Source organism: Mirounga angustirostris, unplaced genomic scaffold (genome assembly GCF_029215605.1).
Source record: "Mirounga angustirostris isolate CCGP_5_RB_7025 unplaced genomic scaffold, mMirAng1.0.hap1 SCAF_10, whole genome shotgun sequence".
NCBI classification, from domain to species: Eukaryota; Metazoa; Chordata; class Mammalia; order Carnivora; family Phocidae; genus Mirounga; species Mirounga angustirostris.
The window spans coordinates 30,739,625-30,955,908 of NW_026991718.1; the positions used below are offsets into that span (position 1 = coordinate 30,739,625).

The 216,284-nt window shown below is 42.0% G+C and overlaps 3 protein-coding genes, 3 long non-coding RNA genes and 1 pseudogene across 12 annotated transcripts; 4 read left to right on the top strand and 3 right to left on the bottom strand.

Moving 5' to 3' along the window:
• Nucleotides 1-315: 315 nt before the first annotated feature.
• Nucleotides 316-6,568, top strand: LOC123850452 (uncharacterized). 2 transcript variants are annotated; one of them, XR_010405529.1, is made up of 4 exons: nucleotides 319-710; nucleotides 2,129-3,802; nucleotides 3,926-4,204; nucleotides 5,748-6,568. It is a non-coding gene; the product is annotated as an uncharacterized LOC123850452 (long non-coding RNA). The 2 variants fall into 2 exon arrangements; XR_006792352.3 differs by lacking the exon at nucleotides 5,748-6,568 and having other exon boundaries at nucleotides 316-710; nucleotides 3,926-4,257.
• A 6,873-nt stretch (nucleotides 6,569-13,441) lies between these two features.
• LOC135361733 (uncharacterized) lies at nucleotides 13,442-29,969 on the top strand. Its single transcript, XR_010405533.1, has 3 exons — nucleotides 13,442-13,586; nucleotides 26,249-26,343; nucleotides 29,599-29,969. It is a non-coding gene; the product is annotated as an uncharacterized LOC135361733 (long non-coding RNA).
• A 12,755-nt stretch (nucleotides 29,970-42,724) lies between these two features.
• On the bottom strand, nucleotides 42,725-81,154 carry HNRNPLL (heterogeneous nuclear ribonucleoprotein L like). Its single transcript, XM_054509686.2, has 13 exons — nucleotides 80,639-81,154; nucleotides 69,874-69,992; nucleotides 65,379-65,616; nucleotides 63,850-63,930; nucleotides 62,503-62,604; nucleotides 62,345-62,417; nucleotides 58,026-58,097; nucleotides 53,384-53,601; nucleotides 50,417-50,538; nucleotides 49,748-49,949; nucleotides 48,411-48,468; nucleotides 48,222-48,320; nucleotides 42,725-45,042 (listed from the first exon to the last, which is right to left on the bottom strand). The coding sequence occupies exons 1-13, from the start codon at nucleotides 80,825-80,827 to the stop codon at nucleotides 44,987-44,989; spliced, it is 1,629 nt and encodes a 542-aa protein (XP_054365661.1). The 5' UTR covers nucleotides 80,828-81,154; the 3' UTR covers nucleotides 42,725-44,986.
• Nucleotides 79,948-184,374, top strand: GALM (galactose mutarotase). Of its 3 annotated transcripts, none has more exons than XM_064572135.1 (7): nucleotides 79,948-80,464; nucleotides 142,517-142,671; nucleotides 147,184-147,390; nucleotides 152,438-152,519; nucleotides 180,667-180,808; nucleotides 182,310-182,484; nucleotides 183,220-184,374. In XM_064572135.1, exons 1-7 carry the CDS (start codon nucleotides 80,452-80,454, stop codon nucleotides 183,295-183,297), a joined length of 852 nt encoding a protein of 283 aa, XP_064428205.1. In that variant the 5' UTR covers nucleotides 79,948-80,451; the 3' UTR covers nucleotides 183,298-184,374. The 3 variants fall into 3 exon arrangements, with proteins under 3 accessions (XP_064428205.1, XP_045740402.1, XP_045740404.1); XM_045884446.2 differs by lacking the exon at nucleotides 79,948-80,464 and adding an exon at nucleotides 131,799-132,128; XM_045884448.3 differs by lacking the exon at nucleotides 79,948-80,464 and adding an exon at nucleotides 133,921-134,038.
• LOC135361732 (uncharacterized) lies at nucleotides 117,702-134,034 on the bottom strand. The gene is made up of 3 exons (XR_010405532.1): nucleotides 133,901-134,034; nucleotides 126,245-126,390; nucleotides 117,702-117,860 (listed from the first exon to the last, which is right to left on the bottom strand). It is a non-coding gene; the product is annotated as an uncharacterized LOC135361732 (long non-coding RNA).
• A 143-nt stretch (nucleotides 184,375-184,517) lies between the features above and the next one.
• Nucleotides 184,518-193,342, top strand: LOC129046101 (large ribosomal subunit protein eL22-like; annotated as a pseudogene).
• Nucleotides 193,343-198,614: 5,272 nt separating this feature from the next.
• SRSF7 (serine and arginine rich splicing factor 7) lies at nucleotides 198,615-204,899 on the bottom strand. 4 transcript variants are annotated; one of them, XM_045884451.1, is made up of 8 exons: nucleotides 204,731-204,899; nucleotides 203,521-203,701; nucleotides 203,069-203,245; nucleotides 202,120-202,194; nucleotides 201,937-202,038; nucleotides 200,051-200,104; nucleotides 199,479-199,514; nucleotides 198,615-198,911 (listed from the first exon to the last, which is right to left on the bottom strand). In XM_045884451.1, the coding sequence occupies exons 1-8, from the start codon at nucleotides 204,756-204,758 to the stop codon at nucleotides 198,857-198,859; spliced, it is 708 nt and encodes a 235-aa protein (XP_045740407.1). In that variant the 5' UTR covers nucleotides 204,759-204,899; the 3' UTR covers nucleotides 198,615-198,856. The 4 variants fall into 4 exon arrangements, with proteins under 4 accessions (XP_045740407.1, XP_045740406.1, XP_045740409.1 ...); XM_045884450.1 differs by having other exon boundaries at nucleotides 201,928-202,038; XM_045884453.1 differs by lacking the exon at nucleotides 199,479-199,514.
• Between the last annotated feature and the right edge of the window lie 11,385 nt (nucleotides 204,900-216,284).

The following is a 216,284-nucleotide window of genomic DNA, read 5'->3' on the forward strand; positions in this document are numbered from 1 at the left end:
TCCTCTGTACCCAAGGAAAATCCATGAGCAGGCTCTTACCCTTGGTGACCTAAGCAGGGGAGAGGCTCTCTGCTGACTCCTCTGGCTAAGCAGCGACACACCCTTCTGGAGACCTGCCAGCGAGACAGAACTCTCTGGTGACATAGCTGTTGTGCTTGTTTAGATCAAACAAGGATCTGGACAGAGTGGCCTAGCTTGAGGTCAGCTTTACTGTTACAAAACAGAATGATCCCCAGGCAAAAGGCTCAGAGCCAGCCGGGTTAGACAAGGGGCTGCCTGGATGACCTGATTAAAAGATGTCGTTTCTTGATTGGCCACATCCACTCTGTCCTTCCACTCTCCCTACTTGAAAAGGCCTTGGGGACATCAGAAAGCAGGCCAGGAGGAGGAGGCAGCACTGCGTGGAGAAAGGGAGATAGAGTGAAGCCTGCCCCTCGCCCAGCCCACCCCCGCTGAGCTCTCAAGCTGTTTCCAAACTAGGTTCCACCTCCAGTGCCCATCTGGCCTGGCTGCTGGAGGGCAGTTGGGCAGTTTGAGAGACCTATGTGAGGCCAGGAAGAGGTGTTTTGTGGACCATTGGCTTTGGGGTCATCTGAAGTAGATACTGGAGAGAGACAGAGAGAGACAGAGAGAGGATGAAAAGGTGAAGCCCATTTGGTGGACATGGGACCTCTCATCAGCCCTCAGCTGTCTCCACAAACAGTCCTGAGGTGAGGTGACTTTTCCAGAGATACCAGTTTTATCTCTTCTCTCATTTCTCCATGGCCTATTGGGGTGTATAGGGTCCTGGTGACTTCATGTGAAGGCCTAGGTTTTATTCCCATATCTATCAAAGCTGTGAGCCAGTGGGGCACAGTGAAAAATGAATATGCTTTGAGTCAGACAGATCTGAGTTAGAATCCCCATGTGGTCTCAAGCACGGTATAGTCAACTCTTCTGAGCTTTGATTTCTCTCTCTGCCTGAGGAAGAAGAAAATATTTTCTTTGTGGGGTTGGTCAGATAATTAAATTAACTCATGTACATCACACCAGAGAGGATGCCTGATAAAGGTGTTTGAGTCCTTGGATGGTTTGTGAGGAAATTGCAAGATCACTTCTCTGGTTTAATGGAGTGTTGAGTACTTGCCAATCTCACCTCTTTTCCAGCAAACCAGGAAACACGAGTTCCCCTGAAATGAGCAGCCACTACGTATGATGTTGTGTGCTCAGGATGGAGTTCATGTGCATATGTTAACCCATTTTAGCCTTAGGCCAGCTCTGTGACGTGCACAGAGTAGATATTATGGCTGTTCTGCAAATGAAGAAATTGAGGTCCAGAGAAGCAGCATGACTTCCCGAAGTTGGAGACAGGACACAGAAGAACTGAGATAAGCTCCGTGCTTCGTGGAAGCCTTTGCTGACCTTGGCCCTACTGGGTCATTTCCCTTCTCCTTTCCTGGCAACCTAGTTCCAGACCTCAGATAACCCCATGGTTTTTAGCTAAGCTCCAGGGCAGTCCTGACTTCTCATTTTCAGATGACAAATTAAGTATTTCAATTGCCAGGAGCAACAGTTCACCGACTCCCATGACCCTCCCCGTCTCTGGTGTTTTCCTGCCAACAAGAATTGACTGAAAAGCTATTGTTTTTCTTATTCTTGCTTTTCAGGGGAACTCCTATTCTGTATAAAGTCCCTGAGCTGGAACATGCAATCAGATAAAAGTAGAAAGGAAAGAAAGGTTAGTGGGAAGAAAAGAGGGGCAAGAGCAACTCTTTATAGGAATCAGCAAATCATTATTTAAAGCAAAAATGATTGTTTTTATATACTGACTTATAATTTCTGTGCATTTGTATGGCTTCCTCCATCCATCTGTAAGGTTCTGGAGGGAGAAAGTGTGTGTGATTGTGTGTGTGTGTGTGTGTGTCTGTTTGTCCATCTGTGTCTGTATTTAATCTTCTATGGCACCTGGCCTGGTATCTAACACATAAACAACTACCCTGTAGAAGGAAGGATCTGGTGGCCCATCTTTCCAGAAACGCCTTCTCCTCTGGCTTTCAGTTAGGCCTGACACTTACACCATGACTGTCTCCACCTCTTAGAGGGCTCTTCCCATTGACTAGGTTAACTGGGTCCTCCCCATTGTCCACAGAGCTGAGTGGAATACCACGGGAGAGGAGCTGTGATGAATTAGGTCAAGGGAACAGCTGATGCATGGGACTGTCAGTCCTGTGAGAGACCCAGCCGGGGATATGCTCCTGGGACATGCAGCATGGATGGCTCTGGCCTTGTAGGAAGAAGAGAAATGGCTCCACAAGGAGGAGCCCTGAGAAGCAAACACAGCTCACACCATCATCTGTCAGGATTAGCTTGACCTGGGTCTGGTTCCACGCTGCAGCCTGGGCCACAAGGCAGAGCAACACTCCGTGGCTCCTGTGTGAATCGAGCTGACAACCCCAGTCTTGTTCCTTTGGTCCCCATCAAAATCGTACTGGACAACTACAGACCTCTGCAGAGCAAGAAAAGCTCGAGAGCAAGGGCTGCCCATGGCCTCAATCCATCAGGACAAGACAAGAGGCTACTGACGTATGTTTCTTATTGGTCTGTTTGTCGGTTCACTGTTTTGATCATTGGTTTATTCACTCATTTGCTCCTTGATTCTCTCATTTAGCCACTCATTCAGTAACATGCTTATCCCTGCTTTGTTCCAAAATGGATTTAAGGTGAAACCAATTTATCCCAAAGAGGACATTTTTAAGGTACAGACAACGGGGTGTGGACAAATAAACAGTTACAATACAATTGCACACCTGTTGTCTTTCTAGTGATCATGGCTGAGTATATTCTATCTTACTATCAGTCAGTCCCTAAACACTGCAAAAATTTGTTTTCATAGCTGTTTATATTCTGTGTATTCTAATGACATCTCACTAATTGTCATACCATTCCTCAACAACCAAAAATTGCTCCCCAGATTAAGGCTGATGCAGCTGCAGCCCCCTGTCCCCCACCCTCAGCCTTTGTTGTCTGAAAACCTGCTCCTCCCACCCAAACAATGGCCTTGGGATTTTGCTCTCTCCTTTTTTTTTTTTTTTTAAGATTTTATTTATTCATTTGAAAGAGAGAGAGAGTGAGCGGGAGGGCGTGGGGCAGAGGGGGAAGCAGACTCCCCACTGAGCAGGGAGCCGGACACGGGACTCAATCCCAGGACCCTGAGATCATGACCTGAACCAAAGGCAGACCCTTAATCGGCTGAGCCCCCCAGGCGCTCCTGCTCTCTCCTTTCAAACAGAAGAACTTACAAACATGTCAATGAGAATGAATGTTAAACCAGTCAGTAGACAATTTTTAAATGCAACTTGCAAACTACAGGTAAAAGGCAACATTTGCAGAGATCCCCCTCCGGGTCTAGTTCCCATTAGCTCAGTGAGAGTCCTTTGTTTCGCTTTTCTCCACCCTGGGCACAAGCCAGGGTTTCTGCCTTCACTGAGGAGCTGCCGGTGAACCAGGACTTCTCTGGGTTTACTCAGAAAGAGACCCTTGTTCTCTTGACCTTCCACGTTTCATGAAAGAGCTGATTCCAAGCTAAGCCCTGTCCAGAGGACTATGGGAAATGCATTTACTCTCAAGAGCAAGAGCTTTCTGCTGGGGAAATAGGGATTCCGCTGCCTGCCCTGCCCCTCTCCTCAGGCTGGCTGGGAGACGCCGAGCCCTGTGAAGCGTACGCGAGTCAAGAGAGCGAGGATTCCTCCTCACACACCCATCTTCTGCCTGCTTCTCTTTGTTCTGTGTCCACCTGCACCCTGGAGGTTTTGCTGTGGTCAAGGTAAGTCGGATCACTCTGCAGAAGTCCACGGCCACGCTTTGCTTGCTTTTCGTTGTCGCTTGGCCTTGTTCTGTGTTAAATGACCCTGACACTTTTTCTTCCCACTTGCTCCAAACATCCTAGGTACTTTAAATGGAATATTTGGTGCCCCAAACGTGCATTACAACGTGACGAAGAGGAGGAACAGACGTCTGTATAAACCAACATAAGAATGAAGCCAATCTCAGGTGCTGGGGTTGGGAGTCGAACCCTGCGATCCTCCAGCTACAAGTGACATTTGAGACTACCCAGGCCAATCCCTTGCCTTTGAAGGATGGAGACCCCTGGCTCCAGGTCACCCCAGTTCGTGAAAAACCAAGACCCGGGAGCCACTCTCTTTGTCTCTCCAGGCACAGACTGAGGGTAATGGCCAGCATTTGTACCTTGAGCTTTAAATATGTCTGAATGGGTTTGAATTTATTCTCTCATTTCATCTCCTCAAGATGTCACCTTTGTCAGATGAGGGGGAAATCGGGCCAGGGAAAGATAAATGGCTTCCTTCTGGTCATTCACAAAGTCAGTGTCTGGGTTGTATGTAGCGTCTGGGTCCTGGAATCCTAGAGCCTGAGCTTCCCAACAGCTGGTTTTAATAGCAATTAGAACATTTGCTGGACGGAGTGAGAGCAGAGCTCTGGACTAAAGGAGCCTGGTGATTTATGAGGAAGCCCGGGCATGTCAGATGTCACTACCCTTATACATCTTAGCTTGAAGTAAAGAAAGGTCTCTCCCGTCTGTGCTGAGGGCCAATTTACTCTTCAATGCAATGGAAGGATCTAGCAAAGCAGTTCTCAAAGTGTGGTCTCCAGACCAGCAGCGTCAGTGTCCCCTAGGGGATTATTAGAAATGCAAATTCCCGGGCGCCTGGGTGGCTCAGTTGGTTAAGCGACTGCCTTCGGCTCAGGTCATGATCCCGGAGTCCCTGGATCGAGTCCCGCATCGGGCTCCCTGCTCGGCAGGGAGTCTGCTTCTCCCTCTGACCCTCCCCCCTCTCATGTGCTCTCTCTCTCATTCTCTCTGTCAAATAAATAAATTAAAAATCTTTAAAAAAAAAAAAAGAAATGCAAATTCCCCAACCAACTAGATCAGAAACCCTGGGAGTGGGGCCCACAGTCTGTGTTTTAACAAGCCTTAGGAAGATTCTGATGCATGCTCCGGGTTTGAGGGCATCCGCTCAAAGAGCAGTATTCTCAAGTTCTGGTCCCAGGAGCCCAGCCTCAGGATCTCCAGAGGGAGCTTCTGAAATAGGTAATTGGAGATGCAATAAAAGAACCAGAGTTTGGGGCACCTGGGTGGCGCAGTCGGGTAAGTGCTTTGGCTCAGGTCATGATCCCAGGGTCCTGGGATCGAGTCCCTCATCGAGTCCTGCATCGGGCTCCCTGCTCAGTGGGAAGCCTGCTTCTCCCTCTGCCTGCCGCTCCCCCTGCTTGTGCTCTCTCTCTCTCCAACAAATAAATAAATAAACTCTTAAAAAAAAAAAAAGAACCAAAGTTTACTCCTTCCGGCTAGCATTTCCCAAACTGGCCTAACCTTAAGTATTACTGTGGACCTCTTGAAAAGACCAGTGTCCTGGCCCCTGCCCTGGGGGATTAAGAATCAGCATGGGAGAGAATAGTTCACAGAGCCAGGCTCCAATTAGATGTACCTCCCCCCCTGCCCTGGGCTGGGCGGGGGGGCATGTCCACTCATCCAAACTCACTTGAGAATTACTGATCTGGGGCTCCAGCAACCACTGGTTTACTTTTAACTTGCACCTCAGCCCAACACCATTCGCCTCTAGGAGGGATCCACTGGCTGGTCCGACATTCAGCAAATAAGTATTATTCAAAACCTGTTGTGTCTTTCTTAAGCCCAAGAGAGTACCAAAAAATTTTTTTAAATACAAATTTCTGCCTCTGATCATTTTTAGGGTTAATTATGGATGGATCAAACAAAGAGCAGCCCATAGAGACCCCCAAAAGCAAAGCATTCCATCAGGATGAAAAAAAGACTGTCGGCAAACTCAGAAAGAGGAGGGAGATGAAGTGGGAGAGAGGGACAAGAAGACGGAGTTGAGCAGAGAAGCTGAGATTTCATGGAAAACAAATGAAGGAAGATTCTGGCCCATTAGACTCATGGTGGTGAAACCTGTAGGCTTTTGACGCTGCTTAGTTGAAGCACTGGTCCCTTTCTAAGAGGCAGTTGACTCAACATTTTGAGCCTTAGTTTCCCCACCTGTAAATAGGATAATTGTACCTCTCCTGAAGAGTCATGAGTAGCTGGTGCATGAGGTAGTTGGTGTTTTCCCAGGCTTCATCAGCCGGTGTGGTCACGCTGACAAGAAGCACTCTGTTGGGGGCGCCTGGGTGGCTCAGTTGGTTAAGCGACTGCCTTCGGCTCAGGTCATGATCCCGGAGTCCCTGGATCGAGTCCCGCATCGGGCTCCCTGCTCGGCAGGGAGTCTGCTTCTCCCTCTGACCCTCCCCCCTCTCATGTGCTCTCTCTCTCACAAATAAATAAAATCTTTAAAAAAAAAAAAAAGCACTCTGTTGGTGGGAACTATGGTATGATTCTAAACACCTCCTTTTGGAGGACCTGGGTGGTTCAGTCGCTTAAGTGTCTGCCTTCGGCTCAGGTCATGGTCCCAGGGTCCTGGGATCGAGCCCTGCGTCGGGCTCCCTGCTCCACGGGAAGCCTGCTTCTCCCTCTCCCTCTGCTCCTCCCCCCAGGTTGTGCGCGCATGGACGCGTCCACACACACACACACACTTTCTCTCTCTCAAATAAATAAATAAAATCTTTAAAAATTAAAAAATGGGGTGCCTGGGTGGCTCAGTTGGTTGGGCGTCTGCCTTCAGCTGGGGTCATGATCCCAAGGTCCTGGGATCGAGCCCCGCATCGGGCTCCTTGCTCATCGGGGAGACTGCTTCTCCCTCTGCCTGCCTCTCTCCTTGCTCATGCGCTCTCTCTCTCAAATAAATAAAAAAATAATAAAATTAAAAATTAAAATTAAAAAATAAAAAAAATAAATAAACACCTCCTTCTGGCAGAAATAATTCCAATATAATATCTAATTTATCACCTCTAACTCAAGAGACAGGCTGTATGCTTGTAGACCATCCCTATGATTACAAGTCCTGTTCATGACTTACTTTAAACCAGACACCACACACCAATAAATAACGTTTATACAGCTCTTCTTATTCACATTGATGAATGGAGACGGGGCAGATCAGCAAGGAACCCACTCTGGGGACGGTGGAGCCCTCCTGAGCACAATGGGTGCTCGTGTCTCCCTTTTGGTTCAGTTTGAACTCAGCAGGACTTAATCCCAGGCTCACTCTGCTCGCAGCCCTCAACTGGATGGAGCAAGCTCCTTCCAAGTGTTCTCTCAGCATCTCCTGCTGTTCCTAAGGCCATTTCCCTTTTCCCCGCCTCACCTCACTACTCCAGGCAAAACAAGTTAAGCTGATTAGGGAAGAGACAAGGTTGACAAGAATTTTATTTTCTCTGGGAGGCCTCCTGGAGAGGGGCAGACCAGCGCTCTGAGCTAGAGCAGGTAACAGACTATGAATTGGTTAATGGGTGACTCTCCACCAGTGGTTCTCAGACTTGAGCGAGCATCAGGATTCCCTGGCGGGCTTGTTCTAACACACTGCTGGGCCCCCCTCAGAATTCCTAATTCCATAGTCTGCAGTGGGACCTGAGCATTTGCCTTTCTAACAAGCTGCCCCGTGATGCTGATGTTGCTGGTTCCCAGATCATACTTTGAAGACCACCACTCTACAGTTCGGAGACAGAAACCATGACTTATGAGAAGCTATCCATTATCGTAGAAAAGTCACATTGAAAGATACTCTCCTCCATGTGAGTTGTAATGAGGGCTGGAAGAAAGCATAACATAATGTCACTAAATAGGCATTAGATCATTTTGATTATGTCACCTGACGGTCCCGATCACCAGTGCACAGCATTCCGTTTCTTGCTTATGAGCATGATGGTCATCTCATAATTTTGTCTTTAATTTATGGAGAACTTAGTATCCAGTATAATAGGAGGGTTACTTGAATGACCCATTGACCCAAAAGCATCTCCTGCTTTCTGAGAAATTTCCAACGTCAGAATCACCAAGTCAGGGATGGGATGCCTGGAACCACACAAGGAACTCAACAGGGAATCGAGAATGCCTCTGGTCTTCTCTCACTGAGCTTGGAAACATTCATTAAATTAGTTTGTTAGCACTTTGGTGCTGAGATAGTGAGATGCAAAGTTGTGTAGGTAGAACCATGGCTAAAACCAGGTCCAAGGAAAATGAGGTGGGGGTAGAGGGTGGCCCAAAAACAGGTGTGAGGGTGGCTGCCCCAGGACAAAGGAGGAGTCACTGAAATAGTTACGGGGAGGTGTGGAGGGACCTGCTTTTGTGTACTGCCATCTTGATAATCAAAGTGGTTGCCAGACACAAAAGAGAGGAGTGAAGATGAGAGAAAAACAGCTCCTGACTGCTCCAAAGGGAAGTCGGTAGGAACATTAATGACTTGGCTCCTGACCAGCTCTGTTTCAGTCACAAGAGCCTCGTCTCTCCCTCGTGTATCGTCCCAGTTCTCGTCCTGTACCCAGGACGGCAGGTTTTCTGGAGAGGTCACTCCACAAGGAGGCTGGGTCACTTATTTCCGGGAGGATGTGGTACAAGTCCATGGAGGGAGAAGATAGGCAGCTCAACCTCAGATCAAAATATGTACCCTGAAATTGGAGACACCTTTTGTGAATTCCTGCGGACACTGGTATCCAAAGACTGAGGACAAGATGGCAAACACAGGCACCTCTGTAAGCAGTGTCCAGGGCATGCTCGCTCCCTGGGGCAGCCTCCTTGGGCCTAGAAGCCAGTTTTTGGTGTAAAAACCTTGCCTGGAAAGGACTATTTCCTTTGTGCAGGCTCAGAAGAGGCTTCTGGGCGAGCTCAGTGTCTTAGTGGTCAACAACACACTCAAAGAGGGGGATTAAAGTGTTGGAAACGGACGGATAAGCTTAGGGGCTGAACACACTGAAGGCTGAGGGCTACCCCAATAGAGGCTTTTGAATATATCGAAGAAACTAATTTTGCCACATTCTGCTCACAATGGTCCTCTTGGTCCTCACCCGGCCAAGGTACAGACAGGCTCAGGGCTAAGTCACTTGCCTGAGGTCCCCCAGCTGGTAGTGACAGAACCACGGCTCATCTGACTTGAGGCTCATCCCACCATGTGGCCTTCAGGGGGAACAATAGGAGAGTCTGGGTTTAAGGGAAAGAAGGTGGTACTTGGATATTTTCTATTTCTGCAACATGAGAGCCTCAGGTTTAGACATAAATAGGAATCGCCTGACACGAAAACGGATTCTCTCAGGATGGTAAAGAAATCTCTTAGCGAGATGACTTGGCAATGTTGTCCTGCCCCGAAAGAGGGAGAGGACATGGCCAAGGGGTCCCTTGGTCATCCAGAGGCAGCCCAGAGGAAAGCACATGGCAATGGGGCCTAGAAGTCATTTCCAGAGAGTCACAGAAGAGCCTCCCACCCCCGCCAAACACACACACATGCACAAAATCAAACTGAAATTGGGGGGCCCTTTTTTTTTAACCTTAACACTCAAAGGAATGAGGCTCTAGTGTATGACAGGTGGTGAGGTGGCTGTTTTCGGCCATTACACTTGCCTGTCCTTCCCCTCATCCCCCCAACATAAGTCCCGCTGCTTATTCTGATGCTTGGAGGAGGGGGGAGATTTGTGCTTGGGGACCTTCTAAGCAGAAGCCATCTGAGGCCGGGGGGCTGGTCCTCCACGGGCCCTGCCAGGAAGCTGCCGCCTTCCCATCCCGGAGGGCTGGCTGGGTCTGGGTGCAGGCTCAAGGGGCCTCCCACCAGGGGCTCCAGCCAAGAATCGGATGATTCAGAGCAAAATCAGATCCAAACCTTGACAGTCTCTCTGTCAGCATCTGCAAGCAGTTTGCCGTCAGAAATGAGCTCCGTGGGGAGTTCTGTGTGTAACTGGATCCTCTGAGAGGCTCCCAGTCCCTAGTGACTGCAGACAGACTCAGCCCATTTCAGGAGCAGAGAGCGTTGCTCCCCAGTCACCGTGAACTGTGTCAGATGCTTAAGGAAGACCCTCTTTGATTAGCCTGGCCTACCTGGCGCCCTGGACACCCTACGGGCCTCTCCTTCACCTCTGCTCACCATACTGTGCTTGCCTGGATGTGCCTCTCTTTTCTCCCTGTCATTCTAAATCCTATTCATTGTTCAAGCACTAACTGGAAGACTCTTCCTCCCCAAAGACTCTCTGGTCACCTCCGCCCATGAAGATCTCCCCCTCCTGTGAATTATTCATCTTCCCTGTCTGCACCATTCATTTGGCTTTTAAATGACCCCTACTCCCCTCCAGGTTAGTGGACTTGACGTTTAGACATGTCTACTCAAATGATTGTGCTTTTCCTGGTATTTGTGTGCACGGTAAGTGCTCAAATCCTCATTGTTTGACTGCCCATGAATTATGGACAAACTTCTTCAAAAAAAAATATTTTTATTGGACTGGCATTGTGTCCTCTCAGGAATACACATTCCAGTCTTCTGAAGCTTATAACATGAAAAGGTCTTGCTGAGTACAGGAGAATGGAACAGGGCGTATCTGTTCATATGGGAAAGAAAATAGAACATAGAGAACATTCATAATCCCACGATCTAGAATCAACCAGGGTTTTCTTGTTTTTGTTTTTTAAAGATTTTATTTATTTATTTATTTATTTGAGAGGGAGAGAAAACACACAAATGGGGGAGGGGTAGAAGGAGAGGAGCAGAGGGAGAGGATCTCACAACCCCGACATCACGGCCTGAGCTGAACCCAAGAGTCTGTCACTTAATGGACTGAGCCACCCAGGCACCCCGGCCTGTGCTTTCTTTTGTCTCCGGACATAAAATGAGCAAAACTTCTGCAGCCGATCACATTTTTTTGTGGGCTCCGTGCAGAGGCACCAGGGGCTTCTCTGTGACTTGGACCACTCCGCGCAGCTCGTTCTACCCTGAAGGGCACGGCCCAAAATGCACTGCATCCGCCCAGCCCTGAGTTCCCACCGCCACTCGGCCCGACCTTAGCGGAAGGGGGCCGACTCTAGGAAGCAGGTGGACTTTAGCTCCCACCACTCACTTGCCATGTGACTTTGGACAAGTTAGTCTCTGAATGTGAAATTCATCAGGGAACAGGGTTCATGCAATCTGCTCGGACGGAGGATCAAAGGAGGGAAGTAATGTGCATGAATGTGCCAAGTGCCGAGTGACAGGCAAATGTAAGAAGTCGTGACAACGATGTGCATCTTTCTTTGCCGAAGGCAGCATCTCTCCTCTCAAGGCCCAGAGGATGTAAGTGCGTCAGGAAGCAGACAGCACGCACGTGCCCACGGGAGAGATCTGGGCACGAAGGACACGATAAATAATGCTTCCAGCTCAAAATAAACATCCATGTCACAAAACACTGCTTCCAGCCCCCTGGGGTTCGGGGTGCTCCCTTTCTCTGTTCCGCCTCCCTGCTCTTTCTATTTCTATAGCACTGATCACCATGGTACCTAGGTACTCAAACACAGTAAGTGTAAAACAGAGCCGTCTGCTGAAGACACACTTCCCTTCCGGAAACTGAGCTCCCAAAGCTGAGCTTGGAAGAGGAGCGACAGGTAGAAGGGCCTCCCTGGATGATGGAATCTGGAGCATACACATGGGAGAAGAGAAGCAAATGCCAAATACCTACCAAATGCCCACAGGGTGTAACACGTTATTAGCTGCCTGGAGATTCAGAGTAATGAGCCGGTGTTGCTTGTCCTCAAGGACTCACAGCCTCTTTTTTTTTTTTTTTTTTTTTGAAGATTTTATTTATTTGAGAGAGAGCATATGATGGGGGAGGGTCAGAGGGAGAAGCAGACTCCCTGCTGAGCAGGGAGCCCGATGTGGGACTCGATTCCGGGACTCCAGGATCATGACCTGAGTGGAAGGCAACTGCTTAACCAACTGAGCCACCCAGGTGCCCTGGACTCACAGCTTCTAAGACAAGAGCAGACTCTCCCAGTACACAACCAGGGCGGGGGCATTGGATGACACCAGGGCTGGTCCCTGCCCAGGGTGGACGGACAAACAGATGTGAGCTCATCTCCGGAGAAACACCAGCTCCATTCCGGAGTGAGCCCTGTCTCGTCTCCTACGGTACCATCCTGGAAAGCAGAGAAAAGCCGTCACTATGGGGATGTGTTACAAGGAGGGGAGGATGAGGGGAAGACCTGCAGAATGGGGCATGCAGAGCTAAACAGGGAAAGCTTATTCCAAACCCAGAGATGACTCTTGTATCTTATCATGGGTAGCCAGCCTCCTTGGAGTCAGAATTTGTAAAAGTCTCCAGTAACATCCAAAGAGGAGTCAGATCCTTCTTGGGTCTAGCTCCCATTCTGTGGCTACTTCTCTAGGTAAGCTAAAGGGGTTACTTAATCTCCTGTGATAAATGTGGAGTTACAGAACTTCAGAGTTGCAGGAAACTCTAGCGCCTTGCCCATGTTTTGCGAATCACAAGTCAAGATCTATTAGGCAAAACATCCTTATTCCATTTCCAAAGGCAAGATGTGTTCCAGAGGGTGCGGAGTGCACGTGGGCAAACTGGAGTCTCTGGGTAATGTCATTGTTTATAGTCACCACCACAGGTGAATATCGAAAATATTCACCACCGCCATGTGGTCAGCAGCACCTTCTTGAATATCTCTGGGGGTGGGGGTGGGTAATTTTAATATTGAGGCAAAAATCTGCTTCCTACTAACTTATTCCTTGGTCCCAATTTTGCCTTCTTATCCTCCACAGAATAAATACCTTCTCTTCCACATTCTAAATATTTTTTATCTTTTAAAATTGTTTTTAAAGATTTTATTTGTTTATTTGAGAGAGAGCAAGAGCCGGGAGATGGGCAGAAGGGGAGGGAGAGGGAGAGAACCTCAAGCAGACTCTGCACCAAGCACGAAGCCAGATGTGGGGCTCGATTCCACAACCCTGAGATCATGACCTGAGCTGAAATCGAGTCAGATGCTCAACCGACTGAGCCACCCAGGCGCCCCCACATTCTAAATATTTAAAGAGGGATTGGTCCTTGCATGTCTTCTTTATTCTAAACCAAACATCCTTAGTTCCTGCAACTGGTTCTTGGTTCCCAGGCCTGTCGTCCTCAATTCCCTGTTAACTATACCCTAATGTAGGATGCATCTTTTTAGAAAGATGGTTTGACTAGAGTCATGGCACATTTTAGCCACAAGGGGAAGCTAGAGGCTCCCTTAACCCGCCCTAGAGGAGGAGGAAGCTAGAACCTGGAAGAGGGTACAGAGTTGAGAAAACATTGTTTTGGCTTCTTCCCCTCTCCCTGTTAGCATCTCTATCTCTCGGAAGCACATGCCTCTGGTCTTATCAAAAGGACCAGGGTTTGCCTCCTGCGTGGGAAGAGAACGTGCCCTTAGGGCCCAAGGGGAAGCCAGGCAAAGGAAATACGGAGTGGCTGGCCTGCAGCTGTACTCCAGGTCCGGAAGGGCTGTGGTCCTTTAACCCAGGCCTTCTCATCACCCAAGTAAAAGGGCCAGATAAAAGGGGCCAGAGAGGCTTTTCATCTGCCTTTGGCCTGGACTTAGTTCTAGGGAAACGGTGTGCCTGAAGCCGGCTCAGCCGTAAGGGCAGGCCAAGACCGGGCCATCTCTACCTCCTTCCAACAGAGGAACAGCCAACAACCAACAAAGAGTAAGTAACTACAGTTGGATGATTCCATCCCATGGCCCAGGTTCTGGGCTGCTATTACTGCAAGCAAACATTGCAGTTATCTTTTGAACCAGTTTTGGTTTTGGTTCTTATTGAAATCATGGGTTATGAGGACCAACTTTTTCCTAAATAAAGCTAACCCTAGATCCTGCAAGGTTTAGCATCAAAGAAGTCAAAGAGGAAGGGATGACTAAGGAGCCCCTACTCTATCATTACCTTTAGGTTCTCTTGCTTCCGTTACCCTGTCAACTCTGCCCAGCCTTCTCTTACAGTTGGAATGAAAGTGTGGACACCACCCCCCTTCCCTCATCTATTGATTTTCTCTTGGCTCCGCTAAGATAAATGGCTTTGCCAATATGGGAATTGGCTCCAACATAATTAATCTGTCCCCAGGTTCTAACCCAGCTCAATCGCTATCTGAGAGACCCATACACTTGCCCAAAGGATCTGATACAAGTCTTCAGGTATCCTCTTTGCATTCCTCATTTCTACATGGAGGGCACCATCCTCCAGCCCGGCCCCCAGGAGTCCCCTCATTGGCAGTCTTAACATCTTCAATCTCTAGACAAAGTGTGAGAGCCCACTCTGCAGCCTGCCCATTTACGCTGCTCAGATCATGGAATCAGATTTGAGAAATGTCCCTCCTCCTTAACAGAGTAACCTCAATAATGAATGACCTTGCTCTTCAGTTAGGACCCTGCCTTCTCATAGTGCGGTGTGTCTTGAAGCATATTCACACAGAATTCACAAAGTAGACGGGAGGGCCAGGCCAGTCCCCGGCCAGGCCAGGCCTCCATGAACTTGGGCCTTCACTGCAGTAACTTTGGGCAGCTCTGGATGACGAATGAGGCCTTGCTCTCGGAGGGGCTGCCCTCCCTCTGTGGCATCCAGAACCTGCTTCATGTAACAGAAGGTACCCTGCGTGCTGAAGAGGATCCAGCAAGGGGCTCCCTTCAGGACGTGCCTAGCCCCAGAGCAGTGCAGAGACCGTAGGGAAGAGAGTATGTGCCACGGAGACTGCCTTCAGGTCCCGGTAGCCGATGAAGTCCTGCAAATTCACCTTTTGCAGACCTCACTGATTTTGGCAGGCTCATGAGAGAGGGAGAGTTGGTGCCTAGGTCTCTGCCCGCATGGGGGCTGCACCCTACAGAGCACTGTGCCCTCTGCCAGGGCTCCCACATACTCTTCAGGCTCTAGAGCTGTGCCACCCTCCTCCAGCACCGGGGGGAAGGGTTCGCCTGCAGGCGTCAGGGTGCTCAGAACTTGGGCTGAGGTCCTCAAGACTGTGGCCAAATGCCCTTGGTTGGCCTTGCTCACTGGGTCTTGGCTCTGGCAGCCAGCAGGTCTGTGTTCTCCACAAGCCTAAGATGACTGTGGTGAGGAAAAAAATAACATTGTATGACACGATTCCAGCTTTAATACCGTTTCTGCGAAGAGGTGAGGATACAAAGAAATATATAGATGTCTATGTGCATAAATACGTGAATTTTAAATACCTGGAAATGTTAAAGAGCTCATTTTAAGAGCCCTTAGGCAAAGCCACCCCTTCTCAACTCCCACTTTCTCCAGGCTCTGGAGGTGAGCCCTGGCTGGGGCTGGGAAGGCGGGCCCCTGGAGGGAGCCCTCACTCGGTCTCTCTGGCCGGGTCCCCAGCTCGCCCTCCCGAGGCCGGCTCCGCCCGACAAGACGCTCCAGGCAAGGTCAAAGGCCCATCTGTCCTGGGCTTGTCACGCCTCTGCCTGGTCCCCGGGGGAGGGCCGGCGTCCGCCCTCTGGGCTGCAGCGCCAGGTCTGACCGCTCGGGGCCGCCCTCCCAGCTCCGGAGGCCAACGGCGCGGTGGAGACGCCCACTGCGGGGCTTCTGGCCACCAGGTGGCGCCACTCGGCCGCCAGCGCGCCGCTCCAGGGTGGTCCAGGGAACCTAGGACCAAGGACCACTCTGAGCCAACCCGCCCGACCTCACTCCTCGGTCACACCGGCTCCGTGCCTGGGGCTAAGGGGGAGGGGTAAGGCATTTCCAGCGGGATTACTGAACAGTCTAGTAAAAAAAACTTTCCACCCCACCCACCACTCTCGCATCAATTTAAAAAATAATAATAAACTGTGATAAGGGAAGTTGTGGGCGACAATGTAATAGTACGGAACAGCATGGATACTGACAGCAGTAGAGGGCTCTGTTTAAGAAGGAGCGTGGGTTCCGGAGTCTAAATGCGTTCGAATCCTACTTAATGACCTTGTGCACTAATCTCCCTATCCCACGGCCTCATCTGCAAATGCAGATAATTTACATAGAACCTACACATGGAGTTGTGAACAGAAATGAAATGAATTGATACACTACATATGTATGTGTGTGTATTTAATATACATACATATTAAATTATATATGTACAGGGCGCCTGGGTGGCTCAGTTGGTTAAGCGACTGCCTTCGGCTCAGGTCATGATCCTGGAGTCCCAGGATCGAGTCCCGCATCAGGCTCCCTGCTCGGCAGGGAGACTGCTTCTCCCTCTGACCCTCCTCCCTCTCATGCTCTCTGTCTCTCATTCTCTCTCTCGCAAATAAATAAATAAAATCTAAAAAAAAAAAAATTATATATGTACATGTATATGTATATATCTATAAATTATATTATATATATGTAATATAGATAAAGTTACAGAGATATATGTAATAGCATGCAAATGCCTAACATAGTGAGCACCAATGTTAGCTGTATTGTATATTTCAGTATGCAGTGTCTATGAAATACTAATTTTTAAAAACATCTTTCATTCAAACAAGACAAAGTCACACCTTTGGGGCTTTTCTGTTGTCTTTTTATATGGAGATTTTCAAATGTTTCTAAAACTAGCGAAAATAGTATAATGAACCCTCATGGACCCATCACCTAGTTTCAATAATTATCAACACATGGCCAATTCTGTTTAGTCTATACCCCGTGCCCCCTCCCACAGTCAGCTGGGTTATTCTAAAGCAAACCCCAGATCTCATATTATTTCATTCCTACACACTTGACTATTGCACAGTAATGTTTAAAGCTCAATGTTTATTTAATATTACCTCTATGTATAATCTGTTGTATTCATCAGTCCACGATTTCCCATGACACTGAGTATCTATCTTTCCTACAGTAGCATTTGACACAGAAATTGGAACTGAATACTGAATCAGTCAGGAAACATTTGGAGCAACTGGTTTTTTTGCTGGAAAACATTTCCGCTTCTCAAAAGATGTGTTCTAAGGAAGGAACATTGCCTTCAGCCCCTGGCTTTCTCCCAGCGAGAACCCAGAGGCTGTTCTTCTATCCATGGAGACCCAGCTCAGGCTGAATTATCAGAGTCAGGGAAGGAGACTTCTCCTAAGTACATAGTCAGACTCCTGCACTGAGAGCAGGATATGATCCATTTCAAGAAGGAAACCGCTTCCCCAGACACTTGAAGGTTTTAGGATACGCGCCCAGTACTTCAGGGGGTAAACCATTATCTGCCTAGAGTGTTCCTTACACGGTACCAATGTCACTTTCACAATGAAAATTTAACCAAATTTTTTTTCCTCGAGGCATTTGGAACTATGTTAACATTTTAAACTATTGACGTATATATAGGTACATACACACCTGCCTAATATTCTTTACAATTGAGAGCCCTTTGAGGCAGAAAAAAGAGGGAAGCCGAACACATAATAAGGTCTTGTTTCAACTGTGTCCTTTTGAATTTCCTCAATATTGTCATTACACACTGCCTGAGTGACAGACAGCGAGCGGAGGCAGATCACACTGCGCTGTGGGGTAGTTTTGAGCTTCTTTGGAAAGGGTTATCTTATTTCCAGTATAATTAATAACAGTAGCCAACATCAGGGTGTCTCAGACCTTGTAATATTTATATTATTGTTACTAAGGGACTTTCACAAGAGAAGACTAATCCTCACGACCCTATGAAGTTGGGATTACACCCATCTCACAAAGGAGGACCCTGAGACTAAAATGCAAGAGAATCCAGGACTACACACATGCACAGACACACACACAGTATTCCAATTTATAGTTTGATGAGCTAAGTGGATTCTCTCACTGAATTAGCACTGGTATACAAATCTTGGTGCTGTTCTCTTGTTATATTTATAAAGTAGGCATCTGTCTTCCTCTCATTCTCAAAACAGGAAAAAATGTAACCATGTTGTATCAAGCAGAGAGACTGTCTAGACCTAGGTATATAATTCCCAGTTTCCTCCATTCGCTTTTAGCAAGCTGGCTGAGCTCTCTAGCACAATTACGCCTTCTCCTGATCGTTATTCTCCAGTGTCTGGGTTAGGATTCTAAGAGCCCCATAAGGACAGGTCTCCAGTTCCTCCAGCCTCTGCACCTTGAGGATGAGACTCCTTAGGGATCAATAGAGCTGAGCAGCAGTTGACTCTCCTTCTATCACACATGCAAGCCAGAGGCACGAAGGTCCAGGGCAGTACAGTCTTGTAAGAACCAGGGCCCTCCCACACTTCCAGGAGAGGGGCGAGGAGGTAACCATTATGTCCATGGCTGTTGGTGGATGGTCTGAAGCCGAAATCAAGAATTCCTCGGAATCCCTTTCTTCTTTCAAAATCTTGATCCTTTGGGGCGCCTGGGTGGCTGATTCAGCATCTGACTCTTGGTCTCAGCTCAGGTCTCGATCTCAGGGTGGTGAGTTCAAGCTCTGTGTTGAGCTCCACGCTGGGCGTGGAGCCCACTTTAAATACATACATACATACATACATAAAATAAAATCTTGAGGGGCGCCTGGGTGGCTCAGTCGTTAAGCGTCTGCCTTTGGCTCAGGTCATGATCCCAGGACCCTGGGATTGAGCCCCACATCGGGCTCCCCGCTCAGCAGGAAGCCTGCTTCTCCCTCTCCCACTCCCCCTGCTTGTGTTCCCTCTCTCACTGTGTCTCTCTCTTTTAAAAAAAAAAAAAAAGTTATTAAAAAATAATAAAAAATAAAATCTTGACCCTTCTAGTAAGATGTAATCATCCCCTTCTTCACATGATCATGACGGCTTGAGCACATTCCCTATGCCCTTGCATTCCATTGTTTGATAGTCTTGTTAGCCTCTCCTCTCTCCACGACCAACATTGTGAAGGAGGAGATCGGCCCCTTCATCTTCAGGTTCCTCAGGGCCCAACCTCATAGAAAGTAGCTGCCCAATAAACGTTGATTGACTTTATGACTCAGAGCACTGGGGCAACTTGGTATCACCTTGATTTGGCTCTTACCCATCTGCAGCTAACTCACATGCTGTTGTATTTTTTTTAATCTTTTACACATCGCCTGGGGTTTTGTGTTTGTCTTTTTTAATACAAATGCTCCAGATCCCAAAGTTCCTTGCTAAGTGAGGAATGTGCCAGCTTGAGGTATCCCTGGGGTGCTACTAACTATAAAACTTAAGAGCTACTAGAGGTGCAACCAGTGAGGAAAGAGTGCTTGCCTAATGTAGCTCTTGCCGTCAATCATCCGTTTCCTCCTCCTTGGACTTGTGCGCCCTTGGGCTAGAGTAGAGTTGTCTGGCTGGGTCAGCCAACAAGTAATATGCGGAAGAAAGCCTGAGCTAGCCTTCAGAGCTCAGCGTCATCCTCCCTATTTGAAGCTGATGCTGTGTGTCTGGCAACAATCCACAACTGGAAGATGTTATGGCTCCTGGACTTACTTGTTAGAAAGGGGCATCTCTTTGCCGACTGCTGCATTCTGAGGGAGTCTGATCCTCTTGCTCTTCCAACCAGCCCAGAGTTCGGCTGCCTTTCTAGAAGTGTCCCTGAAGTTAACATTTCTTCTTTCCACCCTATCCCACTAAGGCTTGCTGGAAGACATGCTGCGTGGCATGTCTCCATCACTCATTCTTTGCCCACGTCCGTCCAGGACATTTGTGTGGCTTGTGAGAATGTAATGCAATGTCTGCAGTGGGCGGCAAGTGCCGTGTGAGCTGGAGCGTCCCAGCCTCTCTGAGGTCTGCCTAGAGCCTCCCCACTTAGGTCGTCTTGCACACCACCATCAGGTCTATCTTCCTAGGATGCCTACTCTCCTTGGGCTGCTTCTCTTTCAGGAATCTACAGTGGCTGTCCACTGCCTACTGGGAAGGGAAAAAGTGGCATCTTTGGTGAGTACCCACTACCCTACGTACCAGGGATTCACACATTCTACTGAAGCCTGTGGCTCAGTGGTATTCTCTCCATTCATAAGATGCAGACTCTGCAGCTCAGAGAGGTTAAGAAACTTGCTCCAAGTCATACGCCTTGTAAGCAGTAGAGCCAGGACTGACCCTAAACTCCACACCCTCAACACCAACTGCCCCCATGAGGGTAGAACACAGGTTGGTAAAGCACTCTGGAATTCAAACCTTTCTTCATCTGTCCCCACCTGACCTCCTAGTTTCTACAGTCAGATCATTCTCTGAAAGGCCCTCACACCCCTGGCTCCTTCAGGCAACGAATAAATACTGTTGGTGGAAATGTGTAAAAATGACCTTCTCACGAGTGGGAAAGTAACCGGCAGGGTGAAGACTCTTAGGCCTTCAATGGCACTCCCCACTGCCCCCGGGAGCCTGCCCTTTGTCAGTGCCCTCCAGCCAAAGACCACCAGAACACACCTCCAGTCAGCTGTGGGCTCAGGGCCTTGCTGGGCTGGAGGAGATCATGGAGCCTCAGTGAGAGGGTGTCCCAAGGAGCTGACGGTAGGATTTGGGGTTGTGTTCAGTGATTCTGGGGAGGGCTCAGGAAGTGGGGCTCTGCTCTGGAGTGGATGTTGTCAGGAAGCAGAGGTGCTGCTATGATGGGTACCTTCATTCTTATCTAGAAGGCAGGAGGAGAGAAGTGAGCCTACAGCTACTGTGGAGAAAGAAACCTCAGTTACACATATCACCCAGGAATAGGGGAATGTTAGGTGGTCATTTTTGTGATCCGGACAATTTCTTGTTTCTGATTACAGTCAGACATGATGACAGATGGGTCTTTTTTTATTTTTTTAAGATTTTATTTATTTATTTGACAGAGAGAGCCACAGCGAGAGAGGGAACACAAGCAGGGGGAGTGGGAGAGGGAGAAGCAGGCTCCCGGCCGAGCAGGGAGCCCGATGTGGGGCTCGATCCCAGGACCTGGGGATCATGACCTGAGCTGAAGGCAGACGCTTAACAACTGAGCCACCCAGGCACCCGACAGATGGGTCTTGTTTTTGTCTTGATCCCCCACAGTCAAAGAGTGGCCTTGTCTGACCTGGGTGTTGTGTGAAATGGACACGAGTGTACCACAGACTAGTCAATCGCATGAGGTCAGTTGCTTTTCTCCTCTCTCATTCCACTTTCTCTGTCTTGCTGGTGTTACGGCTTACATATTTGGTGTCCTCAACCCACGACCCTGTTTGGACCCTAGTTCTCTCCATTCACTGAATTTCTGCCTCCAACAAACAACTTAGCACTCACTGTGTGTCCACATGCCCATGGAGACTGAACCTGGGTAGAGGGGTGCAGGCATTTCTGGAGAAGAGTGGGACCAGCGTGGAAGAGCTGATGGGCACAGAGAGCCCAAGAAGCCCACCCTGTGACCACCCAGCCAAGTGTGATGGGGGAGGGGGGGTGGAGGAAAGGTATTCCTCCTTACCAAAGAACCAAGGGCACTTTGGGAATCTGAGGGAACATGCTGCTAGCTTGTAGCTCTGGCCGAGCCCTGAACACAGACAGAGTCCCTCAAGGGGGACCTCTGTCTGGACGCTGGTGCCCCCCCAAACCAGAGAGGGCTGGTTCTGAAATCACTGGGAGAGATCTAGTGGGAGCTGGGGCCACTGCAGAGTGAAAGATCTAACCATTGTATGACCCAACGGACATCCACAGAATGGGAGACAAAAGCTATGCCATTTTTGTGTTTTACAAAAGCATTTTTAAAGATTATAATACCCACTCACTATAACAATTTAAGCAAATTGAATGACAAAGATTTTTTTTTAATTCCTTTCTTCCTCCTCTGCCCAATCCCACCCTCTTAAAGTAACTGATGTTAGCATATCAGTATAGATCCGTCCATGCTTCCATGCTTATACAGAGTTGCCTATTTAGAGTCTCACTTTTGCTTTTTACAAAAACATGATCATGCTCTTCATATTATTCTACCACTTGCTTATTTGCACTTAACAATATGTCTTCTACACCTTTCCAAGTTAATATGGATAAATCTGTCATTCATTTTATTTGATGATTGCATAATATTCCATAGAATGGATATACCATAATTTATGAAATCAGCCCAACATGAACCATGGGTTTGGGTTCTATCTTATCAGCTTTGTTTGCTAATGGTTAAGTCGGGGCTAGTCTTGCTTAGTTGTAATCTCTTAAATAACGAAGACCATGTCTGAAATACAAATTTCCTTCCTAGAACCTAACACATCACTGCCTACACACATCACACATTTGACATGACATGAATACTCTTTTAATTTTGGAAATGCTCATAATGTCTTCTTTCCATTTGCTAAAAGGAAGACAGTTCTTAGGATGAGAGGCTCATATTTGGCACATTTACTGAGCAGGAGGAGATAATTTTTAATTTCCTAATCCCATATGGTCCAATTTTTCTCCATATGCCAATCTCCCTCCCAACACGTGCCTCAGATTTTCCCATGAAAATACTGTTGTGTCACTACAGAAATCATTTCAATTCAATCCCTCGCATCATAAAATAATTCAAGTTTTGGAGCAAGGCTGCCTAATAGAACGCCCTGGTTTTAAAAGATGTACCGAGTGAGGCTCGAAGGGATCGGTAACTTGCAGCTGGGCTAGGACCACCCCCAGAGCCCCCTCCATTGCAGGACACAGCCCCCCAGGGCTTGGGGGTTGAGGGGCTCAGCACACAGACAACTGTATTTTTATTGGAGGAGGATTTAAAAGTAGACTATTAATGCTTTTCAAAGACTGAAACAGGTAAATGACTAGTGCCACTTACTAGCCATCCCTCTGAAGAGGGAACTCTTTCCATCAGACACTGAGTCTATAGCTTGTTTTCCCCAGGGCTGCTCTGGTCCCAGCTTGCAGTTTTCTCCTCATCCAGCAGTGATTCGGGTGGTGAATGCACTTCTTTCCTCACATTCCCGCATGATGCCTGGCATTCCAGCGTGCCCTGACCTGGAGTTGGAGCTGTTTACTATCTGGTTACATAAAGGTGAAATCCGCCAGGCATGGACAAAGAGACCCTGGTCAGGAATGCATCCAGCTTATAAAATTTTTGAGATAGTTTTTAATGGGAAACAGTACCAAAAAAATCTTATTTTTGCTACTTATACAAAAACGTATGAACACATCATCACTAGGCCCCCTCCTAGTGCCTTAGAAAAGGCCAGGCGCTGCCAAGTGAAGGGTGCTGAAGATTAATTTCCTTTAGTTTCAGGGTAAGATTGCCCCTGGGCCTTACATAGAGTAAAGTAGGGCATAGCTGGGGCATGCTTTCTGATCCCCCACATATATCTGGACAAAGCTGCTCAGACCCTCTTGGGAGGCAGTAACACAGTAACCAGAAGCCCCCAGAGTAATCAAGTCAGTTCCTATTTCAAATATTTTATCAGACCATATGTCAAATGATGCCTCTTGACTTTTCAAAGAAATATAGGCAATAATGTTATAAAATGGAAGTTCAAAAGACAAAGAAAACAAAGCAAACAAAACAAAACAAACAACAAAAAAACCAACCCTTTTCCCTCTCCCCACCAAGTGAGTATAAATGGAGACAGAACTAGCAATTGTTTCCTATGGATGTTTTGTTTCCTGTCTCAGAATGGAAAAAACAAACACGGGAAGTCCAAGAACAGAACAGAGCCTCTGTAGACACTGAAATTTCTGCCTGCTAGGAAAATAGCAGGAATCTTTAAAAAGAAATCATCTTCCTTTATTAGGTAGCAATAATTATGTTGCCAAGAAAATCCTGCCTCCTTAGACTTACCTTGGATAAGAAGCAAAATGTAGCCAGAAAGGACAAGTTGAGTTCAAAAGACTAGAGAACCTTCTTGTCCCTGTCCTCAGCTTTCCTTTCTGTGGTAACCAGACCCAAGATTTCAGAGCAAAACCCTGAGGCAGACACGCTGTATAGGTCTCCCGTACCCAAAGACTCAGGCCCATTATTCCACGGACTTCTAAGGGGCTGTCAGAGAACAGATGTGCAGTGAGAAGCTATTCTCCAAGCATTTAGGAATCAACCATGAGGGTCAGGGAAGAGGAGCTCATTTTACTTTCCAGGAAACACCCTCTTGCTGAAAGGCAGGTGATACATATGTAGCACTTCCAGAGTTAGCCCAGCACAGCGGCCCCTTCGTTATAGTAATAGCGATAACAGTCATAGCTACTGTTTATGGAGACTTACTATGTGCTATAAATGTATCATCTTGTGTCATCCTCATAACAACCCTATCAATATTCATTCCTCTTTTACCTACAAGAAAACGGATTTAGAGATACTAAGAAACATACCTAGGGGCGCCTGAGTAGCTCAGGTGTTTTGCGTCTGCCTTCAGCTCAGGTCATGATCCCAGGGTCCCGGGATCAAGCCGCGCATCGGGCTCCCTGCTCTGCCGGAAGCCTGCTTCTTCCTCTCCCACTCCCCCTGCTTGTGTTCCTGCTCTTGCTATCTCTCTCTGTCAAATAAATAAATAAATAAAATCTTAAAATATATATATACCTAATATCATACAGCTAGTAAGTGCTAAATAAAGCTGGTACTCAAACTAGTTCTATCAGATTGCAAAAGCCATTCATTTAACCACTGCGCTTTCCTATCTCCTTTAATGGACATTTGATGGATTTCTGAGTGATTGACTAGAAAAACAGAAAGACAGAAGGGGAGAAAGGGAGGAAGGGAGAGAAAGAAAGGAAGAAAGAGAGAGAGAGGGAGGGAAGGAGGAAGAGAAAGGAAGGAAGGGAGGGAGGGAGGAGAAGAGAGAGAGATGGAGGAAAGAGAAAGAAAGAAGAAAGAAGAAAGAAAGAAAGAGAAAGAAAGAAAGAAAGAAAGAAAGAAAGAAAGAAAGAAAGAAAGAAAGAGAAAGAAAAAGAGAGGGAGGGAGGAGGGAGGGAGGGAGGGCGGGAGAAAGGAAGAAGGAAAGATCCAGCTAAACATATCCACAAAGATTCGCCAGTCCCTGCTCAGTGGTGGGGTCAACAGAAACTGCTATGGGGCAAGCTCCATTCCCTCACCAGTTCCAGCATCAGAATGACCTGCACACTCTGGAGGACAGTCTGGAGGTTCCTCAGAAAGTTAAAAATAGAGCAACCCTATGACCCAGCAATTGTACTACTAGGCATTTATCCAAAGGATAAAAAAATACAGATTCAAAGGGGGTACATGCACCCCAATGCTTACAGCAGCAGTATTAGCAATACCCAAACTATGGAAAGAGCCCAAGTGTCCTTCGACTGATGAATGGATAAAGATGTGGTATATATACCATGGAATATTACTCAGCCATCAAAAATAATTGAAATCTTGCCCTTTGCAACGACACTGATGGAGCTAAGGAGTATTATGCTAAGTGAAATAGGTCAGTCAGAGAAAGATAAATACCATATGATCTCACTCATATGTGGAATTTAAGAAATAAAACAGATGAGCATAGGGGAGGGGGAGGGAGAGGGGAGAGAGGAAAATAAACGACAAGAGACTCTTAACAATAGAGAATAAACTGAGGGTTGATGGAGGGAGATGGGTTGGGGATAGGCTAAATGGGTGAAGGGTATTAAGGAGGGCACCTGTGAGCCCTGGGTGTTGTATGTAAGTGATGAATCACTGAATTCTACTCCAGAAACCAATATGCACTGTATGTTAATTGAGTGAAATTTAAATAGATGATAGATAGACGGTAGATAGATAGATGAAAGAAAGAAAGAAGGAAGGAAGGAAGGAAGGAAGGAAGGAAGGAAGGAGAAAGAAAGAAAGAAAGAAAGAAAGAAAGAAAGAAAGAAAGAAAGAAAGGAAGGAAGGAAGGAAGGAAGGAAGGAAGGAGAAAGAAAGAAAGAAAGAAAGAAAGAAAGAAAGAAAGAAAGAAAGAAAGAAAGAAAGAAAGGAAGGAAGGAAGGAAGGAAGGAAGGAAGAGAGAGAGAGAAAGAAAGAAAGAAAGAAAGAAAGAAAGAAAGAAAGAAAGAAAGAAAGAAAGAAAGAAAGAAAGAAAGAAGGAAGGAAGAAGGAAGAAAGAAAGAAAGAAAGAAAGAAAGAAAGAAAAGAAAGAAAGAAAGAAAGAAAGGAAGGAAGGAAGGAAGGAAGGAAGGAAGGAAGAAAGAGAGAGAAAGAAAGAAAGAAAGAAAGAAAGAAAGAAAGAAAGAAGGAAGGAAGGAAGGAAGGAAGAAGGAAGAAAGAAAGAAAGAAAGAAAGAGAAAGAAAGAAAGAAAGAAAGAAAGAAAGAAAGAAAGAAAGAAAGAAAAGAAAGAAAGAAAGAAAGAAAGAAAGAAGGAAGGAAGGAAGGAAGGAAGAAAGAAGGAAGGAAGAAGGAAGGAAGAAAGAAAGAAGGAAGAAAGAAAGAAAGAAAAAGAAAGAAAGAAATCTTTCTGGGATGGGCTGCGCTGGGCCCATTCCAAACCTACGGAGTCAGAGTCTCTGGGGATGGGGCCTAGGAATCCTCATGTTCCATGCCTCCCCCATCTGCCCCCCACCCCCAGGCAATTCTGCTGTGTTGCTGCTTGTGGGATGTCTGCAAACACGCTGGTGGACAGCCATGCCTCCTGGCTCACCTGGAAGACTCACTTGTCCTGGTGTAAGTAGCAATAGATTTTTACTACTCATCTCGGGCCATTTGGTTACCAGTTCCTGTTGGAAAGGCAAGTTAAATTTATTTCTTTTCCTCTACCATTTTCCAAATAAGGAGCTAGTTTAACAGTCATTGGGCCCAAATTCTGGAGTCCTTTTAGCAATATCTGTGTCTGTGCACAAACAGGATTGGCAACCAGAAATAACCCACCAGAAAGAGTAGCCACGATAAGTGTTGACCTAAGCTAACTATAATTTTCACATCTGACCCTCAAGCCACAATCCTGTACTGCATTTCTTTGAGCTCAGGAAGTTCTTAAATAGCACTTAGTTTATGATAAAACACACTCTGTTGCCTCTCAGAAATGAGCTTTCATTAAGCAGAGGCAGAACTGTTCTAGTTAATGGGCTTTCAACAAACATGAACACTGTACCAAGCTATGGGACAATGATTCTTTGTGTTGGGAGTTTGACATGGGTTACATCATCACACACTGTGGCATGTTCAACAATCTCTCTCATTGTATATGCCCTTCTTCCTTCTTACATTGTGACTCTGACACTCCTGCCAGTGAGAGGTGGGGTCTGTTTCCTTCCCTTGAATCTGGGCAGGCTTGTGGCATAGCAGAAGTGACACTATGTAAGGATATACCACCTTTATTTATTAATTTGCTTGGTGATGGACATTTGGTTGTTTCCAGTTTTGTGCTATTACAAATAAAGCTGCTATGAACATTTGTGTACAGTTCATTGTGTGGACATGTACTTTCTTTGCTCTAGGAGTAAATGGCTGGATCATATGGCAGGTGTATTGTTAAACGTTAGGAAACTGCCAAATAGTTTTTGCAAAGTGTTGGACCATTTTCCATTCCTGCTAGAAGTGTATGAGAGTTCCAGTTCCTCCACTTCCTCACCAACATTGCATATGGTCAGTCTTCTTAAGTTAGCCATTCTAATCGGTATGGAGTGGTATCTCACTGGGGTTTTAATTTCCATTTCCCTAATGACTAATGATGTCAAGCATCTATGCATGTGCTTGTTGATCATTCATGTATCTTCTTTGGTGAAATGTCTATTCTAACATTTTTGATGTCTTAATAGGGTTGTTTTCTTTCTTTTTTAAAAAATTAATTTTAGGGGCGCCTGGGTGGCTCAGTTGGTTAAGCGACTGCCTTTGGCTCAGGCCATGATCCTGGAGTCCCTGGATCAAGTCCCGCATCGGGCTCCCTGCTCGGCAGGGAGTCTGCTTCTCCCTCTAACCCTCCTCCCTCTCATGCTCTCTGTCTCTCATTCTCCCTCTCTCAAATAAATAAATAAAATCTTTTAAAAAAATTAATTTTATTTATTTTTTTAAAGATTTTAGGGTGCCTGGGTGGCTCAGTTGGTTAAGCGACTGCCTTCAGCTCAGGTCATGATCCTGGAGTCCCTGGATCGAGTCCCGCATCGGGCTCCCTGCTCGGCAGGGAGTCTGCTTCATCCTCTGACCCTATCCCCTCTCATGTGTTCTCTCTCTCTCTCAAATAAATAAAGATTTTACTTATTTATTTATTTGTCAGAGAGAGAGCACAAGCAGGGGGAGGGGCAAAGGGAGAGGGAGAAGCAGGCCCCCTGCTAAGCAAGGACTTAATCCCAGGACCCTGGGATCATGACTTGAGCCGAAGGCTGACACTTAACCAACTAGCCACACAAACCCACTGAGCCACACAGGTGTCCCTTTTTATTTATTTTTGAGAGAGAGAGAGTGTGCATACGTGTACACGAGCAGGGGCTGGGAAGGGGAGAGGGAGAGAGAATCTTAAGCAGGCTCCATGCCCAGTGTGGAGCCCTCCACAGGACTCGATTGTCATGACCCTGAAATCATGACCTTAGCCAAAATCGACTCTTAACTGGCTGAGCCACCCAGGTGCCCCAGTGTTGTTTTCTTATATTGAGTTTTGAAGGTTGTTTATATTTTCTAGATACAAGTCCTTTATCAATATGTACATTGCAAATATCTTCCCCTAGCCCATGGCTTGTCTTTTCATTCTTTCTAAGAGCAGAAGCTTTTAATTTTGATGAAGTCCAATTTATGAGTTTGTTCTTTTATAGATCATGCTTTTAGTGTCATAACTAAGAAATCTTTACCTAAACCAAGGTCACAAAGATTTTTCTCCTATCTTTTGTCTACAAGTTTTATAGTTTTAGCTTACATTTAGGTCTATGACCCATCTTGAATTAATTTTTGTATGTGGTACAGAATATGAATTGGAATTCTTTTTGTTATTTTTTGCTTTTGTAAATCCAATTGTTCCAACAACATTTGTTGAAAAGACTATCCTTTCACCACTGAATTATCTTTTCATCTTTGTAAAATAGTCATCAATGTATGTGTAGATCTCTTTCCACACTCTTTATTCTGTTCTACTGATTTAGTTCTATTTTGTGCCACCACCCACTGTGTTGATAAGTTTGAAACTAGATAGTTTTAGTTCTCCAATTTTGTTCTTTTTCAAAGTTGTTTTGACATTCTGGGTCCTTTGCATTTCATATAAATTTTTAGAATCAGGTTATAAATTTTAATTGAAAAAAAAAAAAGCCTGCTGGGATTTTGAAAGAGATTGCCTTAAATTTATAGATCAATTGGTGAGAACTGACATTTTAACTATACTGAGTCTTCTGACCCATAAAAAAGATAGACTTCTCAATTTATTTAGGTCTTCTCTCATCAATGCCTTATAGTTTTCAGTGCACAGGTCTTAACACATCTTTTGTCAGGTTTATTCCCTAAATAGTTCATATTTTTTATGCTACTTTAAGTGGTCTTAAATTTTTTTCAATTTCTGATTATTTGTTGCTAATATTCAAATAGTAGAACTAAATTTTGAGTTCTACTTTTTAATTTCTTGTTTTTTTATAGTTCTCTGTTTTTTTGTTATTAAAAGCATTCCATGGGATCAGCTCAAGTCATGATCCCAGGGTCCTGAGATCGAGTCCCGCAATGGGCTCCTTGCTCAGTGGGGAGCCTGCTTCTCCCTCTCTCTGCCTGCTGCTCCCCCTGCTTGTGCTCTCTCTCCCTCTCTCTGACAAATGAAATCTTTAAAATAAATAAAAGCACCCCATAATTGCTTCACTTATGCAAAATCTTCTCATCTAAGAATGTAAGTTTTTGTGTTATAATTTTCTTCTGCTCCCTGAATAGTTTGTTTTCTCTAGGTTTCTTTGCTATTGTTTGGGTCTTCATCTCTCATGTTAAAGGATTGATTTTTTTTTTTTTTTTTGGCAGTCCATTCATATTCAAGAGGAAGACACTAAAAAGCCAATTAGAAGTTCTATATGCATGGGCAAGGATGGTTCACCGCTAGCCATATCTGTAGAGTAACTTCCCACTCCAAAAAAAACCCCTAAAATGTCAGAATCTGTGATATTTTTGCCTTTGGCTAGACAGGTTCTCCAGAAAAGAATCCTCCAAAAAAGCAAATAAAAAAATGTATATTATGTACTCTGATGAAATATATCAATACTTTCAGAAGATAATGAGATAAAACAAAGCTATGTGAAAAATGCTTCAATTTCCAAAATATTAAAAATTTGTGAATCCTACGCTTACCATTCCTCCACATTCATTATGCTTGATTCACTCTGATTTGCTGATGACTTTCCAAATATAGCATTCAGAACTAACCTAATATTCCAGAAATAGTCTGGCCAACCTACAAAACAGTGACCTGATCTGAAAAATGTTCTTTCTCCTGATTTTGTTAGTGCTGTTTTAGCCTCATCACAGTGTGGTTTCATGCAGGCATAGCTCCTTTATCGCACTTCCCTTGAAATGCACTGCATTTCTTACTAATTGAAGTTTTGGGGCAACCTTGCATCAAGCAAGTCTATCAGCACCATTTTTCCAACAGTATTTGCTCACTTCATGTCTCTGTCACGTTTTGGCAATTCTTGCAATATTTCAAACATTTTCATTATTATATTTGAATTGCTGCAATCTCATGATACAACTTTAATGGATGAGATGTTGCTTCTTATGGATGAGCAAAGAAAGTGGTTTCTTGAGATGGAAATTACTCCTGGTGAAGATGCTGTGAAGATCGTTGAAGTGACAACAAAGGATTTGGAATATTGTATAAACTTAATTGATAAAGCAGTAGCAGGGTTTGAGAGGATGGACTCCAATTTTGAAAGAAGTTTTATGGGTAAAATACTGTCAACATCACATGCTACAGAGAAATTGTTCATGAAAGGAAGAGTCAATCAATGGGGCAAATTTCATTGTCTTATTTTATGAAATTGCCACCACCAGCCACCCCGACTTGAGCAACCACCACCCCATTCGGTCAGCGGCCATCATCATCAAGGCAAGACCCTCCACTAGCAAAAAGATTACCTGAAAGCTCAAATGATGGTATTTTTTGCAATGAAGTATTCTTAAAGTATGAACATTGTTTAGACATAATACTATTGTACACTTAATAGACTCCAGCATAGTGTAAACATAACTTTTATATGCACTATGAAACCAAAAACTTCATTCGACTTGCTTTATTGTGATATTCTTTACTGTGGTGGTCTGAAACCCAACTGGCAATACCTCTGAGGTATACCTGTATTTAGACTGTGGTCAGTAAAAAGCCCCCCAGCCGTCCAACCATTGGAAAGCGAATGCAACTCTATTAGTTTTCTATTCTTGTCATAACAAATTGCCACAAACTTAATGGCTTAAACAACACAAATTTATTATCATACAGTTCAATAGATCAGAAATCTGATACTGGTCTCACTTGGCTAAAATCAAGGTGTCAGCAAGACTGTGTTCCTGTCTGGAGGTTCTAGGGGAGAATCTCTTTCTTTGCTCATTCAGGTTGTTGGCATAATTCAGTTCATTGCAGTTGTGGCACTGAGACCCCCATTTGCTTGCTGACTCTCAACTGAAGGACTGTTCCCATCTTTAGAGACTACCCACATTTCTTGACTTGTGGTCTCCATTCTCCATCTTAAAAACCATCAATAGCAGGTCGAGTTCTTCTCATCCAAATCTCTCCTCCTTCTCCTATCCCCTCCCTCAATGCAGATGGAAAGTTCTCAATTTCAAAGACTCTTGTGATTAGATTGGCCTCACCTGGATAATCCAGGATACTTTCCCCAACTAAAGGTCAGTAAATTTACTCACATCAGCAAAGTCCCTTTTGCCATGAAGTTACATATTTACAGGTTTGGGGGATTAGGACTTAGACATCTTGGTGAGCAGTTAAGTGTGTGTGCTTTGGAATCCTCAGGGGTTTGAATCTGAGCACCTAATGGCTGAGCAATCTTGGACAAGTTACTTTAAATCTCTCCTTTATAATAATGGCATCTTCCCCAACTGACTCTCATAAGAACTACAGAACACATACACTTAGCAGGTGCCTAACATACATAAACGCTCAGTAACTGTTAGCTATTATTATTAAACTTAAATGAGGAACCTTTTCTTATCTCAATTAAATTCCATCAAATTGTTTCCAACCCAGGGCCACAGCCAGTCAAGATAGTTTTTAATCTCAATTCTGTGGTCTGCAATATTTTAACTTCCTTTTAGATTTGTGTTATCTTCCCCTGGATTAGCACGCTTGCTGCTTCATCCTGGTCACAAAGTTAAGGAAGGTCAAGCTGTAGCTTTCACACAAATGGAGACAGCTCTTATCTTTGAGAACAATCATGTGAGAGACCCTGACTCTCTGGGTCAGGGGCTAAGAAGGGGAAAGGAAATACAAAGGCTCCCGCCCTGAACGCATTCCTGGTCTAATTAGTAGCCCCTTTCAAAATAAGAAAAAAAAAAATAGGGTCACTGCAGATGGCACCCAAGGCCCACTCTAAGACAATTTAGTTTTAAGTGGATAAAGGAGATAAGGAGATATTAACATCTTCACTTTATAGATTAATAAACAACTGAGGCTCAGGCCATTTTAAATGACTTTTTTGGGCTCAAATAGCTGATAGCAGAGGGAGGCCATGAACCCAGGATTTCTGACTCCAAATCCTACATTCCTTCCCTCTCTACACTCTTCCTTCTAATGGTTTGGAAACCAAAATGAAAAACATCTTCCTATGAACTGGAGCAGGTATACCACCGGCATATAGTTCTGCTTGCCACACCTTGGAACCTGAAAAGCCCCAGAAAGGGGACAACTAAATGATGGAAGAAATCCTGGGCCTTTGATGAAAGAAGAGCTACTTCATTAGAATAGAAAAAAAAAAGAGAGAGAGAGAAATTGGAACTCTTCAGCTTAGAAATGTTACAGCTAAGGGAAAAAAAAACCAACCAATCCAGACTGACAGAACAAAGACTGATGGGCACTATTTCTGTAATCTAGTTGGCACCTTTCAAACTCCTGGTAAAGTACTTCTTCACAGAGCAGAAATGTATCCAACTCTCTACTTCCATGAAGTACTGCTAGCCAGAAAAATCAGTCTTCATAACAGTGAGTTCCTGGAAAAAATTTATAAATTGATCATTAGGAATTAAATTGTGTTTTCCCATTATTTCCCATTTCCCAGTAGCATGATCAAGCATCTTGACCAAGGCAGTATTATGTCAAATAAATCACAGATATGGCCAACATAGATGAAAGCCCAATATTATGACTTCAAAATTCCATATTCATAAAAAAGGGTCAATATGTACCACATCCTGGCTGTGTGAGATCTCAATTTACTATAACGTGTGTATATAAATATACACAATTCATATATATTCAATACTAAAAGTGAAATTCTATCACATAAACTTCTCTTAAACTATTTAATTTTGCCTGCCTTTAGAATTTAGGAGGGCTTTTATGGAGATCATATGAGTAAGTCAAGTCTTCAAGAAAACAAACAAAAACTGTCCAGATAGGTTGTAATAATTCAAACCACCAACTAGTTGGATTTACTATTATCTGAGATATACTACATTTTAATCTATAAAATCCATTTTTATTGTTGAAAAAGTCTCAAAGGAGCAGCTGACCATGAATCTGAAATGACAATGATTGGGTTGTGACAGCCTATATTTCCCTCCCAAGTGTCAACCCCATGGCAGTGCCGAGGCCCTCTCCAATGGAATTGCCCCCTATCTGTCCTGAAGATTTATACTACCACCAGAAGCTCGTTTATATATATTATTTCATTGTGAGGGATAGGACAGATATTACTGTTCTCATTTTACACAAAAAGATCTAAGGTTTAAGGTACCTTAAATGACTTTGCTCAAGGTCACACAGCTCATTAGTAGAACAGCTGGGACAAGAAGTCAGGTCTCACAAGTCCCGATACACAGTGCTACCTCAAAGTTATTAGGAGTTATTTTTGACTCATCCAAAACAACCAGAATGTAGTTAAAAGAGTTCTGTTTCTGTCCCTTCTCAATCTCAACACATTATCTTGAAATATGTATAAATTGTGCCTTAACTGAAAAATACCACTCTTTGCTGCAGTATATCCAGTCACCTGTCTGCTAGGACAAAAAGACATTTCTTCTAAGAATCTTGGGGAGTTGGCAAGATGTATACGTGATCAAAGCGGGACTTCTGGTTAATACAGTAGGACTACAGTCCAGACAGAATATAAAGCTAGGTCTTTCCAGTACGGTATCTCCCACTTAATGGAGCTGTTTTTAAAATGCCTATGATCATTCCCTCTCATTAGATGGCCAATGGCACAGTGAGATTTTCTTGTGATCATAGATGTCTAGATTTTTCTCAAAGCCATATAGCTTTGGGGGTGGGGGGGGCGGGAATCAAAGTTCTAACTACTGTATTTCTTTTTTTCAACTGGTGCACCTCAGATATTTCTTCAAGCTCAGAAAGGCTTGAAGAATCTGGTGCACCTCAGATATTTCTTCAAGCTCAGAAAGGCAAAACCAATACCTGGGTGTGCCAACACTATCATTCCCCTCCCCCATCACAGCAACCCATCCCATAACCTGGCCCCATCTATATTACCCATGACCTGAATAGAGGTGGCTAGTGTCATTAGGGAATACCATGGAACAGAAGCACTGTTGCTTGGCAACAATCTCCTCAGCTAGCTTCCCATAAGCTGGGATAGAAATTTCTTCCCCTTATCCAAGTTACCTCTGTGATATATACCAGCTTTAAGGATCCTCACATGAGCACTCATGATGCAAGAAGTTGGTAGGCAGCCTGAGCCACTCCTTTATTCACTAAAACTTTGCTACAAGAGCAAAATTACTAAGGAACAAGAATAATTGGATCAATTTACGAAATCTATCTGGATAATTCAGACAAGAAAAAAACTGTTACTCAAGAACAATTTTACTCATTTTATCCAAATAATTTTGGACAGCCCCTTCCCCCAAGTGATAACTCTTGGGTCAGAAAAGAATTTAAAACAAAAACAAACACCACCACATAGAACTGCTTCTTGAGCAGATGGTGTCATCTAGCCTAAACCATATATTGTATCAATGCAGAGGTAGACCTAGGAACTCTTACTATAATCCAGGTCTCCTCCCTCAGTCTCTGCCCTTTGCACTATACACAGTCACATGCTCTTCACTGGAAGAGCATCACAGCCCACCAAACAACCCTGGGTTTGTTCAATCCAATGCGTCACACCTGGTGGCAGGTAGGTTGGGAGGTAGGCTCCAAGGGGTTTTCCCTGTGCATTTTCAGTGGCTTATGCTACAATTTATAAATCATGTGGTCTCCATTCACACATAATGGAAATAATCACCCAAAGCAGTCCTACTTCCTCAGAAACATAAATGAACTAAGGAAAATAACAGGTTTTACTGATTCCAAGACTAGTGTATAGAGCAGAAAGTGTAGGGACTCCAAGGTTATTACACAGCAGGAGCAGGTAAAACAGGCTGTGAACTATTTCGGTCTTTTTGGTCCTATGGTAGAAATTTCAGTTCAAATAATAGCACTTTGCTAAGAAATATTGTGGTATTAAATAAACAATTGTATGAGGCCTTTTTAGAACAAGTCTATCAGTCCTGTAGATATTACTTATCCTTTTAACAGTTTAGCAAGAAAAGCTCTACCATGATTGAGGTCACTGATAGTGGAATCAGTCCTCTCGATTAGTTTGTATTAGGCAGAAAAAGCTCAGGTTTTATCATGTATCATACAGATGCATAAAACAAAATGCAATAGCATTCTCATTTTAGATAAAAGCCTCCTAAAGCCCTCTTGAACATACCATGAACAAGAATTTATATACTATAGGGGCGCCTGTGTGGCTCGGTCGTTAAGCGTCTGCCTTCGGCTCAGGTCATGATCCCAGGGTTCTGGGATTGAGCCCCGCATAGAGCCCCCCCCATCACTCAGCAGGGAGCCTGTTTCTCCCTCTCCCATCCCCCCTGCTTGTGTTCCTGCTCTCGCTATCTGTCAAATAAATAAATAAAATCTTTTTTAAAAATTAAAAAAAAATTTATATACTATATACATAAACATTTTTGGTTTTATGTATTATTTTCTACATAAATCAGTCTCTTAATGAATTTCTCAAGCCTTTGAACAGCTATGAATGTAACATATGTATCAAAGTCTAAATAAAATCAGGTAGACTAGATAAGATAGTCTATTAACTTTCAAGGAAATTGGGTATATTCATAAATGTCTGCCTGTAGTCCAGGGCTCATTAAGTAGAGACAGCTCAAAACTTTAGTACTAGTGTCCCAGCAGAACCTGAACTGAGAGCTAGTGTACTACTCTGGTTTAGGAGTGCAGAGAAATGCTACTTTCTACTTACGGAATCATACGCTCCCGCTTCTCAAACTCTCTTTCCTAACTGCTCACTGTTGACAAGACCCCGGTGGTTTCTCTTCCCTGCCTCCAAATCCCCTGCCCCATAGTCCAGGATGACAGAACGGAAGCAGCCAGCCATCAGAGCAATGCAACCATAAGCCAGACCTAGAATCACATCTTTGGCTGGTGTTGGGTGAAATTAACCCACACTCCCCTTGGCCCACCCCCTTCCTCAGCCTATCTAACCAGCTAATGAAAGCCCTGACACACCCACTCTATTGACCCTTGTCTAAACTGAAGGGCTGCTGAGCCAAACCTTTTTTTACCCTTTGTTGAAAAATACACATAAAATTACCATTTTAACCAATTTAAAGTGTACAATTTTATGGCATTTCGTATTTCACAATTTGCCTAACCATCACCACTATCTAGTTCCAGAGCAATACTATCACCCCCCCCCGCCCCCAAACCCTGTATCCATTAGCCATCACTCCCCATTCACTCCAGCCCCCGCCCCTGGCAACCACTTATTCTGCTGTCATTTGCCACAGTGATGAATAGTTTGGGCTAACATAGCTAATACTGCCAGTCACTGAGAAGGACCAATAATTCAATGAAACAAAAGGGCTTTTTTGTTTACATAAGAATTTTAAGGATTAACATCTGGAAGTCCAATTTAACTTCAGGTCCTAACCTCCCTATAGGTTTTGTTAAACTTTAACAGATCACAGTATCTGGGTCTCTCATCATTAATTGGTGAAATAGAATATTATACCTGTTTCCCTCCACACTCCATGCAGTGCTAATCACTCCTTGACCTCATTTTTCTACTTTGCAGAATTCATAAAAGAACAGATTTAAGTTATATTACTCAAAGACTAGAGATTCACTAATCAATTTTTAGTTCCTCCTTCTTAGGAAATAGTGTTTCCTATCCCGGAAGATACTTTGCCATTCTTCTGTTGGTTCCTTTATAAGCTCAAATTAACCTACTGACTGCCTGAACTTTTAATATGTGGCACATTCTGTGCACTTAATAGATGTTAAAAAAAAAATAAATGAGTTAAATGTTCAAGAAGCCAAATGGTTGCAAGTGACACTTCTGGAATGGTTTTTGTAGAAACTGATATTTGTTGGCTCCAATTGTTGTCATCTTTCCTTTGAACCTCTAAGTAATAACAAAAATAATCTTATCTACTTTACATTAATGCTTTGTGACATCATAAAATCATAAACATAAACTTCAAATGAAAAGCAATGAATAATACAATTTGCTTTGACTATTAGAAACACACACATATAGTCCAATTAGCTCAAAATCTGCAGACGGACCAGGATAGCAGTATGATTCTAGTTTGTACTCATGGAATCATTCCCTCCCCCAGGCCCCCAACACCTCCCCGCTTTCCCACAAAATCCTCTTTTCTGTTCAGAATCACTGTCAAATATTACTGGGCAACTCAAGCATCATCTACCACGTGTTTTTCTCCTACTGTCTTAAGAAGAGTGTTATTTCAAATAAACAAAACCACATCCATAATCATATTAACAACCTAAGTTTCACAATCCTAAATTGCAATCAAATTTCAAGTCCCCAAATTATCCCACTGGTATTCAGTTGTCTAATCAGCTACACTCCAATTATAGTAATAATCACAATATTTCAGGCCATTTACTGGCTTATTTCCAGGCTCTCAAAAATCCGTAACTACTCCCCAGAAAGGATTAATATTGCTCTTGATTTCTCTTGGTATTTCTGGGGAGAAAAAAACCAAATGATAACCAAATTATCAAATCAACTCAAAGCAAATATTTCAGGGTTGTTCAGCTGCTTTAGCCTATCTGATTACTGTATCACAAAAGGGAGCTATATATGTTTTCAAATCAGAAATTGCCACCAATTCAGTGCTTCTGCTTAATTCAATCAAGTTCTGTAAGATTTTCATAAAAGGATTTCAGTTACACAATAGAATTTGTGGTTGAGTATATATTAAAGTTTTCTGCTCTTGAAAATAAGGCAGCTCATTAACAAATCTACAGAGAATAGTTTCACTGTAGAAGAGTCCAGAAATACTTTACTTATGTTTAAACTTTAAGATAGTACTTATGACGAAAAACTCAAAGTGAGAAAATACAATGGGTCATAGGCCCAGACTGGCAAAAAGATAAAAATATCTCAGGTTTAAAAATAGGGTTACCTTGGGTGGTTCAGATGGTTAAGCGTCTGCCTTCGGCTCAGGTCATGATCCCAGGGTCCTGGGATCGAGCCCCACATCGGGCTCCTGGCTCAGCTAGGAGCCTGCTTCTCCCTCTCCCTCTGCCTCTCTCCCTGCTCATGCTTTCTCTCTCTCTCTCTCTCTGTCTCAAATTAATAAATAAAATCTTTAAAAAAAAAATAAGTAAGACTAGGGCTACCCGTCAAACAACTGTGTTCTTTCATGTGATTGTGCTGTTTTACAACAGCTAAAGGTGAGATTTAGGCGCTTAGACATTACTTCAAACTGAAAAGGGAACACTGAAGACAGCAGTCTACTGAGCATGATCAAACTAGCCTATGCTCACAATGGTTTCCACAAGTTGTCTAAATTTAGGGTGTCTTTCTCTTCTGTGTATTTTTTCTCCACCTGCCGGTTTCTCTCAAGATAGCAAAGCGGCAACGGCAGTCCCAGGCCTACCTCATAGATGCAGGCCATACCCCCTTGGGAGAGCATCCCCTCACCCACTCACCAACAAATCCTAGGCTTCACTATCTGTGGATCAACCTAGATTTACCTGTTCAACCCAGAACCAGATTAGTTTAAAGCAATGCTTCCCAACCCAGACAATCTGACATCCTTATATCATGCTGAAATAAAATTCCTTGACAATACCTACCTACTACACACACACAGTATTTGAAGAAAAACACATAAAAACTTATATTATCAGGGAGAAATAAAACTTATAATCAATGCATATTGTGATACATAACTGTTCGGGAATGACTACAATAGAAGACAGAGGAGTAGGACTGCTGCAAATGAAAACTGACCCTGATGTGCTGTAATGTCAACTCAAATACTTACATGTAATGATATAATTTTCCAAAACAGCAAACAACTCTTAGAAATATTCCAAACAAAACAATCATCTTTCCTTGCTTTACAAGGCAGTTGCATTCCTAGGAAATTCATTGTACTGTATACAAAAACACTGAGTTTCTATCTACAAAAGAGAGTCAATTCTAAGATCAGATAATATCTGATGGGATACTGGCAATTCATATAGGACAAGGGACAATTCTTCCTAGTCCCTGCCCATCAAATATTTGTAGTATTAGCCCCCTAAACTGTGAAAAAGCACTCCTACAAACTGTTGAAATGTTCTCCAAGGGAGCACTAGGAGCCACTGGGGTGCAGGAATCAGATTAAGTCAGTAAGGCTCACTCAAACCTCAATTACTCTACAAAATGAAGAAAGGCGAGAGGCAGCAATTAAATTCATAAATTCATAATTCATAAATTAAAACTAAGAGAATTTCACCCAAAAAACAAATAATATGATTTAAAAATGGGCATAAGACATGAACAGACATTTCTCCAAAGAAGACATACAGATGGCCAACAGACACATTATCACTTAACATCAGGAAAATGCAAATCCAAACTACCTCACACTTGTCAGAATGGCTAAAATAAAAAAGAAACAACAGGTGTTGGCGAGGATGTGGAGAAAAACAAACCCTCTTGCACTGTTGGTGGGAATGCAAACTGGTGCAGCCACTCTGGACAACAGCACAGAGATTCCTCAAAAAGTAAAAAATAGAACTACCCTACAACCCAGCAATCCCACTACCAGGTATTTACCTAAAGAATACAAAAACACTAATTCAAAGGGATACATGCAACCTAATGTTTACAGCAGTGTTATTTACAATAGCCAAATTATGGAAACAGCCCAAGTGTCCATCAGCTGATGGATAAAGATATGAGATATAGATATATAATGGAGTATTATTCAGCCATATAAAATAATGAAACCTTGCCATTTGCAATGACATGGATGGAGCTAGAGTATAATCCTCAGTGAAATAAGTCAGTCAGAGAAAGACAAATAACAAATACCACACGATTTCACTCATATGTGGAACTTAAACAAATGAGCAAAGGGGGGGGAAAAAAGCAAGAGAACAAACTGATGGTTTTCCAGAGGGGAAGTGGGTGGGGGATGGGGTTAAATAGGTGATGGGGATTAAGGAGTGCACTTGTCATGAAGGGCACCGGGTGATTCAAATAAAAACTTAAAAACAAACAAAACACGAAGAGATTTTCAAGTGCTTCCTCAGATAAAGGGCTTTATATTCAAGAAATTTCTAGTGGTAAAGCAAAGTCTTCCGTATTTGTTCAAGTTCAAAGCATGTTAAAATTAAAATTGAGATGGCTAGAAAGGTGATTAGCTGAATGAACTAAATAAAATGTATCAGTTTTGAATTAGCACTCGAATCCGTTTGGTAAAAATGCTAGGCTTTGTTTCGGCTTTTTTTTTTTTTGGTTTTAGGGAAAAAGCAATGACATTACAGATTAAATATCCACTAGATTTCAAATTCCCAATGGTTTTCTTGGCTTTAAGCAGGAATCACATTTGCACCACTTATTTTTTAGCTGACATTGGAAATCATCATAGTAGAAATAATTTAGAAGGAATAAAACATGCTGAGGGACAGAACCTATGAACCTTAATTTTTTGTTTCCTCTAAATCGTTTTTTGTGATTAACTCTATGAGCAAACAAGTGGTACTATGATAAAAAAAGGCTTGCTACTTTTTTTAAAAAAGATTTTATTTATTTGAGAGAAAGTGAGCGAGCATGAGTGGGGGAGGGAGGTAGAGGGAGAAGCAGACTCCCCACTGAGAGGGAGTTGGACTCACGGCTCGATCCCAGAACCCTGGGATCATGACCTAAGCTGAAAGCAGACGCTTAAAGTAGTGAGCCACCCTGGGACCCCAAAAAGGCTTGCTACTTTACATGGCCCTTTAATGGACTAAATTTTCTTAAGTCAAATGGCCATATGGAGGCAGGAAGGTTTATTGCAGTTATCTTTCTTACAAGGACCTTTGCGACCTGAAGAACTTTTTAAGTGAAGCAAAGCTCCTTGTGCTTTTGATTCTTAATTATGGAAGAATGCTCTACAGTCAAAATTGCTTTGCTCTGGAGAGGAATACAGTATCACTGATAACTACTAAAAAGCAGTTCCCTAGCAACCTATCCCTACAAATAGTGATTTAAAAAAAAAATGAAACATAATTGACCCTATTTGGTCATTTTTATTCTCTTCTCCCAGTTCAGTCCTAGAAAATATAGTCTGGATAACCAAATCACTAGGATGCTGGTAAGTCTTCTGTCAGCTACAATGGCAGTTTTGTTTTGTTTATTTGGGGTAATACCTTCAGCAGGAAAGTGGGACTTTAATAGGCAGCTTACATTCCTTAACTCAGTTATACAGAGGTATCATCAAATATTTAATGGAATTTAGATATGGAATAGGATTCCAATATTTAAAAAACAAAAGCTAGTATTATTTCTTTACAGCTATAGAGTCTGTTCTTTCATGTTCTCCTAAAAGCAGAAAGATAGCACAAGAAATGTTGTTAAGGCTAAGGAAAGAGAGAACGTTGCCAAAGCCAATTCCATTCTAGGATCGGATAATATCAGATATTAACAGCAGGGATGCCCAAGTAAACTGTCGAAGACATTACTGATAGCAAAGTATAGGGCTGACGCACCAGTGCACAGATCAGTAAGGTACAACTTAAACACACTTTAGGAGCGCCTGGGTGGCTCAGTTGGTCAAGCATCTGCCTTCAGCTCAGGTCATGATCCCAGGGTCCCAGGATCAAGCCCCACATCAGGCTCCCTGCGCAGTGGGGTGTCAGCTTCTCCCTCTGCCTGCCGCTCCCCCTGCTTGTGCTAATTTTTTTTTTTTTTTAAACATACTTTACACCTGAAGAATTTACTCATCATTTTGTTGGGGAAAGAGAATTAAGAAAGAGTTCATATCTAAAAGTCAATACCACTTAGGGGCGCCTGGGTGGCACAGTCGGTTGAGCTACCAGTTCTTGGTTTCGGCTCAGGTCATGATCTTGGGGTCCTGAGATCTAGTCCCCCGTCAGCTCCATGCTCAGCGCGGAGTCTGCTTATGACTCTCTTTCCCTCTCCCTCTGCCCCTCCCTGTGCTTTCTCTCTAAAACACATAAATCTTTTAAAAAAATAAATAAAAAATAGTCAATACCACTTAAACCAAACCTAAAGGGGCACCTGGGTGGCTCAGTTGGTTAGGCGTCTGCCTTCGGCTCAGGTCATGATCCCAGAGTCCTGGGATCGAGCCCCGCTTCGGGCTCCCTGCTCAGAGGGGAGTCTGCTTCTCCCTCTCCCTCTGCCTGCCACTCTGCCTACTTGTGCTGTCAAATAAATAAATCTTTAAAAAATAAAAATAAATAAAAAATAAACCAAATCTAAATTAAATAAGCCCTGTCATCATCAAGTTTTTGTTTCCTAAAATACAAAATAATCTATAACCATCACCATTACTTTTCAGAAGAGGGGAAGAGAAGGAGACAATTATTACATAAACTCAGAAGTTATCTTTTAAAATTAAGACATCTTAATTTTGCAATAAATGTAGAAAAGTATTGAGGGAAGGGGGAAAAAAGCTTTGTTTATTGTAGAGTTAGGTAAACTTAGGTTTTACATTGGCAATGAATGAATGAGGAATGTACATACACAACACAGTACCATACACTTAGAGTTCGTACACAAAGTTACCCTCGGCAAAACATACTGTATTCCATCGTTAAGAGTCTAAAACGCCTCTGGACTGAATTTAAATTTTTCTAGGTCTTTAGAGGGCTAAAGGGACATTGTCCGCAGCTATTAAAATTCAAGGGGAAGTAAATGTTAATGTGTGTTTAGTTTCCAGCTTAACTTTCTATTCAATAGCTCTAAACTTTTTAAACCCCTGTCTCATTTCTAAAAGGATTAAGGCAAACTCTTTTAAGTTAAAATTCAAAATAAAACTTTTACAAAAGATCTAAATGGAACGTCTACTTGCAAATTTAAAAGTCTCAAGATCACAAAACTGCTATTGCCAACTATTCAGTTAATCTGGGTAGATGAAACATTTTCCCTCTTTTGAAGATAAATATAAAATGGCTATATCACATTTTTATTATAAAAAAGCTATGAATTGGGGGCACCTGGGTGGCTCAGCTGGTTAAGCTTTGTCTGCTTTAACTCAGGTCATGATCCCAGGGTCCTGGGATTGAGCCCCGCATCAGGCTTCCTGCTCAGTGGGGAGCCTGCTTCTCCCCCTGCTTATGCGCTATGTCAAATTAATTAACTCATCTTAAAAAATGAATTTGATAACAAGTGTACTATAGTCTCTCTTTTTTTTTAAGATTTTATTTTTTACAAGAGTGAGAGAAAGAGAGCAAGCACAAGCAAGGGGAGTGGCAGGCAGAGGGAGAGAGAGAGGCAGACTCCGCACTGAGCAGGGAGCCCAATGCAGGGCTCCATCCCAGGACCCTGGGATCATGACCTGAGCTGAAGGCAGACGCTTAACCAACTGAGCCACCAAGGCACTCAAGTGTGCTACATATAGTCTTTTTTTTTAAGATTTTATTTATTCATTTGACAGAGAGAGACACAGCGAGAGAGGGAACACAAGCAGGGGGGAGTGGGAGAGGGAGAAGCAGGCTTCCCGCTGAGCAGGGAGCCCGATGCGGGCTCGATCCCAGGACCCTGGGATCATGACCTGAGCCAAAGTCAGACACTTAACGACTGAGCCACCCAGGCGCCCGTATATATAGTCTCTTAATACCATGTTTTACACCCTATTTACACCTTCCTTACGATATATTCTTTCTAAAAAAAGGAAAAAAAACAGATCCAGTGGGAGAAAGAATGTTTAATAAATGGTGTTGAAACAAATAGCTATCTGTTTGGAATAAAAATAAAATTAGATCCTTACACCTTGCACCATATAGAAAAATACATATATTACTGATGGATTCAAGAGTAAAAAATAAAAATGCAAGTACCCAAAATTCTACATACAATTTTAAGGGGTTCTGGGACTCCCTAAAGCCCATTCATGGATCTCAGGTTAGGAATTATTAATCATAACTTCTATTAAAAGCTTAATGCCAAATACCAGATGTGTTTTCAAGATCAAGTCACATGCAACAAATGAAGATGAACACATTAACTCATTGTTGTAACTTTATAAAATCTCCAAACTGGAACTAGAAACAGAGGCATGGCAATACAAATGGACAATGACTTAAAAAAAAAAAAAATTACACCAATTTAAATAAGTTTGAGTGCATACTGTACAAGTGTATCCATGTCTGTTAGCCTTTCAGAAATATAAAATCAGCTAAATCTTTAGTACTTAAAATTCATTGTGTGCAATGTTATTCTCAAACTTGATTAAAATACTTAATAAATACAAGTTATGTTTAATATGAATAACTGCAACATACTTAAACATCTAAACATATAATAGGAATTCTATAATATTAAAATGCAATACTTTCACCTGCATTAATCTCATACACAATGGAAAAATACTTGCAGATAATTAGCATTAAGAATGCAAATATATTTTCACTGTGGAAGAAAAATAATAAGATTAGAAATCATATATTTGCGTAATCTACAAGGAAGCTGTAGATAGTCTACATTAGGACATTCTATTTTAAAATGAAAACAATTCAATATTTAACTTTACAACAAGTTTACTCAAGGCAAAATATTTGTTTATTACAGAACAGGATCTTAAATCAAAGTAAGCAAGGCAACATTAGATCAACCATCTTAGTTTTCTTTTTAATGAAGTGTAGCTTTAAAATTGTAATAAAGGTGAACATAAATTCTAACATGCTCTTCTCTTCTTATAAATGGGATGATGTAGAAAAGCACAGCTTCAATGTGTAGGGATTGGAACCATCTGCAAAAATTAAAAAACAAAGTTAACAGGTCACTTCATCAAACTTTCAAGATTACCTTGAATTAGCAGAGTAAATTATTTCACATTTTTATAAAATCAGAAGCGGAAACATAGAGAAGGAAAATTTCCATGTAAGGTAAGGGGAAGATTACTTTTGTACATCTCTACCAGCAGGTAAGCTACATGAAGGTAGGAACTTTGTCCACTGCTACATTCCTACTGCTCTAAACCTTATCTGACACATAGAGACACTCAATATTTCTTAGTGAATTAATTAATCATTACAGATAAACAGTATGGTATTGGGCTTATGTCCATCAGCAAAGTTCACTTTGCAGAATATATTAGAATGGCAATTCCTCTATAAAAGTCAGTTCAAACTGAATGGGAAGTAATCAGAGAGGGAGACAAACCCTGAGAGACTCTTAACTCTAAAAAACAAACTGAGGGGGGCGCCTGGGTGGCTCAGATGGTTAACGTCTGCCTTCGGCTCAGGTCATGATCTCAGGGTCCTGGGATCGAGTCCCGCATCGGGCTCCCTGCTCCTTGGGAGCCTGCTTCTCTCTCTGCCTTTCTCTCTCACTCTGTCTCTCATGAATAAAAAAAAAAAAAAAAAATCTTAAAAAAAAAAAAGAAAGAAAACTGAGGGTTGCTGGAAGGGAGGTGGGTAGAGGGGATGGGGTAATAGGGTGATGTGATGAGCACTGGGTATTATACGCAACTGATGAATTATTGAACCCTACATCTGAAACTAATGATGTTCTATATGTTGGCTAATTGAATTTAAATTAAAAAAAAAAAATTCAAATACAGGCTGGGAAATGGGTAAGAATGGAATGTACAGGAAGATATTAATAAGCTGAAAAAGTTCCAGGAGATCTAGTATTAAATTCTAAAATTACTCAAAAAAAAAAAAAAACAACAAAAAACAAGAGAATAAGCCACAAAAATTTTTCCATTTTATACATTTTTCTTTAACTTCTCAGACCAGGCAGAGATAATTCCTCCTCAATTAATTATACAAAGAAACAATTCTGGTATCTTAACATATTAAAAAAAATTTTAATTCCTATAAAGGAAAAAGCATATAAATTAACAAGTATTTGCATGCACTGGAGAGGATGAAAAGATAAATAACTGTTCCTGCCTCCAAGGAGTTTAAAATACATCTTGGGTATGTCTCAAATATGCATATAATTTTAAAGCCTTTAAAAACCTTCTAACAAATATTAGGCTTGATTTACTACTTAAAATTTACTTTTGTGGGAGCCTGGGTGGCTCAGTTGGTTAAGCGACTGCCTTCGGCTCAGGTCATGATCCTGGAGTCCCGGGATTGAGTCCCGCCCCTGCTCGGCAGGGAGTCTGCTTCTCCCTCTCCCGCTCCCCCCTCTTGTGCTCTTTCTCTCTCTCACTCTCTCTCTCAAATAAATAAATAAAATCTTTAAAAAAAAAAAATTTACTTTTGTGACTAAAAGTTAAATGAAAGGAAGTATTCCTATTTATTTTTTATCTTTTAATTAAAATTTTTAAACATAAAAAAATATATAGATTGATATGATAAACCACCTAGCTTCAATAATTGTCAGCATTTGGCAGTCTTATTTCATCTACCTACCCGACACACATTTTGGGAGCTGGAATATTTTAAACTAAATCCTAGATAAGTTTATTCTACCCATAAATCTGTCAGTGTGTATTTTTCTTTTTCCACATCACACCTAATAAAATTAATATTTTTTTCTCCCACTATTTAGAAAAATAAGGGTTTAACACCCTTTAGATCCAGAATCAAAATAAAGTACACAGCACAAAGCTTCAAAAGTTAAATACTTGAGCATACTTTGTGTGGTAGAAAAAGAGGTCGCTTACCATTCTGGAGAGAATAAACAGTGACAATTTCATTTAATACAAATTAAAACAATGGAATACCATTTTTCATCTATCATACTGGTTAAAGATTCAACATCTGACAAGACTCAGTGTTGGTAAAGAGTGTTGGGAAACAGGCATTCTCACATACCACAGGTAGAAATGTAAACTGGTGCAACCTTTTTAAAGGGCAATCTAGCAACATTTATCAGAATATAAACCTTTACGTTCTCCACTACTAGGAAATTGCCCTACAAATACAAAAAGTGCAATGATAAGGATGTTGTATTATAGTAATAGAAAAAACAAATTGGAAAAAAACTGTATTCATTAGTGGGGAAATGGGTAAATCAAACTGTGGTATATCTCTACTATGAATAGCTACTCTGCGTATGCTTTAAAAAAAAAAAAAAAAAGTAATAGCTTTGCAAGTGCTGATACATAGTTCCAAGGCATATTAAGTGAAAATAGCAAGGCACTGAAGAGTTGTATAGAAGAACCATTTTGTATAACTTTTAAAAATATAGATATACATACACCGAGGAGGAGGAATAAAAGGAGACAATTGGTTAGAAGTTGTAGAAAGCTTTAACTTTCATTTTGTACCTGATGTGCTGTTTTAAGTTTTTTAACCACATAAATGTATGTATTGCTTTCTTCTAAAAAGATCAACAGAGACTGTGGAAGCCAGCATCCAAGATGGCCCCAATGATCCCTACCCTCCTGGTATTCACAGCTCTGTACAGTCCCCTCCCACACTGTACCACGGGTGGTCTGTGTGACCACAAGAATACAGCATAAGTGATAGTATGTCACTTCCAATGTTAGGTTATAAGAGACACTGTGGCTTCTGTTTTAGTCTTTTGCTCTCATCCCTCTTGGATCACTCACTCTGAAGGAAGCCAGCCACCATGATGAAAGGGCCAATGTAGATTCACTGGACTTGCAAACCACCACATAAATGAGCTTGGAAATGGATTTCCCAATCTCCAATCACGACTTGAAATGACTGTAGACCCAGACAACAGCTTGACTGCAACCTCAAGAGACCCTAAGCTAGAAACACCCAGCTAAACTGTACATAGAATACTGACCCTCAGTTTGCTGTTTTAAGATGCTAAATGTGGTAATCTCTTACACAGCAATAGGTAACTAATACAAGGATTGTGTGGGTTGTGGGATTTGTAGGACTTTTTTCTTCATACTTCTCTATTAAAAAAAAAAACAAAAGCAGTAAGTGTTATTTTAAAATTATTGTCGATGTTTCTAAAGTAACTCCTACTGAATAATTATGACACAATTTTACTTACTTGGAACTCTTATCTGGTAGTGATTAAGTGCTGTAAGGGCTTCTACTGCATCAGTTTTGCACTCCCATTCTAATAGCCCAGAAAGTGTTTTGGCAGAAGCTAAAACAAAACAAAGAAACACAAATCCAGTTGTTACGTGCTTGTCATCAGTTTAACCAGAAAACTTAAAAAGAGGGCATGTGCACTTACGTTTTGCATCAAACACTTTATATTTGATGAATGTAAGAACTTCGTGGTCATTACATAACTGTCAAAGAAATGTGAAACTCCATTAAAAATATGGCCAAAATAATATTCCCGCCTTTTACTTTTTTAGAAAGTAAACTTTATGGGGGCACCTGTGTGGCTCAGTTGGTTAAGTGTCCGACTCTTGATTTCAGCTCAGGTCATGATCTCAGGGTCGTGAGCACTGGGCCCCAGCGTGAAGCCTGCTTAAGATTCTCTCTGTGCCTCTCCCTCTGCCCCTCCCCGCCCCCCTGTGTGCACTCATGTGCTCATCATGCTCTCACTCTCTCTCTGGAAGAAAGGAAAATAAACTTTATGGCAGCATTTAAGTCTGGCATGAATGAATTAAATCAAACATGTTTTTTGTTTTTGTTTTTTTTTGATAGAGAGAGAGACAGGGAGAGAGGGAACACAAGCAGGGGGAGTGGGATAGGGAGAAATAGGCTTCCCGCTGAGCAGGGAGCCCAATGCAGGACCTGATCCCAGGACTCTGGGACCATGACCTGAGCCAAAGGCAGACGCTTAACGACTGAGCCACCCAGGCGCCCCCAAACATATTTTTAGATTGGTAAGTTCTATGAGAAAATAAACTTTAAAAAGTGATATTCTATAAACTATGTAAATAATTTAGTGCTGTACAATAAAACCACAGATTTATAACTGAAATATGTATTCTCAGAGTTGTTAGGATTTATCTAGTACCTAAAGGACAGAGTGGAGTTCCCAGAAATTTTCCCAGAAAATCAATTCTTTTCTGAAGCATTTCCTACAGTTTGGCAAAAAGGCAGGGATATATAAAATTTTGTTATGGGCAAGATTTTTTTTTTTTTTAAAGATTTTTATTTATTTTTACGAGAGAGAGAGAGAGAGAGAGCGAGCACACATGAGCACGAGTGGGAGGGAGGGGCAAAGGGAGAGGGAGAAGCAGGCTCTCTGCTGAGCAGGGAGCCCAATGCGGGACTCGATCCCAGGATCTTAACCGACTGAGCCACCCAGGTGCCCCCTGTTATGGGCAAGATTTAAGGGCATAATAAAAGAACTCTCTGAATGCAGAAGTCAGGTATCTCATTCTAATTCCGACTCTCAAAAAGACCGAGCCACAAACCAACAAAAGACTAAAAAGGCTAATGCAGAATGGAGGCCAGAAAAGTACAATGGTCAAAGAGTGAACTAAATAACAAAATACTAATAATATCAAAAGCAGATGATGAACAGAGCAAGACTTTAAAATGAGGCTAAAATATTATAAATTTTAAAGTAAGAAACAGAAACATTCTACACAGCTGTATTTCAGCACCTACCTTCGTGAAGGTCTCCTCTGTGACACACAATGGAACATTGTAATAATGCAGCACACATGAAGGTGGCTGGATTATATTCTTAGATGCTTGACCAGCACTTGTAAAGCGATTATTTTTGCTCATTGCAAAATCTTTGTAGCTACTTGTACCATCCTCCAGCTCAAATATTTGACTTGGAACAACTGAATGTTGTTTAGACACACTAAAGGTTGGGAAGGAAAAAAGGTATAGAAGATACCTTGTTAGATAAAAAGCAACAAGTAGGCAGTGTCAAAAGGTTAATATCTATGCCTGCATCAATTTTAACAAATAAGACAAATGTAGCTATTTAAATGGGATTGAGTTATTTAATATTTTAAACATTTATTTGAATACTTAAATTTAGTTTAAGTTATAATCTATCACTCTTATAGTTTAGGAAACTTTATACAAAACTTGCCCATTTTTAACATGCTGCTTTATAATCATAACACTAAAAACTAGGTATAGGTGAGCAAAACCTGAATTATATGAACCTAACATACTTTGTCTAAAATGATAACATTATAGGTGCTAGTTTCAAATGTGCTCTCAATTACATTAAAATATTCTGAAATTGAAATTAGTATCTCTAATAAAAATGAAGATTTTTTTAATACTTTTAAAATGTACCACTTTTAAGATAATTACCAAACATTAAGTCTTTTCCCAAATAATTTGACATTGTTAAGGTGTGTGACAGCTCTTTCTACAGCATACTCATCACCCATTTCTACCAGTGCTGTACCAGGAATGGTCTTCATAAATTTTACCTGTAAATACAAAATCCCAAAAAGGTGACTATTTATTTCCCTTCTATAATAACGGAATTTCTGAAAGAGAGTATGATTTAAGTGGTTGAGGTCAAATACAGAAGATCACCTGGAATCTTGACTTTACTCTGCTGTGCTGTTAGACACTCGTAACTCTTACCAAAATTCAACAAAGTTAAAAAGGAAGCCTATAATTCTATTGTGTAGCACAATGAAGAAGAGCACAGGCTCACCCTGGCTCTGCTACTTATTGTGTGATTTGGGGTGATTTTCTTCTCTGAGCCACAGATCTCCCTATAAAACAGAGACAGTGATAATACCTGGTACAGTTCATCAACATTTATTCATTCAACAAACATTTATTAGGTGGCTAATGTTTTGATAAACACTGTGCTGGATACTGGGTATTAATGGTAAACGTAATAGACACAGTCTTCTTGAAACTTATATCTGGTAGGTAGGTCAGAAATTTAAAAGTAAAAAATAATTCCCAACTACTCAGAATGCTGTTAAAGCAATAAACAAGATGCTGTAAGAAATAATGCATGACGGCCTTGAGACAGCATGGCCGGTAGGAAGGCTTGTACAAGGTAGGGGCCGTTTTAAAAACAGGCCTACTTCACAATTCTTCATGGCATCTTGGGCAGAGGCCATACTTAGCCTCTTATATTATTCTAATTTTAGTAGGTAACACTATAGTAGTAAGAGTTAAATGGGTTAATATATGATAATCATTCAGCATAGTACCTACCCCCTACCCCTTAGAAAGTCCTTCAATAGCTATTCTGTACCACGAACATTCATGACACCTTGAAATATTTATTTGTTAGCCTTAAAATACTACAAAGGTATTTACATAACAAATGCAGCATAGCATTTATATCCACCCTTGCAACTACCAATTTTAATGGGCTATTCCAGCATTTTTATACTATACCTGTACTTGAACAAAACTCAGTTGTAGCAGGACTTTTCAGCTTTACTCGAAATCAATTATCTTCTTGTGGGCAAAATTTCTATACCTTGATTTAATCCAATAACATCCTACAAATCTAACAATGACTAAATAAATATCTTATGTTAAATATGTAGCTCTTGTACTTGTAAATCTAAAAAAAAGGTGAGGCATACTTACCTGTATATAGGTCTTTTAAAGGACTAGCATAGCCTAAGTTTCATGTATCATAATAGATTGTTTAAAATATTTTTTTTGACATGTGAGACTGGAATTGTTCAAATAGCACACAGAAAACTTTTAAGTTTATTAGACAAAATGACTTAGGTTTCTAAATCATGAGACAATTAGTTCATAACAGAAAAGACAAAGATATACTAAAGATGTTGATTTAACTGACTGATCTGATTGTCTACAAATGTGAAAAGCACGAAGAGAAAAGTAACATTATGTGATAAGGTTAAAATACACATTAAAGCCATTTAGTTATCAAACATGCAGTTCCTAAACCTTAACTAACACCTAGGTGTCTAAGATAAATGTCTGTGTGAAAAAATCTGAACTCCTTCTCCCAGTGTTGCTAAATCTGTCCATGTATTCCTGGCAAGTTATATAAGCAGAAACACCCCATATGTTATCCCTAGACCAATGTGGGATTTTCTTTCTTTTCTTTTCTAAATGCGGTCAAATGGTTATGCTGAGAAAATTCTTGTTCCAGCGATTTTCTGGGTTGCTTTCTCAGTTCAAGGGGCCTTTCCTTTAGAATGAATGAACTAAGAACTCAGAGCACCAACTTTGAAGCCATGCTCCCGCTCCCACCCATTTATGACTCACATGCTTGTACCTTTTTGCTGTTGTGAAAAGAACACGAAAATCACTTGAAACAACAGAGAAAAATAACATTATCTCAGTACTGAAACTCAAGTTGGCAAGTGTAGCAAACAATTGGTAACTTAAGATGACCCATCATTTCCCCAGTTAAATTTCCATGATTCTTGGGGCGCCTGGGTGGCTCGGCTGGTTAAGCGACTGCCTTCGGCTCAGGTCATGATCCTGGAGTCCCGGGGTTCGAGTCCCGCATCGGGCTCCCTGCTCGGCAGGGAGTCTGCTTCTCCCTCTGACCCTCCCCCCTCTCATGTGCTCTCTCTCTCATTCTCTCTGTCTCAAATAAATAAATAAAATCTTAAAAAAAAAAAAAAAATTTCCATGATTCTTTAGAAAATAGTTTAAGTATCTACTTTATGATACTATTTTAAATATTTATGAGATATCAATGAACAAAACAGCACAGATCTGGGGAAATGGTTGTCTAATGAAAATAAGGTTATAGCTTTAAAGATCTTTAAAATATGTAAAATTTAAATATTTTGCTACTTTTTGAGTGTAAGCCTCCAGATAAAGTTTTGAACACATTTTGTCAGTTTCAAATACTGATAGAGCTAAAAGCACATTGTTCCTCAGAAGATACTGGAAATCTAGCATTTGGGAGGCAAGTAATTAAATCTAGAACTCTCCTAAAATTCATGACTTGTGGCCAAGCACCATGAAAGTACTCCTCTTTCGAATTCTATAGTTCGACATGTTAAGTGCTAGAAACACTTTGCAATGATAAAAAAAATACAGGCTAGTAATTAATTAAACTACTGTTTTGGACTTCTATTTATATTAGCTATTTTTAAAGTATTTTTAGTACCAACAACCTATACTGATCACTTACCAACAAAAAACAATTTCTAAAGCTCCTACCTAATGAATTTTTAGCTTATGTGGTTTACTACTAAAAGAACTTGTATGTTCCTAATACAAGGGGAAGACACATGTATTTGTTGCCTTTTCAAACTTTCCTACTAGATATCCTAGCAGAAGAAATTAATATAAAACGAAACTTACCTTTTCAATATTTCCATATAAGCAGAATAGGTTGAACACTCTTGAACAATTCATTTTTAGCTGATGTAATCCACTAACCATTACAACTGAACCAGAGGGATTTCCTCCATGCATGTAAGAGGAAGAAGCCTGTGGCAATGGATATGCAACAAGCTCAGGTGTATCTCGAGAGCCCATTCTGTAACGACTCGGTAAAGGCAATAATGGACCATGGGATCCTATAAAAATGATAAACAAAACAAAACACAACTTTAGCAGATATTCTTCACCACATTAAAAGTAAACTATTAATATTAGCTAGTTTGATGTATGTCCAAGGAAAACTCAAATAAATGTGTTAATATTCAAATAACCTGTGGGGATTAATAAAATCTGTATTTCTGTGTACCAGATCTAAGATACATTGATCTGCACATCCCTGCATATACATCAGGCTTTAAGTTTGTATTTTTAAAAATACGGTTTAACAAAAAAGTATATAAGATCAGGCCACAGATAGCAGGGATGGGGAGAATCAGTGTAAAACTTTGGGTCGCTGTGTATAAATTGTATCTTAATTTTTTTTTTTAAAAAACCTTCTGCCAACACCTTTTGGAGGATAATACAATAAGATATAGAGCGAAATCTTGGAAACTATCTCTATACAGACATAACAAAAAGAACATCTCTAGTTCCACTGAAAAGCTACCTCCTTGAATATATTTTACCATAACGTGCTTTCTGGTATTTTATTCCCCTAATTCTAATTTAGGAAACAAAACTCCTAATTTCATTAATATCTCACCTACTCAAAGGTGTCATTTATTCAGCATCCCGCATTATCTGAAACAACATCAAGAACCCAGAATAATGCCTGAATATCTGAAACCGTTGTCACAAAACACACGCAAATCTATGTCTCATGCTGAGAATCCTTATTAAGAATCAACTTTCTAATTTTAGAGTAGTTCTAAACAACTTTGATTTATCCAGTTTTCCCATCCATAACAGATTGGAAGTAACAAGAAAAATAAAGCTAAAGTGAATGGAACAGACAGGAATGGGGGAGTCTGGAGAAACTGATACTAAAAGCAGGCAGAGGGCACATTCACAAGAGCAAGAAGAGAGAGTCGTAAGAACTGAGAAGCAACTAAGAAACTGACTCATAAACTGGTGGTTGCCGGAGGGTAGACGAGAGGCGGTGAAATAGGTGAAGGGGATCAAGTACCAACTCCCAGTTACTAAAAAATAAGTCTCTGGGATGAAAAGTACTGTGGAGGGAATATGGTCAATAATATTGTAATGACGTTGTATGGTACTACACTTATCATGGTGAGCACTGCACAATGTATAGAATCATCCAATCGCTATGCTGTATACCTGAAACTAATATAACATTGTATGTCAGCTATACTTCAATTTAAAAAAAAGCAGCAGCAACTAAAATGGAGGCATAGCTCAGAAATATAAACCCATACATGTTAGGTGCTCCTGAGTTAGTGATTACAGACGTATACTCTTATAACATGCAAAGGTCCTCCTGATGTGCAAGAAACCAATCCAAAAACCCAAGTCTTTTCCTCATTTCTCAAGAAGTAAAGAATATGTAATGCTACTGACTCTCATTTTTATTTAAGGGATACTTGTCATCTACTAAGTAAGGTACTAAGAACTACATTTTGGTATTCATAGCATGCTATCAGAGCTCATGTGGACTCCAACTCAGTATTTAGTATTCTAAATATAGCTGCCATTCATAACAACACAGCAATACTACCACTGAGCACACACACAGTGTGAATTCCTACAATTTCATGGAGGAAGAAACACTTCATCAATGCATCGTCAGTGTTGCCTTAAATTGGAATGGTTTTCAACTGCCCTTCTCGCTGATAATTAGTTTATCAAAACAAACAATATAGCTCATGGTGAGTTACTTGTTAGTAACAACACATGTTTTGGCCTCCAATTTAAACTTTATATATACGCTGGGGTCAAATATCAATCATTCTTATCCCTATTGCAAAAGTACATATCCCTACTATACCGTCCCTCCACTACCACCATTTGCTTGTACAGTAATGACACTTCACTATTACCACTAAATTTTCTTTTTCATAGAAAGTAGAAAGATGTGTGGTGCATGGGCAGTGAAAACTTCCACTCTACTGAAGTTGGCCAAAAATGTTGAGATCCACTGCCATAGGTAACAACTGAATTCAGTGCAAGAGAATATAACTGATCAGGATTAAATTACGTTATCTACACTATTTAAATTGTTGCCTATATTGTTTAAGAAAATAGAAAATCTTTTTAAAGGTTTCTATACATAAAAAAGTTCATACAAAATGTTTTGATGCATAAAAAGCTAGTACTTCAGGTATTAAAAAAATTCACTTATGTGGGAAAATGCTACATAAATGGCATTATTATCATTTGGAAGGCATTTCTCATCCTTGTACTTTAAAATCTTTGGTCCAGGAGCCATATCCAAAGATGCTTGCAATTAATATACAAACTTTTCTTAGACCCACAGAAAATAAATCTGTATAAAAGTGGTAAAAATAATATTTTTCAAGTATAAGGACATCTACCACCTCCCCTCATCGGACAGGGCTTCCCAAAGTAAAAGATTTAAAGAATTCTGAAAGCACAGATTTATACTGCTGTAATAAACCAATGAATAAATTTAATTAAATAATTAAGGCTTTTCTATTCCCTCATTCTCATATACCATCATAAAGGAAAAGCCACCCATGATACGACACCAAAATGCAAAAACACCTGTTTTGCTGAATTGCTGATCTGAAGGGATACAGCTACGCTTTACAGTTTTTAAAAAGGCTCAATATATCACTAGCACCTACTCCCCATCTTCTTCGCTTTCCCCCTGATTTCCTCACCTTACTTCTCTTCTCCACCTCTTTTTATTTATCTCTCTCTCCTCCTATACTCCCCTAGGAAAGCAGAACAAGTTATCCTCAGAGAGTTAACTGTTTCAATAGACATAGCTCAGAATGGATGCCCCTACACAACCCCACCACAACCATTCCTCCTCAGCAGGACCCTATTTAACTGCCAATGCAAAGAATTTTGCACCTCTCTTTAAGTAAGCTTACATTAAAATGTACACACACACAAACATGCAAAATCAATTAGAGTATGAAACTGACAAAGAATTTCACAATAGGCTTTTTAAAAATACAAAGTTCTTCTCGGCATGCATATATTTTTATTTATACAATTTTTCAGTAAGATATATTTTATAAAGAAAGGCAAACCTGAAAACCCATACTGAGAAAATAGTCTGTGTCAACACTACCACAGTAAGGTTGTTTGTCCTTCATTTATTCTTTCACAGATTTTTCTAGACCCCTTTGGCAAAATATTTAAACAGTTTTTAGCCTTCCGCTGACTGCCATGACACATATACTCCACAACTACACTACAAACTTGTGGTTAGCAACTCTTTGTAACCTTCCATTATGGAAAGCACAGGAGGCTCTTAATAAGTGTTTCTTTACTGCAGGAGAACTATCCATATGACCAGATTTAATATTTATGCTGTTAAAGAAACAGCTAAGAAAAATGATCAAGGAACTCACTAAAACAACAGTAGGAAGATTTTCATTCTATACCACACTTACTGTTTTGACAAAAAAAAGAGATTGTTTCAATCACTTCTGCCATATAGACTACCATAGCAACCTGAACAAATAGACACACACACACACACACACACACAGAGGTACTAAATCCCAGAGTTCAAAAAACGACACTAAGGAATAAGCTAAAACTCACGGCTAAAGAGAGTCTTCAAACAGGTAGGCAATTTGAAAAGAGGCAACACAGGGAGATTTTCGAAGATAAATCCCGAGAGTACAATATAGCAATTTCTATCTTCTACCACTTCAAATAGCATTGTACTTCAGCTTTAAACCACAGAATAGGTGGGGCCAATAACTACTACTAAAAACTAAAAAAGATTAAAAAACACAGAACTTATAACCAGTTAAAAGTCTTATCAATAGCAATTCTCAACATCTACCCCTACAAGGACAATAGTCTGATACCTAACTTTTTCCTGGGGAAGAATATTCTAGGTTTCATGATCTTAATCTTACCAAGACAGCAAACATTAAAACTGAGAAGTTTTAAAAGAGGAATTAAATACAAACAAATTTTGCCAAAGCCAAAATACCAACTGTAGAACTAAAAAATTAGGCTCTAACCAGAAACATGTTTCTTTTTGACAAATGCCCCATTCTTTTTGCCTTTATTACTCAAAGTTCCTCTTTGTTCATAATTGCTAGAATGGAAGAAAATATACTTACTAACCAATAGTATTTCCCTTTGGTCCTCTAATAGACCAGAGCCCATTACTAATCAAAACCAAACCAAACCAAACCAAAATGGTAAAAAAGCTTTCAATCCCCAACCAATAGCTCTCATTCATCTCAAGGATTATATGATATATCAATATCCTAAGAAAACAAAGGATTTTGGACAACTCCTTGGGAGTACATTATAAGGGACTGATCCCCTATAAGCCAAGTCAGGTGAGCAGGAAAAATAGAGACAAGAAATGTGCCATTCTTCATCAGAAATGCAAAAATTCTAATAGTTCATCTATACTACCTTCCTTCTGCCTTGACAAACTTACCATAGCCATCATGTCTAAACGAAGAAGGGTGTTCTCCCAAAATGGCTTGTCTCTGGCGACCCTTTCCTCTATCTGACACAAAAGTAGAAACATGGTTTTAACAATTTTGACCCAAGTACTTAACAGAGTACTCACATGGGAAACACCCATTCAAAACATCCATTACAATTCATAAAAGAAATATGATTCCTGGTTAACTTTAAACATCCATTCATATCCAATTTAAATACAAACACCAAGAGTTTAAGGAAGTAATTCTATCTAACAAATTCCACTTAACTTGAAATATCTTTTTGGCAAATGCCAAATACAATCACACTTTCAAATTTAAGGAAAGAATGGATACTTTTCAGAAAGTGAACATACACAATGCTAGAGTTTGACACTGTACAGAAGTTTTTACCAATACATGTCTTTAAAACAAGCTTTAAGTGCAGTACTTTTGAAAGACAGTACCTGAATCATACTATTAGCTTCAACAGCAACACATTTTCAAAGTGGGCTTCTTTCAAGAAGTTCAGCATAAGCCAACAACAACCTGTATTACATGGTTTCACAATCAGTAAACACAGAGTATTTTGTATGTATATACACATATTTACAAACACCTACTGACTTGAGAGCTGGAAATTTGCACATCACTGGCCCATATTATATCATGGATTGGTCATTGTCTATAGACCTTAACACCAGGCAGGACTATGAGCACCCCCCCAAAGTTTAAATATGCCAAGATAAAGCTAACCAAGGGGGCTACATTATTGGATGAGAGTACTACAATACTCCTAAAAAATAATTTTTATTCTAGCTACGTTTTCAGGAAAGGCATGCCAATTTTCCTAAATTTAATTTGAGACATCAAAAAAAAAATTACTTGTAAGTTTCTAAAATAGCACTTCCTATTTTGGTTGGTAAATTTTAGAAATTACTGTACAATACTTTTAGAAAGTTTGCTGATCAAATTATAGTACCAAATAAGATTTTTTTTTTTAATGTAGCTTATGAGTCTGGTCATTCTAATCTTTGAAAATTCATAGAAAGGCTTTCTATAAATCCTTAGTCACCTAAACAAATGAGGTTTATGGGAGATGAGAAATAATTTTCACTTCAGCCTAGAGAAGTATCATTTTAAGTACCTATTCCAAGTTATCATAGCATTATAAAAGGGACCTAAGAGGTCATCTTATTCAACTTTTATTCAGTGTATAAATTCTCTTTACACCATCTCTATCAATTGGAACTATCTAGCCCTCTGCTTACCCAACACCAATAACAAGGTACTCACTACTTTCCCTTACATTTTCAGTTGGTCCTAAATAATGAGATAATTTTTATATTGTATAGAAATTGGTTCTTTACCCATATTCTATCCCATTTGGGCCTCACAGACTTCGTCTTTCTCCAAAAATACTCTCAAATGCTTCCAATTTATCAAGATCCTCCCTCCATTTCCCCAAAGTCATTTCTTCTCCAGTCATTCACAGTTCCTTCTTTCCATTACATGGGTTCCAGCATCATAATTTAAGTCCCACTCCTCCTGAATTAATCCAGTCTGCTAATCCCTTCTGTTAATATTCTTCTACTTAAGCATGCCACCAAACACTACATGCAATTCCTTATCTGATCTAAGGAATCTTAACCAAAACCACCATAATGTCTTCATGGCTCAGTTTTATTGATACAGTTAAGAGTGTGCTATATAAAGGAAAGCGCACTAGACTCAGAAGATTCCAATTTAACCACTAATTCACTGTATAATCACAGAAACTCACAATCTTCATTCATAAAATGAAGGAGTTAGAGTGGATGGTCTCCCAAGGTATCTTTCAGCCAAACATTCTCATTATTAATAATTCTCTTCATTCGAAGCATTCACTACCTAATAAAAGGTCACATAAAACAGAAGTGTGCCGAAGAGTCAAATACTGATCACATCAGTCTACAAATAGTGGTTTGTGACTTTTCATGAATTCATCTGAAATCTGATGGAAACTGTACACCTTCTCCCCAAAAAGATGCACACATACACAAGTTTTTGTTTAACATTTCTGGAATGATTCTCTGGAGTCCAGGTTAAGAACTTTTTGCACTAAAATGTAATTTGGGCTGAAAAGGGACTTTAAAAAATGAGGTTATATTTATTACAGAGTTCTTTTTGGTAGAAAAAGTTACAATTCAGTATCAACTTGAGTGGAAGATGAAGTCACTACAAAAACAAGAACAGAAACTGCTAGTCTTGCCAGACAAGTATCAGGAATTAGAAAGCAAGAATGTTTTTCCCTTGAAAACCAACTAAACTTCTGCTTTACTACTTCTTTATATTTCACTATTTAAATATCTACCTCACACGTTTCTAACCTTTTCTGATTGTAATTCTTTGTATGAAAAACTAATCTAAGCTGGCTCTGTGGAAACTTTAGACCTAAAAGAACAGATGTAAACACTATTAAAATAAGAAGCACATCTACAAATGTTTTAAGAGACATTAAGAGAGAAAAAAAAAAAGAGAGAGACATTAAGAGAAATGTAACCAAAACTCACTGTTTCAAATGAGTTAAAAAAAAAAAAAGTATTCAATAACAGACTGTAATTTGACAGAAGTGAGAGATTTCTCATCAACCACTTGTTCTGTTGTTTGAGTACTAAGGCTTTGTTTTCCAATACTGTATTCAACTGTACCAAGCCTATGCCAAACAGATTTGTAAATAGGGAAAAATGTGGGGTCCAGCCAAAGCTGCATCACAATACAAACCTCTGCAACCCCATGCATAAGGCAAGATGATTTCCTAAGAATTGAGAATTAAAGGGGCCAATCAGCCAAAGTTCTAAATACTGGAACATGCAAAGGATCATCACATTGTCCTTCATTTTCTCTTTTGGCAAGAGTACATGCACTACTGAGTCCCTACTGCCCAAGATATTTTGGATGCCATAAAAATTTTTCCTACTTTATGGACTTTTACAGATATGCTCATCTTGGTGAGTTTTTTCAACATGTGGTTCAAACACTGATATTGTAGTTGAGGTGTAGCCAATACTGCAGCCCCCTTGTTTTTACAAGATCCACATTTTAATTTGTATATTCCAGAATTGCCACACAGTTAGTTGAACAATTTTATCAGTCAAATCTATGCTCATGAAATCTAGCATTTATAAGTTATAGGTGAAAATGCATCTCAAATGAAATGCTCTTATTTTAAGATTTATCAAGTTTAAATATAGTCTACCTTGAACAGACATGTTACTTTCACCTACATTTGAAATGTCGAAATTTCTAGTTACACAAATTAACATGAGTGATAACCTTAAATCGTTACAAAAAGTAACAACTTATAAACAGCCACTTTACAAAAAATCAAACCACACAGAAACCATCTTTTACATATAATGCAACTTTTCATCATTACGTTAATCTGTTCGATGTCCACAGTTAAGGGAAAAAACCCCAAGAGAGTAAATTTAAGTGCAGCAAATGTGCACCTTTCTAATCCTCTTATCTTTAATATCTGTGTGGATTGGTTGAGCATTAGCAGTTCTCAAGACCTATAGATAAATTGGCCCTGGTTATTTGCCAGTTAACAATTTAAATCTAAGCTGAAAACAGTTACATTAATGGGCATTAAGATTTACAACATTGTAAATAAAGTCTAGTACCCGTTAGTGAAAAGTCTTAAATTCTACAACTGAAACCTTAAGGGAAATCAGACCAATATTAACACATACAACTTGAATAAATGGGCACAGTCTATCATGGTGTTCATCCCATGCAAGTCTGAAGTACTGTTAAGTGTCCTCCTTTAAAAACTTGGGGTGATGGTGCATGCAGTATGCAGTCAAGGTGAATTGCAAGTCTGAGTTTTTCAGAGGGCTTTTTGCTGATGCCGATGTTGTGCATGATGAAGTGTAGAGTCAGCCTGCTGGAGTCCTCTATCCTTCTTAATGCCTCGTCCAGCTTGGGGGAAAAGTCCTTTCCATAGAGAAGCAGTGTGCAAGTTTGCAGTTTGTAAGGAATATTCTGAATCAGTTTCCTCTCCTCCAAAGAGAGAGAGCTGCTTGGAGAAATGCAAGTCCTTGAACTGCGGGCGTGCCTGTATGTGTGGGCTCCTTGTTGAACTAAATATAAATAACTCAGTACATACCAGTAGGGGGCACTAATTTCAAGGTTATTTTCCAGCATTACATGGCCTTTTGCAACAAAAGCATTCACCAACAAGGTTTTCTTTTGAATGAACTAGCTCACCTCCGGAAAAAGGAATCTAACTGTATGTAAAAATTTGTCAGCAGATTTAAGTACATTCTAAAATGCATAAAATACTTACCTCGTCTTCCCAAATACGGTTTAGTGTAGTCCCAACTGTCATTGTCATTCCTAATAACATTTAGACGAGTTGGCTGTTAAGATTAAAAAGAAAGTAAGCTCAAATTATATATCCAAAGCATAAATATTTCTTTGGCAAAGTGTTGAAAAAATATTTACCCTTGCATATTCGATTTTTAGTGTGCAACATCCAGCATATATATCTGCTCCATTGAGTGCTGCTTTAGCTTTCTGGGCACAAAGGACTGATTCAAACATAAGCTCTATTAAGGAAATTTGGTTTAAGGTGTCTAATATTTAATCATTATTCACTGCCTAAGAAAAGGACTGAAAATAAACATAATTCTCCCTTCTAGAAATGTTTTACCAATAAAATTTCTAGATGAATTTTAGGCAAATTCATTTTTAAGATCCAGGGTACCAAAGAAAACATAATAAACCAAACTATCTACATTAATCCTTCTAAATAATCAAAAGTACTTTATAAATTGAAAAGAAGAGGGGAAATGGAGCATGGTCCCATTCCCTGGTAAACGACAGTCTGCTATCTTGAAACAAGAAATATTTTACTCTTAAAGGAGGAAAAATGTCACAAAAAACCAAAACTATATAAAACAAATATTTGATTTTTATATATTTCTGAGAAGGCAGAGTTTTATAATCATTTAACTATCTTCATTTTATTGGTTTTAAAAAATTACTTGGGTCTACAGTTGTTTAAAAAAATCAAACCACCAAAGTGGTTAAAAAAAAAAAAAAAAGGGACAAAAACACCTTGCTTGAAGTCAGCACTATTAAGAGTTTGCTGTATAGCCCCCACCTTTTTTATGCATACACATGTACACACAAGGTTGGGGGATAGTTATATCTTTACATGGGATTATACAATATATACTATTTTGCAACTTGCTCTTTTTACTCAACAATTAAATTTAACAAAAAAGTTTTTACATAAACCATGACCATTTGAAAAATTCAACCAAAAAAGGGAAGAAGAGTTTTGTATTACTGACTCTATAAAGTTTTAGTACTTCCAAACTACCTATTTTAAGGACAGAGTCAGAATAGTCCATTTGGGATACATTTTAAAAAGGTACAAATGAGCACTGGGTGTTATATGCAACTAATGAATCGCTGAACACTACATCAAAAACTAATGATGTACTATATGTTGGCTAACTGAACATAGTAAGAAAATTTTTAAAAAATAAAATAAAATAAAAAGGTATAAATGTACATATTATCAAATAATGTTATTTTTTCCCCATTAAAAAGACAAAGCATACTGTGAGATGAAGTACGGGAATGTTCTTAGGTAGTAGCAAGTTATTCTTATCTGTGGGTACTGCAGTTTCATTTTTTAAATCTAAAACAAGTAGATCTTTGGGGAAGAACTGAGAATAAATACCACTTGTCAGGATATGAGTAAGCAGGAAAAAATAAGACCATATTACACAGAAATCTTATACATCAATAAAAAAAATTTATAAGTAAAGGATATTCAACCATTGCCTGTATCCCATTTCTCTTGAATATAACAATACGTTGTACTTTTCCAACAGGGTTGCATACAGTGTATAAAACATCCTATGAAGGAAAGAAAACAAGATTTCTTCACATTTTATATTTGGAAAAACAAGAAAATTACACCCCGCTTTTTTCAACTTAAAAAAAAAAAACAAAACCTCAAGACATCATTTCTATTCATTACTAATTAAACTTTTACTAATTAAACTTTTAAAAACTGTTACACTTCTAAAGTTATTTCCTCACCCATACAGTATATCCAACATTAGAGAAGTTAAAATGAAACATTTCAAAAGGACTGCTACCTATTTTATCTCCTAAATAAATCCTTGATTCTTATTTTAAAAGGTACCTAAAATAATGTCTGACAATACACAATAAGTAAACCGAAACTATAATCAATTAATTTGTTTTGTTTTCCAAATGTGACTCCAGATTGTTTTATAATCCCTTGAATTATAGTAATAAATGTTTATTAAGAAGTAGTAACAGATCAACTTGGTATTCATTTTTCAAGGGACAATGACTATATAGAGAAAAGATTCTGGGAAGATCATTTATACAATGTTAGATGTCAGCAAACAAGATCTCTGAATTAAATAAGAGAGAACTTAAATACCTACTTAAGAACAATTCTTCAACTATCAAGAAATTTCTTGAGCACCTACAATTAACACAGTGGCACCATTAGGTTCTAGGGATACAACCATAAACAAATCAGAATACTTGTACTAGATTAGGTACATTCTTTCTCCCCAAACATCAAATACTGTAATTAATACTAATTAATACTGCTTATTAATAAGTCTAGAAGTATTACAGAGGTAAATATCTAATTTAAATAGTATCTTATGCTTTCTTTTATGTCCCAATATCATATATCCTTACTTGAAATCATACTAATTGAAGCTTCCCTTACTGTGATATACTATTCATCACAAAAATAAAGTGTCCTTGTCACTGGCTTATTATGAAACAGCATCTCATTATGAAGTAGAAAACTTAACTGGTTCAGGACATGAATCCTTTGTAAAAATTCTGCTAATATCACTTTTTTAAAGGGCGAAACAGGAAATTTTAAGTAAATCAGACAGGTTTTTAATAAGTTATCTCAAAACCACTTATAATATATACATCTTTGGGATTCTGTCCTTACCTAGTAGATGCTCTTAACACGTGCTGGCATGCAAGTGAGAGAAATTTCTTGGATTATTTCTAACAAGTCTGTCTAATTCCTTATCAGAAACAGTTAATATTGATGCTAAATAATACAAATTTTTAAAAGTGCTTATTTGTGACAACTGCACTTCTGACCTTTTTAGCTTCAGTGCTCACCATTTCTTTGTTCATTAAACATGATAGTCAAAATTAAGATTCATGTTAAAAATTCTTTTAAAAAACACTGTTTTTAAATATCTAGATGGCAGTGAAGAAAACTACAGGTTAGTCACTCTAGAGGCAATTTTCAAAATCACTTTTAATTTAGTTTATTATACTAAAATGCATACCACTGTAATTGGATAGAGAGGATTCTGAATTGATAGCAGAAGAACTTTGTTGCCTCCTGATGGATCATCAGTATTTCCTGGTCGAGTGATCCTTTTGCTTGTAGAATAGTTGAAAAAAGCCTGTTGACCAGCAATGTACACAGGTTCATCCGCAGCAAACGTCACACATTCTTTGGCACTATCTATGTTTTCAAATTCCACTAGAGCCTGCCGTTTAAACGGCATCATCATAACATAGCTGAAAGGGAGATTGGAAAGAATACCCAAATATAATAAATTCAGTTAACATTATTTATTCTCAATCAAGGAAAAGCAGACTTTAATAAAAATGTGTCAAATCACACAGATTAGTATCCTTCACTACATTTATCCAGTGTTAGTCAATTCTTAAATCATCCAAATAAATTGTGGTACACCAGATAGATGATGCATATTTGAAAGCTTATCTTCCTGTGACCGAAAGGTTTTCCACTTTTTGCCCTCCTCAAGCATAAGTCTCTGTTACCAGTTACTAATGACACCGCCCCATTTATTCTTCAGGCTGCCACTCCCAAGCAGTATTAGAAAATATCTAGATATAGAAACCAATGGAAATAAAACTCAAGAGAAGATTAGCAGATAGGACCCCTAAACAACAGAAACTACTACCTCTATTAAATTTTCCAAATAAATAAGTGCCCACGCTAATAACTAAGAACTGACTATATACTTTCATTTATCTTACTAAAAACTAGAGAATCAAAAGATACATAGAAGCAACTCCAAACCAACCAAATTTCATACAAATAATCTCCTCCAAAATATTTTTAAATATTAAAGAATCTACGAAAAGATATTCACTAGATTATAGTAATCATGGTTGCCTATGAGCAAGAGGGTGAAGTTATTCACATCTCACTGGAGGAACATATTTTAGTATATGAAATGAAAAATAAAGCAATGAAGGGAGGAAGGGAAGAAAGAAGTCAAAGCACATGGATCATACCAGGGGAAACAACATGTCCTCTGTTCACAAGAACAAGCACCTTAAAAATGTTTTAAAAAAACAATTATCATGGTTTTATAACAGTAGAAGGCTGCAGAAAAAAACATCAGATCAGGTACTCAGTGAAAGCACTGTTTCTCAATAAGCATCCAGACCTACTGCTACCCTTTAGAAAGTGGCAAATGGCTTATTAATAAGTAACAGACCACTTTGTAACCTGGCAAGTTACATAATTTCTTATGAATTTCAGCTTCCTCATTTATAAAACTTGAAAGAGTTTCAACTTGACAATCCTGTTGTCAAGATTATGTTACTACATACAAACTGCTTGCCTTGCCTCATTCATCTTCATATCCTCAGAATCTAGAAACAGAGCTGATGCATAACAGGCATTCAATCAATATTTGTTGGTCTATGAGGCTTGTTAGCTCTCCCCACCCACATCGTTCAAAATTAAAGAATACAGAAACAAAAGACCTTGAATTAAAGATTTACCAATTATGAATGCAAAATATAAATCCCAGGAGAGAAAAACATTCCTTTTAGAAATTTCTTGCTAAAGTTCTGAAGTCTTGCATACAAAAATTAGAAAACCCTGGGATCAGGACTACGCTAAAGAAATGAAAGAAGAATAAACATTCCCCTCTCACAAAAATATAAGTTGGTTGAATAGCTAAATGGTATTACCAAGTAAATACGTTAATAATGCCCTCTGATTCTTTGGCACACAGAAAATTATAAAGGTTCAAAAATAAATTCTTTATTTGCCTATTATAGACATGGTCATAGTAAAACTGCCTTCTATAACTACAGTAAGTGAGCTAGAAGCACAGACTTAAAAGTTAAGAAGTGCCATTACATGAAGATAAAGAAGGGGAAACTAGAATGTCACAAACATTTTAGAATGCACCTAAACTGTCTGGCACATAATTTACAAGAAATCTTTAAAAGCACTAGTATTGAGGAAGACGGGAAGACCAAAGAAAAGAAAAAAATTAACAAAAGGGCTAAGGGACATGGTAAGGTCACAGTGCTTTCAACTTGTAACTCGAAACACATTTACTAATTTTTAAATGAAAACAGGAGGCGGCAAAAGATTTATTATACAAATTAGGCCCCAAAAGTTTTGTTTTAAAATTTTAAACCAATACAGCTAATTATACGTCGCATCCTCTCCTTTAATGGAAGGGGAAAAGGGAGGAAGAGAGACTCAGTATGAATTTTTAAACATTCTTTTGATCCTAATACATGAATACATTACAGAATAAAGACAAAAAATATATAGAATTTTATTATACTGACACAACCATTCTCAACATTGTATTCTATCCTACGCATTTAGTTTTTAGGTATAAACTTACTGTATGTTGAACTTAGCGACACATCTTTTTAATATGAGCAGTTTCTATATAATCTTTATAATCCCACACACACCACTAAAGAAATAAACAGAGAAAGGTTCTATACATGCAATATTTTGAAGCAAAACTCCTCTTTGGAGGCTATTCAAGGTTCTTTCAGCTTCAACAGTAGCCACCTCTTATTCAAGAGCATTTCATACAATTAAAACTCCTATTCCACATATTTATGCCAATTAAACTTTTAATTATACACTAATTTGTTCCAATTATTTCATGACTTTTTTTTTTTAAGATTTTATTTACTTGACAGAGAGAGACACAGTGAGAGAGGGAACGGAACACAAGCAGGGGGAGTGGGAGAGGGAGAAGCAGGCTTCCTGCTGAGTGGGGAGCCCGATGTGGGGGCTCGATCCCAGGATCCTGGGATCATGACCTGAGCTGAAGGCAGACGCTGAATGACTGAGCCACCCAGGAGCCCCTATTTCATGACTTTTTCATCCACAAAACTACCAATCCTGGGGGTAGAATGATGTACTATGCAAATTATGAATTACATTCATATATAAAACACTCTACCATATATCTACCTGTATATCAAAAAGTATACAGGCTAAAAATGTACAGCCACTCAAAAGTGATTCAAATAACTCACCAACTTCAACAAATAGTCCTATTTCTTTACTGCCCCACATCTGGGTCATGGTCATAATTAACATCAAAATATCAACACAGTTATTATTTCTCTAAAGTTTCCACCAGTATTTGCTCATCAACTTGTTTTCTAATATTGCTTCAGTATTTCTTCACTTTAAGGAAATAACTTTAAAAGCCCAATATAAAAAAACAGAAGAAAAAATAAGCCAGAAATAACCATCTCTTTCTAACTCCATGGGATAATGCAACCCATAGAGTTAGTCTAGTGCCAACATGTCAAGTCTAAATAAGGTCTAAGGGTCTGCTTCAATATATAAAGCTCCAGACAAACTTCATTTCCAATATCCACTTGAAATGACAAGAAGTGATACAGTCATCTTAATGACACTTTAAGAAATGGACTTTCTCCTGCCCGTGTAGATTGCCAATAACAATATGTAACTGTGGTTTCTGAGGTACATAAGCTGAGGATAACAGGTGTCCCAAGTCATCCACCTCTCAATAAGGTCATCAAGGAAAATAAAATAAAATTAAAAAAAGAAAAAAGATGCCATGATGGAAGGTGTTACCTAACACTACTACTCCTTTGAAGCAACGATTCCTGCCAGACATCTCTGATTACTCCCTCACCATCTAGTTATGCATCCTTTCAAAACTCAGAACCCCACATAAATTTTTGTAAGATTGAAACAATCAATCTCAGCAAATATACTGAAATTTCTCTGCTGTTTCTATATTTTGAGTTAGTCTGTGTCTCTGATGCCTATAACCAAAACCCCAAACGTATTCACCAAGGAAAAAATAATAAAATCAACTCCAGGCTACCCATACTAAGAAGAGAACAACAGCCGGGCATACTCCAAAAATAATTTAGAAAGAATTTTTGAGTGTCTATTTTTGGCAGCAGATTCACTTTTCTGATTATGTTTTCACTTAAGTCAATATCCTTAAGCATACACCAGCTGTGGGAAGAGAAAGGAGGAGCCTGAGTGAATACTAAACACAAAAATAAAACAAACTAGGATAAAACACTGACTGCTCATCGTCTGCATAAGAACTCAGCAACACACACCTAAGCAAATAATGCCTATCCTTAATCTACCCACTGTTATTTGCCTATTAATTCTTAAATATTCCAAAATAAACAACAAAAAATCAGTTTTTAAGTACCACTACTTAAAACTCTGAAGACGAAGGGTGTTATCAACTCATTCAAACATTAAAACAGTGCTTAACAAGGAATCATGGACTCATTTGAAAATCAGATGAAAGATGACATAATCTATTTTACATAAAACCTGGCTGAGGAGTGTGAGGTGATCATGGATCCAAAAAATACATCCATGCATCATCCCAGAAGGTTAAAAATAAGAGGCTTAAAAGAAATACAGAGGTTCTAAAGAAATAGTCACAGGCAAGCAATATATACTATGGTTAAACATCAAGGCTTTTACCATACTGTTCTCAATCTGCATGAAGTCCCTATGAGCCTTACCATATTGTCCCAAATTTCTCCAGAGCCTCCACAAGGTCTGCTTCCACCACAGATTCACAGAGTCCTCGAACATGGACAACAGGTGAAACAGAAACTTTATGATGACTTCCACCTGCCTCCTAGCAAAAGAAAATAATTTCTAGTTAAAAACTTTAGAAGTCTAAATTGCATCTTTAGTAAATTCAATTCTGCATTAAAAAGCAAACATTAAAAAAAAAAAAAAATCCAAACCAAATTGCATTCACAAGTTAGCAAAAGGACCTGAGAATAAAATCATCAATTAAATGTTTGGCATGAACATTTTGATTTCTCAAAAGGGAGTATTCTCTCTTAAAAAGAAGTACAACATTAAGTTAATAACTTATTTCAACTTCAATAAAATCTCAGAAACAAATTCAGCAGATACAGAGTATGCTATGACTGGAATTATATTTTATATTCATAATTTCATAGTTTCACCTCCATAAAATAAAAATCTCAAGTAGTCCAAATGAACAAAAAGTCCCAATTTAAAATGTTTAATATAAAGATTGTAAACTTTATTTATATCCTCCTTTGCCCTTGTTTAATTGGTTATCTAGTCCCACTATAATTTGAAGCTTTTTTTTTTTTTTTTTAAGATTTTATTTGTTTATTTGAGAGACAGACAGATAGTGAGAGAGAGCAGAGCAGGGAGGAGAGGGAGAAGCAGTTCCCTGCGAGGAGGGAGCCCGACATGGGAAAGCACTACACTTGACAGCTTAAATTTATACAAGGTACCATCTCTATTGATGAACAAGTAACACTCAAAAATGCAAGCCTTCCAGGGCTTTTACGGAGTACTGTGTATCTCTGAGTACTCCTAGAAGGCAGTTTTAATATAAGTATATGGACTACATATGAGAATTACTTTGAAAATGAAAATAGGTCTCTCATTTACTTATTCAACTTCTATTAAGACAAAAATCTGTATTTACAACTAGCTACTGGGCATCTCTCTTATTTCACTTCAGAAATGACTTCCACATACGATCCATATACACACACCAAAAAAATCTATTAAATGAAAGGTTTTTTCCTCCTACAGACAGACAAAAAGCACCAATATTTTACCTTTAAAACTTAATCATTTTAAGAAAGTTAAATCTCTTTATGACTATTTTAAAAGACTCACCAATTTCTCTTTACTATAAAGACTATTAGAAAAATATAACAGTCCTGTGCCCTGCCAATAAAAAAATTACATCATGGCTTAAAGAAAAGAGCTGGAAAAAAAAAAAAAAGAAAAGAAAAGAGCTGATTTAAATATGTAAAGCAACCATGGGACGACTATTCTCTTACACTACTGTCAAATTCAACAAATAAATTCAGTCCTCTGCAAATACTAATTCAATAGGTGGAATTTCATTTGAATTGCTTATGCTGAGTCTTTTCTATGGTCAAGCAGATATTCATTACATGCCACTAAGTTTGAAATGAATCATTCTGATTGTACACTATGTAACCAAACACTCTATTAACAACCTTAACAAATGAGACTCTACCTAAGTGAAACTCAACAACCAAATGTGCATTATCATTAAGCTACTAAATATAACTGGACAACAATGCAGGAAAAGAGCTCTAAATCACACCTGAAAACTTAATTCCGAACACATATTTAAACAAGTTTTACTCTAAAAACAATGAGACAACAATAAACTTCAAGAAATAAGTCATCTCAGTTGATCCTTAGAAATCAGCTGGTGAAGGTAAATGTGCAGAAGAAAACTACATTGGCCAAGACTCTTCAAAAAGTTAGTATAAAAAAAGTGGAAGATTTTAGATTAAGACTAAAGAGAGACAACAACCAAAGGCATTACTTGAGTCTTTATTTTATAATAGATAAAAACTGCTATAAAAGACATCTTAGGGACAACTGGAGAAATTTAAATACAGACAGGATATTATATTATGTAACAGAACTATTTATTGTCTTAGGTACCATTATGATAATGGTAATGTTTATGTGAAAAGAATATCCTTATTCTTAGGAAAGCTGGGATATTTAGGGATGGATTGTTACAGTGTGTACAAGTTACTTTCACAGTTTGGGGGGAAAAAATGTATATAAATATAGATATACACATATGGAGATAAAATCCCAAATGGCAAAATGTTAAAAACTGCTGAATCTAGGTGAAGGGCATATGTAATTGAATATTTCACATAATAAAAAGTTGGGAAATTATTTTACTATATAATATTTAAGGCCTACAATAAGGTATGAAGAACAGTATAAACAGTCATTAACTCACCACCCAGTTTAATAAATAAAACACTACCAATCAGCTGAATATATCTCCTACCTCCCTTCCCATCGTGGATAACCACTATCTTGAATACAACGCTAAAAAATATGACTATTTTTCAAATTGGTCTTCTCACAAAGAAATGGATTATAGGACCAATTTTTTAAAATCCCTCAAAAATATCTGATATTAATATATTATTATTTAATTTTATTTCCTAAATGGAACAGTTCAAGACTTAAGTCATTCTTCAGAAGCTAGAAGCTATTAAATGCAAGCAACATGGTACTTAGGGGAAGATACAATTATCTCAACTTCAAGGCAGAGAACATATCCTATTCCCCTTGTATTTTCCTAATTCCCACTCGGTGAATATGCCATTCATGAGTTTATCTACCTTGATATTTCTCTAATCTTTATATTATGTCCCCTTTTCCTGAACTTAAAAATTTTTTATCCCTTCTAAGTAAAAAAAGAAAAAAATCCTAGGGTTGTTTCCAAATATAAATCTAATATATTAGTGATATCTTTTCAAACAATATTTTTACCACCCCTTTTGCCCCCAATATTAAAAGTTTTGGGGTTTTTTTTGTTTGTTTGTTTGTAGAGAGAAAGAGTGAGTGTGCACAAGGAGGGGAAGGGAGGTAGAGGAAAAGGGAGAGAGCATCTTAATTTAAGCATGCTCCATGCTCAGGGCAGAGCCCAACGTTGGGGTTCAATCGTGACCTGAGGCAAAATCAAGAGTCAGATACTTAACCAACTGAGCCGCCCTGGCGCCCCCTAAAATTTTTCTCAAATCAGTATTTTCTTATCTCTACCTATGCTACATACTGGTGGTAAGAAATCTGAAATCATCTGTACTTCTTTTACTTACCCTAAAATTACCTCTTTAAAGCATCATCCAATTCCTAAATTGGTGACTAAATCAGTATTATTTACCCCATCCATGTATTAACACTTTGATCATGTCTTCGCCAGTTCAAAAAGTTTTTTTTAATCTTTTCTCATACAGAAGCCCAAAGTCCTTCCATTTCAAATATTTAGTTATCTAGGCTCCCTCCTGATCTATTTATACTGATTACTTATCAGACTAAAAACAATATTCCAAGTGAGCACTTAGCAAATGAAGGCATGCCTTCACTTTACATATACTTTTTTTCTTTTTTAATTACTCTATCCCTTCTTTAGGCAAACTTTGTCAACTATAATGGAGGCATTATTTGGTCCCCTTTGCAGGCTATAGACCAGTCTAGTCATAATCATTCCAAACTCCCAGCCCCTTAAAGGCTATCTCAAGGACCAACTCTAATAATACCAACTTTAAGTGCTAATTTTGACTATTGCTGATTGAAGACCACACTCTTCTGAAGAGAAGGGAAGCTCAAGAGAGTATAAATGAAGATTCTGAGAGGAATAAGGGCCCATTAGATAAAGAAGATGTGGTGTATACACACACACACACACACACACACAATGGAATATTATGCAGCCATCAAAAAATGAAATCCTGCCATTTGCAATGACATGGGTGGAACTAGAGGGTATTATGCTAAGCAAATTAAGTCAATCAGAGAAAGACAATTATCATGTGATCTCACTGATATAAGGAATTTGAGAAACAAGGCAAAGGATCATAGGGGAAGGGAGGGAAAAATGAAACAAGACGAAACCGGAGGAGGAGACGAACCATAAGAGACTCTTAATCTCAGGAAACAAACTGAGGGTTGCTGGAGTGGAGGGGAGTTGGAGGGATGGGGTGGCTGGGTGATGGACATTGGGGAGGGTATGTGCTATGGTGAGCCTGTGAATTGTGTTAAGACTGATGAATCAGAGACCTGTACCCCTGAAATAATGCATGTTAATAAAAAGAAAAAAAAAAGGGCCCATTAATGTCTCTTCACATAGTAAAGCAACAACTGTAAACCAGTAAAGGCCAGGCACAATGTCCTTATTAGGCTTTTCTGTTTTCCCGACATCTCTATACACAACACATGCTTAATAGCACAACACATGCTCAAGAGCAAATGAACAGCCTTCTTCTGCCCTCTTACAATTACAGGATTAAAAAAGACCAACCTCAAATTCAATAATTCATACCCCAACACCAGACACAGAACCAATGCCAAGTGATTATCCAGCTTCTCCTTACACACCTCCAATGACAAGAAACATACTACTCATGAGACAGTCCATTATATTTTTAGAAAATTCTTCATAATATGCACCCAAATCTGTCTCTCTGTAGTTTTGTACCCAAAATGGCCTTTGAAGTCAGACCAGCATTTGAATCTTTGGACACTTACTGGCTCACTGATCTTAGGCTAATTACCTTTTCAAGCCTTGGTTTCACTATTAAAAAAAAAAAATCCGTATCATGTAAGGTTGCAGTAAATAAGTGGAACAATAAATATAAAATGTCTAGCACAGTGCAAGATGTAGTTATTTAGCAAGGGTTCAAGAAATATTAAATGGTGCCCCCTGCCCTTATCTACATTTCCCTCTTCTAATGATAACCCTCCAATTATTTGTAATGATTACTCAAACCATACCTAAATATACCCTTCAGGCTAAATAGCCCCAGATTCTTCTGTCATTCCTCTTATAATGTGATTTCAAGTGTCTTTTCCATTCTGGTAATCATTCTCTGGATGCATTAGAATTTATCAACATTAAAAAAAAAAGAATTGGGGCGCCTGGGTGGCTCAGTCTGTTGAGCGACTGCCTTCGGCTCAGGTCACGATCCCGGAGTCCCGGGATCGAGTCCCGCATCGGGCTCCCTGCTCGGCGGGGAGTCTGCTTCTCCCTCTGACCCTCCCCCCTCTCATGTGCTCTCTCTCTCTCATTCTCTCTGTCAAATAATAAATAAAAATCTTTAAAAAAAAAAAAAAAAGAATTTATCAACACTATACCAAGAAATGAGTACAGTATTTCTAGAGATTTAAGGTTATCCCTTTTATTTGGGTTGTTCATACAAATGAAGAAAAAAGGTGTTTTAAGGGACAGCTGCGAATATTTTTTAACTCACACTATGCTTAGAGTGTTACAATTTTTCTTATTAAACAATCATATCTCTTTACTTCTTCTACTTTTTTTTTTTTTAGAGAGGGAGAAAGGGGGGCGGGGAGAGAATCTTAAGCAGGCTTCATGCCCAGCATGGAGCCCAACATGGGCTCGATCCCACCACCCTGAGATGATGACCTGAGCCAAAATCAAGAGTTGGACACTTAACCAACTGAGTCACCCAGGCACCCGTTTCTTTTTTTTTTCCTAAAGAAACAATACAGCAGATCCAAAATACGGGAAACCCTTTAATTTTCTTATTTAAAGTTTTTAGATACACTTGATCACATAACAGAGCGAAGATTAAAAAGAACAGCCATATGATTCAAATAACTTTTTAAAAAACCTTTGCTCTTGGGGCTCCTGGGTGTTAAGCATCTGCCTTCGGCTCGGGTCATGATCCCAGAGTCCCGGGATCAAGCCCCGCATCGGGCTCCCTGCTCAGTGGGGAGTCTGCTTCTCCCTCTGACCCTCCCCCCTTCCATGCTCTCTCTCTCTCTCAAATAAATAAAATCTTTAAAAAAAAACTTTTTTTAAATTAAAAAAAAATTTTTTAATTAAAAAAAAAAAAAACCTTTGCTTTTTTGCTCATGTAGTAGAAATTATTTGGTTTTGCCTACCCAGAACCCCTTTCCCTTCTCCTGATTAAACACATACACACATACACACACGCACCTGGAACTCTGTTACTCCACTGGTATTCTCAATCACACAGTCATGCCTGACCAATTTCAGAGGTAGCCCAGTGATTAGTTGCAGGGAGAGAGAAGATAAAAAGTGTTGATCAGAAGGGATACATACGGACACTGGGGAGAACGGTGTTCTCCACTTGCTAGCTGTAAGAATGTAAGTCTAGGGGCGCCTGGATGGCTCAGTCGTTAAGCGTCTGCCTTTAGCTCAGGTCATGATCCCCAGGGAATGGGATCAAGCCCCGCATCAGGCTCCCCGCTCCTCGGGAAGCCTGCTTCTCCCTCTCCCACTCCCCCTGCTTGTGTTCCCTCTCTCGCTGTGTCTCTGTCAGATAAATAAACAAAAATCTTAAAAAAAAAAAAAAAAAAAAAGAATGTAAGTCTAGCTTTATAACTACAGAGAGGAAATAGAGCATACAGAATCAAGTCTCAATGACATCATCTAAATCCCTAGATCCAGCCATGCCTGAAACCACTGCCACAATTTGGCTTTCTCAGTTACATGGGCCAATAAACTCCCTACCTCTGCCAACTTTTTGTTTTGCTTAAGCTCACCTGAATTGTTGCTGTGGCTGCAAGTACAAGCTTTGAAAGTTGTATTCAATTCATAGAGGCAAAAAAAAGCACTAAATGACGTAGAATCACAGATTTTTAGATACGGAATTTTTTTTAAACTTTTATATCTCCATCACTGAGAACAGCACCTAGCACACAAAAAGGGCTCAAGTATTGTTTTTTGATGAGTGAAGAGATCACAGTGATCATCTAATCCAACCTTCTCATGTGATCGCCGAGTTCCAGAGAGGTTAAGTCACAAAATATGTTGGTAGCAGATCCAAGACACCTGCCTTGGTTGGGCTTACGGCTCTATTAGCAGCTCTTTTCACTGTATGTACTAACACAAAGAAATACAGTGACTTGTTAAAACCGAAAGATAGTAAAACCTATTACTTTTCACTTCTTTCCTAATGCCAAGCCAGAAAATCCTCACTCTATTGCAACAGCTTAGCTAAAGGAGACAGAGAACGTTATTGCTATAGAAGCCTCGAGACGCTGGCACTTACCTCCAGGGCACACATCCTTTAACTTTTTTATTGCCCAGGGTGTAGTTACTATGCTCACTGTCAGCCTCTTAACTTTTTCCTGTGGGAGTTAAGCTAACAAAGTGACCCCCTCTCATCTCCCATCCCATAGTCATCCAATAAGCCATCATAATATCCCTATGCATCTCTGTAATTCAGACCCTAAAAGTATAGAAGTGTATCTTAAATTCAAACTAGATTTTCTACCTAATACATACCATTAGAAAATCCTAGGATCTACACTTTTATCTTGGCATTTTGCCATCTTGTGAGTCTATTTATTAAAAGTTGAGAAACTTAAATTTTCACCTCATCAGCAAACAAACCACTTTAACAACCTGATTTGCCTGTTTACTCACTGGCAGAATAGAATAAAAGAAAAACTTGAAAGTCTCCAAAATGAATTAGCACTCCATAAATCTTTATTGATACCGGTCTTTATAAAAGCAGATCTTTTCTATGTAACCTCCCGATTTAATTCCTCAATTGGTTTTGCCAAGTAAAACCCTAATATTTGGAAGTCAAGCTGCTTTCTTAAAAATAAGCAGATACAGAAATTTACCATTAATATGATCTTGAAGGTCCTGCTAAATTTAAGAACACCACTCACTCTATGAGAATAAACTGTATAATACATAGCACAAACCTCCATAATCCAGCTTTGTTCAACAATGCAGCCCAGTGAATCTGAAACACTCTAGGAATTTTTGATCTTCAAATTAAGTGCCAGAAGCCATAAATTTGAAGTGTCTTATTTCTCATATCCAACCTGCTAATGCATTTCTTTTTTTCTAACTCATTTCTCTATACACCTTAACACATCATTATCATTCACAATGATCAACTCATCTTTAAACAGGGGCATTTGTAAAAACACTACTTTTCTTTTTTTAAAAGATTGATTTATTTGACAGAGAGCACGTAAGAGGAGCGGAGCAGAGGGAGAGGGACAAATAGCCTCTAAGCGCAGAGCCTGAGTTGGGGCTCTATCTCACAACCCTGAGATCAGGGCCTGAGCCGAAATCAAGAGTCAGATGCTTAACTGACTGAGCCATCCAGGCACCCCAACACTGCTCTTCTTAAATACTCACTTTCCTCTTTAAATCTAATACATTATTAAAGCACTAGTGGAAACTTAATTATCTAAAGCTAAATAATATAAATTTTTGAAGTCTTACTTTGCACCTTACAAACCTCCAACTGGAGTTGAAAAGATTGCTTATCATTGTACCTAATCTGCATTTACTGTTGTTTAACAGTTTGACCACAAGGTATTTCTTCCCTGGCTGGACTGGAGGACAACTGAGGTTGAGCCAAACTCATTTCGGTTAGATGAATTACCATATTTCTGGCTGATGACGCACTAGACATTAAACTTCTATCCAGGGAATGCCTATCCTAATAAAATTTTATTATGTACAGGTTTCCATAGTTGCAATAATTTCAAAATAGTACCAAAATTTACATGAATAAAAAGGTTTAAAACAGGAAAAATAAACCTTCATTAGATTTCACAGTGCAGTATTGGTTCTACAGTTAAATAAAAGCAGTTCACTCTCTCCTAAGAAACAAAACAACAGTAAAATAAACAAAAATTAGAATTTATAACTCAATCTGCATATAGTAGTTTCTGCTTGGGTAATTTAAAAGCTGCATTACAGTAATCACTGAACTACAACTTCAGGTATGGAAAGGTTCAACTTTTATATTTTACAGACTAAGCGAACTCAAGAGTAGTAGTTAACGGACTTTCCCTAAGGCACATATTGTATGTTAGCTAAGACTTCTGACTCTCCCCAAGCCCTGCCCAGTGCTATTTCCACTGCCAGATACAATTCACTCTGGATATATTAATTATGTATTATTTTCTTCCCAACATCCAAAATAATACTATTGCCTTAATATCTAATCTATTATTCAAAAAAATTTTTTTCATAAAAAGATTAAAGTATCTTTTCAAGACACTTAAGGGAAGACATTTCATGCTACTACACAAAAAACTTAGAGGACTTTTGGCAAAAGAAATACACTGATCCATTGGCTCCATCTAAAATATCAGTTACAATATTCCTGCTTCCAAATTCCACAGTGGAATTGGCTTTGAACTGAAACTTTAAGAAAACATGCATTTCTTTTATTCACATGCCCAAGCTACATTTTGAATATTCCAAATACCTAGGCACAAAAATCAAAAGCCATATCTAGCCATAAGGAAACATTTATTTTTTTTTAAAAAGATCTTATTTGACAGAGAGAGAGACAGTGAGAGAGGGAACACAAGCAGGGGGAGTGGGAGAGGGAGAAGCAGGCCTCCCGCCGAGCAGGGAGCCCTTGTGGGGCTCCATCCCAGGACCCTGGAATCATGACCTGAGCTGAAGGCAGACGCTTAACGACTGAGTCACCTAGGCGCCCCCATAAGGAAACATTTTTTAGAGGAAGAAGAAGTTCCTTTATTCTAATGTGTTGAAACCTACCTATGTGTCACTGTTTCATATTTGGAAACTCTTAACACTGGGGACTACTGACCTGAATTTTTTACATAAAAATTCAAACAACAGCTAAAAGACTTATAATTTGCCTCTTAATACTTTTATTAAACATTCTAAGTAGAATATACGTGTACAATTTCTTAAACTTCAGGTAAAGCTTCCTTTCAAAAAATCACAATTAAAATGTGATAAATGTTTAAAGGTCATCTAAGCCATTAAGACATCTTAAGTGCACCAAAAAAGGGCAAAAACTTTTGCTTTGCTTTGTTTCCTTAAAGTCTCTATGCAACTGAAGCTGAGTTACTACTACTTGCTGTGGATAAGACGATTTTCACATTCCTTCTGCCTCCAGCTCACATTTCTGATAAGAGCAACAAGAATGCAGGAATGTGTGTTTAATGCAGTTCCGAGTTCAGTTTCTCCTTTCGTGGGGCAAATTTGGAATAAAGGGTCAATGAACAGCTGATACGATTTTAAGATTCGTTTTATTTGAAAATAAGGCTGGTGTTAACACCTACCAACAATTTTTTTTTTTTTAATCGAAGAGCTAAAATCTGTACTGAGCAATAATCATAAAACTGGGTAGCAAAGCAGGCACGCCATGCCTTCCAAGAGTAAAAATTCTGAAATTAAACCTTCAGGGGAACTAGGGTGTGAGCGCCAGAGCGCAATTTGTCATTCGGTTACGGCTCTGCTCAGGACCCAGACGAAGAGAGACCCCGGGGGAACCCACGCAACCATCCTGTGACCGAGACGGGCGCGCGGACGCTGCGGCCACAGGGGCAGAAGGGAGAGAGAGGGTCGTCTCGACGCCGGCCAGCCGCCGGAGGAGTTAAACTAACAAAGAGCTAATCGCGCACCAAAGCCCCCCCGAGCGGAAGCAAAGCCGCCCCGCCGCCCCCGCCCGGCTACCCTCCCCAAGTTCAGGGCCGGCAGACAACTCGCACGCGGGGCCTGCAGCCAGGCCGGAGCCGGGTTCGCGGTCGGGATGCGGGAACCAGGTAAGGCGAAGAATAAAAGCCCTAAAGAGAGGAGCCGGCGCTTCCCGACCGGGTCAGCGCAGCAGCAGAGGGAAACTGGGCGCGCGGAAGGCCCCGGGGCCGAGTCCCCGCCGCTGGGCCCTGCCTTCCCGAGGAGCCGCCAGGCACAGGGGACGGGGCGCCGCGCTTTGTTACCGGCTGTGAGAAGCTCCGGCCGCCGCCGCCGCCATCGCCCCCGCCCCGGGGCGTCGCTTCCCGGCGGTTCTCGCCTTCCTCGGCCGAGTAGTCGATCTCCCCCTCCTCGGTCTTGAGGCGCTTGGCCTGGCTCTCGTACTCGCGGTCCTCCTCGTACGTCTCCCTGGGAGAGGATGAGGAGGAGGACATGGCGGCGGCCGGAGGGACCGGCGGGCTAGCGGGTGGGGGTGGCGGCGGGGCGCGGGCCTCGGACGCCGCCGGCCAGTCCCCGCCACTGGCCGAGTCTCTTCAGCGAAGGTCTGCGCTGCCGGGCCGGCCTCGGGGGCCGGGCGTCCAGGAGCCGGGTGGGTCGCAGGGAGCGGGCGAGATGGGGGGGGGCGCCCCGGGAGGAGGCTCCGGAGCGGCCGCTCCCCTTTATTACGGAGCCAACATTCAGCCTCTCCCTCCTCCTCCGTCTCCGCTCCCAGCTCGGGGGAGCGAATCTAAGGATGGGGACGCGACCGTGGCTTCCGGTCTTCCCTCCTCCCCTAATCCGCTCCCCGCCGCCCAGGCCGAGCCTCCGCCCCCGCCTTAGCAGCCGCCGCGCAGGATCGAATCCAGCCGCAGCCCGCGGGAAGCGCCCCTCAGCCTGGGTCCTGCTCCCTATTGGCAGGGGGAAAAGTCGACCAGGCTTCCAATTGGCCGGAAGGACTGTTCGTCAAGGGCCGCCCGGCTCGGCCTCGCCCCCCTCCCTGCGCCTTGTGAATTCGCCGCTGGCCAGCGAGTCCCGAGCGCACAACGCTCGCAGCGCGCTGCCCGGGAGCCGTTGCTGCCCGGCGGCCGTTAGCGCTGTTGGACTCAGCCGAAGGCAGGCGCGGAGTGAACCCCCGCGGGCGGTGAGGCGTGCAGTGGAGCCAGGGCTGCGGGTGTTAACCGCCCTCCCGCTAATTTAAATGCTTTTTATTACTTCTCTTCAGAAGAGGATGAGGAAAACCTCTAAAATCCCTGCAGATAGACCTCGTACAGCCCTTAGAACTACAGAGGCTAAGCGGAGAAAAGGGTTTGGAACCATGAAAGTAGCCTTCTCCCTATGTTGTGTTCAAAATCTGATGAAAGTGGGTGCACTGTCTTCCCGCCCCTAACTAGATTTTCGAGAACAGCAGTCAAGATGTACATTTCGCAAGGTGCAAGTCTGAAGAAGACGCTGCACGGGGGTGAATGTCAGTTTAATCAGTTAGCACCCATTTGTCATCTAGACCCCTCTTTCCTGACAGTTATAGGGGACTGGTGTGTTTAAGTTCCTGCTCCAGTTAAATGTGTTTTAAATCTTCCATATAATACGTCATCCTTCATCCCAACCCTTTCCTTTCGGGATGATCTCTTTATTTCACATTATCGTTTATTTTTGAAAGATAAAAAGCCTAACAAAATTCTGTTTGTCCTTCGGACCACAACTCACTTCCTCCGTGGAGCCCTGAGGACTCTTCCAAGCTTCTAGCTGCTTTCTCTTTTTCCAGCAGGGCCCTTTATACTTACCTCTTAGGGTGTTCTGTTTTAAAGGCTAGAAACGCTTGAAGACGAACTGTGCTCTTTTTCACCTTTGCAAATCCAGTTCCTGTGCAGATCCCTGGCACAAGTTAGATACTCACTTGAGTGGGCTGAGGTCCTTGGGAAATAAAAGTCCAGTATCTTTCAGGAAAGAAACTAGCAAATCTAACACAACCTAACTACCCTCTGTGACTTACCCCTTGGAGGACTGCGTTGGATCAAGATGCCTTACGAGTTTCCATTGTCCTTATCCCTCAGATGCTCCTCTAAATGTGGCTTTTTCCTAACTGTGTATGTGGACGGTTTCCTCCTCCCGCCTCGTTCTCCCTCATTTCCAAAGTTATTTCTTCCCCAAAAGCCGTTTTTATTTATTGCTGGCAGTGCTTTAACATACACTATTTTGTACTTTGTAATTTACACTGCCTGTCATTTGGGGGGGGGGGGGAATTGCAAGCTTTTCACAGCACCATAGAGCTTATAATCAAATTTGTGTGCAGCTGCAAGTGTACGCTGACAAAATAGAACTAAAAAAATTTTAGGAATTTATTTTTTAAATTAAGATAGAATGGAAGTGGACAAAAGAAATATCCAAGAGGATGGGGCGCCTGGGTGGCTCAGTTGGTCAAGCGGCTGCCTTCGGCTCAGGTCATGATCCCAGGCTCACATCAGGCCTCACATCAGGCTCCCTACTCAGCGGGGAGCCTGCTTCTTCCCTGCCTGCGGTTCCCCCTGCTTGTGCTTGCTCTCTGTCTCTAGCTCTCTCTAGCTCTCTCTGTGTCAAATAAATAAAATCTTTAAAAAAAAAAAAAAAAAAGAAAAAAAGAAAAGAAAAACATCCAAGAGGGAGCTGCAGTGCCAGCTACATGAGGAAATATTACTGGCAGAGCATTGGGAAGAATGAGAAGAGCCAGAAGGAAGGCCTTATCCAAACTTTCCAAATATTTTATAGTGATGGTGAAAATATTAAATTCTCAAAGGCTACCTCCAACTCCTAGATTATACCAGGTTAAAATGGGATTCTCACATTTATCCATAAGGAAACCAAGCCTTGCCAAACATTGTTGCTATACTCAGTGTTTACTAACAGAAGGCAGGTAATTTTTTTTTTTAAGATTTTATTGATTTATTTAACAGAGAGAGACACAGCGAGAGAGGGAACACAAGCAGGGGGAGTGGGAGAGGGAGAAGGAGAAGCAGGCTTCCCGCTGAACAGGGAGCCCGATGCGGGGCTCGATCCCAGGACCCTGGGATCATGACCTGAGCCGAAGGCAGACGCTTAACGACTGAGCCACCCAGGCGCCCCAGGTAATTTTGATAAATAGAATTTAAGTTTAAATTCTAAATACTAAGTATCAGCATGAAACTTAGTTCTTTTTTGGAATAGCTCCAACTGTTCAATAAAAAAACTGAAGAAGTAAAGCATAGAAAGCATGTTTAAAGGACACAGATCAGTAGGTTGACCATGGGTTATCTGTGAGCTTGTTGCTGATAAGTTGTTCAGTGACAATAAGTCCTTTGATAAGGAAAATGATAGCTAGCTCATCACTCTACCATGAGAAGAGCTAAAGGAGGGCATAAATTATACTCTGCATGATTTAACTTAGATGGGATAAAGAAATTATACACCACCCAGGAGCGAGAAATGCCTAAGAAACCCAGAAACAGCTCCTAAATGCCACGACCATCTGGAATTTCTGTTGCACTGCATATAGCCTCAGGCCTTTGGCTGATTGTCTGGATGCTTGATTGGATTGGCTGCTCTTGATTAGGCTAAGAAATGGCCATGAACTACCATTGCCACAACTCAAAAGTGGATTCAGGGGCTCTACTAGAGTGGGAGACAGGTCCAGAGCAGCCCTAGGGAAATTGATAGTCAAGGTCCTTTATAATCTAACCCTGAGTTTCCCTTTAGTTTTAAATCTCAGGGCCAACTCTGTTAATTTATAAGATAGTGTGCTAGGTGATGAAGGGACCAGAAAACTGTAAGAGATGGTCCCTGCCTTCTCAAAGTTTGCAATCAAGTTGAGGAAACAAGGCACATATAATATACATGTAATAATAACAGCCATTTACAGTGTGCCAGGCACTGTGCTAACCGTTATACGGGTCTGTCAGCAAATTCTGACAGAAGCCCTCTAATAGGTGTTATTGTTACTATGCCCATTGTACAGTTAAAAGAAACAATCCAGGGGCGCCTGGGTGGCTCAGTCATTAGGCGTCTGCCTTCGGCTCAGGTCATGATCCCAGGGTCCTGGGATCGAGCCCCTCATCGGGCTCCCTGCTCCGCGGGAAGCCTGCTTCTCCCTCTCCCACTCCCCCTGCTTGTGTTCCCTCTCTCGCTGTGTCTCTCTCTGTCAAATAAATAAAATCTTAAAAAAAAAAAAAGAAAGAAAGAAAGAAACAATCCAGGAAGGGTTAAGGGACCTGCCCTAGAGACAAAGTAAACCAGAGTCAGAATTAGAATCCAAGCTATCTGATTCCAGAGCCAGTACTCTTCATCAAGAAGAATGATTTAATTATTGTTTTATTTTTACTGCCATGAACACAGATCTTAAAGTCACTTATCATGATACCAGTTTATTCCGTAATTTCTACCAGGGCTATGCAGCTGTAATTCTAGAAAGGAGTGAATAGATTATAGTTTTCACCATTTTTGTTGATACAAGGAAATTTAATTAGCTTCCATAAGAAATTACAAATTAAGCTGTTTTCATGTTCATTTTTAAATTTAATTTCTATAGAAAAGGCTCAGAAATCATGAGAGAAGTGTCTCTATTTTGTGATGGATACATAATTTGAACAACTGGAGATACAAATTATGAACTTTTCATACCCAAACTCAATTTCCAATATTGCGGCTATTTCACTGAATATACAAAACGTTGTTTCCTGCCTCAGCTCTTGCAAAATCAGGTAAATAAAACCCTTATGCACACCATGCTCTTGAGCCACATTTCCAAAGGATTGAAACCATAGAGGTATATTTTAATTAAGACCTGTTTTAACACCAACAAAGTCCATTCAGGGACAAATCAATTAGTTCCTATGCAACTTTGTCAAATCCAGAGTGTATTTGTGATGATACCACTTCTGTGTTTGACAGAGATCCCCAAGAAAGGGCACTGTGGTGCTGTACCCAAGCTAGCCCTTTTAATTTGATCTACATTGGGTTTGTTATGGTGAAAAGAAGCCACTGGTTCCAAGAGGATGCACCCTGTAGGAAGTGCCCTGAGCACTATTCGCTCGCTGTGTAGTCAAGTGTAACCACAGTGGTATTCTTTTTCAGGTACTATCATCATGCACATCTGCTTTGGGGCTAGAACTGCCACCATGTTTGGCCTCTTTAAAAAAATAACAATTTGTGATAAATCAGCAAAAATAAAATAGATTTACCTTAGAGGACTAGCTCATCTACCAAATAATGACAGGTAAAATTCAGATTCTTATTATCGGTGATAGCCACTTAGTCTTAGAAATAATACTTAAATTATTTCCACTTCGCTCTAACTCCTGTGAATTGAGAGTGTTTTAGACATCTTTAAAAATAATTTTAATAAGCAAAAAGAGTAAAACCATAGCATTTCTATCCCCAGATGAGAGTAAATAGAATTTATCAAAGTAAATTCACCTTACATATGAAAATATAGTGAAACAAAATTAACAAGTAGTTGCTCACACTTACAAAACGGTACTAAGTGCTACCAATGATTCCCAATTGTGTAGAACGTAAAATAACTGGGAATGATCAGTAGTACTTAATACCTTTTTATTGTTAAGTATGAGGTCTCGGTTCTTCTTTTCTTTTTTAATTTGAGAAAAATAAAAATTTCTTGGAAACACCCCACTTCATCCCATCAAGGAAGTTTCTTTGGTAAGCAAGTTACTAATTCACCCATTCTTTCCCCATCTTTTATGCTGGGACAACTTTAAAAATGACAAGGAATACTAAGATAAAGATAAACTAGGTTTTTTAGGCCTCCTTTTTTTTTTTTTTTTTTTTAACCTTTCCTATCTTTAGCTTTCTTGGCCTGGCAATGTCTTTTCATTCTGAATATGTTAGGGGACATTTGAATCAAAAGGAATGGATTTTTAACAGAATTGTATAATTGTTTCTCTTGATATAATGTACGGTCCCAAACCATTGTGGCACTTTCCCCACCATCACCCCTATGACCAGAAGATCAATAGACTACCTGTATTTTAAGACAAGGACAGTGTTTTGCCCATGCATCCTAACCACATGTCAGCTCTTGAGTTTGGCTAGACCTGTGCCATCCAATGCAATGGCCACTAGTCACGCATGGCTATTTACATTTAAATTAGTTAGAAATAAAAGAAAATGCAAAATTCTATTTCTGAGTTGCACGAGTCGCATTTTAAGTGACCAGTAGTCACATGTAGAAGCAGCTGCTGCTTTGGACATGCTGGACTGGACTGTAGCCTAGAGAATGGCTGTATTTCTTTCATCTTTGTGTCTTCATCACCTACAACATTGTACATAGTAGCCACTGATGAGACATCCGTTGGTCTGAATTAAGCTCCTCTTTCTCGTAGCTCAAGAAAAAGAAGCCCATAAAACATGTAAGCTTTGCAAGTTATGTCTATGTTTTTGTCTCAAAGATTGATCTGCAATTTGATTTGCTCCTCACCCATACTTGAAATGAGATCATTTAAAAGATGTAATTACATTTTTCAACCAAGCTCATTTTGTACACTGGATGTACCAAAATGTGTATGATTTAAATTTGTCAATCAACCAATTGTATTAAATGAGGCACATCTAATGAAAGATTTCCTATTTTGAATATTTTTCAAAAGTGAAAATTCCTTTCACAAAGTAGTCATTCTCTGATTTACCTTTAAGAATGCCATTACATGGGGGCACCTGGGTGGCTCAGTTGTTAAGCATCTGCCTTCAGCCCAGGTCGTGATCCCAGGGTCCTGGGATTGAGTCCAGTATCGGGATCCTTGCTCAGCAGGGAGCCTGCTTCTCCCTCTCCCACTCCCCCTGCTGTGTTCCCTCTCTCGCTTGTGTCTCTCTCTCTGTCAAGTAAGAAATAAAATCTTAAAAAAAAGAAAAAAAAGAATGCCATTACATGAACATCAGAATTTGCACTGAATTGAAAATTAGGCAAATAAAAATAGTATTCTTTAAAGGTGCTATCATAAGCATCCAATGTTAAAAGTTTGTAGGATAAATTTACTATTATTACTAATTATAAATAAATAACCAGCACTGCATAGAACTTTACTATATACAAAGTAGTTTCACATACATTGCCTTATATGATTTTCACAGAAACTTTATGAGGTAGACAGGGCAAGTCCTTACTGTCTCCATTTGGTCATGTTCAGAAAAACTAATATTTTGTCTCTAAATTCCCATCTTCTTTCCAGTATACCAATGAGGACATAGGAACTATTTATGGTGATTAGATTGGAGTTGGAACTTTAATTTTTCTGCCCTATTTGGATGGAACTACTTTCTTAGGAATATGATTTTTAATTATATATAAATACATAACATATACTATATATAAACACCTGTTCAGAGAAGACCCTCAATAAATATTTGCTAAATAAATCAGTGATTACATGCATCGTCCTGAAAACAAAGCTGACTATATCAGTCAAAGTTCAGTTGCAGAGAACAGAATTCATTCCAGTAAGTTTAAGCCAAAAGTATTAAAATACTTAAAGAATAATTGAGAGTATTAATGAGATGATTCTCTTTCTTTCTCTCTCTCTTCTTTTTTAGGGAGAGCGAGCAAGTTGTGGGGGAGGAGCAGAGGGAGAGAGAAGGAGAATCTTGAGCAGGTTGCACGCGCAGCGTGGAGCCCAATGAGAAGCTTGATCCCACGACCCTGAGATCATGACCTGAGCTGAAATCCAGAGTTGGATGCTTAACTGACTGAGCCATCCAGGCGCCCCCAATTTTGCATCTCTAAAATTTTAGAGCCACCCAAATGATGCTGATGCTGCTGATATGAAGACTACATTTTGAATACCAGAGTTTTAGATAAGTCTTCTCCAACCAGGCCACCCAATGAATGGAGTGTGCCAAGGCAATGATTCCCTTAAACCCTTGGGACAGTTAGGTGAGGCAGGTGCATGCAGAGCCTCTAGGTCAGTTGGCCCCAGCTCCCATCAGTGTGTCATACAAGTACTAATATTTTCCACCTGTGCTGTGATGTGGGAAGCATTGTGCTCTTTGCATAAATATATCCGTCATTGAGTCTTTGTCAAGTATTGGCCAATATGTGTACTCTCTTTTGGAATCTTTTATTAGTAGCAAAAAATTTTTTTAAATGTTAACTATTCTTGCAACAAACGTAGAGAACTAAAGATAGCTTGGGATGCCTGGGTGGCTCAGTTGGTTGAGCATCCGACTCTTGATTTTGGCTCAGGCCATGATCTCAGGGTCCGGGGATCAAGCCTAACATCAGGCTCTGCACTCAGCATGGAGTCTGCTTGAGATTCCCTCTCTCTCTGCCCCTCTCCCTGCTCACTCTCTCTCTAAAAATAAGTAAATAAATCTTAAAAAAAAAAGTGAGAAGTAAGATAGCTATAATCAACTTACATATCACCAAGTCAACTCTTATAATTAAGATTTACAGTGAGAAAAGATAGTAGTGAGGGACCTGGGTGGCTCAGTTGGTTAAGAGTCCGACTCTTGATTTTGGCTCACATTATGATCTCAGGGTCATGAGATGGGGCCCTACATTGGGCTCTGAGCTGGGCATGGAGCTTGCTTAAGATTCTCTCTCCCTCTTCCCCTGCTCTGCCTCCACCCCCCATGCACATGTACAGTCTCTCTCGCTCTAAAAAAAAAGAAAAAAGAAAAAAGATCTAAGATGGCTTCAGCTCTTCTGCCAATGACATCAAAATGACCATAGGAAGGGAGAAGAGAGAAAGTCCATCTGCTTGATTGTTTCTATAGTGTGCAATGCTTTTTTGCAGAAAAGAAGTGGAAATTTACAAAAACAATATTTAGAATTGTTTCTTCCTGAATACCAATATATACATCTGCAATTTAAAGTTGGGTTTTTTTTTTTTTTTTTGGTTCTACAGACAGTAAGGTGTCTGTAGTGTTTAAAACACTAGTCGTTTTAAATTAGGTGAGGCAATAGTTCTACCTAGACAAATTGAGTTCTTGTCACAAGCAGCAACATTTCCACCACTCCTTATATCCCTTCTCTGCCCCCAACTTCCCATCCTTATCAACCAGCTAGAAGTGGAACACTAAGGGTGTATTTTGTTGGGTAAGAAAAAGAGAGAATTTTGCAGCCATAGCCTTACATGGAGAGCAGCCCTGTGTGCCCTATGGTGTAGGGTTCTGAATGGTCAGTAGCACCATGGCTATTATATGTCCAGGGAAGGGAGGTAAAGAACTGAGATCACCAAAGATAAATTTCACCCACTTCACAACTTTAAAAGATTAAGTCTGCCCAGTGTTGTTGTGGGGAAGGACAATTGCCAATCACCTCCAGATTACCAAGCTCCAGCCTTACAGATTCAGATAAAAGAGAGAAAAGAATGTGTTAAAGAAGATAAATGATCTTGGAGTGGTGGCTGGCTCAGTCAGTAGAGCATGTGACTCTGGATCTCAGGGTCATGAGTTCAAGCCCCACACTGGGCACAGAGCCTACTTTAAAAAAAAAAAAAAGACATAATCTAGAAATGAAAATGGGTTGAAGCATCAGGTCTGTATTGACTGCTATTTACTTTATCCCTGGTATTTTGAAGGGATCTAGTTATAACATGCCAGACATTACAATTCAATACTGAGACAGATTCAATGATTCACAATCCAGTTGACATCATTGCCACATTGTGAAAGAATTGATTCTCACTCTTTTTTTATAAAGATTTTATTTATTTATTTGACAGAGAGACACAGTGAGAGAGGGAACACAAGCAGGGGGAGCGGGAGAGGGAGAAGCAGGCCTCCCGCTGAGCAGGGAGCTTGACGCTGGGCTCCATCCCAAGACCCTGAGATCATGACCTAAGCCGAAGGCAGACGCTTAATGACTGAGCCACCCAGGCGCCCCCTTACTGTTTTTTTTTTTTCAAAGATTTTATTTATTTGAGAGAGAAAGAGAGAGAGCACTTGAGCAGGGGGAGGGGCAGAGGGAGAGAATCCCAAGCAGACTCTGCACCAAGCCCGGAGCCCGAATGCGGCTGGATCCCACAACCCTGAGATCACGACCTGAGCCAAACCAAAGAGTTGGACACTCAACCAAATGAGCCACCTGGTGCCCAATTCTTACTTCTAGACACCCACAGCTATATCACCTCTCTTCTGCATTTTCAGTTGGTCTTACAGCCACCTGACTAAAAACTACATTCCCATTCCCCCTTGCAGCTAGGTGTGGCCATGTGACAAAGTTCTTGCCAATGGAATAGGAGTAGAAGGATGGTGGAATTGCTGCATCATTGCTTAGAAAGAAATTGTTTGCCCTCCATGTTCTCTCTTTCCCTTCCCACATGCGGGAGAACACAGGTGGGACTGAATCAGCTTCCACCGTACAGAACACTGTAAGAGAAGGCAGGGCAACAAGGTCCCTCGGTGATTTTTATGGAGTAGAGCCACTTCCCCAGCCTGAGCCACGTACTTCCAGACTGTTACATGAGAAAGGCAAACTTCCATTTTGCTTGTGTGCCTTATTTGGGGATCTCTTGGTAATGGCAGTTTCTAGTCTAGACCTAACAGATCTATGTCAGACCCCCCAGGGAGGGAAAACAGGATTCCTGGAAACCGCAGCTTGAAAGAATACATATTCTTTTATACTTTTCAATTTTGTGCCATATACACATATTCCCTAGTTATTAAAAATTCATCAATCAATTCATTAATTTGTTAGTACCTTTGTATCCCAGTTAAATTAAACAAAACTAGTATTATCTTACAAGAGAGTGTTTTTTCGTCCTGGCTGAGAGAAAGAGGCATGTTGTTTGTCCCTAGATCTTCAATATCTTGGCTTCTACCACCAACTTTAGCAGATACTCCTAGAAGAATGTGATAGTGGGAGCAACAATCTAAATCATTAAGTATGGTGATAACTAAGAACCAAATGCCACATGAGTACTAATGGTTTCATGGGAACACAATACTTTCTGTGCTGTCATCTCTTTCCCTCCCCCACTTTGCTCATTTGTTTTGTTTCTTAAATACCACACATCAGTGAAATCATATGGTATTTGTCGTTCTTGACTGATTTCGCTTAGCATTATACTCCCTACCTCCATCCACGCCATTACAAAGGCAAGAGATAATTTTTACCTTCCCACTATAGTCATATCATCAAAAGAAACTTTATTTAGATGATTGCAAAATCATTTTTAAGGAGGCCAAATTGATATATGATTCAGATGGGGAAGAAGGACACAATGACCCATTAATAGTGGACATGATTCTCATTCTGCAGAATGCTTCCAGGAGCTAGCCCACATTCAGAATTACCGCTGATTTCTGGAGAAACTTTGTACAAGGAAAAAAATGAATTCAGAATTATTTCATCACTGATTCCCATGATTTGAGTAAGAACTTAATGTTATGTTTGGCTTCAATGGGAAAGTTACTGAAAATATTTTGGCAGTGCCCAATGTTATAAAAAAAATGTATTGGGGATTACAGCAGCATCTAACATTTGCAGAATACTTTACAGCACTCCTTCTCTTATATAATGGATGTGAGCACAAGAAATAGAACCTCACTTGTGAACATGTGCTGAGTAATAGGGCACGTGTATAATATAGGACAAAGTGTAGGCTACTCTAACACTGTAAGATTGGGAAAAGAAAAACACCATTGTCAACATTGATATAGCCATTCTGTTCCTTGCTCCATTAGTACAGATGATTAGAAATGATTTTTTAATGTCTCAATGAAACTGTTCTGAAAAGCAATCTGTCTGAGAGGCAGGTGATCAGGTGGACTTAAGCCTTGGCGGAGGGGGGATGTGAATGATTGACACACACCTTCTCCTGGTCTGGGGCATATATTTGAATCTGTAAACAAATGCAGGGGTGTTTGACTCTTAGTGAGTTATATTCAGAGATTTGGGGAATTTGGAGGCTGAGAAAGAAAGGAAGAGAAGATTGGGAGCAAGAATCTGGGAGAGCAGAGTGGAAGGTATGGCTTCTCACCACTCCACTTCTACTCCATCCCAACACACTGGGGCCTGTGAACTCGTTAGGTCCTTGCGAAAAGAAGTGTTAGAATCAGAAACTGAAACTTTCTCATAATACTTTGTTGGACTAGGCACATATAGTGCTGTTTTGAGACCTAAGTAAGAAAGGACAGAGTGGGATGGGTCGTTGTCTTAATTGCGGGGTGGGTGGAGAAAATCACGCCTACCATGTGCATCGTAGGATGGAGCAGCAGGTCCTAGCAACAGGGTGGGCGCCTCCTTCAACCATATTTTGAGCAAGGAACTTCCACCCCCACAGGAACATGAGCACATTTGTGCCTCAGCACATGTAAGAAACTCATTCACAACTCCCAAATTAATTAGTGAAGGTTTTATGAAGGAGTTACTGAAGTCTTTTAGGTAGGCATGTATACATCTGGTTTACCAAAAAAATACCTCATTTATTCCCAATTTTATATTCCATAGGTATTCCTCACTTTATAAAATGATTTCAGAAAAGTTGACTACAAATAAAACGTGAAGTAAATTCTTTTCTAGTGGAGGAAAAATTCCAATAAATTGGATTTAGAACTTTTGACAATGGGGGGAACTGAGATGAATGGAGCAGGGTGGGCACTGACAAGCCAATGGGGATGTACCCCCTACTCTGAAATGACTCCTCCACTATTAGCCTCTGCCAGAGTCGCCATGTTCACAACTCCAGATTTTTAAGCTGGTATTTGTGGAGCCTAAAAAAGGAGACTGTAATAGCATCATTTCTGCTGGTACTATTATCATACCAAATTAAAATTTACTTAAAATTATGTAGAACAGGGGCACCTGGCTGGCTCAATCAGTGGAGCGTGCAGCTCTTCATCTTGGGGTTGTGAATTCAAGCCCCACATTGGATGTAAAGATTAATTTAAAAGAATCTTTAAAAAAATTATGCAGAACAAATCAGTTCCATGTTCATTTTCCAAAAGTTTAGAATGTTTTATATCAAATGTTGTAATCCCTCTTAGGGACCGTGCTGATCAGCACACAAGGACAAGATTCTAATCCATCAGTGGTAAATGAACCTATAATGGACATCTCTTGTTTTTAACAGTCTGGTTTCTCCCCTTTATATTAGAACTCTTCTTTCCTGTAAGGAACCCAGTCCTGATGTCTCAGGTGGGGCTGAACTCTCACACAGGCATCATGACAAGTGTGCAAGTGACCAGGGCAGGCCAACCAGAGTTCCCTGTTGCCTCAGTGTCCTTGCTCATTTCAGAGATGTATTTGTGACCCAGCAGAACATATCAGAATTGCTTCCAGGAGTTTTTGGTCAGAACTATTGGGATAGACTTGTTTGTGTTGGATTTGCTAAGCTGGGAGCTTAGGCATCTGGGACTGGAGAAGCCCAGAATGAAACTGCAAGAGATAAGCAGAGCTAGGAGATAGGGAAACAGGCCTAAAGACATCATTTGAAACACTGGATTCAGTTACGCCTGAAGCCAACTTCATGTTGACTCCCCTTTCTTCTCCTACCATCCGCTCAAGAGCAGTAGGCTCAATTACTCCAATCCCAAATCAATTTACCTGGCTCACCAGGCGTAAAAACTCCCACCATTTCCCAGTCCTGGGTTCCTGGGGTTTGCTTCCAGGCCGTGGTGTCAAATGAAACAACTGGCGAGACAATAAGAATATGCAAGCACATGATTCTTTATCTTCACTAACTAGGGAGTTAATGAAGTCAGGGAGAAAGACAAGAGTTTAGAAGTACCTAAAAGCTCTCTCAGGCCCACAGAATCTAGAGAATCTTTTTTATAAACAGAAATCATTTTCCTCATGATACAACTCTTTTATCTGTGGTCACATCACTTCCAAAATGCCTCTCCGGATAGTCCTCCAAGGTTTAGTTTGTTTACTTTTTGGCATGTGGTCTTTGCCATTATCATAAAGAAGGTGTTGCATCATGAGAACACCTGGGGGGAGGGGCACCTGGCTGGCTCAGTGGATAGAGCATATGACCCTTAATCTCAGGGTTGTGAGTTTGAGCCCCACATTGGGCGTAGAGACTACTTAAAAATAAAAGCTAGGGCGCCTGGGTGGCTCAGTTGGTTAAGCGACTGCCTTCGGCTCAGGTCATGATCCTGGAGTCCCGGGATCGAGTCCCGCATCCGGCTCCCTGCTCGGTGGGGGGTCTGCTTCTCCCTCTGCCCTCTTCCCTCTCGTGCTCTCTGTCTCTCATTCTCTCTCTCTCAAATAAATAAGTAAAATCTTTAAAAAAAAAAAAAAAAGGAACACCCGTGGGGAAAGAGCCCATCACAACTTTAATGAAGCTTGAACCACCCCAGGTTCAATCCCCACTGTGTTCTTGGCCCCTCTTGCCTTTGTATTCACAAAAACAGACTTTCTGCTGTCCCTGCCCACCTCTCTCCTTGTTCTGTCTCTTTCCAAAACTTGTGGTGGACACATTCATTTTGCCCTGAATTTACTAATTTAACTTATCTTTACTAACTAATATGGGTAGCTTTTCTCCCTCCTACGTAACACATTCTCTCTCTGAAGTTCTCTTTGAGACCAAAAATGTCCATTCAGCCCCCTTAACCTCCCAGCTTTCCTGAGCCAATAAATTCTTCATTTCCGTAAGCCCATTTACGGAGGGTTTCTTTCACGAAAAAGTGATTCTAGTTCCTGCCACAACGTGCTGAACCATTAAACCCTTCTCAAGGGTTTTCATTGCTATAGCCAGTTATCAGGATGTTTGCTATCATAATTCCTGAGATGAGGGAAAGCATGGTAGCATGACCACACACCTATGCCTCCTCCCAAACACTAGTAAAATAACAGTAAAAGAATACAGTAAAAAGGTATTAGCCCCCAACAAAAAATTGGAGAGGAAATGGAAACAAAGACTATTCAACAAACTTATGGAAGATGAAAAGTAGATGGAGAAGTCATAACTAACCTAATAAAACAGAGGAAGTTGAAATCCAAGCATCTCAGAGGGGGATTTCCAATGAATAATGAGCTAGAAACTGAGAGTCTCAGGGCTTGGAACACAAAAGGTAGAAGTGAAGGTGTGACTCCGAAAGTAATGTGACTGGTGAACTATATGTGGGAAATGGTTGGGCCTCTAGTCCCCAGACCCCTTCTCAATTCTAAGGAGCCAGAAAAATACCACTCCACAAGAGAATGGAGGTTCATATTCTGGAGAAATTAACCCAAGAGGCTCTGGACTTGAAGACTAAGCCACATGCAGGGTAAGGACAAGTCATCAAGTTGAAAACAAGAGTATCATGTAAGAAGCTCATACTGACCTATGGGGAGCCTCAGGCACGTCCCTCTCCCCCACTCATACCTAATCAACTAGAGATTCTCCTCTGAAGAAACCAGACAGTCCCAGAGGAAAGATCTACAGACCTACAGACTGACATTAGGCAGTCCCCAAATAATAAGGCTGGTTCAAGACCCAGTGATCCTACAGCAAGGCCCTTCAAGCAATAAACCTTGTCAATGCACCCAGACCCCCAAAGAGCTTTCTCATAAGTCAGTCTTAAAAATTAGTGGCCAGCCAAGGAAGCCAGACATTTGAGAAAAAACCTGCAACATGAAAGAAGTATCCCAAAGCAAACAGAAAAATGGAAGCCAGAAAGTCCTTGACCCTGGAAGAAGTAAAGTCTAGTTACAATCACTGCTTCTGAGGATGTTTGATCAGCAGAGTTAGCACTACTATGCCCACAAAGTGTCATATCGCTTGGATTACATTCAATTGCAAGTAACAGAAAACCAGACCACAATTAACTAAATAGCAGTTTTACTCTAACATAACAGGAAGTTGAAGATATTCAGCAATATCCTGCTAGAACTCAAGCTCCAAGTTCAGGGATCTTTGCTTTGTTTCTATCAAGAGTGCCTAGAACAGCACCTAGAATATAATAGGGCTCAAAAAATATTTGTAAATTGAATGAATGAATCTCTTCCTCTTTTCTCCTTGCTCCCCTACTCCACCTCTCACCTTTTGCAGAAGAAAACCGTAACATTTCAGGCATGTGAGAGAACTTTTTGCAAAAGGTAGAATCATCCCCTAGTTCCCATTCTATGCTATACATTGTCCAGCCATCAAAAGGTACTATCAATCCTATACAACTACCTGAATGACTAGACTTTTAAGAATTATGCCAAAAAGGGACGCCTGGATGGCTCAGTCATTAAGCGTCTGCCTTGGGCTCAGGTCATGATCCCAGGGCCCTGGGATCGAGCCCCGCATCAGGCTCGGGAAGCCTGCTTCTCCCTCTCCCACTCCCCGTGCTTGTGTTCCCTCTCTCGCTGTGTTTCTCTCTGTCGGATGAATAAATAAAATCTTAAAAAAAAAAAAAAGAATTATGCCCAAAAATGTGATGAAGAGAGTGTGCACAGCCTTTACTTCTGCCACTATTGCTGGTTGTGTATGAACAGATCCTTAATCACCACTCCCACTAGCAATGCTCCTATGTTCTTTAGGCTGAAGTTTCAAGAAGAAGGAAGTGGAGTGGTTACAATAGACTGTGGTTAGAAGACCAAATAGGACACAGGTCTGAAGCAGGACCTTTTTAAACAGCCATTTTGATGTAGCCAGATCCAAGTGGTCAGTGTAAATGTAAAATCACTATTTTATTTTATTTTATTTTATTTTTTATTTTATTTGTTAAGATTTTCCCACATATAGTTCACCAGTCACATTACTTTCGGAGTCACACCTTCACTTCTACCTTTTGTGGTCCACAGACGCTTAACGACTGAGCCACCCAGGCGCCCCTAAAACACTATTTTAAAAATGCACCAAGTAATGGATGCAGCAGACATTCTTGACCGTAGCACCATTATTAAGAGAATTATTTTCAAACTTAATGAACTGAGAATAATGGATCCTGTTTGATATATATACCCAATGTAATATATACCAGATCAAGATAAAAGATAACATAATCACAAGATCTATAGGAAGTAGAAGTATCTATCCTCTAGTCTAGAACAGTATTTCTCACCATTTTTTTTTAAATCCTTCTCCTCTTTCAGTAAATACAAGAATCTCATCTCCTGCAGAAATTCATTTCCTATCACCCAAGGAGACTTTGTCAAACTTTACTTTCTTTAGTTACAATGTGAAGTTTGTTTAACCAGCCAATCGAAAGTCTCTGAGTCTCAGCTTTTGAGCAGTCTCTTGAATAACTCAGTCATGAGGGCAGATGCTCAGTGACATTCTGAGGCTGGAGGCTCAGTGATGGGAGATGGCAGGGTAAAAGGGGAGAGGGGCCTCAGATCCAGGCGGTATCCAGGATCCTTGCTGGCCTCTGCTGTGGAAGGACTGCTTTGGTCTTCTCCCTGTGTGATGGATCCTGAGTGCAACTGTTCCTTCCTCTCTAGCCATTGTGGTATTGTGCTGCCATTGCTGATGGAGTTGCTGGTTTTGTCCATTTCTTTTGAGTCATAAAATCTCTACGTACGTGGCTCTTTGTCCCAGCACAGGCATCTATTCGGTCGTGTGCTGCTACATGGTTAACAAGTGTCTATTTCCAGCTCACAACATGTCCTCAGGCCCCTAACTGCACAGGGTACTCCCTAGGGTGCCTCTTCGGGGACGGCATGTTCCTCTGGTGATGGCTTCATGAATCCTCTTGAATCTCTGGCTGCTACGGAAGAGGAGAGCTTCTCAAAGATCTCATAGTGTTTTTCTCTGGTCTCTAAGTGAAGATGAGAGCCTGGGGTAGCCACGAGTGGACAGGGACTCAGAGAGTTACATTGAGTAGATTCATGGTGGTGTTCCACACCTACCCCTTGGGCCCTCTTCTCACGCAATATTGTCATTGGCTAAGGAAGAGAGAAGCTGAGAGAACAGGAAACTTTGCTTCCCCCTTCTGGTCTCAGTCTCCAGTAGCTGCATGTCCATCTTGATAGGCCCCATTCACTTTTCAACAAATGTTTACTATTGTCCTTTATGTATAAAATGCACACTATGTATTTCAGGGAATGCAACAGTGAACAAACCATGATCCTCATTTGTTCTCTGAGATTATGATCTAGAACAGGAGATGAGATGTGTATACAAATTATGATTTTTTACTAATTGCTACTTTGTGTCAGAAGTTTTTTGGGGGGGTTATTTTGTTATTTATTTGAGAGAGAGAGAGAACAAGCAGAGGGAGAGGGAGAGAGAATCCCAAGGAGACTCCGCACTGAGCGCAGTGCCCAATGCAGGGCTCCATCTCACGGCCCTGAGATCATGACCTGAGCCAAAACCAAGAGTCAGACGCTTAACCAACTGTACCACCAGGCGCCCCATCAGAAGAGTTTTTTAAAAACAGATGAGTCAAACCTCTCGTGTGCTCCTATCCTTCAAATGCTTTGTAAGCATCTTTCATAGCTCATGCAGCTTGCATTTGGATTAATAATTTATTTTTTTTTAAGATTTTATTTATTTATTTGAGAGAGAGAGTGAGAGAGAGAGCACAAGAGGGGGGAGCAGGAGAGGGAGAAGCAGACTCCCTGCCGAGCAGGTAGCCCGATGCGGGACTCAATCCCGGGACTCCAGGATCATGACCTGAGCCGAAGGCAGTCGCTTAACCAACTGAGCCACCCAGGCGCCCCTGGATTAATAATTTATAATTTAAAGAGATATGTCAGTCACCATTAAAAGATAAATAGACTAAACATGGAAACATAAAAATGGTTAATTTGTTATGGTGATGGAATTATGGGTGATTTTCCCTCAGTAGTTTTGATTTATATCACTATTACATGATGATGTTTATGAATTTTTTATGCTTTAAGAAAAAAGGCTAAAAATTGTTGTCATCCACAACCAGCTCCAGAGACTGATTCTCAAGTTAGCCTTGTTCCTCTCTGAATTAATCTCCTGAGGATCTGAGAACTTGATAGGCACAGAACACTGCTGGCTTTACATGGTCATAGCAACATATTTTTAAACCATTTGAGGATGTTTTATGTATCATAACATGAAATACAGTTTTAAAATAAGCGTTAAACCTTTAAAAAGTGATGGGCTCAGAAACAAAATCATACAAAAATCAGTTGTTCACCAACAATGAAATATCTGAAAAAGAAATACAGAAAACAGTCCCATTTACAAGAGCATCAAAAACAATAAAATACTTAGAAATAAACATAACAAAGGAGGTGAAAGATCTGTACACTGAAAACTATAAGACTTTGATGAAAGAAATTGAGAAGACACAAATAAGTGGAAAGATGTCCTGGGTTAATGGATTGGGATGAATTAATATTATTAAAATATTCATACTATCCAAAACCACCTATAGATCCAGTGCAATCCCTATCAAAATTCCAATGGCATTCGGCATTTGTCACAGAATTTTTTTTTTTAATCCTAATATTTGTATGGAGCCAGAAAAGACATCAAATAGCCAAAGCCATCCTGGGAAAGAACAAAGCTTTAGGCCTCATGCTGCCTTATTTCAAATTATATTACAAAGCTCTAGTAATCAAAACAATATAGTACAGGCATAAAAATAGACACAGAAACCAATTGAACAGAATCAAGAGCCCAGAAAAAAATTGTGTACCTATGGCCAACTTATATTTGACAAGGGAGCCAAGAATGCTCACTGGGGAAAGGACAGTCTCTTCAATAAACGGTGTTGGGAAAATTGGATAACTAATCATGAAAAAGAATGAAATTGGATCCCTTACACCACTCACAAAAATTAACTTGAAATGGATTGAAGACTTAAAGGTAAAGCCTGAAACTATGAAACTCTTAGAATATAACATAGGGGAAAAGTTCCTGGACAGTGGTCTTGGCAATGATTTTTTGGATATGATACCAAAAGCACAAGCAACAAAAGTAAAAATAAACAAGTGGGACTACATCAAACTAAAAAGCTTCTGCACAGCAAAAGAAACAATCAACAAAATGAAAAGGCAACCTATGGAATGGGAGTAAATATTTGATCTAATAAGGGGTTAAAATCCAAAATACATAAAGAACTTCTACAACTCAATAGCAAAAATAATAATAATCAGTTTCAAAATGGGTACAGGACCTGAATAGACATTTTCCAAAGAACACATACAAATGACCAACAGGTACATGAAAAGATGCTCAACATCACTAATCAAGGAAATCAAATCAAAACCACAATGCAATATCACTTCAATCTGTTAGAAAGGCTATTTTCAAAAAGACAAGAGTTAAGTGCTAAGGAGAGTTTGGAGAAAAGGAGAGAACCCTTATGCACTGTTGGTAGGAATGCAAATTCATACAGCCAATATGGAAAAAGAGTTGGAGGCTCCTCAAAAAATTAGATCCTAACCATATGATCCAGCAATCCACTTCTGGGTATATATCTGAACGAAATAAAATCACAATCTTAAGAGTCATCTGTACTTCCATGTTCACTGAAGCATTATTAACAATATCCAAGACATGGAAATAACCTAAGTATCTGTGCACAGATGAATGGATAAGGAAAACACACACACACACACATAATATTATTCAGCCATGAAAAAGGAAATCCTGCCATTTGCCACAACATGGACAGACCTTGAGGGCATTATGCTAAGTGAAGTCAGACAGCGAAAGACAGATACTATATGATTTCTCTGATACATGGAATCTAAAGAAGCCTAACTCCTAGAAAGAGTGGTGATTGCCGGGGAGAGGTGGGGGAAATAGGGAGATGTTCATCAGAGGGTACACACTACCAGTGATAAGAGGAATAAATTCTGAGGACCTAATGTACAGCATGGTGACTATAGTGAACGACATTGTATTATATACTTGAAAGTTGCTAAAAGAGGAGATCTTAAGTGTTCTCACCACACACACACAAAAGGTAACTTTGTGAGGTGATAATGGAGCTGTTGACTAACTTTATTGTGGTAGTGATTTTACAATATATACATGTATCAAATCATCACTCTGCACACTCTAAACTTATACAATGTTATATTTCAATTACATCTCAATAAGGCTGGGGAGTGGGGGAGAAAAATGATGTGCTTGTAGAACTCTTTTTTTCAAAACCCATTTTACATTTTTTTGATGCTGGTTGTTAACAGTCCCACATGGACACACTAACTGCCAGTTAACTAGACAGGAAGTTTCCTTAGGGAAACGGTGTCAGCAGCAATACCATCTGCTAATTTACCAATGATCATTATCCTGATTCCCTGTATTTAACAATTAGTAGTCTAAACCAAGGGTCCTCAAATGGGAACTGGACTCTACTAAAACTAGGAAACATGCACCTGAGCCTTTGGCAGCCATCAAGCCACTCCTATTAACAACTTCCCTCACAACCTTCACACATCCCCAGTCCCCCAAAAAGACAAGGGGCCAGCAGCAGCCTCTTCTCTGCTGCAGCCTGGGGGCTTCTCTGTACCACCTCCTCCCATTGACATCCTCCCCCACTGTTCTCAGCCCCCACTCAGGTCTCTCCGTGACCTGAGATTTTCAGGGAAGTGCTTACTTAGGAGGTAGAGATCTCTGTTAGTGGGTGACAAGCCCAGGAGGGTATCTGAATCTTGGTGGCAAGTCATGTTATGGTGGTGTCGTATAACCCTTCATGGCTTCACAAAGTGCCCTGTACTCGGTATAGTTCCAGCCTGACTGGGAAAAAAAAACAGTAATAAAAATAGCATCTAATGTATGGAGAATGTACCACATGCCAAGCACTCTGTTAAACACTTTACATTTATTAACTCACATAATCCTTACAGCAATCCTGGCAAATAAAGATTCTTACTATCCCATTTTACCAATGAGAAAAGTGAGGCGAGGAGATTCAAGAACCCTATAGTTACACAGCTAGTAAATAATTGTTAGAATCAGGTTTTCTTACATTGTAAGCAATAGAAACCTTCTTGAGCTAAATTCAGCTCCATCCTCCTACACGAAAAGGAGATGTAAGAACAGAAGGGTATTACCGGGAACCCAAGGGTCAGGAACATCAGGCATCAAGATGGACTTGAATCAGGAATTGGAAATCTGTTAGGAACAGTGTGAATGCCCAGAGTTCATGGGAGGGTGTGTCTGTGGCTAGGAGTTCATCTCTCTTTCTCTTCCTTTCGATCCTCCTTCCTCAAGGTCTCTTGCCTCATTCTCTGCCTGTCTTCCTCCTTCTGTTTCATTCTTTTCTATGCTCCAGGCATAGGCTCTGCTGCTCCATATGTGCACAGCCAAATATAGTTGTCCCCCCCCCACCATAGCTTGCAAGTTTACTTGCTCTAAATCCAAGTGGGAATGACTCTAAATATTAGGAGAGGAAATTTGATTAATCTTGTTTCCTCCTCCGATCCAATTAAATATGTCCAGTCAGGCCATCACACAATATAAACATGATTGTAGGGGGCGGGTTCTCAGAGAAGGAGGCTTGTGGTCTGGGAAGACTTCCTAAAATGTGTATTCTCCAGTGCTTGAGATCGAATTAGAACGCAGGTCTTTCTGACCCTAGAGGCAGAGTTCTTAACTACCATGTTATTCTGAAAGAAAGAAAGTGAATACCTATAGGATTTCTACATTGCTAAAATCATAGCAAACGATGTTTTGTAATGCTTGATTTATTAAACTGGATAAAGATTCATTACAATATTCCATACGCTTTTGTGTATCTAAAACATTTCATCATTTAAAAAGCCAAAGCATCAGGAGCAACAAGAAAACAAAGCACTTGCTGCCCAGGGGCTTCCAGAAGTTCCTCGTCCACAAGGTCAAGGAGCTTGAAGTGCTGCTGACGTGCAACACACCTCACTGTGCAGAGATTGCTCACAGTGTCTCCTTCCGGAACCGGAAAGCCGTTGTGGAAAGAGCAGCCCAGCTGGCCATCAGAGTCCCCAATCCCAATGCCAGGCTGCGCAGCAAAGAAAAGGAATGGACAGACAGCTTATGTGCACATCATATTTGTGTTAATAAAACCATAAAATTACAAAAAAAGAAAAGCAAAAACAAAAACAAAAAAAGCCAAAGCACCATAAAACATTGAGATTTTAGAAAAACACACATTTAAAAAAAACAGTTTTTTAAATGCATGGTTGAGCTTGCTGGAAGATAAAGGAAATCCGTGGGGGCCAGAGAAAACCAGAGAAGTTAAGTGGTGAGTGTGTGCCCTGAGGCATCTGCTGATCCCTGGTGACCTAATACTTGAGCTTTAATAAACCTCTTGGGTATGAGAGCTGCAAGAGAAAAGCTGGAGTCTTTCACAAGATGGGAGATCAGAACAGAAACCCTCGATGCTAGAATGCTCTAAGGTAATCCGCTAAATGGATGATATAAGAAATTCTCATCTGTTTTGGCACTGAGATCTCCCAACCACAAACCACGTACTATCACATGAATCCTGGGCATTCATGCTGCCTAGACGGCCAGCAACCCCCAATCTGAAAACTTAGCTAGACCGCCAGTGCTCCCAAGCATTTAGTAGGTACCCCTTCCTCAAAAAAAATCTCTTTGCTGGGACACACCTTAAACCCAGGCTTCAGAGAATTCCCACAAAGTTCCAAGGAACAGGACCTCACCCCCATAAGTGAAAGTCGCCGGAAACAACAAACAGCAAAATCTGCCTACTACAAATACAAATGGAAAGACATTTTTTTCATAAACAAGACATCATAAAGACGTCAGTTCTCTCAAGGTGACTTACAGATTCAGTGCAATTTTGAATCATAACCCCCTCAGGTTTTTTCCATTGAATGTTACAAGTTTCTTTTGGCATTTAGATGGAAGAGCAGGGTGCCAAGTGTAGCCAAGACACTCCTGACAAACAGATGTGGAGGTTTGTCCTACTGAATATTAAGACCTTTTATAAAAACTTTGTAGTATTAACTTGGAGACAAATAGACCAACAGAACAGACTAGATAACCCAGAAATGGGTTTATATGTGATATATAATAGAACCAGCACTGTGACAGGTTACAGAAGCATGCACACAATATGAGTGCTTGTATACGAAAGTTGAAAACGGACAAAATCAAGCAATATGTTATTTAGGGATATATAAGTCCCTGGTAAAATTATTTTTAAAAGCAAGAAATGAAATGCAAACTTTCACACCCACAGGGCTTGGGGAGAATGGGATTGGAGAATTGCTCGCAGCCATCAAAAGTATTGGTAATGCTCTCCTTAAACTGAGTGGGGAGTACAGACATGTTCAATTTATTCTTAATCTTTAAACTGTACAAATACATTACATATGCTCTTTTGTTTTAATATCTTCATATTTTTTATTTAAAAGGTGACTTGAGGGCACCTGGGTGGCTCAGTTGGTTAAGCGACTGCCTTCGGCTCAGGTCATGATCCTGGAGTCCCGGGATCGAGTCCCACATCGGGCTCCCTGCTCGGCGGGGAGTCTGCTTCTCCCTCTGACCCTCCCCCCTCTCGTGCTCTATCTCATTCTCTCTCTCAAATAAATAAAATCTTAAAAAATAAATAAATAAATAAAAGGTGACTTGAGTTTATTTTAAAAATCACTAAATTTTAAAAAACAAGTTGAAAATGCATAAATACAGAATTAAAGTATCAATATTGTATAGAACTCATATAAATCGATCAGATAAATACTAAGACCATGTTAGAAAATGAAACAGAAATCAAGAATAGACAAATTCAAACAAGAGGAAATATAAACAGTAGATAAACATACAGAGTAAAAAAAGTTTCATCAACCTAGGAGTAAAAAGAAATTAAAATTTAGTACTTAAATACTATGTCTCAAATTTTAAAAAAGATAAAAAATATACTCATTTTTGGCACCGTACTGCTGATAGGCAAGTAAATTAATACAAATTTGTGAAAAGCAAATTATCAATACCTATCATGAGTCCTATAGCGTTGATACCCTTTGGTTAAATAATACCATTTCCAGGAATCTGTTGTATAGAAATTATTCTTATACATCAACACATATTTTTTGTTACAAAGAGTATAATATTTACTGAATGCTTATGCCATGTGCTAACTGTGGTGCTAAACCATATAAAAGAGGGGTGTCGCAGTCCCAATCTCACAAATAAGGAGACTTGAGCTAGGTTACTGCCCAAACTACTCAGCCGGCAGGTACTACGGCCCAATCTAAACCCCGGCACTGTGATTCTAGAACCCATATATTTTTTTAAGATTTTATTTATTTAGGGACACCTGGTGGCTCAGTCGGTTAAGCGTCTGCCTTCGGCTCAGGTCATGATCCCGGGGTCCTGGGATGGAGCCCCATGTCAGGCTCCCTGCTCAGCGGGGAGCCTGCTTCTTTCTCCCTCTGCCATTCCCCCTGCTTGTGCTCTTTCTCTCAAATAAATAAATAAAATCTAAAAAAATTTTTATTTATTTATTTATTTGATAAAGACAGAGAGAGAGAGCACAGATAGGCAGAGTGACAGGCAGAGGGAGAGGGAGAAGCAGGCTCTCTGCTGAGCAGGGAGCCCGACTTGGGGCTCAATCACAGGACCTTTGGGATCATGACCTGAACCGAAGGTGGCCACTTAACTGACTGAGCCACCCAGGCTCCCCTAGAACCCATATTTTTAAGTGCCACACTATACTGGAGCGTTGCAGCATTGTTTCTAATTGTCAAAAACAAAACAGAACATTTCTTCACAATTCAATAAACAGTGTGAGACAATTCATGGAGAAAAAATGAAAGGAAAAAGAAAAAAAAAAACCCTAGCAACAACCTTAATGTCCAACAATAGGCAAATAGCACAATAAAGCATGGTACTATGTTTACATGCAAGAAGAGAGGGGAGATTACTCATTTCAGAGAAATGTTCGTACATGGGAGAATAGGCATCTTAGAATTGAAGAAATGTGTCATCATGTTTCACTGCAAATGTATTACTGTTAAAATTAAACTAAAAATGAAAGTCCTACTTATGGTAAATCAACTGCATCATCTTAGTAAGCAAAAGGAGAGTACTTCTGCATTTCTATTTTAATTTAGTGTGAGTAGATAATACATTCATATTGTCCAAATAGCAAACAAGTCTAAAAATATACATAGTAGAAAGTCTCAGTCCCGCTCTGTCCCAAATGCAGTCGGTTCCCAACCATAACCCCAACACAGCTCATCAATACTAGCAGTGTCTTGTTTAGCCTTCCAGGGGATTGTTCCTGGTCAAAGAGGACAACTTTTGTCCTCTTCTTTTTTTACATGCATAATAAAATACCAGATGCATTTTCCAGCAACTTTTTTTCATTTAGTCTATCTTGAAGATCTTTCTGAATCAATACAAAAAGCACTTACTCATTCTTTTTAATAACTGTATAGTATTCCAAAGTAGCTGTACCATAAATTATTTAACAACACCTATATTAATTGGCATTTGTGTTGCTTCCAATTTTTTGCTATTATAAAAAAATGCTGCAATGAATTCTATTTCTTAGATACTATTTCTAGAAATCATTGTTGAAAGTGGAGTGCTGGGTCCATATGTATATCCGTTTATAGTTTTGATGGATCCTACCAATTCCTAATGCACTAAAACTTTATACCATTAGGTCTTCCTACCCAAGAACATGTTCTGCTTTTCCATTTGTCCCAACCTTCTTTTGTGGAGGACAACACATTTTGGACCCACTAGGTTTTTTTTTTTAAGATTTTATTTATTTATTTGAGAGAGAGCAAGAAAGGGAGAGAGAACACAGAGGGAGCGGGAGAGGAAGAAGCAGACTCCCCGCTGAGCAGAGAGCCCAATGATGGACTCGATCCCAGGACCCTGGGATCATGACCTGAGCCGAAGGCAGACACTCAACCGACTGAGCCACCCAGGTGCCCCAGAACCCACTACTTTTCAAAAAGCAATGCATAGACATAAAACTGTATATATCAATGATCTCAGTTATGAAAAAAAAAAGGGGGGGTAAAAGGAAATAGTTCATTATATTAACATTAATCTATCAGGGCAGGTGGGATTATGAGTTACATGCGTTTCCTCTACGTTTTTTTTTTATCCTTTTCTGCATTTTTCAATTTCTTGCTTTATTTTGTTTTGCTACAATGAGCATGAATAGTTTTTAAATAAGGGCTTTTTAATTAAATGTCATCTGGCCCAGTCTTTTGCCTTCAGTCTGCCAAGAAGAGACAACTAAAGCAAAAAGTTTAAATGACAGGCCTGGGGTCACATTAAACTATTCATCTTGGTTGGAGGACAGTTCTTGCCTCCCAGCATGGGGCTTTTTTAGCTCCCCACTTCTCGTACTTCTCTGCATTATTTGGCAACAGTGGAAGTTTTGGTTACTTTGTGAGATTTGGGAAAGTGGGGATCCATAAATTTAATTCTGTTTTGATGTGGTGTTTTCAAGCTTGATTTAGTGCTGACTGGCTTTTTTAAAGGATTTTATTTACTTATTTATTTATTTGTCAGGGAGAACACAAGCAGGGGGAGTAGGAGAGGGAGAAGCAGGCTCCCCGCTGAGCAAGGAGCCCAATGTGGGTCTCAATCCCAGGACCCTGGGATCATGACCTGAGCTAAAGGCAGATGCTTAACAGACTGAGCCACTCAGGTGTCCCTAATGCTGAGTTTTGATACAGCTCCAGGCTGTGTTTTGTTTTAATATTTACTTATTTATTTATTTTTGAGAGAGAGAAAGAACGAGAGAGTGGCGGGGGTGGGGGGACAGAGGAAGAGGGAGAGAAAGAATCTCAAGCAGACTCCCTGCTGAGGACAGAGCCCCACACAGGGCTCTATCTCACAACCCTGAGAACATGACCTGAGCCTAAATCAAGAGTTGGCTGCTTAACAGACTGAGCCACCCAGGTGCCCCTAATCTGCGTTTTGAAAATGAGGTCACCATACCCCTGTGATAAATGTCTCCTGAGAACCCCAGGTATCCTCACCACTTTCCTGAAGACAAAGCTAAATGCAGTTCAATTTGGCCAACTCTTACTCAAGCACCACGTCTTTGCTTCCCAAATGTCCACCTGGCTCTTCACAAGTAAGGTCTACCTGCACTATAAAAAAAATTGTGAGGCTTTTGCTTGGCAAAATCTGGCCCAATTTTATGACCAATAATCCTGAGGCAATAAATACAATGGAAATTGTACATTCTAGGAAAGACATCATTTGATAGAAAAGGTGATGCATGGTAGAGGATAGGAAGCAGGTGGAAAACCAGGCATATGTGGATTTTCTAGAAGCCTGAAAAGAAAGCACAAGTCTGCAGTTATACATAGAGAAATTTTTTTTCCTTTTTATTTATTTATTTATTTTTTGCTCTACACCCAACGTGGGGCTGGAACTCACCACCCCAAGATCAAGAGTCATATGTATGCTCCACCGACTGAGCCAGCCAGGTGCCCCTATTTTTTTTTTTCTTTTCTTTTTTCTTTTAAGTAAGCACTGCACCCAACGTGGAAGAAAAAAAAATATTTTATTTGAAATCTCAGATTAGCCAATAACTTTTCAAAGTAATAAGATTTAGCATTATTCGTCAGGGGAAAAAAAGCAAGATAAATCCATGAAAAATTGGCCCCAAGAGTTAGGTACTTTGAGATGAAACTGTAAAGTGTCTAGATGAAGCAAATTCTCTTTTTGTTCTTATAGCATCTTACATCAAGGGATAAGTTCATGAAAGACCAATCAAGAAGCAGCTGTGTCCTTGCTCTGACTTTGACCTTTCTCAGAGAAGAATGTGGTTTTGCTAAAACCAGAAAAGAATCCATTAAGGTCATGCTGTACTTGATTGTTATCTTACAAAATTTGGCAGAAATTCTGCCCTAAACCTATCAGCTGTGCTGACAATCCCATAGAAGAATTTGTTTAAACTGGTGCTGCTGTTGCTAGTGTAGAATCTCATCTTAGGAAACTTGACAGTCTTGGGAAACCACAGTTTAGAGATGTATTAATTTGATTTTCTATGGGACAATTTAAAAAAGAATTTCTGAAGGGAAAAATTCTAATATAGAGACTCATTGAAGGAAAAATTCACTGAAAATTTCCTTTAGGGGATATTTGCTCTGTGGTATAAAAGACTTTCCCCTCTTTGGTCAATTCTTATAATAATTCTTTTTTTTATTGAACAAAGCCCTTTGAACTACATATTTGGGGAAGGAAAGTAGGAAGGAAAGGAAGGAAGAAAGGCCTTAAAATTCTGGGGGAAATAAAGGGGTACTCAGTTACCTTAGGGGCTCATCCTGGACAAAATTACAAGTAAGTTTCCTCCCCGGCTATCATAACTCTCAGTACCCCTTCCCACTTAGCTGTTTGTCGTATTGCTTCAAACTCTTGTTTCCTGGCCAGATATCATCTTATAAACAAATCCTCATTAAGATGGTTTACCTTGGGGCGCCTGGGTGGCTCAGTCGTTAAGCGTCTGCCTTCGGCTCAGGTCATGATCCCAGGGTCCTGGGATCGAGTCCCACATCGGGCTCCCTCCTCGGGGAGAAGCCTGCTTCTCCCTCTCCCCCTCCCGCTGCTTGTGTTCCTGCTCTCGCTATCTCTGTCTCTGTCAAATAAATAAATAAAATCTTAAAAAAAAAAAAAAAAAGATGGTTTACCTTTCCAGGGGCGCCTGGGTGGCTCAGTCGGTTAGGCTTCTGCCTTGGGCTCAGGTCGTGATCCCGGGATCCTGGGATCGAGTACCATGCCAGGCTCTCTGCTCAGCGGGGAGCCTGCTTCTCCCTCTCCCTCTGTCTGCCGCTCCCCCTGCTTGTGCGCTCTCTCTGTCAAATAAATAAAATCTTTTAAAAAAAAAAAGATGATTTACTTTTCCAAGGAATACTCACATTTCAAAAAGTTTTCTAAAGACCAAAAGGCACCTGACACTGGTGCTTTAGAACTTAGAAGAGGCTGGTGGGGAACATAGAAGGGGCCCGATTGGTATTCCTTTTTTTTTTTTTTTTTTTAAGATTTATCTATTCATTTGAGAGAGCGAGAATGAGAGAGAGTACATGAGAGGGGGCAGGGTTAGAGGGAGAAGCAGACTCCCTGCCGAGCAGGGAGCCCGATGCGGGACTCGATCCCGGGACTCCAGGATCATGACCTGAGCCGAAGGCAGTCGCTTAACCGACTGAGCCACCCAGGCGCCCCTCGATTGGTATTCCTGATTATGGTACACATGCTGGTCACACATGCCACTTGCTGAAGGTTAGTGCCGTCCACCAAACGCCAGAAAAACAGAATCTTGATTCTTTCTAGGTTCAAAGTAAGAAGGAAAAGATTTAAACTGATAGCAGGTGCATTTTATTTTTATTTTTGGAAGCAAAAAACTCAAGCCATGGCTCCAAATCATATTTTGTCCATTCCATTTAATGCATTCAAAATATATTTAGCTATTAGACAAAGGAGATTCACAAAATATTCATGGAAAAATAATAAATGAAGATATCTACTACACTTAATGCGTACCTCAGTGTGAGAAATAATTAATCCTTCCAATTATAAATTTTCTTTTTCTGTTACTTGTCAGCTCACTGAGTTTTCCTGGATCCGGAACAATGAGAACTCCTACCCACGATAGCAGATTGTTAGATTTTCATCCTCCTGACTTAAAAAGATGTTGGGCATCTTAGAGAGATTCATAAACTACAAAGGATAAAAATGTGTAAATGAAAAACATTGAGACAAATGAAAATAAAGTCATGATGTGACTTTACCCAAAAGACATGCCATGAGGATCCTTCCTATTCATACAGGTGGACTGTATTTTTGGTTTTGAGCTTCCTTCCAGCAGCCAAGCAAGAGAAAAATCTAGATCCGTTATTAAATCAGAAGCCAAGTTGGAGTTCTATTTGTGGAGCCGAAGTAAACAGGGCCCAGATGTTGTTAGATCCAGCATCATGCATTTATTTGAGCTCCTCCATGAATCTGGTACCAAGGACCAAGATGCAGAATTGTAGTAGGGAAAAGACAAGCTATATTTAGGAAAAGAGCAAACTCCTCACCAAATCTGGTGGCTCCAGGGGATTCACAGATCAACTGCAGGCAGAGCCAGCCTCTGGGGGTGATAGTTGCCACCTGGCTCATCCCCATCCAGCAGAAAAAAAAAAAAAAAAAAAAACAAATGGCCTAGGGGCCCCTGGGTGGCTTAGTTGGTGGAGCATCTGACTCTTGATTTCAGCTCAGGTCATGATCTCAGGGTTGTGAGACGGAGCCCCATGCTGGACTCCACGCTGGGTGTAGAGCCTGCTTAAGATTCTCTCTCTCCCTCTGCCCCACCCCACCAAACCCTCCCACCCTTGCTCGTGTATGCATGCTCTCGCTCTCCCTAAAAAAAGTCCTAGAGCAACCACCAAGAATTCCATACCAAAAAAGAAAGAGAAGAGAGAGAAAGAAAGAAGGAAGGAAGGAAGGAAGGAAGGAAGGAAGGAAGGAAGAAAGAAAGAAAGAAAGAAAGAAAGAAAGAAAGAAAGAAAGAAAGAAAGAAAGAAAGAACGAAAGAGAAAGAAAGAAAAAGAAAGAAAGAAAGAAAGAAAGAAAGAAAGAAAGAAAGAAAGAAAGAAAGAAAGAAAAAAAAGCATTCATGACACAAAATGAAGAAATGGCAGAAAGTGAAAAATGAAGTCTAAGGATTCACAGCAAATGTATGGTTGGTCATTGGAGGGGATGAGGCAGGGTGAGCATGTGATGACAGTGGGGATCAAAGGTACCTTAAATGAATTGGGGAATATTTCATTGAATACACAGAAATACACACAAAGGCTAAAAGCAAATATGCCAACGTGCTAAAAGCTCTCAATTCTGGGAGGTGAGAAAACTTTGTATTTTATACTTACCTGTATTTTTTAATTCTTTCAAATTTAAAAAATAAAAATAGAAGAGATGATAGTAGAAGGGCGTACGTTGGTAAAAGATTCCTGGAGAAGATGAGTTTTGAGGCAAATATAAAAAACAGACTTCGGATGGCCTCGGGGGAGAGTTGGCAGAGTGAAAGACTGAGGAGCTTTCTGTTTTGAAACAGACCCTGTTTTCACCCCTGCTAATTAAGGATATAAAAATTACCTATGCGAAACACCTAGATGCCAATGCAGTCACACAGAACTGAAAGTTACATCACTTGTTACTAATAACAGAGAAAGCAAAAAGAAATTATTTCAGAATGAATAATTCAGAGTTTTTCATACGACTCAACCTCCAATACACCTCCATTTCTTTACTCCTCCTCACTCCTCCTCACCCATACCTATACCATTACCATGTCTTTTGATTTCTTTGGAATGCTCTAGAAATAAGAGAGGGAGGGAGGGAGGAAGGGAAGGAGAGAGGGAGGGAGGGAGGGAGGCGAGAGGGAGGGAGGGAGGAGAGAGGGAGGGAGGAAGGGAGGAAGGAAGGAAGGAAGGGAGGAAGGGAGAGAGGGAGGGAGGGAGTCGAGAGGGAGGGAGGGAGGAAGGAAGGAAGGAAGGGAGGAAGGGAGGGAGGGAGGGAGAAAGGAAGGAAGGGAGAGAGGAAGGGAGGGAGGGAGAGAGGAAGGGAGGGAGGGAGGGAGGGAGGGAGGGAGGAGAGAGGGAGGGAGGGAGGAGAGAGGGAGGGAGGGAGGAGAGAGGGAGGGAGGGAGGGAGGGAGAGAGGGAGGGAGGGAGGAGAGAGGGAGGGAGGGAGGAAGGAAGGAAGAAAGGAAGGAAGGAAGGAAGGAAGGGAGGGAGGAAGGGAGAGAGGGAGGGAGGGAGGGAGGGAGGAGAGGGAGATAAGGAAGGAATGGACAGGGAAACAAAGGGAGACAGGGAGAGGAAAGAGAGCTCAGTATATGTGCAGATAACTCACTAATGGGCAAGATTATCATGCATCTTAGAAAAAAAAGAAAAACAAATAAGTCCACAATAGATGTTCCACAATATCATCTTAGGAAAATAAGAAGTCTTAGATTTTGAGGGACAAAAACAAAGGTTGCCCTAGAAGGATACCTGGCAAGTCTCTCACCCTGTGATTAAAATACACCTGAACATTTTGGGCTCTGTTGGGTTGACTATTTTTACGAATATGTGGTTACAACAAAAGTCCTCCACCTCATGTTTCTCAATCCTGTTTATATCAACTTAAGTTCTTGATGTCATTTGTGTGTTAGAGTCCTTTTCTTTTTTAAAAGATTTTATTTATTTATTTGAGAAGGAGAGAGTGAGAGTGTGAAAGAAAGAATGAGTGGGGGCGGGGCAGAGGCAGAGGGAGAAGCAGACTCCCCGCGGAGCAGGGAGCCCGATGCGGGGCTTGATCCCAGGACCCTGGGATCATGACCTGAGCCCAAGCAGACGCTTAACCAACTGAGCTACCCAGGTGCCCCAAGTCCTTTTCTTTTTAAGGATAGTTCATTATCTTGGTATCTTTGGGTACCGTGTATTAATTAACAGGGTAAGCCACGGGACACCTGGCAATGGATGCTGTTAGCACAGCTGCAGAACTCATCTCTGCTATAAAACTGCATTTAAATTTTGTCTTTTAGCGTTTGAATGAAGTATGATTCCATTATGATGCTATTGAGCACATTTATAATGTGAGCATTCACAAATACTCCCTCTGTGGTAAAATGGCTCAATTGCACTTCTTTTCCCCGAAGTGTTGAAGACCAGGATCTGTTGCCTGGTTTAAAGCAACTAGAATGTGAGGTCAGAGTCAGATACTTTAAGTCCTGCAGATCAAAAAGCAGAACACCATATTGACAATTTTCTTTGAGGAAAAAAAAATGCATATATTTTCACTCTAATTACTGTATCCTAGTCCTTAATGAGGTATGTCTTTCCAGAGAAAATTTAAAAAGAAAGTCTGATGCAGATAAAATGTTTAAATGAAAGGAGAAAGTGAGAACATTCAAATCACTCTGAAATAATGATAAGTTATAACAGCTTTCAACAATTACTTAGTTCTTATGAAAAGTATTTACCATGGCAACCACTGCATCAAATTGCTCTTAAATAGGTCCTGAGCCATACGCAAAAAAAAAAAAAAAGGAAGCAAGAGAAAATTCGTCTCCTAGACCCGTATTCCCGTATTTGCTCAGTTTAAAGCAAGGAGGTAGCCTGCTACAATACATGATAATACAAACATAATACATGTGCACCATGCTTTCTTTGTTATACAACACCTCACGTATCTCATACATGTGCTCATGATGCCAAATCACTTTAATGATCTTGATCTCCTTCCGCACGTTTCAGACAGGACTCCCAGACTATTTAAATGTGAAATAAGAGGTCTTCAGCAATCGATGTGGAGGCGTCCCTCCTCTCATGGAATTACTGAAATAGTGTTAAATTCTTAAGGTCCCTTCCATATCACAAGGCTCCTTCCACACTTTGATTTCATATTATAAATGAAAATATACAGGAGTTTTAAGGAAATAATCTAATATGTGGACAAAGATATAAGAACAAAGATATACAGTGCAGCACGATAATAATCAAGAAATCAGAGCATGTTCTTAGTCTTTTATTCTTATTAGGGCAACTCTGGAGCCAGACTGCCTTGTTTTAAATCCAGTCTATGTGACTTCTTTCTTTTTTTATAAATATTTTATTTATTTGAGAGAGACAGCTCACCAGGGAGGGGAAGGGCAGAGGGAGAGGGAGAAGCAGACTCCCTGCTGAGTGGGGAGCCAGATATGGGGCTCAATCCCAGGACCCTGAGATTATGACCCGAGCCAAAGGAAGACGCTCAACCGACTGAGCCACCCAGGCGCCCTTATGTGACCTCTTTTTCTCTCAGTTTCTCATCTGTAGAATTGGGATAACCATAATCCCTATGTATAGGATTATTGTAAGGTTTATTCAAGTCAATACAGGCACAATGCATGGCAAGTGCAATGTGAGCATTTGCTATTATTGTCTTCTTCATTATTAGTAAGCACATACTATGTGCCTGGCCACAGGATCCTTTATACACATAGGCTCATTTCATCATTGCAGAAAACTTACATGATAAGTATTATTAGTCTCATTTTGCAAATAAAAAGTCAGAAAAATGACATAATCTGCCAAAATCACCCAAGAAGTAAATGGTGCATAACTAATTATATAAATAATTAAGGACGCTGGGCCAGTTTTTGCCACATTTAGGGTGGAATAGTTGTGAAGAAATATCTGACTTTAAAATATAGGCTACGTGGTTTACAAAAAAAATCAGAGGACTAGAGAGTAGTTACTGGCCAAAGCATCTGATACTGAAGTACAACCCAAGACCACTGGGGGTGCTCACTGGGAGAGACACATGATATTAACAAAGATATCAGAGGCAGAGAAAACATGGAATGATTTCAGATACCATACCCAAATCATAAATCACAGGGTCAGGTGCAGCAAATTGCCCCATTACTGTGCAGAACCCCAATCTAGCTGCTTCTCAGATGCGCAGCTCGGCACAGGATGGTCCAGGAAGCCAATAATCATTTATTATGTGACAACCATTGACTTTCTAGAAGAGGGTCAGCAAACTGTGACTCACGGGCCAAATCTGGCCCACTGCCTATTTTTGCAAGTAAAGTTTTATCGGAACACAGCCACACCTATGTGTTCATCCATTCTCTGTGGCTGTTTTCAGACTACAATGGCATGATCCTGGGGTCCTGGGATCAAGCCCTGAATCTTCTACATACTACATACTACATACTACATACTTCTACTTCAACAACTGGTAGAATTTCAACATACAAAAATATACAGAGATTTTTCACTCCAAGTTATATCTAAGTGTTAAGCTATATTTGAAATGAATTTTTAGATATTAACAATAAATCCAAGTAACATCTTGTTTGAGTAACTTACAGGACAGCACCGATCAGCTCTAACGTTGCCTATGAGATCTCATGACCCGTGATCACGCCTTGAGCCCTGAACTGAGTGCCGAAAATGATCCTTCAGCAGGTATTCGGCTATTTGGCCTTCCCAAAGCCAAAACTGACGCTGGAATTGTAGTGCCTACTTCCTCCTGCAAAGCTGAAAATATGCGGGGATGCCTGGGCGGCTCAGTCTGCCTTTGTCTCAGGTCCTGATCCCAGAGTCCCAGGATTGAGCCCCACGTTGGGGCTCCCTGCCTAGCGGGGAGTCTGCTTCTCCCGCTCCCTTTGCCCCTCCCCCTGCTCCTTCTCTCGCGCTCAGATAAATAAATAAAATCTTTTAAAAAATAATATATGCAGGGCGCCTGGGTGGCTCAGTTGGTTAAGCGACTGCCTTCGGCTCAGGTCATGATCCTGGAGTCCCGGGATCGAGTCCCACATCGGGCTCCCTGCTCGGCGGGGAGTCTGCTTCTCCCTCTGACCCTCCCCCCCTCATGTACTCGCTCTCTCTCATTCTCTCTCTCAAATAAATAAATAATCTTTAAAAAAAATAAAAATAAAAATAAAATATGCAGACAAACCTGATTTTGTTTAGGGTATTAAGAAATAAAATCCAACTGAGTAGACTTTAAAGATCTTATTGACTTATTTAATGATTCATGAATTGGGCAGCATCCAATTTTAGCAGATAGAGGGTAACTCTGAGGAGCTGTACAGAATAAAGGAGTTTATAGGCAGAAGGGAGCTGGGACAAGGAGGTTGTACTACGCAAATAGGCGGACTGGTTATTGCAAGGTTACTTTTCTTTAGGGGATGGTAGGGATCTATCGGGCAGATTACCTAATAGTGCTGATCAGGTGGTGGGTTTAAGATTCCGTTCCTGGGAGAGCCAAAACTGTCATGGTCTCATTTTGGTAACGTGGAGCTTAGCATTAGCAGCTCTATTTGGGTCCTTTTGTCTTGTTTTAAACAAATATTACATGGATATGTGTCACAATGACAAAGGCATATCCGAGAGTGAAAACCCAAGTCAGGCACAAATTCGGCTTTTCTGTGGGGGAAGATGGGGAAATGCGCTTGGGAAAAGATACACAGAAGGGCCAATTTTATTTGTAACATTTTATTTCTTAAGCAAAGATTTGAAACTTCAGTATTTATTATATTACTCTACCTCTTCTCACATGCCTCAAAAATTTAATGACAAAAGAATAAGAAAAAATAGCAGCAAATAAAAAACTGTGCTTATTAAGAATGCCCATGCAGTTCCAGAAACCGGAAATATTTTTCATTTACAAACTTTTTAAATTGGAAAAAAAATTCTAAAATAGGGATTTATCTTTTCTTCAGGGGTAATATTATTGGTTTTTAAAGCACCCACTCAGCAGTTGATGCATTTAAATCTCAGAAAACAAGATAAAAATGAGCATAAAGTTAAGGTAGCCCTATACCATTTTTAATGGACATCTTTCTGCCATAGTGATAGTAATTAAAGGAAAAAGAAAAAAATAGCTCAGAGGAAAATAAGCTCGGTAGTTTGATTGGGTTTGAAACCAACTGAACAACATTCAAATCTGCGGTCTTCAAGGGTAAGAGCTCTATTTTAAGTGGTATGTAACCCCATCTCAAAAGCTGGTTCATGGAAACGTTCCCCCCAACTTGTTTGGGCACAGTTTTTCTATTTTCAGTATTACCTGGCACAAATGTTCTGGTTTTCTTCACTGATCCCCAAACCTCTGATCAGAAAGCCGTGGCCCTGGATCCTCCTTGGTGATGGTAGTTTGCCCGCGCTAATTACCTGCTTCATTTCCTGTTTTCTCTCTCATCTAGATACAACAGATACCCGGCAGAGCAGGATATGACAGAGGGAATGCTGCAAACACGAATGAAAGCAATTACTCTGAGTCTTCGGTGCATTTGCTCGTTTTCATTTCGGTAGATAAGTGATAGTATCTCTTGCATGTAAAGTGGGACAGGCTACACCCGTTCAAGGAGAGAAGAAAAGGCACCTGCCTCCAGTTATCACTACCAATTAGCAGCTTGTTTGGCTTACTCAGGCCTTGGGGAGTGGGAGGGGGGTTGGTGTTTTGTTTTGTTTTGTTTTGTTTTAATGAAAGCCTTCCCTCTAGGGAGTTTTTGAATTCAAATTCTGACTTTGTAACTTTATATCTACTTTATGTCTTTCTAAGTCTCACTTGCTTTAAGAAAGGTTGGAATAGAAAATAGACAAGATTTAGCAAACAGCATGATTCTTTTGGACCAAATGAGGAAAGGGATGAGGGGCTTAGGAATTCTTTCACTGAGTGAGATAATGAATCATTTCCTTCACAAAAAAAACTCTACCACAGCAGATGAATTGCCTTTCGTGATATATTTAAATCTAAGTCCCTGCCCTGAAACTCATTTTTATTAATGCTTTCTACTGACTTTCTAGCAGAAAAATCACCCTTTTAAACATTTGTTCTCAGAGAGTAAAATAATGGTTGCCTGGTTCTGGGGGGCTGGGGGTAAGGATGAGAGTGACTTGCTATGGGGCAGGGGGTTACTTAGTGGGATAATGAAAATGTTCCACAGTTAGATTTGGGTGGTGGCTGCACAAGTGTGGATAGACACTATACAGACCTGGGATTTTTCCACCATGCTCTCTCGCCTCTTCCCAGCAGGGTCCTTCTTTGTAATTGATCTCATGAATAATCTAACCCAATAGAGCCCCGTGAGAGACACTGGGGATTAGCAACCCCAAAGCCATTCACAGGGTCCTCTTCTGCCTTTTTCTACTATAGAGGCTGGAAAGCAAATACCTGATTTTCCATAATTGCTCTGAGGAGCGGCCAAAGGGATAGATACAACTGGCAGTGCTTTGGTCCCTGTTGCCTTCCCCCTTCTTCCTGCCTAGAAAGCAAACATGAGGTGCCAACAGCCTGTTGGGGACATGAAGTGACAAGCATGAGGATAAAAGCCCATCAGCTAAGAAAGGCGGAGTAGAAAAATTTGAAAGAGCCTTGGTTCTCATCAGCATTTCTTAGCAGCTGTACCCGCGCTGGATTGCTCAGTTCTGGACTTCTCGTCTTGTAAGAAAAAGAAAACTCTTTTGTGTTAACCTACTGCTGCTTGCTATTGCAAACAGATATCCTGTTATTTGCAACCAAAAGCACTCCTAACCAGCCAGTTATGAGACTTGCCTATTTATTCATTCATTCATTCACTTATTTTTAAAGATTTTATTTATTTTAGAGAGAGAGAATGAGTGAGCGCAAGCATGAGCAAGGGGAGGGGCAGAGGGACAAGCAGGCTCCCCGCTGAGCAGGGAGCCGGACATGGGGCTGGATCCCAGGACCTCAGGATCATGACCTGGGCCGAAGGCAGTCGCTTAACCAACTGAGCCACCCAAGTGCCCCAGAGACTTGCTTATTTAAAAATTACTTAAATATGTTTCAAAGTGGTTCTATTTTAATGGCCAGGGCCTGCTGCTTGCGCACAGAAGAGACCATTCATAGTTGGGATGCGAGTTATTTTATAATTTAGTGAAGAATCATATTTTGCTTAAACCTTAAAGTTTAATTTAAAATATTTTATCTTTCTTTGGTATATATGTGCAATGGAATATTATGCAGCCATCAAAAAATTGAAATCTTGCCATTTGCAATGATATGGATGGAACTAGAGGGTATTATGCTAAGCGAAATACGTCAATCAGAGAAAGACAGTTATCATATGATGTCACTAATATGTGGAATTTGAGAAACAAGGCAGAGGATCATAGGGGAAGGGAGGGAAAAATGAAACAAGATGAAACCAGAAGGGGAGACAAACCATAAGAGACTCTTAATCTCAGGAAACAAACTGAGGGTTGCCGGAGGGGAGGACGGTGAGGGGTATAGGGTTGCTGGGTGATAGACATTGGGGAGGGTATGAGCTATGGTGAGAGCTGTGAATTGTGTAAGACTGATGAATCACAGACCTGTACCCCTGAAACAAATAATACATTATATGTTAATAAAATATTTTATCTTCCTTATAGACCTAATAAGGTAAGTGCCACACTAGAGATCTGGGCACAGATGAAGAAAAAGAATGTTTCACAGAGAAGCATTTGAGCTAGGCCCTAAAGAATGGAGAAAAAAGGGGCACCTGGGTGGCTCAGTCGTTAAGTGTCTGCCTTCAGCTCAGGTCATGATCCCGGGGTCCCGGGATCGAGCCCCGCATTGGGCTCCCTGCTCCGCGGGAGGCCTGCTTCTCCCTCTCCCACTCCCCCTGCTTGTGTTCCCTCTCTCACTGTCTCTCTCTCTGTCAAATAAATAAATAAAATCTTTTTAAAAAGAATGGAGAAAAAAGAGAGTTCCAGACTGAAAGAATGTATAAGCTCAGAGGCACGAAAGAGCATGATATGCTAGATGGGTATGTGAAGCTGGAGAAGGAGAGATGATGTTAGAAAGCAAATTGAGGCCAAATCCTTTCAAGTCTTGTATACCAGACTAAATTGCTTAAACTTTCTTTTTTTTAAACAAGAGTGAAGCACTTTTTTTTTTAAAGATTATTTATTTATTTATTTGACAGAGAGAGACACAGCGAGAGAGGGAACACAAGCAGGGGGAGTGGGAGAAGGAGAAGCAGGCTTCCCACGGAGCAGGGAGCCCGATGCGGGGCTCGATCCCAGAACCCTGGGATCATGACCTGAGCCGAAGGCAGACGCTTAAATACTGAGCCACCCAGGCACCCCTAAGTTGCTTAAACTTTATCCTACAGGAAATAGAAGCTCTTAAGAGGTTTTGAAGGAAAGGAGTGACATGATCATATGGATGTTTTAGAAAGTGGGGCACCTGGGTGGCTCAGTCAGTTGAGCATCTGCCTCTTGATTTCAGCTCCGGTCATGACCTCAGGGTCCTGGGATTGAGCCCCATGTTGGGCTTAGTTTAGGATTCTCTCTCTCCCTCTGCCCCTCTTTCCTCTCCCCCTCCCCCAAGCTCATGCTCTCTTTCTCTCTCTCTAAAATAAATTGATAAAATCTTTTAAAAAGAAATTTTTAAAAAGAAAGCAAGAAAAAGAGATTGGGGCCAGAGGTAGGGAGGCTATTTGGAGAATACTACAGAGAGGATTACCAAAGAGAAGACACCACTGCAGAGGCTGCAGTGGACCCCCTGGGCAGGGGTCCAATGGAGGACAAAGCAGGCTCAGGGTCCACAGTCAGAAGGAGCTGCGGTGAGGCGAAGTCTGCAAGGGAGAGGGGGGGGGTCAGTGTTCCCAGGAGGCATTGCTAAGGCTGTTAAGGGTCACCTGGTAACTGCTGGAGGATGCAGCTTAGGAAACAGCACAGCACAGAGCAAACAGGTGGACAAGGCAGCCATGGAGGCAGAGGACCCCCAGCCTGAGGACCCCAGCCTTCCTGCTGTGGTAGGCTCCTAAGCTACACCCCTGACTCTTCTCCATACACCTGCTCACCATATTAGGAAAAGAAGCAGGCAAAGGGGGAGGTTATCTGAGAGTTACAGTATTTTTATCCAAGAGAAACTGAACATACCTATTAAATTAATTAAATAAGGAGGCCATTAGACCAAGGTGGCCCTAATGCCATGGCAGCCTATGTAAGCAAACCAAAATCTAAGCCTGTAAATGCCTCAAGGTTATGAAACTGAAACCTAAAAACAACCAATCACAAACAACAAACTAGACTAAACTATAACCAATCAGTAATCTCCTTATGTCCACCTTTTCTCTAGAAAGTTCTTACTCCTAACCACTTCCAGTTTGGTCCTGCCCATTTGAGTGGAGTTTCACTCAAATAAGCTCTTTAAATTTTTAATCTGCCTCAGTTTATCTTTTAACATGCTCAGAGAGATCATTTCAATTATCAGCATCACCATGCTTTAAACCAAATCCAACATCCAGCTAATCACCACCACCACCACTAACAGCAACTAACAATGCAGGTGGGAGCTCTAGAGAAGCCCAGATCAATTATGGACAAAACAATAGGAAAAGCCATCTTCTCTGCAAAACAGCTGTAGGGCACAAGTTAGATTATGCACCCCTGATACGGAAGCACCAAGAAAGCAGAGTCAAACATACAAACATCAGCTGATTCTATCCTGCACTGCCCACGCATGGCCCTGAATCTAGGGGACATCAGCAATCTGGTCACCAGAGATAACTCTCACTTAGGGATCAGGTATGTTCTGGGGGACCCGGCCCTGACCCAAGACTCTCTAGCTCTTTGCCCCAATCTATGCTCATCAAATGGCCCATGATTATTACTTCATTGTCACCAGTTCTTAAATTCTAGAGCCTGGTACTGGAAAAGGATACCCCTCCCCCCTTAAAAAGAAACAGAATGGGCTTTTATTTTATACAGACAGGACCTAGACCCTCCGTCCAGGGCACACGCATCATGTCAGAAGAGGCACAAGTTGGGATCAACTGTGTTATAATCAGCATGAGATACGTAGATCCCAGCAATTTCTAGAACCATTGGCTGGGTTCTCCCTTAGGGATTTGAGTTCAACAAAAAGACAGGAAACATTCAGCAGGATGGGTGATTTCCCAGGAAGTCTCTGACACCGCCGAGCCTCCTCGGCCACAGTCTTCCCTGAGTCTCAGTTTTCTCAGCCATGAGAATAACAATGGTTATTACCTCCCAGGCAGAGACACTACATAAAACACCTAGCGTGCACATCACCTGACACACAACAGACACTGACCAGTGTTAATTCTGATTCCTTTTTCTGAGTTTCTGATTCTAACCTGAGGCAGAATCTCCAGGATCTTAAAGATTGGCCTCACCTAGGGGTCCTCTGTTCTCAGTTGTAATTCTTCCTTGTCCTTAGTCAGGGGAAGATTGTAACCTGTAGGCAGACTTGGGGCTCTTCTTTCATGGCATGATAGGACATGCTTCTGGAAGGAATGGTGTTGGGGGAGTGGGAGAACAACTCAAGGAAATGCTTGCTCCATGATTCTCAAACTTCAGTGAGCATGGGAATCACTTAGGGAGTTTATTAAAAATACAGATTCCCAGGTCCCTCCCTCAGTGACTGAGAGTCACTGAGCTACTGAGGGTCAGACCCAAAAATCTATATTTTTAATAGGGCCCCCAAAATATTCTAAGGTGCACCAAAGTTTCCTCCTCCTTGACCTGGTTACTCCCTGAAGACAGAGTACATGGTAGGGCCCAGTTGGGGGCTGTAGGATAATAAAAAATATTTGGTCTTTGTCTCTGCTTCCTGGCACAGAGCTCTCTTGAGTGATAAGAGTGTCTTAAGTGATGATTGTTTTATGCTAATGAGACAACCATTGGAGTGTGGTAGGGGGCTAGATAGCTTCAAGTTGAGAACTGGTCACAAGAAAAACCAACCTACTAGAAGTTAGAATTCTCAGCCTCACCGCTTGACCTCCGAGGAGGGGAGAATGGTGGAAATTGAGTTCAATCATCAATGGCCAGAGATTTAATCAACCATGCCAACCATTGGATTTAACCAACCATTTAGATTAATCGACCTAACGAAACCTTGATAAAAATCCTAAAGGACAGGTTGGTGAACACATTCATGCAGAACATGGAAGCTCCACACCAATCCCCAGTCCCCACCCCAATCCCCCATAATTGGTCCTATGTATCTTTTCCACTTGGCTGTTCCTGAAGTACAACCTTTAGAATGAATTGGTCAACCTAAATGAAGTGTTTTCCTGAGTTCTGTGAGTCATTCTAGCAAATTATCAAATCTGAAGGGAGATCATGGGAACTTCCAAATTTGTAGTCAGGCTGGAAGAAGTCTGGGTAGCCTGAGTACCCCATTTGCAACTGATGTGTGATGTGGAGCCAGTCCTCTGGGACTGAGCCCTTAAACTCATGAGATCTGACCCAAACTCTAGGTGAATAGTGTCAGAATTGAATTGAATTGTTGGGCACCCAATTAGTGTCATAGAATTGGTTGGTATCTGTAAAAACATGACACATTTGGTATCAGAAAAAAACCACACAGGGGCCCTGTCATATTTCATCTCCTTTTGACTTCACCTGGGCCCTTGTACAACTGCACTTCTTTATAGAATGTGATTAAGCCCAGAAGAAATGGCCAATTCTGTTGCAATTCTTTGACCTAAATTCAGTGTTAGCCTTTTGAAGAGGAGCAGAAGTGGGGCTTAAATTTTCCCTGTTCAAACCTACCCAAAGGAGGGCAGAATTTGCCTATGCACCTCTGACCTGCTGATTGTAATCCACACCATAGCCAGTGGACAATCTCCAACAGACCAGGGAGGCAAGGGCCCACTCTAGAATAGGGCACAAGTCCATTTTCTGGAATCTAGGTTCACTGACCGCCTTGAATCTGGCTGGATACCACTTGACCTGCCTCTTGACCTTTTGACCTGCCAGACCCCTTCCATCTAGCTAGATTCTTTGCCCTAGCTCCTCTTGGCTAATTATCAGTAGTCAAGCCTTCCTTCATGCCCCAAAATTGCTACAATAAACTCACTCAGTCATTTCCACCAGAATGTGCCCCAAGAGTCCAGGTGAAGGCTTTGCTGATAAGCTTTCCTATCCTGGACTCATTCCTGAGGTCTCAGCTGCACTGCTGTCCCAGCGTTTATTAGGATGCTATACCTTCCCTTCCTTGCCTTCTCCTCTCTTTCCTCCTGGAGAAGCCACACTGTTTTATTAGTCAATGTCACCCATCTTAGCATACCACATGAAACCATGCAAAGGGCCCTCATTCTTCATCTTTTTAAAAATATGTGGTGATTTTTGACAGAGACTTCTTCTCCTAAGACCCTTTTAGGACAAAGTAACCTGGTCAATGATTGTCTTGCCCACCTGCAAGGAGGGAGACACGGTCAGTTTGGTAAAAGGTGGCACAAAATCAAGGGACATGACAGAGGCCCTATGTGCTGAAGTCCAGGTGGAATGAACAAGCTAAGTGCTTCTACTTCGAGTAGAGGCTCAAGTCTCCCATGAAAGAGAAGCTCCCCAGGAACTAGAGGGCCATACCTCAGAGCCACCATTAATGAGGGGAAAGTACCTGCCAGCTTCAAGGTCATCCCCAAGGATCTCAGCTGGGCCCTCCTTAGGATAGTGCCCCAGGCAGCTCCCAGTCACTTGGCACCAGGACATTCTTCCTGTGACTACACTGGGCCAACACTGACTCCTTAAAACCCTCCCTCCGACTCTGGCTCGGTGTCCTCTTCCAAGATACAAACAGCACATGCACTGTGGGTGATTGACTGGGGTTCTAGATATCCTTCAGGGAAGCCATTTCTGGGAGGGCTGGGGGGAAATCCTGTGTGGCTTGAGCTCTTCCTCCATTTAAAAACACATCACTATCAAACTGGATCACACCCTGTACCACCCACCCCCTGGACATTATGAACCTCTCCAACTAGAGCTGTTGCAGACCTTGTCACTTTGATCCTTGCAACTTCTAGCTCCACACTCACAAAGCCACCATCTTCTGGACTAAAATCTCTGTCTCCTTCTAGATCCCCGGAAATGCTCTGACTCCTTTGTGTTCTCACCTTGGGCAGTGCCCGAAGTGTACCTGATACCCGTAGTACCATCCCCAATGTGTGCTCATAGCTGTCTGGCTAGTGTACACCCAAACCAGGCTCAAATTTTCATTATGTGCAAAGAATGGGAGGGACGAGGTGGGTGTTAGCAACCCTCCAAGGTCCCTGGAAAGTATTTATTGAAATACTATAAACTTTTAGTAAAGAGTGTGGCGGACTGCTCCAATATCATCTTCTTTACACTACATGAACAGAACCCAGAGAAAACAAGATTTCCCAACCTACCCTGAAGTTTGATATGATTATGTGAATAAGTTGCAGAACTTTCAGGATGTATCCTCAAAGGGAGGGGGCCTGCCCATTCTCCAACATCCCCCCTCCACACCTCCTCCCCTCCATCTGCTGCTCTAAATGTGGACACAGTGGCGTACATCCTTGGCTAAGTGGACTTCAGGTCACACTCTTCAGATAGTGAAGCAACAAGTTAGAGGGAACTTATGTACCAGATGACCCACATGGAGCAGAACTGCCATACTCACCTGGACCACTGGCTGAGAGAACCAATCCACCAAGGCCCTGAGCATCCCTGAACATCCTTTTTGGTTATGCTAAGAATGCAAAGCCCTGACTACTCTTTAGGCAACCATTTCTCGGGGTTGAGTTTACAGTGAGTAGATTCAGCTTCTCCCAGACAAAGAGTAGGCTTGCTTACCACTCACTATAAAAGTGGTAATTCCAGGTGTAATGCAAACCCACTATACATACCGTGTCTACCTTGGTTCTTCCGTGTTGCCTCCATGGGTCGTGGGGGGCATAGAGAACCAGCACCAGCAGGCTTCGTGTGCTTCTTGCTATGCAGTGAGTAATGAAATCCTTTGTCTTGGACCCAGAAATCTGTCTTCAGTCAGCATCTATGAAACAGTAATTTATTAACTTGCAAATAGGGTAAAATCTCAGATCCTGACATACCTACCTCTAGACTGTTTTTAGGGAAAAAGAGAACAACTTGTATCTCTCTTGAGCCACTGTTATTTTAGATCTCTGTAATAGGCAGCCAAATCTAATTCTTTCTAATCAAAGAGTAACTTTTCAAAGCTCTAATTTGGCAAAAAAGAAAAAAGAAAAAAAAAACATGCTTGTTACATCTTGTTAGAAATTTATCTTTCAAGCTGAGCCAAATGTGATCCATTCAAAAGCAAGAAATTATAAAAGTAAGAAGTGTGTGCCTCTCGGGACCTCTTGAACAAGTGTCCTAGAGAAATTAAGATCATACCATGACTGGTGAGCGGCTATTGCAGGCACTGAATCGAAGGTTTACCTAATCAGGCTGGCAAAATCACAAGAGCAAATTCCCCCCATTGATGTGAGTCAGATAAGCTTTAAATGTTTTAAATGCTTGAGTGTTACTTTCTGCCAAGACTTAGTATTCAGCCACGCTTTTTGATATAGGATTCCATATTATGAGGAAGGGAATCCAGATGAACCCGGATCTGCCTTGATCTCAGACAAGGCGGGGGTGAACGTGCTTCAGGCGAGGCTGAATCCGAGCTAACATTCTTTCTAGAACGTTGGCAGCTCTTGTCCTTTGAAAAACAGCAGGGTAATTGAAGATGTTGAGAAAGGTTCAAGCAAGTTTGCATCACTACCACATTAGTCAGGAGACCGGAGCCGACAAAGATAAAAGAAGAATAGGGTTGAGGATGTGGCAGCCCCAGCTACACAGCCACCGACAGAATGTTGACAGCTCTTTGTGAGGCACAGGTATTTTGATGTGTCAAATATTCTAAGTGCGTGAATTCTCTCTGCCAGAATTCCCTGTGCACCCGTTGAACAATTCTCTAACGAAATTACCCCATGACTCTTTTTGGTGGGCGAATGTTGTTTTCGCCTGTTCAGCATCCATTCTCACTTTGGGACTAGCATCTAGATTTTCCCTTGGAGAATCACCCCTTCCCGCTCCCCAGTCCACATTGCTGGCTGAGGCTGACCCAACCCTACCAAGCGCCAGGCAATTGGTGCAGAAGGGCACAAGACCTGGTGAGATTCAACACTGGGACTTTTGTTGATACTATTTGGGAATGTGAGGCTTGCTGTGTCCTGAGATTGCTACTGTAGGGATAATATAAGCCTGGAGATGCTAGGAATCATAGGTAGAAAAAAACAGCCTGAAAATAGGGCCAACACAGTGGAGAACAGAACAAGAGGAGAGAGGAACCGAGTTCTATTGACATAGTTTTAGCCTAGATCCAGCCACGCCTGAAGGGAGATTCACCCACAGACTTTTCACTATGTTATCTAATAATTTCCCTTTTTTGCCTAAGCCAAGTTTGAGTTGGTTTATGACTTGTGGAATTAAAAGAGTTCTGACTCTTGAAACTATTGCTGTCACAAAGGACAACCAGAAGAGTTTACCCAGTCTATATAAAACCAAAGAATGTGCTCAGGCCCTGTTGTGGCTTTAGAATTTCTATAAGTAGGTGCCACAATCAAGTAAAAGGAAATAGATGAGGGCGCCTGGGTGGCTCAGTCGTTAAGCGTCTGCCTTCAGCTCAGGTCACAGTCCCAGGGTCCTGGGATCGAGCCCTGCATCGGTCTTCCTGTTCAGCGGGAAGCCTGCCTCTCCCTCTTACCCCTCCCCCTGCTTATGTTCCCTCTCTCTCTGTGTCTCTGTCAAATAAATAAAATCTTAAAAATGATTTTTAAGGGATGAGGGACTTGTTTTGAAGCAGCTTTACATGAAATTGATTAACCATCTATTATTCATATCAAAAAATGAGGGGGAAGAAAAGACATCCCCCCAAACCACTCCCTTAGCAACACCATTCACTCAGACTAAGGAAAGATCAATCAATGGGGTTTCCAGAGCACTATGAGGGTCTAATATATATCTGACTATCATTGCTTACCTGAGGCTGAAGGATGTAGTGGAAAGTACCCTGGATTAAAATCCTAGCACTACAAAGCCCCCGAGCTAAATGAGCCTGGACTAATGGCTTAAATTCAGAGAGATCTAGCTTCTTTTGCAGAGATAGGAGCATGTAACCACTTCCTTATATGCTGCCTGGTATTGTGGTCAACTGAGGACCTGGATGCCAAAGCACTCTACAAATTCTAATACATTACACCAATGTAAAATGTTCATCTCCTAATTTTTATGGCAATTACAAGTTTAAAAAATTAGTTTCTGGGATTAGGTTACATTGGGCTCAAGAGGGCATTGCATTCACTTACTGTAGGTAAAGAAGGGCCCAAGGAGAAGAGCTAGTCCTTGGCATGTGCACACTCTGGAAATGAGGCCCTCATCACCTCCAGACCTACTATACTGTCATTTGTTTGTTTATTTATTATTATGTCTTCTGCCAAGAAAATGGAAGCTCCACAAGAGTGAGAACTTTCACTGCTGTATCCCAGTAACTAGAACAGATTAGTAGATTGCTAAAAAATATTTGTTGAATGAATGTTTCAATGCTGGAAAGGATGTGAAGCATCTCTCATACACAGCTGGTAGAACTTGCAATTGATAAAACCACTTTGGAGGACAACTTGTCAATATCTAATAAAGTCAAATTGCACATGTCATGGGCTATTGCTGGGTATATCACATGTCTTGGAATATACCCTAGATGATCTTTTGCATACGGGCATAAGAATATTTATAGCAGTATTATGTGTAAGAATAAAAATTGTTGGAATCAACCTAAAGTCTTTCAATTTAAAAATAGATAAAATAATTTTGGTATATATCCATGTAATGCAATATGACATAACAGGAAAATAAATGCATGAGGGACTCCACAGGTGCTCAGGCATAAATTTCATAATTATAATGTTAAGGAAGAAAATAAAAGATATTTCTGCAGAAGGATGCAGAAATATCATTTATATCAAATACTTAACCTTGCAAAATAAGCTAGATCTCCCTGAATATATGTATTTTTTTTTTTTTAAAGTAGGCTCCACACCCAACGTAGGGCTTGAACTCATGACCCTAAGATCAAGAGCCACATGCTCTACCGACTGAGCTGGCCAGGTGCTCCAAATGCACAAATATTCCTTTAAACTATCACTGTGGAACTAGGAAAATAGGATATGTTGGTAAGAAAAGTCAAGATTCGTGCCTGAAAGCTGACCTAACACAAGGTAGTCCTATTTAGGACACCATGTTCAGCCCTTAAAAGTGAAAGGAAAATGAGCTGAAGACATGTAGTCCTTACATCTTAGAGAGACATCACAGTATGTTTCATTTTCTACCAAGCCTAGCTACAGTACTTCTCCTAGTGACACTTGGCTCTGGCCATTCAGATGCATTTCTCTCTTTCTGTGACAACAACGTGAGCTTGGCAGAACACTGAGAACCGTAGGCTGAGAAAAGAAAATGCAGTCTTCCTGCCCACAGAAGAGATTCTGAGACATCCGCACTAACACAGCATTGCCGAAAGGGCTTGTACATGAATCAGCCACAAATGGTAAGTGGGCTGATGAGGATTGCCGAGTTCATGAGAATTTCTGGTGAAGCAGCACGCAAGAGTGCTATCCGTTACTGTGTGTGCATGCTGCAATCTGTAACTTCACTTGTTTGGGTCTTTTTGTTATTATGTGTTACGCTTCACTAAGGCCTGTTGCAAGTTCTCTTTTTCCTTTGCTCTCACAGTCCCAATGCTTCATGAATGAGAATTGAGGCTTGTGGCAAGAATGTTAAATATTCCTTCAAACTACAGACAGGAAGGGCTGAGCGACAGTTCTGTTGTATTAGCGTCTGATTCCAGGAACACGTTTCCAATTCTCCTCATTGCCCGACCATAGATGCGTTTTGGCGCTTACCACAGTCTAGTTGAATCCCCTCCGTGGTACCTAGGAACCAAACCAAAAGCAGTGTCAACCAAAGAGGAGTATGAAGGCAGTCAAATAAAACATGTCCTCCGGCTTCCAGCATCCTCCCCCTTCCTAGGACCAGTACTGCCTAGAGTTGACACATTTAGCACAGAAATACACAGGCTCCTATATTTTATTTGACAATCCTGTTAAGGCCTTTAGGAGCTCTATCTTAGTCTTATGGCATCACAGCCTATTTTGGGGGGAAAAAAAAATCTGAGATTAGTCATCAGACTATTGAGCAGCCTTTCTCAAAGTCTGGTCCCAGGTAATATGCATTAGAATAACCTAGGACACCTGTGAAAGGAACAGATTCCTGAGTCTTGCCCTTGACTCCCAGAATCAGAAATTCCGGGGATGAGCCTGGAAATACACATTCTTGTGTCTCAGATAACTCAGAGGTACTCTAAAGCATGACGGTTATTTAATGATCTGCTTGTCTTTTCCTCTCCCGTCAGTACATACTTAAAGCCTTTTTCTGCTTGTGGAAAAGAGATAATAAAAGTACAGTATGTGACATTTAAGGGGACCTTAATAAATATTCCCTTAATTGCCCCTTTTTTTAAAAAAAATTACTTGTTTGAGAGAGAGAGAGAGCAAGCAAATGAGCACATGAATAGGAGGAGGGGCAAAGGGCTCTTTGCTCTTCAAGCAAGCCACCTCCCCTGTTGAGTGGGGAGCCTGGAGCTTGATCCCTCTACCTGAATCATGACCATAACCCACTGGGCCACCCAGGCACCGCTCCCTTAATCCCTTCTTAAAGGAATTTTGGACTTCAGGAACAAGACAGGGTAGATCCTCAAGGCCAGTTCCCAGACCCCTGAAGAAAAGAAAGTCAGAAGCAGTCTCTGACCACCTCCAGGTAACTAAGCCCTAGTTCATCTACACTTGACTCTGTCCAGGCTGCTACTCCAGACCCACCGCCAAGAAAGCCCATGGGCAGAGCTTCCAGCACAAACTCCTCCAGAGCTTCACCGTGTGGGACAAACAGAAGGAATCTTCAGTCAGTGTTCAGAGTCGCCTGCACTTATCTGCGCCTTCTCTAAATTACCTCTGCACTTCTTTCTCCTCTGGATCAAAGAGTTAATTTAAAACCAGAATTCCGCCCCCACCCTCAACCCCAACATTCGTCTATCTCTAATTCTGCTCTCTGCATTTTCCAGAATTTCATCTGAAAGTCTGTCACCAACATTAATGAACCGCTAGCTCACTGCCTGTTTGAGAACCGCATGCGGGAGAAGGGGGTAGAATCCTGCAGATTCAGGACTTGGGTTTAGAAAGACTACAGGCCCCAAAATGCAATTTCACCTTCCAAAGACTACCACTCCCAACATGCAATGCAGCCAGAGTTAGCAAAGGAAAAGCCTGTCTGGAAGTTTTGCCTTCCTGTCACCCTCAGGCAAAGGAAAGATTTAGGAAGTCGCCAGAGGATATTTTTTTGCAGGAGCGGTCACTCTCTAAATCCAGGCAAGGAAGGGGAGGAGTCTGAGCCGGGTCCCGCCTCTTCTCCAGTAAACTCCTCCCGCTCCAGCTTTGGAGGCTGGAGTTCCCAGGGCTGGGAGCAGTTGCACGCCCCCGGCTTTCCCCATGGCTTCGGTGACCAGAGCCGTGTTTGGAGACCTGCCCTCGGGGGCAGGGACAGTGGAGAAGTTCCAGCTGCAGTCAGACCTGCTGAAAGTGGACATCATCTCCTGGGGCTGCACCATTACGGCCCTGGAGGTCAAAGACAGGCAGGGCAAGGCGTCAGATGTGGTGCTCGGCTTTGCAGAGTTGGAAGGTGGGTTGAACTCTGCCCCGGGCTGCCGGGCCGGCCCCAGGCCCCCGGCCCCCCCAGACACGCGCCCCGATCGATCGGGCTGCTGGCGGCGGGCAGCCAGAGCAAGTCCCCGAGCTTGGCGCCGTCAGGAGTGCTAGCAGTCGGCCAACTCTGTGTTTCCATCCAGTGTCCGGAAAAAAGACAAATGAATGCGAACCTTGGCCTCTGGTTATCCAGTTAGGCTTTGCTCTAATTAATTTAGAGTAGTTGAGGGTAAGATGAAATCCCAGCAACCCAGGAGCCATCTTTGAACTGCCAGGTCTGTGAGGGCAGGAGAGGGAAAAGCTGGCTGGAGGGGGTGTGGCTCCGCGTTCTTCCCCTGTGTTCTGAAGTAAGACAGTCCAAGACCTGCCTTTTCTACTTGTTTTCTCCCTCATCAGATCCTCTTGGAGGACTGATCGTCTCAGAAATGCTCCAACATGGGGACGCCTGGGTGGCTCAATCGTTAAGCGTCTTTCTTCAGCTCAGGTCATGATCCCAGAGTCCTGGGATCGAGTCCTGCATCGGGCCCATCGGGCCCGCTGCTCGTTGGGGAGTCTGCTTCTCCCTCTGCCTGCCGTGCTCTCTCTCTTTCTCTGACAAATAAATAAAATCTAAAGAAAGAAGGAAGGAAAGAAAGAAAAGAAAGAAAGAAATGCTCCAACATGGCTCAGTGGGTGCAGAAGTGGAAGACCAACTCCTTGTCTAGCAATGTCTCCCAACTAGGATGAACTTCTAGTGGAATCCGTGAGCAATTAGGATCATGTATGAATCCATGCATTCAAAAACGGTTCATTCAGTTCTCATTCAGTGAGACAGACATGGTCCTCACCCTCATAGAGCTTGCCCTTTAGCTGGGGAGATAGACATTAGGCAAATAATCGGATTCATGAATAATTACACTTGCAGTTTGATCTCAGCAAAGGAAAATGGACGCAGAGCTATCTCTTGTCCCTGCTGTGTAGCTAGACATTGGAGATAAGGTCTGAAATAAAGTTGGCAAAGGGAAACTGCTTGAAGATAAATACCATTTGCTCAGGGGAAGGGGCGTGCACAAAAACTGCTAGAGAGGAGGTTTGAGGTTTTCCTTTAGGTGCGTCTTTCTATCTGCTTGGTTCTTTAGCTAATGTAACATGGCTCATGGTTAGAAGTCAGCAGAAAACTCTGGGTCTTGGTTTTTCTCTGATGGGGGTTCAGATCTTCTGCCTTCAGAGTCAGAAGGCAAGAGGGTTGACAAGTGACAAAAGAGGATTCTTGAGAGTCATTTTGCTGAGTCACTGCTCTCTCTGTTAGTAGCATAGCTATTTTCTAGGCTGGCGCAGAATCACAAAGAGATTACTTGGCTGGTGCAGAATTGCCCAGTGGAGTTGAAGAATTCGATGAGGGGCCTAGAATTCCAGAGCCAACAAAGCATTGGAGATGCTAAGCTGTCAGCATCTACTTTTACCACCTCCTCCATCTCTGCTTTATCACCGTTCAAGAGATAGTGGCCCTCCCTCTGCACCTCTACACACACACATTCACCTACCCTCCCTCCTTACCTGTTTTTTTTTTTTTTTTAAAGATTTTATTTATTTATTTGAGAGAGAGAGAATGAGAGAGAGCACATGAGATGGGGTAGGGTCAGAGGGAGAAGCAGGCTCCCTGCCAAGCAGGGAGCCCGATGTGGGACTCCATCCAGGGACTCCAGGATCATGACCTGAGCCGAAGGCAGTCGCTTAACCAACTGAGCCACCCAGGCGCCCCCTCCTTACCTGTTTTAGTTCTGCTGCAAGAGTCACGTGGATCTTCAAAGACAGAGCGTCTGTGGAACTCTTAGGAACCGTGTGCGGGGACATGCCGCCTGGGAAGTAGCAGTGTCTTCATGGGCGTCAAGTGCCGATTTTGTGAAGGTATCCATATAGTGGAGTCGTCTCTGAGTCTAGGACTGCTGTGGGAATCTGGGTGAAGAAAGTATTATCCCCACATGTTCTTAAAAGGGAGAAAAAAAACAGATGCCCTCGGATTATAGGGATCTAGCTTGTGCTGTATTGCCCTCCACGTTAGTAACCTGTCTTGAGAACATTAAATAGCATTTTCTTATTAGGATACATCACAGGCTTCCCAAAAAGGTTGAATCAAAGCCTCTAAAATATTCTGGGTGCTGGGTCGAGACAGACATCCTCATTCCTATGCTGTAATTTAGATAATTGAATTATTGATTTTAAAAGGAAAGCACACTATTTTCAGAAGAGGGGAAGTTGGAAGAAAGCCCTCAGAATATCAATTAGTGCTTTCTAATATGTGCAGCCATCCTCGTAGTTATTGCAAGTGGCCCTTTGTTCCCTTTTTACAGCCCTGTCTTTCAGTTTTTTTGTAGATTCTTTCAGTATTGCTAAAGATAAAAGAAGACTTCATTTATGTCATAACAGGAAGCATACTTGTCTTGGTTAGAGTAGTGTGAAATGGTGCTCTACTACTATTTTGATTAATTCTTGTGTATTAAAACCCCTGGTAAGAAACTGGCAAAAATGGGCACCTGGCTAGCTCAGTTGGTGGAGAGTATGGCTCTTGATCTCGGGGTTGCAAGTTTGAGCCCCCCGTTGGGTGTAGAAACTACTTTTAAAAAAAAAATCTTAAAAAAGAAAAAAATTGCTAACAGTGATTGTCTTTAAGAAAAGACACTATGTAGCTGGGGTGGAGGGTTAAGAAGGAGACTTTATTTTCACTGCATATTCTTTTGGAGTATCTGAATATGTAAGTATTATATAAACAAAACGGAGGTAAATCATTTAACGCTACAAGACATGACAGAATATGACAGAGTAGGGGGTTATCTTGACATTACTATGTCCCCAAAACGTTTTGAGCCACAGGGCGTAGCTAAGCATGGATAATTCCATGAGACATGGTCCTTTCCTAACTGCCAGGTTAGATGTGAACGCTCTCCAGTTTCCCAGATAGCTTATATAATCTGCTTGGATCATGGCCATGACCGGAGGTCAGAATGGTTCAGTTTCTCCCTGGGAAAATTAGATCTTTCTTCTGCAGAATTCTAAAGAGGTAAATCGTAGGATCTTTTAGTTACAGCCTGGAAAAATCAGTAATGCCTCCTATGAATTTTTCTGCCACTTTTTGTACGTAAAATACTTAAAAGTGCTTTTCGTCTTCCTGTCCCACCTACAGTCATTATGACTTCTTTCAAAACCTGTGATGAGACTATTTGCCTATAAGCCACGGGTATAAACAACCTACCCACACAATCACCACCTGCCTGCCCCTTTATCTTCCCCCCCAGTCACCACCAAATACCCAGCTATTACTGCCATGAGAGCCATTATGGAAAGAAATAGAAAAAACAGACTCTGTGTTTTTCGAAAACCGCAGTTCATAGGGGGGTGGAGGAAAAGGGAGGGGCTCGGTATTGCAGATGCCCAGTGCCCTTAGAGGAAACATTGAGGATTCCTGGTTTAGATCTCTGCTTTGTCCCCTAAGCAAGTTATTGAACCTCCCCAGACTTATTTCCTCACCTAAATTAATGGATAATGATGATTAAATGTGCAACCAGCTGTGATAGTGTCTGTAGTGAACAATCAATAGCTTTTATCTCTTTTCCTTCCCTTGCCTCCAAATACCTTCCCTCACACTCCTGGAACCTTTTTTTTTTTTTTTTTAATTTATTTATTCATGAGAGTCAGAGAGAGAGATAGAGAGAGGCAGCGGCAGAGGGAGAAGCAGGTTCCCCGCCTAGCAGGGAGCCCGATGCGGGACTCAATCCCAGGACTCTGGGATCGTGACCTGAGCCGAAGGCAGACGCTCAACCATCCGAGCCACCCAGGCGCCCCCCTGGAACCTTTTACTTCACTTAGTTAATACTGAGAAAAGGGCATGAAGATCCATGTGGATAACCAGCAGCCATTTGAAAATATATAAAATATTGGGGACAATTAAAATGCTTGTCAATGAAAGTAATGGCTGTTTTCCTCCGAAAGCCAAAGGAAGTTCATTCAGGTTGTAGAAGCTTCGCCTGGGATTGGTTTAGAGGAAGAGTTTTCAATGACTAAACCATAAAGACAACATAAACTACTGCTCCCAACTGTCTCCAAAAAACTCTTCAGAACAAATGGATTTTATACTATCTTCATATGTTAGGCACAAAGTAGGCACTTTGATTTCAGACTTTAGGGCACTCTGGCTGAAATTTGGGCTGTATGAGGTGCACAGCACAGCTGGGGTCCTTGGGATGGTGGAAGAGCGGAAAGATCCATTAATATATTTTGGCCAGTCCTTTGCCCAGGTAAAGGGACAGACTTTTCCTCTACCCTTTATCCCACATCAGCAATGGGCTTGATTAAATCATCATTGGTGGCTTGACCTAGAAACTTGGCCCTTTTTGCATGGAAAACAGTATTTTCTGCATTTCCTTTTTTTTTTTTTTTTTTTAAGATTTTATTTATTTATTTGACAGCGAGAGACACAGCGAGAGAGGGAACACGAGCAGGGGGAATGGGAGAGGGAGAAGCAGGCTTCCCGCAGAGCAGGGAGCCTGATGCGGGGCTCGATCCCAGGACCCTGGGATCATGACCTCAGCTGAAGGCAGACGCTTAACGACTGAGCCACCCAGGCGCCCCTATTTTCTGCATTTCAAAAATGTCTTTATTTTATCCTTTTAAATTTTTTTTTTATCTTTTTTTAAATTTATTTGACAGCGAGAGAGAGAGACAGAGAGAGAGGGAACACATGCAGGGGGAGTGTGGGAGGGAGATGCAGGGCTCCATCCCAGGACTCTGGGATCATGACCTGAGCTGAAGGCAGATGCTGAACGACTGAGCCACCCAGGTGCCCCATATTTTCTGCATTTCAAAAGAAGCTTTTTAGTCATGTCCTATTCAGAATTTGAGGACTGTCACTTTCTATAATTCTGATTTGATATAAAACTTAGTAACATATGAAGATAGTATAAAATCCATTTGTTCTGAAGAGTTTTTTGGAGACAGTTGGGAGCAGTAGTTTATGTTGTCTTTATGGTTCAGTCATTGAAAACTCTTCCTCTAAACCAAGCACTGACAAGTGCTTCTTGTCTCCATGGGCTATTTACTGTGGCCAGAGAGTGGTCCCTTCTGAGGGAATTCTTGCAAGCCCATGAACCATTGGATTTGTCATTGTCTCCACGGAGAGTTGGGGCTCCGTGTACATTTGTTGAATGGATCAAAGTAGGAATCAAAGATACATACGGCCAAATAATTTTGAACAAAAATGCTGCTTTTCTTTACATTTTTGAGCTCCTGAAAAGCAGATGAATGGTCCACATTATACATCATCAAGGAAATGCAGATTAAAATAATAGTGAGGGTTACCAGAGTGGCCAAAATCCAGAACACTGACAACCCCAAATGCTGGTGAGGATATGGGGCAACAGGAAATCTCATTCCTTGCTGGTGGGAATGCAAAATGGTACCACCGCTTTGGGAGACAGTTTGATTGTTTCTTACAAAACCCAATGTACTCTAACCATATGATCAAGCAGTCATGCTTCTTGGTAGTTACTCAAAGTAGTTAAAACCTTATGTCCACACACACACACAGACTTATGTCCACAAAAAACCCTGCACAACGGTGTTTATAAGCAGCTTTATTCATAATTGCCAAAACAAGCAACCAAGATGTCCTTTAGTAGGTGGACAAATAAACTGTGGTACATCCAGACAATGGAATATTATTCAGTGCTAAAAAGAAATGAACTATCAAGCCACAAGGAGCCACTAAAACGCATATTACTAAATGGAAGAAGCCCATCTGAAAGGGCTACATACTATCCAATTCAACTATGACATTCTGAAAAAGGCAAATTTATGGAGACAGTAAAAAGATCTGTGGTTGCCAAGGGCTAGGGGGATGGGAGAGATGAGTAGGCAGAACACAGAAGATTTTTAGGGCAGCGAAAATACTCTGTATTATAATGATGGATACATATCATTATTCATTTGTCCAAACCCATAGAATGTACAACACCAAGGGAGAGCCCTACTGTTGAACTAGGGACTTTGGGTGATAATGATATGTCAGTGTGGGTTCATCAATTAGAAATGTGTCTCTCTGATGGGGGGTGTTGGTATTGGGAGAGGCTATGCATGTGTGGGGACAGGGGATGTATGGGGAATCTGTACTTTCTGCTCAATTTTGCTGTAGACCTAAAACTGCTCTAAAAAATAAAGTCTAGGATGCCTGGGTGGCTCAGTCGGTTAAGTGTCTGCCTTTGGCTCAGATCATGATCCCAGGGTCCTGGGATCAAGTCCTGAATTGGGCTCCATGCTCAGCAGGGAGCCTGCCTCTCCCCCTGCTTGTGCTCTCTCTCTCTCACAAATAAATAAATAAAATCTTTAAAAAATAAAGTCTACTAAAAAAACAAGAGCAGATGAAGCAAAACCAAGAGAAGTTTTCCTGGCCTATTGGAACTCCTCTTGGTTACCCAGTGTAAGGAGTTTTAAAGCTGCAGCTTCAGAAAGAGAGGAGGGTGGGGAGGGAGGTGGGAGCTGGTGGAGAGGTCAGTCTGGCCTATGCGAAGGGATGGTAGTAAGATCAATTCACCAGAAAGCCTTGTTTTCAAATAATGTGTGCTTCAGAGTAAGTCCTTAGGAGCCAGACCAAGCTCAAATCCAGGTTCTTCTGATAATTGTTGTGTTTGGGGGCAAGTTACTTAGCCTTTCTGTCCTCAGTTTCCACATCTATAGAAGGAGGGTAGTAATACTGTCTAGCTCGTAGAACTATCCTGAAGATGAAATGAGTTAAATAGAGCACTTAGAAAGTAGCCGAACCTTAGGAAGAACTCGGTGTTAGCTATTATGATAGTCCACGGGCAGGACTCTGAGGACCTGCAGGTTAGCCGGGGAGTGAATCAGGAGAGACCTGGAAGAGGATGGTTAATGTTTCACTTGTGCCCAACTGGTTGAGTAATGGGAACCTGTGATCTGTAACTGGCCTAATGGTTCAAGGTCTGTATCCTGAGAACCCCTCCAGCCATGGTAAAAATTCATATGCTTGAATTGCATTCTCTTCTTTTTTTATTTAAATTCAGTTAACTAACATATAATGTATTATTGGTTTCGGAGGTACAGGTCAGTGATTCATCAGTCTTATATAATACCCAGTGCTCATTAGATCACATGCCCTCCTTAATGTCTATCACCCAGTTACTCCATCCCCCCAACTTCCCTCCCCTCCAGCAACCCTCAGTTTGTTTCCTATGATTAAGAGTCTCTTATGGTTTGTCTCCCTCTCTGATTTTTGTCTTGTTTTATTTTTTCCTCTCTTCCCTATGATCTTGTTTTGTTTCTTAAATTCCTCATATCAGTGAGATCATATGATAATTGTCTTTCTCTGACTGACTTATTTTGCTTAGCATAATACCCTCTAGTTCCATCCACATTGTTGCAAATGGCAAGATTTCACCTTTTTTGATGGCTGGGTAGTATTCCATTATATACATATATATCTATATATCTATATCTATATATATATCACATCTTCTTTACCCATCTGTCAATGGACATCTGGCCTGTTTCCATGTTTTGGCTATTGTGGACATTGCTGCTATAAACATTGGGGTGCACATACCCCTTCAGATCATTACATTTGTATCTTTGGGGTAAATACCCAATAGGGCAATTGCTGGGTCGTAGGGTAGCTCTATGTTCAACTTTTTGAGGAACCTCCATACTGTTTTCCAGAGTGGCTGCACCAGCTTGCATTCCCACCAACAGTGTAGGGGGGGTTCCCCTTTCTCCACATCCCTGCCAACATCTGTCATTTCCTGACTTGTTAATTTTAGTCATTCTGATTGGTGTGAGGTGGTTTCTCATTGTGGTTTTGGTTTGGATTTCCCTGAGAATTGTATATTCTTCTCATCCACATAGACGGGATGGATACAGAGTACCACAGGAAAGGGGGATGGAATTCCAAGGGCATCTGAGTGAAAAACAGAGTAGACAGTGATGCTAGTGATAAGGCAAAAAACAAACTACCTCCAAACCTTCGTCTCTACCATTGTAATCATATGGTAGAGGAACTTAAAGAGAAGGAAAGAAAGAACATTCCTGTGCACAGACTTGTAAGTAAAAGGGCATAAGCATATTGCTTTTTATAGCCCCTAAAAAGCCCCACAACAATTTGCTCCTCAGTATGCCATGTAGCATAGTAGGGCGCCTGGGTGACTCGGTCAGGTTAGTGTCTGCCTTCAGCTCAGGTCATGATCCCGGGGTCCTGGGATCGAGCCTGGCATTGGCCTCCTTGCTCAGCGGGAAGCCTGCTTCTCCCTCCCTCTGCCTGCTGCTTCCCCTGCTTGTGCTCTCTCTCTCTTGCTATCTCTCTCTGTCAAATAGATAAACAAAATCTTAAAAAAAGAATATGATAGATGGATATGTAGTCACATGGACAGATCTTAAGGCATTTGATAAATGAGAACTTGCAAAACAATGTGCATAATACGATTCTCTTTATATAAATATGGCATTTGTGTAATTGTATGTGCTTCTCTATAGTTAATTAAAAAACAAAAAAACTGGAAGTGTATATGCCAAACTGTTAGCATTGGTTGTCACTGGGAAGAAGAAGAGTTGAGGCATAAAAGAGGGACTTTCACTTTTTTTTTTTTTTAAGATTTATTTATTTATTTGAGAGAGCAGGTGGGGGCCAGGTAAGGGGCAAAGGGAGAGAGAGAATCTCAAGCAGACTCCTCACTGGGCATGGAGCCTGATGTGGGGCTCGATCTCACAACCCCGAGATCATGATCATGACCTGAGCCAAAATCAAGAATCAGACACTTAACCAACTGAGCCACCAGGAGCCCCTTTCATGTTTTACTCTTTATTAAGGTTGCCAGATTTAGCAAATGAAAATACAGGACACCTGATTAAATTTGAATTTCAGATAAATAACAAATGGAGTTTTTTGGGTTTTTTTTAAACTTTTTATTTTTTTTGTTTTTGTTTTTTAAGGTTTTATTTATTTATTTGACAGAGAGATAGAGAGAGCACAAGTAGGCAGAGCGGCAGGGAGAGGAAGAGGGAGAAGCAGGCTCTACACCGAGCAGGGAGCCTGACGCGGGTCTCAATCCCAGGACTCTGGGATCATGACCTGAGCCGAAGGCAGACGCTTAACCAACTGAGTCACCCAGGCACCCACGTTTTTTTAAAACTTCTTTAAAAAGTTTTTATTTTTTCATTTATTTAAGTAATCTCTACACCCAACCTGGGGCTCGAACTCATGAGCTCAAGGTCAAGAGTCACATGCTCTTCTGACTGAGCCAGCCAGGCACCCCAACAAATGGTTTTTAAGTGTTAAGTATGTCTCATGCATAATAATAATATGGTTGTACTTATACTAAAAAATTATTTATTGTTTATCTGAAATTCAGATTCAACTGGGTGTCCTATATTTCCTCTGACAAGCCTACTCTTTGTTTCATGCTCTTTAAAGGATAGTTTCATGAAATAATTGTATTATTCCAAAAAAAATAAAAAGAGAAAGAAGAAGAATTCTTGAGACAACACAAATATATGTTAAGGAAATGTTTAGTTAAGGAAATTGATTGGCCTAGAAAAGAGCAGATTACAAAGCAGCATGTAAATTAAGACTCCACTTCTTTATAAAAAGAAGAAGAAAAGCACATGTCTGCATGTACTAAAAGGCAGGAGGCTATACATAAGAATATTAACAGTAGTTCTCTCTGGTGATGAGATTGGGATGATTTAAATTTCTTGGGGCACCTGGGTGGCTCAGTCGGTTGCACTCTTGGTTTTGGCTCGGTCATGATCTCATGGGTCGTGAGATCCAGCCCCAAGTGGGGCTCTGTGCTCAGTGCAGAGTCTGGTTAAGATTCTCTCTCCCTCTCCTTCCTCTCCCCAGCTCAAATAAATAAATCTTTATAAAAAATAAATTTCTTCTTTGTGCTTTATGAAGTTCTTTCACAATGTTTATAAAGAACACACATTACTTTTGGAAAGGGAAAGCGTCGTGTGTAAAGAACACCCTTTTCCTGTGCTCCCCTGAGGAGTTGAATTTGCCCAAGTTGGGGGCACCTGGGTGGCTCAGTCGTTAAGCATCTGCCTTCAGCTCGGGTCATGATCCCAGGGTCCTGGGATCGAGCCCCGCATCGGGCTCCCTGCTCAGCGGGAAGCCTGCTTCTCCCTCTCCCGCTCCCCCTGCTTGTGTTCCCTCTCTCGCTGTGTCTCTCTCTGTCAAATAAATAAATAAAATCTTAAAAAAAAAAAAAAAAAGAATATGCCCAAGTTGTTCCTACTTTCAGCTGCTCTCAGAAGAAAGTGGTGGGCAGCACTGTGAGCCTCAGCTTCGGTTTGAAGTTTAAAAAAAACATTCCATCTCGTGTCCTGCAGGCTACCTCCAAAAGCAGCCCTACTTTGGAGCCGTGGTTGGCAGGGTGGCCAACCGAATTGCCAAAGGAACATTCACGTTGGACGGGAAGGAGTATAAGCTGGCCATCAACAATGGGCCCAACAGTCTGCATGGAGGAGTCAGAGGGTTTGACAAGGTGAGTCAGGGGCACTGGACAGAGTCCTCACCTGGCGTACTTCACAGAGAACCTTCAAACGTACCATCTATTCGCCAGGCTCAATCCTCGGCCCTGCAGCAAATGCGTGGGGAGGTGATAGAGGAAAGAGGCTGATCCAGGCACTCGGGGGGAGCAGATGCGCTGGCCCTGTTCCAGGACCCATCCTTCTGTAGCTCTTCGGACTGTAACAGGCAGGGGAGCCCTGAGTGAAAGGGAAAGACAGGGAATGACTTTCTCCCTGTGTCGGGATCAGGAAGTCCAGTGGACCTTGGGCGCAATGGAAAAGTGGCTTAAAACTAGTACCTGCCGGGCGCCTGGGTGGCTCAGTTGGTTAAGCGACTGCCTTCGGCTCAGGTCATGATCCTGGAGTCCTGGGATCAAGTCCCGCATCGGGCTCCCTGCTCGGCGGGGAGTCTGCTTCTCCTTCTGACCCTCCTCCCTCTCATGTGCTCTCTCTATCTCATTCTCTCTCTCAAATAAATAAATAAAATCTTTAAAAAAAAAAAACAAAACTAGTACCTGCCGCTTACTGTACGAGGCCTTCGCACGTCTTCTCTCTCATGCTTACAAGAGCCCTGCATTATCACCAGATGAGAAACCTGAGGGTCTGAAAGGCCATATAACTCCTAGGTTGGGCGGCCCGGCCCACAGCCCTCATTTCTACACCATAACCGCTGGGGTAGGCGCCCCCGGTCCAACACACACCCCTGAAACTGCCGCTAAGCCCCCTCCCCACCACAGTGTGGTGCCACATCCAGGCGTAGCCTTCCACGGAAGTGCCTCATGCCTCAAAATTACCTCAGATCCTCCCCCAGTTACCTCTTTCCACATTAAAACTCCCATTCCCCAAGTGAATCCCTGGAAAAACAGGGTTAGGACCACAAACTGATCAGACAGCTTCTCCCTGAAGTAGAAATGCCTGGCGTGCTTCCTAGCTGTGTGGGAGTCCTGAGGGTTAGCCCCCAGCGACTCTCTTACTAGTCTAATTTCAGGGAGATAATTTTGGTAGCTAACTCTTCTTTAAATTATACCCCCCCCCCCCAGCCGGTTTATTTCCTATAGAAGAGCCAGAAAATACTGGCATGTGTATGGCAGTTGAAGATCACTATTTCTTCCTTTCTGCCTCTTTCTGCCTCCTGTCCTGTTGAAGGAAGTTGGTCACTCTCTTGCCCCTGTCTCACCAACTTCCTGTCTGTGGCCTAGAACCGCACTGCCCCATCTCGTCCCTGTTCCTCCATGATTGGACTCCTCACACCAGGAAGGCGTGAAGGCAAGGGGTAGCCTCGGTCCTAGCAGCACTAGGGCAGAGGGTCTCTGGAATATGGCAGGGCCATGGGCAAAGCCCAGCCAGGGGAAGTTAGGCCCAGCTCTGTTCTGAGGGATTTTCAGAAGAGCCTCAGAACAGCACCTGTTCTGGCTTGGTCCTCTTCCCTCTGTTCCACTGTGGGGTTTTCTGTGGTGTTGCTTCACATGTGTGCCCTGTAAAAACACAGCCCAATAGTGAGTAGACACATCCTTCAGTGCACTGTGCCTCCTGAGTTCCTTCTGTGAACCGGGCAGCATAATGTGGCGGGGATTCCTGAGACTCCCCTATGGCGAGGGAGCCAGACCCTTCGATAAATAACTGTTCTAGGCAACCAGCCCCCTCATATAGATGCCAGCGGTGTGCTATAGAAACCGGGTGTGGACAGATTCATAGCAACTCGGGAGGGAGGATTGGAACCACCCTTGAAGAAAGAATAGCATTGCATTTAGTAAGTAGGTACTGGAAAAAATGGCTGTGCAGAAGCCCAGAAAGGGTGGGGGAAAGACTTGGAATGTTACCCTGGAGATATTGAAAGCTTTTGAACCTTAAGCTTCCACACAGTGACATGAGCAGTATCGGATGAACTTTGTTTCCAGTTGTATTTCATCTCAACAATTACTGAACAAATAGCTGGTTTGTAGATACGTCTTGTTCTATTTATATCAACACATTTTTTTAAAAGATGAAATTTGAATAACCTAACAGGATTAGAAATGGCATATTAGTAGGCCTAAAGATGCAAACGCGGAAATTTTTCAGGAAATTCGGAAAGTGCAGGGTCAGGGATATTCTCCCATGAATAGAAATTGCGTGTTCCACAAAATTACACTTAATCTGATAATAATGGTTTAACACAAAAAACTTTCCACTGTGTTCTTTCTCTGAAGGACAAGGACTAGGTAGCAATTGAAGAACATTTTATTTCAAATCTTTTATTCCTAAAATTTTCCATTTGGGGGATTCTTTTTTCTTTTTTTAATCATGCATATAACCAGCTTTTATATTTTAAGTGTCTTGAAAGTTCAACATTTCTAGGAGATAAGTAGGGTGTAAAATTAATTTTTTACTAAGGTCAGTAAATTTGTTTCAGATACCAGCTGCTTTCACTGTAGGTAAATGCAGAGACCTCCGCTCCTGCTGGGCTCCCCTTCCTGGTAAATGTGGGATCTCTCAACATCAGTGACAGAGATCCAGGCCATGCTAGGAGCAGGTGGGCAGAGCCCGGGCTCAAAGGCCATTCCTGTGACCCACGGAAATTATTATCTTTCAAGTCTATTTGGAATGACAGTGTTTGGCCTCAACTCTTCTGTTGACAAAAGGAGATTCAAACAAAACATTCATTGAAATGAAGATGTGGATGGTGTAGACTGCCAGGCCTGAGTTTGAATCCTAGTTCTGTCACTAATGACATGTATGACTTTAAACAAGATTTTTAACCCCTTTAAACAATGGGCATGGCCCCGCAGCGGGCTCCATGCTCGGCCTGTAGTCTGCTTAAGACTCTCTCCCTCTTCCTCTGCTCCTCCCCCTGCTCGTGCAGGTGCGCATGTGTGCACACACGCTCTCTCTCTCTCTCTCATTCTCTCTCTCTCTATATATATAATAAATAAATAAATCTTTAAAAAAATTTTTAAACAATGAGCATGAAGTATGAAAAGGTTCTACTCAATCCCCCTGGAATATGGGAGGTGGAAGTAGGCAAGGAAGCACCACGGAACTCAATTTGCTCATCCGTAAAATGGGGTCATAGTATTAGTTGGAGCGATTTGAAATTGCCAGTGTTCAACTGTTTTGACCTACAAAGATGGTCATTTCATTTGGTTCAACCAAATCCTTACCTTATGAAATGATTTATGTAAAGCACCAGGTCAGTGGCTGGTGAGCACCGAACAAATGGACATCTCCTGTCAGCAAAGACCTCTTGATAGTGACCCCCAGGACTCCCCAGAGGGACTGGACTCTCTGGACAGTATGTCCTCTGATCGCATGGAATAAGGAAAACAGCTCAGGATCAGACCTCCGTCTTCTCAGCTGGAAGAAGCTAGGAAAAACAGTGTGTTTTTTCTGAGCCCAGCTCTCTCATCATTAAATGAAGATAGTGGTGCCTACATTGAGTCAGCTCCAAGACAGAGAGAGAGTTTCTGTGAAGTTCTTAGCAGTGTCTTGGCTCATCATGGGCACTCAGGAAATCCTGGTTGTCCCTCCCCCGTAAGGGTAATCTTGAGGACTCTAGGGCAAAGGTGAGAGGAACCACTGTGTGTGAATCAAAAATTCCTATTGCCAAAAGCAAAAAATTCTAGAAAACTTTTCTTCATATTTTTCTTGCCACCCTTAGAACCATATTTTCTAGAATAAGAAGAAAACTTCAAGATCATTTTACAACCCCTTTATGCCAGGGACTGATGCCCAACATCATACACTGAGCTAGGAACAAACCTGGCCCCCAAATCAGGACTCCTGACATGTGGGCAGAACTCTTCCTAATAGAACAAGTGCCTTCTTACTTGTTTGGAACTCTGCCCAGGGAATATAGAGAATCTTGGAGCATTTTTTATAAATATTCATAAATAGTACTTCCCTGGGAAAGAGGGGCTCATTTATTACGGTCATTTTTTAAATACCACTAGCAGATTTTGCTATATGACATTTATCAGAATGGGGCACCAAGATAAAAAAAAAAAAAGTTTTGAAGAAGTGGAAGAAGAAAACATTGTAGACACATACATATAAGTTTAAGATTTTATTTATTTATTTGAGAGAGAATGAGATAGAGAGAGAGAGCATGAGAGGGGGGAGGGTCAGAGGGAGCAGACTCCCTGCTGAGCAAGGAGCCCGATGCGGGACTCGATCCTGGGACTCCAGGATCACGACCCGAGCCGAAGGCAGTCGCTTAACCAACTGAGCCACCCAGGCGCCCACATATAAGTTTAAAGAGAAAGAGTATGGGGAATATGAGTAGGTAAAGAGAAAGAAAAAAATTTTCTCTCAAGATCTACTTTTTTGTAGATCTTTTTGTAAAATTTTGTAAACAAAATTTTAGAACAATTAAAATCCAAGCTATTATTCAAACATCTTGAAGATCATATAACCATTTCTCTTCCTAGAATTAGCTAGCTTTAAATATTGAAATGTGGCATTTAGCTCGAGATTGCAATGACTTAACAGCTTTGAAAACACTTTTCTAGGTCCTCTGGACCCCTCGGATGCTGTCAAATGGTGTCCAGTTCTCAAGAGTCAGTCCAGATGGTGAGGAAGGTTACCCTGGAGAGTTGAAAGTCTGGGTGACATACACGCTGGATGGTGGGGAGCTTATGATCAACTATCGAGCCCAGGCCAGTCGGACCACACCGGTCAATCTGACCAACCATTCTTATTTCAACCTGGCAGGCCAGGTAAGTGGACTTTCCTCTGCTCTCCTGCTGTAGCATAAAGGGTAACTTGCCTCTTCTCTCCTGCCATGTGCTTTGTGTGACCTGGGGAGTGGCTGGAGAGACCAACCCAGGACGGAATTACTCTTGCAATGGGGTCAACCCTGGCGTTGAGGAAAAATGGCTAGCAAAGCTGCAGACTCATAGTAGGTGCTCAATAAATGGAAGTTACAAAGAAAGATAGAATGAGTACATTGTATTACCCAGAGAATTATCTCTTTCCCACATGTTCAGACAAGGAACCAGCTATTTCAAGAACTCCCTTTCATCTCACTGTGACATGAGCTTACATTTGCTTCCTCATTCCACTCCTACCCCTAAAAGTTTCCAGTTAAGGCACTTTCCATCCTTGGAATTTTAAAAATGGGCTTGGCTCAGCCCCTTTAGACATGCTGCCAACATTTGTATGCCTCCAGCATGTAGCCCACCATAGGAGTGCTATAGAGAGACTCCCCACCCCTCAGTAATCCCCTCAACACTACCTTATTCCCTCCTAATGGTAATATTTGAGGTTGTTGAGGAGGCTGTTACATGAGGCAGAGTAGAAAGTTTAGCTAAACTCTGTAGACTCTATCTATTACTTCCTCTTCATCTAAAAAGCTCATCATTGTCTACTATACTTGAATTGCTTTGGCATGATTTCCTACCACAAGATGATGTTCACAGCCAACTAGTAATATCTTGCATTTTTACACTCTTTTAGGAGTCTGCTGACGATGTGCTGCTTTTTTTTCCTAGGATCTTTCCAAATAGCACAAATTAATTGGTTCTTATGTAATTTCCAAAGTTCTCCCCTTAAAAATAAAGAAAGAATTCTAAACTTGCCTATTGCTTATCCTCAGAAACTTCCACCATCCTCCTTAAGATCTTAAAGACTGGGGCACCTGGGTGGCTCAGTCGGTTAAGCGTCTGCCTTCAGCTCCAGTCCTGACCCCGGGGGTCCTGGGATCAAGCTTCTTGCTCAGCAGGGAGCCTGCTTCTCCCTCCCCCTCTCCCTCTGTCTGCCGCTCCCCCTGCTGTGCTCTCTCTCTGTGTCAAATAAATAAATAAAATCTTTAAAAAAAAAAATCTTAAAGACAAACCAAAAACCAAAACCCAAACAAACATACCCAGCCATAGAGGCTCTGCAATAATGTGCATAAAGACCCTCCTTTTCTAATAAGTTCAGAAAGAAACTTGACAGAAAGAAACAATTGGTGGTTTTTTATAGGTAGTAGATCATGGTGATTTTTTACTATTTTCTACATTTTTGTATACTTAGGACATCCTATTTTATAATCTAAAGAAATAGATTCAGAAATGGAAATTATACATTAAATATGTAAGTATCTGATGATGTATTCCAATCAAGGAGACAAAATGGGAATGCAAGTTCACTATGGCTCTGTCCATTTACCAGGCAGGAGGACCCTCGCAGGTCACAGACCCACCCACAGGGGTAGTCAACGTTAACCCCCTTCTGTATACTGTCTTAGTGAGTGCAACTGGAATCCACAGCCACTAGCTTCAGGGTTGAGGATGGGAGAGGGCCATTAGCCCTTTGGGGCCCTTTGATGAGAGTGGGTGGTCACTCACCAGGCCTGGGGTCCAGGGGCCTCTGCATCTTCAGAACATCTCTTACCGTACCCAGGAAAGCATTATTATGTGTCTTAAACCCTCCCCAGGTAAATAACTCAAAACTTGATCATTTAAAATGGTCAGCTCATCTTATGTATTTTCTTGTTGCTTGTTTCTTTCTTTTTTAAATTTAATAAGCGATATGTTTGTTCTACCTGGGGCCAAATTTTGACTCATCACTTCTAAGATTGAGTGTTGATGGCCTGGGGGAGGAGAGAACTGTGTTTTTCAAAGAATGGAAAAGGTATATGGGTTGCAGGTTGTTTGGGCTTTGTTTGTTGTCCTCCTTCCTTCCTTATCTAACCCCAAACTGGGCAATGAAGCAGCCTGGGGGGAATTTGAGATGAAAGGCAATAGTGGGGTTCCAGCCTGACTGGAGAGGTACGTCAGCAAACACCCGGGTTCTTCCATCTTCCCATTCTGCCTCTTCAGTGTTTTGGCTCTTGTCTTCGGGCTCATTGTCTCCTGGCCGCAAGATGGTTGTGACCCGCAGCTCCAGGAATCACGTCTTCGTGTAGTCGCACCCAGAGGCAAAAAAGAACCTATTCCTTTTTTTCATATCTCTAATGTTCCATTTTTAAGAATAAACAAAACTTTTCCCAGAGGCTCTCCAGCAGCCTTTGCCTCACAGTTCATGGGCCAGAAGTGTGTCCCATGCCCTGCCTAACCGAGTACCAGCAAGGGAATTGGACCACCCGGTGGGATTAGGGAGGGCGTCCTTTACCCCGAGCATATGACCCTAGCACAGGACGACTCAACAAGGCAGCGCTCTGCCAGGGGCAAACGAGGGTGCCAGGAAGGGAGGTGCGGTGGCTTGGGGTTAGTACTCGAGTGTCGGTGCTACCCTGCTCAAGGTGAGGAGAGCTGAATGAAGGCCATCCTAGTGGCAACGCATGCAGAGGTCTGTAAAGCCCCGGGCAGGCCACAGAGGGCTTTATAAATGCTTAATGTTCTGAACGAGTAGCAGCTGAGCAAAGCTAACCAAAACCAACAGTGAACCCAGAGATGGGCCTCAAGAGCTCTTGGTGGATCAGCCTTCCTTGCCAGGTTTTCATCGGCCTAGAAAGGAAATGAATCCAGCAGGAATATTCCACCAGAATGGATCACTGAATTATTCCAGGTCAGAAGAATGGTAAAATGAAGCCTGCTTCCCTTTCATAAAGGAACATAGGTGCCGCTTGGTGACCCGATGCATTAAGGGAGTGGCTCTCTCATAAATGTTCCTTTCCTTCTCCCCCAACCCAGGCTTCTTCTTAACCTCTCAGACTCCTTAGTTTATTTAGTGTGTGATTGAATCATTTTCTTCCTGCCCTAGTGCTACAAAACAAACAGAAAAAAGGAAATTCCTAAGCAGCTTTATTCATAATAGTAAAAATACTGGAAACAAGCAACAGTCTACCAAATATTCATACAATGGAATACTACTCAACCTTCGGCTGAGCATCGAGTGGATAGAGCCAGGGAAACAGTCCCCAGTTCTCTTCCCTCATCTCTGCTCCCCTCAGGCCCAGAGGCCTCTTGGGTGCTGGCAGGACCCCTGAGGCATGAGGGGATGGGAGTAGGGGGAGCCCGCCAGGAGAGACCCCTTCTAGTCTGGAGCTGCTGTAGGTGGTGGTGCAGAGCCCTCCCATTTTGGACCTACCTTCTCAGGTCAGAACAGGGACCAAACGAGTGACTAAGGTAGAGACTATGGGAACAGAGGAGAGGCCTCTGCCCTGGCCTTGCCTCCAGTCCCCTCCTACCCCTGCCCACGTGTACCCACTGGGAGGGCACAAGACCAGGGCAGTTCTTGAGGAACAGAGCCTCCTCGGAGTGTAATTAAAGCAATTTCTGGCCTGTTTAGACATAGATTCTCATGGCCTCTAAAATCCTGGCATTTCTCCTCAGGACGACTCCATTTGATTGTGTGGGCCTAAGTCTTTCTGACTAGAGGATCTGTTTCGGTTAACCCACAGGGATCTGCCTCCCTCTGCTTGCTTCTCAAGAACCCAGCTTAGCTTTCAGTTTAGCTTAGCTTGGAGTTTCTCAACCCAAGCACATTGACATGTTGGGTCACACAATTTCTTTGTTGCAGGGCTGTGCATCATAGGGCGTTGGGCAGAATTCCTGGCCTCTTCCCACCACACGCCAGTAGCTTTACCACCTCCAGTCATGACAATCAAAAATGTCTCCAGAACATTGCCAAATTTTGCCCTACGGCAAGATCATCCCCAGTTGAGAAGCACTAGTTGAGCTTAGTTTTGAGCATTCACCAAGCAGAAGCCCTCTCCCAGTTCCCCTTGCACGACTTCTGCTGTGAAGCTTGAAAATACAGTATTCAAATATAATCCTTTTTATCAGAAACCTGTATGTGTCCCTGCCAATTTCCAAGCAGCACAACATAGCTTTATTAACCGTCCTTCACAAACACCCTGGAAAAGGTAGAAAAGGAGCATCATTGGCCTGTTTTACCCTGAAGGACAAGAGATTCTAGGCTAAGTGATTTCCCTGGGGCCACTCCACGAGAACCGGAACTAGACCCCGGGCCTTCTGGCTACTGACCCATCTTTGACTCCTCCCTGCCCCCCCCGTCCCCCCCCCCCAAGGCAGGCTGCATCTTTAATGGAAGAGATGAGCGAGCTCCCAAATGTAGGAACTCTACTTCTGACTGCCAGGCTTCTGTCCTGTGGTACAGAGTGGGTCCCCTGGGTGGGAGCTGGGCCAGAGAAGGGGGACAGGTACCCCACCTCCAAGCCTGGAGGCAAGATGTTGGCCATCCAGCACTTGTGTGTTCCAGGTCAACAACTATTGCTCTTCTGTTTGCCTAGCATGTGGGGAGAGTGGGAGAAACCCCTCTGTTAATAAGCCAAAGTTGAAAAGTCTTTCAAACCACTGATGTCTCTCTGACTTTTCACACTCGTAATTCCACTTAGACAAGAAGATGCATGCTGGGGTCACCCTCAAAAACTTCTTCCACATATATCAGTTGCTATGTTGAGGACCTATCTACCTATGCTTAAATGAACATATTAATCATCGCCATAGGTCAAATGGGATTTCTAAAGTGTTTGTCAATGCCTGAAAACATTTCTGCAGAGAAGTTAAAAAGCAAAAATACCTGGGGCGCCTCGGTCACTCAGACGGTTAAGTGTCCAACTCTTGATTTCCACTCAGGTCATGATCTCAGGGTCGTGGGATCAAGCCCTGCATGGGTCTCCTCGCTGAGCACTGAGCGCTGAGCATGGAATCTGCTTGGGATACTCTCTCCCTCTTCCTCTGTCCCTCCCCCCACCCCACCTCCCAGCTCACGTGCTCTCTCTCTCTCAAATAAATAAATCTTAAAAAAAAAAAAGCAAAAATACAAAATAAGACTAAGCATTAGATCTTCTTTTCTTTCTCTACCTTTCTGTCCCAGGGTTCCCCAAACATATACGACCATGAAGTCACTATAGAAGCTGATGCCTTTTTGCCTGTGGATGAAACCCTGATTCCTACAGGTTGGTGAACTTCAACGTTTTTACAGGAATGCAGAGCTGCGGTGTGATTGGGAGAGTACCGAAACCTCATTTACCTAAATTTATTTTCTCTGTTGGCCCGCCAAATTGCCTATAATTACCATGATTAGTCATTTATGTGGGTTAAGGTTGGGTGGCCATATAATTAAACACCCAAGCCAGGACACTTTTGAGAGGGAAAGGGGATGCTATTAATAATTAAGCTTGGGCAACTGGGCAGTTCTAAACAAACTGGGTCAGACGGCCATCCTAGCTGAGCCGTAGACGGCAAGAGTTCTCTGCTAAAATGTAAATCAGGTACTTCTTAGCACCTCAGCGGAGCTAAATTTACCTAAGCATTACCTCCCCAATGCAGGACACTGACAGAACACAACTTGGCTTTAGATGGAGGAGGAAAGGTTGGACCCCGGGGAGGACAATGCATATGTCACCTCTGAGACACAGTTGGGGGGGTGGGGTAGCATGGAGAGTCCACAGTATCAAAAGGGAAGGTGAGGTGTTACCAAACTCAAGCCTTATGGGGTGTGTGTGGGGGGGGCGCCTCCTAGGTTAACTGGATTGAGATCATCTTGGTTATTATTATATGTGATCAAAACTACCTTAGTTCAAATAGGCAAATCCATAGCTCCGTAGAGATAGAAAGTAGATTAGGAGGTTGCCAGGGGCTGGGGACAAAGGGAATGGAGAGTGACAATTGGTACAAGATTTTTTTGGTAGGGGGTGATGAAAAGATTCTGGAATTAGATAGTGGTGATGGTAATATCCTGTAAATATACTAAACATCTGTAAATATACTAAACACTACTGAACTGTGTACTTTAAAAGGGTGAATTTTGTGGTATGTGGATTATATCTCAACTAAAAACAAGAAAGAAAGAAACAAACAAACAAACTTGGTTTCTGTGTTGTCTCCAGGATTAAGTGGTGTAGATTTGTACTGGATTGCAGGTGTACTGCCATCTGCCTCCAGGGGACAGATGGATGACAGCAAGGTGGCTCGCAGGGGTGCTGTTGTTTGTGGCAGCTTATAGAAATTTACTTGAGGTAATTACCCCAAAGCAGTAGATAAATATTCTTATTTAGGTTTCATTAAAATCAGAGCTGAGGGGGCGCCTGGGTGGCTCGGTCGTTAAGCGTCTGCCTTCGGCTCAGGTCATGATTCCAGGGTCCTGGGATCGAGCCCCGCATTGGGCTCCAGCCCCGCATTGGGCTCCCTGCTCTGGAGGGAAGCCTGCTTCTCCCTCTCCCACTCCCCCTGCTTGTGTTCCTGCTCCCGCTGTGTCTCTCTCTGTCAAATAAATAAATAAAATCTTTAAAAAAAAAAAATCAGAGCTCAGGTAAGTGTAGAAGGCTTAGCCAGAGAAAAAGTAAACAAAAGCAGAGGATGAAGGGAAAGAAGAGCAGAAATCCAGAACCACACAAACACTTTTGCATGAGCTCTGCTTCCCCTGGGAAGAAGAGCTGCTGCCTGCTGCCCCTTGCTTGGCTGGCCAAGATCTCCTGCCTGTGTGACAGCAACTTAGAGGTGCCAGGTCGGAGCCCCTTTGTCAGAGCACTGCTGTCTTGTGTTCCACTCTCTTAGGCATCCGTTCAGAGCTCCAGCCTTCCATCAGCCCATCCGGTGGCACCTACTCGTGGAAGGTCAGGAAGGCCTTTCCCCCTGTTCCCAACCCCTGGAAGGGTGCTGCTACTTCTTTGCTTGTCTCCTCTGCTAGTAAAGAGCTTAGAATGACAGAATATGAGCACTCTGAAGCCAAGGGCATCATCATAATCAAATAATCAAGTTTTATATCACCACTAGTAAGATGTGTTGTACCCTCCTCATATGATGTCCTGGAAAAGCACATCATCTGTGTCATATTCTGTCAGAAATGCCTAACGCCATTCCATTCAGAAGGCATCACGTGAACCCAGTTGAGGGACAGTCTACAAAATAATTAAGCAGTACTCTTCAGGGGTGTCAAGGTCATGCTGGCCTTGAAGCAAGACTGAAGAATGGTCACAGAAGAGACTAAGGAGGCAAGGACAACTAAATGCAATGGGAGATCCTGGACTGGATCCTGAGCCAGAAAGAGGACCTTAGTGGGAACACTGGTGAAATTCTAGTGAAGCGTGTAGTTAATAGTATTGAACCAGTGTTAATTTCTTAGTTGTGATCATTGTACCACGGTTATCTATGATGTTAACATTGGGGAAAGGACAGGTATACAGAGATGTACTTTTTTTTTTTTAAGATTTTATTTTTAAGAAATCTCTACCCTCAGCGTGGGGCTCAGACTCACAATCGTGAGATCAGGAGTCGCATGCCGCACTGACTGAGCCAGCCAGGCACCCCCAGAGATGTACTATTTTTGTAACCTCTCTGATGTCTAAAATTATTTCAAATTTTTTAAAAAAAATTTTTAAAAGCCCAGGGCTCCAAGTAAGATATTTTAATTTTCCTGGACACCTGCCTTACTTTATAGGTAAGGGCTTTTGTTTTATTTGGGTGTCTTTAATAAAATAATGGGGTTGTGTTTATGGCCACCAGTTCAAAATTTGTATGAGGAAAATGGTAAGAATGTGAGCCTGCGTGCTAAGCAGCAACTCCTGTGAACAGCAGGAATTAGAAACCCAGAAATATAGGGACTACAGAGCTCATTAGAATAATAACGAGAAATCAAGATAAATGGATTAAAAATTTGTGCATCGCAGTTTTCCTTGCTCCAGGGCTGGGTTTAAAGGCTTTTACATTTTTCTTGGTAACATGTGTCATCTTCTGATATTTGCGTGACTCAGTGTGAGGATGAGTAACCAGCCCATCCTGTCCTAGATGCCACAGGATTGCATTAGAACTCCGTATTGTGAACTCCAAAGGGAAAATGGTGGCAGCTGCTGGTTTGTGACTGAAAAGGAAGGAAGTGAATTCAGTAGCTTTTAGGTGGAGGTGATGAAATTAGTGCATATTTATTTGTGTATATTTATAAAATCTTATGTTGTCCTGTTGCATTTTGATCAGATGAAAATCACAAAAATGCGTAATTCATGCCGTGTAAAGATTATTTGTCATGATGGTAAGAGAGAATTGTGGCAAAGCACCGTAGAGCTCAGCATGTAGTCTAATGGGATGCAGAAAACTCATGGTCAGCTCAGGTCTGCACTGTGAATGGTTTTAGGATCAAATTCTATACTTTGTACTAATTTTGAACAGGGCTGTAAGGGCTCTGGACCCTGGGAGTCAAGAGCCCTGGTTTTGGTCTGGGCTCTGCCGTTAACTCGCTAGGCAACCTTCAGTGTATGTGTAATGCTTTAACATTTAACTTCCCTACGCCCTCATTTCCTTTTCTGCAAATGGGAGGGATGTTGAACTCAATCCAACATTATGGACCTGTAAATTTTCTTTAAAAAATAATTTGAGGGGCGCCTGGGTGGCTCAGTCGGTTAAGCGACTGCCTTCGGCTCAGGTCATGATCCCAGGGTCCTGGGATCAAGTCCCACATCGGGCTCCCTGCTCTGCAGGGAACCTGCTTCTCCCTCTCCCCCTCCCCCTGCTTGTGTTCCCTCTCTCGCTGTGTCTCTCTCTGTCAAATAAATAAATAAAATCTTAAAAAATAAAAAAAATAAAAATAATTTGAGAGACTTACATGGGGTTGCCCAACTTTTCATTTTGCCAAGTTGGAAAGCAATCATAAATATAGGGCTATTAAAACTAATGGGAATGTATGTATATATATTTCAATTTAAAAAAATAATTTAAACTAACCGGGGTAATAATGAGGGACAGAAATAAAGAGACTAGTGGTGCCTGGCTGGTTTAGTCAGTAGAGCATGTGACTCTCAATCTTGAGATCCTGAGTTCAAATCCCATGTTGGGCGTGGAGCCTATTGGGGGGGGGAAAAAAAGGAAGAAATAGACTACATTTATTTTTTTTAAAACCCAAGCTGCCGTTTATAATCACCATCTTTTTATAAAAGAAAATATTTTAATAGCACAAAAGTGGGGAAATTTTAATCTCAGAATAAAGAACACCCCTTTAAATTGAATTCATCTTGCTTTTTAAAGAAATGTGATAGATTATCCAAATACATCTCTGTTTTCTGTAGACCAGTAAAAATGTTATCATGGACTCATGATTATGAACCAGTAATTGGTCTGAAAGATCACTTGAAGTGCTTACATTCCATGATTCTACAAGGCTCTTATTTATAACATCTTACTGCTATTTTTCTGCCACCCTTCAAATCCATTAGAACTCTGTCATGAAAGCAGAGTTTTCATGTTGCAACAAGTTCAGAGCACATACAAAAATCCGTAAGTCTCTTTTACCTATCCATACATTAGCCAGTCTTACAGAAGCTATGTCTGCCCAGTGACACTTCAATTGAAATTATAGGGTTTTCTTCCTCCCCTTTGTCAGAAATGTGTAAGGAACAAATGAATTGTATGTTTCCTTCGGAACTGCCTCCAGAAATGGGCGGTCACTTCCACTCTGCCCTGCCCTGATGGAAGAATTCATAGGTCTGACCCTCTTTCAGCCAAGAACAAATCTCTGGGAGCCCAGATTTCATCGGATTCTTAACCCTGACCCAAAGCCCATGAGTGTGTGGCTTAACTCAGACCAGTCCAAAGTCATTTGGTCATTTGGAAATGCCTCCCCTCTGCTGCTGGGCTCACCAGCAATCGACAGTCTAGTGAAAGAGTCAGCCAGAATATTATCCATTAACCTGGAAAATGTCAGGATAGATAGAACTCAGAGACTTGCTTCAGAGGAAAAGCGCAGCCTGGGGGCTCCCAGATGGAGGAGATGTGAGTTAAATAAAACCTGCAAGGGCAGGTGGAGATTTGCCAGGCAACGAGGAGAAAGGTGTTCTGGATAGAGAAGAACAAGGAAAGGGAGTACAGGAACAGCAGGACTATGCTCAGGAAAGCGCTGCTCTTCTGAAGGATCCGGGGTGTGCTCTCAGTGGCAGAAAATCAACGGGCGCAGAGGGGTTGGCTGGGACCATGTCAGATCTGCACCAGGCTCTCGTATGGCTGCAATCCTGGATGGCCCTGGATGACCCGAGGCTGGCCTAGAGTTCAAGGCTGATCTACACAGGGCAGACTCACAGGTGTACTTGAGTCCAGTCTTAAACTTCCGGACATTGAGCCAGAAGTGGACTGAACCACAAGGCCACTTCCTTGAGGCGTACAAGAAACCTGTTAGACCAGTCATACTCGGTTAAGAGTTCTGGGGATTGGTATGCAGTATTAGAGATTGTGGTTGTGCTGAATTGAGAAAAAGGAAGATACTGTTTATTTGTGAGGTGAGGTGAAGGTTTATGATAATAATAGCTAATATTTCAGAGAGGACTTTATAAATGGTAATCCATACCAGAATCCTATAACGATTCTTTTTTTTTTTTTTTTAAGATTTTATTTATTCATCAGAGAGAGAGAGAGACAGAGGCAGGCAGAGGGAGAAGCAGGCTCCCCGCTGAGCAAGGAGCACGATGTGGGACTCGATCCCAGGACCCGGGGATCATGACCTGAGCTGAAGGCAGACACTTAACCGACTGAGCCACCCAGGCGTCCCTCCTATAACGATTCTTATTTAACAGATCAAGAACCTGGAATCTGGGAAGTGTCAGTAACTTACTGGGGATGACCCAGTTAACAAGTGGTGGGAAGCTGGGATTCAAACCTAGGGAGACTGGTATTCAAACTCAGCTCTTCACTACACCCATACTCTGCAGACCCTACCATGTGGTTAGATGTTGAGAAGGGTTCTGGGATGGGGTGGGGTGGGAGAGGAAAGAAAAGTCATTTCTTGATGATATAGATAGACAAGATCACCATGTGGTCATGACCTGGGAACTAAGCCAGGAAAAAAAAAAGCTACCTTCAACAGTTGTCAGTTCTCATTTCTTTTCTACGTTTTATAGAAGTAGCCTTATAGCTTCTCTCTTTTTCTCCCTTTATTTTGACTTTTCTGCAAAGAAAGCAGAAAACAAGTTATATTGGAAAGGGGAGGAAAAAAGAAAGACAAAGATGGAGCGTCAAGAGGCTTGCCTGAGAGTAAAGAGCATGAGTGGAAGTGCCTGGCCATGTTAGACTGGCCAGGAAGGGAATGTGGAAAAGGAACAACTCCAGAACAGTCCGGTTTAAAGCTCAGAATTATTCTCCGCACCCCTCAGTAACCTCGGAGGTCATGGCACTGTTGCAGTGTCGTACCTTGTTTGGTGACGCATCCCTTGTCCTGCTTGTTCTCGGTCTTCTCATCTACCAGCTCCTGTCATGAGCAGGCTATTGTTGCAGATCTACCGTCTTCCACGGGCCATCTCTGTTGAAGGGGGTAGGAAGTTCACCGACATAATAGAAGAAAAGCTTCACCGTGTACCTGGGTAGCTTTCGGTCATGTGGAAGATTCACTTACAATGAGATGCCTCATTTAACCAGCAGGGTGCTGGGCAGTGAGTTCATTCTAGACCCTTTGGCTCTCCCTGGCTTTCCCTGGGGCTGCTGCCTGGTCGCAGGGAGCCCTGCAGAGGTTAGCAGGCCACGCTGGTCTCCTTGTGTGTGAATGCCTTTTACTCTACCATCAAATATTTTAGGCACCGTCCCCCATCCTCTGCTTTCCACCCCAAATCCTTGTGCCTTTGGGTTTTTTTAGATTTCTTATTTTAGGGTCATAAAAATCCTCATTATTTTTACTTGGAGCTCCCAGAGAGAAAAGTCGCTCTTATCATCATTGTACAAAAGAAGAAACCGAGAACTCCACCTGCACCCAGGATCCCAAGAAGAGACAGCCACGAAACATGTCTGAAAGGGTAGCTCTGTGGGAGAATTTGTGGTGGATTTGGAGGAAGCTCGGGGCAACACTGTATAACCATGAGGACTTTTATCAGATCATTCTTTGAATTCTGTGCCATTTTGTCCCAAATGCTTCATCTGACAAATGGCAATTTCTGAAGCTTCATTGAGCCAGCCTTCTCTTGACTTTCTGCCAAGGCCCCCTAGGCTTGCTTCGAAGCTCGTGTCTTTCTGTGATACAAAGATGTTTAATAGTCCCAGGCTCCTGCCTTTTGTGACTATTAATTTTTACTATGTTTGTGTTTCAACTCCTTCTTTTTGTTTGCCCTTCCTAGAAACTATTTCGGAGGGAAATGCTGATGCAGATCTAAACTTTGCAGGCGTTTTTCACCTTGGTCATAGATAATCAGTAAATAATTTTTCAGGTGAAGGGAAAGCCCACTGTCACAAGAAAGTAGCACCTCTTATTGTACAGTAGCGGTGATACTGTGGCCGAGGTAGTCGGTAAAAAGGGACCTTCCCCCTCCCCGTGTGTGTTGGGGGGGAGGGGCAGAGCCTTGGCCTCCATTTTGCCTGTTGCAGGCTCACCGATTGGGCCTCATCACACAGAAAGGAAAGGGTTGCCTTGGCATAGTGTTTGAGGGAGCCAAAGAAAGCACATATCATGAAATCCCCTTGTCTTAAACTCATAGCCCCCCTTTAGACCTCTCACCCAGGCAGCACCCTCAGACCTCTGGCGGCCTCAGGCCCCTGTTTTGCTCCTGGCTTTCTTCCTGTTGGCAATCTGGGGAGCACAGAAAATGTCTTCAGTCCTCTCGGTAAGACACAGAAGACAACGGCCTGCATTACGTGGCTTCTTCGTTCTCCCCTTTTCTGTGCGCTCCTATTAAAAAGCTATCCTTGGGGCGTCTGGGTGGCTCAGTCGTTAAGTGTCTGCCTTCAGCTCAGGTCATGGTCCCAGGGTCCTGGGATCGAGCCCCGCATCGGGCTCCCTGCTCAGCGGGAAGCCTGCTTCTCCCTCTCCCACTCCCCCCCCAGCTTGTGTTCCCTCTCTCGCTGTGTCTCTCTGTCAAATAAATAAAATCTTTAAAAAATAAAAAAATAATAAAAAAAATAAACAAAATAAGAAGCTATCCTTTTCCCAAAGCTCAGTGGAAAATCCTCAGCAAGTGTGGGGGTAGCAAAAGCCTTCAAAGGGGCCCATTCAAATCAAATCACCCCCACCCCCCCACTTTCCCCCTGGAAATTTCTGCCATTTTGTCATTCCTGGAGGCTTCCAGGCAAATGCAGGCAAACAATATCCTTTGTGTGTTAGGCTGCAAGACTCTAGCGTCTTTGCTTTTTTTTTTTCTGGGGAAAAAAAAAAAGAAGAAGGCTCGAATCCATCACCTGGCTTCTGAAGCTACTGCTCTGGATGTAATCCTGGGCACTTTGGAGCTGGTAGGGGTGTTGGGTCACGGGGTCCTCGCTCACAGGTGTCTCCTGCAGCACGGCTGCACCGTCGGAAGGCTTCTGCAAGGCTGCAGGCTTGGTTCACCTGAAGACCAAGAGCAGCGTCTGCAGCTAAGCTGTCAGGCTGGGTTTGCACGTCAGCAGTTAGTTTAGCTTTGCTTCTGAGCAGTTGTCCTTCCCTACTTTAAAAAAAAAAAAAATGCAGCCCATAAGGCATCTGCCACTACTTAGGATGGGCTCATACTCTGTTACTGGGGCATCTTCAGATCGTCTTGAGTGTATATTTATATTTGTTGTTGTCGGGGCTGTCCCTGTAGTTTCCCAAAAGGGCAACTCCCAGAAGCTCTTTATCAGGAAGGTCCAGTGTATAGTCGGTGTCCACAGACAGAGAACATTCCAGTACCAGATCTCTGTGCAGCCATGTTGGGCATGTAGCTTCAGGACCCGGGTCTAGTTGTCCTGTCCTGGGGCAACAAGAGGAAATCGGTTCCTAGAGCTCTGCTCAGGTACGAAGCCAGCTAAGTGTGAGCAGGTGAGAAAATTCTGGCCTTCTGTTTCCCCGGGGATTAATTCATTCCCAGGGTTGTAAACATTATACGTCCCCTTTTCGCTTTATAGAACTGTGAGACTTGGAGGCAGTGTGGGCAACCTGCCCAGCAAGATATTATCATGTACACAACATTGTGCAGAACCAAGCACGTGTCTTTATAGGCGTTTGCCGCACCCAGGTTTTTTTTTCTTTTCTTTTAATGTTGCTGTTCTTTACTTACAGTCGTAGATGAGGAATTAAGAAAGCAAAAAATGAATGCTTTGACTAGGTTTTTGCCTCTTACAGTAACATTAGTAAAATTCTATCTTATTCTTTTCCTTGAGAAAAGGTACCTTTTATTTTTATAGAAATCTACACAACCCACTCTGTCCCCCAGCCCATCTGTGTTCACTTGCTGTTCTTGCTGCTCCCGGTTTTTGAAAGCGCCTTCTAAAATTACATGAAAGCAACCCCATTTTGACAAGATTAGAATTCTGGTACGAAAGGCTTACCATGAGGCTGTGGAGAAAGGCCCAGCGAAAACCTTTGTATTTTATTTCACCCTCTCTGGGTTCAACCTACAATTCAGTCAATTTTATAATTACTTCCCTAGGGCAAGTCTAAGTCTCTGCCCTGGAGAAATAACAAATTCCAAAGTAGTCTCCCGGTTCAAAGATGGTACAAATGAAGACTGTTTTGATCTACATGTTTTTTTGTTTTTTTTTTTAAAGATTTTATTTATTTGACAGAGAGAGACACAGCGAGAGAGGGAACACAAGCAGGGGGAGTGGGAGAGGGAGAAGCAGGCTCCTGGCCGAGCAGGGAGCCCGATGCGGGCCTCGATCCCAGGACCCTGGGATCATGACCTGAGCCGAAGGCAGCCGCTTAACTGACTGAGTCACCCAGGCGCCCCTGATCTACATGTTTTAATCATTCTGGAGCTTCTTACAGAAAATTCCTTTAGACTGGGGCGCCTGGGTGGCTCAGTCGGTTGAGCGGCTGCCTTCGACTCAGGTCATGATCCTGGGGTCCTGGATCGAGCCCCACGTCCAGCTCCCTGCTCAGCGGAGAGCCTGCTTCTCCCTCTCCCTCTGCCTACTTGTGCTCTCTATCTCTCTGTCAAATAAATAAGTAAAATCTTTAAAAAAAAAAAATTCCTTTAGACTTTATATGATTCTAAAATGTTGGACATAGTACTAGTTTCAAACCTACTCCAGTATGCATCCTCTTTCTTTGCATCCCACTCCCCCCACCCCGTATTGTTAGTCACCAGGTGCTGCCGATTTTTTAAACTAAGACTGTTTTTTTTTAGAGAATTTTTAGGTTCACAGCAAAATTGAGCAGAAGGTACCGAGATTTCCCATATACCCATGCCCCCACATATGCACAACCCCCCCCTTTTCAACATCCCCCACCAGAGTGGAGCATTTGTTACAACTTGATGAACCTACATTGACATATCATCATTACCCAAAGTTCATAGTTTACATTAGGGTTCACTCTTGGACAAATGTAGAATGACATGTATCCATCATAATGATAGCACACAGAGTATTCGCTGCCCTAAAAGTCCTCTGGACATAATATTAGTTTCAACCATCCATCAGTATACTTCCTCTTTCCTTTTGAGTCTCCCCTCCCCCCAGTATTGTTAATCATCCAGTCGTGCTGATTTTTAACTCCTAAGTATTTCTCGAATCTGTCTCTTCAGTGTGTATTATTGATTATATTGTTCTATTTCCATCATCACTATCCTGGTTAGGCTGTCTTTTCTTGTCTAGATCACTGCCTGGCTTATATTATGAGTTTCACAAATTGGGATCAGTGGATGACAAATGAATCTGGAAAATAACTCTCTAACTGGGGGGGAAAAAAAATCTCTTTAGATCTAGCCTCCATCTGGTTACTAAAGTTATCTATCTAAAATGCAAATCTTGCTTTGATACCCTAAGCTTAAAAACCTTTTAGGTGGGGACGCCTGGGTGGCTCAGTCGGTTGGGCGTCTGCCTTCAGCTCAGGTCATGATCCCAGGGTCCTGGGATCGAGTCCCGCATCAGGCTCCCTGCTCCGCGGGGAGCCTGCTTCTCCCTCTGCCTCTGCCTCTCTCTCTCTCTCTCTCATGAATAAATAAATAAAATCTTTAAAAAAAAAAAAACCTTTTAGGTGGCTCCCAGGCCACACACCAGCTGCCTCAGACCCATCTCCCGGCGTGCCTCACTCATATCCCACACACCTGCCACCCACAGGGACCACCCAACTCCCCCTTCTCAGTTGCATAAAACCCCTGCTCTTCAAGTCTATACTTTCTCCTTAGAAGTCTTTTCCCCACTTCCTGCAAACAATAGATTCTTTGGTGTTCAAGGGTTTGTGTAAGGACAGAAACTGTTTAGAGCTCACCCTGTGCCCAGAGCTCACCTTTCTTATCTTCCCTTCCACAAGTCAGCCTGAGATGATCTAGCAGGATTTAGTTACAAGTCTAAAGTAGGGAGTTGGAGGGAGCTTCAGGCTTGGTCTCTTTGGCTTAAAGCTAGAAAACTGTGCTAAACACAAAAATGAAACCCAGTAAGAGCCAGGCTATACGTTCTAGGAACAGGTACTCCCTCCTTTCCCTACACTCAGTCTCTCTCCAGTCTTCTCCCTTCTTGACATCTGTTTTCAACAGAGCATATGAACACAACAGGGCAGGATAACCGGGATTCAGAAAACCTGGACACCGGGCTCCATTCTACTACCCACCAGCTGTGTGCTCGAGTCAGCCAGGAAAACTCGCTGAGCCTCATAAGCTAATCTGCTAACTCTCATCAGATGGGCGTTATATCAGTTGAACTCTGAAATCCAGTCAGTTTCTAACCCTGATTCAGAGACTCCGTGGAGCCTCTAACCCAGATATTCATAACCAGGATCCATACATGTATGTCTGGGAAGATGATGAGAGATCTTCAGGGGCTTCACGGGCCCCCAAAATTCTGTGTAAAGCCCTGTATGAGCTGATCGCATCATCTTGGTCCACAGAGGGTTTGTCTTTTGTGTGTGTGTGGCGGGGGGGGGGGTTGTCCTTTCTCAAGGTAATGATAGTTTATGGTTATCCTACTATGTATTATTATATATAAGATAGCCATTGTTTTGGAGATGAGCAATAGTGTGTTTTCCTTTTGGTAATCTTCAGGGTGGCTTTACAATTTTTTTGCTACTTCATCACCAGTTGATTTTCTGGAGGGAGCTAGAAGGCTAGTGAGACGAGGAAGATGGCAGTCCCAGAAGGAAAGGAACTTCTCCAAGGTTCCATCTGGAGGAGCAAGAACTGCCAGGAGTGAGGGTTGGATGGCCAGCTTCTCTGTTTCTGCTTGATCCGATGAATGCAATTGCCTTTCTGTATCCACCAGCCCTTGGTGCAGTCAAGACTCCAGGTCTGGGGCGCCTGGGTGGCTCAGTCGGTAAGTGTCTGCCTTCGGCTCAGGTCATGATCCCAGGATCCTGGGATCGAGCCCCACATCGGGCTCCCTGCTCGGCAGGGAGCCTCCTTCTCGCTCTCCCACTCCCCCTGCTTGTGTTCCTGCTCTCGCTCTCTCTCTCTCTGTCAAATAAATAAATAAAATTAAAAAAAAAAAAGACTCCAGGTCTGGCCATCAGTCTGTGGAGTACAGGAGCAGGCAGGCAAGCAGGGGCCTCACTCTGGGCAGGAAGCCAGAGCATGGTGTCCTGGTTGTCACCTTCAGCTCTGCAGCTCTCGAGACAAGCACCTCTAGCTGTGGGCCTATGCCCGAAGTTTCTTCTTTTTCCATTCTCCATCACCGTGGAGAACACACAGGCATGCATATAGCACACGTCCTGTGCTTAAAGAAATAAGGCTAGTGTTATTAAAGAAAGGATTCGAATAACACTAAAAAAGTGAAACTCATGATACTGGTGCTTATGGAATGTTAGTTTCCTGGAGCTGTTTCGGCTAGGACAGGTGCCTCCTAGACAGTTCGAGGAAGCTCATGACAAGAACTCTAAGGACCTCGCCTGGTAGCAATAATACTCTCCAACCGGGTGCGTTACTGAATCCTCCTCTATAAAAGGGCCCCAAGAACAGTTTTATGAGGCTCTAGGATAACGTCCAAAGCGGTACTTGTATTCCCTGCGAGAAAACACATCACTGCTACAAGACTGGCAACCGTGAGCCAGTGTGGTGGGAATTTGGCAGGAGGAAAGCTCAGAAATTAGCACTTGGCCAGGCATTATGTAACTCCTGTGAACATTTCAGACGAACAACAAGTGCATCTGCCAGAAGAGGTGTTTTTTGCTAGAGCTCTGACTGCCACCCTTGGAGAGCCAGTGTTTAACGCCCACCCTCCCCACCCCGGCTCTAGACAGGGGCTGGCTCTAGCTCATTCCTTCAAGGTCACCCCATTCTGAAGGAGCTGAGAGGTAACTGCGGGCTTTGCACTATGGGCCTGAGGCTGATTCACACAAGTACTCAGAGCAGACTTATATTCAGTTCAACGAACATTTATGGAGCGCCTGCTAATTGCTACCTGCTTCCTGAGGCGCAGGCCATGGAAAGATGATTGAACACTATCTCTGCCCTTGAGAAGCTCACGGGGAGTGAAGAATCTACTGTGGTCAGAACAGGAGAAGAGGTAATGTCCATGGGGCTAAGGGAGCCCAGAGACAAGGGTAGAAGGAGGCTTTCTCAAGATCCCCCTGAGCTACGAGAAGTTTCTTAGTGTCTGTGAGGATCTAGGAGCAAGGAGAGTGAGATACTTTTGTGAAAGCACCACCGATATTTAAGGTGCAAGAAAAGCTTACACAAAAGGCACCAGGGGAGATGGTCAGAGGTAGAAGGCAAAGAAAGAGAAACGGTGACCGGAAGTCTAGGGGTGACCAACAGCATCGGGACTCCGGAGAGTACTCTCCCTGCGGAGGCCTGGGGAGAGTGTGCGGGCTGGCGTGGCTGTCCCTGCTGACCTCATTTCACAGAGTGGTGAGGGAGAAGCCAGGCTCTGACAGCTGGAGGAGCCACTGAAAGTGAGGAAGGAGAGTCGGGGAGCATAGGCCAATGAGGAGTTGCCAACCAAGGCAACTTTCTTGAATACAAAATCTCAGGCCCCAGCTCAGAGGCTCTGGTTCATTTGCTTTAGTGTGGGGCCAGCGAGTCTGTACATCTGTAAGCTCCCCACTGAGCTAGCGGCAGCCACTGGTGTTGAATATGCTTTCGGAAACCCGGGAAGGGAAGACGACAGGGTGCCTCCATGAGGTGCAGATGCAGGGTCAAGGAAGAGGTTTTTTCAGGGCAGAGGAGCTGATGGAGGGCAAGTAAAATGTTTGTCAAAGGCTTCCAGGTGAGAATGGAGACCAGGAATCCGGTGGCCTCATCTGGTGCCCCTGGGAGTTTCCTCCAGATTCTCTCAGGAGTTTCAAGTCGGGAGCAGAGAAGGTGGACCGTGGGATGACCCAAAGCTGGAGTTTTGTCAGGTTGGAGGGGCAGGAGGACAGGGTGTAAGGCAGGCCACTGAGAGTGTTACTAACCACAGCGGCTCAGGTCATAGACCCTGGGCCCAGACACGCAGCGGAGGACATGAGGGGCGTGATGGACGCTCTGGCGGGGGGACCTGAAGACCGGGGGAGTGTAGCGGCACCCTGGAGAACAGGCCTATCAGGAGCCCCTGCAGGAAGAGGCTGCACCCAGACAGTGGGTGCACTTCCCACTGGCAGCAGATCCCTGGGTGCCGTCTTGATGTGAGTCCAGGACGCAAAAATTCTCTGCATGAAAATGCCTCGTGTGGGACCAACTGTGAAGTGTAAAATTGCCTTCTCACCTGAAAACAACATGTAACTGGGTTTAGCACTTTATGCTTCAGATGACATGTGATATCCAGAAGCAATACCCTCCCCCCATTGCTAGTCAAAATAAAATCAGAAAATGCTCAGTGAAAAGAAAAAAAAAAAAAAAAAAGAAGGAAACAGCAGTAGAATAAAGCCACAAACCCAAAGCTCCGGCAGAGGGAAGGGGGAAAACTGCAGCAGAGACCAGCTTTGAGGTTGTGTGATCTATGAAAATTTATAGAAATGTTACCTCAAAAAAAAAAAAAAAAAAAAATCCCAGGGTGCTTTACTTGCCAACCGCTGGAATGAAGACAAAATTCCCACCCAGGGTGTAACTTTTAATTATCATTCTCTTTATGTTGTTTCTTGAACTAACAGCAGGCATTCTAGAGATGATATGCCAAGATGGCTTAATTAGATGTCAGATGAGTACCTGTGCCCCATTACTGCTGGCTTCCTTATGCAAATGGGACTGACTTCTGAACCTGCCTAGTTCTGAAAGAAACGGACAGAATTTGAGCAGCTGGGCTGGAAGCACGGCTGGGCCGTCCCCATGGAGACCAGACTCCCCGCTCTTCCCGTTGCCCCAGCTTTCCTCCCCATCCCCCCCCTTTTTTTTTCTGAGATGAATGCAGGACACATCTGAGCCTGGGTCTCCCTTAGATGGTCTCCACACCAGTGCCTTTCACCTTTAGTACGCACAGAGATCACCTGGGGAGCTTGTTAATATGCAGATTCTGACTCGGTTGGCCTGAGGGAGAGCCTCTGGGTCCGGTTTCTTTTTTCTTTTTTTTTTTTTTAAAGATTTTATTTATTTATTTGACAGAGAGAGAGATAGTGAGAGCAGGATCACAAGCAGGGGGAGTGGGAGAGGGAGAAGCAGGCTTCCCGCGGAGCAGGGAGCCCGATGCGGGGCTCGATCCCAGGACCCCGGGATCATGACCTGAGCTGAAGGCAGACGCTTAACGACTGAGCCACCCAGGTGCCCCCTGGGTCCGGTTTCTAAAAAGCCCCAGGTGTGGTCCTGGGTCCACCCTTTCTCTAGCCCCATAGAAAGCACGAAGAAGCTCTGGCTGGCCTCAGGTTTGTTACTTTTTCCTTTTTGGGGCACCTGCCCCTCCCCTTCCGCTCCCCTCCCCAACAACCCTGCTGTCCTCCTCCTGCGCTCTGAGCTCCCCTCCCCGCTGCAACTCTTCATTCTCCCACTTCTGGGCCTCTCTGTAGGTCATTCTACAAAGAGCTGCTCTCAGCCTATGGCCTCCCTAGATAAGACAAGCTAACAATTTGATTTTAAAAAGAGAGAGGAGGGAAATAACTAGATGTCACAGGGTGTCCCTAAAGGGAACAGCCTGCTTCATTCTGTTTATCACGTGGGACAATGGATCTACAGCCTTGGAAGGTCACAGTCGGAAAAGTTGAATCCCAGGCTGTGGGCTCCACAGGCACTCAGGTGCCTCCAGCTCAGGATGGTCCCTGGCCACCTTGGGTCAGCACGTCAGACAGAAAGCCTTCCAGAAATTGATCTGGGATCTAGAGCTGGTTCCATTTTGCCTACTGCTTGGCTCAAGGCCTTGGAAGGTAGTTGTCCTGGTGCCCCCAAGTCATTTCTTCTTCCAGGAAGAGCTGTTCTTCCTCTGCCCTGAGTTGGCCTTTCTGGTCATTGTCCCCTGATTCTGCTTCTGTGTGTCTAGGCCTCTCCATCTGGGATGCCCGCACTGCACAAAGTTATCAAGAACTGTCACCACCTCATTACACTCTTGATGTGACTCCTGTCGAACTTACTGCCAACCACATCCTTGAAGTCATTTTCACACATGCTGCAGCTCAGCTCACATCTCCCTAGTCAGTAATAATTGTAGTCATCAGACTTAACGTTTATGAGAATTAGTAGAACATGATAGCTAAGAACACAGGCTCTGGAACCAGACTGCCTAGGTGTGAAGCACTTAATGAAGAACGTGTCATTGTTAGTTATCACCGTCATGATTATCATCATCCTCCCTGTGCTAAGCACTTTGCCCACAATAACTGTTTTAATCCCCATGACAACTTCAGGGGATAGGGGCTATATTGTCCCAATTTTACAAGGAAGGAGATGGAACCTCCAAAGATTATTTTTCGTGCCCAAGGTTGGAGTTACAATGTAAAGTGAGGCAGTGTCCTTTGCTTTTTGGTTTTTGGCTTTTTTGGACACAAGTGCAGGACCGTATCCTTTGCCATTATTCACAAATTTCATCGTATAACCAGTGCTTTACCCCCACTTTGCACTGTCTTTTGGATTCCTGGTTCTGTTATTCCAAGCGCATCTGCCTCCTAGCTTCACGCTGTCTGTCCTAATTTGAGAAGAATACCTTCTCTATCTTCATCTAGATCATCCACAGATCAGAGGCCACGTGACAGCTCCCTGCAGATTCTGCTCACTGAAGCCCAGGTGCTCCCTCTCCCGAAGCTCGAAGTTCCGAGCCAGCAGCTTTGTAACCCAGAGAAGCCGAGGGGGTAGCCTGGGGACGATTTGTATTTGAATATATCTGGATTTGTCTCCTAGTGAGCATGCTTCATCTTGCCTTCCAGGACTCCATTCCATTCCAGAGTTCTTCCCAGGACAGAGGGCAGCTCCTAAATTTATAGTTTGTGAAATTGACCCTCTAGGTAGGTCCAGTTGCAAAGACTGAGTCGAATGCAGGGTCTGCAAAGCACACATACCAGGGAAGATACTGACCACGTCCTGCAGATAATGAGACCTAGGAGGCTGGCTCTGTATTTCAAGGCTCCCTTCCTTCTGGCTCCACAGCCCTTCTATGTCCTGACTAAACCACAGGAGGCTAAGCAGTCGTGGTGGTCAATATTTCTGTGTAGGCAGAGCATGGGGCCCCAGTCTCCTTGGAAGGGAGGCTGGGGTGTGCCTTGAAACTTAAATCGTAGGTTTATTTGGAGCGATTTGCAAGAAAGGGAAGCACTGATGGAGATCAGAGGGGCTAGATCCCCCACATAACGCCATTTCTGGGTGCCACTGTGCCAACTGACCAGAAAGGCTGGACTGATTTCTTCCCTCTCCTCTGTACTGGTTATATTCTCTGACCCTGGGCCATTAATGCAGTTTGGCTCTCTTCAGTTACCACCCTTCTTGGCTTCCTGTGACCCATGACTGTGGGAGCCTCCTGGCTCTTGGAGGACAGCAGGAAGCCATGGGTCTACCACGAGCCTGGGCTCCCTAATTACGCCACTGTCGCTGGAGCCTGCCCAAGTTACTGTGAAGCGCAGAACAAGCATGCAGGAAGATGTTTCTGCCCCAGCATGTTCCCCTTTTGAAATCATCAAGCAAACGCCGAACACTGTCTCTCTGTGTGGTCAGGCAGAAGGGCTGTCCTTCTCCTGCTGGAGCCATGAAGGACCATTGGCAGACTGAGCCTGGTGGACCCAGGAGGATCTGGGGAAGGCAGTCTTAATTCTCATAGATCAACATCTGGCCCTAGCAATGCCCCTACTCTTGGGCAGTGGGTGCCCCAGGATGCCATGAAACTGATGGGGACAGGTGAGGGAGCTTCCACTGGAAATGGAAAATGCCTCTGAACTTAGTGAGCCCTTGGTGTGACCTTGAATGCTTAAATGCTGATTTTGACACATCCTCAGGAAAACGAAGTAGCTAAAGGCAGGGACTCAAACCCCGACTGCTTAGGTTTAAATCCAGCTCTGTGACACTGGATCGTTTATTTAACCTCTGCAAACTTCATGTGTAAAGTAAAGGTAATCCACTGGACCTACCTCATTGGTCATGAAGATTAAATGAGGTATTACATGTAAGGTGCGTAGAACAGCTCCCGGCATTTCATAAGAGCTTTGTAAGGATTAACTACTATTATTACCATTTTCATCACCATCACCACCATTTCTGAGTGTTGAATATGTACCAGCCACTAAGCTAAGCACATACACACGTTAGCTCATTTCACTACCCTTTGGAAGAGGTGTAATGCTTCAGTTATGCCTCAGTCAAAGAAACGGACATCGGGAGAGGTTAATTAAGCTGCACCGGGATTAATTAATTAATTCGGGAAGTCGGGATTTGGAGCCAAGTCTCCCTAACTCCACAGTCTGTGTTGTTATCACCCCTGGCCATGTTCCGTAAAAACAGCTATGTTACAGAGTACTTCCTGCCCACAGGGTAGGATGCGGAGCATTCTATGTGCCTTACCTTGTTTAATTTTCATAATCCCATGAAGGAGATACTCTTCTTATCCCCGGTATACAGATGAGGAAAGCAAGGTTCAGAGAAGCTAAGCAGCCTCCACACATTTTTACAGCAAAGAATTTAAGTCCAGGCTGCCTGACTCTTAAAATCCATTCTAGTATCTATTGAGTTTGACTGCCAAACAAGTGAGCAAGATGCTGCTCCTGGGAGGTTGGTAACAGCCATTGGTGATCTCGAGTCCTGATAGCCACTGTAACCCGGGAGGACACAGTTTGCCCGATCAGCCCCATTTCCTGAGCTGTCGTTAGGGGCAATTTCCACTTTCTCTGATGCTTCACTTTCCTGCAATTTCTGTAAGCTGTTGATTTGCTCAGATTAAGACAAGCGCCTGCGTATTTCACATATTAGTTTATTGTACGTCCTGCAAGAATATGGAGGAATCGTAGATAGTCCAGAAGGAGGCGCTGAGGTATTGTGCAAAAAGCCTTTGCCGTGAGTCTCCCAGTAGACCCCCAGACTGCATTTTCTTGACCAAACCCCTAAGGTTGTGTGACTGCAACATTCCAGATGTGCATTTTAGTCTCAGGTCATGAGAGGGCAACTTGCTTGGTGAGTAGTGGTCTGGCAGAACGTATTCATCGGCCTGGAAATCAGGGATTCTTAACCAGTCATGCATGGCTGGCCTTCAGAGGTGCTGAGAACATTCTTTATATTTATATGCATTTTCCTAGACAGTGAGCCCTTAACTTTTACAATATTCTCAAAGGAGTACATAACTCCAAAGCCAGTTTAAAAACTACAGTTCTAGATTTAAAAATCACTAAGGAAGGAAGCTTCAAAAAACAAAACTAAACCAAAAAACCCTTATTCCTTTTTTAATGAAAAGGGCAATGCTCCCTGGAGGCAGAAATGTACCTTCCTTTTGCATCAATGATTTATGCTATAATGAATAAGTGTTCTCTTTGTTCTCTATTCTGGAAAGAGAGAGAGAGAGAGAGAGAGAGAGAGAGTGTGTGTGTGTGTGTGTGTGTGACAAAGAGACAGAGCACTATGTGCCAGGTACTGCCCTAGAGATAGGTTCCTTCATATCATTCTCTCAAACCTCACAATATCTGTTTTAGGTAGACACCAATATGAGCTCTATTTTATAAGGAAATTGAATCTTACAGAGGCAAAGAAACTTGCCCAAGGTCGGTTAGTAAGTCTGTCTGAATCCTAAGATGTCTTACATAGATTTGTAAACCAAAATATAGGACAAATCATAGAAAATATTGTTCAAATAATATACTTCATTTTTAAAATATTTCTCTTTTTTTAAGATTTCTTTTTTAAGGGAGAAAAAAATTTTGGGAAAAAATTTCTCTGCTCATCCTAATTTTTCTAGAAAGTCTATGCCAGATTTTCTTTTCTCTTTTTTCTCCCCTTTTCCCAAAATAATTTTTAGTTGTTATTATAAATAAGACTTTGCTGAGAACTGTCTGGTGGGACTCTGATCTTATGGCTGCACTTGTGTTATGGGGTTGTGTGAAGATGAGCGAGAAAGGGAACCTGCCAGGAAGGGGCTAAAAATGAACAGATGCAGTGACTCTTGCAGTGACCATCTGTTCATCTTCTCAGAGAGGCAGGTACTAACTAGGGCCACCGGGCAGAGGAAAGAGCTATTTCTGATGATGAGAAATTAAAAGCATTGAATTAAAATTTACCCCAGGTGAATTTTCTCAGTCAGACACCGAGAGAGTATTCATGCCCAGATGTTACAAAAAACCATTTCACTGGAGTCAGTGTTTGATCAGAAGTTCAAAGGACTAATTCACCTTCTACTCCGTTTCTTAAGTCGTTTGCCCCCCACATTAAGTCAGAGTGAGCAGTCTCTAGGATATGTGTAATATAAATGCATCTTGCCTACACTCCAGATACAACTTCACAGGGGACAGCAGTCCATTCCTGTGCTTGTTCCAACCCGCACCCTGTCCACTGAGCCAGTCCTGACTTATCCTTCAAGATTAGACTCCTGGGGCACCTGGGTGGCTCAGTTGGTTAAGCGACTGCCTTCGGCTCAGGTCATGATCCTGGAGTCCCGGGATCGAGTCCCGCATCGGGCTCCCTGCTCGGCGGGGAGCCTGCTTCTCCCTCTGACCCTCCCCCACTCATGTACACTCTCTCTCTCTCTCTTTCTCGCTCTCTCAAAATAAATAAATAAATCTTAAAAAAAAAAAAGAAGATTAGACTCCTGTCACCATCTCTGGAAACCCTTTCCTGACCCCCACAGCTGCACTGGGGGCTGCTTCTCCTCCACGAGAGCCCCCTGGATGCCACTCTCATGGCCTTTGTCACACTGTCCTGTCAGTGTTAATTTTTTTATCTGTCTCCTTCACCAGATTCTAGGCTCTCTGAGGTCAGTTTCATGCTGGTACATAAAAGCTACTCAAAAATGCGCAAATTAACAACTTTGTATTTGTTTTTCCCCCACCCAAAAGTAATTACAAGGATTAGTGTTCTTAAGGTAGGACCAATTAAAGACACTTCTGACTATGTAGTAAAGGGAGGGGAGGGGTGCATTAACCTCCTGTCAAGACTAGTCAAGTGCCAAGAGGTGAAAACATCCTAAGGCAGTATACTAGTCATCTATTGCTATATAATAAATTACTCCACACTTCATGGATTATTTTTCATTGTTTCTGTGGTCAGGAATTTAGACAGGGCATAGCTTGTGTCTGCATGTGATGTCTGGGGCTCATTTACTTGTATGCTGGCTACTTGCTAGGGCTATCAGCCGGAACACCCCACAGATGGTCTTTCAATGTGACTTGAGCTTCCTTACAACATGGCGGCTGGCTTCCAAGGGGAAATAACCTGGACAGCAAGGGCCAAGGCAAGACCACTTTGTATTTATAACCTGACCTCAGAAATCACATAGCATCATCTGTGCCATATTCTATTGGTCAAAGCAGTTACAGGGGTCCTTCCCTGTTTAAGGTGGGGAACAAAGACTCTACCTCTCAGTGAAGGAGTGTCAACATCACATTGTAAGTAGAGCCTGTGGAATGGGATACATACCGGTGTGGCCATCTTTGAAAGATGGAATCTGCCACAAGCGGTCATGGGGAAAAGGCCAAAGTCCATATACTAGAACACATATAAGAACCCCTTATGTGAGAAAAGAGATATGAATGAAGGCAGATGGATTTCATGAAGGCAGTGAGTTTTTCCTTTGCTGCCAGAAGGCAGGTCATTATAACTCTGTCAGGAATGCAAATAGGAAAAGGAAGATTTAACACCTTGTGAGAGAGATCTGGAATGTTAGAGAGTCCTGTTTCCAATTAGCAGGTCTACATCATCTTCTTGCAAGGATGGGGCAGCTGTAGTTGCCAGAGAGACACATCTGTTGAGGTTGGCTATAGATATCATCAGCTCATCCCTGGCTCACTGTCATCCCAACACCACTCTTGTCATAGTCCCTCATTATTTCATTATCCATACTGATGATACTGACCTCTCAGCTTCTTCTTGACATCCTCTCTTCCAATGATCTTGTCCCCCAACTCAATCCCATGGTCATTGGGTCATACCCTTGACTTTGTCATCACCTCTTATTGTAGCCATCTATAATCCCTATTAAGATGTCTTTTTCAGCCCCAACAATTCTTTGATGTCGCACAAACCCATAGTCCCTTGATCCTACCACCCTTTCACTGCCCCTTGCCTGCTCACGAGCTCGCTCCCCACCTACTTAAATCAGAAGTCCATCATTAGAGTCACCCCTTTGCATGTGCTCTCCACTCCCTCATGCCCCTCCCTCTTCCGTGTATTCTCCTAACAAACCCAACCCGCCATGCCCTCCACAGCTGCCACCACACAGGGACCGGTCTCACTCTAAATTCATGACAGCACCCTCAGATGAGTCTGCCGTGGTGCCAGCAGTCAGGCTTTCCTTGAAATGGGGATGTAGAAATGCCACCTCAGGCTGCTCGCCTGCCCCAGAGCCGTAACCCTGTATCTCTGGGTCCGAGCCCACCATCTGCCAGGCATTATGGCATGCTGCACAGCCAGCCAGCCCGCAGGAGCATTACGAACTCCCCTTCAGAAAACAACTTCTCTCTGCGGACACCCCAGCTTTCTGATGGCCTCAAAACCGCAGCCTGGTAATGTGACACCCCCTCCGAGGGCACCCTTTCCATTTCCGCCTCACTTTCTGTACACTCAGCGTTGCCGGGAGAGCGATGTTGACATCTTCTCTTCTTAGCACCAAAGTTCAAAGTCACATATGCAGAGAGACCAAAATTAGAAGAACAACACATTGATTTTCCAAACTCTTTGAAAAATCAAGAACACTTGGAGGGTTGGCGGTAGAAGGTACCGTAACCAAGTCACTCCAGGGTGAGGAGCCTGGAGACTTTGACACTGTGAAGATGTGTCACCGTGGGCAAGTCCCTTTAGCTGTCTGGGTCCCAATCTTATCATCTGCAAAGCGAGGGGACTGGATGAGGTCATTCCTAAGGTACTTTCTAGATCTTTCATTCTGACTTTGCCACAGGATGTACCAACATGCACAGTTGTCCCTGTTTTTTCAGCCTCTACTTCATACATACGTCAGTTTTTCAATCAAGTAAAGGCTCGCTCACTTCATGCTCAGAGGGTACAAAGGTAAAAAGGACACAATCCCTGCCCTCTAGGAGCTTGATATAGTCCTATAATTATGCCTAATGTGATCAATGTTTTGAAGAAAGTATGTTCAAGGTGTGGTAGGAACCAAGTAGAAAAGGAGATTAGTTCTAGTTGTGGTGGCTACAGTCCTTCACAGAGGAAATGACATTGGAGAGTATTCTTTTTTTTTTTTTTTTAAAGATTTTATTTATTTGACAGAGAGAGACACAGCAAGAGAGGGAACACAAGCAGGGGGAGTGGGAGAGGGAGAAGCAGGCTTCCCGCGGAGCAGGGAGCCCGATGCGGGGCTCGATCCCAGGACCCAGGGATCATGACCCGAGCCGAAGGCAGACGCTCAACGACTGAGCCACCCAGGTGCCCCTGGAGAGTAAGTATTCTTAAACAACGTTGCCAGGGTGTGGTGGAGGTAGGCCCAGAGAGGACATTCCAGTTATGAGAAAGGGCCCAAAGACATAGTGAATCTGGGGGACCAATTCCAAGTTTTCCATCTGCCCGATGATTAGGTACATGTGTCAGAGCATGAGGCTGGAACAAGGTAGATTGGAACCGTCTCTCTTTTTTTCTTCTCATTTAGCTAACATCTCATTTTGGAATTATCCCAAGTTTCTCATTTTTAAGTCAGGGCTTCTCTGCCATTCTGAAGTCTTACCCCCTCTAGGCTCTCCTTTGTGTTACATATGTTATCCTGAAATTTGGCCTGTTTATTTATGCAACCCTCCAGAAACCGTTTATCATTTATCAAATATTTCCATGTAATGTATAAGGCAGCAAATAATAGCTTCATTTTACAAAGAGAAAAGTTAACATAAACCTTGATTTGTAGATTGCTCAGGATCAGGTAAACAGACCTGAAATATGCCCTGGCTCCCTCCTTCATGAAAATTCCATGACTTTCTTTTTACCTTAAAGTCAAGAGAAACAAGTAATCTTGACTGACTTGTGCAATATCACATTGGAACTGTCATAAGGGTCAGATTTTGAGTCAAGCATGACTTTAAGGAACTAAATATTGTGAATACCATATAAGGTTAGGGAAAAAAGCATAACATAAACTGATACTCAGAATATGGGTTGGTAAGACAAAAATCTTCTTAAGCCCATGAAAATAGCTGCTGCTTTTTCCCAGACTAATTGTTTCATAAGGAAACATTTTACCTTTTTATAAATCAGTGTGGGAGGTGCTTGGTCACCCAGACTTCACAAGACAGTAGCACCCAGGTGATCATTACCATCCAGGATTTGGCCTTTGGCCTGAGGGACCCAAAAACTTCAACTCTTCATTCTCCTAGAACTGATCAGGTTTTAGAGGGCTGACTCTGAATTCAGAGGTGGATGTTTATAAAGCAAGCTCCTTATATTGTGTCTCTAGCACCATCTACTGGGAAACAAGAGTGCCTTTATTAGGATTCTTAACAGTTGAAAGCATCAGAAACCCAAGTCAGGTAGCAAAGAGAAAGGAGAAAGGGTAAGAAAGGAAAAGCTTAGCAGATTCTGAGGAACAGAGGATTAAGTATATTATATTGAAGTTACTTATATGTAGATGTAACCACTAAAACAAAATTACAAACTTTCAAACTTATAAGGCACACACACACACACACACAGACCATATAGTAAAAGATTTTAAAAAGCAAGCAACAACAAAAATTCATAAACACAGAAAGCACACCATAAAATGTAATGACAGAGCTAAGAATACTTAAAACATACATATGTCATAGTAATGCCATAAAATACCTCTATGAAACAAAGTCTCTCAGATTGAATCACAAAGCAAAACCCATCAGAATGCTGTGTGCAACCAAGTCTTACAGAAAGGTTAAAAATATGAGATTTCAAAGCAAACCAAGCAAATGAAAGCCCAAGTGGCAGGAGTCTCAATCTTGATATCAGTAAAGGCTGATTTCAGGACAGAAAACATTAGATTACATAAAGGAGGGTACCCTGTAATGATAAAGGATGCAATTTACAGTGAGAGTTCACCATATCAGAGAGCATAAAGAAAACTTCAGGTAGTTTCACAAAATAGGAGTAAGACAGCCAATACTGACCTAGAAATGTTTTAACTCTTAATAATTCTTGGATCAAAAGGGAATTCAAACCCCAAAACTAGTAACATCTAGAAAATAGGTAAATAATATATAATTACATATAATGGAAATATATACATAATACATATTGGAACATATAATAAATGGAAATATGATGTTACAATTATATATAACAGAAATTCCTATATGTGTTATAAAGCCTATTGCTCAGAAGAACATTGTAGCACTACTTATATTAATCCAAAAAAATGTGAAAATAAATTAATTAGGCATCTAATGCAAGATATTTGAAAAATAACAAAATAAACCCAAGAAAACAAAAGAAAAATTAATACAAATAAAAGCAGAAGTTATTATTTTGAAAAGAGGAGGAAAAATGTAGTACTAATACATAAATCCAAGAGCTGCTTCATTGGAGGGGGGAAAAATAAAATAGATAAAGCATTAGCTAACCTATTCAATGCACAAAGTTAGAAATGAGCACAGGCCAATAACCACAGACAGATGAAATTGAAAGAATCATAAGTTACTGTCTTCCTCAACTCTACAAATAAGTGAGAGTAATATAGACGGAATGCACCTGTTTCTAGAAAAATGTAAATTTGCAATTATGACACCAGAAAAGAAATTTTAAATTGACAGATTATCATAGAAAAAATAGAAATATGAGTGCATATAGAGTTGTCCAATGAAATACATAGGAATAAATTTAGGAACAACCTCCAAGACAAATTGAATAAAAAGATCAAGGTGGAAATAGGCTCTATCTTTGTGTGTGTGTGCATGGGTCTGCGTTAACATACTTCGATATCCTTGTAACATCTCTGGAAGGTTGGGTCAGGAACAAGCAACAGCGGTTGCTTCTGTTGAAGGAAATTGGATCTGTGGGGAACAAAGATGAGAGAGATTGTTTTGATTTATAGTATTTTGTATCTTTTACATTTGTTACCTTTTAAATTGTTTACATGTGGGCACCTGGGTGGCTCAGTCAGTTGAGTGTCTGCCTTTGGCTCAGGTCGTGATCCTGGGGTCCCAGGATGGAGTCCTGCCTCGGGCTCCCCAGGAGAAGCAGAGGGAGTCTGCTTCTCCCTCTGACTGTCGCCCCTCTCATGCTCTCTCTCTCGCACTCTCTCTCATATAAGTAAAACCTTTTTTAAATAAATAAATAATAAATAAATTGATTACATGTGCAAATATTACCCATTCAAAAATTCTTTTTCGTACAAGCAGAACCGGGCAAAGGAAATAGATGGTTTTTAAGGGGTGTTTTCAAAAAGAATGCAACTTAATTTTTCCTAGAGCTGACTCTGGTAAGAGAAGGATTCTTCTGTGTGCTTCCCAAACTCCTTTGGTCAAATAGTGGGCATCGGATGCTAGGATGGTATTGGCCAGGCCTCTGGGTCCCCCTTGGGTGCTTTGGACCTCAGGCATCCCCGCAGCTCTGTGTGAACTCACAGACTCTAGTCCTCACATACTAGGAAGACCATGTTTCTGAACAGGAGCTCCGAGTTTAAGAAAAGGATGCCATCTTTCGCCCAAAGATAGGAGATTCGTGTTTCCTCTTAGTATTTAGGAACACACAAAAGCAGAACTCAACGTTTTGAACAGCTAAAGTTGGTTCTCCTTTTACTTGTTTAAATCTTTCAGTGGTAAGGTACAAGTTCCTGATTTTTCTCAGCCTCCTAAGATTTCAGACCCACTTTGCATGCTACCTCTCTCTCCTCTAAAAATAGCACAGAAACCAAGTTCCTACAACATCTCCATCTGACCACATGAAAGGCAAAAGTAGTTTTTTTTTCTTTTAATATTTATTTATTTACTTATTTATTTGACAGAGAGAGACACAGCAGGAGCAGGAACACAAGCAGGGGGAGTGGGAGAGGGAGAAGCAGGCTTCCCGCGGAGCAGGGAGCCCGATGCGGGGCTCGATCCCAGGACCCCGGGATCATGACCTGGGCCGAAGGCAGACGCTTAACAACTGAGCCACCCAGACGCCCCAGCAAAAGTAGTTCCAACCCTAAAAGAGTATGTTAACTAACTAGTATTTGTGTCCACGTTTAAATATGTGACACTATTCTAGGACAAAGAAGACTTTTAAAGAAAATAAACTGGGCTTCCGGTTATGGAATGAATAAGTCGCAGGAATAAAAGGCACAGCACAAGGAATATAGTCAGTGGTACTGTAAGAGTTGCCTGGTGATAGACGGGGGTCCCACTCATGGAGAGCACAGCATAATGTAGAGAGAAGCTGAATCACTACGTTGCACACCTAAAACTAATGCAATATTGTGTGTTAACTATGCTCAAATTAGAAAAAAAAAATTTTTTTTTAAAAATAAAGACAGAAACTAAACTGGATCATGGTGTAAAGCTCTGAAGTAGAATCCCTCTCCTCTTTCAAGAAAGCCTGGCCAGAGTGCTCCAGCCTGCTGCCTTTTTTTTTTTTTTTAAAGATTTTATTTATTTATTTGACAGAGAGATAGAGAGAGAACACAAGTAGGCAGAGGGAGAGGAAGAAGCAGGTTCCCCGCAGAGCAGGGAGCCCCGATGCGGGACTCGATCCCAGGACCCTGGGATCATGACCTGAGCCGAAGGCAGCCGCTTAACCGACTGAGCCACCCAGGTGCCCCCCTGCTGCCTTTTTATCTGCCTCTTCCCACCAGGAGAAGTTGCTCCAGTACAAGGAACTGCCTTTGACCTGCGGAAGCCAGTCGAGCTTGGAAAACACCTGCAGGACTTCCATATCAATGGCTTCGACCACAATTTCTGTCTGAAGGGATCTAAAGAAAAGCACTTTTGTGCACGGTAGGCCCTTTTCACTTGCTGCCTCTGTGGGGAAGAAGAGATGCCACGTCCTATATGAGGAGCTTTTTCTCTGGCCGGATCAGTAGCATTTACTCTGCTGCAGGGACCGCATACACATCCCCTGACTTTTCAAAGCTCCTCTTCCAGGGAGCCGGAGCTGCTCCCCCTCCCGCATCAGGCCATTAGCCCTGGGCTCCTACCTGGCAGCCTGTTTCTCTTCGCTGCCTCTCTCCCCATCTGTGCCTGTTCTTTAAGGCCCACTGGTTTTAGAAGGCCTGATTCCTCCGGACTGAAGTCACCTCTGCTTTCCTTGAACTTCTGGAGCCCTTTGTACTTTGTTCACATGTGATTCGTGCCCTGTCTAGTTCCATGGAGCGTCAGAGGCTGCCCTTCTCCCCAGAGCACCCACCACCAGCACCACCAGCACCACCAGCAGCCTTGTTTCAGCGGCATTTGTGTGCACTCTCCCTCCTCCTCACTAAATTCTGATTCCTCGCACCATCTCGTCTCCCTGAGTCCCCCCTCCCCGCCCTAGTGCCTAACACCGTGCTTGGCACCAGCAAATAATGTCTGTAGAATAAATGAATTTGAATAAAGCACAGAAAGTGATTCAAACTCCAAGAGAAACTTCAAAAGCCTTCTCTCCCTCAGAGCCCCAGTCCCTGTGTTCTTCCAGCTGGATTCTGCCATTCTCCTCTTGCCTAGTGCTCACATTTCTCTCTCTCCTGCACCCACCTCAAGGAGACTCTCCGGCCTCTCTCCACTCTTCAAATCCTGGCCCTCCTCTTCCCAAACATCTTTCCCTGAACCTCTTCGTGGACCATACACTGCTGGGATGTTTTACCTCTCAGTAAGAGGGGAAGACTGAGGCTTTTCTTTATCCATATCCCTTCAACACCAAGTATGGGAGCGGGTAGGTACCCTCAGCTCTGTAGAGGCCTGGTTTTTTTTGGGGGGGGGGATTTGTTTGTTTTTTTTAAAGGAAACAGTGAATCTAGCAAAAACTGACAGTACATCTGTTCTCAGGGGACATCTGACTAAAAAGCGCCACCTGCTCGAGCCCCAGGGAAGGGGGATGGTTTAATTTAGAGAAGCATCTCTTCTCTTTCAAGACATAGCTGGTGGCTTTGCCAGGCCAAGCAGAGAGCTCCAACTCTTTATGAGAAAGACTCTCAGCCCCTCCAGAACCTGAAAACTGTGTCTCTTCAACCTGGCTGCCCCTGAGACACACACACACACCTGGGGTGAGCCTTCCTCAGAGAAGCCAAGATCACAGGGAGAAGTGGCCATTGGAGGATCCTCAGAACCACCTGCTCACGCCTCACCCAGGAGACTATGAGAATTTCCCATCATGCTCTTCTCATCTTTGTCTCCTTGTATCTGTCCCTGCTCTGTGGCTGGGCCTGCTTACTGGCTCAGAGGCTGCTTCCCAGCTTCGCCCGGTCCCTGCCGGCCTCTGCATCCCATACCGATGTACCGATGTGGTCTGCTTTACCCCCAGGGTCCGGCATGCTGGAAGCGGGCGGCTACTGGAAGTGTACACAACCCAGCCTGGGGTCCAGTTTTACACAGGCAACTTCCTGGATGGCGCTCTGAAGGGCAAGGGTGGAGCAGTCTATCCCAAGCACTCTGGTTTCTGCCTCGAGACCCAGAACTGGCCTGATGCCGTCAATCAGGTAAAGCTCCAGCCCGGCTTCTCAGTGGTGTTGTGCCCAAGGTCACACTGTATGACAGAGGTCACGACACTCAGGTCTGTGTGAATCACAAGTCCACAGGGTTCTCTTCTCCCAGTCATGATAAGGAAACCGTTAGCCAAGTTACTAACATAGCATTTATGTATTTTTTTAATCTATTTTGTGCCTTCAAAGCCTTTATTCAGTTCAAGGTTGCCCCTTATCAATACCTGCTCATCTTCTGCAACCATACTTTTTTGAGGGGTGGGGTGCAGAAGGGGAGGGAGAAGGGGAATCCTAAGCAGCACGGAGCCCGACACAGGGCTCGATCTCACAACCCTGGAATCATGACCTGAGCCAAAACCGAGAGTCAGACACCTAACTGACTGAGCCACCCAGGCGCCCCCTGCAACCACACTTTTAAAATGATCCCATCTTCTCTTCCTATTTGCTTACTGATGACTTCTTTTTCTAGCTGCTGCCTAGAGTAGTGCTGCCCAAAGCACCAGCTCTGCAGCTTGCACTGGAATGTAAATTGATACACGGCCTCCTTCATCGGGAAAGTCCTGCTGTGACAACGTGCTCAGTGACGTGGCTCGAGTTCTCTCTCAGTGCAAACCAATAGTAAACACTTGTTACCCTGGCAGCTGGTTCTAGAGACCAGTCCAGAGCCATCCTGAATGGTGAAGGGTGCAGCTGGGCTGGCAAGTGTAACCTGTCCTCTTTTTCCCTTCACAGCCCCACTTCCCTCCTGTGCTGCTGAGGCCTGGGGACGAGTATGACCACACCACTTGGTTCAAGTTTTCTGTGGCTTGAGGAAGTGTGAAGACGTGACCTCTTCCAGGGCCAGGCTGGGAGCCCCTTCAGCAGCCTGTCTCCTGCCCAGAGAGGCGACAGAGGCTTTTCAAGTGATCCTGTGATGAAAGCCATGTGAAGGGTAGCTTCATAGTAGTGAGTCTGAGTATCGATTTTCTTTCCCAGTGACTGGCTCCAGGTCAGCTCTAATGAGCAGCTCTCCGCTCTGTGTAGTTAAGAGGACCCACCCACTAATACCATCACCGAAGCCCGACCCTAGCCCAGAAGGGGTGTCCACGCCCCTTGTACTGTGTTGGCTCCGTCTCTCCACCCTACCTTTCTCTCATTCTACTTTCTTTCCTTTTCCGGTCCTCCTCCTCTGCCTCCTCAAACCACCTCGCCCCTCCTGTGCAGCACTTCGGATTCAGTCGCATTAGCTCCTGCACCATGCTGGCGGATGGACCAGTCTGCCTTGAGAAGGCAGGAGATGACAGAGGGAGGGAGCCAGGGCTTCAGGAGGGTAAATGACCCTCATAAAAACACACGGCTGGGGACGATTTTAGCCAGGACTTGACATCAGGTCATGCACATTCGATCCCCTTCTTTGCTTCCATTTCAGTCTGCCAGGGCATTCGCGGGGTCACTGATGGGGCAAGCGGGGGTCTGACCCTCCTCTCTTTGGGCCAGCCTTTCTTCCCAGATTCACGTTTATATGAGTCTGAGTTTGAGTTTAGCTGTCTTCAAGATGTCACTTAAAGGGCCAGGTCAAAATATCCAGAAAGAATCTGTGATTTTGATTTTCTACCTTTGGGGTTGAGAAAGTCCCAGCCCAGCCAAGGCATGGGAAGCCAGCAAGCCACCGGAGACCGGAGCTGTGTTAGTGTGGAGACAGGGCCTCACCCGAGGGCTGCATATTGCACCTGGAGCAAAATGTCGTGTTATGTAGATGAGCCCGGGGCTCCCCCCTTTCCTGAACAATTGAATTACCAGCTATGGGTTTGGGTTGGTGGTTGGTTTAGGTTTTTAAAGGAATGTACCTTTTACTTTTGTATACTAGCAACCCGTTGAAATAAAACCAAAAGCTGCACCTTCGGAAGACTTCCCGTGTCTTCGCTCATTTTTAAATCTGTCAGACACGGACTTTTGGGAAATTGACCGAGTATATGGTGTGTTCTGGGTTCCACTGTGCTTTCCAGTCCAAGCACCAGCATCTTCCTAGAAGAAAGCCACCCAACTGGCCACCTGTTGAGCTTCCCATACTCCCTCTTTCTTAGCAACAACAATAAATCAAGAATAGTGATCATTTTTTAATTCATGTCCTCATGGATTTTCCAGATACCTATTGTGTCCACAGTTCTCTGCTGAGTCTCTTAAGGAATTCAGGAAGTAATGTCTAAGATAGAGTGTATTCCCTCAGGGATCTGTCAGTCTCTCTGGGGAAGACAAGACTAATAGTGACAATAAGGTGATGTAGAATTGCACCAGGATGGACCAAACCCTGAGCACTAACTTTGCTACTGGCATTTACTACATGGGCAAACAATCTAATTTCACTTGGCCTCAATTTTTCTCACCTGTGAGGCAAAGGGATCAGACTTAAAATATCTGGAAGGTAAATCTATGTCTGCAGGGCTACAACGAAAACTGGCCACTAGTCAAATTCTTTTTGCACAGGCCCTCCCTATGCCGTAAGGAAGGACCTGAGAAGGTGGACAGCAAATGATTAAGCCAGCCAGAGCCTGAGGGTTAGGAGCTGTGGTCCGTTTCTCTTCCCGGTTGGGCTTGAGCAGGCGGTGGAGGCCTAACACATTACTGTTTAGAGCTTCCGTCACACATCCTTCTTCTAGGGCCCTCTGGACAATTCTTACGCTGTTACCCTCTTGCCAGGATTCTCCTCCTTAATGGCTCATCTTCATTTTATTGATTGCCAAAAGTGTGATTGGAGAAATTATTTCATCTGACCCTTACAACCTGTTATGAGGTAGCAAAATCCTCATTAAAAACAAGAGGTCACTAGTTGGAGAAAGTAATAGTGGCAGATTTAGAACACAAACCCTTCAATAAGAAACCCAATGTTTAGGACGCCTGGGTGGCTCAGTCAGTTAATCATCTGCCTTCGGCTCAGGTCATGATCCCAGGATCCTGGGATCGAGTCCCATGTCGGGCTCTCTGCTCCGCGGGAAGCCTGCTTCTCCCTCTCCCTCTGCTTGCCGCTCCCCCTGCTTGTGCTCTCTCTGCCAAATAAATAAAAATCTTTAATAAAGAAGAAAAATTTAAGTCTGCAAAGTGAGGGGGGAGACATATTTAAAAAAATATACTTCGGGGCACCTGGGTGGCTCAGTCGTTAAGCGTCTGCCTTCAGCTCAGGTCATAATCCCAGGGTCCTGGGATCGAGCCCCGCATCGGGCTCCCTGCTCCGCGGGAAGCCTGCTTCTCTCTCTCCCACTCCCCCTGCTTGTGTTCCCTCTCTCACTATCTCTGTCAAATAAATAAATAAAATCTTAAAATATATATATATATTTCAAATTTATAGAAAAGTTGCAACAACAGTAGAAAAATTTCCATACTCCCCTCACTCAGAGATCCCATTCAAATTTCAGCACCTGTCTCAACGTCCTTCTTGGCAAAAGGGTTCAAACCAGGAGCACAGATTGTACTTGTTTCTTCAGTTTCCTTCAATCCGGCACAATCCCTCAGTTCTCCCTTGACTTGACCTTTACGACTTTCATATTTTTGAGGGTTGCAGGAAAGCTATTTTATACAATGTGCTTCCATTAGGATTTGTCTGGTGTTTCTTCCTGATCAGATTGGTGTCCTACATCTTTCGCAGAAGTATCACTGAAATAATGCTGTTCTTCATGCTGCAGCCTCTCAGGTAATGCCAAGTTCCGGGTGTGGCCTCTCACCAGCTACCAATATATACTTTAGCCAAGGGGCCTCAGAAGTGAAATATTAAGCTAATTGCAACCTATCTACTAGTTTCATTAATTGTTCAATGCAGGGTTGTAATATTCTAGGTGCCAGAAATCATTCGGGAAACCCTAGAGAAGAAAGAAAAAGAATATTTTCTTTTTTTTTTTTTTAAAGATTTTATTTATTTATTCATGAGAGAGAGAGAGAGAGGCAGAGGGAGGAGCAGGCTCCCAAGGAGCAGGGAGTCCGATGCAGGACTCGATCCCAGGACCCTGAGATCATGACCCGAGCCGAAGGCAGACGCTCAACCATCTGAGCCACCCAGGTGCCCGAAAAAGAATATTTTCTTATTCAGAAGGAAACATAACAACTACAAATTAGTTCCCAATTTGGTGGCTTCTAGGTTTGACATTACATTTATTACCCAAGTATAGTTGACCCTTGAGCAATGCAGGGGTTCGGGACATCAACCCCCATGCAGTCAAAAATCCACGTATAACTTTTGACTCACCAAAACTTAACTACTAATAGCCTATTGTTGACCGAAAGCCGTACCATAACATATAAACAGTTGATTAACACATATTTTGCATGTTACATGTATTATATATTATATTCTTACAGTAAAATAAGCTAGAGAAAAGAAAATGTTATTAAGAGAGTTGTAAGAGAAAATACATGTAAGGTACTGAACTGTAAAAAACCCACACATATGTGCACCTGTTCAAACCCATGTTGTTCAGCCGGACTTTGTTTTCCTCTGTTCTAAAGAATTGTCTTTAAAAAGAAAATAATTACAAAGAAAGAATAAAGTAACATATTCCACTCATTAAAAAAAATAATTAAGGGTGCCTGGGTGGCTCAGTTGGTTAAGCGACTGCCTTCGGCTCAGGTCATGATCCTGGAGTCCCGGGATCGAGTCCCATGTTGGGCTCCTTGCTTAGCAGGGGGTCTGCTTCTCCCTCTGACCCTCCCCCCTCTCATGCTCTCTCTCTCTCATTCTCTCTCTCAAATAAATAAATAAAATCTTTAAAAATAATAATAATAATTTTAAAAATTAAAAATAAATAAATAGGGCACCTGGGTGGCTCAATCAGTTGAACGTCTGACTCTTGATTTCGGCTCAGGTCATGATCTCAGGGTCGTGGGATCCAGCCCCACATCAGGCTCCTAACTTAGCGCAAAGTCTGGATATCCCTCTCCTTCTGCTTCTCCCCCAGTGTGCTCTCTCTCTTTAATATATAAGTAAATAAATCAAAACAAAAACAAAACAAATAAATAAGAGTTACTTAGCCCCAGTAAGGATATGCACCTTTGGGGCAGTTGGAGGAAGATACTGGTAATTAATTGTTTTTATGAAAGACAATAAAAAGGCTAACTATATGTCAAACAACAAATTTGATGAGAGTAAAATCTTAGAGAAATTGATGTTTTGTGGTAGCAACCAATCTATCCCTTTTTATAAAATACACACATAAAAGAGAACTTTGATTTTCCTGAGAAAAGACCTTCTATATGAGACACGTAGAGTGTGACAACATGTAAGCTTGATTGTGGCATTTGACAACGAACTCACTGAAGGTGTCAGCAAGAAACAAAACTTTACAGTCTAATAACAGGACAATTGTAGCTCATGTGAGATGGTGAAGACAAACATGGTATTCAATATGAAAAACACCACACAACCACAGGCCTATGAAAATGCAAATATCCACTAAAATGCAACACAACCTACCCCACCCCCACAAGAATAAGTCTCCAGGCCTCCAGGACTCCATGCCTTCTTTACCATACACCCCCCTACCCACAACCAGACTAGTGCTATTATTCTGCGTTCTGACCCTTCACAGGTGAGCCTATCACTGACCTTAGATCAATGATCTATGGATTCCTGTTTCAAATTCTTAGAATATAAGTTCTTATCATTAGCTGTGGGATTTTCATTTTTCCAGTTCCCAGACATTTTGCCTAACCAGGTAAGATGTGATACTAAACAACTACACAGACATCGCTGTAAAGACCAAACTAAGATGGCATACTGTGGAGTTTGAACTGTTGTGACCGCTAGGTAACCAATGACCGTCTAATCTCAAAGGACTAAAGGAAGTTAGTGTCGATGAATACAAGGATAGTTCGTGAAGAGTAGAGCGTGAAAGAATACAGAACTACCAGCAGAAGACAGAAGGGAGACACAGCACATACCTCCTGTTCCCATTATCAGTCGTAACCATTTTAAACAATTGGATCACCAGTTTGCCGTGGGCTATTTAGATAATTTTGGTAGGAGTGCAATCCTTTTCCAATTGAGGCATTTATCTTTTTCAAGTTTCAACTTCTCCTCCAATTATTCAAAACATACTTCAAGTCTCAGATGCTTTGGGTAGCACTTCCACCTATAGCCCAGGAAGGAGGTCAGCAAATCCTCTCCTCAAAAAAGCAACTATTATGCTGAAAAAAAAAATTGACCAAACAACTTTGCTGCTCTGGAAACTGGCCAAAAGCATACAACAATCTGAGATGTGTTTATGTTTGGACAACTGCAGACTTTGTGCAGGGACCGTGGGAGACTGTGGCATTTTTGCCTGGAGCTGCTCCCACCCTCCTCCTTCCCCAGCTCAGTCACTGTGGAGGTTCTGCCAGAGCAAAAGAGAACGTGTGGGCCAGCAGGTTGCTGTGGCTGAAGGGGTTGTTCACTCAATTTGGAGTGATACCAATACCCAACATTTTTATCAATGATCTCATTGCTATGCAAGCAGGGACAGCTGACAGCTCTACTAGCCTGACCCTGCGTTCTGGTTGGAAAATGCAGATTTGGGGATGATCAGAGGCTGTGCACATGCATAGCAGAGACCAGGGAGGGTCCAAGCTGTACACTCCTGGCCAACTCTGAGGCTGCATGCACGTGCACAGGAAATTAAAAGGGGTTCAGCAAAAAGTAAAAGCCAGGACAGACTTGAAAACAGCCCAAACACTGAATTCACTCCCCATCTAAAACAGATCCATCAGCAAAGGGCAGAAATCTGACTGGTTGGGGTTTCTTAGCACCACTAAGCTATGCAGACACAGGGCAACCCCCTAGAAAGCTAAACTTAAAAATAAACACAAGAATGTTTTTATTTTTTAAAGATTGTATTTATTTATTTGACAGAGAGAGATGCAGCGAGAGAGGGAACATAAGCAGGGGGAGTGAGAGAGGGAGAAGCAGGCTTCCTGCGGAGCAGGGAGACCCATGTGGGGCTCGATCCCAGGACCCTGGGATCGTGACCTGAGCCAAAGGCAGACGCTTAAAGACTGAGCCACCCAGGCACCCCAAGAATGTTTTTAAAAATAACCGAAAAGTTGAATAGAGATAGATTATAAAAAAAGAACCAAGTGAAAATTGTAGGGTTGAAATGTACAATAACACATGAAATAACACTAGAGAAGCTAAGATTTGAGATGACAGGAGAAAAAAAATAAGTGAACCTGAAGATAAATCAATAGAAATCATCAATCTGAAAAATAGAGAAAACAGAACAGGGACACCTGGGTGGCTCAGTTGGTTAAACGTCTGCCTTCGGCTCAGGTCATGATCTCAGGGTCCCCGGATCGAGTCCCACGTGTCCGCTTCTCCCTCTCCCTCTGCCTGCCGCTCCCCCCTGCTTGTGTGCGCTCTCTCAAGTAAGTAAATAAGATCTTAAAAAAGAGGAAAACAGGGGTGCCTGGGTGGCTCAGTCGGTTAAGCGTCTGCCTTCAGCTCAGGTCATGATCCCAGGGTCCTGGGATCGAGCCCCACATCGGGCTCCCTGCTCAGCAGAGAGCCTGCTTCTCCTTCTCCCTCTGCCTGCCTCTCGGCCTACCTGTACTCTCTCTCTGTCAAATAAATAAAATATTTAAAAAAAAAAAAAAAGGAAAACAGAACAGAACCTCGGAGACCTGTAAGACATCAAGCACATCAACACATGTGAGAGGGTCCAAAAAGGAGAGGACGCGCTCTGTCTCCACAGTGCCATGGCACCTGTGAAAAAGCTTATGGCGAAGTGGGGGCAAAAAAAAAGGAACCCTTGACCGCACCCCCTCTGTAGAGGATGGAATCATGGACGCTGCCAATTTTGAGCAGTTTCTGCAAGAGAGAAAGTCTCAGTGGAGTCTCAGTGGAGGGGTTGTAACCATCGAAAGGAGCAAGAGCAAGATTACTGTGACCTCTGAGGTGCCTTTTTCCAAAAGATATTTGAAATATCTCACCAAAAAATATTTGAAGAATAATAATCTATGTGATTGGTTACACATAGTTGCTAACAGCAAAGAGAGTTACAAATTGCATTACTTCCAGATTAACCAGGATGAGGAAGAGGAGGATTAAAACTCATTTATCTGGAATATTTTATAGGAGTTCTTGAATAAAACTTGAGAACCAAAAAACAAAACAAAACAAACAAAAAAACAAAACAAAAAGAAGAGGAAGCAGTCAGAAAAATATTTCAAAAAATAATGGCAAAAACTCTCAAATTTGACAAAAACCATTAATCGATACAACCAAGAAGCTCAAATAACTCCAACAAGAGAATACAAAAAGATCCCCACCTAGATACGTAATATTTAAACTACTGAATGCCAAAAAACAAAGACAATTTGAAAGCAAGAGAAAAAGGACTCATTACTACAGGGGACCACCAATACAATTAACATGTAACTTCTCATCTGAAACAGTGGAGTCCAGGAAGCAGCAGAATGACATAGTCAAAGTGCTTAAAAACCAAGGATTCCATATCCCCAAAACTACCATTCAAAAGCAAAGATGAAATGAAAACATTCCCAGATAAAGAATTAGAGAATTCATTGCTAGCAGACCTGCCTTGCCAGAAATACTAGAGGAAGTCCTTCATGCTAAAAGGAAATTAAGATGGCAACATGAATCCTTGGAAAGAAAGAAGAGTATCAGATATAGTAAATTTATGGGTAACAAAAAGGGCCTGTGTATTTTCTCATCTCTTTTTTAAAAGACATAAGACTGTATATAAAGCAAAAATTATGACACTGTATCGCTGAGTTTATAATACCTACAGCACATGGGAAGGAAATCCAGGAAAAGGAAATACATTGGAGCAAAATTTCTGTATTTTACCAGAATATTAATGTGAAGTAGATTGTGATAAATGAAGATATAACAACTAAGGAAATAACTCACAAATATAGTAAAAAATAAAATCAAGAGGAATTAAAATGATACACCAAAAAAACAATACAAAAGAAGGCAGGGACAAGAGGAAGAGGGGAAAGAAGACAGGAAACATATAGAAAACAACAAAAATGGGAAATACAAAAAAAAATGGGACTTGTAAATCCAACCGTATCAATGATTGTGTTAACTGTAGATGGCTTAAATACCCCAAAAGGCAGTTTTGTCAGACTGAAATTAAAAAGCAAGATATAGCAACTAACTATATGCACCAATAGGCTGAAACTAAGTGGATGGAAAAAATGTGCCATACAAAACAGTCATCAATAGAGAGCTGGAGGGGCGCCTGGGTGGCTCAGTTGGTTGGACGTCTGCCTTCAGCTCAGGTCATGGTCTTGGTGTCCTGGGTTTGAGCCCTGCGTCAGGCTCCCCACGTGGCAGGGAGTCTGCTTCTCCCTCTCCCTCTGCCTGCCATTACCCCCTGCTTGTGCTCTCTTTCTGTGTCAAATATATAAATAAAATCTTAAAAAAAAAAATAGAGCTGGAGTGGCTATATTACTATCAGACGAAGTAGACTTTAAAACAAGAAATAGGGCGCCTGGGTGGCTTAGTTGGTTAAGCGACTGCCTTCGGCTCGGGTCGTGATCCTGGAGTCCCTGGATCGAGTCCCGCATCGGGCTCCCAGCTCGGCAGGGAGCCTGCTTCTGCCTCTGACCCTCCTGACCCTCCCCCTCTCATGCTCTCTCTCTCTCAAATAAATAAATAAAATCTTTAAAAAATAAATAAAATAAAATAAAACATGAAATATTCATAGAGACAAAAATACTTTATAATAAAAGCATCATACCAGAAAGATACAATTATAAATGTATGCATGCAGCTAGAAGAGCCGTAGATGCTTTGAAGCAATAATTGTGACCAGAGGCTACTCTTGGAGTCACCTCAGTGTTGGGTAAAACCAATAGTTCTAGTAAATACTGCTTCAAGTCTCCTGAACAGCATGTTAACTTTCTTTTAGACGAATATTTCTCTGAGCACAGTGACCTCTGCTGGTATTTATATAAATTAAAATGCAGTTTCTACCATTTTCATAGAAAGGTTCTACCAGGGGCGCCTGGGTGGCTCGGATGGTTAAGCCTCTGCTTCGGTTCAGGTCATGATCTCCAGGTCCTGGGATCGAGCCCCACACCGAGCCCCACATCAGGCTCCCAGCTCAGCAGGGAGTCTGCTTCTCCCTCTCCCTCTGCCTCTCCCCCGCTCATGCTATCTATTTGTCTCAAATGAATAAATTCTGAAAGAAAAGAAAAGAAAAAGAAAGAAAGAAAGAAAGAAAGAAAGAAAGAAAGAAAGAAAGAAAGAAAGAAAGAAAGAAAGAAAAGAAAGAAAGAGAAAGAAAGAAAGAAAGAAAGGAAAGAAAGAAAGAAAGAAAAGAAAGAAAGAAGGAAAGAAAGAAAGAAAGAAAGGAAAGAAAGACAGAAAGACAGAAAGAAAGAAAAAGGTTCCATTCCAGCATAAGGTCATTTGCTCAGAGAAAGGATCAGAGAAACATAAAGAATACATATTAGAACCTTCCTTTGAATCACATGAGTATTGCAAACTGTATTATAATAGTGATAAGCCAGGCCAATCCGTCCAGTAACTAGTGAACTAGGTGGGCCATTACTACCCCCAACTGCAATATTCTGGTTATGTATTAGAATCACCAGGAAGATTTTTAGAATATTAATGCTCAGGCATCACCCTCAGCAATTTTGACTTCATTGGAATGTTTCTAAGGCTTCTGGGTGATCCTAATATGTAACTAGGGAAAACCACCGCCCTAGAGTAAAAGCTTTCACTAATATTCTAAGTGCATAAATGTTTAGCTAGAATTTGCCCCGTAGCTTCATGAAGCACTTCCTCAAGAACGAGTCACAGAGAAACAACCTTCCCAGACCAACAGTGTGACTCAGTAAGACTGTTGCAACCCTACCAGTAACAGCACCTAAGATTTTCAGAAAGAATTATATGGAAGATTGTGAACAGTTGAAGACAAATGTCTAAACCAGGGGTGGCAAACGTTTTCGGTAAATGGTTTTGTGATTTACAATCTGTCACAATTACTCAACTCTGCCACTGTAACACAAAAAGTCAAGAGATGATAGGTAAACAAATGAGCCTTGGCTGCGTTCCAGTAAAACTTTATGGATGCTGCAATTTGAATTTCATATAATTTTCATGTCATCAAGTATTATTACACTTTTAATTTTTTCAACCACATAAAAATGTAGAAACCATCTTAGCTCATTAGCTGTATGAAAACAGCAGTGGGCCAGATTTGGCCTGTGGGCCATCATTTCCTAAATCCTGGTCTAAACAGCCTGCACTCTGAAAGAATATAAACATTAAAGCATAGTATAACCATACTTAGTTAAAGAAGGCAGTATGTTCTTATTATAGGAGCCCAGGAACTCTGGTGATGGTTGTTTTGACAATGACTGAGATAAACTAGCCCATCTAACTTTACCTCTGCCATATATATTTTCTTTACAGCCAGATTTTTTATTCTTGGCATTGAACAGATTCATTTTCTATAATCCAGATTTCTTCAAGATATGCTACAACCCAAAATAAAAACTAACAGGTCTTCCTATAGGATCACATTCAGCCTCCTGCAAGCTTTGGTTACCGAGAACCACCCAGGGAATCTGCAGAGAACTGGATAGGATTATAGGATATAACCTTAGGCAGCTGATAGTCATATGAAATGGCTGCTGTTGGTCCAATGACGTTATGTTTCTCACATGGGATAGGCGGACTCATCTGGGCTCACCAGCTCTTGGAGTGGTAGGTAAGTCTCCACCCTTCTCAGAGAACTGTCTGCACAGAAATTTTCCACACCCTTTCTGAGGAGAACTCTTGGGAGTTTAAGTCAAATGAGAAAAAAAACCTTGCACTAGAGCTGCAGAGTGGAGCTGGACATTAACAGCGGCCTATGGATCCAGATCCTCTGCAGGCAGAGTCAGACAGGGTCAGAGGCAGTCTTAGAGGTAGCTGAAAGGAAATGGGAACTTTTCATTGAAATGGGGATTATAAAGGTCTCAGACAAGAGAGGAGGTTCCAATTTTATATGCTTGGTTTAATAGGTTAGAATTCATTCATTCATCTATTAACTAACTTTTCCTTCATCAAGTACTAGGCAGTGAGGAAATGGAATAAGGCCTGGTACATGCTGTCCCAATTAGACTTTTGGCAGCATACCTGCAGAAAAGTAAATAGGCAATTACAGTGTGAATAGGAATGCGACTATAGAAGTTGACGGTGTTGAGAGCAAGGGAACGTCAACCAGACTTTTGAATATGTGGAAACTTTCCAGAATAGGGGGAAAATATGCATTCTGCCACAATTAAAAAAAAACTATGCTGAGACACCATTTTCCAACTCAAGATTGGTAAAATTAACAAGTGACAGCCCACCATGTTACACAAGGTATACCACGTAGACAATAGGAGAGAAACAGACATATACCTAGTCACCAGGGCAAACTAACAATATCTAGCAAAAATATAAATGCACATATCCTTTGACCAGCAATTCAACTTCTAGGGATTATCCAAGATATGCAGGGTCACATGTAATGTATTGTGCAAGGTGATTGATTCACTACAGCATTGTTACAGTTAATTAGAAACAACCCTCCTATCAGGTGATAAGAAACTGATTCAGTTCCTGTTAACTCCGCTCAAAAATGCTCAGTGGAAAAAAAGCAAGCACTCTCCAAAGTATACAAGGTCCTGTATGATCTATGTCCTACAGCCCTCTCCCTTCCTATGCCATCTTTTCCCGTTTCTCGCTTCTGTTCACTTCATAGTGGCCTCCTTACCCAACTGAAAACTCTTCAGGGCCTTCACAGTTACTGTGCCCTCTGCCCAGAGCTGATGTACCTTACTCCCTCACTTGCACAAATGTCACCATCAGAGGCCTTCCTTAGATACCCTTTACTCAACACCAACCAACTCCCTCTCTCTCCCCCAGCTTCATGGTTGTGCATATACGGTATTACCCACCTGTTTGTTCATTTGTCTCTCCAGAACTTAAGCTCCATGAAGACAGACTTTGTTCACCTATTTTCCAAGGCTAGCAGTACCTGGCACATTGAAGGGGCACAAAAGTTACCTGCATAAATTATGCAATATCCAGGAACTAAATAGTATGCAACATAAAAAAAATGAGGACGTGCCATTTTTACCTACATAAAAGAACTCCAAAATGTTAAGTGAGAAAAACAAGGTCTACCTCTTTTGTGTTAAAAGGAAAAAGAAGAAAATATCTATGTATATTTCCTCAGGCTATATAATTGGTAACAGTGGTTACCTTTGGGGAGAGAACTGTGCTGCTGAGTTAGGGGTAGGGAGCCTTCTTACTGTACACACTTTGAATATATATTACCAAGTCAAAAAATGAAATAAAATGGAAAATAAGTTGGACCAATGGCCTATGGGAAAGGGAAAAAGCACTAGATCTGAGAACTGGCCTTGAGGGCGTTAACAGTTAATTGGCTACTGCCTTCCACATGCTTGTTATCCTTCTATCCAGCATCTTTTCTTCATTATGACTGGAAAGAAAATAGCCGAATTATTAGCAATGGCATAATCTACAATGGGTAGAATCATAGATTGTATTTTCTGATTTTCCCATATGGTTTTGTTTTAAAGGGGCCATAAGGTGCTTTATTGATTAGAAAAGTAAGGGCTTTGGGTGGCTGGGTGGCTCAGTCGGTTGGAGCATCTGCCTTCGGCTCAGGTCATGATCCCAGGGTCCTGGGATCAAGCCCCGCATCAGGCTCCCTGCTCAGCGGAGAGCCTGCTTCTCCCTCTCCCTCTGCTGCTCTGTCTGCTTGTGCTGTCAAAATAAATAAAATCCTTAAAAAAAAAAAAAAAGTAAGGGCTTTGGAATGGTATGTAGGATTCAAACGTTTCCTACCTCCTAACAGGATAATAGTACAGTATTAATCTTTCTGAACCCATTTCCTCTTCTGCGAGATGGGGTTAACAGCACTATTGTTGTGGGCATTGACAAATGTCCTTTGGTATTTTTACTAGAATGGTAACAGGAAACCCCTAAGGTGTGGAAAAAGTAACCTATCTGGCTTTAAAGCTGCCTACTGGTGTTTCCCTGCCACCGTCCCTTGAGATAATTCTGGATAGAACAGCTTTAATACTACCATACCTTAAACCTAGGCACCTGCACCCATTTCTTTGGCTTGTCACCAGTTTTCACCACCCTCCAAATACTCCAAGACCAGCCAGGCCCCTAGTATGTTACTTCGACTTTTACTCCATCATGTCTTTCCAGCTAAGCAATTATTTACATCGAGGTTGTACAGCCCTCCCTTCCAAAGGCCTCCAAATAACGGCTGCTCAAGAAGAGCCAGATCTAATGAATTCTTTGCTATTACTCTTCACTCTGATTACTCCTTGCCAAGCTGTTAAGAGCTCCCACTTCAATATTATCTTGGAAATCACCATGCTCTTTAGACTTCAAGATAGGCTACACAAAGGAGAAATCACAATCCCATACCATTCATTTAACCAATTCTCAGTTTGATGGTGTTTCCAAACTCCCTCAGATTTCCTTCATCCTCAGGAGGGAACATGGCAAGGTGGTAGGACCTCTTTCACTCAATACTTAGCCTAGCTCCAAGTCAAAAGGAAAACTATCACTGTGAAGTCAGGGGTATGCATTACCTAGCTTTCAACACCTCTCGGTAGGTGAGAGGACCAAAATAAGATTTTATGTCCGAAGTACTGTGTCTGATGTGTTTAATTAGCTACCAGGTAGTGCCAGGTTTAAAATTTAGAAGGAATGAGCCTAGACTAGCACTTATCCAGTCACATAAAATTTAGCATTCCTAACATCTTTAACTGTAAACAAAAGTACACTGCATCAAAGTGTTATCATTTTAAGATGTATACTAATCACAGAAGTAGTTGCTGTCGAGCACGTGAAAGGTACTAACCTAGATACCCAGCATTCCCGAATCTCATTAAGGGCAAAACTTTCTGTGCTGGTTTCTTAAACCCATTTTTGCCCCTACCCTCCTCTATATCCTTCTCATCCTTTTGTACTAATCTCTAGGATGCTGCTAGCAATCCATCCCCAAGCTACATGTAATTCCTACTCTTGGCTCAGAACTCCCACTTCCAAAAATTGATATCAGGATTGTTTGTTCTCTGCAGATTTATTAAGTGAACTTATCTTTATATAATACAGAACAATTAAAGCTGACCAAGTGGAACAAATAAGCCTGCCAATTATACAGCTTTACACCATTATAATTCAGCCAGTTGTCAAAATTCTGAAAACAAAGCATCCAATCTTTCAACGCACTAGTGATCAGACCAAATGAAATTTGATGCAGACCAGTATTCTGCTTTTTTGCACCAATGCTAATGAATACCTGGTAAAAGCTTGACCAGAAAACTCAAAATTAACTACTATTGCCCTACTAAAGATAAAGTCTCAATAAAGAATCTACTGGCTATATTCTAAGATCTACCAGATGCTACCAAAACAACTACATAAGGTGTTGCTAAATGTGGTGAGATTTACAAAACTGCTTTAGTCTCATTAACATTTCTGGTTGACATCTTTAATTACTTTTGCACCAGCCTGGCAAAATAAGATGTTGGTAGTCAGAAACTGAAAAACCTAGATTGGGAATTAACAGATCTCTGCTCAGAATATGGCAATCCATTTCAAGAGACAGATTATCCGGACTGGAAAATTTTGCAAAGCTGGTTTACATGAAGATGTTTTGTCCCAAATTCAGACAATTCCTCAAACATGCAAAAGTTGTGGTATAAAATGTTGAAAAAACAACACAACATTGGGTAGAACTTAATAAAATCAGGAGTTCTAGTTTGACACCATCCCATCTAATAGCCTGAAAACCTCAGTTACTATACTTAACTAAATAGCCTTCAGAATCACTGGTCCCTCTAGGTTGACAGATTGAGATTAGAGCTTGGTATCTAACACCACCAACTCCAAAAGATTAACGTAGGAACTTGTCATACACACTTATGCTATTAAGGGGACTTGAGTTCTTATCTCACCCAAAGCTCTAAGGATAAAAACGAATTTTCAAAGTGTATGTATACTACAGCTAATGACGTTGACGACTCAACACCATTAAACTTTGAAATGCTAAGTCTGTATGAATATGGTTAATATCAAGGTTTACCCCTGAAGCTTAACAAACTGAATATTGAACACAAATCAGAAATCTAGTTAGAAACATTTTATTTAAATGTGCCAAATAAAAACCCACATTTTCAGACCATAGGATGTTAATACATTCAACAAAAATTTTATATTATCTTACTGCTGTGAATTTACAGAGTAACAATCCAGATCCATTTTGATTAGATGGTTGAAATACCCTTCCTAGGTTACACTTTGACACCACAAATCCCTTATAATAATGTAAACAAAATAACTTTTCCCTAAAAGGTGAACTTGAGAACTTCAGTCCACTCTTTCAGGACTTGCACTTCTTCGCGGACTTCCTGATGGGGAACGACTAAAAAAAAAAAAAAAAAAAAAAAAAATTTAAGTTCGGCACTGATTAGTACTTACTGAAATTTACTCTTCTCGTGTACATGTCAGGGCAAAACTCAGTTTCAATAAACTCAAAGGTGGCCAAAAGTACTTCATGGCAGAAAGCTAAAAATCAGAAGATTTACATACAAATCCTTTGTCCCCGCTTAAGATTAGGTTTAATAGCCACCTTGCTATAACTGCGAGAGAACTATTTGAATTCTGGGAGGTTTTTCCTTCATGTGGGTACTTCATTTACCTATCGTCTCATGTGGAGGAAAAAGGTTTCTTAACATGAAATTATACAGTTAAAGGTTCACAGCACTAAACATCTTAATAATCACTGTAACATTTTACGACTAAATATCTACCAAAAATACAAACTAATGTTGAAGTAGGAAAAGCAATCACCGAAGAAACCTAGTATACAGTAATATATATAGCACCAATTCTCCAAAGAGCTCAAAGCCTGCAAAGTAAGCAGTAAGCAAAACAAATTCTGCAGAGGCCACTTGACAGTTAAGATTTGGCAACAAATTATTTAGCTTACCTTCTTTTTGGAGATGGAGATCTGGACTTTGATCGGCTGTCAAAACATGAGAAATTCTATTAAGAAAAAGTACTAACCAATCCCTTTCTTATAGTCACAGTATCATGAAATGAACCCCCAAAGTTGCCCTGAGCTTAAAATTAAAAGGTCAGGCCACAATTAAACTGAGAAAGAGCCTTGCAGTTTTTGCAAACAAAAGCCAATCTTCCAACAACTGTTCTTCATAAAATGAGTGAACTGCTTCACTGCATCACAATCTTTACATCTGCTTTAAGCACAATTATCTCAGAATGCTTCTCCATGAGCCCATCAGTTCTAACAAGGCCTCTTCATGTAACCCCAAAGCCAGAAACTTCTCACTACAGCTTGACATTTTCTTGTCCAGGAAGTCAGCCACAATAGGCCACGTATAAATGGAAGTTCTAAAGTTTGATTTACTAAGAAGGTACTGCGTTCCACTAACACCTAAGCTTAAAGTTAACACTTGAAATTTCAACAATTCAAAACACTTTGAACTCTTTGGATATTGGTGCCATATAACTAGAAGAGCATTCTTCAGATTTTTACCCTACCTGCTTCGTGGTCGTGAGAGAGACCTGGATCTTGATCTTGACCTCGACCGTGATCTTAATAAAAAGAAAAACAATTATACCAATTAGTTCATAGGAATAATCTCTTTAAACACCTACTGAGCACTTTTATTAGGTAAACTAAGAATAGAGAAACTAAAATTAAGCAAGACACAGGGTGCTTGGTTGACTCAGTAGGAAGTGTGTGACTCTTGATCTCAGGGGGTTAGGAGTTAAGAACCCACGCTGGGTGTAAAGATTAAAAAAATTGTGTTGTTTTTTACAAGATTTTATTATAAAATTGACAGAGAGAGACACAGTGAGAGAGGGAACACAAGCAGAGGGAGAAGCAGGCTTCCCACTGAGCAGGGAGCCGGATACAGGGCTCGATCCCAGGACCCTGGGATCATGACCTGAGCCGAAGGCAGACATGTAACGATGAGCCACCCAGGTGCCCCTAAAAGTTTTTTAATGAAGTATTACCAAAAAAAAAAAAAAAAAAAAAAAACTAAGCAAGACACAACTCTTCTTCTATCGGCCTATGACTGGACAAACGACACTTTCAGTAAGAACCACCACTTCAATTACTTGGTTCTATCATACTCATTGATCTGGATTGATTGTCATAGTTCCTGAAGAGAGGTATGACATTATCTTCGAGCATACAGTATCCAAGAGAAATAAAAAATGGTTTTCATTTAAGACTACTATGGTTTGGTTTATTTTTATCTTAAAGAAATCAAAACAACATCACACAGACCCCTAAACAGAGATTTCAATTCTGCTGGTGGTAAGTGAGTAGAAAGTCACAACTGGGTCTTAAAGACTATTCTTAAGATCATTAACAAGCTTTCATAGTTCAGGACCATCAATTTGTCATACAAACTAAATCTGGCTCTAAAATACACAAATTGGTGTCCTGCAATGCACTCATCTAGAGAGTCCAAAGCTTTCTCAAGTGCATTAAAATTTTAGAATCCCTGCATTTAGAGATTTTGTGCTATTATTTAACTCCCAGTGGCATTCCCTACTAGTGACTCAACTCTAGTATTGCCAACTCTTCATTTTCTAGAATCTTAACCATTTCTATCACCTTTAAAAGACTTCTATAAAAGGAGTAAAAAAAAATAAGGTTCGTAGTTTGATTTTGAATTTCTTACATTTCAGTGTAAGTCTCTGGTTAAAAACAGCCTACATTCACCCACAGGTACACTACTACTGTAAACAACTTCCCATGGTCTCAAATTCACCCATCATTCAAAAAAGGAGAAATTTTTATGTTTCAACTTGCTTCTAAGTATCCTCCTCATTCTTTTTTTTTTAAAGATTTTATTTATTTGAGAGAGAGTACACAAGAGGGAATAGGGTCAGAGGGAGAAACAGACTCCCCACTGAGCAGGGAGCCCAATGTGGGACTCGATCCTGGGACCCCAGGATCATGACCTGAACCAAAGGCAGTCGCTTAACCAACTAAGCCACCCAGGCACCCTATCCTACTCGTTCTAATGGGCCTCCTTATCAGAGATCCAGAAATTATCACCTTTTAAAGGTAGCATCATTTATCTAGACAGACATAATCTTACTAGAGTTCAATGTCTACCCGGAGTGTTCACTGGAATGACTTGAGGATTTGTGCTTTGGACCATCCTCTACCATAGCCTCTCAAGCCTTTAAAAATCTCTGATTGGGCTTTTCTTTATCTGTATAATTACGGTAATATCCATTTACAGGTCATGTAGAAATTCAACTTTTAGGTCTCAAAAAAATATTTTCTGAAGCAATCCATTTCAATTATGTCTTTAAGACACTCATTGTCTTAAAGTGCAGTCATTAAGACGTGACAATCCAAATACAAATAAGGGAAAAAAAGTGTTACATACTGGAAATACCTCGATCCTTTTATAGAACCAGACCTAGATCGTCTGAGTGAAGCTGATCTTGATCTACGAAGAGACACTGATCTTGATCGTCGTGGAGATGCTGATCTTGATCTAAAACATAAATCTAAGTTTAAGTCTTATGTCCAATTAGTTTATCACTTGTTAAAGCTTAAATTAAGCAGTATTTCTCACCTCCTTCCCCTGCTCCTGCTTCGTGAGCGAGAGTATCGCCTACCCCTGGACCTCGAATGTGATCTAGACCGTGACCTATTTTTTTAAGTTAGAAAAAAAGAAAATGTTAGATGGTAACTCGTTTTTAGAGTTTGTGTGCCTCTGCTGAAATCAAATCTCAAAACTATTTAAATTTAGTGTCTCATTTGGAAATAAACTCTGGGCCTATTAGTTTTTTTTTTTTTTTTTTTTTTACTACCTAAAAAAAGATTTGTTAAAAGCTGAATTACATCTTAGAATTACATAATATAAAACACTGTAATGTGTATTTAAAATAAACCTTGCAAGTTTGCAGGTCGACCCTCTTTGGCCCATGGTCTAGTAGATCTAGACGATCTAGAAGTATCTATAGCCGATCGCTGCATCTAGATGTTTTCTTCAATCTAACGACGATCAAACTGACAGCCAAATGAGCCAGGTGAGGCTTGATTGACGCAAGAAGATTTTTCTAGTTGGGAATGTGGTCAATCTGGTGTTCCTCTTTCTAAACCGGAGGGGGCCCCAATTGTAAGCCAAATTTACTGTTACGGCGATCACCGTCTCAAATTTTCTGCCCTTTAAAGAATAAGGTGAAGCTAGGTGTAGATGACTCGAGGGGATCTGGCCTCTTATGCTGATCACCTCAAGGTCTAGGAGGATCTTAATTGTCGGATTTGCAAGGCGCCTCAGCATGATATCATAAGGCTCGTGACATTCTGAATCAAGGCGACTGACTCAAACGAAGAAACCTGAAAGGTTTTGACCAGGTTGATTATTAATATATTAACATTTGTTTAATTAAACAAAAATTGTAAAATACACCTGTACAATTAACATTCAAGTTTATAGAAAAATACTAGTTTCTGCCTTGCTAATAAAAAAATTACTTGATTAACTAGTATACCAACCATTCTCTTATTAAAATAAATACCTGCTTCTCCGCCGCCGGCTATAACGATGACAATCATAAGCATAATGTCCCTTTTCGCCACACTCATAGCATCTATCATTGGGATCAAAGGGACGTCGGGCGGGTGGTCTATCAAAACGAGATCTCCGAGGCATGCCTGTTGATAATTCAACTCTCACTCGGGAACCACAAATCACCCTATAAAAGAGAATCAACAAAATTCTAATGCTAAGAATACACATCACTTCTAGATTTAGAACTTTCCAACCACTCTTCTCCCTCACAAACTTCAGCTATCTTTATAAACCCTTCCAACTCCACCTTTGCATCCCTTCATATCTTAAATATACAGAATTATGATTGGCTATTTAGTCTCCTCCAGACTACAGAATCCAAGCTTATCACCTAGCTCACTACCCAGCCCACAGGAATATTCTAATAGACGTCAATTTCACAACCACCATCTTACTTACTTCCCATCCAGGCCTCGCACTGCATCTTCTGCATCTCTAGGATCTTCAAATTCCACAAAGGCAAATCCTGGAGGATTTCTCGCAATCCACACAGTTCTTAAGGGACCATAATAACTGAAAGCCCTTTCTAACTCTCCTTTGCCGGCACCGGTTCCCAGATTACCAACATACACCTTGGTTTCTGTTTAAAAACGCAAATAGAACAATGCATGTTATGCAAAATTTGCCTAAGTCTGAGTGAATTCTGTGCCCCAAACAGGCCATCCTTAATCCTGTGCAAAGCACGTTTAAAGCTTTATCAAACATTTACTTTAGCCTTAAAACCAGCAAAGCTCATACATTTTGAAAAGCCAGGTGTATGACAAAGACTTTTACATTCTAATAAGGAAACGACCTCCAAAACAGAAGCACAGACACGTGGTAGGATATTCCGAGGCGTGGGGCGGGCTCCGCCCCGGCCCCGCCCCCGAGTCCCGGCGGCCCCGGGCGCGCGGGGAGCGCGCGGGCCGGCAGCGTCGGTAGCGGGCGGGCCCCGGCAGGGGCCGGACCGGGAGAGCGGGGCTGCGCCGGCTCTCGTCCTCCGCGGCAACCGCCCCAGGCGCAGGCTCGCCCAGACTCCAGCTCCCCGCCCCAGAGCCATAAACCGCGCTCGAAAGAGCTAAAAGAGAAAAGAAACCAGCCGCCAGACGAAAAGATTATGTCTCCATTCCCACTCCTCAATTCGACCGATTGTCTGACGAGAATGCGCAGCTCGAAGCTGCCACACTTTTGTTCAGTCTCAAATTCACCCCTGATTTTACGGCTGCGACCACATCTGTCTGCTAAAGTGGCGGGAAAGCGCCAAGGAAATGCGCCACCATGGTCGTCAATGTGCGCAAAATGGCAGCCGAGAGCGGGGGGGGGGACGGGGGGGCAGGCGGGCGCCTCGAGGAAGGGCAACAGGGAAACAGTGATCGTGGGCTTGCCTCGGGCTGTGGTGGGAAACGAAATCGCCCAAGAATGAATACGGAACCCACCACAGACCTGCACCCGCCATCCCCCGGCTGCCCTCGATACCCCGCCCCCGCGGCCTCCGGCTTCGTACGGTGTGCGCCGAAGCCGCCATTACGCACGCGGAATAACCGTCTCCCAACCGCCGCGCCAAACCCCACGGCCTCGCAATACTCACTACATCCACAGCAACGTCCCTTACCGGGCCCTGGCCTCTTACCTCCTCCATACCGCCCGTAACGCGACATGATGATTGGCTCGCGAGCTCGGCTGTTGCAGCTCGCAGAACCCAGGGAGCGAGGAATACAAAAGCTCCGAAACCTACTCAGCAGCCAACGGTCCCGGCGGCACTACGAGGAAGAGGCTGGGTTCGCGTTTATATATGCGGCGGCTGTGTCTCTCTGCGCATGCGTCACTTCGACGTTCTGCGCGGCACAAAGGAGCTGGGCGGAAACAGTGGAGAAGCGCCGCGGAGGGAACTGAAGAGGCTAAGACGCTAGGCGCGGGCGGAGGGATACGTCTCCATGGGAACGACAGACCTCGCCTGTAAACCTGTGGACTTCCCCGCGGTGTCCCGCCCCCTCCCCTCCCCCTTTTCCTGTACCCTCCTCATTTTCCTCCCCTTCTCCCTCCCCCCTTTCATTTCCCCCAATCTAGGGACCCTCAGCTCTAGTAATCTTACTACAGGTACATTAGACCGGCCTTATGAAAGGCTGTAAAACTTAACCGCTGATGTTGCAGCTGCCGCCGCCGTTCTGCTGGGGGACCCGGCCTAGACTGATACTCAGTCATCTTTGGGGCTCATCAGAGGTAATCGGGAGCTTGGCCAGGGTGAGCACTCCATGAACCCCGCCATTCTGAGTAGTGGTCACTGCACCCTGGGCCTCAAAAAGAGTGACGCCCCCAGGGACTGCACCGACCCTCCGGCCCCTTCAGAACCAATTTTCTCCAACACCGTACGAGTTCTTGGGGGACAAAGGAATAGAGTTTTGTTTCGTTTTCCGGTTATGAAATTGTGCAAAAACCCTAAATCCTTAAAGCATTCTAGCTAGTGGCAATGATGAAATTATTTGCATTTGAAGCACAGACTTACTTGAGCTTCCTCTCTAGTGCTTTCTGCTGTGTATGGTAGTAACACATCTCATCCACTAATAACTTATCCTGAGGACTGGGACTTTAAGTTGTCTTAGTAACAGCCTTGCAGCTCAGCCATTCTCTATATAAAATAAATGTAAACCTTTTCTTTAGATAGAATCGCTTTGAATTCAGTTTTGATTTTATTTTTTATTTTTATTAAGTATAGTTGACAATGTTAGTTTCACATGTGCAACGTAGTGTTTCAATAATTCTTTACATTACTCTATGTTCACCATAAGTGTAGTCACCATCTGTCACCCATTCAACATTATTACAATATTATTGACTATATTTCCTATGCTATACTTTTCAGCTTTGATTTTATACACTGTATTTGCGAAACACGAAGTCTACAAATACAGATTTAACTTCTTTTTCACCAGCCACACATACAAAAAAAGACATTACACCATAAATACTTGGAATATATGAGTTGGAATTGTTGCACTTGAAAGATGAAGTCCTGGGCGCCTGGGTGGCTCAGTTGGTTAAGCGACTGCCTTCGGCTCAGGTCATGATCCCAGGGTCCTGGGATCGAGTCCCACATCAGGCTCCCGGCTCAGCGGGAAGCCTGCTTCTCCCTCTCCCACTCCCCCTGCTTGTGTTCCTGCTCTCTCTGTCTCTGTCAAATAAATAAATAAAAAAAAAAAATCTTTAAAAAAAAAAAAGAAAGATGAAGTCCTTAGATATTTGTATCTCTCTGTTTCTCATCTGTAAACTGCACATGATGTATAGGTAGTTGGTGAAGTAGGAATCCTCTCTTGACAATGTTACAAATTCATACACATTTTTTTTTCAGATTTATCAAATTATGGAATACATCCATTGCAAAAAAATTCTAGCAAGAAAATAGAAGTTCTATAGGATATGTTATATTTGTTCTCAGGGTTTTTTTTTTTTAAGATTTTATTTATTTATTTGTCAGAGAGAGAGCACAAGCAGGGGGAGCCACAGGCAGAGGGAGAAGCAGGCTCCCCGCTGAGCAAGAAGCCCGACGTGGGACTTGATCCCAGGACTCTGGGATCATGACTTGAGCTGAATGCAGACACTTAACTGACTGAGCCACCCAGGCATCCCAGTTCTCCTTTTAGTTTTATTGATTTTTGTTTTCCACTTAACTGGGTTCTTCTCAAAGGATTAATTGATAAAGATCTTTTTTTTTCTTTTTTTATTCTTATGTTAATCCCCATACATTACATCATTAGTTTTAGATGAATGTTCCATGATTCATTGTTTGTGCATAACACCCAGTGCTCCATGCAGAATGTGCCCTCCTCAATACCCACCACCAGGCTAACCCATCCTCCCACCCCCCTCCCCTCTAGAACCCTCAGTTTGTTTTTCAGAGTCCATCGTCTCTCATGGTTCGTCTACCCCTCCGATTTCCCCAGCTTCATTCTTCCCCTCCCGCTACCTTCTTCTTCTTTTTTTTTCTTAACATATGTTGCATTATTTGTTTCAGAGGTACAGATCTGAGATTCAACAGTCTTGCACAATTCACTTACCAGAGCACCTACCCTCCCCAGTGTCTATCACCCAGTCACCCCATCCCTCCCACCCCACCCCCCACTCCAGCAACCCTCAGTTTGTTTCCTGCAATTAAGAATTCCTCATATCAGTGAGATCATATGATACATGTCTTTCTCTGTTTGACTTATTGATAAAGATCTTTTTATATACTTCCTGGAAGACAGAGTATCAGTTCTGTAAAGGTTCACTAATTTGAGTTTCTTCTATTACGAGTTTATGGGGGCACTTGAGTGGCTTGGTCTATTAAGCATCCAACTCTTGATTTCACCTCATGTCATGCTCTCAGAGTTGTGAGATCAAGCCCCACTTCAGGTTCCACACTGGGTGAGAAGCCTGCTTAAGATTCTCTCGCTCCCTCTACCCCTCCCTCCTCCTCTCAAAAAAAAAAAACCAAAAAAACACTTATGAAAAGTGTTGTTGCACAAAGCATAAGTAATTTATTGAAAGATAGTACTTAGTATACTATTAGGCCTCAATAAATGTTTTTTGTCTTTGTATACAAAGTCTATTGTACTAAAGAGAATTTTGAAGGATGTAATACTGTAAAAAATATTAAAAGAAGCAGTTTTCCAACTTATAACAAACTGCTTTCAAGCACATTAAAGGAAAAGGGATAAACCCCGACTGGCTTGCCTACCTCTCTAGAGACAGGTGCTTTGATAAGCTAACTACAGGTTTTTATCTCTATTAGAGGAGGGCCAATTCTAGGCTGGTACCATGAAAAAACAATAGTTCCGCATGGTATTTCCATACACTATTCTACTGTACACTCTTTCTCTAAGAACACATAACGAATTCTTTTCACTAAATGTCAATCCAAATCAGGGAGATATTATTGTACAGAGTACTTTTATTCCCACTGATTCTTTTGAAATCAGTTTCAGCCACATAAATTTCTGCCTATAGCATTGAGTTAAATTAAGATCACCTCCCCAGATTGAAGTGGAATATAAAACTACTTAATTCAACGAATATTCTAAGATTTCCTAATATGAAATTTTTTTTTTAAAGATTTTTAATTTATTTATTTGAGAGAGAGAGAGAGTGAGAGACAGAGCATGAGGGGAGAGAGGGTCAGAAGGAGAAGCAGACTCCCTGCTGAGCAGGGAGCCCGATGTGGGACTTGATCCCAGGACCCCGGGATCATGACCTGAGCCGAAGGCAGTCGCCTAACCAACTGAGCCACCCAGGCGCCCCTAATATGAAATTTTTAAGTAATTATTGATATACTACTATTGTTAAATATTGATTTATTATTAGTTTAGGAGAGGGTGGGTTAATTCTTAATCCTTTTACAGCAGCTTTCAAAATTTATCTGCATTTCCTAGATTCAGTTTTTCCAGAGAAGCATTAAAGAAAAAGTTTACTCTCTTATTTTCTTCTCCATTGTAGTTTCACTTTTAAATCATTGTCACTATTTTAGCTTATATGTGAAAACCTTAAAACAAAAACAAATTTAGACCTTTTGCACATGTATCTATTTTTTTTTTTAAGATTTTATTTATTTGTGAGAGAGAGAATGAGAGATAGAGAGCATGAGAGGGAGGAGGGTCAGAGGGAGAAGCAGACTCCCCGCCGAGCAGGGAGCCCGATGCAGGACTCGATCCCGGGACTCCAGGATCATGACCTGAGCTGAAGGCAGTCACTTAACCAACTGAGCCACCCAGGTGCCCCTGTATCTATTTTTAATGTAAAGAAATAGTCTGTACTTCTAAACACTAGTCTTTTCATACGTATTTATATATCTGCTGTATATATATATGTATATGTACTGTGGGTCAGTCCAAACAGCTATATTCAACTACAATTTGCTTTTCTTTTTTCGACATTTCATAATCTTCAATTCCCTCTAGAATGCTCTTACAAAATTTTAGGAAGGAAAAATTCTCAGAATCATGTTTATAATTCTTTCATATTGTATAAAGAAATTAAGTTTTCATTAGCCAAGAACTGGACTATGATCAGTACTGAAGTGTGAAGATGGGGGTGAGGGAGCAACAGTGGCTCATTAAGAACGCCTGTGCCTTCACCAACCTCAAAGGGCGGAACTAGGAAGAGTGAAAATGTGATGCAAGAGTGAGCCACTGATACAAATACTACCTAAATGGGTGGTTTAGGAGTATAAAACAATCTAGGAAAAATGAGGCTTTCTGAGGAATACCTGATTGTATTAAAAAGTGTGGAACTGTAAAACCATCAAACCCCAGTTCAATTATGTTGTTCCTTATCTAAAGAAAGAATATCAATGAAAGGGACTTGGTCAGCCTGTTGTCTTAACTAGAAAGAGCTAGACTGGCTTGGATAGAGTTTAGCAGTTCATTCAGCACTATCTTAGGAGAGAACCTATGTTATTAGCCAGCCCTCAGCTGTACTTAAAGATTACTGCTCAAGACCGTTGACTTCCCTTATTTGATGTTTTGGTACTGATCTTTTAGTCCCTGGAAATGAATATCCTCTACTGCAAATTAATAAAAATGATTTTTGTTTATGAATTCTTTCCTTAAAACAGGTGGTATATACTTTTAGGTAGGTATAGTATAGTATAGCATAATGATTAAGGTGGGTAGGTATAGTATAATGATTAAGAGCATAAGCTCATGGAGTGTGACAGTTGTGTTTGAAGCTTGGATCCACTATTTAATAGCTGCCTACCCTTGACCAAGTTGATAATCTCCTGGTACTTCAGCTTCCTCATCTGCAAAATGGGGTTTGCAAGACTACCCATCTTAGAGAGTTGTTGTTAGGATTAGATGAGGTAAATCAAGCAACCTAGACCTGGGTACATTGACAAAAGTGAAGCTTTGTTTCTGCAAAGCTGGGGACTAGACCCTGAAACACAGTAACTAGCCTTATGTGGCCACTCCTAAGACACCTTTGTCTCTTCACTCATTGACTTCTAAGTGAAATTGTCACTTTTCTTCTTTGACCCTATCCACACAGACAAAAACAATCTGACACTTATAAAAAGCAACAAGGCAGAAAAAGAAATTTTCTTCATGAAAAGTGAATCTACAGGAATCCCAAAATCAAATGCTGAAACCTTCTTTAAGGTTCTATGGCATTTGCCTATGGAATGGGGAGATACATGTTCATGAACAATGGGGAAGGTGTTGCTTTTTATTACAAAGTCTTTGAAGCTTTTTTTTTTTTTTGGAGAGAAAGAGAGAGAGAGGGAGGGGCAGAGGGTGAGGGAGAGAGAGAATCTTAAGCAGGCTCCATGCCCAGCTTGGAGCTCAACGCAGGGCTCGATCTCATGACCCTGAAATCATGACCTGAGCTGAAAATGCATCAGACGCCTAACCAACTGAGCCACCCAGGTGCTCCTTTGAAGCAAATTTCTAAGTATACCTTTTTTAAAAAAGCAAATAGAAAATCTATTCCCAAGCCAATGACAAATGGATACATACACCGTGACTCAAAGAGGTAAGTTCAGACTTTGTAAGAAAGGAGCAGTTTGAGGGGCGCCTATGTGGCTCAGTCAATTGAGTGGCTGCCTTTGGCTGGGGCCCTGTTCTCAGGGTCCTAGGATAAAGTCCCAGGCCGGGCTCCCCGCTCAATGGGGAGTCTGCTTCTCCCTCTCCCCCTGCCCAGCTCGTGCTCTCTCTCAAATAAATAAAATATTTTTTAAAAAAATAAAGAAGTGGTTTGAAACACATAGAGAAATGAGGAATTTTATTAAATCAGTTTAACTACCTCATTTTTCAAATGAGACTAAGACTTAGAATTATAACACAGTGAGTGCAGTGGTACCCAAATCTTGCCACGAGGACTATCAGAACTTTGATAAAAATATCTCCAATTCCAGAAAACTAGGAACTATTGCCAACCACTCTTTCTCGGGAAGAACCATCTTTTATTCTGTGACTATGTCTTATTTTTTTAAATGTTCCTCCCCGCCCCCTTTTTAAATTTATTTATTCATTTGAGAGAGAGCTGGGAGCCTGATATGGGGCTCAATCCCAGGACCTGGAGATCTTGACCTGAGCCAAAGGCAGAGGCTTAACCATCTGAGCCACCCAGGCGCCCCCAATGAAAGGATGCTAAGAGTAATTTTTTTTAAAAATCTCATGTTTTCTTTTTCTTCCTTTAAGTATGTTTATTTTTAGTAATCTCTACACCCAACATGGGGCTCCAACTCACGACAGTGAAATCAAGAGTCAGTATGATCCTCTGACTGAGCCAGGCCGGCACTCCTCTTCATGGTTTCTTGATAGAAAAAAGTTTGTGGGGGCGCTTGGGTGGCTCAGTCGGTTGGGCGTCTGCCTTCAGCTCTGGTTGTGATCCCAGGACCCTGGGATTGAGCCTCACGTTTGGGGCTCCTTGCTCGGCGGGGAGCCTGCTTCTCCCTCTCCCTCTGCCCCTCCCCCCTGCTTGTGCGCTTTCTCTCTCTGTCAAATAAATAAATAAAATCTTAAAAAAAAAAAAAAGGAAAAAGTTTTTCAGATCTACCTAGTTCCCAAAATCCAAGTCTGGAATCTCTAGTTAAGAACAAAGTATGACAGGGTTCCTGGCTGGCTCAGTGGGTTGAGCATGTGACTCTAATCTCAGGGTCTTGACTTCAAGCCCCACCTTGGGCACAGAGCTTACTTTAAAAAAAAAGAATGACTTCACCCAGTAAAAAATAGGAAAAAAAAAAACCCCCACAGAAACAGACAAGAAAAGAAGAACCACAAAGAAAAAAATATGTCTATCCTTACTAAAAATGCAAATTAAAACAATATGCTGTTTTTGTCAGGAGTGCAGTGAAATTGGCACTTATACACAGTAATGGGAATGTGAAATAATACCATATATTTGAGAGTCAATTTATCAATATGTTTTTCCTTCTTTTTTTTTTTTTAAAGATTTAGTTATTTACTTATTAGAGAGAGAGAGCATGAGAGGGGGGAAGGGCAGAGGGAGAAGCAGACTCCTTGCGGAGCAAGGAGCCCGATGTGGGACTCGATCCCGGGACTCCAGGATCATGACCTGAGCCGAAGGCAGTCGCTTAACCAACTGAGCCACCCAGGCGCCCTGTTTTTCCTTAATGAAGCACTTTTATAGCCTATATACACCCCCACACACAAACTTTAGAATATATAAAATTTAATTCTTCCAAAATATCCTTTAACTTTTCACTAATTCAGATATAACATTTATAATTAGTATATAATTTTTTAATTTTTTTTATTTTAACGAGGCTCCATGCCCAACGTGGGGATGGAGTATTCACTGAGTATTTACTATGTGCCAGACACCATACTAAGTGTTTTACATATGTTAACTCTTTTTTTCTCTTTTTTTTTTTTTTAAGATTTTTATTTATTTATTTGACAGAGAGACAGCGAGAGAGGGAACACAAGCAAGGGGAGTGTGAGAGGGAGAAGCAGGCTTCCTGCGGAGCGAGGAGCCTGATGCGGGGCTCGATCCCAGGACCCTGGGATCATGACCTGAGCCGAAGGCAGATGCTTAACGACTGAGCCACCCAGGCGCCCTTCTTTTTTTCTCTTTACAAATAAAAGTAAACTGCTCATTTTTGAACAAACCTCTGCCCCTTTCCTTATGCCATTATCCTTATAATATTAATATCCTTCATTGTTTCTATGAACAGTCCTATCTATGAAAGTCCTACTTATACTTAAAAGCTTAGCTTAAATGTATCAATTCCTAGAATCAGAGAAATTAAATTATTTGCCCAAGGCCATCCAGCTACCTCTTTGATGAATACAGTCTGAGTTAATGAAAAGACAATGACCTGGGACTTAGAAGACTTGAAATTGAATCCTGTCTCTGCAATTTACTATTTGGTTTTAGGAAAACCACTTAATGTTTTAGACATTTGTTGTCTCATTTGTATTCATTCATGTGATATACATTCAAGCATACTTTGAAAAATGATTTAAAGCTAATAATCATAATCCAATTCAAAATTTTGAGTTATTTTGGACCGCAGTGTTGTATGTTCTTCTGTACTTAGCTCAATTATTCCGTTGGGTTATATGGATAAGATTATTAATTATCCAGGGGCACCTGGTTGGCTCAGTCAGTTAAGCATCTGCTTCAGCTCAGGTCATGATCTCAGGTCCTGGGATTGGGCCCTGTGTTGGCCTCTCTGCTCAGTGGGGAGTCTGCTTCTTCCTTTCCCTCTGTGTGCTCTCTCTCTCTCTCAAATAAATAAAATCTTTAAAAAAAGATTATTAATTATCCATGTGATATTAAATTGGGAATGTAAAAACTTTCTTAAATTATAAAAATAATTTACTTTTGCTGCAGGAAATGGAAAATATGAAAACCAGAATTTAAAAAACCCAACAATCCTACATGGTTTAACTTTCCCAGTAAAATACTTCTCTTGGGGGCGCCTGGGTGGCTCAGTCGTTAAGCGTCTGCCTTCGGCTCAGGTCATGATCCCAGGGTCCTGGGATCGAGTCCCACATCGGGCTCCCTGCTCGGCGGGAAGCCTGCTTCTCCCTCTCCCACTCCCCCTGCTTGTGTTCTCGCTCTCGCTGTGTCTCTCTCTGTCAAATAAATAAATAAAAATCGTTAAAAATAAAATAAAATAAAATACTTCTCTTGTTCACTGTTGTAGACCAAGCATCTTAAAACAGTGCCAGGTACAAAGTAGATGTTCAATAAATAATTGCCAAATGACTTTATTTTTTAAGATTTTATTTACTTATTTGACAAAGAGACAGAGAGAGCACAAGCAGGGGGAGAGGCAGAGGGAGAAACAGGCTCCCTGCTGAGCAGGGAGCCAAACCAGAGCCAAAGGCAGACGCTTAATTTTTGGGGGGCCCCTGGGTGGCTCAGTCAGTTAAGCATCTGCCTTTGGCTCAGGTCATGATCCCAAGGTCCTGGGATTGAGTCCTGTATGGGCTCCTTGCTCAGCAGGGAGTCTGCTCCTCCCTCTACCCTTCCCCACTGCTCATGATCTCTCTCTCTCTCAAATAAATAAATAAAATCTTAAAAAAAAAGAAGAAGAAGAAGAAGAAGTTTGGGGCACCTGACTGGCCAAGTCAGAAAAGCATGTGACTCCTGATATTGGGGTTATGAGTTCAAGCCCCACATTGGGTGTAGAGATTAAATAAAAATTAAATAAAATTAAATAAATAAACAAATAAGTTAGCTCATGCTGTACTGTTGACTAGGACTGTGAGCTCTGCAGTCCAACCACCTGCGTTTGAATCCTGTTCTCCCTACACATACCAACTACAATTTTGGGCAAGTCACTTAATTTCACTTGGACTCAGTTTCCCCATACATAAAAGAGAAATGACAATAATACCCACCTCATCCAGTTGTGAGAATTACATGAGTTAGCCCACAAAACTATCACAGGCTTTTTTTCCCTGATTATAAGTAACATGTTGATTGTGGAAATTATATAATAGCACAAATACCAGGCTGTGAATTTTGTGAGGGCAGGGTCCAAAGCTATCTCAGTAACTACGGTATGCCTAGTTCCTAGCATAGTCCTTATCATATAGTAGGTGCTCAGTATTTACTGAATGTTGTTAAATAAAGAATATAAATGTTATCCATAATCCCACCACTCAGATATAACCATTATTAATCTGAAATTTATAGTTCCAATTTTTACCTATGCATATATCACTTTGGAAAAAAATTATATGATATTGTTTTGTAAAAACCTTTCTTTTTACTTAGTATATGTGATGGTAAATTTTATGACTCAACATGACTGGTCCACAGGACCAGACATTTGGCCAAATATTATTCTGGGTGTGTTGGTGAGGGTGTTTGGGTGAGATTAACATTTGAATCAATAGACTGAGTAAAGCAGATTGCCTCCCCTATTATGGGTGGGCCTCGTCCAATCAATTGAAGACCTGAATAGAACAGAACAAAAGGCTGAGCAAGATAGAATTCCTCCTGTGTGACTGCCTGAGCCAGGACACCAGTCTCTTCCTGCCTTAGGGCTCTAACTGAAAAATTGGCTCTTCCTGGATTTTGAGCCTGCCGGCTTCCGGATTAGAATTTATACCATTGGCTCCTGGGTCTTCAGCTTGTCAATTACAGATCTTGAGACTTCTCAGCCTCCAGAATTGCATGAGCCAATTCCTTATTTTATATATTATTTTGTATATATCTGGCATTGGTTATGTTTCTCTGGAGAACCTTGACTAATACAGTGTATTACACCATAAACAATTTCCCAAGTTATTCAATATTCTACATTATAATGTTTGCAGTCGTATTCCATTTCATCAGTATCTACCATTGTAAGAAATTTAGATTCTTTTCATTTTTTGTATTATAAATAATGCTTAAGTGTATATACCTTCGATAGATATTTATGTATATCCCTGATTATTTCCTTAGAATAATTCCATAAGTGAAATTACTGGGTCAAAGAGTGTAAGAAAAAATGTAAAAGCTGGGGCACCAGGGTGGCTCAGTCAGTTTAGCGACTGATTCTTGATTTCAGGGTTGTGGGATCAAGCCCCATGACAAACCCCACAGGCAAGCCCCTCCCCCCGCCCCCTCAGCTTACACACTTAGCAGGGAGTCAGCTTTGGGATTCTCACCCTCTCCCTCTGCCCCTCCTCCCCCCCTAAAATAAATAAATCTTTAAAAAAATGTAAAAGCTTTTAAAACATGTTGCCAAATAGCTCTCCAAAATGGTTGCAGCCACTTGTATCCCACCAACAAGTCCACAAAGGTACTTGGTTTTCTGCACCTTCATTAACACTGGATGAATTTTTTTAATCTACCAAATTTCATTTTTAAGATAGCTATTTTTTTTTAAATTTGCATTTTGTTATTTACAGTGAGATTCAACATTATGCTTACTGGCAATTCGTTTATGTCCTTTGTTGATTTTTCTGTTGGGGTGTTTTTTCTAGCTTAGTGATTCTTAGGATCTCTTACTATATTAAGGACATCAATTCTTTGTAGTATTCACTGTTATATTTTTCTCAGTCTCATAGTTTTAACAGTTAAATGATTACTTCATCTTGAATTTATCTTAGTATATGTAAATTGAAAACTGTTATAGCCATTCAATAAATGCTAATTTAGTTTATTTTTTATTTTTTTTATTTTTTAAGATTTTTAAATTTTTTGACAGAGAGAGACAGCGAGAGAGGGAACACAAGCAGGGGGAG

Coding starts and splice junctions, on each gene's coding strand:
- HNRNPLL (XM_054509686.2), bottom strand. CDS start 80,827: ATGTCCTCCTCCTCATCCTCTCCCAGGGAGACGTACGAGGAGGACCGC. Junction 63,931..65,378: donor CTCTCTATCCAATTACAGTG/GTATGCATTTTA, acceptor TTTCCTTCATAG/GATGTTTTATACACTGTATG. Junction 45,043..48,221: donor CTACCAGATAAGAGTTCCAA/GTAAGTAAAATT, acceptor TAATTTTTGCAG/ATGGTTCCAATCCCTACACA.
- GALM (XM_045884446.2), top strand. CDS start 131,939: ATGGCTTCGGTGACCAGAGCCGTGTTTGGAGACCTGCCCTCGGGGGCA. Junction 132,129..142,516: donor CGGCTTTGCAGAGTTGGAAG/GTGGGTTGAACT, acceptor CGTGTCCTGCAG/GCTACCTCCAAAAGCAGCCC. Junction 142,672..147,183: donor GAGTCAGAGGGTTTGACAAG/GTGAGTCAGGGG, acceptor ACACTTTTCTAG/GTCCTCTGGACCCCTCGGAT.
- SRSF7 (XM_045884450.1), bottom strand. CDS start 204,758: ATGTCGCGTTACGGGCGGTATGGAGGAG. Junction 200,105..201,927: donor AAAGGATCGAGGTATTTCCA/GTATGTAACACT, acceptor CTTTTTATTAAG/ATCACGGTCGAGGTCAAGAT. Junction 198,912..199,478: donor TCTCCATCTCCAAAAAGAAG/GTAAGCTAAATA, acceptor TTTTTTTTTTAG/TCGTTCCCCATCAGGAAGTC.